Here is a 288,358-nt window from a genome sequence, read left to right as displayed (position 1 = left end):
TGGCCCAGGGTTTCACTGGTTTGGATCCTGGGGGTGGACACGGCACTGCTCATCAGGCCATGCTGAGGCGGCATCCCATGTAGCACAACCAGAAGGACCTACAACTAGAATATACAACTCTGTACTGGAGGGCTTTGGGGAGAAAAACAAAAAAGATCGGCAATGGTTGTTAGCTCAGGTGTCAATCTTTAAAAAAAAACAACCCAAACTACTTATGAAAAGAAGGAGCAATTTAACTCAAAAATTTCTCAAAAGGAGATTTCTATGCCATATTTTATAACCATACGTAAATCACACACTGTATATGGAAAAACACTCACGCATTTATATTGTTTTGCGTATCTTATCTTTGAGAAAGATTCTAGGAAAAGATTCTTATGCAGAAAGATTCTTGTATAGAAAGATTATTGTACAGAAAGATTCTAGGCAGCAAAAAGATCTAACTTTAGCTCTGTATTCTTAAAAATGCCTAGTAATAGTGAGCTATTTCATAGGTATGCCATGGATACATGCTGAATTAACTGTGGAGCTTTTATATTACATATAATATCACCTTAGACACCAGATATAATGTAAGTGAGGTAAAATATGTATGTTCTACTACTTATGAACTCAGATGTGAAAGAAGAGTATAGAGGCTTACATTTTTAACTTCAGGAAAAACATCTAACCACTTCCCAGAGCCCCCTAAAAATAGAAAAAATGAAAGATGTCTCGCAAAATAACCAGAATCCTAGATAGTTATTCACTGGCATAGAGGCACCGCATTTCTCAGAACCTGGAAGGTCACTGTTTTTTCTTTAAACAATAAAAATAGAACAGTGTTCATGTTGTCAGTGGGGTAATAATTATTGCTGTGAAAAGCATGCTCCTAAGTCTGTGGTTGCCCTAATCAGGGGTTTAGAAGTGTAGCTAGGAATCACAGAAAATGGTTCTTTGATTTTCAAGTGAGGGAAGCCTTATATACAATTGAATTAATTAATAGCAATTCAATCTTCAAGTTATTATGACATATTTTAGTAAATCAGCAGTAATTATTTCCTGTCTAATCCTTACAATCATTAGTAATCAGGAAAGGGTTGTTCTTGTTTTGAAAATTAAATTAAGCTTATAAATTATATTGCTCCAAAGAAAAATAAAGCAATTTTTATATTACTAAATCAAGAAATTAGCCAGAATTGTTTTTACTGGCATGCCTCCTTGGATGGCTGGATATAGGGGGATAGATATATGAATGTATGGAAGGTTGGATACATAGACATATATATAAATAAGCATCTGATAACCTTCTCATCTTCATGTAAGAAAACTGAAGTTATGTGCCTTTCCTTGATTTGAACATATGATTTCAGTTCACTTTAACAATCATGAAGCGCCTATTATCCCAGGCATCATGTCACATGGGGCAGAAATATGCCTAAGCCTTCCATGATATTCAGGGACTCATATTCTGGCATAATGGAGATCATACTTACAAAGACTGAGCTCACAGCCTGATTTTCAACGCTATGGATTTTCCACAAACAAACACACACTAACGATTTTCAAAGAAATATTGCTAAAGAATGTACAGAGGACTCCAAACCGCCTACACAATGTTACCAACTTACTCTTCCACTATCAGATGAGTTTCAATGCAATGAGTGAGCAACTTGGGGACATGCTTTTTCCTTATCAGATATAACCCACAGCAAATCGCAAAGAGGCTCTTTTTCATAATCTTTTTAGAGGACAGGACTAATTCTACACTTAAGCTAACAATCTTGCTTTACACTTCCTCCATGACTCTGTGTCCCTAAGAGGACAGAATTTGGCCTACAGCTTTTTGAACCTCATTAGGTAGGGTGTCACTCTTTTGAGGATTGTGGTATTCAGAAAATGCTTAGGCTGCAGTTTCCTTCCTAGGAAAGTTCCTGTCAATGGTGGTAAATGAACATACACTTCCCAAGGTAACAATGAGCATGTTTAAGTTAATACGTTGAACACACTAAAAATTAATACAAAACTGAAAAGAACTTTCTAAGATAGCCCCTCGGTTAGTCTGACATTACTTATTCTCATCTCCTCACCCTGTCTCATATATATTTTTTAAACAAGCAATAAGAGGAAGACAAAAGAATCAATGCTTCCTACCACATCGAGTCATAGAGTCCTTGGCATCTAATACACTTCAGCACATAGAAGGTAGTGAAGCCTAATGATGAAGGCATGGATTTGGGCAGCAGAAAGAATTGGTTCAAACTCCGAGCCTAACATTTCTAGTAGGGTTGCCCTATACTCTTTAGTTTTTTTAACCAGTAAAATTGAAATAGAACCTATTTCAGGATTATAACGAATGTGAAATATGTGATGGGCATAAAGAGCCTACCATAAGAGCTGGTACATGGTAGGCGCTCAAAAATGTTAAAGTACTTTTACACCATATCATTTTTAGAGAAACATTGCAGTAGATAAGACAGAAATCATTTATAATGCTTTGAAAATTTCCACTATGTCAGATTTTAAAACCAAGTTTGTATAATCATAAAGGGTAAAGGCAAGACAATCACGATAAATATTGTACACACTTCTCAAAATCAATCTGCATTTCTTTTTAATTAGTTAAAATTAGTGAGGATGCATTGCATCTCTTAACCTCTGTACCACAGGGTCCAGCCATTACCTGCTTCTATTTATGTTTGCTGTTCCCTGAAGGTACCCTCCTCAGTGCAAGTCCCATCAATAGAGGCCAAAACATCGCCTAAATAAAAGCTTTTTTTTTAACTTCCTGAAAAAACTGCCATGGGTCAGCCCTAATCAGCACTTAATTTTACTACATTATCATCAAGTCCTAAGGATTAACTGTATAAACGATTAATGATAGCACTTAACTGAACGGCACTCTCTGTTGTCTCTATCTATTACAGGTCACTGCTCTCACTGATCCCAGATCAATGGTTCTTTAGATTAAGTAGTCAGCACTGCATTTCTGCATTGCTTTAATCCAGGTCTTCACTTAGCAATTTATCTGTGGCTCAAGGAAAATAATTTGAGTTTTGGGGTTTTGGTTTTGAGGGTTTTTTTTTTTTTGGAATAATTATACAGTCCATGTTGACTACTCAGAATCCACTTATATTTCCCTCCATAGAAAAGAAACCACAATTTTGGGGATGTGGCAAACATGCCAGCTATACTACATGTTTGCCCCAGCTGTGCTTGCAAGTGGTCATGTGAACTGCTCTGGCCAATCAGAAGGAGAAGCCTGCTTAGGACTTCTGCAAAAGTTGCACTGTCCTTTCATAGGCTTTGCCCTTCCTCCATATTAGTGCTTGTGTTCCCTCCTTTCTAGAACAAGGAAGGAAGGGTACAGCGCAGCAGCTCTCTTGGGACTGAGAAGATAAAAACTAAAGAGGTTGGGACAGAATGAAGACTGGTTCAGAGGCCCACCGTCATTGTTTGCTGACCACTACTCTAGACAAATGGGTTAGGTTCAAGTTATAATCAGTCTTGGAATGGGAAGTGAAGTGATAATCAAAAACTGCAAACACAGTGGAGGGGAAAAGCTTCTTAGAACTCCAGTGTCAAGCTCACCCAGAGGTGGGACATAGAACACCAAGAATATTTAGAGAGGGAGACAGTGGTTGAAGCACATTTCTTCAGGTTAAGATTAGTTCAGGAACTGGAAAAGTCTAGACCATAGCTGAGAGAACTCGGTTTTGAGATGAGGGGCTGACTGAAACCCAAAACTAATGGAATGTGCTATATGTAGGAATCAACCTTCCTGGTCTTTTCAGCTCCTATTCTCTCTTGAAGAAGGTTTATTACGATGAAATATTCTCAAATCTCCTTCCAGGCTTGTTATACTTTTTAATGTTACTCCGGGCAGCAGTAAATCCTTAGATTCCTTTGAAGGGTAGTAAATGGAAAGAATTGGGAACAACTGTCAAGAGAAGCATTATGATCAACATTATGGTCTCTGAAGCATGATCCCAGGTGTTAGGAGATAAAAGACAAGAGTGTTATTGCTTTGTGAATCTGAGGATGTCTGGTCTTTCTAAACATTAAATGCACCATGGCATGTCCTGGAAACTTACACTTTGATCATGTTCAGTGAGCAGAGATGATGGAGCTTTTGTTCAATCTAATCAGTTGCAAATTACAATTGTCAGGAAATTCAGAAGTCTTTCCTTTAGTAGTCATGTCATTCCACTATGGGATAAGTATTAGCTGGCACATATTGGTCAGTTACTAGATATCAGGCACTGTGCAATGCACTTTGTCCTGCTGAGCTCATTTAATACTCCCAACTCCAACAGGAGGTGTCAGTGCCATCTTCATTTTTCGGACAAATAGAATCTTACGTGGCAAGAGACAAGTTGCTTGACCTCTATAAGACTCAGTTTGGATGAGGCACTGAGATATCTCAAAGAATATTCTGGAGCCAGCATTTTTCTCACTGAAATTCCTGGTAGAAAAAAAATCTGCTGGAAAATACGTAATGTACCTTGAGCTCTCAGGTCATACAGTCCTCATGAAAGGTCATATAGACATTGTACAGGTCTGAGTCCTACCAAAACCTGAAACTGAAAGTAAATAAATGTGACAAACATGATTGAATTATTCTTTTCTTTTAAAGATATTATTTTTCCTTTTTCTCCCCAAATCCCCCCAGCACATAGTTGTGTACTTTTAGTTGTGGGTCCCTCTAGTTGTTGCATGTGGGATGCTGCCTCAGCATGGCCGGATAAGCGGTGCCATGTCCACTCCCAGAATCTGAACTGGCGAAACCCTGGGCCGCCGAAGCGGAGCGCACGAACTTAACCGCTTGGCCACGGGGCCAGCCCTGGCATTATTCTTTAAAATATTTTATTTACAATTCAGTTTTGGTTAGTAACTATTTTTAAAGTTTATTCTTTAAATATTTGTCTTTTCTTTATATATTGGGATATATCAATATCTAGGGTTAGGTAACTACATGAATGAATATAGTGTAACATATCACAATAATATTTTAAGATATAAGCAACAATTTTGGTAACAATTTGGTAACAATTTGGTAAAATAATTGTTGATATTATAATAAATGAATGCATTGGGGAGGGAGTACACGGAACATGAGATCTCTAGTCTCCTTGTGAATGCCTTAATGACTACATAGGACTCATTTTGTAGGCTAGTTCTACGTCACTGAGTAAAGAGTTATCAAAAGTTTCGAGGTGAATTAAAATATAATATAATAAGTAGATTCATTGATTTGGTCATTCAGTCAAGAAATATTTATTGATAATTTTTTAAAGACTAAGCTAAATAAGACAGGTACTAAGTCTCTGCTTTCTTGGCACCCACATAGCAGCAGACAGTTGTGTTCAAGTTCAGCAAATTGAAGACAGCAGTTCAGGTCATCAGAGATAAGCAAAGGTATGAGCTATACTCACAGGGATGAACTGGGTTATGTGGATGGGTATAAGCAAAGACCTCAGAGATGGTTTCCCAGAGGCTACAAGGTAGGTGTATATTCAGGTCCAAAGTTTACAAGTTGGGACTGACATCCTTCAAAATTATGATTTGAGAGCTCACGTCAAAGCATGCTTCTCTGAGCTACAATAAGAACCATGACCACTAGCAGAGGAAAAAGCCTTGTCATATGGTTTTGACAGAGTCTGGAGCCTTCACCTGCTCTTTCAGCGTGTTGTCCCAGGATTCCAAGTGAACATCAACTCGCTTGCCTCACCTCATCCAGAATTAGTAAAGACAGGGGAAGTTGGAAAGTGGTTGGCAAAACGGCAGTTTAACTTGTTATTAATGTAAGGTCAGGAGAGGGCAAGAATCTTGCATCTGATAAAACAGTGATGGAAATGGAGTTAAAAAAATAAAAAGACAGCTATGCGTGGGGTGGGATTTTTGTCTGTCTATTTTCTAAATATTATATTTAAAATACATTAGTTGAAATATATTCTTTTATTCTACTTTAGGTGGAAGTACATAAAGTAGTTAATGGTCAGCAATAACATAATGTACAACTCATAGTACAAGAAATTCTTATTCTTTCAAACCTTGATGTGGAAAATGATTACATGAGATAAGTTAAAAAAGATGAGGGCAGGAAATTCAGAGTGCATTGCTATTTTTAGCAACCCTCATGGTATTCAGTGCATGGTAAATATTTTCTGAATATTTTCAGAAATTTATTTCTAATGTATGATATACTTTGAGTCTTGGCACATTCAACTGCACTATGAAATCACTGTTGCATAGAAATAGGAATTTGTGTCTATAAATATATAAAGATAGAGATTTACATTTAAAGAAAAAAGAAAAAATTAGGTTTTCCCCAATTTGAAAAGGTTTTTTTAAGGCTTATAATTTTATATGAGACTAATGACAAAAATATATTTCTTTGTTCTGAGCAGCAAAGTACTTGGTAGTTTTTAATGCAACTGCACTTTAAAAACAAATCCATCTATGCAATCATCGCATTTGTGGTGAAGTTCACAAACATTTATAATGATAAGATCTTTTTTCCATATTTAAAGTTCACTATTTCCATTATAATAAAATAGCATTTTAATAAAAACATCAAATTATTACAAATGCATGCGATGATTTTCATCCCTTTGTTGTACATGCTAATAGATGAAGTGGAAAACACATAGGATGGAAGAAAATATTAGAAATTTAGCTGGATACCACACATATCAGCAACACTCCATTCTCACAAGTCGGTAGACACATTCTCTACAGAAAATTCATTTCAATACTTAATATAACTTTTTTGGGGGAAAAAAATCTCTAAATCTGAAGAGGTTAAAATCAGTCTATGTGTATCAACTTGCTGATGAGCTAATTTGCCACTTTGCCTTTAAGTATTTTTTTTTTCTTTTCCAGTTGCTGATGGGTAATCAGCAGTGTTAAGCCTGCTGACTAATTGAAACATTTTCTAAATTATATGGATCTCTGGAGAAGATGCATTCTCCTTAACTTTGGCATTTGTTTTAAATTACAGGAATCTGCCACATTATATTATCCAAGATTTAAAAATCAGCTTTCATTTCTTTTCTAATTTACATCTCAAGGTTGTTAGATCTCCCATCAGAAGTTAATGAATTAAAGAAAAAAAAGTATTCTCCCTACACATACCAGCCAGAAACAGCAGCGGTGTTGTTTATAACTATATAGTACCTTCCTCCAAAGGAGTTTAAAATCCCCATTAGACAATCAAACATTAACGCTTAAAGTGTCTGTAAATCAAGGAGGTGGCAAGACATCTCAGTATCAAAATGGAGGCCATGAAGTGGGGGCACATTATGAACATGGGATCCTTCACTTAAACTGACTGCTAGAAAGTTCTTTAAGAAAATTCCTGAGTAGTTGCAGCAAACACTGGTGTCACTTCACTAAAACTGACTGCTAGAATGTTCATTAAGAAAACTCCTAAGCAGTTGTAGCAGACACTGGTGTCACTTCACTGAAACTGACTGCTAGAATGTTCTTTAAGAAATGTTCATTAAGAAAACTCCTGAGCAGTTATAGAAGACACTGGTGGTAGTTGTAGCGGACAATGCTCGGGTCCCCTTCGCAGGCTGTGCACCCATTCTCTAGTACACAGTGTTGCTCATTACAGTACACAGCTTTGCCCCTCTCCTGAGAATTGCCCTCAAATAGAAACGCCCCACTGGCATGGCCTGCAGCCAATGGCTAAATGATGTGCAATCCAAATGGCCAGCCCACTTGTCCCAAAGTGAGGCAATTCTGTGGTACCATTCACAAGCCAGAATTTTCCATAGGATCAAGTTGAGGCTACCCTTCAGCTGGACAGACACCTTTGCCTAATGCCATACTACTCTGCTTCCCTCACTCTCTCATGTGTTCCCCTGGGCACACTCACAGTAAACCACCTGCACAAGAATCACCAGCTCAGGCTCTGATTCTGTGGATCTTAACCTGAAGCAGAAGTTTCCATGACCCAAATCATTGATGTAATACTGATGATTCCTTCAAAGCCCACTTTGCAGGCATTTCACATTGTCATCTCATTAAATCCTCACAACAGTTTTGCAGGGGGACCCATCATCCCTGTTTTTCTGGGTTTCCTGGGATGTAAGACGTTCACTGGTAAAACCAGGAAAGTCCCAAGCAAACCAAGACACACTGGTCACCCTATCCTGTCCTCCAAGCCTCTCCTCGTCCCTCTCTGATGAACAGAAACTAGCGAAGGTGAGTAACTTGTGCAAAGTCTTAAAGCAGCACGAACCCTGGGCTGCTGAAGCAGAATGGGCAAACTTAACCGCTGTGCCACCGGGCTGGGTCCTGGTACCATGAACTTTAATGCATAAACAATACTCAATAGTGCTGCCATGATGTGGTGTGGCACTATTACCCATCACCACTATCCATAAGATGCTGTTAGACACCTCATTAAAAGTAACTTCAACATTACTTTTTCCAATGAAAACTTTGATGTACAAAATACAAGTTTGAAAGTGACAAGAAAAGTTTTGATTAGCTTTTACATGATCCAGAACCTTGATCTACCATAGAATTTGGGGAATCAAAGATGATCTGAAATTTCTGTGCCAATTTAATCCTCAATGAGTGGTGCACAGAGCAGAATGGGTATACAGTGTGATCACAAGAAAATGAGACTATTGCGTGGCTTTATAGAAATTCTCTCTCTTTACCATAAGGTCTCAGGGTAATTTCATAGTTTTTTTCATTGCTCTTTTCCAGAAATTCATTATTGATCGGCCCGGGGTTCGCCAATTCAGATCCTGCGTGCAGATGTGGCACCGCTTGTCAAGCCATGCTGTGGCCGGTGTCCCACATGTAAAGTGGAGGAAGATGGGCACAGATGTTAGCTGAGGGCCAGCCTTCCTCAGCAAAAAGAGGAGGATTGGTGGCAGATGTTAGCTCAGGGTTAACCTTCCTCAAAAAAAAAAAAAAAAAAAAAAAAAATTCATAGTACCAAAAAAGCAGTAGGATACTTTTAAAAATTTATATCCTAAAGTACAGAAGCATAGTGACCTGTGTGTGTTTGGTACAGCTCTTGGCCATTGTAGAAACCAAAAAAAAAAGAAGAAATCCCACCATCTTCTTAGGTTGAAAAATATCCCCTAAAAATTCATGGTCACCTGGAACCTGTGAATATGACCTTATTTGGAAACAGGGTTTTTGCAGATGGAATCCAGTTAAGATGAAGTCATACTGGATTAGAGTGTATGCTAAATGCAATATGACTGTAGTCCTTATGGGAAGAGGGAAATTTGACACAGAAACTCAGACACACGGAAAAGAAGGCCAGGAGAAGACAGAGGTAGAGATTAGAGTGATGCATTTACAGGCCAAAGAATGTGAAGGTTTGCCAGCAACCACCAGAAGCCAGAAGAGGCAAGGATTCTTCCCCAGAGCCTTCAGAGGTGGTATGGCCCTGACAACACCATGATTTCAGACCTCTAGCCTACAGAATCATGAGACAATGAGTTTCTGTAGTTTCAGGCCACCCAGTTTGTGGTACTTTGTTACAGTAGTCTTAGCAAACGAATACATCATCCACAAATATGCACCTATGATGTGCTAGATGCCATGCTCAGTGTTGAGAATATAAGGCAGCAGAAATAGAAGCTTGGCTTCTGAGGCCCATATCAGTGCCTGTAGCTGGAGAGGAGGAAGGTAAAAGAGTATTTATTTTCTTTTAGTTCCAGTCTATTACTTCTCTTCTCAAGAGCCACAGACCATTATTTATTTTCTTTTTCCTCATTATTCCTTAGCTCACAAACTGCAGCTTACACAATGGAGTTCTTAGTATTTCCTTCTATCTCCAATATTTCATGCCTTATACTTGTTTTTTCCCTGCAAGATAATAAAATGGCACAAGGTATAAACACACGCTCTACATGGAGCACATATTACATGCTGGTTTTATCAATCTTATGTCCCAGCACCTGAGCTAAGTGCAATATTCCTCAAGCTTCTATGATGCCAGCATATGCCCTGTATGAATGCAACAGGACTAAAGATGCAAAACTATTATGTACATTGTAAATCTCAAAATCCATCCTGATGAATAAATGAAAAGCAATAGGATATATTGGAGTATATGAGGGAGACAGTTTAAAACTAATTCAGCCTGATTCTGTTTTTTCCAGAAAGCCCTGATCTACCTTGCTGAGCATGCATTGTAGACTTGCTTTAAATATTTACAATATTCCAAAGACAAGAATGATGCCCTTAAACATAGGGATGTAGCTTCCCCCCATATCAGCATTTCTTTAAGGATAAGCATTTCGTCTTAGAAACTAAGGATTAATTACTGACCTGCTGTGCTGCTAAGCATCTTGTGAGAGGAATAAAAGAAATATTCCTGCCATACGTGATGTATGCCCTTTGTTCCAAGATGGTATATAACCACTCTGTACACCCCACTTCTTTAGTGTGCTTCCTTCCTTGGGGAAAGAAGCCCCTGGGCTATAGTCCTCAGACTTGGCTCATAACAAACTCACTCCAATTTTGATTTATGGATTGATTACGAATTATGTGCATTGACGATCCACTGCACGAGAACAGCATTTGGACTGCCACAAACGCAATGTTCCTCATGTTTTCCAGTTTCACCTCTTCCAACGTCTCAGCTAAAGTATCTTTTGTTAAACTCAGGGCCCACCTTTTATAAGGGTGAGCAGCTCCTAAATTACAAGAACTACCAGAAAATGCCCCATTTAGGGAAAGAAAGACAGGGAGGGAAGGAAGAAGGGAGGGAGGGAAGAAGGAAAAGAGGAAGGAAGGAAAGAAAGAAGGAAGGGAAACAAGAATAATGAGTGCATTTCAAGGATTCTGCAAATTCTTAACATTGGGTTCCTTGGTGTTGTAAATTAAGGAATTTTTTAAATTGTGCATAATGCGTCATAACTTTGTTTATAAACTTATGTAAGACCTTACAAAAAATGAAAAGACTACTGAAATGTTAATGTCAGAATTGAGCTAACATTCACTGAGCACCTATTCTGTTTCAGACGTTGTATCAGAGGCCTTTCTACATGCTTTTTAAGAATCCTGTTGACCATTTTGCCCATTTTTACACATGATGAAATTGAGGTACACAAAGTTTCAATAATTTGCATATAGCTATACACTGCTATAACAAATAGAGATGCTGGGCCTTGAACTTAATTAGGTCTTCAGATGTGAAAATCTAAATGCTTTTTCCACTAAACCATGTGGCCTCTGCGAATATAATTTTGCACAAATCCTACAGCACATGTTATCACGAAAGGAATCTTTTTTTTTGTTTTTTTAGCTTTTATAGAACAGGCACATGGCCGAATAATTAGTAAGTCTAACATTTTATAGTATAAAATCACACTGCCACATGACAACCTTTAATAGCAAAAATGGACAACCTCACACGTACACAGCACTTAGGCAGCAGTTTTCCAACAATGAGTCACAGCTAAAAATGTAAGCTTCAATACTTCGACATCAAGACACACATCAGCTGAGTATGTGCGAGAAAGAGGCTGCTCCCTCATTAGGGATAATCAGAAGTCAAAGTCTATGGAAAGAAGCCGTAGCACCTACCAGAGGCTCCTTCTAGAAATCAAGGCCCGTCTGATATAAATGTGATGTAAAGGAAGTGTTAAATATCAAAAGAGACGCTTAGAGCACAGGAACAAGGAAACTTGGAGAACTTGGAAGAAGTATGTTCCAGAACAGGATGCATGAGAGGTGCCTGGACAGTAAGAGGATGACAGCCACAGAAGTGTCTACCCCAAAGAGTGCTCCATGGAAATTTTGGGTGTCCAAGTCTTAAGGAGCTGGTTTTGGACACCTGACCACCCATCCCAAATTATTGTGGTCAAATAAATTTTAGAAACTGAATTCTCTATCACTTTCTAGAAAGTCACAATGTGCTTTAGCATATTAAAGGCTCTGAAAATCCCTGCATTAAAGGAAACTGTAAAACTCAGGATTTCCAAAAGTAAATGAGCCAAGATTCTGTTTTATTTTTTAACTTTAACACTGAGTAGCATCTCTGGTGGAAAGAGACACATTTGGGTAACACTGATCTAAAGTAAAACCATCTAATAATGCAGAACATTGGAGAGCTCTGCCTATAGGGGCCAGCTTAGTTTAGAATGATAATTCTCCTCAAAATTTTCAAGGAAAAGTTTTTACATTCTAGAATCACCAAACTTCCAAGTATAAAATTATTTAGATTTGACTTTAAAATGCACTTTGTCAAGGGAACAGGAGAGAATTTTAAGTAATGCTGCCTCTAATCTGTGTTAAATTGTCAACTTCATGAGGAGAAGGATAATGTTTCTTTCTTAACTCCTGAGTCCCAGGACCTGGACAATTCTTGACAGGTGAGTGGCTCCCCATAAATATCCATTGAGTGGTTAAATGAGTGATTAAGTGACTATGTAAATGCAATTAAGTTATACAGTTGATTCTCATTATTCACAGATTCTCTATCTGCAAATAAGCCTACTTGCTAAAATTCACATGTAATCCCAAAGTCAATACTTAAAGCCTGTTAAACGTTCAAGTCCTGTAGAAAGAAAACCTAGTTTAACCTTGTTTAATCCATTATTTACCAAAAGTTTATGACTGTGGATCTAACTTTTAAAGAATATGCATTATCACCTATAGGACACAAACATTCAGTGGACAATGTTTGGAAGGCTCTGCTGTAGGTATTAAGAGGCCTTAACAATCCTTCTATTGAGGCCATTTTGACCTACTATTTAGAGTATTCGAGAGCATCACTTATGATCATAGACAAAGAGATTAAAAGATTCCAGCCTAAGACTCAGACATTTCAAATACACGTGGCTATCAATACCAATCTGACTTGGTGCCACAGTCTCATAGAGTCCCCACCATGTCCTCAGACTAGTTGTGCTTTAGCTTTATTCTAATTTATTGGAGTTCCTTTTCTGATAACCTTTTATGTATTTCCTTCTTAATCTTTCCTTTCCCTGAGGAAAGGAACATCGTTCTCTTCTTGAACTTCAGCCTGGCACTCAGACTCTACCAGTACCCTGATTAGACAGAGATTGGTGGAGGGAGGGTGAAGGGGTTCACCATAAAAAAAAAAAAAAAAAAAAAAAGAGAGAGAGAGAGAGAAAGAAAGAAATCAAAAGGTAACACTTAACAAATGCTACACCCATCTGCAGAGTCAGATTTACAATGGAGTCAATGAAGCTGAGGCTTCAGGCTCCTCCTTGCATGGGTTCTGGCAACATGTTCACACAGTTGTACAATTTCCTAATGCTAAGAAAATAAAATACTTTAACTGCAATTAACACTATCATCATTTTCCACTCAACTTTTCTATGGAAAACTTTCTGTCATGTCTCTCAGACTTGACAGCAACCAAGGACATTTTGAGAATCCAGCTAAGGAAAAGTCTAAGTTCCTCTCTGAGGTTCATGATCACTTTTTATGTAGAGTCAAGCTATGGATGACTGTTCTGGGGTAGGAATGACGTCTACAAATATGACTATCACCTGATGCCTGAACTCACCTGCCTGACACTTCATGTCATCGTACAGAGGTGACCCACAGGTGGTATGAATATCTCTGGTCATCCCCAACCCCGGAAGTGTATAGATAGTGCATGGACTGCTGTTTACAAAGCTGCTCAAGCCTTGAAACTTGCAACTTGAGGTCAAAGACATTTTAGGCATCAAAATATATTTCCAACAACTTGCAAGAAAAACTCGAATAAAAACAAGCTTGGAAAATGTTAAAAAACTTGAGAAAGTTCAATAGGCCGTTTTAATTGCAATTTGAAAACACGTTATAGCACATTTCAATAAAACAGCAAGAAATTATCGACTTCTGATTAGGATGTATAGGAAATTACATTTATTGTCATTTATAAAATGACTTACTAAAAATGTAAAATTTAATTAAAAAGTAATACAATGTAAAAGAATGATAAAAATGAAAAGTGAAATTATCAACTTAGAAATTATGTTGATATGAAGCAGCAAATTCTAACACCAAAAATAAAAATTTAGGGTATTCCAAAAGGAGTAATCACTAGTAGAAGAGCTCTATTTTGACTAGAAGTAATGAATAGGCTCTTGGATAGGTAATCCAAGTAGAGAAGAGGAATGAGTAATGAGTCAAATGAATAGACTGCACAAAAATTTCAATTTCGTATTGAAATGGTACAAAACACTGATAAGGATGAAAATAGCAAACTTTTAATACATTACTAAAATCAGAATACAATGATAAACTAGTTAATGAATACTGCAAATTCAGTGATGATTTAAGATTAATGCACAAGAAAATTTGAAATATCACAAGATCTTACATCTTATATTATGAAAGAAAATCAGTAGACATTTTCACATATTTGACAATAATCCTAGAAATCTGCATAACATCGAAAATAATGAATTGTTAAGTGAAAGGAAACTTTCCTAATTATAATAAAAAAGTAAATTTGTATCAACTCTGCCAGAAGCCTGAATTATCTTTCTGTCTTTAAAAATCATTGCAAAATCATTGAAGAGTATACAAGCAAGATTTAGGAAAAATATTACACAGGTGCATAAAGCAGTTAATATATTTAAAAGTACGTTACTGTTTTATTTATTCCTATTTATGTAATTTGTCAGCTTTCTCAAATTTATAATTTTGAAAATTATAATTTCTCGTCCTAAACAAATACTCACTTTACACTTAGTTTTGTGTTGTAATCATGTAATCTTTTTCTTAAAGGGGATCCTAAAACTGTGCAAACTCCAGACCCCACAAAACGTAACTCTGCTTTTGTACAATAGTAAGGTTAAATTACTTAAGTAAACTCCGATGCCAGTTTAAAAATTAGACATCTAGCAAAGTTTACGTAATCTGATTTGTCAGAGCTCATGTGTCAGCTTTCACAAAGAAAGAGGGTGCCAATGACTTAGAGTCAGCCTTGTGAAAAATCCACGCACACACACACACATAAAAGTTTTAATACATTGCATTTATTTTATATTACCGCATAATAAATTACCAAAACCTTAGAAGCTGATAGCATTATCCATCTATTATTTCACAGCTCTGTAAGTCAGAAATTTGGACAGCCTTGATGTATTCTCTACTGAGGGTCTCACAGGCTGAAATTCAAGTTTCAGCTGGCTAGGCTCTTATCCAGAAGTTCTAGGGACTAATCCACGTGCAAGTTCATTCAGGTCATTGGAAGAATCCAGTTCCTTGGGGTTGTAGGTCTGAGGTCCCCATTTCTTTGCTGGCTGTCAGTCTCTTCTCCTAGAAGCTGTCCTGCATTCCTTCTCCCATGGCCCCCTCTATCTTTAAACTGTCAACCGTACATTGAAACTTTCTCATCCCCTGAATCTCTCTGGTGTATTCCGCCACCAGCTGGAGAAAGTTTTCACTTTTAAGAAATCATGTGATTAAATTAGACCCACACAGATAATCTCTCAATCTTAAGGTCAACTCTGCTTTGTAACATAATATAATCACAGGAGTGATATTTCATCATATTTAAAGATTTATCCACACTCAAAGAGGAGGAGATTACACAAGGATGAAGGTCATTAAGGGCCATTCTTTGAATCCTGCCTACCACAGACATTCTATTGTGGTTACATGATTTCATGTTGCATGTGCAGTCTACGGCATGGGGAAACAAAGTTGACCATTTCGCAGGGAGCTTGAACCCTCGTCCACATAAAGCTAAGGAAATAAGTCAGAGAGAGTGCAAGAGACAAAGAGAGATATATTTCGATGGAGTAGAAGAGCAAGCGAGATAGAGAAACAGACTTGCCAAGACCCCAAATACTGTGTATACCATTTTTCCTTTCTGATTTGCTAACATACGCTCTCGAGGAGAACACATGAAACATTCTAAAATGTTTGTTTTTCTGAAAAGTTATTTGCATCTCCTAATTGGTATGTCATTTCATAATTACACTCTGGCACCACAATTGAAGTTTTGAGCCATTCTTATGTCTTCTTTCCCTGTTAAGTTGTTTATGCTGTGGAATGTCTGAGTCTATAATTAAATTATTGTCTCAAACAAATTAACCATATTCATGCATACATTAACATATCATTATAAATGTGGAAAAACATAGATGTGTACCATAGAATGTGAAGTTGAATGGTGCTGCACAGATCTGGGCTTGCTTTTAGGGTAACTGACCTCACTTCTGGGGGTGGGGAGAGGCAGAGAAAATAACTCCAGGAAAAAAGAAAATTTATCCTTACTTAAAAAAAGAGGAAGGTGTGATAGTTGGAAATATTTTTGAGCAGATATTTACTCCAATCCTCCTTCATTTCTCATCATAGGAAAAATAAATTTTCCAGTCCATTGACATTGGGCTTGGCTATGTGTCTTGCTTTGGCCGATAGAACATTAGTGAATGTGATGCACAAAGTGGCCTTAAATGTATTTGTGAGGTTCTACCTGCATCTTGTGCTCCGGTGATCCACTGTGATAAAAGCAAGCTCCTTCAAACTGCACACGAGGACACAAAAATATGGAGCAGAACTGACAAAATCTGCAATTCACCTGAGCCTCCCAGCCCAACCCAGTCTAGTTCAGCTAAAGCAGACTCACCTGCAGACCTGTGAGTTTCAAGATAAATACTTGCTGTTTCAAGCCCATTGAGTGTGGGACTGTTTGTTATATGGCATACTTGCAGCAATAGTTGACTAATACAAATGAGAAAGGAGGAAAAAAGATCTAGAGATAAAGATTTAGATTTAAATCTGGTTCAGTGAAATGTATACATATTTATATTACACTATATATTTATACATTGTATCTATACATAAGGCACAGGCATATGTGCATGAGTAACATTTTCTTAACAGTGTATTACACTTACCAAATTGCTCTCTTTAGTAGATAGTTTCATGCTAAAATTTATATTTAAAGAGGTCCTTATATGATAACATTATTCACAATGAAATGTAACAACAGAGCAGCTGGAAGTCTTATTTTTCCTTGTCAGGCTATCAGCCACTGTAGTCTCCTGGTTATTCACAATTTTAAAGGGATCTTATAAATCTATAAACAGGCATATGCAGAAAACTGCTTTCTTTTTTTTGTGCTGAGGAAGATTCACCCTGAGCAAAATCTGTTGCCAATCTTCCCCTTTTTTTGCTTGAGGAAGATTAGCCCTGAGCTAACAACTGTGCCAATCTTCCTCTATTTTGTATGCAGGTAGCTGCCACAGCATGGCTGACAAGTGGTGTGAGTCCATGCCTGGGATCCAAACCCATAAACCCAGACCGCTGAAGCAGAGCACACTGAACTTAACCACTATGCCACAGGGCCGACCCCAGAAAACTGCTTTTTGAAAAGGTGATAAACTTCTAAATGTTCCCAGATATATATTACATCTAATTTTGTGAGATTTTGTTTCATTTTTATAAATAAGAGTAAAATACTTGCAGATGACTTCAAGGTCACAACAATCCCCTTGCATCAATATAGCCTCAAAAGAAAAAGAGAAAAACCAGGGCATACAGAACACTTCAAAATCACCAGTGAAATAAATTTAAATGGTTGGGAGAGCTTTCTTTCATTTCCACAGTTGGAAAAGCACATCATTGTCTATAAAGACTTCTGACCATAATATTTCTTTTCCTACTCACTATGAAATCAAAAACAGCGAGTAGTGACACTCTACATAATCCAAGTGAATAATCAATATATAAAGTACTGAAAACATATACCTCCTCACAAACTGTTGTGTTAAAAAACTTGGATGGTTTGAAATTGCCAAAATCATAACAACTAATCACTGGGGTAGAATGAGAAGAGTTGGTAATGAGCAAATAAATCTTACAGGCAGCCCTTAACAAGTAGGGAGAGCACACATGCAATGACATGTGGTTGAAACTGGGAAACTCTCTTCCACTTATATAATTGTTATTAAAGCATCTGCATTTTTCTTTTTAAACTCAGTTTTAATTCATATCCTAGATTCAAATTGTTATTTTTTTCACTCTAAAAAAGGCTTCTCAACCTCAGCACTACTGCCATTTCGGGCTGGATAATTCTTTGTTGCAGGGGGCTGACCTGCTCATTATAAGATGTTCAACAGCATCCCTGGCTTCTACCTATTGGATGCCAGAACCACCCTTCTTCCGGAGCTACGACAACCAAAAATGTCTCCATACATGGCCAAATGTCCCCTGGGGGCAAGATCACTAGAGAAATACAATGCAATATGCTCTTTCTTCCACTACTAGATCCTAATCAGAAGCACCAAAAAAGCCAAAATTATATGATGTTTACTGTTTGTCAATTTATCATATATAGAGTAACTCATTTTACTCCTCACAAAAGTTCAATGCCTTATGTATTATTACTACCTCTATATTACTGATTAGAACCTGATGAAGCATAGAGAAATTAGGTGACTTGCTCAGGTAGTAAGCAGAGCCAGGATTTGAAAACATGAATTTATCCTCTTATGGGGAAAAAGTTCTAAATGAAATAAGCTTTAGAACATCAGGATTCTAGTGGGACTTTGGACACATGAGCAGTGTCCCCCAGGAGCTCTCTTTGCTCATCTGCTAAATCCAGGAGCTGAGCTAGATGACCTCAAAAGACCCTTCCGCTGCTAACAATCTGTGGGTCCCTAAAATATAAGCAAATCTATTTGGCTGGATTTATTTCAATAAAGGTAACCTAACCACACATCAGATAAAGCCCAGCTACAGCAGCTCAGTTCCTAATGGCAGCCATCCATCTTCATTGCTTTAAATTCATGGTGTTTTAGTGCATATATTCGCTTAAATCTGTCTGCTATGAGAAAATTCTGCAGGGAAGAGAGGCTGCTCACAAATCAGTCTTGCTAATTGCTCCATGGATCTCATCACAAGGTCTTCAAGTTCACAGCCAATCACAGACCTGGTGGGAGAGAATACACATAAGTTCTCCCTTCCAGCATAGCCAACAAGAGTAAGGAGTTAACTGCTGGCCAGATGACCATGAAGATTAACATTTGAAGTAAGTGCCAGAAAACCTGATCAGTCTTAAGAGTGTTAATTAAATTAATAATGAACACTGGAAGGAGCTAGTGTCCTTACCTAGGATGACTACTGTAACCCCCACGCTCACAGAAAGTTAAAAGATTACAGAGCAGGAAAATATGCCAAATTCCATCCCATAACCTCACTGAAAATCTCTGTTTACTACTTTTTCTGTCTGTAGCCACTCTCTTCTCTCAATGAATCTATTCAGCTGCTGTTAAAACTACCTGTCGGTTACGGTTACTGCTCATTTCACACAATTCCCTAAAGTTCATCACTCTATCTGTCCCTGATGGGTCCAAATTCTTGACCACTTAACCTCCTTGCCCACAGACATGATCCCAGACATGTATTCCTACAAATTCCAACGGAAAAATAAAGTTGTATACTATTACCTATGTGGTAAACTACCTTTTTCATAATAGGAGATTCCAGGAGAACTATATCCTGCATTTATCAATTATGGTTTTTGACAGAGAAATTTTGCAAAAGTAAAATAAACATAAACATAAACTTGACTTTTTTTAAAAAGAAACTACAGTTCTCAGTCTTTCTGAGCCAACAACCCACACTGCTATGTCTAGTGTCAAAGACTCCCTACTCTGTCCACTTCCACATTCAGATGCATTGCCACGCTTTAAAATGCTTTAGAGGGTCACTTATGGTCACACACTGTATATTCAGATGGTTTTGTAACCCAATTACATTCATGAAGATTTATAAAACCAGAAACAAACAAAAGAATCAGGCAAACAGGAGCAATAGCTTTGACCATATATGCATACATGAATATATATGATATTTATGAATAAATTGCTGTATATAAAGTGTATCCTTAAACTAATATACAAAATTCAAAATAAATGCTGTTTTACTTCTTTACTTCAAACTCTGAAAATTTTCTTATAAGGGCATAATTATATTTGGAAAACATAAACGCACTTTTATTCAAGAGGAATATATTGAGGCAGATGATAAAGTTGACAGATGTCTAATTGAAACTCTTTGGTTCTTTCAGCTTTTAATGATAAATTTTCTCATATGGAATAATTGCAATTTCTACCTGTACCAATTCCACAGCCAGTCTCATATCTCCTTGCCATTATGCTACTAAGAACTTTCCCTACTGAATTATTAAATGATCTGTGGAGTTGGCTACAGTTCATGGAAATGTGACAGTCCAATGCGTCTTAGTGCTGTGAACAGTTACCAAAAGACTAAACATCCTTGACAGCCTAATAAAAAATTAATTATTATTCTTTCAATGGAAAGGATGCAACTCTGCCAAAAGCTGTTAAATGTGGAGCTTTTAGACTTCTCAATTTCTCTCTTGGAGAGGGCATGCTAGAATTTTTCATGAGGATTAAACAGCATATACAAAATATCTAGGGCTGCCTGGCACACACTGGGTCTTTATACCTTCATTCCTTTCACCGGCCCTAGAATTGTTTATCTTCTTTCCTCCCTAAATGCCAATGCGTCTTTAAAGAACAAAAGTAGCAGTGCAAATGGAAGAAGCTATGGAATGTGAGAAAAGACATCAGTTAAGACATACTTACTTGAGAGAGAATTCAGAGACTCAGATACTCCAGGCAAGTTCTTTCCTCAGCTGAGCCTCTGTTTCCTCATATGTGAAAGTGGCTTAATCCTGCCCAGTTCTGTCTGGTCATTGGGTTATTGTGTAGATCAAAAAAGATACAGTAGAGCTCTTTTTTTAAACTTATAAGTTACAGAATATAGGTATTCTTACTTTTATAGCTAGTAGATATGGAATTAATGTGGTAAAATTATATTAAAGAATCATGTGATTAGGAAAGGTCAATTAAATATTTGGTTCCCCAAATTCCATTCATTTGGAGAAAAACAAGATGAAAATCTCACCACGTAGTGATAACTCCTTCAAACCACAAGTCCTGGAGCAAAAGTCTTGATTAATTAATTCAGTAAGAACGTTACTGGATACAATAGAAATACAGATAAAAGACTAATTTTCAGGGTGAAAAAAAAAACAATGCAAAACATTTGACTTCTTCCTTTAAAATTAGCTTTGCGGATTGAGGTAGTTTACCAATCTTGCATTAGAGGAACTATTTTAAGCATCTGAAAATTACTCATCCAAAGACAGAATAAACAGTGTGCAGAGAGCACTTTGCTATTTTCTCCTGTTATTACAATGTATTAGAAATCCTACCTATGGAATATTTCTTGCCCATACCCCGATCAGATATAACCATGGAGTTTGAAACTCTCCAAGACTGAGAATACTTTTATTTTTTAAAGCAGGGTAGAGGTTGAGGACGATGTGGAGGGCAGAGTGTTATCTGTCCTTGCCACAGCAAAGCATATTTTTTTTAAGACCTAGCTTTTTAGGCTTCTCTTGGCAGCCTGACCTTTCCTTACAGATCTTTCCTTATCTTGCTGTGAAGGACTACTCCCAGGCCTCCTGGGGTGCACAAAGCTATGAGGAAGCACAGTGCACAGACGGAAAATAAAGGGGATGTGGGTGCGAAATATACAAGCAAAATGAAGTTTTGCTAAGTTAGAGTAGAAGAACCACCAAAATTCCAAAGGTGGTTTTACAACTTCCTAGTTCACATCCTCCTCAGTTGTCCTGAGAAAAGAAAGCAGCAAGAAGCTCAGCCCCCTGGGAACAAGCGCTAGGTGGTGACCAGTGGGAAAACACAAAATCTTTCTTATAAGGGCAGAGAGCACTGATGAAAAAGGCCAGTCAATGCAGTTCAGTTGTAGAATTGTAGGAAATAACATGTGAAAGCTCAAAATGGGACATAAAAGAATTGGAATAACTCATGAGCACAGGCTGTGTAGTCTGAAAGTTGTCTATTGTGGAAATATCAAGAATTTTTGAGTCAACCATAGCAGATTTCAAAATGCGATCCATTTCTCTCCAGCTTTGTCTTAATCTCCATTTTCATACCTATAAATCGAAGCTAACAATAGCAGCTTTGAAGAAGTGTTAAGAAGATTGAATGAGATAATGTATACAAAAATATCTGTTGTAATATTTGCATATCTTACACCCCCAGAGGAGGTTTGCGTTTTTTCCCTACTACTAATGCTAATGCTCGAGAGCATAGCTCTACAAGAAGCACAGAGACTGAGCAAGGCCTCACTGTCTAGAGGCCTTCCGAGATGTAGGTGTCCCGCCTGAGACCCCTGTTCTGCTTGATGAGGCACTTTAGTAGCTATGTGGTCTCAGAGCACATCATGGAGATTTTTCTGAGCTTCAATTTAGTCAGTTATAAAATGGGATCAAAATAATTCACCATCTCATGTGGTTGTTATGAACATTAAAGGAGAAAATGAAAGAAAATTTGCTTATGTGGTAATATTAACCTTCGTTATCATCAGCATCATCGTTAGTATAGGGTAAGAGAGTCAAAGCTCTATCTTCTCCATTTCTCTTCTCTCATAAAGACACTTGCCATTGGATTTAGGGCGCACCCTAAATCCAGAATGATTTCATCCCAAGATCCTGACCTCACTTACATCTGCAAACACACTTTGTCCAAATAAGTTCACATTCATAGGTTCTCCAGGGTTAGGAGATGGACATATATTTTGCAGGATCACAACTCAATGTAGATATTAAGAATATAAATTGACGTATTACGTAACGCCAAGTAGTGATAAGTGCTCTAAAGAATAAGGGTTAAGGATGAATGGGGGATGATCTTTGAAGAAAGTAGTGAGTAAAGGCCTTCTGAGGGTGACACCTGAGCCAAGAACTGAATGACACCATGAGAGAGTAAGACATGCAAATCAATCGGAGATGTAAACTTCAGGCAGAGGGAGCAGCAAATGCAGGAAAATCAAGAAAGTTGGGGTGGCTGGAAGCACAGCCAGGGGCAGAGAAGCGACAGGGAAAGAGATGAGGGGGCTGTTATGGACTGAATGTCAGTGTCCCCACAAAATTCATATGTTGAAATCCTAAACCCAATGTGATGATATTCGGAGGTGGGGCCTTTGGAAGGTAATTAGGTCATGATGGTGGAATTCTGAGTTACAGGATTAGTGTCCTTATAAGAAGAGACATGAGAGAGTTTCTTTCTTGTCTCTGCACTCTGCCATGGAGGACACAACAAGAAGATGGTCATCTGCAACCCAGAAGAGGACTCTCACCAGAACCTGGCCATGCTGACACCCTGATCCTGTACTTCCAACCTCCAGAACTGTGAGAAATAAATTCCTGTTATTGATAAGGCACCCAGTCTATGTTATTTTGTTATAACAGCCCGAGCTAAGGGGCGTCCAGGTCACGGAGAGGACTGTGCATTTTCTTTCAAGTTTGATGGGGAGACAAGGCAAGGCTGATAGCTGTAGAGTCATCTTCATCTTTAAGGCAGACTTTGTATTTTAAACTAAAGCCTAGACACAACTCTAAACATTTAAATATTCTGTTCTCAAATAATTAGCTCTAATAATGAGACAAAACTCCAAAAGCAATTCTTTGCCAATAGTAGAACTAAATTTAGTTTTTCCTACCATTTCTTTTCATCATCTTGTGCTTCACTGAACGTGTCATGCGTTTGCATAAGTGATTTCTTCTGCCTGCCTGCCCTTCCCCTGTGTGCCTCCTCCCTCTGCTGTGATTGGTCCCCTGTTTGTCTCACCTCCCCAGAGAAGGCCACTCACCCTTCCTCCATGCTCCAGGGCACCTATTCCCCTGAGCACTTCTTTCGATGTACTGTCACCATCTGTTTACAAGCCTGCCTCCCTCACTGGACTGTACAGTTCTTTATGATCACATCTATGTCTTATTAATCTTTGTAGTCCCAGAAACTAGCACATTGCACAATAGGTGCCGAATAAATGTTAAATGTGTGAATGAATCTTAGCCTCATTTAACTTGATTTTGTCTAGATTTATTTATTCTTTATCCCGCTATTTAATTAAACATAAAACTCTCTTCTGGTATTCAATGAATTTGTAGGTTAGTGCCAGGATGCAATCTAAACATTTTTCTAACAGTTCGCCAGAATTGCTCTCAGGTATTGCCCAGTTGTCTTTGGCTTGAAAGGGCCTCAAGAAGCAGATGAGTAGTAGGTGTTTTCCGTATGTTAAGTTTAGGATAACAGAAGCAGAGCGAGCTGTGTTAACTTATCTGAGGCCATCCAGCAAATCACTGCAACAGAGCAGCCAAATCAGCGATTCAGGGAGCTTCTTTCTTCCATCCTGTCAGGTACATTCACTGAGCTGTGCTGTATGTTATCCACATGAGTTTTGAAAAATCAAAATCTTTGAACCATACCACACACACACACACACAAAGCAGTGAGAAGAATCTGCTCCCTTCGATTACTGCAGCATGAGTGGACCCAACAGCTGCGGCCTTCAGTGATACTTCTGTGGCAATGGGGTCTTGGGAAACATTCAATTTTTCGCTATATCAAGTTTTCCTGATTAGACCTGGTCTAATAGAAACTCCAAAGTTGACTATGTGCAACTTTATTAAAGCATGATAGTCATAGGAATAATACAAAACCTAAATGGGTGCATCCCAAAAAAGGAAAAAGATATCTGAACCATTTTAGACAACATATTTTCAAATATTGGTGGGAAAAAGGAGCCTTTCAAATGGAATTCTCTGTCATGTTTGAGAAATACCTTCCTTTAAATAAATATTGAATATATCCATTTAACTCAAGCATCTAACCAGAGAAGCCTCATTATACATCTAGACAAAAATAGGATCACTGTAACCAATGTCTCCTGTTATTCCCATGGTTGTCAAAGTTCATATCTCAACTCCAGGTCCAGCTGCAGCTCCAGCTAGCCTGTCTATCGGAGGCTGGAAGCATGCTGGGCCAGGTGTGTCTGTGGACACAGCTGTGTGCCGTATAAAAACGCATGCTTAGTTAACCCTGGAATAATTTCAGATCCAAAATATTTCAAAGAAAAGATTATCTTTGGTTTATTATGTCTCAATATACTATTGAGGTAAGTGATTTTGCTTAGTAAATTTGTAAAGTCAAAAGATTTCTTTTTTTTAAGGGATGGGAAACATACATGTATAAAAATGGATTTTGAGAACACTGGGAAATATTCATAGATTATTGGCTTTCAAGTTGGAGAGGCTTTAAGGGATAATTTCAATGAGATTGATATGATGACAATTCCTTTTCTACATAGTTCTTTCATTTTATGAAGTGTTTTATCGACAAAAATGTTAGGTACATGGTTCAGCTATCACTATATCCAATTTAGCAATTAGGACAATCCAGTCTAGAGAAGTTAAATGACTCGTCCCAGTTGTCACAGGTGATATGTGTCAGAGATGGGACACAAACTCAAGTCTTTTGTCCCTTGGTTTACACAGGAATAGAGAGTCAAAGCTCCCAAGACTGGTTGGCCTCCTCAAGGATGAGATGGTGGGATTTCTTTGTCCCAGGTGATTTCAGAAAATGTTGCTATTACTGCTTTCTCAAACTGCCAGTTACCCTGAAATAACTCTATAAAGCAGTTTATCGCAAAGGGTTTTCTATGGAACACTAATTCCAAAACATGTCAGTAGACATTACTCAAAACAGTATAAAAAGTTGTCAAGAAAAATGCTGGGTAAAGCTCTGTGAAACACTTCTTTACTGCAGCACTTTTCACCATCTTAAATATAAATACAGTAATCCCCCTTAGCCATGGTTTCCCTTTATGCAGTTTCAGTTACCCATGGTCAACCAAGGTCAAAAAGTATTAAATGGAAAATTCTAGAAATAAAGAATTCATAAGATCTAAATTGCCCACCATTTTGAGTAGCATGATGAAATCTTGCACCATCCCTTTCTGTGCCCCCAGAAGTGAATCATCCCATTGTCTAGCATATCCACATTGTATATATTACCCATCCATTAGTCACTTAGTAGCCCTTTTGGTTATCAGCTTGACTGTCATGGTATAGCAGTGCTTGCGGTCAAGTCACCGTTATTTTACTTAATAATGGCCCCAAAGCACAAGAGTAGTGATGCTGGCAATTCTAATAAGCCAAAGAGAAGCCATAAACTGCTTCCTTTAAGTGAAAAGGTGAAATTTCTCGAATTAATAACGAAAGAAAAAAGAATTATTACAGTATATTATTATAATTGTTCTATTGTATTATTAGTTATTGATCTCTTACTGTGCCTAATTTATATGTTAAACTTTATCATAGGTATGTATATATAGGAAAAAACATAGCGTATATAGGATTTGGTACTATTCATGGTTTCAGGCATCCACAGGGGGTCTTGGAATGCACCCCCTGTGGATAAGGGGGGACTATTGTATGTGCACTGCTTATCTTCCAGTAGTGGGTAGAGCATTGCAGTACTTCTGAAATATGCTTGACCATGACTTTTGTTACTATTTTTTTCCCCTAAATAATGCTCACGTTCCTGGCTGAGAGACTGAATGGAAGCGCCTGTGAGGGGGAGGTGGTTCTGATGCCTTCTGAGTTTACAAGGTAGCTAGAGAGGTGTGCTGTGGCCAGAAACCTCCATAAACCAGAGTGCACTGCATCCAAGGGCTGTGCTACAAATCAGCGTTATTTTGGACCTTCGCAGGCATTGCACTTGTTTCCTTAAATGAGATGCAATCTGTTTTTCAGGTTTTAAATTTATCATAGTAATACAAACCATACATTGCTAGCCTCATTAAAGACTATTGCTTTACCAGGTGATATTAAAAAAAAAACACACACACACACACATCTAGGTACAAGGACTAAGGATATCAACACCATTTACTTAGATACCATAGTCAAAAGTGATGATTAAAGGAAAACAGCGATCTCCTGTCTGTTTAGAGCCATGCCATGATAATAAATTAATTGAAAAGGGAAGCAAAGATTATGTAGATCATGCTTTACTAGATGTTGTGATGTTAAGACTGTGGTGATCAAAAAGAAGCAAGCAGCCTGTGAGTGGTATAAGCAGTTCTTATGCGACCATTTATTCTTTGATGCAGTGACTTCCTAAACCTTTGTCATGCTGTGCAATGCATTTCATTGAGTCAATAAAATTACTTTGAACCCACATGCATGAGGATCTTTCTCTGTACATTTTTACCTAGTGGATAAGAGCATGGGCTTTGGAATCAGGAGGACCTTAATTTGCATATAAACTCTGCTGTCTGCTTTGAACAAGACAGTTAAGTTTTCTAAGCCTCTGTTCCCTCATCTGTAAAAGGTGGGATAATAAAAGTTACTTCAATAGGTCTATTTATGGCTAGATGGGATGAATATAAAGCTTTAGAACAGTATGTAGTACATAATCATCAGCAAATACACGATGAGAAATAATTGTAATAATAAATAATTATCACCTACTTTTAAGGGTGATAGAAGAGAACTCAGAGGTCACTGCATCCAGATCTTTCATAATTTGAATGAGGACATTGAATTGCTTAGTTCTAAACAGTTTCAAAACATTTTTTAAAAATTTATTTGGCAATATGTTTTAGACCCACAGACATTTGTCAAGCTCTGTAGTAGGCATTGGCAGTTCAAAATATATACATTCTCCGTGAATGTATATATTTTATGTATTCATCCCTAGATTTATTCAAGAAAGAATTGATAGCAGCTCTCCCTTCAGTTCAGAGTATACAGAAGGAGAATAACACACATGCATCCCGTGATGGAATGGAGGTCTCAACAGCGTTGAGCGAAGGACAGAAGAAACAATGACTCTGCTGTGAAAGTTATTTCACAGAAAAAGTGGTGATTTATTGAGTGTTGAAGGAAGAGAAGGAGCAGTGTGGACCATATCGTCATAGCAGGCAGCAAGAATATCAACTTCTCTTTATTAATGAGAAAACCAAGAACCTGAAAATAATATATCAGTTGTTCAAGGTCCCATAACAGATTAGGGGCAGAGTTGAGACTAAAATTCAGGTCCTACGACTCATATCTACTAACACTTCTGCTCTTTAAGTCTCACTCTTTCTCCCATTCTCCCAAATAAGTAATATCTAAGTTTGCAGAAAGAAACAATTCCAGCAGTTTATTTCCACTGGAGATAACGTTTTACTTATTTTTTTCATTTTTCGTGGGACTTTTTCTCTTACTTGACATATGCCTTTATTTGCCCTGTTTCATTTTACTTTGACTTTTCTCTTCTTAATCAGGTGATGCTCCTTTGAGAATATTTCATTCTCTCTTTCTATGTAGCAATTTGTTTTCCTCCATGGGGAAGTAATTTATGTACATTCTAAAAATAAGCAAATAATGTAAATGTAGATGAGCTTCCAATGATACTTCATGGGGTCTAATTTGAACTTTGTTTCATTTGGTTTTGCCTGATGCACAATGTTCTGACCTTAAGGTCATGTCCCATTGGGCTATTCTAATTGTAAAATGAATTCTACATCTGATTTTCAGCTTACTGGATCTTCATGTTTACCATAATTCTGGTTAAAGGCCCTTGCAGCAAATGGACCATAGCTGTTTTTGCAATTGAGCCTTATTAAAATTTAAAATGTATCCATAAATACATAAACGCCTATTATAGATCAAAGTTCTGAAAGTTAAATATTCACAAATACAGCTCATTTTACAAAACAATAGACTCAAAATTACTGAAAGCCAAATAATCCTAGGTAGTTGGTACCAAATAACCTTAGTTATTTCTGCAGTGAGTAAACTTGTTAATGTTAAGCAACTTCTTTTGTAGCTTGAGAAGACATTTTATTTTATTCAAGGAACTCAGCAAATATATCTCATTCATGGGACACTGTTGTAACGTTAATGTCTAAACAATGGTAAGATACCACTTAATAGTATTTTATTAAATGCATCAGCAAGGATTCCATGGTGGACTTATTTACTTCACTAATTGACTTGGTTCTAGCTCTTTGAAGAAGTTAATAAATTTGGACATATTTCTTTTTCTGATTATTCACCTAGGATAGCAAGGTTTAATTTCTGTAACCTTCCAGGAAAGTTCAGCCAACAAATAGAAAACCGTGTGCTGCTGTGGAACATCTAGATTGATGCCTCCACAAATAAGCAAGGAGGCCTTGTTCTTCTTGATACTAAATAGATTATACTACATAATAAAGAGGAACAAAATCAATTCTGGAAAAAGAAAACAAGAGATACAATTAGAATCACATTTTGATTTGTCTTGGAAACTTTTTTTTTTTTGGTATTAAAGTTACTGGTCTATTAAATTGCATGGGGAAAAATAACAGAACTCATTACATGGAGAGTTCTTCTTTGCCACAGCTGGAGTCTGGATTGCACACTTACTACTTAGGTGCACTGGAGCAAGCTGAGGAAATACAGATTAGTGAGGAAATAACCTTTCCCATTAGAGAAGCCTTGAGGTCCTCAGGACCTTCTGGAGGATTTACGGGCATATACAGAAGACTGCAGTTTCTGTGTGCCATCCACTGTCCAAAGTGGACAATAAGTACTAGAAAAAGATGATTTCTGTCTCAGCATCCTTCCTTGACAGGAAGGAAAGAAAGAGAGAGTTAAAGGGAGAATCCATTAAAGACTAAAACTAGAGGGGATAGAAGTACGATTTCCTTAGACATCATTGAGACAGGAAAGCCTGTTTGATCAGTTCCTAACATCAAAGACTAAATGGAACTTCAGGAATTTTTTTATGCTCCCTTAACCCCTCAAAAATGACCTCAGAAACAACTCATAAGACTTAAGACTTGTCCTGTTAATTTCAGTCATTTAAACTGTGACCAACAGCAATGGTTCCACTGGTTTTCCTCACTTTGGAAAGGGAGCAAATTTGATGCGCACTATGTATTATACCAGAAAAATCAGACCCAAACGGTTAGAGAAGCAAACGTTAAGGCAATTATATTATTTACTATCATTACTAAGGAAATTATGATAATAGGTGCCATTAATTGAGCATTTACTATTTGCCAGGAGTGGTCTGAAGGGTTTCATATACATTACATCATTTAATTCTTTATGTTGGCCTGTCTCAAGTCATTTTTTTGACAATAAAATCCATTCTTGTTTTTTGGGATATCACACTGCCTTCCACATTGCTCATTTATGAAGAAAGCCCCATCCCTTGGCTAGAGTGATGAAGGCGTGATCCAAGATTTGTTAATGAGAACCCTAGGTCAATGAGTAGTTTAGGAGTGGGCAAGTGACTACAGCCTAGCCAGCATGATGGAATCCTGGGACTTTTCCTGAAACTATCCAATTTTGTGAAAAATCTTCTGGTCACATGTGGGTCTATGACTAATAAAATCTTTTCCTTCCTTTCTATCAGCCTAGATGCCCTCTTCTGCCCTTCTTATTCATACTAGTAGCTAGCTCATTCACTATGAAAACAATTGTGGATGAGTCATTTATGTAGGCAAAGAAATAAATTGAAGTTGGAATATACTTATTTTGAAAAGTTGCTGAACCCTGGGATACTTGAGACTGTGGAAGAATTATTGAAGCATATAAGCAATCTGAAAGATTCAGAATGAATGATTAGAGTTAAAGTGGCTATCATTAACATTTAATTTACAGAGGTGGATAAGCCATTCACCACTGATATTAAAGAGCCATTACCAAGAATGAATATATGTGCACATTACGTCTAAATGGAGCCCCCTCTCTTTGGCTAGCTTGTAGAAATCACTTATAACTAAAAGAATGTAATTGCTTACCTCCAATAAGCATGCATCCTTAAATTCCTTCAATGAAATGACACGTAATATTTGGGGATTTAATGATGACGATGACTTTTAATATCAGAACCAAATAATGAGTCACATGTTTATTGTATAGCAAATGGAAATGAGAAGACTTTTCCTAACCAACATAACAAGAAGGTAAAAGACAAAAATCATGTGGTGAACTTCATGTTTTCTATAAGGCCAAGCACAAGAAGAAAAACAAACCCCTCTTTAATCAGTATTTTGTTTTAAAATTTGAGAATATGTGCACACACAGAGATAAGAGCGCATCAAAAAATTCCAGATTTTAACTCAGTATGAAAAAATGTTGTGGTCTAAAAATTATTTCAAGCTCAAGATACCCAAGTGAACAAAAATACTTGCACATTTATATTCCACCTCTCAGCACTTGCGCAAATACACAGAACCCAAAATATCTTTTGCAATTATTGTAATTACTGTTACCTTTGAGTTATCTTACAAGGGTAATGCATTTGAAATTGTAATTTCTCATTAATGTCAGCTGGATTTTGCTGGATTTTAAAAACATTACTTCTTTGTTGGTTGATCTTTTAAATGTTTGATTTAATGAATAGAGATGTTAAAATAACCAGTTTTCACCTCAAAGTATCAGTTTCTGTATGGTCATGATTTTGCAATGCTACTGATTAACAGATCTTTTTAAAGATAGATGTATTTTGCCACAAGCATATTAATATAAATTGGTAGAAAGAATAGATATATTAAATATTGATCCAAGTGCAGAATGACTCCCATCAACTAAATGCTTTGTACTTCCTGTGTGTTTGAAGTATTTCTCCAGATAGGTCAGATAGGATAACGGAATTTGCATTGGAAAGAGAATCTGAAAAATCTAATTTTTATTTAAGATCTCTAATTACCTTGCTGTGTAAATTTTGGCATAGTGCTTAACCTCTCTGTACCTTACTATGTCCAAATTGAGAATGATTTTGCTTGCACTGAAGATTCCCCACAATTAACATGAGAACTAAATGGGATAATAAATTTGAAAGACAATAAAATTACAGAATGCCAAATTAATGGGTGGCCCTGTCCATCATTTACTCATTAACTATTTAATGAGAAACTATCTAAATAAACAGATAATTCAGGAAAAACCCCTCAAATTTGACAATGGGAGAGAGACATAAAATATACCAACCGCGATAAGAACAGTTTAGTGGTGGGAGTTTGGAGATTACAGATGATTTGACTAGGAAAGAAGGATAAGACGAGAAGAACAAAACGACACTATTTGAAATGGGTCTTGGGAAATATGAGGCCTTGGCTCTCAGGTGAGAAGACATTTGGCAGGTGGGGAGGAGGTCATGGGTCTGAGGGGATAAGACTATCTATTGCCTGTTTTGACCACAAAACAAGCATTTCACCTCTTTAGTCAACTGAAGGGATCACCTAAACCTTTTGAAAGACAAAGAGGAGGGAACGGAGGAGGATAAGAAATAGAATAATCAAACATCATTTACTAAACAATTAATATAACTAAGATACTAAGTGTTTTTTATCTAGTATCTCTATTTTGTGATATGTGTTATTATATTTATTTATAGATCAGAAAATTGAAAGTACACCAACAATTGCCTGAATCTAAAACCATGCCTCTTCACTCCATCCAATCCCCATTATCCTCTTTTGCACGTAGATTGTGGTCCATCTTACTTTCAAAAGTTAAAACATTTTTATGTTGATGTTTTATGCCGCCGATTGATGAGTGCAGAGATGTGGTGTTCATTCCCAAACGAGAAGTAGCAAGATGACCACAGTGGTCCTTCTTCAGTGGATTTAATCAGAAATGAGGATTCAGAAATGATCACTCATGTGCATCTGCTCAGCCCACTAACCACCTACTCCTCCAAAGATTCAATATTTAATTTAGCTGGAAAAGAAGTTACACCCAGGAGGAGGATGAGACATGACTCCCCTTCCATGTGTCCCCGGAATCATAGGGATTTGGGGAGTCCTCCATCTGCCTTTCTCTCACTCACTTCCTCATCTGCCCATGGTTTTATAAGTGAGGCACTAGAGGATATTCATTAAGAGCATGAGCTTTAAATTCAGACAAATGTAGAGGAAAGCCATAATTCTATTTACCAGCTGTGTGACCTGACACAACTTGCACAGAAAAAGAGAAAAAGACCAGAGAATAGTTTGAAGCTTTAATTAATAAGAATCTGTAAACTGCTTAGCCTTGAACCTGGCATATAAGTACGCCAAAATGGCAACTATTTGTATTATATGGCTATTCATGTTTTACATCCACATCGGCAACATATCCTACAATGTGTGCCTAAAGCAACTGATTTGTACTTTAATGATATTCATTACAGCTTCATAACTCTTCAATAATCATTTACAGAGTATATGTCAGGCACTGTTTTGGGTACTGGACAGGCCAAAGGATATAAAGAGGTGAGTGAGATAAAGACCCTACCCTTGAGAAGCTCACAGGACAACGAGAAGCAGACAAAACTCTACAGAAATTACTGTAAAATAAAATGGGATAAGAACATGAGGAAAACAGAGGACTAATTCTGCCCAAGAAAATTAAAGAAAGTTTCAAAGAGGAGTGACATTTCAGGTGGATCTGGATATCCAAGTAGAATTTCTCTACAAACTAGCACAGAGGGGGAAGGAAGCTCTAAGTACAGAGAATAGTATCTAATAAGCAGGGATGTGTAGCAAGCAAAGAACTTTAGGGAAAATAAAAGACATTCGGAGTCGTTGGAGCAGCATATATATACATATAGGGAAGGGTAAACAAATGAGGTGATGGATATAGTTGAGCTCTGGATGGTGAGAGGCCTCTCATGCCACTATAAATAGACTGGGAAAAGCCAAAAAGTATTTTTAAGTTAGTGTTGGCAACAGTGTGAAGGATGAGTTGGTTTAGGGAGAGAGTGGGAAGGAGACCAGTAACGAGGCCAGTATCATAGTCTCTAGAAAAAACATGTGGGTGGATTGATCCAAGACCGTGGTGGTAAAAAGGAAGGGGCAACTGTGAAACATACTTCGGAGTAGAATCAAGACAGGTTGGTGACTGCATATGAGGCAAGAGAAGGACAATGTTAAGATTTCTAGTCTTAGAAACTAGGCATATGATGAAATAAAGGACAGAACCAAGAAATATGAAGAGGAGTAATTGTTTAGAGTTATGTTAGTCTTCTTCCCACCTTTTCCTGGATGCTAGCCCAAGACATATTACTAAAATGAACTGGATTTTTTGTCATGTAGTTCTTGAATGTAAATTATGTCTGTCTAACTCAAACTAGTAGAGTTCTAAGTTACATTAGAATTTACTTGATGTTCCATAATTAAGTGTGTGAAAGCTCTTATTACTCCACTCTTGACTTAAATAGCCATCCAAGGGTACTGGTTTTAATTCGTGTTTAGCAAGATTTGTATAACTTGTACAAAAAAACGTCTTGAATCCTTTTCGTGCTGATCCACCGAATAACCCAGTGAGCTGGATAAGTAGACCCAAACCTCCCAGTTTTAGGTGGTTTAAGAGATTTAGGTCTGCTGAGAAAACAGGCAGACACTAGTTGCTGGGGTAAGATGAGACTTTCTGACTGCAACATCAAGGAACCCGCAAATGTAGAGTCACAGACATATGGGCCATGAAGACAAATTACAGAAGATAATGCATGGATATATCTCCATATTGCCTAATGTCAGATGTGTACAAATCAGTAAGGAACTGCCAGACTCACCAAGTATTCCCACGATGACTTAATACCACGATGTTTATCAGCACAGGAAGCTGGCATTCTCTACTATAATTTTTAAAAGTCATATTAACAAAATTCAATTACAGATAATAAACAGTTATTTATTATCTCCTATAATCACTGTGACAGATATAGCTAATTACCTATCCACATCTGTTCTTCTTTCTACTTTAAGAATAGAACCTTGATTTTATTAAGACTAGCAAGGTGCCCAATTTTTTTCCATTCTCTAATGAAACTAGGAGTGACCAATGAGATATAAATGGAAGTCATTTTGTGAGGCATCTGAGGAAACTCTTTCAAGGGGTTTAGACTTACGTGGAAAGGGAGCCCTTTTTCCCTCCTCCTATTCCTCTTGCCTGCTTCTTGAGATGTATCCGTAAAGGCTGGAGCTCAAGAATGGAAATAAACACAAATCCTAGTAGAGCAAAAAGAGATGAGCTCAAGTCCTTCATGTCAGCCTGATTCAACCTGCTTTTGCCCCTAGTACACATGATAAAAATATACCACTAATCTAGATAAGCTAATGTTTTTGATTTTCTGACATGTGCAACAAAACCTAATTAATATGTACTGTAGCCAGTCAAATGGTTACAGTTAGGGAAAGCAAAGATAAGTAAAATGCATAAATGGTATGGGAGACCATAGGATGGAGAATATAACTCTAAAAACAGTATTTGTTTATTCCCCCAAAGTAGTCTAATGTAAACTGAAAAATGGATGAGGAAAGAAGTTACATTTGTAGTCATGACAGTGCTGACTATGATGAGGCATGAGTGCTCTATTACATAGACTTGAGTGATCAGTCATGAGGTATCATAAAGCCCTCTATCTTCTTACTGGAGGGGAAGAAACATGTTATCCCTACTCCCAAGCAGCTTATAAACTAGAAGGGGAGACAGACAAGTACGTGATAATAATATTACAGCCATTACCAGTGCTGTCATGCAGCTTTCGGGTCAAAAATACTCTGCCATGAGGAGGTGCCGTGGCGAGAAAGACATGGGTAAGAAATAATACTATCTGTTAAAACCTACTTTCCTGGAGGGAAGAGAGATATAGTTCAAGCGGTATTACACTATGATAGACTTGTGTGAATTTAGTAGCCAGGTATCAACTTTTTACAAGTCACCTTGTTATGGGTTGAATTGTATCCCCCAAAAATTCATATGTCGAGGTCCTAACCCCTAGCACCTCAGAATGTGACCTTATTTGGAAATAGGGTCATTGCAGATATAATTATTTAAGATGAGGTGATACTGGGGTAGAGTGACTCCTAATCCAGTACGGCTGGATTTTGGGGAAATTTGTACACAGATACACACAAAGGGAAATGCCATGTGAAGATGAAGGCAGAGATCTGGGTGATGCTTCTACATGCCTAGAAATGTCAGACTACAAGCAAATGAACAGAAGCTAAGAAAGACACATGGAACAGGTTCTTCCTCACAGCCCTGGGAAGGAACCAAGCCTGCCAATACCTTGATCTTAGACTTTCGGCCTCCAAAACTGTGAGACAATAAATTTCTGTTGTTTCAGCCACCTGTTTCATGGTACTTTGTCTTGCCAGGTTAGCAAACTAATACAAACTTCAGTGGAATCTATACGCTTGCCAAGAAATATTTTTGAATTGCATGCACCAAGAGACTGATGTTCTCAACAATTTGGCTAGTGTGTAAGCCTGTCTTTTGCTGGATATTTCAACATAATGACACTTGAGAGAAAATGAGGGGAAAACTCTGCTTTTTGAAGAGGCAACAGCCCTCTTCAAAAATTGCTTGCAATGAGTGCTAGTGAAGGAACTGAACAGAAAGCACAGAATTTTAAAAAACTGATAGTATAGTATGAATTTGGAGATTCATGAAATTGTTAGGATACATTTTCAAAGACTGAGAAAGAGTTTCTGTACAAAGCAAAGAAGATAAATTTCAGTAAATGATGTGAGAGCAAACACTAGGAGGCATTAAATGAGAGAAAGAATCCATTGTGGGGCCAGGGGAAGAGGCGGCATTTGAGATGAACTCTGAAAGATGCTCTATCAGGGTCCAACCAGGAAAACAGAAGCCATGGCTAGTGTTTCAGACAGCGGGTACTTAATACTGAGCATTGGTTACTTAGCTGCAGAGAGGCTAAGGAAGACCACAAGGTCGTCTACCCCATGCTGATGTGACCTTTAGAAGGCGGCTGACACAATTAAAAAAAGAGAGACGGAGTGTCTAGCAGTAGGTTCTCCCTGCGGTTGGTGGTCACATTTCAAGCCAGAAGGAGGGTCATAGCCCCACAGATCCAGGATCACTGAGGGACCCTGGCCATTTTCTCAGACCACCCAGAGGAGCATGGCTGAATGTTGGAGGGACTGGGGTGTAAATGTCTGGTACTCCTCTTGCCTCAGGTGAAGTGAGTCGGGGCTGGAAGTTTCCACAGAAGTTGGAGGCTGGAGCCACAATTGTCTGTCTCTACTGGAGAGCAAGATACAAACTGGAAGCCGGAAAAGAGTCCTTCTCCCAACCTTCATCTTCCGGTTCCCTGCCAATATCTGCCACTGGCAAAACACACACAGAAATTGGATGGCAATGGAGTCTGAGAAACGTAGTTTTTGGAATCTTAATCTCAGCTTCTCAGAAAAGAGTAGATAAGGGGGGCCTTGGAGCTAAGAGCCAAGAGGTAAAAGGCAGAGATGTGAAGGTTTTGATTAAAAGAAATAGGGTAAAAAGGAGGTATTTGTAGCCGCTGGGCATAGGCAGTGTCTGGAACATATGGGAAGATCAGTCAATGATGTTGATTCCCTGACGTGTCAGAAACGGGTCTAGGGGCTGGGGATATTAAGGTGAAAACAATAGGGAATAGTTATTTGTAGACTATATAATTTAACTTGAGCATCAGGTCTGTATTGGAGAACAGTAGGAAATAAGACTAAAAAGGGAGAACAGAAGCCTAGAACTGTTTGGACAGTCTGAGATACTACTAAGAGAGAACTACATATAACTCAATAAACCATAGTTAATCTTCAGTGGTTTCTGAAAACGGGTCTGCATATCTGTTAGCAGCATTAATTCAGAGTAAAATAGATTTCCTTTTCATAATAGCCAAATCTATGATTTTATTATCATCATCATCATCACCAATATTATACTGGTTACCCAGAGCTTACTACATGGCAGGAATTGAGCACTTTCCTAACATCACATCACACCCTCCTGACAGCACTATGGAGTAGGTATTATGATGCCTGTTTTATATGGGAAGAACCTGAAGATAGAAGTGATAAACGATTTGGTCAGGGCCATGTTGGTTATAAGTGGCTGAAGCTTGATTCAAATCCAAATCTGAATCCAAATCTCTTTCTCTTAAACATTACACTCTACTGCATCACAGAAAAGTCATCCAGACTCACACATTCTTTCAAATATTCTAGTCAGCAAGGTCATTTCAACCCAAGTACCACCTGGCAGCTTGAGCCATCTCCCTAAGTTCTTGGCTCAGCTCATTTATAATCCCCTCTGAGGATTACTTCCCCTCCTTCTCACTTTTTAAGGTTTGTCACCGTCCTCGGAGATGACAGGCTGAATGATGGTGATGAGAATGTGGTAATATAAAGTCCATAAACAGCAGAGGCTGCCAGGAGCAGGCATGAAGAGGTTCACAGAGGACGCATCTGGGAGAGAGCAGCCCCAGATGTTTTAGCATATGTGTCAATTACCGGTGTGCCCGCACACCCATGCAGACCTGATCACCGTTGTTTAGAAGAAAGGACGGTCAAACTCAGAAATGCAAACACATGGGCCGCAGTTGCTCTACTTCCTAAGCCTGAATACTTTAGCTCTTTATACACACAAACGCAGAAGACAAAACATCCACATAAATAAGCAGCAGGTGCACGGCTATTTTCTTGCCATTATGAAGTGTTAAGCCGAACTGACGAGCAGCAGCACACATCCATTGGTTTCACTGCAGAATGCGGGAGGAGGAAGGTAGAGTTGAGCGGGCGGGTTAAATTAAAACTCATCTGGCTGGCAGCAGGGCCATTTATTGCCTAGAGTTGGACGGCGCCCAGGGGCACAAGAGTTGTAATTGCACTGAAAGAAAATCTAGAGCTTGTGAACCCTGGGATGTTTAAGATTTAATAAGGAGTGTCCACACAAACGGAAAATGATTTAGAAAAAGGGAAGCAATTGTAATAATCCTAATAACAGCTATTCAGCACTATGCTGAGCATTTTGTTTATATTAACACCAGATTATCACATCAAGTTTATAGGATATATATGAGGCACTGTTTAACTGATACAGAAACTGAATCCTAGAGAAGTAACCATCCTAAAATATAGATATGTTGGATAGATATATATATACACATTACATACATACATACACACATTAGAGATATAGAAAATAAGATGTAGAAAGAGAATTTGAAGCTAAAACTGCCTAAATTAGTAATTACTATAACAAACTGCCATACCATATATCTTTATTGTCATAGATTCTTCTATTTGAAAAAGCCAGATTACTTATAAGCACATATTTGTACTTTAAAGCACCTCCATCTATTTCTAAAGGAGCCTTCTACTTGTCAAAAATTCTGGCAAATACATGTTTTGGCAGTGAGATGTGTTATGACCAGTTTGAATCTCTTATTTTAACAAAATTTGCTGCTTTTTTTTTTTTTAGATACCTCAGCAAACGTTGGTTTGTTCTTCTTGAAGAGTTCAAAGTAAATTTACCATGGCCTCTTCTATTTATCCTGTGATGCATTCAAACTCTAGGGCAAAAGAAATTTAAAGCACACACCCAGGGCATGTTGTTTTAAAATTTTGTATAGGATATCACGTAGATAAGCCAATAAAAACCACAGTAAAACAATTTGGTCGAATTGGGTCTTAATGTTTTAATATATGTATCCCGATTCATGCATTCACTTTATTACTTATCATCTGCCTTTTAATCCCACCCCCCATGCATACAACAACCGCTTTGAAAAATGTATCGGTCCACTGAGATCCTGCATCCCTCTGTGACTTCATGCATTCTGTTCCCTCAGTACCTTTCTCCATTTCCTACTCAGTAAACCTTCCCTGACTTCTCCAGCTCTGTTAGACATCCACCTCAGATGTTCCACGAGCATCCTGAGCAAGTCGTTATCATCACCACTGTTTAGTGGTGGCAATAACAGCAGGGACTGTCAGTAGCAGTACTACTATTAGCAGTAGGAGTGCCAGTAACAGCAATAGTAGTAGCGGAATAGTGATAGTAACACCTGAATTTACATTATCAGCAGCAACAGTAACTGCCATGAGCTGAATGCCTCCTATGTGCAGGGCCCAGGCCCAGGAGCTTTAAATACATTAACACTAGTCCACAAATGTCCCATGGATTAACATGGATTAATTATCCCCTTTTACAACTGAGGGCAACTGAATTTCTTTTAACTTCTCCTTTATCAGTGGCTATTTCTCCCTTATCATTTCTTATTTTCTGTCTTCATGCTGTCCTCTTTTCTCCCTTATGCAGTTGAGCTATATATTTATAGTTATTTTTCTCAAAAGGTTATCTTCTGTATTTATGGTAGTTCTGTTTTTTTTTTTTTTTGTTTTCTAAGTTATTGATTTTTGTTTTTTTTTTATATTAAATGCAATCCTTCTTCTTTCCTTTGGTTTGTTTATTTTTTAACAGTTTGAACCTAGATGCTTAATTCATTTAATTTTTCACATTTTATTAATGCAAGTATTTAAGCTGATGGATTTTCCTGCAAGCAATGCCTTAGTGGGTTCCCATACTATCTAAATCCATATTTCATTAATTCTGAGACACAAATTTTTAGGTCATTTCAACTTGTAACACTTCATAGAATCAAGAAATGCCTTCATCAGAGGGTGAACATATGCATCTAATTAGTACACTAAGCTCTGTTTTGATCAGATTCCAATGGTTATAAGCCAAGCTTCAGTCCTGACATAGCTGCCACTCCTGGAGCCCGCACAGCCTCAGGCATGCTGTTCCTACTGGCATTGCTCCCGTTGAGTCATAAGCACTATTGGTACTGCAAGAGCGGAGTTTAGTTGCTCCTTAAAATATTTTCATTTTGTCAACCCAAAATATTCTATGGACACTTTCTGAGAAGATCAAGAAAGAGCTACCATGAAAACTTTCAAAATGAGTGTCAATGGCTTGGAAGAAAATTCTGGAGATAATAATGGAGCATTCTCTTAAGTAATGCCACATCACTAATGCATTTGCTGGTACAGTGGAAGGAAAATTCTAAGGATTGAAAAAGACTTGAGTCATAGTGTATTAGCAGAAACTTTATTCTTAACAAATATAAAATAACCACGTATCTCATAACTGATGTCATCTTAGATTTGGTGAAAAGTTACATTTGCTGTCTTTAAAATTATGATTTGCTAGAAATTAACAATTGTTTTCATTTCCATTTTGGTCTATGTATCTTTAAGAAAGGATTTTTAAATCTCCATGTTAAATTGGGTTTTTGCTTTCCAGTTTGTTTTTATTTTCCAGCTTTATTGTATGGAAACCAGAGAATGTTGTCAATACTATTTATATATTTAAAGAATCTGAAGGTTTTTTGTGGCTCTCAAAATAGCCAATCTTGTCAATGTTTCACAGGGATTTGGAAAGAAGGTGATCTCCATCTTTTGAGGGAGCAGAATCCTTGTACGCTTCTAGGAGAATCTTGGTAGCCTTTAATGTAAATGGGACTATAAATAAAATAAAATTCTATAATCCCACTACAAGTTGAAACAGAAAAAGAAGGAACAAGATTTGAAGGAGACTGTTTGAATTTAATGGTTTTGGTGAACACTCAAACCAGGAGTCCAAGGCAGAATACGTATTTGAGGAACTGAATAAAATTAATGGAGAATAACAGAAGAAAACACTAGATTTGAGTATGGGCCCAGAAAGAAATGTCTCTAAAACAGCATGCAGCCTTATGTCCATCTATCCACTGTCTTCTTCCTGGATGTGCCTTACTTTAGCATTTCCAGTATTTCTGCCTTAAATTTTTGCTATTTCTGAGAACTTGAGAATTATCTTTACTGTTATTAACCCAACAAATTTCTTTTTTTGGGGGGGGGGGAGATTCACCCTGTGCTAACATCATTGCCAATCCTCCTCTTTTTTTGTTTGCTTGAGGAAGACTGTTGCTGAGCTAACACCTGTGCCAATTTTCCTTTACTCTGTATGTGAGATGCCTCCACAGCATGGCTGATGAGTGGAGTAGGTCTGCACCCAGGACCCAAACCTGTGAACCCCGGGCTGCACAGTGGAGCACACAGAACTTTAACCACTTAGCCATGGGGTCGACTCCCTACCACTTTCTTTTTTTATTAAATCGATTTTCTATCAATTCATTCTTTACATAGCCTTGCTTTAGGTAACAATAACCATGAAGTAATGGAATGATACAATGTGTTTATGCCATTAAATATGACTATTAAAAAGAGTTCGGCTACATATCTTCTAGAATAATCTAACACCCTTTGCGCACAGCACTTTGACAAACACTACACAATCATTGAACACTTTATACTTAGCCTGGCACCTGTATAGTGCCCACAAGCTGACTGTGGGGAGGTGAGTCATGGAGATGACAGTTTGGTAGCCATGGAGCTTGAATTAGGAGTCGCCTGAAATAAGTAGATATAAGTATAAGAGAGGCTAAGGATATAACACTTGTTGAATTAGGAGTCCAAGATGATTTGTAAGTCTGGACATAAGAAAGTTTAGGGCAAAAATTACTTATTATGTTTTGAATTAAAGTGAATACTTTCTAATTAGGGGTTAAATTTGCAAGATCCTAACAAGGAAAATATTTCTCCCTAGGGTTTTTTACACCTAAGGAACAACAATCTGGCTACTGAGAGAGAATAATCTCCAATGTCTTGCTTCCTTTTTTTTTTTCTATACCTTAATTGTTAGAAGTCACTCAGGTGTAAGTTTTCTATTATGTACACAATTTAATTGCGATCTCTACAAGGGACTATGTTCAAATGATCTCTAGACTCACTGTCCTATACCGGTACTTGCTGTCAACAAGAAAGAAATTTTATAACAACAATTTTATTTCATTAGTTAATTAGAGAATAGACACATGTGGCCTTGATAGTATGAAAGATATCACAAGTTATAAGATTTTTTTTCTAACTTTTTTTTTCTTTTTGGACGAAGATTAGCCCTGAGCTAACTGCTGCCAATCCTCCTCTCTTTGCTGAGGAAGACTGGCCCTGCGTTAACATCCACGCCCATCTTCCTCTACTTCATATGTGGGATGCCATCACAGCATGGCTTGCTAAGCGGTGCCATGTCCACACCCGGCATCCGAACTGGTGAACCCCGGGCCACGGAAGTGGAACGTGCGAACTTAACCACTGCACCACTGGGCCAGCACCAAATTATAAGATTTTAAAAGAAAAGGATAAATGCTAGTTGTCAATTATTGAGCACTTAGTCTATGCCAGGAAAAATTGAAAATGAATATTCTAAGTTTGTCAATGAGAATATCAAAACTTAGATAAGTTAAGTAATATACTCAGGTTCACACAACTGGTGAACAGCAGAGCTGGGGTTCCAAATCATGGCTGTTGGCTGTGGAGCCCGTGCTACTACTACAGCTTAAGATGAAGTGATCTGATGGACCTCAAACTGGATTCTTGTTTTTAAATGTTGAAATAAGTGCTGAAAACCATTTCTTTGGGTGATGCCCACTTTGTAAGTCTGTAGTGAAGACTCAATGAAGAAACGTGAGTGAACATGCCTATCAGACCCGCCTGGCACATGTAGGCTCCATGCACTTGAGTTCCTTTCCTTCTTCAGAATGAATAGCTGGCAAGGGCCGGCTCTACACCACTCTTTTCTCTTCTTCCTTCTTCTTTCCTTCTGTGCATGGGGCTAGAGAACATTTACTAGACTTCTTGGAGTAGCCACATTACTGAATTCCGGTTAAGGGAATGTGAGCAGATATGACATATGCCACTTTCAGACAGGCTCATAAAAATATCCTGCATGTGATCTTCCAAAGCAATGACCTCTAGACTGGCCTTGACAATCACTTATTGAAGATGGTAGAGCCACAGGCTAGAAGGAGCTTGGGCCCCTGAGTCACCACTCACAGGAGAGCTTTGTACTTGGGTATACTTTTGGTCTAGACAAGCAAGAAAATAAACTATTTGATTAAACTAATGAAATTTTTTAGTTTGTTTCTCATAGAAACTGGCCTATTCTGTTAGGTTATGGATTTCCTCTGGCTGAAAATAACCCCAAATCCTTAAAATTTTGGAGACCAAAGTAGAAACATTAGACTTTGGCTTCCACACTGACTAAAAACCAAAGTGCTAAAATTGCTTAATGCACTCAGAATTATTTGAAGTGCTGCCGAAAGCCATTTCTGGAAATACATCTCAGAGGTGAATTATAAGTCTCTGATTAGTCATTTATCAAAATTTTAAAATTTTTAGAAGACTTCAAAGTTATTTAATTGTGATTATTCATTTTACGGAATTATTACTTTCCTTAACACATTTTTCTCTAGCCCTTGAATTCATAACATTTGAAGTGCTATGATTATAATTATCTTACATTAATATGCTAATTTCTTTAGAGATTATACTAAATTGAAACACTTAAAGTTTTAACCACTGAGACTTAATTAGGTTAATTAAAATACTATTGTACTTTATTTTTACTTTACGATTACTCCATTATCATTTAATGATTTTGATAATGGTAATAGAATTTATTTCTTGAGCATACTTTTTTCCCTAAAACATTAGTTTTATGGTTAACTTCATTAAAAAATCAATCAGCTGCACCCTCACTGTGATTTTACCTATTTTTCTTTAGTTGCATAAATTCTACCCTATAAACTAATGCCAACTTATCCTTCTAGTCATAACCTGCATTATGCACTAACAACCCTCGTTAGCTCAAAGAAGTTTGCTTGTTCTGTCTTGAATCTGCCTTGCTGGATGCTACCCTGGGACTTCAGTCCAAGCAGTTTGCCATGTCTGGAAAACCCTTGACTCTAACAAGGAGACTAATAGTAATCTCTCTCAAATGCCAACTTTTGAAGCATGTGCAGATTTCAAGACCCTTCATGATCTGGTCTTGCTTAACTCCTCTGCTTCCTATTACTTTTAGAATTGGAGTTCCATAAATGCACTCTATTCTCTAGTGTGTCTAATACATGAGACTTCGCACAGGACTTCCTCTTCTGCCACAGCTGCCATTACTTGCCTTGACTACCTATTCAGCTCCTTTCTATCTTTGGAAACTGTTCAGAAGATACCTTTCATGGAAGATTTTATCACTCTTTTCTTCATATTACCCTTTTTGCCTGTCCTGGCTTCTATCATGCTATGCTGCAATCTGTTTATCTCCATTGACCAGTGCCCACTCAATGCCAAACACTAAACGTTTATGCATATTCTTGAGAATTTTTCCACAAAACTCACAACTTTAATATTGTTATCACATTTCAAAGGCAAGAAAAGTTAACGTATTTGTTCAGACTAGCTAATGGATCGTGTCTTAGAGTTCATGCCAGCTAAAGATGAATTCTACTGTGTTCTACCCAAGGTCTGTCTGCTTCTAAAGCCCAGAATCTTTATATACTCAGGTAAATAAACAAGCAAACCAACAAATATTTGCTTGTTTCCAAATATATACGATTGAGGGAGGGAGTCAAGGAGGGTTAAGAGAAAGAGAGAGGCAGAAGGTAAGAGATCGAGAAGAAAGGATTTAAATACAGCACATTCTTCAACCCACCGTTCTACTCAACAGGTGAATGACCAAGAATGAGTGAGCATGAGAAAGGGAGGTGACTCTGCTGCTGGCCTATGTCATCTTAACTTCTTGGACCTCACAGAATGTGAGCATCTTCCAGTCTTGAGTATAATTCTAGGTTTTCAACAGGTGCATTTCTTTTCTTTTCTTTCTTCCTTTTTTTTTTTTTTCACCTCTTGGCACCTGTGGACAAGCCAATGACTTCTTCTCATACTCAACCAAAGGAATGGTGATCATTTTCCAGCATGGAGGTGATACATCCTAAGCTGGAATGATTCAGAGGCAGTCCCTCTATCTGTAATGTTGCACCTTCTTAAAGTATGTTTACCTCGCCATTGACTTGAGAATCCTACTGTTTCGCATACTGCAGGTGCTCAATAAATATCTCTAGAATGACTGACTGAATCAATAAATAAATGCTAGTGCTCGTCAACATTTGTTTCTGCTCATAGAAGCCTACATTTTTTAGTGTTTCTTCCTTCTCCAACTTAAACAGTCCTCCATCAGAGATTCTAACGGATCAACTGATTTAAGGCTGTTTCATATAAAATATCTTTTATGAAGTGGAAACCTATGAAGCATGAAAGTCCAGTGCTCTGCATTGTTGCTTAGGATGGCTTCCCTAGGCATACCATAAGCCAAGGTCACATCAGCAATAAGGCAGAACACTGTGTCCTGTATTTTCTGATAATGCAGAAAAACAGTCTTAAAGCCACAGTGCTTTCTGAACATAGCACAAGCATACGATAAGCCTGCAAACATGTCCGAAAGAAAGAAAACTGCTTTGGAGAAAGGTTGACACCTTAAATTTCTTTCATGCAAGAAAAATAAATTAAGACTATCATTTGCATCCTTTACATGCCTTGCTCCTATTCAGATTCCTTTGTGCCATGTTAAATATTGACAAGCTTATTTATTTATATCTTATTAATAAATTGTTTGCTATGCAGCCTATTAATTTATTTTAATTGAATTATATATATTCATGTATTTGTTTATGCCCCTATGATTATTTTTATCTTAACTTCACATTCAGAATTCCAGATGTATTTACCCACTAGGATCAACTCCCTTCAACCACCCCGTTTTTCTTTGCCGAAAACCCTTGTACAATATTGAGGGCAAATTCTATTGATACTCATATTTTCAAAGTCAATGGATAATTCAGTACATGTTGAATACAATGACATTCTAGTTATTATTCTCCATAAACTGCCTTTCAGCATAGAGATAAAAACTTAATTTAACTAAATGTTTCCATCTATCCTGACTCATGTAGCAGAACAAGAATATATAACACACTGAAAATTACTTTTGAAAAATAATTTTTTTTACTTAACTTGGACACTATCCAATAGAGCTCACAGCTTTTGATACAGGAACTCTTAGATAAATTGATATCCATTATGTTTTACCACAAGAATTATCAACTGATCCCAACTACAACTAAATGTGTCACTTCCAATTATAACAACAATTTCCCAAATCTATGCTGTCATAAAATATCTTTATTTGTGTGGTAAAGTGGCAATGTCTATTTACCACGGAATTTTATCTGGGTAACTTTAAAAGTACAGGAGTTCTCAATATATGAGTTCACAATGTTTGGAAAGAAAAAGGAACAAATCTTTATGGAGCCTTGACCTTGAGCCAGGCACTATTTTAGGCTTTATTTATCTCACTTAATATCCACGGCAGTGCCTTTAAGTATTACAGCCCTATGTTGCACATAAAGACACTTCAGCTCAGAGAGTTTGAACATCTTGTTCAAGGTTACACCATTAACAGGTGACAGATACTACATTTAACTCCAGGTATGACTTGTTCTAAAACCAGCCTTCTTTGTATAATAAAGTTTTGTTCAAAATAGTTTTACAAAGCAGTTTCCTATGAAATGAAGAACTATGCCTTGATGAGATTATGCCTTATTATCTGGAACTTATTTTTTTATAGGTAAACTAATAAGTATTATTGAATAAAAATTTTATTTACCCTTGAGTGGCATGGAATAGACAGTGTCCTCTATGTGATTATGTAAAACATTTCATGCAAAGTAAACAAATGCTTAAAGGGGATCTTTCTCAGTGTTCTCCCAAACTTGCTATCTTACAATTGTCAAGTACATATTTAAAAAGTATTATTACATTAAGCATGGTGAACTCCCAACCTGCCTTTCTTTCCTCTAGAAAATCAATTCAGCCACTGTGTCAACAAGTACTTTCTACATTGTCAGGAGAAGCCATCAAAGATGTGGTATAGAGAATGTGCATTCCTTTCCTGAGCATCACAGTGATGAATGAGAGAGAAAAGGCAGCTGGTAACATTTGTGCTTTTGTAAGGACGTATCAGCCCACTTAGAGAGCAAATGACAAAGTTCTACGAGTGTGCTGAGAGTTTATCCATGAGAACTAACACTCAACCTGAGCTAAATTTATCACCTCTATTGCACGTTCAATTTATTTTATTTTCTGCATTGCACTCTGTCACCCTGCACGATGACATTAAGTATAGAACTGCAAAGAAAATAATATCTGTTTCTGAAATGTTTATGTGAAACACCATTACATTTCTAAACAAATGAAAACAAGCATCTTGGTAGAGAAATGGCATAATAATAGACCTGCAGGAGCTTTATTTTGTGATTTTCAAGGGAATTGACAATTTGAATAATTCACAATTCTAAATTCAAAATCTCCTTCTTGTTAGAAAAATTCCATGACCCCCTCTCCTGAGAAATCTGGAAGAGACTGCAGACATTTCTTCGGATGCATGTTGTTGATCCATAACAAAATGTACTGACCTTTGCACAATAAAAGACAAAATATTTTTGATGGGGAAAGGAGACAGGAATGGAATGGATGAGAGCTTGGGCGCTAGTCATATAAATGTGGGTTCAAATTTGCCAGTTACAGGCTATATGAACTTGAGAAAAGTGTTTTCAAAGCCTCAGTTCCTACATCTGTCAAACAGGGATAATAAATAATAACTATTACATATACACAGTTGTTAAAGGACTGAAATGATAGAATGCACTCAAAGCTAAGTTTCCATAAGACATTCAAAAAGAAATTGTTCAATAAATATTGACTTCCATTATTACTTGGATTGGTTGGTTCCGACCCTCATCATCTCTCTTGGGGAACTGCCTCCTTCAGTCTGTCCATCCTAAACACTCAGCCAAGCTTTTGTGATCATGTCATTCTCTTGTTTATGCACCTCTTACGATTACTCACTATTTACAGATAGTGATTTTCAAACTCTAGGTCAGGATCCACTAATGGGTCATAAAATCAATTTAATGATGAGTCAGGCTCAGACTTAAAAATAAAAGAAGAAAGAATAGAATGGAATGGAATGGAATAAACCAGACACTATCAGAGCACATCACACACAGTAAAGGTAAAGATTATTTTTGAAACCTCATTTTACAGTTAGTGTGTCTGTGTGTGTGTGTATATACGCTGCATTATAACGTAAAATATATTTTCTTACTAGGTGGTAGTCAAAAACATCTGAGAAAGACAAGATAACACCCAACTTTTAGAGTTCTACTACCCATATTCCCAGTAGCCTTGGTCACTTTATGTTCATGAACCAGTAAACCAGAAGTGAAAACCATGTATTTTGTCTCCTTTTTTGGAGATTGTATCAGTTGGTGATCTTATAACCTAAATTTACTGGTTCATTACTGGAAATGTATATAATTTAGACTTCAAATGGTAACATTAACATATCATGGCTCTCCCCACTCCACCCCTACAGAAAAATGAATATCATTTAATCATTGTTGAATATATTATGCACCAAGAACAGCACAAAATAGAAGTTTAAAAATTTCTTTTGCCTGAAATTTTTGTGTAAATATTATACAATAGTGATTTTCAATTTGTTGGATGAAAATATGTCTCTACAGAGACATATTTTCAAAGGTAAATACTTCCAACACAAATTCATGTATCTACCTTGTTTATAAACCATGAACATATGATAAAAGAATGCAAACAGAGCATCTGGTATAAAAATATAACGCCCCGAGACAAGTGAGAAGTCTCCATTTTACATTCAGATAGTCACTCAAGCACAATGAGAGTAGTCTTTGGGGAAGGATGGGAAGAAGGAGGATCAAATATGTTAAAATTGATGAGTGCATCCCTCCTTAGATCACAGTACTCCTAGTTTCAAAGATCCTCATTGTCTTTTCTTCTCTGTAATTTCAGAGAAATCAGAATAACTTTGAGGGTTACTTACAACACTAGGAATTGTCCTAAATTAGACCCTTAACTAAATATCTGTAACTAATTCTAACTAGTAAGAAAGAACTCAACGGCAAAATCAGACTCATGTACATGCTTGTGGTTTTTTCTTTTCCCCTTTGAAGATATTCCCCTTTGAAGAAAAAATGCCCTTGGAACAATCAAAAGTGAATTTAATGCATAGCCATCATCTTTAAAAACTGAGTCTACAAATCCAGCATTGTGAACAATTTATAAGCATGTTCACTCTAAGACTTTACAGCAGAGTTAAAAACCAAGGATTTTAGAATTTGATAAATTTGAGGTTAAAAAGTCTGAGTTCAGGGGCCGGCCCAGTGGTGTAGCAGTTAAATTCACGTGCTACAGTGGCCTGGGGTTTGTGTGTTCGGATCCTGGGCATGGATCTAGCACAATTTGTTGAGCCACACTGTGGTGGCATCCCACATGAAATAGAGGAAGATTGGCACAAATATTAGATCAGGGCCAATCTTCCTCAAAAAAAAGCAGTCTGAGTTCAAATGTCAACTCAACTATTTTCTAGCTTTGTGACTTTGGGAAATTACTTAGGCTTTCTGTGCCTCAGTATCACCATGGGTGAAATCAAGAGAATAATATCTACTTCATAGGATGCAATTGATGCTTACATAAGACATTATATATGTAACAGTTATACCGGGACTTGACATACAATACGTGGTCAACAACCAGTAGCTATTAAGGGTGAGAGTCATAAACAAGTCCTAGATGCTAGCAACTTGGTACAATATCAGGATTATATACTTGACCTTCTATAAAATAAATTATACTAAGAAAAACCTCTCAACATCAACATTTAAAATTATGATGTATTATTTTATTGCAATTTTAATATGAATTTATGTTTAAAGGATAGATGTTCATGGCTGAAACTGAACAAAGTCCATTATAAAAATGCTTTTATTTTACTTATTTCTTCTGAGTTCTAAGCAGAGAAGAAATGAAGAAGAAATAGAATGAATAGACGATTTGACTTAATAAGCTCAAAGAAATGGAGGTTGTGCTGTCATGACACTGAAGAGTTCCTTACACGTAGAGACAATCAAAACTAGTTTATTGAATGAGGACCCTGTAGAAATATCTCATTGTAAGACTGTCTTTGTGGGGTTAAATTTCTATTCTTTTCCTGAATTTGTCCATTTACAAACACAAAATATGTCTCACTGATCCTCTTATCACCATGGTCTCCCTGATGCCTGGCAAATAGCTGGCACTCATTAGATTATAATGAATGATATTAGTATATGATTTATACAAACAAGTAAACAATACTTTACTGCTCAGAAATCTGCCTAGCCCATGGTTAGTGGGCAGTTGGAGGGTAAGTCATTTCTCTCATTTTTATTTTCTTCTCCCCCATTCCACTTATACTTTAGTGAGAATAAACTTAAATGAGCTTAGTTTTCCTCCTAGGATGCTTAGATCTTAGGCCTAAAAGGCTTGTTCCCCTTTAAAAAATAAAATCAATTATGGAAGATATAATCAGGTTTTAAATTTTGTTTAATTCATAGAGGGCTACTCATGTCAAACTGAATTATACCATGCATTCACCCAAAATTGCTCTAGTCATGAAGAATTTACATGCCATAATAGAATCTGCCTTCAAGAAATTTAAAATCCAAATCAATATACATACACTAAGAGATTCTAGTAAAATGACAATGCAGGATATGATTAAGTGAAAATTTGGATAATTTAGACAGTACATTGCCTGAATTAATAATAAATACCATTTATTGAGTACCTACCAATATTAGTGATCTTCAAAATAACCAACTTAGAGAGAGCAAGGCTCAAACTTGGAGATTGTGCCTTGCTTCAGGTCACATAACTATTGAGAGGCAAATTCTAGATTCAATTCTAGGTCTATCAGCTTTCAAAGCGTGATTTCTTTCCACTACACTTCACTGCTGGTATAACAAGTTGGAAGGAACAAAAGAAAAAGAAAGATTGATAGTGATGAGAGAGAGAGGTAGGGATTTGAAGGAAAAATGAAGTAGTAAATTGAAGGGGTTTGAACTTTTGTGGAAGAGCAAGATGTATTACCTTCTCCAAGCAAGCCTGACCATTTCCTATGATTGACTGAGTTTCATTTTATTTCATTTTTAAGAAGAAAACAAACCAGGCTAGAGAAGGCAAATGGCCCAAAGGCAGGAATAGCTGTTGAACAAGAGCTTAACATAGAAAATCGTTACACTTAGCACAGGACTTGGCAAACATAGGTGCCTCATGAATATTCCTGGAATATACAACAGTCACAGCAAACATGCCCTGAGAGCTTACTATGTACCAGGCACTGGCTAAGTATTCTGCAAATATTAATTGACAGCTTTTTCATGATAATGCTGCAAGGTGATATTCTTATCTCCATTCTTTCTGAGAGGTGAGGAAACTGGCACTCTGAGAGCATAGGCTAATGCTGTCACCCCAAGTTAGTGAAGACCTGCCCCAGAAACTCTAGCTTCAGATCCCCAGATCCTATCCACTGGATTTCACTGAATGAATGGAATAATCAGGGCTTTCTTACCTTATTCTAATTATTTATAAAACAAATTTTTCTTTTAAAAGTTTACTATCAAGACATAAATTGCTTTTATAAAATAAATACCATTTATACAATTGAAATGAAGTTGAAACAAAGAAAAAGAATTGCAGTCTATTTCACTGTATTATAACAATAAGAACCAACGATCCTGGCAGATCCGAAGCTGCTTCTTTGCTCTTTAAACACAATGCTGAGAGGTTGTCCAGCAAAAGTGGAAAATATGCTTGAAAACTCCTCAGTACACATATATTACAGGAAACATTTCCCATAAAAACAACTGCTCTTGAATATAAAATAAAAGTATTAATGTATAAAGTCCATTATTTCAGAAATCATAAAAAGAACTTCCAATAAGCTTAATTTATTGACTATTACTTTTATGAAATGAGGGCGTTACAGGGAAAGCAAAAATTTGAGATAATGGAATAGAGAAACATAAGAAAGAAATATGAGTAATAATTGTCAGTCTGAAAGACTGCAGTGGACAATGATTATGATTAAATCAGTTACCAATTGAATGATTACTAATGAATATTCATTGATAAAATTAACATTTACCTAAAAAGAGGGCCTCCAGCCTTTTGGTGAAGAAGAAAAAATGCATTTTCTTACTGACATTGCCAGCAGCACTTTTTGCTTTGGGGTCATTCTTAAGTAACATCTGGGTTACCTGAACACAAGCACTGCGCTACCAGACAGTCGATCTGATACCGAGAGGGCTACTAAGTGACTAAAAGGTGGGTAGTGTATGTGGCATGGATCCACTGGACAAAAGGATGATTCACATTCTGGGCAGGATGGAGCGGGACAACACGAGATTTTCCTCATGCTACTCAGAATGGGGTCTAATTTAAAACATATGACTTGTTTATTTCTGAATTTTCCATTTAATATTTTTGGACCGCAGTTGACCACAGGTAACTGAAACTACAGAAAATGAAACCGTGGGTAAGAGGCGACTGCTGTAATAATAGCATTGATTAAAGACAATGCACATTTGTAATACATTTGTGGGTGTAAGCACTCACCCACATTGTGTCATTTAATTTTCTCAGCAGTGAGGTAAGTATCATTGTTTCCATTGTATAAACGATGGGACCAAAATGGGGAAATTAAGAACTTGACCTATTCTAGCAGCATCCTTAGTTTCATTGGTAGCATGTTTCCAATTGTTAATATTTATCTGTATAATTATTTATTTAAAGACTTTATTCAGTTTTAGACTTTATGTTCCATGAGAAGAGGGATGGTGGATTTTATTTATTTCTATATATCCAGTGTCTGGCTCATTATAAGTGCTCAGAAAATAAGTGTTGATTAAATAAATGAATAAAAGAGGTGAAGCAGAGTTCCAAAATCCATATGCGTAAAACATTCCATGCCAAGGCCTCTCTCAGGGTCTCACTTTGGGTGAGTATGAAGGAGACAGGTGTTAGGAAGAGCACTGAGATCCTAGAACTGATAGCGAGCTAAGAAAAAAAAGTCAAAAGAAGGTGTGACAGGAACTAATTAAAGGACCACCAAAGAGAAAAGCTTCAAGATACAAGATCTCCCCTTTGATACTAATCAACTTATTGGAGACTCTTAGAAATAGAAGGAGAAACAAAACTGATAATATGGAGCCTAAAGCACTAGTCATTGTATTAATATTTCTCTATAATCGGAGAGAAAATATATTTAGCTTCCAAGTCCACTTACAAAAATATAGTTCTCCTGACATTAAAATAATCTTTGGATTCTTTCTTACTATGGGAAAGAAAAGAGTCTAACCATCATTTATGTATGTGGTATTCAGAACTCAAGCTATTTTCTAATTGATACAAGCCATCAAGTCGCAGCCTCATTATTTTAAAGTAGTTGTTCCCACCAGGTATGGTTAGCCTCATTATTTACAACAAAAAGCAAAAGCTGCACTTATTCTCACCAGCCAGGAGTCAAACGGTATTCACTTATCAATAAAATTATCCTTGTTCTCAGGTTGAAATTATTACCCACTGTGATATTGTGATTTATAATAAATATATATTTGGTCTTTGTCACTGTTACTGGCACACACCTCCTAAAACCCTTGAAATTTCGTAAACGATGAGAGCAGCAAACATCTTTCATTATGTTAAAGAGGTTGCTTGTGGGCTGCACCTAAGAATGGGGGCTGGCTGCCACAAGAGCCAACCGCAGGGTTAGAGGGCTGCAACTTTCAGTCCCACCTCCCCGAGCTGGGGCGGTGGAAGAGGGCCTGGAAGTTGATTCAATCATCAATGACCACTGCTTTGATCAATCATCACTAAGTAAGGAAATCTCCATAAAAACCCAAAAGGCTGGGGTTCAGAGAGCTTCTGAGTTGGTGAATGTGTGGAGATTTTGGAGGAGTGGTCCGCTCAGAGAACACGGAAGGTACTCTAAAACAATTAACTGGTAATGAAAGAAATAATAAAAACACATTATGCAATAATTGCCATTGAAATCTACTGTGTCTCTAGAAAATATTGTCAGATACCTAGGCTATAATGAGGTTTTCTGCTTATATGAGAATTCCTGCTTTTTGTTTGCATATTTTAGTATTTGTAATTAGTAATAAATTTCTCTGCAGTCATAACTTGGAATACTCCTCAACGTTTAAATTCGGAAACATAGCCGACTTAGAATGAATCATTTCGTCATCCATTCAGAAGCTGTTGAGCATCTCCTTCTACAAGCCTTGTGCCATGCTGAGCACTGACAATAGAGATAAAAGATAGTCTCCAATAAAACTGATGCATAACATATGGAAATACATATGCTTTCAGGGTTGGGAGGAAAAGGCAGTTAGGCAAGGGTTCCAGAGAAGGTAATAGCTGAGCTGAGTCTGGAAGGACAAAAATCACATGAGACATAGTCTAGACCACAATCTAAGTGAGGAAACAAGAAATAAAATATTAATGAAAAAAGGTTGAACTGGATAAGCAGACTGTAAATACTGTAAGCAAGGGAGATAAGCAACAAGAAGCTACGTGTAAGAAGGAGCCTTTTATCTAGGATTTGAACTATGTATGAGGTTTGACTAGTCAGAGGACAGAAGGCAAATTATGTTCTCTTTAATTGCCTCCCATAATTCCTAATTATTTTGCTTCATGATATCCTTAACAAGTAGTAATTACTTATTCAGTATCTCTATCCCCCTCCAAGATGTAAATTACATGAGGGTAGGGGGCAAGTATGTTTTGTTCTCTTGCATTGCTGCCATGACTGGCTGACTGGCAGGGCACTTATCAAAAAGCACATGTTGGGTAAATATTTATTAAATAGCTGAAGGATTAAATTAATGAATCGATTTCCTAAAGATGCTAAAAAATATAAGACATTTTATACTCATGATTTGGTGAAGTGATATATATATAATATATATATATATTATATATATATATACTGCTATATAGATTAGAAATAAAACTTGAGGGAGCAGGAGGAAGTAAGAAAGGATTAATCAGAAGGTGAGAACAGATTACTGTTTGCAGATTAGGCAAAATTTAGAGTTGATATTGTCAAGATTTTGTCAGTGTGGAAGTGATGCCATGAAAAAGGTATATTAAGGGTTTTGTAGGGTCCCATTGCCAAATGAATTAAAGGAAAAGTGAGTGGAGTCAGGTTAGACAGCCGGCGTCTCACTCACCCTCGCTGGAAAGCGAGGAAGCCCTATTCTGAAGTGTTTTTGGTGAGAGGTGGGGAGGGAGGAAAGGAACAAGGAATGGCTATCAAGAGACCAATTGTTGGTGAATAGGACGGCAGAGACTTGAATCGGTAAGCAGGAATAGCTACACAACTTGCTAGGCCCAGTACAAAATGAAATTGCAGTCTTTGGTTTAAAACAGTATTAATAATTTCAAGACAGTGACAGCAAAGCATTAAACTAAGTGTGGTGTTCCTCTAAGTATGGGCACAGGCTGCTCACCCATGAAGCTGGCCCTGTTGGCTACTGTTCCATATCAAGGAAGGAGGGAAAGAAGAAAGAAAAGAAGGAATGAAGGGAGGGAGGAAAAGAAAGAAAAAGTTTAGAGATTTTATTTGACCATATACTTAATTTGCGTGATACAGAGACATAAATTCAAAATAACCTTGTTATATGATGACATATCTTTCGAATTCCACTAATAAATAATTCTAATAGGTTATTGCTGCATTCCAGGCATATCAAATGCTATTAGTTTATTATTATGTAGAGAAAGGTACCATACATGTTTGTACTCTCCTATCAGTAGGGTACCCTTATAGACAAAACTGGCCTCCATCCTTACCTCAGAATCGACTCATAACTTTTTAAGCTACATAAATAGAACCAGTAGTCCAATAAAGGAAAAGGAGTACCCCATTATTCCACTGAATATTGTTCACTTCACAACCACTGTGGCCACGTACTTAGAAATATTCTACTATAAAACACTTTGATTTGTCTTTATTTTCTCATTTTATTCTCGCTAGTTTTCCTTAGACAACAGGGAGATAATGATTGATTGGAGTTTTAAAGGCCCAGGTAGCTTTGTTAGTGTTGATAATCACTATTAGGCAAAAAGAAGAGCTTAGGTATTTAAATGGAGCTCTCAAGAATTTCCCTCAGGGCTGTTTGTACTCCAGGAATTCCTGAAACCAACTTCAGCCCTGAACTGATCTTCATTACAAGGCACACGCTTCTAACAAAGCTGCATCTTCAATCTTCTATCTCATCGAAAAAGGTATAATTATAATTTGTCTCACAAAGCAAACATGCAGGCCCAATTAATAATTTTCATTTCTGTTTAGGGATTCAGCAAGAAAGAAATTATTGAAAGAGCTGGCAAACACATAAGAAAAATTTGGGGATGTTTGGGATGGGGAGGGAAGAAACAGCAATCCATGATTAGGGAGCCTCTCCATTTCTCTTCAAAGTGACAATTTCATGGTGGCATGGGACATCCACTGAAATGAGATGAAGAGAAAGAGTTTATTGAAATTCCCATATTATAATCTTCCAAGAGTTCTGAGGAATGATGTCCAGCCACTTTCCAACTTCCTTTACCTCCTCTAAAATGCTGCACTGCATATATTCATCTTCTAATTTAAATAATTTGTTATTTTTAGAAAGTGAAAAAAAATGTCCTGCTACTCTGTAGGTACTAGGGCAAAGAAGAGAGTGTGTAAACACATCAGAACTGTAAAATCAAGAATGGAATTTTTAACTTATGCAGCCACTTCTTGGTTGGATGCCCATACTAGTTAACTTTACCTTAAAATTGCAGGAATTAAAAATGTGATGCACTTATTATCTATCAAAGGGAAAAGATAAAGGGGGAGCCTCCAGTGGTTTTGGGGTCTTGGCACTGAGCTCATGTGTTGACAACCTGTCAGTGTCCCATTCCTTTCATGGCCTTAATTCAAATTCTTGATTCAGAGGTTGCTGTCTGTGCCAACCTTCCCTATGGTCTCGAGCCCTGACACAAACACAGCTAACGTCATTCTCATGAAAGGATTCTTTACATCCTCCCCTGCTGTTATCTATAAGCACCAAAGCTTTTGCACCAATCTCCACGCCAGGTCATATTTCCCACTCTCCCCACTGCACCATAACACACTTGAACCAGCTGGTACAAGTTTCCAAGCCTATTTTCTTGACACATCAAGACAGACTCACTCCCTTAAGTGGAAATATGCCAAGACCTGAAACAGAGAAATTTGTCCAATTCTCCTAGTCATGGAGATTTTGAAAAATCCTGTTCCATAGCAACACTAATGCTATGTCAACAAAAAGAGAAATAACTCAAGGAATTGTCACTGAGTGAGCCATCACTGTGGCTGTCCTTTCTACCTGAAGAATCTGTTTCTACTGCTCTGAAGGTACAATAAGAGGCATTTGTATTCAAAATAACTTTTAAAAATCTACCACCCAGCAATGGGTGCTAACTTGGGGCCTATATGTGTGTGTTCAGATTGAGGATAGGAAATGAGGTTTGTAGACTAGCTGAAAAGAAAACAACACAAGTAAATTAAAAGACATGATACTAAGTTTCTTGCAATCTAAAGTAACGCAGTGGCTGACCTGGTGGCATAGTGGTTGAGTTCAGCACTCCTGGGTTCGCAGGTTTGGATCCCAGGCATGGACCTAGCACCTCTTGTCAAGCCATGCTATGGTGGCATCCCACATAAAATCGAGGAAGTTTGGCACAGATGTTAGCTCAGAGCCAATCTTCCTCACACACATACAAAATAATAAAATAAGGTAATTCAACAGGAACAATGTCAAGAATGAAAGGCAGTTATATTTGTTGTGTGAATGAAGCTGTGTTCTGCACTTTGTGTACTGCCTCATGGAATCCTTAGAGCTATACCATGTGTTGGGATGTTATGATACTATTTTAGAGATGTGGAAATAAACAATTCAATATTTTTAAAATGAGTGATCAGTCAAGATTGCAAGATAATTCAACCAACAACAACCATAAACAAGGAAAGATAACATAATAATTGTGAGCAAAGGCTTTGGGTTGGAAAATATGATTAATGACTTCATGATCTTGAGCAAGGCTTAACCGTTATGAGAACAATAAAAGTATCAACCTGCAGGGTTGGTGCGTAGACTATATAACATGCAAAATGCTGAGGGCAATACTTGGCATGGAGTGAGGTTTTAGTAAATGCAAACGAGCATAAGAAATTGTAATGGAGAGGATGTGAAAATGCAGAAGGAGGAGGCAGAGGGAGAGTAAAATGCAATCAATCAATCAATCAATCAGAGCAAAATATGGGTGAATATTTAATTTGGTCTCAAGAAGGAAAAATGCTGCCTAAGCTTAAAAGCAATGGAACAAATCATAAGAGATTAAAAAAGTCAATAGAAATGTCTGCATAAAAATATAAAATTTCTGCACATAAGAACAAACCATCAACAGAACTGAAAGGCATGTCAATTGTGATTATGGGTACCAATTATGTGGAGAAGAGGAAAGGAGAGTAATGAGAGTGAGAGAGTGTACCTTTTCTCCTCTCATGCTGCTTAGCATTTATTTAGAAATTGGGACCTCATTCACATAAAATAATTTATAATTATAGAACATCATAAATATGCAAATATTAGAGGGAAAACAGAATTCTTTGTTTGTCTCACATGACTGGGGTGCATGAGGTCAGAGCTGGTTGGAGTTCTTTCTCCTCTCTTCTATTCAGAGATTGGTAGGCTACTTTTCAAATGTTATGAAAGACATCCCTACATTTTATGAAGGTTTGGGCTTGAAAATGCCTCAGGTCACAGGCCTGTGATTACACCTGGTCTCTTTTTATCTCACTTGAGTTTCTGGTGCAGTAGAGCAAAAATGCACAATTCCAAATGTCCCTAGGGCAAGACAATATTATAACAAGTGGACTGCTCTCACTAATACACTTCAAAATTCTTCAAGGCATTTTTGCCCACACTACAACTTTGTGCTTTTTAAACGGTTTCTAAATTTACAGATTGGTCTAGTTGACAGTTCCTCATAAATGTGAAACAATTTATAGTCTTCTGGCTCCTTGCTGAATTACATTCACATCTAGGTCTTCATTACTTTCTCATTTCCAAATTTGTTTTTGCGCCCCCAGCTCTAACTTATGAAGTAAGCTCTCATTTATGGATGGGTTTACTATTTTAAGAAAAAATAAATAAATAAATAAATAAATAAATAAATATATATATATATATATATATACACACACACACACACATCAAGGCCTCAGTTTAATTAAAAGAATTTTGTTACCAATAACATTCAAACTTAAGCATTCCACAGAGCTTTAGCTATAAAGCTCCCATGGCAGCATATCTCTCAGTGTGTATACTACAGGTACAGGTTCAGAATAAGGTTGAACTTGATCATGAATCCACCATGTGGCTGATGTGTTTCCCTGAGCTCAGCCATTGAGTGATAAGCCATCATCCTGATTTTGATTAAAGTATAAATCATAGCTGTAAAAATTTCCAATAATGTAATAATTGTACTGATAACCTTGCAAATGAATCAGTAAATTAACAGTAAATATTTAAAAATCTGGACTAGTGCTAGAAGTATAGTGCCTATAGATTAGCGGTGCTCAATGTTGGATGCTACTAGAATCACCCGGGAAACTTTTAAAACAATACCCACATTCTGGCGGTAAACCACTTCTAATGGGTGGCTAGTGTTGGGAATCACTAACCTGATATATGAAAGGAAGAGGGCCAATTTGGCAAGGTAAATACTATATATCCTTAATACTCTGACTTAATCACTAATCACAAAGGGCCTTGGCATGAACTATGTTTCAAAAGCCATGAGATTTTCTTTGACTGAAAGGAAGTTGCAATGGAAATGGTGAATCTGTGCCCTTGGAAACTGTGAGAATACTGGGTCCAAAGGGACATATGGGCAGAATCTTTGTATACAGTATCACCATGATCACTATGTCAATATTTCATTTCCTGCTAAGTATCCTATATCCCATATACTTGGCACATTTTTTACTCTTAAGAAAGAAGGACTCACTCTTCTCTTTCCTTCACCTCATATGACAGGGGCATAAAGAATCTTTGGGGAACTTAGATGGGGTACAGGTTGAGTTTGGGGGAAGATGAAAAGGTACTTCTTGGCTTCCTTCTTTCTCAGAGTAACAATAAATGATCTCATCTAAAAGTTCTTTCTCTACTCCTAATTTCTCCTTGGAGTGTCTTGCCACTGGAGCCTCATTGGCTCAGAATAATTTGATATGCCCTGTTCTGTAATGAGTTGGCTGCTACCATGATAATCATTGCATAAATACCTAATGAAATGAGAACTGTCTGTCTCCTCCATCCTCAGAAAGGCTTGTTGTTTCTCAGCCAAGAGAACATCCTGGAGGAAACTGCCCAGACGAGTGCCTTCTGCAACAGTTCATGTTAATAAAGTTTTAAACTTAAGGACATTTTTTCACAGTCTCAACAATTATGGTATTAACAACGATTCTTGCTTTTGTCTAATATTGTACTGATGAAACACTCATTATCTATCTCCTTCAGGCTTACCATTTTTAAGACTACCTCACCAATTTGGCAACTGGAATAAAATGAGTTTACATGCAGACAAATATCTCTATAGTAAAGAAGAAATTGGAGTTCATTTTTTTCTGATCAAGTTCTCTACACTGAATATTTTTCTATTCAGTAAGTGTGGCAACTGTCAGGTTTCTTCTGGAATACCAGTTCTCTAAAATAGACACAAGTTGAAACGTGCAATTTTACGTGTGTTTTATCAGATGTCTTTAGTGGCACACCATAGAAATAGACTGGGCCCTTAAACAGAAAAGAAAATGATTGGTTGGACTTTGTATAGTACATTGGCTTGATGGGAAGACTGGCTTGTAAACAAAAGGTAAGAATCAAGGAAATAGTGACAGTCAAAGTATCATAAACCACTCAATAAACTTGTCAGAATGCTATAGGTAGAATAAAAGAGCTCCAACTATTTTCTCCCTTTCACCTCTCGGTCGCAAGTTGACTGTAGGTACTGTAACCTTAATTCTCCCAGTTTAACTTCAGCACAAAAGAGAACCTGTTGTTTTCTGACAACATCAATGTAAATTTCATTGTACGTCATTGGCTCTTCAAGTCAAGTGCCTAACCCTGATGCCATCATTGTGACCAGAGGATGCAATCCTCTGATTGGCTAGGCCTCATTTCTTTGCTCACTCCTGGAATAAGGGAAGGGACAAAACCAATTCTATCTGCAACTTAGAGTCTGAGAGTTTAGAAGGGATGGTTACCCCAAGAAAGTTTTCATAGTACTGTCACAAAAGGAAAGTAAATAAATGCTAGGAAGCCAAAAACAAATGTGCACTATCCCTCAAAAGATAGTCTCCACAAAGATTTGGAAGTAGAATTTAAAGATAATGAAGGGCAAATGAGTGTATGAAAAGATGTTCCACATCATATGTCAGTAGGGAATTACTAATTAAAACAAAAATGAGATATCACTACACATCAATTCACAGCCAAAATCCAAAAAACTTCAACACCAAATATTAGCAAGGATGTGGAGCAACAGGAACTCACATTCATTGCTGGTGGGAATGCCAAATGGTATAGTCACTTTGGAAGACAGGTTGGCAGTCTCTAACAAAACTACATTTACTCTTACCATATGATCCAGTAAACTGAAAACAAGTCTACACAAAAACCTGTACTTGGACGTTTATAGCAGCCTTAGTCATAGCTGCCCAAATCTGGAAGCAACCAAGATGCCCTTCAGTAGGTGAATGGATAAATAAACTGTGGTACATCCAGACAATGGGAGTTAAAAACCATGAAAAGACATAAAGAAACCTCAAATGCATATTACTAAGTGAAAGAAGCCAAGCTGAAAAGATTACTAACTGTGATTCCAACTATATAACACTCTGGAAAAGGCAAAACTATGGAGACAGTGAAAAGATCAGTGATTGTCAGGGGTTGGTGGTGGAGGGTTGGAGGTATGAATAGATGGAACACAGAGGATTTTTAGGGCAGTGAAAATACACTGTTTGATACTACAATGATGGATACATGCCATTATACATTTGTCCAAATCCATAGAATGTACCATGTCAAGAGTGAAGTATAATGTAAATTATGGACTTTGGGTGATTATAATGTGTTACTGCAGGCTCATCAATTGTAACAAATGGACCACTATGATGTGGGATGTTGATAGTGTGGGAAGTTGTGCCTGTGTGAGGCAAGAGGATATAAGAGAAATCTCAATACCTTCCCCCCAATTTTGCTGTCAACCTAAATCTGCTCTACAAAATAAAGTTTATCAAAAGATAAAATGAAGGTCCTAGAAATCAATATTCCTGACTTCCTTCCTGCCCTTCTCATTAGAATCAGGGATCCTGGTAGACCATAAAGCACCAAGGGTTTGAAATGAATCTTGGGTTTCAATTCTGCCAGCCACATTTGCCTTTCTGTATGACCTCGAGTAAAATGCCTAACCTCCAAAATCTGGGATAAAATGTGATAACCCATGTAAACAACTTAGGTAAGTGTCCAGTAATCATAACAAACACTTACTGAGCACTAACTATATGCCAGAAACTGCGAAAGCACTTTATATATCATAACTCATTTACCAGTCACTTAACCCTTGAAGGTAGGTAAGAGTGTTCCCCCTATTTCAGAGAGAAACAAACTGAGGCAGAAAGAGATTAAGCAAACTGCACAAAGTAACATGGCTAATGAGCAAGAAAGTTGGAATATGAACCCAGATAATCTAGATCTAGAAGATTTTTCCCAATACACTAAACTGCCTTTATGCACTATATTGTATAGAGTAGAGCTTATAACTCTTAATTTCCTTTTCTCCCTCCATCTACTCTCCACTGGATAATAAGAGTTCCACCAACTACATGGTAGTTTTTTAAGTTTACAAGTAGGTAAGTGGGGACAAGATAAGGTAGCATTAGGAATTCTAGAATCCAAAAAATTTTGTTTTGATTAAGTTGTAACTTGGAATAGATTTCAGTTTTTGTGTAAGAGATGTGAACGCAGCTAACGTATCTGAGATTGATATTGGACCAGTATTTCAATCCCTGCTTAACTCTTCCTATCACTACCTCTCTACTCATCTTCTTTTTCAGAAGTAAGAAGAGAAGACTAAGAATAATGTCTAATTCAGGCTTTTGGTGTGAGACAATTTTAGGCTTTGAAGGGTAGTCCATTTATGGAACAAAGAGTCAAGGTAAATTGAACAAGAACAGAAAGAGAAATAACACAACATTAATCTGAAAGTAATGAATATTCAGAGGAGGAACTTCAGCTTCAATTACAGAAAAAAATACCATTGCTCCTCTCTTCTGCTCAAAGATGCTGGTTTACGCAACAGATTTATTCCTGAGTCAAGTCTATCAAACGCGTTAACAATATCCAGTCTCCGAGTGTTCTGTTTAGGTAAAGTGAAATCATTTTTTAAAATCAATTAACTCTTTTGTAAGGCCCAGAGTTTTTGTTGTTGTTTATTTTGTTTTTCAATTTTTTGACTGTTGCGTGTACATCCCTCCAACTGCTGATTTCTCAAAGATAAAACACGCCTCTTTCCTTTCTTCCTTCTTCCTTTCTTTCACGCACATTTATCGGGCACCTATTGTGAACAGTATTTCGGGCTTGTGGGAGATATAAAGATGAATAAGATAAGGTTCTAAAAAGACCAGAAATGAAGTTAAATACAAATAACATAAGGGAGTTTCCTCAATGGAGCAATGACAGTGACCATTCTGCTCACTGAAGATTAATTAGATTATCCTTTACAACCAAGGGGGTGTGTCATGCAACTAACTCTGGCCATCAAGCTGTGAGTGGAAGTAAGGTCTGTCATTTCCAGACCAAAGTAATTAAATGCTGGTGCAAGACTTTCCAGCAAACTCTTTCTTGTCTAGATCACCGAAGAAGCCATATGTCCTAAATTGTGTTGTTTCAAAATGGGGAAGGGCTCAAAAGCCTGGTTGACAGGTGATTGTGTGGAATTCAGCTCCTCAATGACCAGTGGCGGATATGGGCCACAAAAAGGAATCGAACCTTTGGTGTTTTCAAGAATCAAAACTTCAGGGTTAATTTGGGGAGCAGTATGGCCTATCCTCTTCCGACTAATACATTCATACTGTGGGTTAGAGAACACAGGAAATACTAACAACATCTATGCAAATCTCACCATGGGCCCAGAACTATTTAAGTATTACAGCATATCATCTCTTTTCATCCTTACAACAATCCAAAGAAGTAGGTACTATAATTATTCCCACTTTACAGATGTGTAAATTGAGGCACAAGCATTTAATCAACTTGCTCACAAATATATAACTAAATATGTTAGATCTGGGAATTAAACCTAGTTTGACTGGCTCCAAGGTTCATGATTTTGACAACAACACAATAAAAAAAAATGTGTGTAATTGCACAAACACTGACTGGAAGTAGACTGTCTCAAGGTTTCCATTTGGCTCTAAGGTTCAGGGCTTCTTTTTTTTTTTAAGATTGGCACCTGAGCTAACATCTGCTGCCAATCTTTTGTTGTTGTTGTTGTTTCTTCTCGTCAAAGCCCTCCACCCCGTACATAGTTGTATATTAGTTGTGGGCACCTCTTGTTGTGCTATGTATGTGGGACGCCACCTCAGCATGGCCTGATGAGTGGTGCCATGTCCACACCCAGGATCTGAACTCGTGAAACCCTGGGCCACCACAGCGGAGCACGCGAACTTAACCACTGGGCCGTGAGTCTGCCCCAAGGTTCATGACTTTAACAACAATGCGATAAAAAAAATGTGTGCGATTGCACAAACACTGATTGGAAGTAGACTGTCTCAATCAAGGTTCCCATTTGTAGTATTTGTGTTACCTATTTCCTCGAAAAACATTTATGGAGAACCTACTGTGTGCTGACCACTGTATTCAGTGATGAATCTCAATCTTGTCCCAGGTAGTCAATAACAGAATCCTCAGGAGCCCATCTGGAATGCAAGAGAGCAGCTTCAGGGGCCACTTGACATCTGCTTTCCAGAGCATCTTGTGCTGAAGCACGAAGGAGGGACCCCAGATTGCTGGCTCAATAAATCCCCAAATATAACATTTTGTTAGAAGATAGCTAGAGTCTGTCTTTTGGTACTACTGATACGTTGTTTCATGACCCAGCTTTCCTAATTGTTAACTCAGTCTCTGCTCATTGTTTAACACTACAGTCTATCCTTCATAGAGTTTCAAATGAAGGTACATTAGTTTGTCACACTGTAAATCAGTCAACCATCATACTAATTCAATTCATATTTACATTTTACAATTTTACCCTAAAATTTTCCAAGTGTTTGGATTTATTCTAATGGGCAAATATTTAAATAAACCATAATTGCCTTTCAAAAGCAATTTTATTCACCCTTCAGATATATAACACAAGAAATCTATTCACTCAGTAAATGGTGACAACTGTTAAAATTGATTTTTATTCTATTGGTACTTTTAGAAGTTGCCCTGTTTTCTTGGGCAAAAAAAAAGATTACCTCATTTAACTCAAATGGTGCTAAAGTCAGAGCCATATCAAATTATGTGTGCAATGTTTTGAAATCCTCCCAGCCCATCCACCCCTCTGGGAAGAAAAAAAATAAAAACAACAACAAAAAAGAAAAAAACAAAACAAAGCTGCCTCCACCTGGCTTTGAGCCAGGGAAGAAGAACAAAGCTTTTGCTATTGCTGCTATTTATAACTCTGAATTACTGTGCTGGAAAGAAGGGGCCTAATCAGGGATGGTCTTTTGTTTGCTTAGCAAAAACTGCATCTTCCCCCTCAAAAAATTCTTACTTAAGATAGTACTGAAGAGGTACTGGATAGTACCTTAAAGAGGTACTAGAGGTATCAGATATGGAGCTACAGCTGAGAAAGGACTAAGATATTTTAAAGAAGAAATGGAGAACAATTGAGTTCCAGGCAGATTGGGGAGTAGGAAACAGCAGCTGAGGAATGGAGAGACTGTGGGAGAGGAAAGGTTCTAGTGACAGGGGAGCCTGTGGGACACGGGCTCAGGAGTCTGAGAAGAAAAGAAGTGTCTAATGAGGCTTTGTCAAGTGAAACATGATGTGGGGGTGAATGTAAAGCTATCTCACCTACAATAACTTTGATAAAACATTGCTCATGAATGCCTTAGTGCAACTTTCTAGGAAGAGGGACTGCTTCAAGATTAGCTAGCACAAGATGAAAGCCAGGCTTCTTTCACAAAGCTGAGGTGAGGGCCATGTGAATAAACCTCGCCATCAAAGGGCACTTCCCTTCAGTCCATAGGCTTTTACAAAGCATCAGAAAGACTTCTCTTTTGATTGGTCCTTCTTAACCACCCCTCATTTGGAGCTCTGTCTGGGTTTATTGTAAGCATCCAATTAGAGTTTCCTTTCTCAGGGTAGATTGGGGGTGACCAAAAATAAAAGGTTGAAGGAGTTTTCTAAAACAAATACTCTTGTGAGACTTCTAAAGCCCTGTACCTGAAGGTAACTGAGAATATTCAATAAGCACATGATTACCCTTTGACCTTGTTCCCAACATAGACACAGATGGAAAGAAGTTAATCTTGTCAATTTGCTGTTTTCTTGTTTAACCTGAGAGGTGAATCAGGGGTGACAAGGATTTATAAGCTTGTTTTGCAGAGGGAAAAGAAATGCCTTTAAGGAAGTTACAACCACCAGATAATGAGCTCCCAGCTGCCACTGACACCCAGGAGTCTGGTTGCCCAAGGGCTTATCTGGAGTGAAAGGATCACAGACTTCTCACGTGTTTCTCCAAATCTCCACCTCCCAAGCCCCTTAGCTTTATAAAAAAAAACCCTGATTTCTTCTTTAGTTAAGGAGGATTTGAGAGAATCTATCCTCCTGCCTTCTTGCTTTGGCCAATTTGAATAAACCTTTCTCCATCTCCAAGCACCGCTGTGATTGGCTTATTGTCCATCAAACTTGAGATTAAGAGGTTTGGTATCACTTCTACTGCTTCAACAGTAAGGCACCCAGACAGCAGAGGCTCTTATGATATTATGTCTTTCAGGAGAAATGGAATGAATTAGATTCCCTGTGGTGAATATAAAAATAAAAAAGGACTTACTTGATTTAAAGGAAAACAAACATTCAGCTAAAAAGGAGAGGGAAAAAAAGACCAGTGAAGAGAGAAGAAAAGATGATTCTTGATTCAGGACAGTCATAAGTTACTATAAACCACTGACTCATTTGGGAGAGTAAACCATTTCTGTATGTCTGAAAATTTAGACAGCTGTAAAATCAGCAGTTAGCACACCACTGCCTATTCTAGACTACAGCTGTGGCACCTGCTACCATTAAGTGAAGGGAGAAGCAGGAAGAATGAAATACTGCATTTTATCCATAAACCACATTCTAAACAATATGCTAGAATATGCAAAGATTTTGTAAGATTGGTATCATTATGCCCATTTTAGCATTGAGGAAAACTGAGTCTCAGGGAGATTAGTCAGGTACATAGCTAGTACACATTTCAAGTCCATTAAAGAGTTACTGAATTCCTACTCTCTGATAGGCTGTATACAAGATCAGGGTCAGAAAACTTTTACTGTGAAATGCCAGAGAGTAAATATTTTAAGCTTTTCAAATCATACTTTCTCTTTTGTAACTACTCAACTTTGCAGTTGTAGTGTGAAAGCAGCCAGAGGAAATATGTAAAAGAATAAGAGTGGTTGTATGCCAATAAAACTTTATTTACTAAAGCAGGCAGCAGACCAGAATTGACCTGGGGATACTGACCCCTGTGCTAGATGATGGGGACATGACAGCGGGAAAGTCACCTCACTAATATGTCACAGAGCCTCTCTAATTCTAAAGGGATTGCTTTTCTTTTATCTGCTTTGTTTAGACAATGCCTCCTCCCCCTAAAAAAGAGAGATCTGAGATTTTTTTTAGTTAAAAAGGTTTAACTGAGCAAATTAAATATTCACAAGCTCTACCCATGCGCGTCCTGCTTCTTTTGCATTCATGCACCAGTGAGACCCCGTAACTCATCCAATTTATGGATTTTCACTTTCTCTCCCCCTCTTCCCACAGTTTCAGAATCCAAGTGCAAATATCCTCCTAGCTGATTTTCTATTAAACAGAGGCACATTACGGCTCCTGGAAGGCACATTAGGTTGGGTTTATTATTAGACTTCTCTTCAGGGGACAGCGATCTCAGCACAGATCAGAATTTATGAAGTTGATGTGTTTGATTAACTGCCTCATCCCTGCAGCCCTCTGCCTGGATTATCCTTTCACTGTCAACATTCTCCCATCTTGATTTCAGCATCCTTGAATATAAGTGCCTCTCTTTTCATCCAGCTCCTATGTGGGCATAGGGACCCTTTAGGGAATGTGCTGGTACCTCCTAGGTCTTGCTTTGAATACTCATCCACTGTTCACATGTTAAAACAAATAATACATTTTGAAATTAATATACACTTTTGAAAGCTATGTTTCAGATCTGTACAGTCTTTTGTTTATACTTCTTAGAAAGAGAATAAACAGCAAAGAGGATATTTTAAATACAGTTTCTATTATAATTATGATTTATTATTTGTATAACACTTTAATTTCAGAAATTTCTTTAAGAAATTGCTTTCTAATTTTATAACTTTCCTGAGAAAAAAATGCAAATAATAAGGAGAATAAAGAAGAAATAATAGTAGCTACCATGTATTATGTACTTAATAGGTGCCACAGACGACATTTAGTACCATAAATATATTGATTTTTTTATATGCAAACAAAAGCAGAGGAAAACCCATGAGCAAGATACAGGCACGGTACCAGCCCAGTAGCAGAGCTGTGAGTAGGCACAGACAGACTTCTCTGAGCCTTCCTCGGTGGCTTTTTCTATCAAATGATATCTAAAATTTGGATTTTACCTGCGCAATTGTTTTTTAGGTGTGAATTCAGTAACTATTTTGAGCAGACTTGCTCTGACCAAGCTGACTGCTGTGTTAATCTACCTTGTTTACTCCCCAAAGGTGAGCTGCTCCAAGTGCCAGGAGACTTGACTTTAAAAAATCAGAATTTTGAACGAATCTTTAAAAATTGGGGGCAGATTCAAAGGAGGTTCTAGAGAGTACTAAATATATAACTTGATTACAAAGGAGATATATCCCCATTCCCAGAGATCTTGATTGGGTAGATCTGGGTATGATTCAGGAATATACATAATTTGGGTTTTTTAACAGAAATTCCTGGTAATTCTGCTTTGGGTGTTCCTGAGATCACATTTAAAAAAAAATATTGATCTAAATAGAACTGTCTGAAACTGCCTCTCTTTTCATTCCTTTACTCTCCCTGCTAGCCAGTTGCTCCCATTCAGTCCCCTGGGAGGGCCTGGCCTAGTCACACTGAGGTACCGCTTCCAGAAGCTTTCAGGCTGGGCCAAGGTGTTGACTCAGTATCAATCTATGACAACCTTTTGTTTTGTACCTAGATTCTTCTTACTTTTGACCAATGCTGCCCAAACTTTCTGAATTAATGCCTTTTAAGGTCCATCTTGTTTTCCAGCCTTGCCTAGCTTCTTGGAAAAATATTCATGGAGTGCATGACCTCATAATACTTTTTATTTCTACGTGGTTGTGAGCTATTCTTCAAATGTTGGTACCTGGATAGACTTCCTCTAGACTCCTTCATGCTCTGTTCCATTTCCACCATGATTACTTGTTTCCAAGCTCTTTCCCACATCTATAAAGGTCCTATATTTCCAGCCTTGCATCATTTCTCCTTGTTCATCTACTGGCTAGTGGACATCATCCCTTAGAAATCCCATAGAGATCCCAAACTCAGTATATCACCACCCCAAACCAGACCCTCTTTCTGAGGTTTTTGTTTGTTTGTTTAATCTTATTTAATTGTGTCATCACCCCCCAATAACTAATGTTAAACAAACAAAAGAAAATAGAACAAAAACTAGATGCCATTGTGGATTCTTTATTTTTCCCTTATGCCTGGTGCCCAACGAATCACCAACCTACATTGATTTTATATTATTTTAAACCCAACCTTTCCACTTTATGCTTACCATGTGTCCCTTACTTGAAACTCTCAACGTTTCTCTTAGGCACCAGTATGACAGGGTTTCTGTCAGGACTCCCTGGATCCAATGTTCCTCCTCTTAGTTCCTTCTCCATAGTGCAGCCTGAATGATGTTATAAAACCCAGATCCGATCATTCTGTACTCTCTTTTTCTCCTTAAGACACTTTAATGTTTTCATATTGCCAAAAGAATAAATTTCAATATTCATACCATTAAAAAAATTCATTAATAACCTAGGCCCTGCCAAGTTACCCAAACTAATCTCCATCTTCTTCCCTCTATATATTTAATATGCAAAAATTCAGCCATAAGAAGCACTTATAGTCTCCCAAATGTATGGTTCTGCTTCTGGCCTCTACTACTCTAGCTCACATCGCCATCACGTTTTTCTGGCTCTCTACAGGACCCTCTTTTTTCTTTCTTCTCACTTCTTAAATATATTCTCCACCCAACCCCCAAAGTGAATTTTAAAAACATAATTAGATCACGCCACTCCTCTGCTTGGTTCTCCATTGGCTTCATGCTGTACCTAGATTAAAGTCCATACTCCATCCCTTGATTTATAGGCCTTATATGATCTGACTTCTGCCTACTCTCTGCCCTCTGCTTACCATTCTCCTAGTCATTCAAACAACTCCAACCAAACTGACCTCCACTCTAATCCTCAAACGAGTCAAAGTCATTTCTGCTTCAGGTACTTTGCATTTGGAATCTTCCTGTAGTTTTTCCTCCAAGAATCTTCAAGGCTGGTTTCCTTATTCAGGTCTCAATTGTCACCTCATGAGAGAGGCATTCCTTGACTACACCTGCAAATGCTAGCTGTCCTCCCAGTAACTTTGTGTTACATGACTCTTTTCTTTTCTTTATAGAATTTCTCACTATGCAAAATCACCCTTAATAAATTAGTTTACTAATATATTTATACCCTGCCCCCGACTCAATTTTAAGCTTACCAACACACAAAGCATGAGCTCAACAAGCATTTGTTGAACGTCAATGGCTTTGTAAATGTCATTCCTTCTGCTTAGAATATGGTTCTCCAGTCTGGACACTGACTACTTGCTAGGCTCTTGGTTACACTTTGGTCCTTGGTTCAAATAGCTCTTCTGCTGGAAAGAGTCCACTCTTTCCCCCAAACGGGGCTGATCATGCAACAGCTTTGGCTCTGCTATATGTGGCCCATGCCTCTGTGACGGCATCAAACTATTTCATAATTATTTGTTTGGATGCTATTCTACCTAACTAGAACTCCCTGGAATAGAGACTGTGCCTTACTCATCTCAGGATCCTCTGCAGAGCACTATGAATTTTCTGCTATTGTCTATACCATAGTATAGATAAGAAGTGTGACAACTGTGATGGTCAGAGTGTTATAGTCCTAAGACTAATGAATAAGCTGAATCTAAAGTCTTCCTCTGTATGTGTGTGTATGTTAGTGTGTATATCTACTTTTAATATATATAGAAAGATATACAGTTAAGTAAAACATGGATAATCCTCAAGTACCACCATTTAAAGAAATTATGCATAATTGATCCTCATTATATAATCTAGAATATATTTTTAAATGTATTTGATAATTTACTGCTGATTCTGCAGTGGTTGTAGCTATAGACACTCATCTTGTTGATTTATAAATGTATATATTTTTCTAAATTGATAGGTTTAGGATAAAGAAGGAAGAGTAAGAATCAATTAATTATAATACTTAGTCCATCAGAAGTGCTTAAATCTGCTTCTTAATTGAATAAATAAATGAAAAGATTCTGTGGGGATCTCATCTTTGGATTTGAATTCTTCCATTTTAAATTTTATGAAACCCATTAATGGATAAGAAATAATACCCATGTTTGTATGCCTTCTTATAAATATTAAGAGTATGCTTGCATCTACATGTCTATTCAGTTTCAATTATCTTTTCTTTTTGGCAGTTGCTTTCAATATATTTATTTTCAGGAAAAAACAACTTTAACAATCCTTAAGAGACTCATGATCATGTCTCTCCTCTGTTGGTACTGCCATAGAGCTTTAAAACATCCTTTATCACTCCTTCATTACACGGATGAATAAGCTTATTTGGGCATTTATTTACTAACTTTTGCAGTTTCTCTAGTTTTCTAAATTCTGTGTTTTGAATCACTCCACTGTGTCAGCAAAATGACCTTGGGGAGGAGTTGCAATTGCAAGTTAGATAAAGCCAGAGAGATAACTGAAATTCATTCAGATATTTTGAATATCTGTAAGAATGTGTGATAAAAGAAAAAACGGAGGGAGGTAATAATGAAGAACAAATTAAAAATTTAAGACTTCAAATGCAAAGAAAGGAGAAAATGCAAAATCCATTCAAGTGATTTAACTGATTGGAAACTGAGAGCAGACAGGGAACTACATTATGTAAATTAAGAGGCCAACCCCTTCTTTAAAATTGTGAAGTCCATGACATCAGGTCGCTCATCAGGTCCCATCAGTTGCAGGACCACCTGCAACTCAAAGTACCCTGCTAGCTGAGCTAAAATCACTGGGTCCAACATCAGTTAATTAAGAAGGCATTGACTGAGTGGTCACTCAATGTCCAACCCTAATAGAATTAGAATTAAGTAGCAATGACTGAAAATAACTCCAGATAGCAGGAATAGTAATGGTCTCCTCCACTAGGAATGCATCTTTCAATCCCAGAGAAGATATAAAATCAAGAGTAAAAAGATTTAACAAAATCAAAATTAAAGTGATTAAAATTATAGAATTAGTTTCTCATGTCTAAAAATTTGCACATTTAGGCAATTCATGTCCCTGAACTGCTGAAAAGAAGTTGGCCTATTGGAGTGATAGTCCTGTGTTATAATTTAAAATGAGAAATTAAATAATTGATATAGATTTGTGATTCTAGGTTGAAATTTGAGTAGACGTGCAGTAATGAGAAATCCAGGTGTACTTTTTTGTTCATTGATTACAAATTGCTTAATTTTTGGTTTTATAATAAATATTTAGTGCAGCTACTTAAAAATGAAGCAAGGTATATTAGTTCTATAATTATCTATCTTCTATTACTGCACATAATTGGGGCTAATGAAATGGTAGCATCCATTGCTGCAGTAGAGAATAGAGTCCTTCTTTGCCTCAAGTTAAATAACTTGCCCAGAAACTGCAGAGTGCCAAGAAAATACCTATTCCCTGTTATTTTATAATAAGTAATAACTACATTGACGATAGCTTTTACCTATTGCCCTTACACTACGCTAGGTAGTGTGCCAACACTACATATATATATATATATATATGTCTCATATATATATATGGAGTGTGTGTATATACGTGTGTATGTATATATACGTGTATATATGCGTATATATACATGTGTATACATATATGTATATATACATATATGTGATATATATATATATATATCATCCTATGAAACAATTGCTGTTACTCTCTCCATTTATAAATGAAGAAATTGGAGAAAAGGGGTTTAGATAAGCTGCTCAAATTTATACATCTAATCATTTTGGGAACCAGAATTTTTACTCAAGAGTTCTGTGATTTCAGAGTAAAATGCTTAAACATTGCAATCCAACAATATAAGGAAATACTACCTCTATCTTGTTTAACACAAAAATATTTCTCTTGAAATATTAAGTGTAAATGGAACTTTAGCAAATCAAACTAAATTGTAGGTCTATTTGCTATTGGAATTTTTTTAACAGTGAATAATTACCCTCATCAATATTTTATTTCAATGCACATTTTCATATATTAGCTATATTTAAAGTAAACCCAACTTTCACATGGACTACTTCTGGAAAAGAGAAATTGGATGCTATTTTTGTCTCAAGAAATTAAGATGAATTTTGATATTCCCTTTAGCACACTAAATTTAGACAAATTTATGTAATTCCTTTGAAAGTCACTGTGGGATAAATATATTGAAAGACAAACTCAGAAAAGTAAAGGAATTGAGTGGAAACAGCTTTCACTTTGATCAATTATTTCAAAAGCCTCAAAGGGGTCAAATTACTTCACTCTAGATCTCCAATTGTATGAGAACGTTTCCAGTGTAAAATGTACATTGTAATCCAGTGAGCTGAGTCTAAGGGTTTTGCCTTGAGCATTGTCTAAATTTTAAAGGACATGAGAGTGTTCCTGGGGGTAAAATATTGAGCCTTGTTCGGTGGGCTTTTACAGCGGCTAATAACTGGAAAGCAAAGGTAGTCCTGACTGAAATGAGGAAAAATTGTCTGCCTAGGACTCAGAAGCTAATAGAGCAAGAGACCAGGCATATCATAAACATGAACACCAACCCCTGCAGGGGACAATGCCATCTGGTTTGCTGTAGACACATTTGTCAGAAATAACAGATTCCTGAGGTCCTCTTTTCCTCTGTTGGTTTGGGCTGTGTTTTAAGTGGCATACTGGGAAAGGTTAGCAATATGGTTCAGAGGTAAGCCTTCCTCGGAGTCTACAGGCTCCTCCCCAGAGCAAACAAGACTAGTGAATTTTATAAATTAGTCCTTATGGAGGAACTTTGGACACTTCAGACGTGTGCCATGGGCCAGGGCCAAAAGTTTCCAGGGTGTGATCTTATGCTCTATCTCAAAACATTCTATTTTTAATATGCTTCTTTAAAATGCTTATTTTATTGACCTTAAGAACCAATACAAATTAGTTTTCACGGGAAAACAAAGATAGCTACCTAGTTCCCCCCACCACCAAAGGGGAAAAAAAAAAAAAAAAGAGGTGGAGAGAGAGTATCTACGAGTGGGTAGAAGTTGAGTGATTCTTTTAAAAAGAGGAAGCCACCTGTCTACTCTCCTAGAAATGCTGCCCAATAGGTTTCCTTCCACTATCTTCTCTTTGGGCAAGAAAATATGTAGAAAAGATGAGAAATGCCTTAAACATTAAAACCAGCACCTTGGCCAAGTTAATGAGGGAGTTAAAATCATGTATGAATAGCCAAAGAGAGTATTATTTGGATGGTAGATTGGGTAGGTGGTCATTCAGATGTGGGATCTCTGAGAAAGCATATTCCTAGATACAGCAGCTTCCTAATTTCTAAATCATGATAATTTGATTGAGGTGTGTGTGGGATGACATTAACCTTGAGATTCTGGATGTCTGGCAAGCACAATGCTTTTAGATAGCTTTGAGGACCAGTGGGGACAGGCGTTTTCTTTCTGAGAAAGAGTTATATGACTTGAGAACATTAGTTAGAAGTTTCTATTACTGCTGTGCCAAATTTCCACAAACTTAGTGGCTTCAACCAACAGAAATTGATTATCTTACAGTTCAATAGGTCAGAAATCTAATGTGAGTCTCACTGAACTGAAATGAAGGTGTCAGCAAGGCTGTGTTCCTTTCTGGAGGTTCTGAGGAAGAGGCCCTTACTTTGACTTTTCTAGCTTTTAGTGGCTAGCTGCATTTCTTGGCTCGAGTCCTCCCTCCATCTTCAAAGCCAGAAATGGTCGGTTGAGTCCTTCCCACATCACATCACTCTGACTTTCTCCTCTATCTCCCTCGTCCATTTTTTAGGGCCCTTGTGATTACATTGGGCCCACACAGATAATTCAGGAAAATATCCCTATTTAAAATCAACTGATTAACAACTTTATTTCTTTTTTGCTATGTAACAACATGTTCACAGGTTTCAGGGACTAGGATGTGTACATCTTAGGGTGACTTTATTATGTTTACTATAGCAACTGTGTGAAACACGATCTCTGGAACCATGTGTCTAGATTCAGTCTTGTGTCATCACATACTAGCTATGCAACTGTGGGCTAACGATATAGTCTTTCCATGTCTCAGTTTCCTCATTTGTAAATAGCTAACAGTACCTATCTCAGAGGGTTCTTGTAAGAATAAAATGAGTTAACTTATGAAATGTGCTTAGAACATTACAAAATAAGTGCTCAATTAAAGTTAACAATTCTGAAGTCCCTCCATTTCCAAGATAAAAGGCAAAATCATTAAAGATGGTGACTGTCTAAAGATTTCAGACTTACAAATGTGAATTTGACCTCAGATGTCTAGAACAGACATCTATAATGCTTTCTCACATGTGAACACTCTAAGTGCCCATGGATATAATTAGCAAGAACCTGTTGTGTCCCTAGGCTCTCCTAAGGCATTCATTCACCCTGGGAATCCCCATGCATGGAGTGCTTCTCACAAATAAGCAGAGTGCCTGTGTGCAGCTCGGCTGGTTTTCTTAATCCTTCTTCTCTATTGCAGGTTGGCACTCAGCTGCCCACAAGGTGCCACCCAAGCCACTGTCCATGGTACTGCTGGTCTCTCAACCACACATCTGCCTTCCTTTCCTCTAGGTCAGAGGAAAACCTGTGCTTGCCCTGGATTTTTCAGAGTATTGCCACAGCAGAACTGATGTGCTCCCTGGTAACAGAATGCTTTCCATTGTCCCACAACCATCTTCACACAAGAAACAGGCTCCTAAGAACTGGAGAGTAGAGACATTTTAGGTGATGGTCCTAGGCAGCTATGCAAGGTGCCTGAAACCATTTCCAGGTTCTAATTCAGGCTTGGATGCTAGTACTTTTCTCTCAAGGGACTCATTATTTTTGTTCCCATAGTGGTCTTTATTATGGACCTTTCCCTCTGTGTTCCTGGATTAGCTTTCTATTGCTGCCGTCACAAGTTATCACAAATTTAACAGCTTAAAGAAAGACTAATTTATTGTTTCACATTTTCCACAGGTCAGAAGTCAAGTGGCTGAGCTGAGTCTCTATTAAGAATCTCCAAAGGCTGAAGGAAAGGTGTCAGCTTGGCTACAGTACTTTCTAGAGGCTTGAAAGGAAAATTCTCTTCCTTGTTCACTCAGGCTGCTGTCTGAGGGCAGTTCCTTGTAGTTGTAGGCCTGAGTTCTCATTTCCTTGCTGGCTGTCAGCTGACAGCCGTTCTCAGATTCTAGAAACTGTCTGCATTCCTTGGCTCGTGCCTCCTTTGTCCATCTTCAAAGGCAGCAATGGTGGGTTGACTCCTTCTTGCATCACATCTCTCAGACTAACTCTTCTTCCTTTCTCTTCTACTTTTAAGGATTCATGTGATTACATTAGAACACCAAGATAATCTAGGATAACCTCTCCATATCAAGGTTTGTAACCTTACTCACATCTGCAGAGTTCTTTGAACACATAATGTAATATATTCACAGGATCTAGATATTAAGGCCTAGGTGTCTTTGAGGGCCATTATTCAGTCAAGCACCCAGCGCAGCCCCCCCCCCCCACTAAGTCCAGTAGGTCTCAACTCCTTGGTTCTAATTCTTTCCCATAGACCCCATGGCTCTCAGTAAAAAACAAGGTATATGGCTGGGCCTTTCCTTTAGCATCTCTGAATAGTCTGTGACAGCTAAGATGAACTCCAAGAATGTAGCAATTGAAGTCAGTTCCTTGTAGAGCGTACATACTGGGGGTAGGTGGTGCTTTCTGAGAGTCAAACCCTGGTCTCACGGCTGACCTAGCCAAAGGCCATTGTTTTATGCATTTTAAGAGATACATAAAGTACTAGGAGAACTGATGAGAGATAAACTAGCTTTCCTGGGAGAATTAAAGAAAAGATTCCCAGGAGATTACATTTAGTTTGAAATTTGAGGTAGGCAGAAAGTTCAATAGGATGAAGGGTAGTGGGTAGGAGAAAACATTTTAAGTAGATAAAAGAGCAGACATATGGCTGTGAATGTTGAGAAAAATAAATTTTGGACAAAAATATACTTAAAGACAAATGTGTGTGTTTATGTTTACATCAGGCACACCAGTTTTATCAATTGGTTGGCCTTGATAGGGTCCAATAAATAGAGGTGCATGTCCTTCATCTTTCCCATAGAGTTACAAGTAGTCCTCCCTTTGCACTGCATCAGCTCTATATTAATTGAAACTCATGCACATTTTGCACGAGTTTCAGTTAATATGTTCTGTGCAAAACAAGGACTGTCTGTATGTTTACTTTCAATCAAAGATTAGAATAACAGCTAGAGGGCATATCATTAATTCAGAGTTGTCTGAAGATAGGAAAATTTGCTAATACTAAATAAAACAGGACTAGATTTGAAAAATGATCTTGAAAACTAGAGCAACATATAATCAAAAGGAAGATGATATTTCTCAACAAGATATCCTCAGGGTGAAACACAGAAAAGAAAAGAACATTATTTCATCAAAATATGGACACTGACTAGTTAAGGGTAGGAACAGCAGAAAAATAATCGGTGAGTTATACTGGCCTACAAACTGAAGCAAGAACAAGGAGGACATGTCGTGAGCCCCCACTATGTGCCAAAATTGCACTAATCTAAGTACTCTTGTGGTTATCACATATAATACTTAAAAATAATCTCAATAAGGTAAAATTTATTATACCAATTTCGTCACGTATATGTGACGAAATTGAAATTCAGAGGAGTTAGATAAACGTCTTGGTGCTGCAGGAGGTGGACTTTGAATCCAAAAGTTTCTGACGTGAAAGATTACTCCATTTCTACTATTCCTCATGCCATGTCAAGAATATTGTCATGCATAGGATGTGATGTGCAGAAACCATTTAACCCTGCAGATAAAATATATTGAGTAAACACCACCATTGCTATACTATGGATCTCTTTTAGATTATAAAATCATTTTGACTACAAACTGCTCTTCTGTTCAGGTTATGATGGGTCATGCTTTTAAAGCAATTTGCAAGATTTTAGAGAAGGGAGCTCCTTGTCTTAAGACTGAAGATCCAAGGGCGCTAAAAAGTGTGTGAAACAAAGTTTGGTAAAGAATGCTCACAGAAAGAGGAAAATTAATTTGAAGAATGTAGTAAACTCAATGGAGGTTTTCTCTGAGGGAGTGCAGAGATGTAAAAACACAGTCTATTAGTTTGCTAGGGCTGCCATAACAAAGTACCACAAATTGAGTGGCTTGACCAACAGAAATTTATTTTCTCACAATTCTGGAGGCTAGGAGTTCAAGATCAAGGTCAGCAGAGTTAGCATCTTCTGTGGGCCATGAGGGAAGGATCTGTTCCAGACCTCTCTCTCCTTGGCTTGTTGACAGTCACCTCCTCCCTGTGTCTTCACATTGTCTTCCCTCTGTACATGTCTGTGCCCAAATTTCCTCTTGCTATAAGGACATTGGTGATACTGGATTAAGGCCCATCCTAATGACCTAATTTTAACTTAATGCCTTCTGTAAAGATCCTATCTCCAAATACAGGCACTTTATACAGTACTGGGTGTTAGGACTTCAACATATGAATTTTGGAAGGGAACATAATTCAACTTATGACATAGAGGCGCAATAATCACATTAGGGGTTTTATCCATATGAAATCAAATATAGATATTAGAATGCATGAAAATATTGATAGGAATGGAATATGAAGTCATTTATGTAAAGGAGCAATCAAGGAATTAACAGGGTCCTGTTGTGGCCTATTAAGATTAAAGATGAAGACAAATATACAGCTACGAATATCAACTCTCTATATCTTCACCCGGTTTAAGCATTTTTTTCTCATATCAAGAGGTGCTCTAACTCTTCATTCTATAACCCCAAGAGCAGCTATAGAGACATACCAGGTATTTTTCTTGGGAAACAACATTCTCCAACTTGGCTTTTGTTGGGCCAATTCACACCTAGATGCATAGTTAGGGAGATGAGGAAATTAAGAATAGAGGAATCTAATACCTCGAAGCATTACACGTAAGATAAAAGCAAGATAACTATTTGCTTTCTCAGAAAAAGACACTTAGAGAAACTGCATGTTTGCCTTTTCTCAATGCTTTAACTTTTCCTTCATCATTAGAGAGTCTTTAGAACAGCCAATCATGCAGTGGAGTGGTGACATATTGCCTTCTTAATAACAACTCCTCAAAATGTATGACAGAGAACTGTCAATTCAGAGTTAGAAGTGAACATTCCACTTTCATTCTATTTATTTTGTGAGAGAAATAAGACTGACTTTAAAAAAAAAAACCCAGCAGGTTCTCCTGTTTTGTTATATTTTAGAGTTAAATTGGTTGTCAAGATTGAAACTGGTTGAAATATTATATGCACTGAATGAACAGAAGTAGGTTGTATTCCATATTATATCCTAAAAATAAAAAAACAAAAAGTCTTTGATCAGAAAACTAGTGTATTGATAACATTGCACTGATTTGGGCTGAACACTCAAATCACTGAATCAGAATTTCAAAGCTGGAGGATGATTTTTTGAGTTGTCTGTGTTGGACACTTAATTGAACTAAAGAGAATGTATTTGACGGAAACAATTAGGCCATATCGGCGTATTTTAGATTGCATCTAATACACTATGGCTAGTTAATGAAAAGCTGAGTATTATGTTTGACAGATCAATTATTCATCATATAGATGGCGCAGAAAGGGGTGTGCAACATTAAAGCTGATTAACTCAGCAAAGTCTTCAATAATACTGTCGCTTTATATCAAAGCCAATGGCTTCAAGCACAGAGGTTGATAGAGGGAAGAGTAATCACCATACAAATCATAACAATTGCTAAGTGCAAATCATAAAAGCACTATGAAAAGGGTATTATGAAAAACAGAGGAAGTGTATCTTGCCTTGGTAATATCAGGAAAGTCTTTCTTCTAGTAGAGGTAGTATTGTTTTTTGTTTTAGTAGACTGCAAGCAAACGCATAAGTAGACTACTCAAAGATCTTCCCAGGCCCTGTTTTTATCAATCTAATCTTAAGTGCCTGACAGCTCAGGGACCACTCCAACAGTCTACGAAATGAAGGGTAATTAATATCTTTTCCTTAATTTAGTATATCCTATATCCATATAGGTAGACTGTTATAGTCATGGCATCCAGTAAGTCAGCCTCCCTATACCCAAGCCCTTGGAGACACCCCCACCACATCGAAGAGAGCTGATGTATTCTAACCAACAGTATATTTTATAAATGAGTGTGTGGCATTAGAGGCTAGGTCATACAAGACATTGTAGCTTCTGCCTTGCGTCTTCTATTGGCTCATTCTCTGTGGGTAAAGCCAGCCACCATGCATGAGGACACTCAAGCAGCCCTGTGGAGAGCTCCACATGGAGAGAAACTGAGACCTCCTGCCAACAGCCATTATCAACTCACCAACTATATGAACGAACTACCTTGATAGAAGATGTTCCAAATCCTATCAATCCTTGAAATGACTGTATCCTCGTGAGAGATCACAGGCCAGAAAACAGCTAAGTTTCTAGATTCCTGATCCACAAAAGCTGTCAGATAATAAATGCTTACAGTTTTCAGCTACTAATTTTGAGGCAATTCAGTATGTAGCAATAGATAACTAATACATTGATATACTCTAACTCTGAAAAAATCTCTTGAAATCCTTCAGTGCTCCCCAAGTACTACCATTAAATATAACCTAGGTGTTTTCATAAATGCATGTGGTGAGGAAATGCATGTGGTGTGGACATATTTACATATGCCTCTGGAAGAATGTTCTATGGGAAAGCAATTCATTCATTTGTCAAGGGATCCAGGTAGGGCCCACTGACACTTTTATTTCTCCTGCTGTTCAGAGAAAATTAATTCAGCCTTGCTCTGAACAGCATAAATACAAATTAAAAGATTATTAGAGTGTGACTTTGTATTTATGCAGACAACACTCTCCTTGACAGGAGGGATGCAAGTGTTAAGACATATGAAATACAACCTGCCAGGGTATAAAACAATGCCAGAAAAACATATTCTGGTCAAACAAGCTCACCAGCTTAAAAGCAACTGTTCTACAGTTGACAGAAAATGGATGTACTCCTACCTTCATTAGTGACTATTTTCTCCCTCCCAGATAGAAAGATAAAGGATGAAAAATAAATACTTGAATATGTGAAATCTAAATCCATCATATACACAGATATTCATTATTAAAACCCATCAAAAAAGCTAACACGTCTGGAATCAATTTTAGGACACCTATGGGCATCTTCTAGGAAAGGAGTCTTAATCATTGAGAAGCAAACTCCATGGTGTCAATAGGCCTCAAGGGAATACAACCATTGTTCTTATTACATGTGTGGCACACTCTGAAGTGACTCTACATCTCTCTGAAGTAAAGCATACTTGTATGGTTCCTGGAATAGAGAATTAGGCTGCCTCTTTCTGCGAGGCCACCTCCAGGGGATGGGCTTCCTTGGTTAAAAACCAGTTAGTTAAAAACTAGGAAGGTAAGAGTAACACAGGTAGAAAGAAAGAATGAAAGAAGAAAGGAGGAAGGCAAAACCTTCAGGAATTAAAATTATAGAAAAGGAAAAAGAAATAAAGGAAAAGAGAAAGATTAATGATTACAGTAAAATAAAGCAAAACTAATAACATTAAAAACAGACATCTTAGAAGCAGAGGGAATACATCCTAACTCATTCTCCAAGGCCAGCATTACCCTAATACCAAAACCAGACAAAAGCATTATAAGAAAAGAAAACTATAGTCCAATCTCTTTTATGAACATAGATGCAAAAATCCTCAACAAAATATTAGAAAATAAAATATAATAATTTTAAAAGAATTATACACCAACACCAAGTGGGATTTATCTGAGGTATGCAAGGTTGGTTCAATATTTTAAAATGAATTAATACAATTCATCACAACAACACACTAAAAAAAAATCGCATAATCATATCCAAAGATGCAGAAAAAGCATGTGACAAACTCTAACACCCATTCATGTAAAGGACTCTCAGTAAACTAGGGATAGAGGAAACTTTCTCAACTTGATAAGGACTATCTACAAAAAACCTACAGCTAACATCACACTTGATGGTGAGGAACTTGAAGCTTTCCCTCTAAGATCAGGTACAAGTTAAGGATGTCCCCTCTCACCACTCTTCTTCAATATCATGCTGGAAATTGTAGCTAATGTAATAAGACAAGAAAGGAAATAAAAGGTACACAGATTGAGAAAGAAGAAATAAAGCTTTCTTTGTTCACAGTTGACATGACTGTCCATGTAGAAAATCCTAATAAATTGACAAAAAAAAAAAAACCCTCCTGGAAGTAATAAGAAATTATGGCAAGATTGCGAGACAAAATTAATATACAAAAGTCAATCACTTTCCTACTTACCACCAGTGAACAAGAAAAATTTGAAATTAAAAGCATAATACCATTTACATTTAGCACCCCCCAAAATGAAATACTTAGGTATAAACCCAACAAAATATATACAAGATCTACATGAAGAAAACTACAAAACTGATGAATGAAATAAAAAATGAACTAAATAGATGGAGAGTTATTCCATGTTTGTGGATAGGAAAACTCAATATTATCAAGGATGTCAGTTTTTCTCTAATTAATCTACAGATTTAATGCAATCCCAATCAAAATTCAAGCAAGTTATTTTCTGGATATCAACAAATTGATTCTAATGTTTATACAAAGAGGTAAAAGACCCAGAAAAGCCAAGACAATAAAAAGAACAAAGTTGAAAGATTGATGCTACCCAAATCCAAAACTTACCATACAGCTACAATAATCAAGACACTGTAGTATTGGCAAAAGAACAGACAAGTAGATCATTGGAATAGCATAGACAGTCCGGAAATAGACCCGCATAAATATAGCCAATTATCTTTGACAAAGCAGCAAAGGTAATATAATGGAGCAAACATAGTCTTTTCAACAAATGGTGCTGGAACAACTGGATATCCATGTGCAAAAAAAGAATCTAGACACAGACTTTACCCCTTCACAAAAATTAACTCAAGATGGATTAAAAAAAAACCTAAAAGTAAAATGAAAAACTATAAAACTCCTAGAAGATAACATAGTACAAAACGTAGGAGACCCTTGGTATGGTGATGACTTTTTAGATACACCAAAGGCAAGATCCAGGAAAGAAATAATTTATAAGCTGGACTTCACTAAAATTAAAAACTCCCACTGTTCAAAAGACAATGTCAAGAGAATGAAAAGACAAACCACAGACTGAGAGGAGATATTTTCAAAAGATACATCTGATATAGGACTATTATCTAAAACATACACACAACTCTTAAAACTCAACAATAAGAAAACAAACAACTTCATTAAAAAAATGGGCCAAACGCCTTAACAGACACTTCATCAAAGAAGATGCATAAATACCAAATAGACATTTGAAAATATGCTCCACATCATGTCATCAGGGAAATGCAGGTTTAAACAACAATGAGATACTACTACACACCAATTAGAATGGCCAGTATTTGGAACACACATAACACCAAATGCTGGTGAGGATGTGGAGTAACAGGAACTCTCATTCATTGCTGGTGGGAATGCAAAATAATACAGCCACTTTGGAAGACAGTTTGGTGGTTTCTTACAAAATAAAAAAAATGTTCCTTACAAAACATTCTATTGCCATAGATCCAGCAATTGGACTCCTTGGTATTTACTCAAACGAGTTGAAAACGCAAATCTACATAAAAGCCTACACACAGATGTTATAGTACCTTCATTCATAATTGTCAAAACTTGGAAGCAGATAAGATGCCCTTCAGTAGGTGAATTGATAAATAAATCTTGGTATATCAAGACAATGGACTATTATGTGGCACTGAAAAGAAATGAGCTATCAAGCCATGAAAAGATAGGGAAGAAATTTAATGCATATTACTAAGTGAATGCAGCCAATCTGAAAAGGCTACTAATTGTATGATTCCAACTATATGACATTCTGGAAAAGGCAAAACTATAAAGACGGTAAAAATATCAGTGGTTTCCAGGGTTGGGGAGCTGAGAGATGAATAGGTGGAGCACAGAGGATTTTTATGATACTAGAATGATAGACATATGTCATTATACATTTGTCCAAACCCATAAAATGCACACCACCAAAAGTAAACCCTAATGTAAAATATGGACTTTGAGTGACTATGAGCTGTCAATGTATGTTCATCAATTATACAAATATACCACTCTGATGACTGATGAGGGATGTTATAATGGGGGAGGCTACGCTTGTATGGAGGTAGGGGCATATGGGAAATCTCTGTACCTTCCTCTCAATTTTTCTGTGAGCCTAAAACTGCTCTAAATAAATAAAGTCTTAATATTTTTTTAAAAATAGACATCATATTAAAGCAACAAATCTAGGAACTAAACAATCAAACAGATTATGTCTTAATCAAAAAGAAAAGGAAAAGAGAAAGGAAGAAAAATTGAGGAATAAGAATTGGGAAAAGAAGCAGATCTCCCAAACAGAAGATGTCTCTGCCCCTTACCCCTCAATCTGCCTCTATATTTTAGATGACAACAACTCCATTCTTCTAGAGGACAAAATTCTAGGAGTTATCTTCTATCTGTCTTTTTCTTTCACATCCTATATCCAATATTCCCGGAAATTTTGTTGGATGTTTCTATAATTCAACCACTCTTTACCCTCTCTACTGTCACCTTGGTCTAAGCATTCTCTCCCGCCTGAAATGTTGAAATAGCCTATGAACTGGTCCTCTGGCTCCTATCCTTGCCTTTTACAGTCAATTGTGAACACAGAAACAAGTGTGATTCTTCTAAAAAGTAGGTTGACCATGTCATGTCCCTGCTTTAACACCCAATGGGCTCCCCATTTTCTTTAACATAAAACCATGCAAGGCCATGGAAGATTTGATAACGCAGTTACCACCCCAACCTCAGTTTCTTTAACTCTCCTTCTTGCTCACTGGGGCCATCACGATCTTTGGCTTTCCCCCAACAGACTAGGTATGCTCCAGCCCTAAGGCTTTGCACTTGGGGCTTCCTGCTCCTTGGATACTTTACCTTAAGTATTTTTACAAGGCTGATGCCTTCACCATCTTCAAATTATGCTCAAATGTTACCTTTTTCTGGCTACCCTTTTCACTACTGTAATCTTCACTTCTTCCTCTTCCATCCACCTCTACTTTGCAATACCCATATTCTTTATTACCAACTAACATATTGTCCAGTTCACTTATTATTTTTCTTCCCTCTTGAGAATATAAATGCCACCAGTGCAGAACTCTTAGTGTGTATTGTTTACTGATGTATATCAAATATCTACAACAGTTCCAGAACACATTGTTGGTGCCTGTACTAGTTTGCTATGGCTTCCATAACAAATTATCACAAACTGGGTGGCTTAAAGGAACAGAAATATTGTTGCATAGTTCTGGAGGCTAGATGTCTAAAATCAAGGTGTTAGCTGGGCCAGGCTCCCTCTGAAACCTGTAGGGGAGGATCCTTCCTTGCCTCTTCCTAGCTTCTGGTGGTTTCCTAGCAATCCTTCATGTTCCTTGGCTTGCAGCACTTCAATAACCTCTGTCTGCATTGTCACACTGTATTCTCCCTGTATCGGTCTGTGTCTTTTCTCTTAAGGTCACCAGTCGTGTTGGATTAAGGACCCACCCTACTTTGGTATGACCTCATCTTAATTTAATACTTTAATTACATCTAGTTAATCAGTTTAATTAATTAATGACTATTTTCAAATAAGATCACATTCTGACGTACTGGCAGTCAAGACTTCAATGTATCTTTTTGGGGAAGAAAATTCATCCCATAACAGTGCCCAAAAATATTTTTTAAATGAATCAATAGAAGAGTGAAAGTAACATAGGTTCTTAGAAACATTCTTTGGCTGAGGACGATGTGGGAGGCCTTTTACTGTGGTTTAAGTAAATCGGAATGAGTAGACCCATTAAAAAGGTGAATGTAGCTGGCTTGATAGTTACTTTCAAGTTTATAAGTATTTTTAATACAAACTCTTTTTAGATAAACATAATAAGGTTGTGTATTATTTCTTCTTTTAATATGGTTCTACATTACAAAATAGGAATAGTTATTTTTTAATATTGAATTCAATTATAATATTGAATATGCTTTTAAAAACATACCACCACACTGTATTCCCTCTGCTATGAAAATCACAATGAAACGGACCTTGGTTTCAGAAAATGAAACCAAAGTGATTCTAAACCATACGTCAATGAGGGAAAACACCAACATGTTATTATAAACATGACACTTATTGCTGTATTTTTCATTCGTAGAAATATACTTTCTTTTAATTTCTCTAATGGGTTGTAGCTTTATTTTTAAATCTCGTGCCACCATAATTTATTTCTGGAATTTTAAAATAATAAATTATTATTGTATCATAAATAAGCAAATTATAGAATAATTATTCTTCTCCAAAGCTCATGATGATTTTCTTGCTTTTCACTGTAATGTCTCCTATTCCTCCTTAATTCAATACTTACATGTGTGAAAAGAACCAGTTTTCAATACAAATAAAAGCTTCTGTGAAGCTAGGTTAGGGACTATCTTCTTCCACCCTCCACAGTCTGAATAAACATGTTCAGAGACTGATCTCCTCCTCTTGCTGCATCTGGGCTATTCCAAACTCCTCCAGCCAAGAGCTCCCACCTTGACTCCTGATGATTTGTTTTAATCTTTTTGACATTAGCAAAGTGTTAGGAGGAATCCAAAAAATTATCTCTTCCTTCAGGCCTCTGGGAGTTTGAATAACCTAACAGCTAATAGGAAGACACATTTAAAAGAAAATTAATAACAAAAGTTTTACAGAAGTTAAAACACTAATGAGACAACGGACTTCAGAGAGCATAACTTGTCCAGAATTTTCCAAATCGTGATGGGTTGGATACCACTGGTAGTACATCTAAACACTATGTAGGTAGTAACACACTGTTTCAAAGTTGATTTCAACAGGAATGCATTTGTTCTACCTGAATATTAATTCTGTTTGCTGAGGTAAACAAAATACTCAGAGTTAGTCTGTAGTGCTCCCAGTTTGGGTGGGGAATTTCACTAAATTCAATGCAGATGTATTAGAAAGAAGGAGCTCCTCCAGCCTGTGATTTCATGGATGCTACTGTTTAAGAGAAAGCTGCATTAAAAAGAAAAGTGAATTGACTTAATGTCCATTGAAAGGAAACAAATAGTATGCAAGCAGTACTTAGATCTATCAAACTTATGAAGTTGGTTCCAAAAATTACTGAAGTTTAGGAAACACTGATCTAGCAGGTAAGCAGACTAGACAAAGAGGTAAAGTGACTCCCCAGCTCAAGAGTTACTGCTCTCCTTGCAGAGTCAATCATTCTTCCCTCCTGGTTCTTTCATTCTCTCTCTTTTTCCCCTCTTCTTATCCCTCTCCCTTTACCTCTCTCTGTGTATACATATATTTGTATATTTTCTTTGTTGTTACCATTTGTTCACTTGTTTGTTTCCTCTGCTAAACTGTTGATGACCCTAGGACCTCACTCCATTTGTCTTCATCTAACCCTGAACTGATATAATGCCCAGCACATAGTTTGCTGAATGCTCAGTACATGTCGGTTGAATGCCTAACTACCAGCAGAGATGGGGCTCAGTCCTCAGGCCTCTGACCTCCCTCCTTAACTCCCCTGCTTCTCTCTCACCTAGTCCAGAACTACTTCCACTATACCATGCATCCAACCTTTAGTGCTTGGGTATTCCTTTCCAAAGTCAGAAATTAAAAGAATGATAATGATGCACTCTACATTTTAAAAAACAAGAGAAAAGATTGCAAATGATTATCCAACAAAAATATTTTAATGTAAAGATAGCTTTTTTTTTTTTTTTTTTAAAGATTTTATTTTTTCCTTTTTCTCCTCAAAGCCCCCCTGTACATAGTTGTGTATTCTTCGTTGTGGGTTCTTCTAGTTGTGGCATGTGGGATGCTGCCTCAGCGTGGTTTGATGAGCAGTGCCATGTCCGCACCCAGGATTCGAACTAATGAAACACTGGGCCGCCTGCAGCGGAGCGCGCGAACTTAACCACTCAGCCACGGGACCAGCCCCGTAAAGATAGCTTTTTAAAAAATTAGTGCTTGATTAAGCAAATATTAAACATGACAGTACCACTGATTTAGAGCAAAGTAAGAAAAACGATAATCAGTATTTATTCTTTACGTAAGCTTTGATCATATCCTAGTTGTTAACCTGTATTGCATACTTCACAAGACATATAATCAGACAGTCCAAATTCTGATTGCAGCTTTGCTCATTACTTCTGTCTGGATTTGTTTAGATTATTAACACCTTTTAAACCCAGGCGAAGAAAAGTAAGAACCTCAGGTGACCTGTGCCTAAAATAAACCAAATACATAAGGCCTGGGTCCCAAGGCCAGGCTCCTTCTGTTGACAGTATTAACCAAATACATAGATTAACAACAAATCTTTCATTTGTCATCTTCCCAATAATTAAGTCCCACCTTATGAACCAGGACTTTACCTGGTATGAAGGACACTAAGATGAGTAAGTCGTAGACACTGTCTTCAAGTTTTTTACAGTCTAATGGAGGATGCAGCATGCAATAAATCAGAGATATTGCAAAAGGACAAGTGCTGTAATAGACACATTCCATACTTTAGGAGATCAGAATGATTAATTTGGTCTTGAAGAGACTATGTAGATTAGAAGGCAGCACATAAGAAAGAGTATAACTTTGAGGCCAGAAGATGAAAGTTTAAATTAGGAGATGTGTTGCCTTGGACTTTTTATAATAAATTCCAAAATTTATTTATAAAATATTTATAAAATTATAGTTCTCTGAGATTCAATGTTGTCATCTGTAAAATGGGTATGATAACACCTACTTCCTGAGACTGTGGTGGGAATGAAATGAAGTGATGGTAGGAGTGTAGTACTCAATGCTTTGTTGAGGAAGTAAAGGTAGGCAGCATGCATCAGGCATTCCAGGCCGAAGGGGCAGTAGGCTGGGCACGTCAATAATCAATTCTGGAGATCCAGGAAAGGAATCCATAGTAGGAATTAGAAGGTGAGTTAAAAAAACAAAAGAACAAAAAAAACGCTAAAGAGAGTGAAGATCAAAAGGGTAGAAATCATAAGTAAATAAAGGACAGGTAAGCGAATAATAAGATAGGCTCTAGAAAAAGTTCTTAGGGCTTTTACCCTTCTTCCTAAAGCTATCCTCAAATACTGTTACCTAAATAGAAAAAACAGGAAAAAAAAAAAAAACCCAAAACAGAAAAAAGGCATTGATGACTAATAGTTACAAAATTTGCTTAGCTAGCTAATCTCAGCCAGGTGTTCCAACTAGTCCCAACATATCTTATGACGTATGCTAAATCTGAGGAGGGAATATGGAAGAAGCTCCCATTCTCCTTGCCTATACCAGTTGTCCACGTATGCAGTCAAGGTTTTGAGCTCAATCATCCAGTCCTTAGGGCCTGGACTTGACCCCTTGTCTTTCAGGGCTGGCCTCTGATCTCCACCATCAATGTTCTCCATACCTCCCTTGATGTTCTGTCAGTCCTCAACCTGGTTGCAAATTATTGTTTTCCTGAGACTCTGACTCTAGTGGTTTAACAAATAAACTTCCTACTTTTCCCTAATTATGCAGCGATTTCCAGGCCTGGGCAGAAAATCTTACCAAGACTTATGGTATAATACTGGGAACCCGCCAATTGCCTACAGGGGATGTGAAGTGGGCCAAGGAAAACGCTACTAGGGAATTTCAGAATTGTGGCAAACAGTAGCCATGCTCCTACCAAAGATATTCAAATTATTCAAATTCAACTTAAGGAGGAAAAACACAATTCCAGCCAAACAACATATGTCCACAGGCCTGAGGGCTCAGTCTGCAATCCCTAGATAAATATTTAATGCTGCCCAGATCTCTCCAGTTGAATCTGCAGCTGCCTCTGACCCTAGAGTGTGCTTTTCATATAAAAGTGTGTCATAATTTTCCCATCTTACTACCTTTTTAAAATAGACTACAAAGCTTAAACTGGTTTCCACAATAGACTAACAGGCCTAAAGCTGGTTTTCTTAAGATCCAGTACACTAGAGCACAAAGACCTGAAGCTGGCCCACTAGTGTTATATCACACAAAAGAAAATACTACTTGATACACCCAGAACCATTGTCGATATTCAGGAATATTCTGAAGTTGGTGCCAGTAATTTTCTTCTATTAGGCAAGCAGGCATAAAAATTGTTAGAACAACCTGTGAGGGCATAACTCCCCACCACCATAAGGCACAGATCTAAGAAGACCCTGAAGGGATCCTCAACCTAATTAGGGGCTGTCATTGGCAACTGGGCACCCCAAAAACTCAGAGGCCAGGAAATCTTGCCCCTCAATGGTGAGTGCTGGTGTATTCCTTGCTCTGTGCTGCTATCTTCATGCAGATGAAGTTCTTATAACCTTTACTCATATTAAAGATGTGTCCTTTGCCTGGCAGCTTTCTGTCAATCACTGTCACCCAGGTAGCGACTTCCGGGTAATTATTCACAAGATGTACAAACGGTGTATAATTAAAAAGTGCTTGCTGCTCATCTTTTAATGACTTTACCAAAAGTGCTCTCATTTTATCTCTGGGGTGAGAAAAAAGCATCTCACAAATATATTAATTGAGGCCATAATTGGCCGATATTTTTAATCAGTTCTTCCATGTGTTTCTCAACATTTTGCCCACCTATCTCACAAACTCCACTGCAATTAAAAAACAGGTTTATTAAATATATGTGTTCTTTTTTTTCCCAGTAAAATTCCTGAGTCCCAGAGGACTGGAGAAAAGAAGACACATCCCTGATTTTCCAGCTGCTAGAAAGGGAGAGCTCTGCCTTTAAGTAACTATGTAGAGCTTTTTATGAAATCAAAAAGCGCATTCATAATATCTGCTAATTTAATATATTTATTTATATCACTGGAGCCTGCCTCCTGCATATAAAGGAAGATAGGGTTTGAAGTAGAAAAAATTGGTTAGAGATTATTTATGAAACTCTGTAATTCTCCATTTTTATAATATTTAAGATACCAGTCAAAGCCTGACTAGGAGACATCCACTTTAAGAAGCAGTTTGAAAATAATTTGTGCCAGGGAAGGGCTAACCTGCATGCCCCACCTGGTGACCCGCTGAGTTATCCCTGAATTGTCAGGGCAGGTTACACTGAGACAATTCAAATCAATTCTGCTGTCCCCACTTAGAACTTAATACCTGAGAAAGCTTTCAAATACAATAGGTGAAAATATGTAATCCTTCATATTTTTGTATAAATACTTAACATTCAATATGATAGGTCACCTACAATCACACAAATGGATTCAGAAAAGTTGAGTTTTGCTGACTACAACACTAGCAGTAAATTATTCCTTATGCTCTATGCAATAGTACAGTTACCGATACGTTTTCAGCTACATTTTTCCATTGACTTAATTTGAAATCACAAAATCATAAACACTCTAAGTAAGACAGTGTGAATCTTTGTTTTAAAGAATAAGAAAACAGATTTAGAAATTTCGAGTGGCTTATAGATCAAGTATATCACATACCAAGTCAAGCCTGACTACTAAACAAGTATGAATTGGCCAGATACTGAATGTCATCATTTATCTTTCTAGAGAATGTATTAAATGTAAAACATGCATTTTGTGAAAGGAGATTATACCTTGGAGGGAAAAAAAAAAAGTACCTTATTCATCTTTCATGTTTGTATCCTACAAAGCCCAGCCCAATCTTTTGCAAATGCTAAGTACTCGGCAAATGTTAAGTAGAATGGCACTTTAAATTGCCACTCTAATATAATGCAGCTCCTTCCTCTCCTCTTCCCCCCCTCTCTCATTCTTCGTTCTTTACCATACGATGGGTTTCAAATTTTAGCTTTTAGTTTTGCTTTAGAATTACATGGAAGTTTAAACTCTGACACTCTCTACTCTCAAAATTCTTGTCAATTAGTTCTAGAGAGACTCAAGAAGCTGCAGCCTATAGAACACATTTGAGAAACAATTCCTTAGGAGTTACTAACAGCTCTTTCTTGTTGGAGCAGAGTATTTATTGAGTCAGAAGGGAATCTGAAAGAGAGCCCTTCTCTTTGCTCCACCCAGTGAGGTAGAGGGAGGGAGGATGACATATGGATGCAGGCAAGCCTGGAATCTGTGCAGACATGTCTTGTCTCCTGGATCCCTCACTCCAGGCAGCAAAGGTTTCTTTTCCCCCAGAGAGGCGAAGTACCAGGGTAGATAAGGCCAAGGCCATCAGAGCAGACAGACCGAAGAAACTTCAAAACCTGCCTCCAACACTCACCAACAGTGAATTTGGACAAGAGACTTGAACTCTCAAGTCAGTTTCCTAATATAAAAAACAAAGACAGTAATAACTAGCTCATAGGGTTTTTATGGCAGTAAAGTAAGTTATTTTTCATAATGCCTTTTCATAGCAGATGTTTCAGAATTGTAGCTATTTTTCTTCATTTACAGATGCTAAATTAAAGAAACAAATACTATATTATTAACCACATAGACTTGTACATGAAGTGAAAATGTTGCTTTGACTACAAAAACTAAGTGGGTGTCAAATAGATGTCCTTTAATATTCATTCTTAACCTGGGATTGGATGGTTCTCTTATTCACATTGATTTATTTACTGCAATAGATTGAATTGTGTCCCCTCAAAATTCATATGTTGAAATCTAATCCCCAATGTGATGGTATTTGGAGGTGGGGCTTTGGGAAGTGATTTTGAGGTCATGAGAGTGAGGCCTCCATGAACGGGATCAGTGTCCTTATAAAAGAGACCCCAGAGAACTCCCTTGTCCCTTCCACCATGTGAGGACACTGGGAGAAAATGGCCATCTATGAAACAGGAAGCAGCTCTCACCGGACACCAAATCTGCCAGCACCTTGATCTTGGACTTCTCAACCCTTAGAACTGTGAGAAATAAATGGTAGTTGTTTAAGCAACTCAGTCTATGGTATTTTTGTTATAGCAGCCCAAATAAACTAAGTCATTTACCTATCTATAATTTGCTACAGGATTTTGCTAAATATTCTCAGTTGAATGTATACCATCTAGCATGAATAAATAGTTATCATATTTCATATTTTAATAGATATAAAATTTGACTCTTAAAATGGCAGTACTGGGGCTGGCCCAGTGGCACAGGGGTTAAGTGTGCACGTTCTGCTTTGGCGGCCCGTGGTCCACGGGTTCAGATCCCGGGTGCAGACATGGCACCACTTGGCAAAGCTATGCTGTAGTAGGCATCTCACGTATAAAGTAGAGGAAGATGGCATGGATGTTAGCTCAGGGCCAGTCTTCCTCAGCAAAAAGAGGAGGATTGGCAGCAGATGTTAGCTCAGGCCTAATCTTCCTCAAAAAAAAAAAAAAAATGGCAGTACCAAAATCTTTGGAAATAATATTCATTTTTCACTGGAATCTTAGAAAATAATATCTTTCTCCCTTTTTATATATGAAAGGGAAAGTATAAAATCTAACACTGGCATTATGTTTCAATTGAGGAGGAACACTGAAGTAGAAGATTCTTTGACGTTGTAAATTGAATGTCACCTGTCTTCTTTACCTCATATTCTTCCCACTTAATATACTGTCTTACAGGGAATGACTCTAACATGCGAATGACTTCATAAAAACGTGAATATACTGAAATTCACTGAGACGAGTTTCCCTCCTGCTAACTGCAAAATGTCTAACTTTATGACAAAGTAACTGAAAGAATGTGGCAATTAAGCCATGCTCACATGACGCAGGGCTCAATATATTTTTTTAATCAAAATAATTTGAGGTTCCAAATTACTAAGCAGCAAACCAAGTGTTTTCAGGGACATTTTCAATTTTTAAGTAAATGATCATGGCTTTGTTGGTTTTCCCATGCTAAGCACAAAAATAATGATGATACTGATGATGGTAAAAATAATAATAATAATAGACATTAAACAATGTGGACCTGCAATACTACTTAACTGTTCTGTACTTCCATTTCCACATCTACAAAATTCAGATAATAATAAAATGTAAACCTCCACGGAGTGTGTTGAATAAGTAAATTAATAAATTTGCCACACTTGGCACATCATAGGTGCTATCAGGATGTCTGTTATTACTATCATCCCATTAACAAAACCTCGAGTGGTGGGTGTGTTGCTCTTCCATTTGGGAGTTATAGAAGCTGAAACTTGGCAAGGTTAATAACTCTCCCGAGTCCATGCAGGGAGACATCCTGCAACTTGAATTTAAATCTCAGTCTGCTAACCCCATGAGCTCTTGTCCTAACTCAGTGCCCTCTCTTTGGGGAAATGAAGGAAGCTGGCTGAGCCACCCACTCGCAGCAAGCACTACCAATGACCTTGACAGAGGAGGTCCTGAACAAAGGCTTGGCTTTCTGCTCTCCTTAAGTCAGTTTAGTAGACAGAGAAGTTATTTTTGACATGCCTTTCAGTTAAACGTTAAAACTGCATGCTTTAGGTGTTTTAAAACTGAGCTAACAGCCAAACTCTCAAGCATTCCAAAGACTAAATGATAGAAGATGATGACGATTGTCAATAGTCAACAACGAAGCTGAAAAATTACCATCTCTGTGATACAACAAATCATTATAATCCCCAAATGCCAATTTATAAAGCCGGAGTGATCAGAGCTGTCAGGGTCTGTTCATCTTAGCCCTCTCTTGGTCTGCAGTGAATAAGTGGTTGGTTAGGCCGGCGAAAGCCTTTGACCCATAAATGAGGGGTTAGGGTTGCCAGATTTAGCAAACAAAAATACAGGCTGCTCAGTTAAATTTTAATTTCAGATAAACAATAAATACTTTTCAGCATTTGTATGTTCCAAATGTTGCATGGGGCATATTTATACTGAAACATTATGTGCTATTTACCTGATATTCAAAATTAACCAAGTGTCCTGGATTTTACCTGGCAACCCTAGCAGGGGCCTACGTTTGAAATTCCCCTTCCAGGGCTGATTACCTAAGGAAAGAAGTTGTTATGGACTGAATATCTGTGCCCCCGTCCTCCAAATTCATATATTGAGGCTCTAACCCCCAATATGATGGTATTGGAGATGGAGCCTTTGGGAAATAATTAGGGTTGGATGAGGTCATGAGGGCAATGCTCATGAGGGGGTTAGTGCCCTTTTAAGAAGAGATACTAGCGAGCTTGCTCTTTGTCTTTGTGTGCTCACAAAGAAGTGGTCACGTGAGCAAAGTTTTCCTACAAGCCAAGAGCAGAGGCTTCAAGAGAAGAAACCTACCAGGCTGGCACCTTGATCTTGAACTTTCAAGCTTCCATAACTGTAAGAAATAAATTTCTGTTGTTTAAGCTACCCAGTCCATGGTATTTTGTTATGACAGCCTGTGCAGACTAAGACAGAAGCACCATGTGCCTTGGGGCAGCAGTGGCAATCCCGCCTCATTCAACCTTCACCAGTGGTGGTACTAAGCTGTGCGGATAATCTTTCTCTGCCTAAATGTCTTGGGTCCTCAGAAGGTCCAACCCTTATAGGAACTACTATCTGCATAAGGGGAGTCATATGTGTTCCCTTTTCCTGCCTCACTTCAGACAATGTCTCTCTACATGACTGGCTGCCGTCAGCTTTTATATTTTTTCTGTGCATTTCCAAAACTGAGTTCCATTTTACTTTTCCCAGACCACATTCTTTCAGGTTCTACTCACTGTTGTACAGTGTCTTCATTACAATAATCCCAACAATAATGGATTTAGATATATAAAGCCCTTGCCTACCCACTTTCAACTCCTTTCTCTGTTGCCCCTTGAATGTTATTTTTACCCAATAGTGCGGTTAGTGAATCCAGGCAAGACTGAAAGCAATTACCCTAGTCTTGTGACTGGATGCTGAATTCCAATTTTCTTCTCCATTTCAAAAAAAGGTTTGCCATAGAACTATTTGAAAATTCAGCCTAGATTTACCAAATTCTTTGACAAGTTTTGTGTGCAGAGTCTAAAATCTCCACCTTATTAAATAAACTTTCCCAATGACTTTAGCACACACATATTCATGTGGACCTTTTAGGATTTTTACACTTCAGTCTTCACTAGGCAGTTAGCTCTTGGTTATAAACTAAAGTTTTTGATTTTCTCCCATTCCTGACCTCTTTTTTCCCCAATCCAAACTCATTGTCTCTCTCTCTCATACACACACACACGCACACACACAAAAGTATTATTAACTCTTACTTATTTTTCATTCATCGTTAAACATAATTAAGATGGTGCCAAACATGTAGCAGTTGCTCAATACATCAGCTGTGGAGTGTTTTCTGACAGTAACCTGAATTATGATCAATTCTTTTTTTTTTAAGATTTTTAAAATTTTTTCCTTTTTCTCCCCAAAGCCCCCCAGTACATAGTTTTATATTCTTAGTTGTGGGTCCTTCCAGCTGTGGCATGTGGGATGCCACCTCAGCATGGCCCAATGAGTGGTGCCATGTCCGCACCCAGGATCTGAACCAGTGAAATCCTAGGCCACAGAAGCCAAGTGAGAGAACCAACCACTCTACCATGTGGCCTGCCCCCCATGATCAATTATTCTTGATTTGTGCAAATGTTTCCAAGTTTTACCCTCCTATTAATTTAAGAGAAAAATAAGAGAAAGATTTTGCATGGAAAAATTGCAATTAATCTCAAGGTATGTCCCATAAAATACTCACAAAAGCCTAATATAAAGAGAATTGTGGTTTCTGAACTTTACTTTAGGCCTCCTGCATGTTGATCTTTTCGCTCCAAAGCTGATTTCATTTTGGCGCTTAGCTTGTAAGCACAGAATAATTTGCTTGCTTGGATTGTTGTTGGGTCTAATAAGCGTTGGTTGTTAATAAAACCTTTTCAGAACATGATAATGGCTTAGGAAAAGTACATTTATATAGTAAAACTTGAAAGGAAATGATTCTTGAGAGGAAAAGCTTTCAGAATTATGCACAGAATGAAATTTACTCAACTTTTAAAGATCCAATGGGAGAGAATATGTATGCAGTTATGCTTGTTTAACTGACTTGGGCTGAACTTTTCCACCCAAAATAGATATATTTTACATAAGAATGCTATATATTGGCTTATTATAAGTTGCCTGAGCTTACTGTAAGTATTGCTTACTTTACTTCATTTCAAATTCATTACTGAATTCATGGCTCCTTTGTGCTTTTTTAGAAAAAGATATTTCCCCAATGGATGCATTTTACTTCCTTCCAGCCTGCTTTTTTACCTCCTCAAAATTCTAAATTCTGACTATCAAACATGATTTAACGAGCTGAGAGTAGGTGTGTTCCTTCTCTGTGATGACCCTATGCCCTGTGCATACAGCTGCCCTGCTGAGTTGCAATCACCATTCTGGCTTTGCTTGGCTGTATCCCCATTCTAAACCATGAGTTTCTCAAAAGCAAGGCCCAGCTGTTTTTCCTCAACGTGCATGAGTCTTAGCACATAGCTGATACTTGATATATGTCCAATACACAATCAAACAAACAAATAGGGACTTTACAATGATCATGATGACCCAGGCACTCAGAATACTACAGGCAGTACAAGAAAGTGATTGAGGGCAAAATGATCCCAGCAGACAGGTTTCCTGGCCTTAAATTCCCATGGGAAACATTTCATTCCATTTAAAGGAATATCACCTTGAAAAGTCCTGTTATTTTTCTGGCATTTGACGTGCTTTTAGGCTAAACATGGTTATATCCAGCCACTGTGCTCCTTTGATTAAAGTAATTTCTATGACAATGGAACAGAAACAAATATCCCCCTGTTAATATAATGTCACACAAGAGTAACATTTTTAAGTAAACAGAAAATTCCACTATACCAACTCACCATTGATCTCGATACTGTAATAATTACATTATTATCCACTTACATTTGATCAGCACTTGCAAGTTTACCGTATTTTTTCACATAAACTATCTTATTTAAAATGGCAAGTAGCAGGAATATGTGTTTTGGGGGGAAATCTGAAGTGCAGAATTATCAAAATTAGAAAGGCAAAGAGTTCCAATTGACCTGAAATAATAAAACTTCATTTCCTCAATGCCTCCCCAAGGTGTTATGCAGGTCACAGGTCAGAAAAGAAAGCAAGCCAGGAGAGCTGACGTGCTAAAGGGATTTATCAGGAGGGTTAGTCCCCAGAGCAGTGCCGAAGAGAAGCACAGGCTGGAAATAGAGAATTTATTTTCAAGGAAGACATATTATATCAGTAGCTGTCACAATGAGACTTCTGAGTTTAAGCACCCCTAAAGAATAACAAATCAATGATCGACTCCATCAGATGTAACTGATCATATTGCATCACTCAGGCTAATATACCAGAAAATTATCTGGGGGAATTAAGTAGCCTATTTTCACGGCTCCTTAAGGAAGCAATAATACTAACTACTCTCAAAGCAACAAAAAGGCTGTCAGCTGCAGGCACTTTCATTTGAAATGTCCTTATTTGATATCCTGCTAGAATCTAAATCACTCCTAGTGTTCTTAGCCTAAATATAGCATGAATACTAGAGGGTTTTGTTATCATTTCTTAATTAGCAGAAAATGTCCTTTTGTGAATGGTGACATCAGGAATAACTTAAAAAAATCTCCTTTAAATTTGGAAGCAAATGGATACCTATAGAGAATTTAGAGAGCAACATTGCTGTTCTGGGTCCTGTCTGGCACAGCACACTATATTCCTGAGCAGTTCCTACATGACAGTTACTAGTGCTTTGATGTCAGAAAAATATATGTTTCTTTTAGATACCTTTCACACTCAGTCTCCCTTCACCAGCATCACCATATCCATCTTCCTATTGCCCGAATCTTCAGCAGAACTTATATTGCTTGCTTACTCTGTGCCAAGCACTGGACTTATTTGTCCATTCCTTGATTCTCTTGGATTAGTATCAAATTATCAAATGTTTGGTTTATTGCAATCATTTCCTTATTGCAGTTCCTCAAACTTCTCTCCTCACTGCAGATAAAATGATTAACAAACAAACAAACAAACATGATTGTAAACCTTTCTTTTCTTTTCTTTTCTTCTTTTGAGGAAGATTGGCCCTGAGTCAGCACCTGTTGACAAGCTCCCTCCTTTTGCTTGAGGAAGTGTGGCCCTGAGCTAACATCTGTGCCAGTCTTCCTCTATTTTGTACGTGGGATGCCTCCACAGCATGGCTTGATGAACGCTGTGTAAGGCTACACCTGGGATCCGAACCCACGAACCCCAGGTGGCCGAAGGGGAGTGCACAAACTTTGTTATACTACTGGGCTGGGCCCTACACCCCTTATTTAAAATCCTTCAGTCATGCCCTCTTCATTCATCCAATAAATATTTGCTTCCTTACTAGGCTCCATGCACTTGCAAGAAAGAGCCCAAACTTCTTGACATGGCATGAAAGATGTTTCTGGTTTCGACCTAAGGCATCAAGTACCATCTTCTGCTATTCTCACATCTACATTTCAGAAATAACAAATCCCCTACAGTTTCCTGAACACAATGTGCTGTTTCACACCCCCATGTCTTTTCACATGCAGCCTGCTCATTCTGAAATGTCTTCAGTCTCTAGTTCACGTGGCAACCTTCAACTCAGCCTTCAGAGCCTGCTGCCATATTACCCTGTGAAGCCTTGCTTGCTATCTTCAGGAAGGTAAATACATTACTTCTGTATCTTATCAATGCCTTCCTTACTGCTCACATCACAAGTTATGCATTCATTTGCCACATGTTTATTTCACCTACCAAAACATGAGACTCAAAGCCATCAACTCTGTGGTATTTATCTTCATATCCCTGGAATCCAGTACCAAACCTGCTTCAGACTATACACTCAATAAGCATTTGTAGATTGAATAAACATACTTTAGAGAAAAAGCTAACATTTCAAATATATAAGCCATGTTTTCATTTGGATTGCTCAAATTTTTAACAAAACAAAACATCCCACCATCATGTTTGATCATGCCATCTCCATAGGTTGTTATAATGCACTTCAATTTTATACAGTAGACTCCCCCAATTCAATTTTATTATACCTCTGAGAGTATCATCTGCCTAATTTTCTGTTTATTTAAATAGCAAAATCTTACTAAAAAGAGAGTAATTATGCAAACATTAGCTAAAGGATGATCTATCCAACAGGTGCTTTGCAAAAAATTATTTTCTTCTTAGTTTTAAGAGGTAAGTCAATATCAATTTCATATTTAAGATGCAAACTTGGACTCATCCACACCAATTGGAAAACTGGATGCAGTTCATTCTATAAATACCTCATAAACTGACTTTTTATATTCCCCTAATAGGAATATCTCTTTAAACACTTTCCACAATTTCACTTTATGCAAAACCCCTTGCAACTTTCTCTCAGAATACTTCCTCAATCCAGGTCAGACGAAGTCAGTTCAACTCTTTCTCAAGTGTCCATCTTCTGGACCAATTGAATTCCATGGCATTCATGTTTTATTTAGGATAAAGCCCTCCAAATTTTCCAACTCTTAAGTAGTCATTCCTTCCATCTGCTCAGTTCAAGTGAAAATGTATTTTCCTCTGACACTTTTCGCCTGGAAGGTCAAATAGGGAAATATAATGAAAAGTAGTATTCCATCATCTATACATCTACCCACCATCTGTTCATTTAACAAACATTTGAGTTGCCACTTTCAAACCATTATTCCATTACAATTTCTCAATAACTTCCCATCCCTTAAGATTGATGCCATCTTATATCAGCCTTTCTCCATTTTTGTCCTGTCACTAGAAACTCCCTAGACCTTTAATGACTTTAGGACATGGATCATTTTCCTTTCTTTCTCATCCTTTTTTATATCCTTGTTTATGTGAATTTTCACAGTAATGACTCCTCTAACATGTGGATTCCATGCTTCCTGATGTCCTGCATTATTGCTACACTTTACTTATACCAGCCTATACTTGAAACTTGCAAAATACACTCTTTTATCACAATCTCTTAACATCCCCTTTACAATGATCTCCTCTTTTCCTTTCATGCAACTTCTCTTCTATTGAAACTAAGTGTTATCCATTCAATAAATATCTACCCAAGGGCCTACAATGGGCCAGGCATCGTGCTAGGTTCAAGACATACCAGTAGAGTAAGGTAGGAGTCCTGTTCTCACACAGCTAAAAACTAATAAAAGAGGCAGACAAGAAAATTCACTATTACCTGAAGGTCAGATAAGTGCCACAAGAAGAGTACTGAGAGGAGGTAATGAAATTCCAGAACAGAGAAACACCAATTAGATATTTTGAGAACATCCTTAAAGACATTCCAAGTAAGAACTTCCATGAAAGCACTAACTAAAAAGTGCCCCCTGTTTGCATAAACTTTATTGCAACAATGAATGCATTGTAGTTATTGTTATTACAAGATTTATATCTATTCCTAAATGTTAAATTCCTCTAGCAGATTGATTTAACATTCTTTGGATCACAGACCTTTAAAAAGCTTACACATAGTTATTTGATAAATTTATACCTATCCATTTTGTAAGCACTTTTGCACAATCTCCCTCACAAAAACCCTCTAGAGGTGGAAATTTGTTATACGTATTTTATTTAAGAGGAAGCTAAGAATTAGCAGCTACGTAATTGGCCTGTTTACTTAGCTAGTACCTAGTAGGCCTAGATTAAACTTAGGTGTGGTAGAGACTTCTAGCTGTTCCTGAAGATTACCTTTTGTTTCTTCCTGGACACACAGCTGGGTAACATTTCCCAGCCTTCAGTGCAGTTGGCGTTGGCCAGGAAACTGAGTTCTAACCAATGGAATGGAATGAGTGAACCAATGAGTGAACATGATAAGTGACACTTCCGGGTTTCTGGTAACAATTACCTACTGCTCTTCCTCTGTGCTCCTTTCCTTTCCCATGTGACTAGGATGTCAATGTCTGACAAATATGAAAGTCAAGTGTTGAAGATGGCAAAGCCACATCATCAGCTTGAATCTCTGAATTACCATATGTTAGAGAGTTACCCTGCTAACATGAACACCGACTTAGACAATTAGGTGAGAGAGGCATAAATCTCTTTGTGTAAAGTTAATAGCAAGGCAGGCTATGTTTACTACTACAGATTAATGTACCTTAGTAAAGGCACTAGGTCAGCATTTCTCAAACATTTTAATCTCAAGAGTCCTTGACACTTATAAAGTTATTGAGGACTCTGAAGAGCTTTTGTTTGTGTAGGCTTTATCTGTTATATTTAGCGTATTAGAATTTAAACCAAGAAATTTAAAATAGATACATATATTAATTTCAAAATAACAATAATAAACTTATTGTATGTTCATATAAATAGCTTTTTGAAAAATAACTATATTTTTCAGAACGAAAAAATTAGTAAGAAGAATGACATTGTTTCACATTTTTGCAACTATCTTTAATGTCTGGCTTAGCAGAAGATAATTAGATTCTCATATCTGCTTCTATATGTATCTGTTATGATATAAGACTTCTTGGAGCTTCTAGAAAATTCTACTGCACATTTATTAGTGAATGGAAATGAAAAGGGAAAAGATCATCTTAGTGTTACTACGGAAGTAGATTTCACTTCTTGAACCAGGCGAAAGTATCTCAGGGGACTCCCCACTCCTTCACCAATCACATTTTAAGAACCACTGTACGAGATTCTGACAATAGAATCTCCAATTTTATTCATTATGTACTCAAAATTCTTAGGAAAGCTGTGGATCTTCAAAAAATAAACATAAGCAAACACTTGGCACATAATTTTAGTGATTTCATGAATCCCGCATGCTGTAGACTAAATGTCTATGTCCTCCCCAAATTTATGTGGTGAAATCTATTCCCCTAGCTTGATGGTACTTAGAGATGGAGCCTTTGGGAGGTGATTAGGTCATGAGAATAGAGCCCTTTGGAATAATATTAGTGTTATTACAAAGGAGAGCTCCCAGAGGGATCCTTCACCCCTTCACCATGTGAGGACACGGTGAGAAGACAGCTATCCATGAACCAGGAAGCAGGCTCTCATGGACAGAGATTCTGCTGGCGCCTTGATCTTAGATTTCCAGGCTCCAGAACTGTGATAAATAAATTTCTGTTGATTATCAGCCACCCAGTCTATGGTATTTTGTTATAGCAGCCCAAACAGACTAAGATACCACAAGTGTCATTCAATGAAAATTAAAAACTCTCTCTAGGACAGATGTCACGTCTTTTTCACTTTGTATCTCCTACAATACTGAGAAATATATACCTGATACTTTATATGATTTCAAAAAATGTACACTAGAAACACAAAATATTAGGACTGGAAGGATCCTTAGGGAATATATTGCTCAAATTTCTCATTTTTACATTCAGATTATGCAAACCTGGGAAAGGTAAGTGACTCCTGAAGGTGACAATGAATGTGACAAATAAATGATGTAAAAATAAAATTGCAGTAGGCCAAGTTATTACATGTCATTCATTCATGTGAGAGTTATTTTAAAACTTTAAATGATATAAAGCTATACCTTCAAAGAGACAATAAAAGACAAATAGACTTTTAGAATTTTAGAATTTAAGGAGATACAGAAGTCACCTACCCAAATTATCTCACTTGTAAGAAAAAGCTACAGGGTCTCAGAGGGATAAAATTACCTCTCTAAATTCACAAAACGATAAAGGTTTACCAATTCTGAACTGGGTACTATTACCACTATATCATATTGCCTTTGAAATAACTCACATTTTTGTGGTAAATTAATAATTCCCATTTTGAAGCAAATTAGTAAGAAGAGCAATTAGTGTGCTATAGCAAAAAATAAAAGCAAAAATTTTAGAATATACTGCAATAATCTAGCTCACAAATTTTATTCACTTTTATTCAGCTTCTTCAAACCTAAAACCTAAGAGAGCTGAGGCTGGGAAAATTAGTAATTAAAATTCCATCTTCTCTTGTCAAAACAATATAACACATATATAAAGTTATTTTAAAATAAATTGTTCTGGTAAATTGGTACCTTGACCCAACTGGGAGGTCGTGGAATCCAGTGCCTCTCCATACTTCATTGAAACTTATTCAAATCGCTGAAATAGATTTTCTGCTCTTGGGAAATGAGCAAATAAATGGCAGCATCCCTTCTAATGGTAAGTCTCGACATTCTTATCAAAGTTCTGTGCTAAGTGCCCAGTTACATTAAATCAATCCATTGTTTCCCATCCACATAGACTGCCCAGAGTTCTGGAAAAGAATGGAGGCTGCAAGGAAATCAATCATCGGAATGTGCTTCTTTTACCACATTATGCTGTTGGTTAATTGTGTTTTAAAATAATCTGATATAAATTTGAACTTGAATTCAAGGTCCTTGAAAGAACTATTGCTAAGCCATGAGAAAGTAATATTTTCCTAAAACTACCACTTGAAAATCTTGAAGGAAATGGCTTATCCATAAGGATTTAATATGTTTCCTATTTGAAAAGCTGCAAGGACCCAGGCAACACTGAAAAATGAAACCTTTCTGTTGTACGTTGTACTTAGATACCTGGTATGAGATGCACATTTTTTTTCTGCTGAGCGGCAGACAATGAGATGTAATATTGACATTCTTTCTGAATCCTCCAGGGTCTACAAAAGAACTCCTCTGTAGAGGTAGAAAGTTCACCTAAGAACCCCAAGAAGGCATATAACCTCAGTCCATCTTTAGATTAGATCTTACTTTTTCTTCCAGCAGAAGCTGGAGAGCAAAGAGAAAATAATTGATTTCTTCATAATGGGCAAATAAGAAATAATGGAAAGCATTACAGATGAATCAAAAACAAAAGCTAAAATTATTCAACACAAAGCAATGGCAACTCAGAAACTTGACAGAATTGTGAATCCGTGCCACTGATACCTGACATCATTCTCCTACAAACACAATGGTGAGTGACTGTCTTTGTGTAGGATATATAGTGACTCACACTTGGGAGGCATTTAGTAATACTGGTTGCTATTATTGTTTTGTTGTCATTACTGGGAGTGACAGTGAAGAGGGGAGCAAACTAGTATATATTGATCAACTAGTAAATGGCAAACACTCGGCACTTTACACCAATTTTAATACTCAATAGTCCTCCAGGTTATGTCTCATTATCTTCAATTTACAGATGAAGAAACAGGTGTGAGAGAATAAATACCTAGGGTAAGGTCACTCAGCTAGTAATTACTAGAACTGTGATTCAAACAGCATAAAAAATTGCTCACATGTATTTATGAAACAATAAGCACTATGCTAAGTGACTTACATGGATTGTCTCATTAAATCTCCTCTGCAACTCTACAAAATAGACCCTGATATTTTATTCACTTTAATGATGACCTCAGAACTCCAAGCTTGTAACTACATTCCCTAGTGCCTGCTAATTTTAATGCCCATGTTCTCTCCTCGACACAACTCAGGGGCAAAACTTTACACTTTTCGTTTTCTTCTCTTCCTCTCATCCAATTTCCCAAACAGTAGAACAATATAACACACCAATGCCTTTGGAGGTTCAAAAGATACAATGATAATTTAGCTGAACTGAAAGATCCATTTCAATTGCCAAAGGAAATCCTTTCTAGCAGAATAAAAGAGCTTATAGAGAGTAGAATCACATCCACCTTGATGGATACATGGGTAACAAATTCCCCAATCAGGATCAAATCAAGATCAGTAATAATTCTTCCACAACCCAAGAGATAATCAGTGTAGAGTCAATGAGATCTTAAAAGCAACTCCAGATCTTCTAGATTCAGATCTGTTTTAGATGGCTTTCAATGCACTGTTCAAGTTCAAAGATTTCTTTTCCTGGCTGCAATTGGCGCCAGGTCTATTTTTAAGGCATCCTTTGGAAATATAACATAAAACTGTGCAACCATGAAAAAAAGAGTGCAGTCACATCCAGTCATTTCTAATGTTTCCATATTTTTATTACAGTAGTGAAAGCTCTACCTTTACGAGGCAAACTATAGCACGATCTTGGCAACCTTTCCTCAAGCACAAGCACGGTCTCAGACAAGTGACATTCCTTGGACACCAGAGATTTCAATTTCTGCACTCTGGTTTTTGGAAACTCTGTTCTAGCTTGTTGAAATTGAGGCTTTGACAACCAAACAAATCTGCTGCCAGGAATGCTGTACATTTCATAAAAATGCTCCATCTAAACACACACATTTTCTGTTATAGCCTGAGATGTCTGTTTGGGTGAACATGTGAGACAGACAAAGAATTTCACTACACTTAAAAGAAGGATCCTTGAGCAAGACTCCTTTGGCACAGAAAATAAGTCACTTGTGATAACAGGGCAAAGCTAGAGCTTATAATGTATTCCAGGTATTTTCTTAAACATTAAAAAATAAATAAATAACCTAGGGGCTGGCCCAGTGGCGCAGTGGTTAAGTGTGCATGTTTGGCTTCAGCAGCCTGGGGTTTGCCGGTTTGCATCCTGGGTGCAGACATGGCACCGCTTGGCAAAAAGCCATGCTGTGGTAGGTGTCCCACATATAGGGTGGAGGAGGATGGGCACGGATGTGAGCTCGGGGCCAGTCTTCCTCAGCAAAAAGAGGAGGATTGGCAGAGATGTTAGCTCAGGGCTCATATTCCTCAAAAAAAAAAAAAAAAGAAGTACAAAAGAAAATAACCTCAATTCACTGATGTATTGGTTAATTGTGAGTGAAGAATTATCTTTTTTAAGAAAAGTGAAAATTATGACATGGAATTTTTTAGGCCATTACTGTAAATTATTCTGCTGATTGATGGGGTTTTAAAAAAATGTGATATAAATTTGGACATAAATTTAAAGTCCTTGACAGAACTCTTGCCAAGAGATGAGAAAGTAAGAAGACTTAGATGTTCAAGGTTTTCCAGGACATGAAATGACCATTTGAATACTTTCACCAAGTGCATCTGCTTCTATTTCTCTACACGGCCAATCAAAGGAAGGCAGCAGGAAAAGCTATCCATTAGACTTCATCACATTAAGTTCAAATCACATTGAACTATTCAATTGAAGAAAACTACCAGAAAACTAATTACAGAGCTGCAAAATGGCAATGATAAAAGTGAAGCCCAACAATAGGACAGGAAGCTTCTAAGAAATGGAGACTCAACAAATATAGAGAATTGTCAGTGAAGAGAGACAACCTGTATCATTAAATAATTTTGAGAGAAAATAATTCCTTTTCTGTCAAATGTTTTTATATTGTATCTCAAAACTCTAGAGTTCTCCTTCATTAACTAGACAAAACTTTAAATGATGAAGCATCAATCGGCAAGAATATTGATAACTTGCAAACAAAATGTCTTCTTGCTTCAAAGATAATATAACCAAATTTTAGGAAATTTCAGAATAAATTTGAGGACTAAAACTTAAAAAATTGTATAACCCATTGTACATAGATGGGAAAATGCCTGTCTCATTTCTTAGTTTATGGGTTCTTTGAGGATTAAACAGAGTACCTTATTCAAATTTGGGAATTCTGCCAGTTGCTGAGTATGCCTATTCCAATTATGTATTCTGGATCCAGGGAAAGTACCACAAGATGGGTTCTAGGACGACTGGATCCACTGTGAGATGGACCTGAGTGAAAACTTCCCTCATCATATGACCTCCATAAGCCCCTACTCTGACTGGTAAACTACAGTGACATTTTTGGGCTCCTGGAATTAGTGCCAGTGTCCAGAAGTCCCTGAAAGACCTGATTATTTCCTTTTTCTCAATACACAGTCACCCTGGGAAAAGGCCATAGGCAAGTTTGGGAAAGGATGGGAGAAAGATTAACAATATAAATTTTTGGTAGTATAGCAGAGTCCTTTCTCACGGGGACCCGGCCTTCACTTCATTCAAGGAGTTCTGAGTCTGTAAACTGGCTCAAGTCTGGGAATTGACTGAGAGACCATAACTCTCTTTTTTTATGGTTCAAGTTGGACTTTTGCTCACTCTTTCACTTATACAGATCAAGTAAGATTTGAGTAGGCTTCCTATTTTTAACTTCTGGGAACACCATGATCAACTAGCCCGTCATAGGTCATAGGTTTCTGTGAGCCAACTATTGTGATTGCTGCTTTACCTCTGCTTTCCATTATGGTAACCACACTCAGCTAGCCCTGGGAAACCGAGTGCCACCACTTGCCCCTGCCATCTGGGAGCCAATTACCCCCATTTCACTTTGGTTTCCCAATTCAGGGGCAGCAATTTTCCTTGTATTTTCTAAGCTACAGAGAAAAGTGATCAGAGACCTCCCCAAGGCTGCTGGTGCTCCCCTCACAAATTTATTTCTCAAGGTCATGGTGAAAGGTATGTCCTCTGGACCCTCCTAGGGTGGGTGAGCAGATCTTAAATGACAAATCCACTCTAACATTTCATTCTTCCTAAACCCTTGAATCCTTTCATCTATCTATAGCAAAGCAGGTCTAGCATTTCAAGTTAACTTACTGTAGGCCATCTTTGCATCGATGTTCAGTCAACCAACCAAATGAACTGTTAGAGCCCTTTCTAATTCCCTGACCTGCAACATTAAATCTAGAATCTCTGCCTAGTGGGCCTCTTTGGATTTTGGGAGCAACACATTCCTGATTTGGGTGTGCTACTCTGGCTCATTTACCAAATGACGCAAAAGCTTCTAGTTTTGAGTGGGGCCCAGAACAAGAGAAGGTTCTGCAACAGATCCAGGCTTCCATACAAGCTGCTCTGCCATGTGGTCCATATGACCCAACAGATTCAATGGTGGTTAAAGTGGTAGTGGTGGATAGGGATTCTGTTTGGAGTTTTTGGCAGGCACCCATAGGTGAATCACAGCACAGGCCCTTAGGATTTTGGAGCAAAGCTCTGGCATTCTCTGCAGGTAACTGCTCTCCTTTTGGTAAGCAGCTTTTGGCTTGCTATGGGATCTTCGTAGAGAAGGAATGCTTAACCACAGGCCACCAAGTTACCATGTGATCTGAACTAGTTACCATGACCTGGATATTATCTCATGACACCCCCAAAGTTGGGCATGCACAGCAGAACTCCATCATCAAATACTAGTGGTGGATATGATATCAGGTTTGAGAAGGCCCTAAAGGCAAAAGTAAGTTAAGTGAAGAAGTGGCCCAAATGCTCATGGTCCCCATTTCTGCTCCAGCCTACACCTCTGACCTTACTGGGAGTTCCTTATGATAACTTGGCAAAATAAGAGGAAACTTAAGCCTGACTTACAGATGGTTCTGCACAATACAGAGGTAACACCTAACAGTGGATGGCTGCAGCACCACAGCCCTTTTCTGGGACATTAAGGACAGTGGTAAGGAGAAACCTTCTCAGTGGGCAGAATTTTGAGCAGGGCACGTGGTTGTTCACTTTGCTTGGAAGAAGCAATAGCCAAGTGTGTGATTATATATCAATTCATGGGCTATGACCAATGGTTTGGTGAGATGGTCAGGGACTTGAAAAGACCATGATTGGAAAATTGATGACAAGAAGTTGGGGGATGAAGTTATGTGGACAGATCTTTCTGAATGCATGAAAAACATGAAAACATTTGTGTCCCATATGTATGCTCACCAAAGGGTGACCTCAGCAGAAGGATTTTAATAATCAAGTGAATAAGATGACCTATTCTGTGAACACTAGTCAGCCTCTTTCCCCACTCACCATTGTCATAGACCAATGGGTTCATGAACAAAGTGGCTGTGGGGCAAGGATGGAGGTTTGCAAGGGCTAAGCAACATGAGCCTCCGTTCACCAAGGCCTACCTCACTAAAGCCAGTGCTGAGTGCCAGATCTCCCAGCACCAGAGACCCACACTGAGCCCCCAATTAGGCATCATTCCCCAGGTGATCAGTCTGCTATCTGGTGGAAGGTTGATTATACTGGACCACTTCCCTCATGGAAAGGGTAGCATTTTGTTTTTACTGGAATAGATACTTACTCTGGATAAGGATGTGCCTTCCCTTCATACAGTGCTTCTGCTAAAACTACCATCCATGGACTTACAGAATGCCTTATCCACCATCATGGTATTCTATACAGCATTGTTTCTGATCAAGGAAATTTCTTGACAGCAAATGAAGTGGCAATGGGCCCACACCCATGGAATTCACTGAGGTTACTTTGTTCTCCACCATCTAGAAGCATCTGGCTTGAAAAAACAGTGGAATGGCCTTCTGAAGATCCAGTTATACTGCCAACTAGCTGGCAATACTTTGCCAGGCTTGAGCAAGGTTCTCTGTATATGATCTGAGTTAGCATCTGATGTATTGTGCTATGTATCATATATATATATGGTGCTATATATGGTGCTGTTTCTCCTGTAGCCAAGAGTCATGAGTCCAGGGCTCAAGCGATGGAAATGAGAGTGCACCACGTACTATTGCCCTCACTGAACCACTAGAAAATTTTTGCTTGCTGTTTCAATGACTTTATGCTCATCTGGCCTAAAAGTCTTGGTGCAAAAGAGAGGAATGCTTCCTCTATGAGACATAATAATGATTCCATTGAACTGGAAGTTAAGACTGCCACCCAGAACCTTTGGGCTCCTCATGCCTCTGAATCAACAGAAGAGAGTTAACGTGCAGGTTGTGGTGATTGATCCTGACTACCAAGGAGAAATTAGACTGCTACTCCACAATGGAGGTAAGGAAGAGTATGTCTGGAATACAGGAGATCTCTTAGGGCATCTCTTAGCATTGCTACAATCTATGCAGGAGGACTACTAATGGTGCAGAATCTTCAGAAATGAAGGTTTAGGTCACCCTACCAGGTAAAGAACCATATCGGTTGAGGACTTGCAGATGGCAAAGGGAAGACGGAATGAGCAGTGGAAGAAAGTAGCTATAAATACCAGCTATAATCACTTAAACGGTTATAGAACTGAGGACTGTAATTGTCATGAATATTTTTTATTTTGTTATCAATATATGTGTGTGTGTGTGTATATTAGGCAAATATCTTTTTCTTCCCTCTCTTATCCTCTTACCTTGTAACATAAGATGTATTGACTTTATATCATAGTATTTAAGTATTTCTAACTTTACATGATAGTATTTAGGTTACAGGATATCAAGGAAAAGAATAAACATCACTCAAGGATTTTCAAGGACTCTGCATTCTCTCTTAGTTTTGGAAAGGGCTAGTGCATTTTCGATCACATCCAAGATAGTTATGTTATGCAGAAGTATGACCTTGTTATTGTCTTTATTTGGAGATTAAATATGGTTTAAGGAGATCTGTATGGGTGCTAAGTTAACGAGAGGTGAACTTGTGATGGCCAATTTTATGTGTCGACTTGGCTAAGCCATGGTTCTCAGATATTAGTCAAACATGATTTGACTAAAGATATCTTTTATGCCATGAATGACTGTTGGTTGGGCTAGAAAGTGAGACTGATATTTAGTTTATTTGCAGACTATTTTCCTAGAGTATGGTCAGTCATGATACAGCAGGGGCAGAATTTGAAGTCCCAAGGACCAGTGGCCACCATCACTTTGAACTTGGAAAACCTACACTTCAACATTTGGTGTGAAAACATGCTCACCTTGTGTTGAGTATCAGAGGCCATTCTTACCAACGATAGAGCAAAGAAATGTATTTGGTGACCTTTTTCTAGGACGGACATAACATATTCAGTGTCATTACATTCATGCATTTTCTAGCATTGCCCCTTGCCCAACAAGAGCACTTGTACTTTTTAATATTGTATAAATTGGTTGTTATATTAGGTGAGGGTCCAAGTTCTCTAAGCCGGAAACTGTTATTTCCTCCTGAAATTAACAGCTCCATGCAACAATCATAAACCAAGACTGTAATAAAGGATGGTCTTTGGTATCGGTTCTTAAAAACAGAAAAAAAACAAACAAAAACATTATTTGAGCTGTTTCTATAAAGATTTTTTTTAGAGGAGATTAACATTTAAATCAGTAGACTAAATAAAGTAGATTACCTCCCATAATGTAGGTGGGCCTCAGCCAATCAGATAAAGGCCTTAAAGAAAAAACTAACCTGCCCTGAGCAAATATGTGCATGTGTGTATCTTTTGGTTCTGTTTTCCTAGAGAACCTTGGCTAATGCATATCCGCCATGCTCAATGCTTTACTCATTAAGTCTTAAATAAACATTTTTTTTTCTAATTTTATGCATCATGAAAGACTTCTAAGTTGTCTATAAGTCTCTACAGGGACTCTGTATGGGTTTTTAAAAACCAAAAATAATCTAGGAAGAATTATTCAATGCTATAATCCTTCCATTACCCAGCAGCTCCGTGAGCTGAACATATGCAATGCAATTACTATCTACAGAGATCTAGGGTCACTTTGGATTCTAGAATAGCAAATACATAGGCAGAATGAACTTCAACCCAATAAGTCACAAATCAAATCCTAAATTACTTTTGGAGGAAAAGGGTTGGAGAAATTCTAAGAAGACAAGTTTATAGAACTTTTTTTTTTTTCCTTTTTCTCCCCAAAGCCCCCCGGTACATAGTTGTATATTCTTAGTTGTGGGTCCTTCTAGTTGTGGCATGTGGGATGCTACCTCAGCATGGCTTGTTGAGTGGTACCATATCCATGCCCAGGATTCGAACCTACAAAACACTGGGCCGCCTGCAGCGGAGCACGTGAACTTAACCACTCGGCCACAGGGCCGGCCCCAAGTTTATAGAACTTTTGTCCAACTCATGCTACAGAAGAGCATCATGGAATCAACTATGAAATAACTAGATGGGAGGCACAGCATGGTTTAGTGGAAAGGGAAGCACACTGGGAAAAGTGAGGCCTGGATTTAATCTAAACTGAATTGCAGATAAATTATATAATCTCGGCACCAAGACTTCCCACTTCTAAGTCTCGATTTTCTCATCTGAAAGCTGATGAAGTTGCAGCAGGTAAAACTAGCAGATGTAGAAAGGGTGCATCCACATTCAAAGCTACCCAGATCCCCACACTGTTTTGCTTTGTGATTGTTGCAGTCAAGGTCTTGGTTTATGTGGTCACTTCAGAGCCCTCTGGAATCCTGTGTCGATCTCATGAATCTTCCACAGTTGTCTTAGTAGAATCAGTAAACTATCTGGGTCTTAGGTTCAGTTCTGTTTCATTTCAGTCTTTAAAATAGAATAGTAACTGGGAATTTGCAGAAGAGTTTATTATTTTATTTTGATTTTTAAACTCTCTGTGATTTATTATATTTTCCTGAAACCTCTTAAGATTCCAGAAATAAGAATAGTGTGATAAGATATAAATTGACCTAGTCAATTCATTTTGCTAAGTACTTTAATTTGTAATTAATTACTGTGGACTCAGAGAACATTTGAGCTTAAAGTTACCCTACAGTACAAGAACTAACCCATATTGAATGTTACTATATGCCAGACATCGGACTAATATTATCTTCTTTATTCACAAAAACAACCTTGAAAGTACTAACAGTTAATAATTACTAAATACTTTATTTTTTGCATAATAAGCACTCACATGATGTTTACTATAAGCCAGGCAGTGTTCTTACTATATTAAAAAAAATAATTCATTTAATCCTCAAGATAGCCATATGAGGTTGTACCATTATTGCCCCTATTTTGCATGTAAATAATCTGAGAGAGAGAAGTTAAATTGCCCGAGGCACACACTTAGCAAGCAATGGAAATTAAGTTCAAACCAGAGACTAGTTCCCAAGTCTGTGTCTTTAACCATTGTATTAAGAGCTTAATACAGTTTCCTTAATAGGCACACACTATGATTATCCTCATTTAAGAGATGAAAAATCTGACCACCAAGTTCACTTAGTAGCTTGTCAAAGTCATATAGATTCTAAAAAGTAGAGACCAAATTCACACCCAGAACAGCCTGGCACCAAAATCTATGATTTTTACCAGCAGGAAACACTACCTTCCAATTCACAGGCAAAAAACAAACAAGAACAACTAAAAAAACTGAACCTGAAAGGTTGAGGAAGACAACTGGGGAAAAAAACCTTGATGATGTTAAACACTTAACGAAAAGAGAGTATCTACTATCTGAGATACTAGTGCACTTTGCTTTTGTTACGAAAACCTTGAAATGCCAATGCGACCACAGGAAAGCTAGTTAGAATCAAGACAGCACCTAATAGCTCCTGGGTTGGGATCAGCAGATCAATCAGGGCTTTGCTGTTGTGTGGGGCAGTTTGCAATCCCAGACCTCATGTCTTCCTTTTACCCCATGCTGTTCTCAATTCCTGAACAAAGCCCCAAGCCTGCCCACTACCATTTCATTTCTGCCTGGAATGTCCTCCTTAGTTGGGATCTATGCCTACATGCCTGCTGTTGAAATAAATAGTTCTAAAATGCATTTGTACTAACATTTTCAATTCAACTGCATTGAAGAACCAAGGTAAGCAACCCTGTGCCCAGCAACATAGTATATACAAGAGCACGGGTCATGGCAATGTGATATGTGACGTCCTCCCCATCACCCACTTGTAGCATGTCTTACTCTCTCTTTGTATGGTACTCCCTCTGGCACTATATATAAAGTTAATTAACACACGTCACTGATTATAACCATAATAAATCAATCATCATTTTATTACTCATTGCATTAAACATGAACAACTTTATTCTCTCACTGAAGAGAAAATTGGGGAATGATTATTTACAAGGCACAGTCTCCATATGAGAGGGTAAAGGTTAGATTTGCAATCTTATTTCCCCTAACTTCACATTCCTACTTGTTTAGAATTAAAAGAGTCAGGGAGTTTTGAGGAAAAACAAAACAAAATGAAAATAAATGTGATTTGAAAATGTTCCAGAATTGTAAAGTATATTTTAAAACAAAAAGTAAATTTTGCTTTTTTAAATATGCATTTAATATTACCTCTATCTTTCACCCTCATCTCTTTAAGTTGCTATTGATGTCATATCTTACTTTTATCTTACTTAATCATTATACCATACAGTTATACATTGCTTAATGATGAGAATATTCTGAGAAATGTGTTGTTAGGGGATTTTGTCATTGTGCAAATATCATAGAGTGTACTTACACAAACCTAGATGGTATAGTCTACTACATACCTACACTATAAGGTACTAATCTTATGGGACTACCGTTGTATATGTGGTCTCTCATTGACCGAAACGGGGTTATGTGGCACATGACTGCATTTACTAACCTTACCAGGAAACATAATACACACGTGCACATACACTTTTCTTTGAAGAATATTAATACACATAAATGTTTCCAGAATTCTCTGGGGAAACTGCTTCCCATAAGTTTTCTTTATAAGAATAAAATTCTCATAACTATATGTTTAAAATTTTCAATCTGTTTCTCCTATTCTGATCCAAATATAAGACAAATATGTAAGCCTGATTACTGGGGTGGGTAAAGGTGGGCACTTTCTATTTAGTCTATGCCTACATTAAACCATAATCCTCACTTTATTCTATTTTCCCCAAAAGATCTAGTTTTATGGATTACTATTAAAAAGCAGACAGTTGACTGAAAAACTCATAAAGAGAGGAAAACTGAATTCACAGTACACATCACAGAAAAGAATAATCAGTCAAATTCCTCTGCAATCTCGGTTCTAGTGCTCAAGCATCCGTCATCTTCCTGCTAACTCTTCATCTCTCTTCCTGTCTCCCCCTACACAGGGGGAGACTGAAAATGTGGGCTAAAAATCTCTCACTTATTTGGAACATTTCAGCTCTGGCCCTCAATTTGTATATGCTATTCAGCCATATCAAGAGTCACAGAAAAAAAGTCATCTCTTGTTCCTCAAACCCATCCCTTGAGTGGTATCCTGCCACACCAATAAATATTTTCGAACAAAGGATGGATACATTATTCTCCTCTATCCCCAATCCCTGCAAAATGCAGGAAGCCATATACAAATATAATCCAAAGGATTCATTCTTCAAGCAATTCCTACTTTACGTCCATTAGACTGTTATGCTACATTTTTGTATGCGCCACGTGTCATAATTTATTATTTAACTTGAGGACTTAAATATGCAAAGAAGTGGCAAGACCTTGTACACATAGGCTACATTTCAGGGAGTAGAGATTCTGAGACCGCGTGGGGCTCCTTAGAAAGTGTTCATTAAATCCTCTACTTTTGTAAATTATGAGAAAGGCAGCTTACAGACTTGGTTATACCTTGTCTGAAGTGGAAAGAAGTAACAGACACATCTTCATATTCCCAGGTTCTGAAACACAAATGTGTTCAGGCTGTATTTCACATAATTTCAAACATGAAGGGCAGCCATTAGAGACAAATTCCACAGAAAATAAAGACTGGCTGAATAATTGTCAACATTTTGGTACACAGAGACCCTTTCAAAAGGAAATCACAGTAATCGCGTATTGTTCTAACTCTGCAGTAGCAAATTAAGCTCGTCTAGAGAGGGGAAATTGTGTCATAGTTATTACATTTATTTTCCATGTACAGCAGCAAGAACAGGCCCTGAACATCATAGAAAGTGAAATATTTATTCATTTGATTATGATGTGATTTTAAATTCCCTTGTGTTTGCTCAATGACATATACTTCCTCCTGATTAAACACTTTATGGAATATTACTTTAGCTGTAATTAATATACTCTAGCTTTTTTTCAGTATTGACTGGATAGTGGCTTAACATTCTCAATCGATTTAAATAAAAGATAAAGGACAGGAGGTTGAAGCCCTCCCCTGGCTTTATGGCTTACATTTAAGGCTGAAGCACTTTTGCTTCTAGGTGACCAGATACCTTAACTCACATTTATTTCTGATTGGCCATCAGATTTAATGGGGAAGCAACTGTCAAACTGTATTGGAATGGCCTGGAGGAAAAGTATCAGAAAAGAATGATCATACAAAGAGTATTAGTACCTTAGCCATGTACACAGGGCTAAATTTTTACTATCATTCTTATAGTAAGGTGAATGATAAGTAGACAGTATCTAGAATTCTTGTCATTGGAGCTAGGAGTTCAATGAAATTTACATTCAACAAAAATATGCTAAGTGCCTATAAACATTCAATGTATTATACTATATACTGAGGATACAGGGAACAGATGAAAATCAGAAAAAAATATAACAAAGTATAGCAGTTGCAATATAATATAAGTATGTTCAAAGTAAGCATCCCTCTCCTGGGTGGTAAAGGGATCATGGAAAGATTGGAACGTCTTATAAGCTAGCTAGTTCCCCTACATCCAGGATGTTTTCAACCATATGCTCTAAGACTGTTTTCTTATCAATAATGTAAAAGGGAGTTCCTATATTGTGTAGCCTTAACACGTCCCTTCTAAACTAAGAATTTATGGTTATTTATTGGCTATTTATGTCTTGTTTCTTTGATCCTTTTCACAGCCCCTTTTGCAAATGCCTATGTTCCTCTGTAAGTAAGATAAAGATAGCCCTGCTTACTTGTACCCTTGTAATGTGACATTTTTCTCCAGCAGCACTTTGTGGAATTTTTATACCTCTCTAAACTATATAGCTGAATCAATTGTGGAGAATGTGCTGAATGCCCATCCATAAAGGGAAACAAGATTAATGACCTCTAAATGTGAATGGGCAAAAGCAATTTATAAGAGTGAGTGAGGGTCATATTTTATCACAGGCAGCTGCCTTATTCCAACTTTGCAGTTACCAAAAATGCACACAGCCACAAATCTTTAGGCCTCCCATCCCCATGCAATACCATTGTGTGTTCTGAACAAATGATGCCTACTATGTTTTAACCCCGAGCTCAATCTTCCTATGTTAATGAAGACTAAAATAGATTGCTAGAGTACACCTTGAAGCAGAAACCAACAGGTAAAGCATTTTCATTCTTCACCCACTCCACAAGGTCTGTACTTCACCCAGCAAGAAAAGGAGCATCAAATTGTTTCTCACTATGTGGAAAACCCTTATGCATGGTCTACTAATTTTGCATTTTTTAAATCTTCTTTCACCTTGGACTTTGTCCCTGTTCCACTGAACTGTGACTTCTAATCAGTATATCATATGGCGCTTGTCTTTATTTGGGAGTCCTGGGGGAGAGTGTTATAAGGTATGTAATATGGGAAGACACTGGTAAAATCTTTCCAGTACAATTCATAAAAACAACAAAAATAAAAACACTTATTCCTATGATATTGGATATTGGGTCCCTATTCCTCACTTTGTTAGTAATGCTTCTAGTATAGTTTGGGCAAAGCTCATTCTAGTACCAACTAAATGACCTGGGTGAGTTCCTCTACTTACGCACATTTGAGGTCAGGGCAGAAGAGTTAGACATTTGGAACCACAGTGAAGGTGTATTAGCTATCTATTGCTGCACAACAAATTATCTAAAACTTAGTAGCTTCAAACAACATGAATTTATTATCTCTCAGTTTCCATGGGTCAGGAGTCCAGGCATAGAATAACTGACTTCTCTGCTAGTAGTCTCACAGGGCCAAAATTATAGTGTTAGCCAGGCTATCTTCTCATCTGGAGTTTGGGGTCCTTATGCAAACTCATGCGGTTGTAGCAGAATTTAATTCCCGGCAGTTGTAAGACTGACATCCTATTTCTTTGCTGGCTGTCAGCATGAGGCCACTCTCAGCTCCTTGAGGCCACTCACAGTTCCTTGCCATTTGCCCTCCCTCTCTATCTTCAAAGCCAGCAATGGAGAATCTCTCTTCTATTGAATCGCTCTCACATTTTGAATTTCTCTTGCCAGGAAGAGCCTTGCCCTTTTAAAGGCTAGCTCAATTAGGTCAGGCCCACTGAACATAATCTCACTGTTTTAAAGTTAATTGTGCCAAATAACAAAACTTAATCATGGGAGTGATATTGTGACAGCACGTCATTATCACAGGTCCCTCTCACAATCAAGAGGAGGCTATTATACAAGGGTGTCAGTCTTTGGCGGGGGTCACCTTAGAATTCCGTCTACCACATAAGGTATTGAAGGGAGCATCATGAAATCAAGGCCCCGGCCAAGGCAAGCAAGCTGCTATCGCCAGGAGGGCCATCTAGAAAATGGAAGAGAGAAACAGCATCTCTAGGAATATGGATGTTCACATGAGTGATGACTGAGTCTTAGTTAAGATTAAGGGTTGAAACAGGATATTTTGACTAAGGAATGACATACTGAAAAGTATTCTGTTTCAAAATACTTAGAGAAATGTGAATATATGCAACTTACCCTTCCCTAACTGAGAAGATTCCAGCACAACGTCCTTCTATATAATTGAATGACCAAACCAAAGCTTGTCAATCCTGGGTAAATCCAATTTACGAAATATTATGAATGCTGAATGAATCAAAGGGTTCTACACAATTGGCAATATCCAAAGAAACTTCTGGATTCCTTTTTCAAAAACAAAAGAAAATAACAACAAAACAAATAGTCAAATGGAGCTCCCTCAGTATCCTCAGCATAGACTGCAGATTAAGAGTGTTCTAGGGGTTGACTGTCTTGAATTTGAATCCCAGTACTCTAAATTACTAGCTATTTGACCTTGGGAAAGTTATTCAATTTCATATTGCCTCACATAACTTGGCTGTGTAAACAGAGGGATAAAAAGACACCAGGGTGATATAAGTAATGTGTATATATATAATTTTTTAAATGTCTGACATAATTTATATACAATGAAAATCAGCCATTACTGTTGCCATTAGTTGTTCATATTCCTCACAATACCATCCAGAACCCAAGTTTGTATGTCTTGGCCCTACCACTGATATCTCAAAGCCCCAATGAGTTTGCCTCTATCATAGCATTTGCAGTCATTTGCTTGCCTGTCCATTCAATCTTCCAGGTGGTAAGTTTTCTAAAGGAAAGAAAGTCATGCTCATCACTGATCTGTACCTCTGGGCCCATAGTAGATACTTTACAAACATGAGTTGCTTAAATATCACATCTGCCCTGGCAGTAAATCATCCTTGTATTATGAGCTTTCAGTTATGGCAGACACTGCCAGCTGCCCAATGGACATTTACGCTTCTTACTAACAGAACCTGGATTTGGTTTCGGGAAGCAAGGTGCCAAGCTCATTGATCCCCTATCCCTTGTGTTACAGTCCTGTCCAAAAGGTGTTAAGGGAACTACTTGGAACTTTCCTGTCAAGAATGAGGATGTGAGGGAGGAGGGAGAACAAGCATTTTGTGAGTCTGAGGCATAAGCTAGAAGAGAAAAGACACAAACTACGGATGGCAGTGTAGAAGGACATAAGGAGCCAGGGACAGTAAGGACTTGAGAATATGCTGCACTAATACTGGACAGGATACCCCTGTACTTCCTGATATGTGAAAAAAATAAATGCCTATTTCCTTAAGCTGCAATAGTCAGATTTGTGTTAAATGCAGCCAGGCACACATTTTAACTGATACAGCAGTTTATTCAGCATTGAAGGCCAAAGATCACCAAAGAGCTTGTGGAACACAGTTAATCCATATTAATGCAATCCTTCTGCCACTCCATGATACATAATTGGATATAAAGCCACTGTACAAGTAACTTGAGTGGGGGTGAGAGGAAACAAACAAGGAGAATAATGCCTAAGGATATGCTTAAGCATAAATTCAAGCAATGTGGAGCAATGATCCATTGCTGGACAACAGAGAAAGGTTTCAATTTAGTGTCTCATTTTGCATATGATGTGCCATATAATTCAATCATCCTGCTAGGAAAAAGGGAACCACAAACAGAAAAGTCGAAGTGTGGCTATAGACCTCAAGAGAATAATAGAGGAGGAGATATTCTACAAAGTCATCGTGCATTAGCTTTTTTAGGGTAAATATACACACACACATTTGTGTACTGCAATGTTTATGTGTGTGCATATATACATTAACTTGTTTGTCATTGAAATATGTGTGTTATATATATATATATATTAACTTTTTTATCATTGAAATTCATTGAATAACAGTATAATCGTTGTTAAGAACACAGAGCTGGAGCAGATTTTCTAGGTTGAAATTCCACCTCCACAGCTTACTAGAGGCATGTTCTCATTTTAAGGCCTCAGTTTTCTCATCTGCAGAATGGTTATAACAGAATCTACCCAGAGGATTATTACAAGGATGCTGAGTTATTTAATATGAAGCACATAGGACAGGGCTTAGCATGGTTACATATGTGTTAGCCAACATTATTAATGTCATAGAAGTAAATGTGCTCTCACTTGTGCATATATATAATAGTGGGTTTATAAACGCATCTATTTCTACATAGATAATTGCAAAATCTATTGTCCTGATATGTGTAATGCTAGTTTACATGTTGCAGATCCTTATGAATTTTAAAAAGTACCAGCAGCATCAACTAAAAACTACCACTTATTGAATATTTACCAGGTGCTCGGGCTGTGCCTAACACTTCACTTGCATTATCTCCTTTAATCCTCATAACACTCAAAGAAAGCAGCATTATCATGAGCCCAATGGATGCAGGATTAGTGACTTGTCCATGATAACAAAACAAGCAGGAGGGGGAACTGGAAGTAGAATCCAAATCTAATTCTCAGTCTCCAGAGCCTGAATTTTTGTGCTCTGTGCTGTTATTTTTATCTTTTGCAGTATTTATTAACTTAGATGGCATGCCACACATGAAAAAATTAAAAATCCTCATTTCAGAGACTTAAAAATGTTTTTATTAATATAGGAAAATACTCGAGCTAATTTCTACAAATAAATATCTTATTTGCCATTAATCTTTTCCTTTTATATATTAGAATAGTAATGCTTGGAAAATTTTTAGAATAAAAGATAGCTACTTTTAATATGTAAAACCTGAAATATTTGCTCAACCAAATGTTAGATAAACCATTACTTTTTGCCCATTCACATAAGAAACAATTTGTGATTAAGGGATACAGAATAAATTTCTCCAGTATACAGATGCCCCCCCTCAAAACCAAGGAGCCCTCAGAGCATTATATAGTTAGTCGTCTTGTTTATCTGCTGAGCATTCTCTTCAGTAACTGTCAATTTAAGTGCCTTAATGCTGTGACTAGTCCAACAGGACTTAGTCAAGAGGGTGCAATCTGAAACCCATTCAACCCTCCACTGGCAATGGTGAGTGTCCATGAACAGAGCTGCATCAGCCCAGAGTAAGGGGTGATCTCTTTTAAAAAGACACCTTGCATCCATGGGTGTGCCATCATGTTCACCATCACCTAAGTACCTGGGGAAACAGAAACAGCTGGTGCATAGTAGGTGCTAAATTTATGGTTGATTAAAAAATCTGAATGACTGGTCTGCAAAAGGAGGAAGGGAAAGTTACTCCTCACCCTTCTCTCCTTTCCTGCACCTGACACAGTTCAGAGCTCATGTTCCTCCCTAGGATGTCCTCACTCAGACTATCTATGCAACGCCATAAAATGGGAGGCCCGGGGCCTAATGTACTATTCCATCCAGAATGCAAAAGCAGACGTGTGCAGCATAACAAATCACAAGATTAGACCCCGTGTGAGCTCTCTTTTGCATAATAAAATCCCACATGTTAAAATGCAGATTTATTTTAAGCCCAGGAAGTGCTGACCATATGCCTCAGTGGCTGAGGAGATGTCTACTTAATAGATAATCTGCAATGCAAGCCAAAGAACTGATCATGGCCATCTGATCATCATGCCCCATCAAAAGCCAGAAATGAGGAACCAGGGACCAGACCCAGAAACTGCCAACACATCTCACAGGCAGGGAGAGACCAGAAGCCTAAAGGGATGGGATGATAAACTGAACATCTCCCCACCCTAACATAAATAACAAAATAATAATAACAATAATAATAACAGAGCTCCTTTAAGGTGTGCTTGCTATGCAACATGCAATCCACTAAACATGTTACCGCTGTAATCTTATTTAATACCCTCTCCCTGGGGAAGTTGATAAGGACATTAACATCCCAAGAAGTCAGAATATTTCCCAAAATCTACATCCTAAAATGTGAAGTCTCTACTCTTAGTTCTGTTGACAGTCCAAGCTTTTGACTGCTACCCTACAGAACATGGAACATCATAGATGCTACATACTTGTTTATTGAATACTGTATAACACAGTGAAATCAATTGTTTGTTATTAAGTAATTTTAACAGATCATGGTGCATAACTTTTAGCCCCACAATGTATTCTTTAATATACTGATAATTATGAATGGAAGAGCTCTAAAATGTCTTGGGCGTTTCTCTGCGATCTCTAGTTGTTAGAGGACAGTTTGCCTTTTATTAACGACTGAGAGTTATGAGCCAAACTGCATGTCTTTACACTCCTTAGTCTCTGCATGAGGTTGCCAGGGCTACCATAATCAATGGAGTGGCTTGAACAACAGAAAAACAGAAATTTATAGTTTCACAGTTCTGGAGGCTAGAAGTCCAAGATCAAGGCATCAGCAGGGCTGATTCCTTCTGAGGGCTATGAGGAAGAATCCATCACATGCTTCTCCCCTACCTTCTGGTAGGTAGCTGGCAGTCTTTCGTGTTCTTTGCCTTGTAGATACATCACTCTATCTCTGCCTTCATCTTCACATGGCATTCTCCCTGTGTGTGTCTGTGTCCAATGTTCCCCTTTTTATAAGGACACCAGTAATATTAGATTAGGGGCCCACCCTACCCTAGTACGACCTCATCTTAACTAATTATACCACAACAACTGCATTTCCAAATAAGGTCACATTCTGAGGTAGTGGGGGTTAGGACCTCAACATATGAACTTTGGGAGGACACAATTTAATGCATAACAGTCTCTTACATCTGAGCCTTTGCACAAGCTGCTCTCCACACTTAGAATACTCCCCGCACCATTGTCTGCTTGTCTCCCAAGCTCTTTCGATTGGCTAATTAATTGTTCAGGTCACCCTTACTGTTTCTCTTCCTTCAGGAAGCCTTCCCTGAACCAACTCAATAAATGCGAGCTAGTATTATGAACAATAATATGAATAATAGTAGATGAATATGAATCACACAGAGCAGTCATATAGCAATGACAGAAAGTACTATTGAGTCTTTCTAATCCTGCTCTGTCATCATTTGCCTTTTAGTTCTGTTACAATATTTTTATCTTTTCTTTTAAATTAAAGAATATTAAGACTGCTCCTGAGCCTTAGGTTATTACTCTGTTGGTTTATTATTTTCTGGTGCATACTTTGTTGTGATAACAGATCTACAGGTATGGTGTCAGACTGAGTTCCTTTCCACATTCTACGCTTTGTGACTGACTTCAGGCAACGCAAAACACATTGACTCCTCATGTCCTCATCACTAGAATCAAGATGCAACTCTCAGGTGGCAGAGTTGACGTGAGGATTAGAGATACACCTGGGATAGTGCTTGACTCATGAAAGTACTCATTTTTTGATAATTATGATTGTCATTATTGTACAGAATTAGTATTATTAATGTTTCTTTTAGTCTACAATTTGTCTTCTAGTCTATAGTGCCAAAAGTAGAGAAGCATACCTTTTGGACCTATTTGTAACATGAGAATAACTAAACTCTCAAAGAGGTACTTTCTGTAAGTCAACATATGAGCTTTTGGGAACAAGCCTGTGAAATCTACTGAGATCCTTTGGAAACTTTTGCCATGGCCATAATTTGATGTCTGATGAATCTATAGCATAGTCTTACTAACCTAGCATCAGATATCTTTAAACATAATATGACTTAAGATACATGAACATACAGATAAATATCGAAAACAAGGAAAATCTTATAACAACCAAATAAACTTTCCAGAAGCAAATATTTAAAGATCTCATTAAACACAATGTCATTTTACCTCTGTGGGAGGTCAGTTGCTTATTTAACTTGAAGAACACACCACTTTCTCTTAAGTAATGTGATCTGTGCTATATTATGTACCAGAAGACATAATACAGCTCTAGCGTACAAAGAGAGCATCACATAACACATATTCTTTAATACAATATTCTCTGGTCTTGGCAGGGTTGGGGTGTGCAGCAGTATCATGAACATTAGATTTCAGGTAAGAGGCCTAAATCCTCTCACTGTATTCTCCCATGACCTCCGTCTCTCCTGAGAAATGACAGAGTTGCTCTAAACTTTCTCCTCAGCTTTAGGCCTTTAACGATTCTGTAAGTGTTCTCCAATAAGAGGTTGGTAATGCGGTAGAACTGCAACACTCAGTTTGCAAATGTATCCTACTGACAAAACTGAATTAGTAAATAGGTCAGTTCAAAGTCTCTTGAAATAATATACATAATTCATATGCACTTCACAAAGTAGTCCATTGATTATTAGATTAGCCTCGCAAATTTCACCTGAAAATCTATTTGAGAAAATTTAGGTCCAGCTGCTTTGTAATCAATTGGGTAGTTTGGTATAATGAAGAGTGGGTATAAGAAATGGAATAAAACTACCTAAACTCTTCCTTCTCAGGGAAAAAAAGTAGCTAAGATATTATAAAAAATGTTTTGGATACGATATTTTAATATGAATGGAAGTAAAAAAGGAAATTAATGAGCTAGACATTTTAGCCTGGACTACTGACATGTATGGCCATTTACTTCTTAAAATAGTTTAAAAATACTGCAGACTTAATGTTAAGTCAAATTTAAGATCCCTTGAAGCTTGAACATTTCATCTGTATGGTACACTAGAAGCTCATTATAACGTTTGTTATAGATAAAAAATATAGGTAAAAAAATCCACCATTGGGTCCTTCATGAATGCATTTAATTGCTTTGGTAACTAAGGAAATATAAAATGGAGTTGTCTAAAATATAATTCCCATGAATAGGAAGGATAATGGCATACTTATGTTCCAAGGTATGACGATACCTCATCTCCATGAGCTGACGACACCACTGAGAACAGAACATGGCTATTCAGCAAACGATAATCACTAAAGTCAGCGATTGACTGATCCCTTCACTCACTGATTTATTCAACCAACACTTTTATTGAGAGCCTACTATATGCTTGAAATAAAGAAATGGGTATCACAAGTCAAACTCCTGGGAATGCAAAGACCTTACATCCTCGGGTGCTCAGGTCTCTTATCATGCTTTATACTCAGAGGAGTAATTTGCATGCAATTGGCACTCAAAAACTGGTCATGGAGGAAATACGGCACTAAATTTTCTTTAAAAACAGTTAATCTGTGTATGCTTGGCATTTTAGTGCATGTATTTAGTTTACTAGATGATCTCATTGTCAAACCATGTGCGATAGAAGATAAGAATACAAGACTAGGTTACATTTTAATTTAGATCTCTTAAACTTAAAAATAACTTTTAAAAATAGATTTAAGACCTAAATTCTGGCTGAAATTTGGTTCCAAACACTTTCAATCATCATTTTCTTAATTCTATTCTTTAAAATTAAAACTTTATTTTTTTAGAGCAGTTTTAGGTTAACAGCAAAACTGAAGGGAAAGTAGAGATTTCGCATATACCTCCTTGCCCCAACACATGCATAGCCTTCTGCTTTATCAGCATTCCCCACCAGAGTGGTACACTTATTAGAACTGATGAACCCCCATTGACATATAATCACCTAAAGGCCATAGTTTACATTCCAGTTCACTCTTGGCATTGTACCCTCTATGGGCTTGGACAAACGCATAAAGATATGCATCCATCATTATGGTATCATACAGAGTATTTTCACTGTCCTTAAAAATCCTCTGTGCTCTGCCTATTTTATCCCTCCCCTCCCCTCAAAACCCTGGCAACCACTTATCGTTTTAATGTCTTCAGAGTTGTGCCTTTTCCAGAATGTCATATAATTGGAATCACACAGTACTTAGCCTTTTCAGATTGGCTTCTTTCACTTAGTAATATGCATTTAAGTTTCCTCCATGTCTTTTCAAGGCTTGATAGCTCATTTCTTCTCAGCATTAAATAAGATTCCACTGTTTGGATGTACCACAGTTTATTTATCCCTTCACCTACTGAAGGACATCTTGGTTGCTTCCAAGTTTTGGTATTTAAAAACAAAGCTGCTAAAAACATCAGTGTGGACATGTTTATATCACATAGATATAAATAATAAATAAGTCTGAAATAAGGCTTTTGCGTGGACATAAGTTTTAATTCCTTTGGGTAAATCCCAAGGAGCACAAGTGCTGAATTATATGGTAAGAGCATGTTTAGTTTTGCAAGAAACTGCCAAATTGTCTTGCAAAGTTGCTGCACCATTTTCCATTCTCACTGTCAGTGAATGAGAGTTTTTGTTGTTCCACATTCTCATCAGCACTTGTTGTTGTCAGTGTTCTACTTTGGATTTTCTAATGGCTGTGTACTGGTATCTCATCGTTGTTTTAATTTGCTTTTCCTTGATGACATATAACATGAGTATCTTTTCATAGGCTTATTTGCCATCTGTACATCTTCTTTGGTGAGGTGCCTGTTATGGTCATTGGCCCGTTTTTTAATCAAGTTGTTTTCTTGTTGTTGAGTTTTAAGAGTTCTTTGAGTTTTAAAGAGTTCTTTGTATTTTGAATATTAATCCCTTCTTAAAATCTTACTAGGGATCTTTCATCTCTTCATTTGGTCCTTACAGAGCTAACAGATGAATCTTCTTCAAGTTTGATTCTCATCATGCATTTTTTGGACTAATACATTTAATGGTTACCTTATTAGTTTTTATTTAAAATAAAGACTCCTGGGGCCATCCCCATGGCCAAGTGGTTAAAGTTCTGTGCGTTCCACTCAGGTAGCCAAGGTTGGTGTGTTCAGATCCTGGATGCAGACCCACTCCACTAATCAGCTTGCTGTGGAGGCATGCCACATACAAAACAGAGGAAGATTGGCACAGATGTTAGCTCAGCGACAATCTTCCTCAAGAAAAAAAAAATAAAAAAGGAAGATTGGCAACAGAAGTTAGCTCAGAGCAAATCTTCCTCACCAAAAAATTAAAAAAAAAAAAACAAAGACTCTTTTGCCTAGTAATAAAACCTATCCCATTTCGGCTTCTCAGCCTTAACTTCCATTATTTTTATACATCAATAAATTTTCTGAGCTAGTTTCTTCATCTGGATATCTGGATAATAATTGCTACATTTTAGCTACTTCTGAGGATTAAAGAAAATGAAAACTGTGGCATACAGTAGGTACCAATAAATCAAAATTATTCATTATTGCTATCGTTGGGACTCCATGATAGAAAGAGTATGATTACTACAACAGAAGAAAACCTGGTTTCAAATCCTAAATGTCACTTGCTAGCTCTTTGTTTTCAGATAGGTTAATTAATCTCCTTGGGCTCTGGTTTCTTTATTTGTAAAGTAGTGATAACACATGATTGACGGATAAAAGATGGAATTAGATTAAGTAATTGATGAGGGTAGTCTCCTTAAAGGCACCAGGGAGAGTTCATTTCCTTTCTCTTTCACCCTATATATGCTCTCCACTCTAACTCCAGTCCAATCACCATTTGTTTATTCTATCTGTCCTTTCCTGCCACCAACATTTTTCTCAGGCTAGTCCCTCAACTAGCACTCCTGTAGCTCAATCTGTCAATATCTCACTCATCTTATAAGGCTCAGCTCAAATATTTCCCTTATTAAAAGCCCTAGGATTTTTCACTAAGAAATATCCTCATCATCTCCTATATCCCCCAAATCATACCAAATATAGTGCCTGCACATATCCTTCTTATATACAAATATAGATCTCTTACTTCCCTTATCTAGACTGTAAGGTATAGAGGGAGGGATAGATATGTTATTCCTTTTAAATTACCTACTTCAGTGCCTTGCACGTAAGAAACATTCGATAAACTTTGGTTAAATTAACTATTTTATGATTTTTCTGTATATTTTGGACTCTATTATATAACTCCTTACTTCCCAACTAAAGTAATTTCTACATTTAGGAGCATTTCACAGCAAGCAGAATATAGAACATACTTAACTTTCTATTGATCTACCCAGACATCTTTTCGAATTTTCCCTGAAGATGTGGGATCATGAGTAGTCACAGAGGACAGCTGGAAAAGCTTAGAGTAGTGTAGCTCGGGGGAACTGTAATAGTGGACTGGCATGCCCTAGTTCTTGCATTAAAGAAAAAATAAATAAAAACAAAAAACTCAGCAGAAGGAAAGGGAAAGAGAGCATTGTCAACTTGGATGTGGAGATCAGAACTGGCTCACTGGGCTTGGTGTTCTTGGTCCAATGTGTTATTGCTTCTAACGTGTTAAAGCGCTCCCTAACCAGAGGTCCATAGAAAGTTTATTTTATTTTATTTTTATAAAGACGAGGGCTTCCTCTCCTTTTCTTTTTGTTTTTTTAAAGATTGGCCCTGAGCTAATATCTGTTGCCAATCTTTTTTTTTCTTGTTCTTCTTCTCCTCAAAGCCCCCCAGTACATAGTAGTACATTCTACGTTTAAGTCCTTCTGATTCTGCTATGTGGGACGCCGCCTCAGCATGGCTTGATGAGCAGTGCTAGGTCAGTGCCCGGGATACGAACCAGTGAAACCCTGGACCGCCAGAGCAGAGCATGTGAACTTAACATCTCAGCCATAGGGCCGGCCCCTGAAGGTCTATTCTTGAAACTTAGTTCCGTTTTCCAGTAGTGGTTGTAGAGATGAAAACATAACAGTGATACTTATTATCTCATTTATGTAGCATTCTCATGCTCTCATTTGCATTGTAACTCAATTCTGTGAGATCATGGTTATTAAATCTGTCTTTCCTATGAGGACCCTGTGGTTCAGAATGACTAACCAAATTGACTCAAAGTTCCTAATATAGCCACAACATAGAAGATTCCAGACAGAAACTCTTCTCCTGACTCCAACCCCCACCCTCCTTCTAGTACACCACACTGAGTAGATTCTTCTTACTGTTAATTTTCCAACTGACAGCCTGAAATGTTGAGAGGCAAGAAACAAAATAAAAAATAAAATAGCTTATCTGTAACAACCTTAAACCAGCGCCAAAAGGCAGAGGAAAAAATACCAAATACTTTTGGTGTAAGAAATCACTAAAAGCCTTTATTTCTCCAGGAGAAAAGAATGTCTTAGGTCTGAAGTGAGTGAGGACAAGTTTCTAGCTGCAAAGGAGAATTCTTAGTTCCTGGGGAGGGTGATGAAATACAACCCAAGTCGTCTGCAGGCACTTCGAAAAGAGGGCTGAGTCTAAAGCTTCTTTTCAGAAGTGTGTGAGGGCTTTCTCTCACCACTTGGACCAATGAATATTAGCTGGAGTGCAACTGTTTCTGGTATTTTAAACACCCTGTCACCTTCATCTTGAAGTTTATAGAAACAGAAGGCAGCATTGGGAATGTCCTGAGATATTTGTGACTCCGCAGGCCTGTGGAGCTTGCAGAGATGTTGACATTTGTTTTATTTTTGTTAAAACCTTTTCCAGTAATGGAAAATACAGCTTCTCTTTATTTCCACACAGTGATTTTTTATTTTTTATTTCTGTCCATAAAAATTTTCCAAAGTTATATGGTTTACTATCTGAAGACGTTTCTCTCATCACAAGCCACAACAGATATTCTTCCAGACCCACCAGCACCAAAGAATGAAATAAAAGTTGCCCACTGGCCTGAAAGATGGCATACCATAACATGTGCCTACAAATTGATTTGCTAAACAGCTTTGGGCACTTGTCTCCCATTATAAATGTAGCATTATGTAACCCACCCAGATTAATGATAAAAGCACAAAAGTAGCATTAATTAGGACCCTATTTCTTTCTACTTAGGCCTCCTACATAGCATTATCTTCATGTAATTTTGGTTTGTGGTCTAAAGTAATTGTTTCTATATAAAAATGATCGGAACAGCTTTTCAGTTATACATACCCAGTCTTAAAAACCACAGATGCCATACACAGAACGAACAGAAGAACTAAAACGTTAACCAAGGAAAAGATTCAGGCTGGTACAGCACAGATAAGTGTTTCTCACATCTGGAAGAAATCAGGATGAATAGGACAAAGGTTAGACATCCTCCAGTATTTTCTTTTTTCCGGTAGGAAACTTAAATGGTAGTTCTAAAACTTTGGTCCAACGGCTACTCAAAAAAGAAAATCAAATACAAAGTTGATATATTTTACACTGATAAGTTAAATGACATAAAAAAAGGAGATATAGGCTATTTTTAAAAATATTCCTATAATATCTATTTACCCAGAAACTGTTTCAGAACAGTCTTATTTGGGGCAGGCAAGTGGGAGAAAGTTAAGACCCCAGAGTGAGGGCTATTTTAAAAATACCAGGAAAAAAGAGAAAGAAAATACCAGGAAGAAAGAGAAAGAGTCTTCTCAAAAAGACTTATAAAATAATCTTAAATTAGTTTTTAAACTGCTGATGTAGCCCTTGTCAACCCTGGTTTCTAAGTTACTTTCACTCTCCATCCTTTTGACAAAAGAAAGTATACATGGATGACATTAAAATGCATATCAAGGTGACTGCCTCCTTGTTTTTTGAAAACTCCTTTTGCAAAGTGTGTAGATTGAGTTTTGATGATAGTCTCCTGACTATGAAAAGCTGACCCCCAATGGGGGTTTGAGGGAAAAGGGGGTGTAAGTGTTTGGGAGCATTGTGATGACAGATGCCCCCTGTCTCTTCAGAGGCCAGCTGGGATTAAATAAAGGCTATTTTACCTGCTGTCTGCATGCCTATAATGACATGGGATTGGTTTTATAACCAGCTTCTGGGTGTTGCTAATTGAGCTATATAGGTCTTGAACCTATGATCGTTACCTTGCTTGGACTAAGGCCTCATAGCTTTGAGTTGAGTATAACACTGCTTAATTTCTGAAACCTCCTTTAGAAGCCACTAACCTCCCATCAGGGACTTCTGTACACACTTTGGGACCTCCTCTGACCAAAATCATTCCAGAAAAGCTGACCTCTAATATACCAAATTCCCTGTGTTGGACACACTTAGATAGCTTCTGAAATCTCATTCACTCTACACCACTATATTGTAGGTAAGAAATCCAAGGCACAGAACATCAGACCTGGGACTCAGTCCAGGTCTTCTGTGTTCATATCAATTGCCAGTGCTTCCAAACTGCACTATAGTTCTGTGCATTAGTCCTGTTTCCACTACCATCCCAATGCTCTTCAGTAGGTCTACCTGTCAGTAAAAAAATAGAGATAAGTGAAAGGGAGACTCTCCATAACCTAGTACTTAAGCAGGGATAAAGACGGTGGGAAACCAAGAAAGTATTTATTCCCATAATATACTTAAGCCAAATAAATAACTCTACTCATCTTCTTACTATTTGAAAACTTGAAATGGCTTATGGTGAGTAAAAAACGTTTGGATGTGGGCCTACCTAGGGAAACAGCCTAGCAGAGTCATTTAAAAGCACACACTCTAGGGTCAGACATGTCAGTTCATCTTTTAGCTTGTTATTTCTTAGCTGCGTGGCTATGGGCAGGTTGCTTAACCCTCTGTGTCTCAATTGCTTCCCAGAGATACACACAAGAGACTAAAGAGTGACATTCATGATATAAATGTAAGTCCTGTTCCTTTATCTAACCATGCATCTATCACATACTATGCGTTAATTTTTAAAATACACATTAATGTGAAGATTTTGTGTATTGGACAACTTTATTACATTGCTTTTGTGTTAAAACTTGTATTTTGTTACATATATAATTTAAAAATTATCACAATGATTTTTGTGACCATATTTGGTTATTTAAGTTTTAGTATTCCAAGAGCCTGAAAAAAAATGGACATGACTTGGACTTTCAGATCTAGAAAGGTCCTGACCTACACTCACTGATGCTTAATTTCTTCATCTATAGCCTGGCCTTGCTATTAAGGGGTACCATATATAATTTTTTGTTGAAGATTCAATAAAATAGTATATAGAAAGTACCAGCACGGAGCCTTACACATAGTAGGTCCTCACTCAGTCACTGCTGCTGTTATTTTTCAAAGGAAAAAATCACTCTCTTTAAGATTTACTACTGGTCCTCTGATTAGCCAGCATACCCCCAAAGTTCAGGAAAGGGATGGTAAGTGAAAACTTTATAAGCTTCTGTAGACCTCTCCCATGTCCAGAGTCTCTGTGGGTAAAATGGAGGAAGATTTGTTCTTGTCAACTCTCCTTCCTCCTCAAGAGATAGGGAGAGGGGGCAGAGGAGCTGTCAAACACAGGAATGGAAGTTTACAGATGAAACGTGTGGGACTGAAAACATTGCAGCAAGTGGTACACAGTTACGGACCTAACTCTTAAGTGCAACTGAAAACTCGGAAAGAAGTCAAGAAAAGCTGAGAAATGGCCACTACTCCTTTTTCGTCATTGCCCCCGTGACCCCATGTTTTAAATAAACGTACACGCATTTGATGTAGAAGCTTATCGAAAGGAATGCCAAAAACATAAGTCGTGGCTCTAAGAAGAATTGCAGATATGGAAATTCAAAACGAAGTCACCAGGAGACCTCAAGTAGGCATTTAGCCAGATGGGCTTTCATACAGTGGAATTTCTTTTAGGAGCATTATGTGGCACTGTTTGCAATGGGCAAGAGGTAAATCATAAAGGCATATTAGCCAGTTAGCAAAACTTGTGCGGGGACTCCAAACCATGCTGGAGGCAGAGGATTCTCAGTTATCCAGGGGTATTTCCCAGTTGCAGGCTCAGCTGCAGCCAACTGCAATATCCCTTGAAGTCTTCATTCTTCCCCTGACCATACATGGAGACCTTTTGATTTTTTTGGTCATTTTCAATTATTGTGGATTGAGAAGGATAAACACTAATTTTAATATCAGCTGTAGTAAAACATAGATAGAAGATAAATTTATTAAAATTTATGTAGTTAAAGACAGATTTATTAACGTGAAAACAATCATCAACTGAAGCCTCTTTATTTTCTTTGGCAGCCATCTTGCTCCAAGCATTTCTCTCAGTGTACCTACACTGCTGTTGCTACTACCTATAGAAGGAAATTTCATTCTTTTCACACATTTTATCGGTGCCAAAATAACAGATTACCTTTAAAAGGGAATGCATAAAAATAAAATTGGAATGTCTCAGCTTTGTTACTTTTTTAGGATGAGAGCATAATGCACTTACTGAGGTAACACTGCCTCTCTCTGATTCAGGGGAACAGCTTGATGATAAAATATATGGTACTTTGTCCATAACAACTTTTGTGTTTTTTTTGTGTCATCAATTGAGCTGGATCTTTACCTCATTAGAGCCTTTCCAAATGCATCATTGCAACAGATCATCTCTCAACATTACTGTATCCATTATCCATAGAGCAAGTTCATCCAATTTCCCCAGCAGTTTATGAGAAAACAAAAATAAAAAAGGCCTGCTTTCCCATATATCAGTGTGATTTATGCCGATGTTAGAGCCCAAAGTATTTGTATTTTCTCTGGCTCTTCTATTTGCTTAACATATGAAGCAGCGAAGTTAATATTCTTCAGAAAAACCTTGCTCTGGTCTCTACTGATTTGAACATAAAGTTCAAAAGGAGATAGTATCTTATAAAGACTCTAAGCTTACTGCATTAAATTAACACTACTAATCTCTGTGTTTCACATGGTACTTACTTAGAGCAGTTCTATAGATGTTAAGTGAAAATGCCAAAGCTGTCTCTTAGATAAAAAGTGATAATGGAAACTCCTTTAGTATTCCTTCAGGTCTTTCTAAAGGATATACTTCAGCTAGTGGTGGTGAAAAAGGGGGGAGGAAAGAGAGCTACACAATAGGATTTTTGCCTCTCTTTACTTTTCCTCGCAAGGCCTTAATAAAATTCCTGCTCACCTCACTTTAGCTTCCCAGTTCTCCTTTTCACATTTGTCTATGGGGATAGTATATATTTCTCTGCAGCTCAAACCATCTCTATTCTTGAATTCATGTGTTCATTAATTCAAAAACTATCGAAAATCTACTATACGCTTCTTCTAGGATTGAAGACAGTACATAAATGATGTAGTCACTAACTTTACTGCGCTCATAATCTTGAGGTTGGGGTGTGTGAGAGAGGATGGTGGAGACAGAGTCAGGGATAGAATATCACAACAGTGCTACGATAGGAGTTTGCACAGAGTGCCGTGCGATTCCACTTGATAACAATGTGCCCAGACACGATTTTATGTTTTTGTATTAAAATTTCAAATCCATGATGATTGCCTATGTGCACAGCTCAGATAACTCTTGTTCCACAAAAAGATGAGACAACAATTACCACTTCTTTACTGCATAAATTGGTGGTCTCCACAGTGTGTGTGGGACAAGGTATGGGAAGAAAATATTATAAAATATTATGAATAATGCTTCTATATCTTTTTAAGAGAGACTTTAGTTGCACTAACTCTTAACATGTGCCTTGATCGTACATCACTAAAGCACAGGATACCTGATGGAAGGAGAGAAAGTTCTATACTGGCACAGGCTGTGCAGTGAGGCACCATTACACAGCAGTGCACACTCAATATACTGCAGTGTCTTCTAGTTTGTGTGTGCCTGGTTAAGCAGATTTATAGATCACACTATTTAGCATTATTTCACTCCAGCTCACTTTCACAAGAGACAACAGAAATAAATGATTCATAAAAAGAAAAGTTGGACTGCAACCAGCACTCGTAATAAACACCTAGGACAATAGGCAGAGGTGCCTCCTCTGCTTCTTGAGGAGACCTCGGTTTCAGTCAGATGGCAGATAAAGGAAGCAATGATATATTCAGATCAGGTGTGAGTGGGCCCCTTATACCGTGAAATTATCAAGATGCTATCGGATATCAGAGTTATACTGTGTATCTTAAAAGTTAACTTCACCCTAAATGTATTATGTGGGCTTTTAATAACTGCTATATTGAGGCACTAATGAAAGGGAACAATACATATTATGATTCAATAAGCGGGAGGTATGATATCCTTCTTCCATTTTGATGTACATATGTATCTGGTAACTTTTTCGACCATTAAAAGCAAATATAGGGGCCGGCCCAGTGGCACAGCAGTTAAGTGCGTATGTTTCACTTCGGTGGCCTGGGGTTCACCGGTTCAGATCCCAGGTGTGGACATGGCACCGCTTGGCACGCCACGCTGTGGTAGGCATCCCACATATAAAGTAGAGGAAGATGGGCATGGATGTTAGCTCAGGGCCAGTCTTCCTCAGCAAAAGAGGAGGATTGGCAACAGCTAGGGCTAATCTTGCTCAAAAGAAAAAAAAGCAAATATAAAATATACTGAACTTAGAACTAAGTTTAGAACTAAGTATAGAAAAAAACCTAACCAAACTAAAATTAAGACTTTCAAAAATAATTAAGACGGTATAATTATATTGTTGTCACTAAAGTTATAAATATTCTGCTATTATTATATAGAAGAAATAACATCATAAATATATAGTATTCTAACATTTTAATAAGAGCAAAAAGGTTTGAGTTTCGCTAATTAACAAAAATATTTACTATTTATTTTATATCTACCTTAATATTTTACATTTTAATTTTTGTATGTCTTATAATATGTACAATATTTTAGTAGCATAGTGATGCATATAATTTATAAATAAACAAACACATTGAGTATGTGCTATCTATCTATATCTATTTCTACATATTCTTCTAACTTATAAAGCAGATAATCAACAGTATGATGACCAGAGTAAACCACTTCAGACAGAAGTCAATGTATGTACTACTGTTTCCATACGAGCAGAGAAGAATGGGCCTGGGAAAATATAATCATAAACAACCTATTTGTGAAAGGCCATGTGGTTTACATAGTCATTTTGTCAAAACACATCTAAAATTGATCAAAAGACAACGCAACTAAAGAAGATATTTCAAGCTAAGCAGTGCTAGTTCTAAAATATTAAGCAGAGGCATGGCCTAAATAACATTAACCTTTTCTGAGGAATCTGCCTGAGTCGACTCATCTCTAACAGCTGAAGAAGAATGTGTTTCTCTGACTAATACAGTGATCTGATTGTGGAGGGGAGGTTTATAAGTTCTGCTAATCTGGTTTGACTTAGGAGGTAATGTCAAGCCTACAACTAATGAACTTTATAATTTTTTCATATATACACATACATATTTCTCTCTCTATATATACATACACACACCCACACACACTTGCATCATGTCAGACTTCCCAAACATTTTTTTATGTCATCATCTCAACATTAACCCCTTAACTCATATAGCTCTCACTATAAGGCAAGCATGGCTTGAAGCGTTTTCTATATTATTCACTTAATTCTCATAATAGAATGATGAGATAAAGGTCATTACTGTCTCCATTTTACAGATGAAGAAACTGAGCCATACAGAGATTAAATTCCAAAGTTAAATAGGTGCTGGTTTGCAAAACCAGGTTTTGAATTTAGGCATCTGGTCCAGTGTCCCTATGTCCATTATGCTATTCACTGAGGAAGAAACCAAGGCTCAGAGAGGTCAATTTTCATACGTATTTATACCACTTTATTTGATGCTATTACCATAATCTTAGCACTACTAGTTTGCCAAACATGAAACTTTTCATGAGCATAAACCACAAGGTTAAAAAGCATTTGGGGTGAAATCTCTTGCCCCCTTTTTGTTCTATGTTATAGAAAAAGGATCTATTTGGGGAAAGATGGAGATTTTCAAAGTAAAATGTATGAGCTATTAGTCATTGTAAAAATTATAACTTTACTTTAGAAGATATTGAACTTTTCATGACAGTCTGATTTTAAATAATTCTTAAACGCAAGTCTTCTAATTGTCCATAACAGTATTTGTCTATGCTGAAATATGTTAGTTTTCTGTATAAAATATGCATAACTGATAAGATTACAATTTTCTTCATTGGTAGAAAAATAAATTATGCTCACTTAGGATCTGCTACCAAGTTTAACAAGGCACACATCTAGAAGGGAATGAGAATGCAACACAGCAAACATAGTTTTTAATGCTGAACATATAACATTTCCCTTAAATTTGGAGAATAAAATCAAACATATTTAGCTTAAATTTTTCATCTCAACCCCATCTGATAAAGTGATAAGTAGACAGAATCTTATGAATTAAAACTTTTAAAAAATTTTAGTAGCTTGTTATATTTCCACTAGTTTAATCACTTTTTTTCTTGTAATAAAAATGGGTTACTCAGCGTCATTTTGTTTCTACTCTGTTTCTTACAGGTCATATTCAGACTTGACTGAGCACCATAAGTGTTCACCAGACTTTGATTTTATTTTTATCCCATGCCTCATAAAACTGATTTAGAAACCTAAAAATGTGTCACTAAAATATTGAATTATGATCACTCAGAGCTTGTTGAATTCCCAAAATCTAACGAGAATGGTTGGCCATGAAAGCAAACAAATATTCTTGAAATGGAGCTAGCCACATTTAAGAAATTCTTAGAGGGATCTAGAAGATTCTGAACTACCATGATTGATACCATGCCAATTTTTAAGAAGCCAATAGCCTGTTTGGGGAGGAATCCTTCTTCTGCGTGGGTGCTCAATATGATTTTTGTCACAAAATGATTTGGATCGACTTTAGAATTACAATGGAAGCTGAGTAAATTTGGAGAAAATTCCCACCACTGGCACATTTAGAGTTGTTTTCTACATGGACATCCTTCCTACATTATCTCTGCTTCACAGAATCTTCAGCACATTTCAACTGTCAGCAGAATCCAGCTTTTCTCTTGGCTATACTTCATCATTTTTCTCTTGCTATTAATGGATCTATATGATTTATGGATTGCTTTCTGCTAACATTACTCAGAAGCAGGGGTGTTACAATGTTTGAGCTCTACACCACAGAACCAGCCTGAAATCTATGCTACAATGTACATGTTGGAGGGTGGCAAAAAAACCTCTAATGGCTTGCAAGAATAAGCATTCATTTTAAATGTCCAATGATTCCCAAGAAGAAAGTTAGATACCCACAAAACTGAATTATACCCTAGCAATGCCCCTCTCACTCAAAGATCACACTTCACGCAAACAAATGCCCCTGGAGCCCAGTCCTGAAGCTTGAAGTAAACGAAACAAATTCTCCTGGATGTACCAAGGTCCCTGCAGTCAAGCTGTGTACTTCATAGACTTTCTCTTAGAGCCTGATTGGTGCTTGCTTACTTAGCATACAAAGGAGGGTTATGACAGATCTGCTGTAAGATGCTAGCTGTGTAACACATTGCCAGGGATCATTCGTTAATCTCTACCAATTCTTGTTTCCTCCTTTGAGAAGGGGGATAACACTCATTCCTAGATTTTTGGGGATTTTAATTGAGGTAATGACTCCTGATCATAATTTATTTAACCCTTGGGGAAAAAAGAGGTGAATGTATATTAAATATGTGTTTTGTTTTTTATCAGCCTAGCATATATTTATTGGTAGATATGTTTGTCTTTGCAATCCACTTCTGTCTAGTTCAGATATCATGAAAGCATCATAAAGTCCTGTTAGGAAATAGAAGAAGGAGTAGGTGACTTTGGGGATAACAACAATATCCTAGTTATCTATTGCTGTGTAACAAATTACCCTCAAATTTAGTGCATTAAACCAATAAACTAAACAGGAAATTGAAAAATTTATCTTAAAGTTTCTGGTGGGTCAGAACTTTGGATGTGGTTTAGCTGGGTGGTTCTGGTCCAGGGTCTTTCATGAGGTTGTAGTCAAGACATAGGCCAGGGCTGCAGGCATCTGAAGCTTTCACAGGGCTGGAAGATCTGCTTCCAAGATGCTGCACTCACATGGCTATTGACAAGAGGCCTCACTTTCTCACATGTAGGTTTTTCTATAGACTGACCTCATCACATGGCTCCTGGCTTCCCCAGAGGGATCCAACAGAGACTGAGAATGACTACAATGAAAACTACCGAATCTTCTACAACCTAACCTTGGAAGTAACATATCATCATGTCTGCCGTGTTCTAACGGTCACACAGATCAACTCTGCTCTGGTACAAAGTGGGAGGGGACTACATGAGGGTGTGAACACCAGCAGGTAAAGATCATTGGAGGCCAGTAGCATTTACATAGCATCTCTCAAGTTATAAAGTGTTTTTCACAAATATAACTACTCTATGAAATAAGAAATCAGAGAGTGTAAATTACCCACTTATGGCTACAATTATTAAGAGTGTGTACTCAAAATGACTAAAGTATGTTATTTCACACTGTTTTCTTTACATCGTCTTGGTTCTCTTAGTTGATCAAGATATGCCAACTTCATTCTGACACTAGCTTAATCTTGAATAGATTATAATAATTACAGGATTTTTAATATCAAAATATAAATAAAATACAATGCTTAATGACAAGGACAGAAAGTTAATTCAAATAGATTATAACAATAAGAAGGAAAATGTTATTTAGAAATGGAAGATCAAACAAAAGAGAACTCTCTATTAAATATAACATTATTGGATCTTATTCCAAATTCTACATACTAAAAATTTAACATATACGTCCAGCAAAATTTAAAAAATAAATATGAAAACAAGTGGGAGAGAAGTGTTATTCAACTTATGTGTAAAACTACTATTCTAATCTTGAGTTAGCAATTGGTATAATACTAATGTACCGAGCATATTGAAGAGCTAATGAAAATGGGTAATGAACTACACTCTTATGTTATTCCAATAAATAACTAACTTTAAATGGTTTTCTTTTTAAACAGCTGATTGCAGCATAAGCATTAAACACTATCTAATCATTACTTGGTTAATCATTTCTACTTGCCTCAGTTATAGTCAATGTTACTGAAGAACTATTTAAAGTTTACCTGGAAGTTAACTGAAAAATTATTGTACACATACTTTTATACATGGTTTTTAAAATCCCAACTCATTTTAAGACTCAGACATTAGCACATATTCTTGTGCCTTGCAGGGAGTGTTTGAAAACAGAAATGAAGACAAAACTGTGTCCTATCAGCAGACTCAATCTTTTAAATACTTTAGCATTAAATTCTAACAACAAATTGGATTTAGAATGCAGAATATTAATGACTTGTCAGCAGAGTTAAAGTCATACTCACAGCTTTTTGCTATATTTATTGAGTTAGATCCTTTTCTAAATCCTTTCTTAGAGTAGTAACCAGAAACTTGGCCCTAATAGACATGGGAATTCACAGATCAGGCAAGATTTATTGTATGTGTGGGTGTGTGTGTCTGTGTGCGCACACCTGTGCACTTTTCTACTTGTTCTCCTGGAACATGGGTGTGGGTTTTCTCTACGTATGATTCAAATAAGCTTTCATGAGGATTAAATTGATCTGCATACTTCTGGGTAAAAGTATTTTTTTTTTATTTTTTTTTATTTTTATTTTTTTTTTATTTTTTTTTTTTAAAGATTTTTTTTTTTTATTTTTTCCTTTTTCTCCCCAAAGCCCCCCGGTACATAGTTGTGTATTCTTCGTTGTGGGTCCTTCTAGTTGTGGCATGTGGGACGCTGCCTCAGCGTGGTCTGACGAGCAGTGCCATGTCCGCGCCCAGGTTTCGAACCAAGGAAACGCTGGGCCGCCTGCAGCGGAGCGCCTGAACTTAACCACTCGGCCACGGGGCCAGCCCCTGGGTAAAAGTATTTTTGAAGAGGTAATAGTGTATGGTGATTATTAGTGCAATTTAGCCCCTAATGGTTATGATGAGTGGGTAATGTTCCTTAATTGTTTTGGATATTACATCTTGAAGAGAGTGGTGCTACCACCTTTGCACGTTATCTGAGAACACAGAGCTAGAGTACACTTAGCTGTTCCCAACAGTAATTTCCTTTATTGTACTTTTGAGAAATGAAGCTTAGAATGGCATCCTTACCCAACAAATCAAGAACTAGAGCTTGTCTCCTTGCTCTTATTCTGGGGGTTTTCACCCTATATGGTACCACTTGCATCTCCAGACATGCCAACCTAGGTGGTGCCTAGACAAGTGTCCCCAAAGCTCAGCCACATGTGGCCCCATACATGGTTGTGCAGTATCTATGTTCCACCTCGTACTCCTTCACAAATTTTATCGTAACTGGATTGATGTTTCTAAAATAAATCAGTTTTCATAAAAAGAAAATTATTATTTTGCCATAAATGGAAGAAGTTCATAAAAAATACTTCTAAATAAAATATAGATACATCTCAAAATTTAGATTTATCCTCTTGCCTTGTTGAAGACTGAGCCTCAGATCTGCTCTCTTGTTAAAGATGGAGAGTCACAGGTCTTTGAGTGGTAATAAAAATATATTTGCAGTAACTCGAGGTTGTCCACTGATGCTGTCAAAAGACTGAAGGAAAACATAAAAGGGACTCCTTCGTTATTATGTGATTCAACTGCTCTTTAATGCCAAGTTTGAGCGTCATGTAAAATCAGCTTACTTCTACCAATGTAAGCATCATATACTTGGAAGACTTGTAGTCTAGACTCTAGCAGAGAAAGAAAAGCATTCTTAGCCCAAGAACAGGGTTCTAACTGAACAAAACTCTTGGGTAAATCTGGCCCAACAACAAAGATGTACTGAGACAATTATGCCAGGTATCATAGCACTGAATGAACTTGGCCTCCTGAGGCCTCAGGTTCCTCTGCAAAATAAACGACGAGAATGGATTGAAGAGTCACTGCCTCCCACTTCTAGACTCTGGAGCTCACTGTCTTCTTCAGTTCTTTTTATTATCAACGTTTGTGACACCGTTGTCTTTTACTTCTCAGAGTTGGGGAACTTTGGAGACATAATAAAAACCCTCCTTTTAACAAAGAAAACCCAGAAAATATGAAATTAATTTTATCATCTTTCTAATTCAATTACCTGACTAGAAACTTAAGAGTGACATTTCCAAAGTTAAATCATACTTTAGAAAAGTTCTTCCTCAAGTCGTGTCTGGAAATGACTCTTCCCTTGGAAATCCTAGTGAGGATACTTAACCACCACTCCCATCTTGGTAAAGAAAGATTATTTTTAGAAGAATAGGAGATCCTACTTTCCTCATTCCAACAGAGATATTTCATACTTCTTTTAACTAGTCCAAATTCAGACAGAAGATGGCTATATCTGAAAGAGTCCGTCAACAGAAATATATTCACTCAAGGAATGTTGTACTCCTTCATATATGAATAAACTCTGGGTTTGAGGTCTATTTTATGCTATGTAACTCTTTCATAAAGAAGATTTATAAAATTCTAGCCCACTCTTCTTCCTATATTTGGAGTATTTTGCATTTTAGCCTTACTTATCATCACTTGCATTTGGAAAGACAGGACTCAATAAAGTTGGAAAATGTATGTTATGAAGCAAACTTGTAAAACTTTGGATGTAATATGTGAAATACAGAGTACTTCTTTAAATATATCAGCTAAGATTATATAATTAATATTTAAATCATACTTTATAATAATAAAGGCTTACTTTTAAGGAAGAAGCAAAATCCCTGTAAAATATATGATTGAGATGATTTAAGGAACACATAAAATTGAATTAAATGTCTTCTCATTCATCAATCTTCCAAAATACATATTGGAAAAAACATGACTCAAATATCTTAGCAAAGATAATGGATATCTAAAGAAGTACTTTAAGACCAAGGGTGGGGGTTGTTAGATTATGAAAGTAGCTCATAGAAAAAAACAAAAATGTCAAGTTAACGATTTTTGCCTTTAAGCAATAAGTGCTCATTAAATAAATTGGAAATCCAGATTGGGAGTTCCTCAGGCCATTTAGGTATCACTGATGGTCTTCTTTTGAGTTCATATTTTCAATATTACACATTCAGAGGCCTAAATTGTAAAAGACATCTGGCCTGATTCACTTGAAGAACTCTATTTTAACTCAAAGGGTATATAATTAGAATACTAGTCTTCTAGCACTTCGAGATATTTTTAAAGTTGTTTGAAAACTGCTATATTATCACAGAAGGTTCCTCACTGGCACAGAAAATGGAAAAGCTGCTCAATGTGTTCGGGGTGCTCTTGAATCAACCTTTGTATTGTCCTTATCTCCTCATTTCCAGGCCATCAGTACCTCTTGACTTTACCATTGCAGTCAGTCCCCTGTAGCCATCTGCTGCCAATCAAGCTTCCTAAAACACTGGTACGGGGCTGGCCTAGCTCTGTTCAAAGGCCTGCGGGACATCCTGTTTCACTGCAAAGCATGCAAACCCCACAACCTCTCCCCAATCCCCATTTCCAATCATTTTATGCAAACACCGTTTCACCACCAATGTTGTCCAACTCCCACTATGGCCTCCACCACTATATTCCTGGTCAGAGACACCATTCTTCCCACCTGCTTCTATCATTGACCCTGCATAGCAGGGGTCAGAGAACTTACTCTGGAAAAGTCAAATGTTAAATATTGCATGCTTTGCAGGCCAAGCAGTCTCCCTTACAAATACTCAATTCTGTCGCTGTAATGCAAAAGCAGCCATAGGTAATATGTAAATGAATGAGCAGAGTTCCACTAAAACTTTATTTTTGGATACTAAATTTGAATTTCATATAATTTTCCTGTGTCATGAAATATTATTCTTCTTTTGATGTTTTTTAAATCACTTAACAATGTAGAAACAATTCTTAGTTAATGGACCATACAAAAACAGGCAACTGGCTGCATTTGGCCCCTGGGCTCTAGTTTGCCTACTCCTGCTCCGCAGTACATTTCAAAAGAGCAGCCAGTGATTAGCATGATTGAATTGAACTCCTGCTCAGAACCCTGCAGGGTCTCTCAGCTCCACTCAGAGCAAATGCTCAGTCTTCACCATGGCCTATAAAGTCTTATGTATTCTGGTTCCCTTTGTTTCTCTGCCTTTATCCCCAATTACTCCAATTACTCTCTTTGGTTTTGCTCTGCTCAAGCTAACTAGCCTGCTTTCTGTTTCTTGAACACGCTGAACACAAGTCTGCCATGGGGCCTTTGCACTGGCTAGTCTGTCTGCCCCGAATCTGTGTCCTTATCTATTTCCCCACTTAATTCTTGTTTCAAGATTTTGATCTAATGTCTTTCTCTCAAAGAGTCTATCCTCACCACTTTCTTTAAATTGTAACCACTCTGCTATGGGCTGATTGTGTACCCCTAAAATTTATGTGTTGAAGTCCTAACCCCCAGTACCTCTGAATGTGACTACATTTGTAGATAAATCTTAAAAAAGATGATCCAGTTAAATGAGGCCATTAGAGTGGGCCCTAATCTAATCTGACTGGGGTCCTTATAAGAACAAGTTTTTGGACACATAGGAAGATATCAGAGGCATGTCCTCACAGAGCAAAGACGATGTGAGGACACAGTGAGAAGGTGGCCATCTGAAAGCCAAGGAGCTAGGGCTCGGGAGAAACCAAACCAGCCCACACCTTGATTTTGAACTTCCAGCCTCCAGAAGTGTGAGAAAATAAATTTTTGTTGCCAAGTCACCAAATCTGTGGTATTTTATTATGGCAGCTTTAGCAAACTAACACACATCCCAACCTGCACAGCCCTCCCAAACCCACTTACCCTGTTTTGTTTCTACCCAAAGTGCTTATCACCCACTAACATACTATTTAATTAACCAACTTAGTATGATTATTATCCATCTCCCCGCTACATGAGGGCAATGATCTTTTATACTGATGTATTCCAGGTTCCCAGAATAGTGCCTACCAGGGAGCAGGCACTTAACAAATATCTGCTAGATAAATGAAACCTAGTAATACATTTATCTCTATATATCCTCTTCCTCTGTTTCTTTGCTCTTCCTGGGAGGTCCAGTTGCCAATTCAGCATCTCCAAACCCATAGCTACTAAAACCCAGCTGAAATGACACCACTACTAGGAATGCCTCTCTTGCCACCAACACAAAGCAGATTCCCTCTTCGGATTCTATGAATAGAGCATCTATATCTCTCTTCTAGCTCTGAACATATTCAAGGCTGTATTCGGGGTTTTAATTTATGTTTAACTCCTCTACTAAATGTTAAGCTTTTGGGGGCAGCTGGGTGTTTCATGCATCTTCAAATCTTTCACCAAACCCTCTGAGTGTGCCACACAACTAGAGGCACAATAAACATCTGATGAACTTATGAATATTATTATTGTAAAAGTATCTGTTATTGAGCCATTCTATTATGTCAGGCTCTATCTTAAGTTTTCATATTATTTGAATGATTAGCAAAATCTTTGCGAAGGTGGCACTGTCATTATCCCTTTTCATAGATGAGGTCACTGAGCCTATGAGAGGCAAAGTAACTTGCCCAAGGTCATACTGCTAATGACTGGTGAAGCCAGGTTTCAAAGACAGATCTATCATTCTACAGAGGTCAGGATCTGGAGTATATAATCTCACAAGTAAAAATAAATATTTCAGGATCATGTTAAATAGAACAAAAACAAAGGAAGAAATATCATTCACCTAAATTCTTAGAGGTTTGAATGGGCTGATTTCACACTTCCAATGACTGTTTTCCTTGTTCTGAACTCTGAGAGTATAGTTATTGTGTATTCTTCAAATTTATATACTGATTCTGAAATTTTAAAAATTCATATTTCATAATAAAATACTTCTCCAGGTTGATCTTATTTTATGGGTAATAACTGAAGTCTTAAAACATAAATTAATGAATTATATTAAATAAATTTGGCTTTCCTAAAGATTGGATTTTAATATCTATGCATACCTCCCATCTCCTTATAATATTTCATAGAGAATTTAAGATATCAGTAGGTCCTTAACGTTGACTTCTGAAGTAGACAATTTCTACTTTTCATCGTTGTTGTTTTTTAACGCTATTATATCTTATTTCCCAGGAAACAGGCAAGATGGATATAGTTATTATTTTTTTCTTTTGGTGAAGGAATAAAAACCTTTACTTAATTACTAATTAAAATGTATGGACTTTAGACTCACAAATTTTTAGCAAAAATATCTATGCTGCACATATTGGAGCAATATACAAGTTATCCAGCATTTTTAGGTAGGAGAAGACTTTTGATAAGACAGTTTTAAAGCACAATTAAGTATAAACCTTTACGTACACAGATTTTAAATTTTATCATTTTTGAAGGAGATCTTTGAGTCAGATATTCTATCTGACTTTTTCAATTTTGACAAAAATTCTTTTGAAATTTTAAATTGATAGAAACGTTGACCTTTTCTGAGGACTCTAAAACAACCGAATGATGTTAGCTGCTATACTTTGCACTGATTTATCAGTATCAAAAATAGGGCTTAGGACCACTTGAATGAGTCCTGATCCCAACTACTGTCCTTAGAAATGCTGTCTTGAAAAAGTACCTGGTGGCAGCTTGAATTAGGATCACAATTTTTCTGATGAGGAAACAGGTATCATGGGAAGAATATAAACTTGCCCAAGGTCATCTGCTAAGATGCGGTGGTGCTAAGATTTATGTTCAGTCTTCTTGGCTGCCAAGACTAGGTATTTCTGTCAGACCAAGCCACCGCCAGAGGCACTTATCACAGTGTAAGGTTGTGAGAATAATGTGCTTCTGGAATGGTAGTGTAATGGACTAACAACAGGACTAACTAGCTCTCATGACCTTGGTCAAATCATTTCAGTAACTCAAGCCTCAATATTCTCTTCTGAAAATGAAGAAGTCAAATCAAATGATTTTTATGGTCCATTGAGATTTCACATGTCTATGATCTAATAATATGTTCCAACACAGCTATTTATATGAGTATGAGTAACATGATATACATAATGTTGTCTTTATTATTCTCAATGTGTTGTTCACTTTCACTAATTTGAGTTTGAAGAAGCTTCTTAACCTTCAGAGATCACAGACCATGCTTTTACTTGGAGACAGTCGAGGAGGGCATCATTGGAAGGTGCATTTGCCTGTATTTGCATGTATTTGGGCACATGCCCAGCAGTTGGCTGTAGAGTTTCCCTTGGGGAACTTTAGTAGACACAGCATAAAACTGATCTTTAAAGTTCTAAAAGCCTTTTAGAGAAGTGGCTTCATAGCTCTTTGAAGCCTTTTTGACTTTTGTTTGGCTCAGAGAATTATTAGATAGCTAGGAAACTCTTTTATGTATACCCCATGATAAAACAAGTTCTATGTATCATAACGACATATTATAGAAGAAGAATATGACTGATTTGGCAGGCTTTAAGTCTCTACCCAAACGTGGTGACCTCGCAAAATGGAAATCTTCCAATTATAGAGGTGATAATACTGAGTTAGGAGAATTTACAACTTTCTCAAAGTTGTAAGAAAGCTGGAGAAGAAAACTGCAGATAGAAAACAGATCAACTGAAATCCTGACAGCATATATTTATTTGTAATATCTCTAAAATTGCAGTACACCCAAGGTGGTATCTTTTTGTTTCCAGCAGGTTTACTATAGTTGAAGATTGGAAGAATCTATACATTTCTATTTTATTACTTTAAAAACATTAAAATGCAATCAGTATATACACAATATGTTCATTGTAGAGATATGAGAAAATACAAATACACAGACATTTATACATAAATCACCCATAGGATATAAGCCTTTTGAAACAAATGAGCATCTACCCCTATTTAAAAATGTGTAAGTACACCTCCTCTGTGAATAATGAGAGAGAATTCAGACTTCCAGGGCTGTGGATTATATACAACAGTTTCTCTAGTGAGAATACGTACTGGGCAGAGATAAGAAAGCAGCAGAACTACAGCAGAGATTAGAACGAGTAGCTGACGTGGCCGAGATCAGGAGAAGTGATACAAGCAAATGATCACAACCTTACCAACTTTGGGGAAGATGTATAGAGAGACAGAGGCAGGAGATGTTGTAGCTTTGTCCCCTAAAATGCACTGGTGTATGATTTAGTCGATTTAGTCATACATCCAATGACTGTTTATTGAACATGTGCAATGCACTAGGCATAGTCCAGGCACTGGATTACAATAATGAACAAAACAAATATGGTCCTTAAAAAGGAGTTTACATTCTAGTTTTATAGACACCTGTAAATAATCTAAATAATTTTAGATAGTGGTAATTTCTGTAGAGAAGTTGACCATATATCCCACTTTGTCTGGAACAATCTTCGCTTATGCCTGTATTCTTGCTGTGATTTTTTTTTTTTTTTTGAGGAAGATTAGCCCTGAGCTAACATCAGCTGCCAATCCTCCTCTTTTTGCTGAGGAAGACTGGCCCTGAGCTAACATCCATGCCCATCCACCTCTACCTTATATGTAGGACGCCTACCACAGCATGGCATGCCAAGCTGTCCACGTCCACACCCAGGATCCAAACCGGTAAACCCCGGGCCACCAAAGCAGGAACGTGTGAACATAACCACTGCACCACCAGGCAGTGGCATTTTTAGGTAGGAGAAACACAGCCCCTGCTGTGATTATTTAGATTGTCTCCTTTTACTCTCAAAAGTGCCCCAATTTTGGTCACCCTATCTGTAAAAAATTTCAAAAACTTGATATAAAAGAAAGTCATTATGGGAGGGGCTATTTTGGACTGGATGGGCAGGAAATGGTTCTCTAAGACGATATTAGAACTGAGAGTTAAAGTCATCACACAGCTCTTCACAGTGAGTGTAGTGAAACAAAGACACAGTTTAGATTCTGACAAATCTAGTTTTATATCTTAGTCCCACCACATCCTAGATTTGGCACCTTGGGATAAGTTCCCCAGGGGATGCTCAAGTGATATAGCTTAAGTCCGAAAATGTGATTCAGAAAGGAACACATTAAATTATATGGAGAAAGAAATGGATACTTATTTATGATATCCTCCCACAAATCTATATTTTTGAGCAGATACTGTATAGTAAACACTCTGTTAGGGTAGAACTGGAGAATTAAATATTTTTTATGTCTTTTAGAAGATTCAGATCTACTTGAGATACGACTTTAACACCTGAATCTGTCAAATAATACAAGGTTGATGAGTAATTAAATTCTGAACAATATAGGATAGACAACTTGTACCATGAGAACTCAAATAGGAATGAAATCAATGCACATCAGAGAGTGAAGACAGATCCAAGGGGGAAGAAATGGGATCTGAACAGGTGCTTCACTGATAAACTATAACATTAAATACCCGATTGCTCAGTAAGCCACACAAGCATTTCTCTGGACAAGGAATAGAACCTTCTGGCGGGCTTTGCTGGTAGTTTCTACAGCAGTCTGGTAGGGTGGGCAATTCAGTTTCTTAGCAATTTAGCTTTTTAGCAAACCCTGCTCCTACACATAATTCCATGGGTCCTCTCCCACCTGCCTTCTCACCTTCCTTGTTTCGCTCCCCTCTCATCAGCCTCTCTCCCTTTAATTTCTTCAGAGGAACATAGTTTAAAGGTTTATCACCTCACCTAGGTTGCCCATTGTCCTCACCTCTCCTTGGCTAAAAGCACAAGAGAGAGCTCCCCTCTGCTTTTGGAAATCTTAGCATATGTTGGTTTGTTGAGTCAATGGTCCTGCATTTATTTGCTCTGCTGGCTGAGTAACGTGGGGCAGTTGGGAATCATGAAGACACAGCTTATGAAACCACAAGGCTCAGCCCTTAACAAACACTTAATAAATGATAATTGAATAAATGTCAGTTATAGTTATTGAAAACTAATAAAAGGAAAAAGAGTTTAAAAATTGCAGTCATTTATATAGGTTACTTCCTATTTATTTCTAATTACTAGGCAACATAATAATGATTAGGTATTCAGTTACCTTTGGGGAAAATTTAATTTAAAAAAAACCCACCAAAACAGATCACCCTATAGATTCCAGATGAGCAATAATGACAAAAGTCTCCATTTGTTGAATGCTCGCCAGTAACATCAATATATGTAGGAATATCCCCCATTTTGCAGATGAGTTGACCTAGCTCAGAGCAGCTGGATGACTTTCACAATTGTAGGTTTAGGGATGGAGCTAGAATTCCAACACAAGGCTCCTAATTCTTCCTCTATGCATGCTGTTGCCCTCAGAAGCATAGCTGGGGGGTTGAGCAGAGAAAATAACTCTCCTGGAACACATTCTCAGAATTCCTTTTTTGCTTTTAATGTAATATATTTATGTTATGGTCATTATGACTGTGATGAAAAGACATTACAGGAAGCAAAACAGAGCCAGATAGGGAGCCAGACATGAGACAGAAAAAGGAAGTGTCAAATGATGGAACACTCTTTATGAGTTTACTCCTCCAACCCAAACTTGGCACGGTTCTTCTCCTCCCACCCTGGCCACCCATTCAGTTCTTCTCTCTGACTCACTCTCCCTGAAAAGAATGATTAGCTGGCCCTCCTCAGTCATTGTTATCTGTTGATCTGCTGCAGAGTGCTATGCATTCACCTTTAGAAAAGTAAAGTGAGCACTGGTCCCAAATAAAGAACATCTTGAGACATTCTGATGCTATTGCAGTATCTCCATCGGGCAGGAGAAATGGATAATGTTAGGCACAGAGTCATACTTTGCAGAGGCTTGATAAACACTAGTTTTTTTTGTCAAATTGTTTGGCATATACTGCAAAAAGATATGTCAATGCTGATTTCTATCAGGGCCAGTTGAACTTTGCTTTCTTCTAAAAGTAAGGGCAGCTCCTCAGATCTTAGCCCTTCCCCTACAAAGTATCCCAATGCGGAAAAAAGGAGCTTGGAATAAAAATATACTTTATCAAAGAAAATTCATCATCATACCTAGTAAACACAAACCATACCATCTCATACTGGGTTGTAATGCCATCTTCCAATATAACAAACACTATATTGTTTTCATATGTCATTTAATTTCTCCTCAGAAAACAGAGTCAATTTGTTTGAAGGTACAGGTTTATTTTACTTATAGAGTTTAAGAAACACACAGAGAAATTTTGGACAGAAGCTATGTGGTCAAAGTAAAAGATAAACAGTGATAGTGAAAGATGTGGTAGAATGACAGACACCTTACGAGTCCCCCAGGGATATGATTAGCTTGCTCTTGCCACTTTCAATATTTTTGAGGGCAGACAACATGACCAATGTTAGTAATTTTAAACAAAGTAAGCATTGTCACTGGTAATACCCATAGTGGATGAATATAAAACAATAAATACGGCCATGAGCATGTTTCTCCTACTTAGAGTAATTTTCCCACTGGCTTCTAGGATGGGGTCAGCCAATGGAAGCACTAGTCAAAAATGAGAAGGTGGAAGGAAAGAGAGGTCAGCAATTTTTTTTTTTTTTTTCCTGAGCTCCGTTCCTATCAGGTCTCCATGGGTTGGTTGTATCCCTGGAGTAAAGGCCATGTTACCTGTCAAGCGGCCCTCTTCATACAGATCCCCTCTCCAGGCTTCATAAATGGCTCCCATCCCTTGCTCCTTCAGTGGTCTGCTGTTACCAGCTTCAGAGCACTTATCACTCCTTCTTCATTTCCTTACACCCTGCCCACATAGATAGTCCCTTTTTAAAATTCTTTTCCTGAGTGCGAGGTCTCTTTCCTGCCAGGAACATAACTGATACATATCATAATCAATGTACAATATCCTCGACAGTCTTGTCCTGTATTATGAAACTTCAGTATTTCTTCAAGTGCTTAAATAAAGCACTGATGTGTAACTGTTGAAGTTTCCGGTAAGGAAGCTCTGACTGCCTTAACAGGGGCAAATGCAGCTCCTTTTACGAATATTAGATCTCTCTTTAGATGGCATGGAACATATTGATTAATTTTGTCAATCAATCAACAAATGAGTTTCAAGAGTTTAACATGTCTGAAGCTGTGAGATTAGATCACCTACTACTTTGAAGTTCTCACAATGACAAAATAACAGTCTTCTCTTTGGAAGAGTCTTTCAGTCCTATGATTGTACCTAATATACTAACTATGTGGTAATAAAATACAAGGTGATTAAACATTAACATGCAGATTTCCTTCTGAAATGTAGGGGCAATCAATAACCTGCCTATGTCCTTCAACTCAGGGATCCTCTAACCAGATTTGGCAGCAATGGCAGAATTTGAAGAGATTAGGCAAGATCCTGAATCCCTCAAAATATCCCTTCACTCCTGATCAAAAAGTTAAACTCATATTCGAGAACAAAATAATTCTCCTGATAAAGTTTAAAATATAAATTCTGTGGGGAAAAGCAACACAATGACATATATTCCTTGGCAGTCAAGTATAAACACCATCATCCTTCTTTGCTTTCTTCTTACCCAAGGGCAGGCTGCAATAGAAGGAAGCGCACAAGAAAACTGAGTATAGCATGGTGCTGTTTTATGTACATTTTAATAAAGCACATTTTACCCAATGTTATAAGAAATATAGTCTCACTTTATCAGCAAAATTTGAATGAATGACAAAATAAAAATTTAATCAAGAATAGCATAATTTCAGAGCTGGAAGGCCAATGGATAAAAACTGTTTATTCAATTGTCACATGTCAGGGCCACATGAACTGGGAAATAGAAACAACTGTCATCTTTTACCAGGACTAAACTTGAGTTTTGTGAATTTTTAATTATGTGAGGTCTTCAGAAACACATTCTTTGCATTAGATTTGTCTGCCCTGTGTTCAAATGTGGCAGGGATGGGGGACAGAAGAGGAGGTCAGATGGGATTGAAAATGTGGTCTTGTGATTCGTAACCAGGAAGGAAAAAAGAAGTGGACAGAAAAGGAAGTGCAAGTAGCTAGAAACAAGCTTTGTTAATTCCCTGATTTTGCTAAGGGTCATCTTTTATTTTCTCTTCACACTTTAAAAATACAACATAAAAATATCTAAATCTTTATATCACTAGCCTTGTGAGTGGCTTGATCCAGAATAACTTCAACATGATAAGGCTAAAAGCAAACTGAAAGCAAACTTGTGAAACAAATTCATGCTCTCTTTCTCTCTGTCTCCTTTAATCTAAAGTTCTCTATTCGATGGAATGATAAATGCTTACTTCATGCTTTTAATAATATAATTTCATTAAATTTGAAATACTTTAAGGCATTTGTTAAACAGCAGTTCACTGCTTAACCTCATGTTTTGGTTTAAATTGCTTTTGTTTCCCTTAGGCAGAGAGTTGAACTTCGCCACACCTGTAGCTTGCAGCCTTGAAGCCGGAAACAGAGCTCCAGGCAACATCCACCGCAGACATATGTTGGAGGAATACTTGCTAATAGGAAAATGTGTTCAGGTCTTGATTTTTCAAGAAAACGATGTACTGAGAATTGATAATTGTCCAAACAACCTCCAAATATGTACCATAAATCATTCCGATACTACATTTCACACATGAAATAGTTCAAAATTTAATATCTGTAATATCATTCACCCTTTCTTAATGGGTCAGCACTTATATGACAGGGTGCCCTACAGGTTCCTCTGGTACACAAACTGCTCATCAATAGAATAAGTTTCATATTACTACCGTCATATTTCAATCTTCATCACTCATCTCCAATTATTTAGATGTACAAGAATATATTGGTTACCATGAGCCCCTTCTAGAACTGAATATGATAAGGTACATGAAGATGCAAGTCTCAATTGAGAAGGGATTAGAATAACTGATCCTGTACTGCACCTCACTACACTGAACATGGTAGCCATTAACTTTAATATTTGAATATGGATTTCTGGAATTTATTATGTAGGACAAAGGATCTTTAAAAATGCTTACATTTTCATGATAAATAAAGCAAATAAATGTGTTTGTAAAATCCGCTCTTTGAAAAGCGGTTTGCCACGATAAAAATATGCAAAAAGTTTCTGATACAATGAAAGCATCTTATTTTATCTGGACAAATCTTTACCATTGAATTTGCACTCTCTAACATAAAGGTTATTTTAGAAAAGTCATTAATTAAATTATTTATTTATAAGTAACCCTAGACACTGACAAAACTTACATGAAAAGCTCTCAGAAAAAGAAACTGCTTTCCTCTATCTTGTAATAACACTAGTAAGACATACCAAAGGAGAGTTTGTACCCATGGAAATTTCCTTGCACTTCAAATGTTTTATGTTTGTGTAAAGGCATGGGCATTTTGGGATCAAATGAAAGGCAACTGCCAACAATACAGATTATGAATTTCAGAATTAGCCTGTTTTGAAATGCAAAAGAAAATCATCATTTCCTCAGATCACATCTTTAATTGAAAAAGTGATGCTAAGTGTTTGTTGGTATACGAAAAGACCAAAAACCATCCAAGGCATATTCATGTTTTAAATTTTTGATAACTACAAACATATATGCTGATTGTTCAGGATACAATTAGCAACTGCTTGCATATCCAACGTTCAAGCAAATTTTTTAAACTAATTCAACTCTGCTTCCTACTTCTTCATTAATTACTAGCTAAGGGATTTGAAAGTGCCCTAATGAATTTTACATTAGATTCTGCAATATGCACAGTGTATATTATCACAGCATCTAGTAAATGCATAAATTGGCTTTTCCAAGTTGCATTTTGAGCAGTTGTAAAGATTCCGGCTGGATTTTACAACATTTAATATTAGAAACCGAGCTGGAAAGAATTTTTACAGGAAACAAGTTGCTGTAATCACATTTCTCAGGTCATAAATCTATCTTACTACTTTATAACAATCTGTCCTATTTCTCAAACTTCTTATTTTTTTCCCTCCTGTGGTTTAAAAAGAAGAGAAGGAATTCCACCTATATTGATTTCTAAATATACCTTAAATAACACTTAAAATATTGCTGCTATCCTAGCTATCCATGAATTTTACATTATAAATTACCATCCAGTCATTAGATACCCACTGCATTTTGGATGTAATACTTACGGTTTATGACTTCACAACTATTTACCATCTTCATAAAATTCTTTGAAATCAGAAGTTTAAGAAAACTATACACAAAGAGATTGAGCAAAAAAGGCAGAGCACTGTAAGAAACAAGGAGAACCTTAAAATTCCTTATCAAGGAGAAAAATACAGACTACCATGGGAACCTCATGGAAAGCGTTCCTTCATTAAATATTTCTCTAATTTCATAGCAAGATAAAAGATCACACATCGAGCACTGTCCAATGAGACATGATATCACAAATGGCACACAGTCCTTAACTGAATGTTTAAGGCAAATATCATATTGATATTATTGATCACATTGATATGATAAAGCAAAGTTGTATTGATGGGACTAAGTATTTGTAATAGGAATGTACAGACAGGGTGGAAAACACAACAGAGCTCCAAGTTAACAAAAGTCAGGTACAGACTCTCAATGATTATTCTTAGAAGCATCAGAAGTCACCACAATTTGTACTACTTACAGATTAGCATCTGATAATAATGTTATCAATATTTATTAGTACTTAATAATGTTCTCAGAAATCATGTGATTTTCACATTCTCTGCAAATTGTTTATCTTAATCAGCTTGTCAACATAGTCATATTTGCAATTCTGTTATTAACCATAAAGAGTTTACTTCCTAGAGAAAATGTTGCTCCAGTTCACCTCTCAACCTTGCATCACAGTCTATAGGTTTCTTAACTAACTCTTCTTTCTCATTATTTAGATTAAAGAAGACAAATATAAGTTGAAAAAATACAGCTAACAACAGTTCTTCACGGCCAGAATCAAAGTGTAGTATTATATCAACCAAGCTTTGCCTCTCAGAAGTTTGATGGTCCATTAAAAATATCTATTATCAGAGTCAAAGTAGTTTTGGTCCCACCTGTCACTATCTTAATGATGGCATTGCCTAGGAATTTCATGGGCAGCAAAACTACTAGTTTCGGCTCATAATTTTACAACATCTTAAAAATATTTTGTTGCTATCAACACCTAAATTTAAATAGAGCTTCTATTTCAATCGTGCAAATTTTTAAACATTGAAATCCACTGCAATGAAACAAATATTAAACCTCTCTTGAACATTTTACTGTTCTGTTGTTTTCACATTTTGCAAGGAATTCAGAAATCCACAAGAAATCTCCTTAACTCTTTCACTGCCAAGCTTTATGATCAAATGCTAGAAATAATCTGTGGATTATAATGATCAAAGAGTTCTAGAGAATGTCTAAATACCTTCAGGAAGAACAGCTATGGGATTTTCCAGTAAACTGCAGCAAGCAGGAGAGAGGGAAAAACCCCTTGCACAATCATGCATTTTTTAAAAAATCTTTCTACTCTGCAGACACTGCTTCCTTAGACTGAGGCACATTTAACAACAATACTGCCAAAAAGACATAAAAGACACATCCAGAGAATCCAGTTCTACCCCAAAATTAGAGCTGCTCTGAACACATTTTTAGAAACGTGAACCTCAGCAAGCACTCACAATTGTATTTTATTGACAACATTAAAAATAAACACAACACAGAAATAGTGAGCCTTTCCTACTCGTTTCAACTTCGTTACCATGCTCTACCAGCCTCTATTAAAAAAAAAAAGTCATTACCTGTATGAAGAGAACCTGTTAATAGTCTGAGAAGATACTGGGCAAATTTCAATATTTCACGTTTACACCGTTTTCTACAGCCACTCATCTTAAGCAACAAGGTATTCCTCTGAGGAGAGCCAGAAGTCTTTGCCAATAAAAAAAAAAGACAGTCTCTGAGGGGAAACTTCTGTCTCAGTTTATGTCACAGGCTGCCTTACAACTCCTGTGGAATTAGCTGTTAGTGCCTGAATCAGAAATTCCCCTAAAAAGCTAGAGAAGCCGGATACAGACAGAACAGTAACTGGGCGGTGAGAAAGGGCTGCTTCTCAGTATGGTCACCAAGTTCTTCTGTGGCAACAGATAGGCTGCCGGTTCACACTTGTAGTAACCCACTGTGGTTCAGCTCAGCATCCCTCTCCAGGAGCAATCGCAACCTCACAGACCATTCAGACGGAGGCGGGGCCTGCAATGCCAGCTCATCAATGAATCAGCATGTAAGCAGGTGAGGGGACAGATGACAGGTCACTGGGGCTGAAACCCTTTGGATACCAATAATTTGGAGACTGCTAATGCAATCAAGCCTGCTGAAGAGGCATCTCAGGGTCCAAGGCTGTACAAAACGATTCTCCAAAATATGGGAAGGAGGAAAGCATGCTGCTCAAGGTCAGACACCAGACAATTCCCTGATACAGTGTTAATCAGATTCAGAACGCCTAAATGGGGAAAATTGACCCTGATTCTAAACAAACAGAGTTGAATATTTACCACCAAATGGAGGCAATGCTGTTTTGTCACAGATAAATATATTCCACTTCATGGGCACAGATGTGGAAAATAAGCTGTTCCCTACATTTGGCTGTGCTTTCTACTGTTTAGGCTCAGGCATTTGGAAATTAGGAAAAAACCATTGTCTCTTTTAAAATACAGTAGCCTGGAAACCACAGCTCTTAAGCCCCTATAATTTGCCTCCAGGCAACCGAGGTACAAAACTAATTCACTGCATTATCCTAAGAGAAATAACTGCCTCAGTTTCTTCACATTTCTAAAAGGCAAAACGCAACTTGCTAGCTCCCTACAATTGACTTATTTTAAGTTAATAGTGAGAACAATTGAGAGAGTTTGCAATTTTCACAAAGGACTCTGCTGTGAAAGACAGTGTTATAGAGGTAGGCAGTTGCTATGAAAGCCAGAAAACTATAGGCTTGCCTTTTCTGAAGCTGCAGATTTTTTGTTTTTTTTTCATTCTTGAGTGCCTTGGGCAGTTTCTAGGGTTTGTCTACACTCTAATTTATACTCCCAGGGTGTTAATTTGTTTTCGCTCATTTTGTATAAATACAAATATTATTTCCACAAGATTTAGTATATATTGGATGTGTATCCTCCATATTTTAAATACCTAGATAGGTCTTTTTTTTTTTTTTCCTGACAGTTGTAATAATTCTAGTTGGAACTAATATTTCCTAACAATACTACAAATGAAGTGATGTTCTTTTACAATAAAGAAAGAAGCACCCCTGGAATCAGACTTACACAGATTGAGCGGTAACTCAGTCTCGTCTATAACTCTCCCACATTCCCACCAGACTCAGTGGTATAATCATTTGACTGGGATAATGAAGTATGCTTTCCAAGAATTTTCAGAACTTTAGGTTAAAGTGTCTGAGATAAAAACAGATTCACACACAAAGGTTAGCAACATACTTTTTGAAGTTCTTGCTCCCACACATTTGCCATGAGTGATGGCGTCCTAAGTTTGAAATAGGCAAAAGAAATACACTATTGTAGATCTATAGTTGGATCAATCATTTTAATGCCTTTCTCATCTACAAAATGGGGATGAGAATATTCTGTTCACTCTTTCGAGAAAGAAATAAGCTACAGTATGGATGACATTAAGCACAGCACTTTCATTCATTCATGTAAATTATGTGTCCAGCCGTTGTAACGTTCCATTCATGGTTCTAGGTGCTGGTGAGACAGCAGTAATGAAGAAAAGCAAAGCCTCTGTGTTCAAGGAGCTTACACTTCGGTGTAGAAAACAACAAATTAACAAAGAAAAATTAGGAAATATCACATACGAATAAGTGCTATGGAGACTATTAAAACCAGGTTGATAGAATAGAAAGTGAGTAGGCTGAGTGGTCAGGGAAGACATCTCTTTGAAAAGACAGTTAAGCTGGGATGTAAATTACAGGAAGGAGACAACCATCAACCATGAGCTATTTAGGGGAAAGTGCATGTCAAGTTGATTGAAAAGCTCATGCAAAGATCCCAGCTGGGAATGAGCGTGGCATCCTCAAGGAACGGAAAGAAGGGTGTGGCTGCTGAAGCATACACAGCCAGGAGAGACTTACAGATGATTCCATGGAGGAAGATGGAGGCTCCCAGCCAGGGCCTTCTAGTATGCAGAGCCTTATAGCCAGGGTATGGAATTTGGATTTAGTCTACGTGTGCTGGAAAGTCACTCTAGGGAACAGGAAAATTATATGACCTGTCTACTACGTACAGGATAAAATGTAGGAGAGCAAAAGTGGAAGAAGGAACACCTATGAGGGGCAACACAGTAGTCTAGATAAAAAATGATGGTGGCATGCCCTGGAATGGAAACAAGAGCTGGCTGGTTTCTGGATATATTTTGAAATGGAATTATTAGGGTTGGGAATGTGCAGAAGGGAAGAATTAAGGATAATTTTATTTGCAGCTTGAAAAATTAAATGGATAAATTTAATGAGCTGATGAAATAGAAACACTACGGGTAGGTTACAAGAGTTAAAAAAATCAAAAGTTCTACTTTGGACACATTAGAATTGAGATATCTTTAATGTACTCAAAATTTAAAACGTATTTTTAAATTAATCTAGTCATTTAAAAATATCTTTTTAAAAGGAGGACATCACTATAGAATCTGAAGATATCAAAGGATAATAGGAGAATACTACATACAACTCTATAATATCTATAGAGTTTATAAATTTGACAACTTAGAAGAAACGGACCAATTCTGAAAAAGAAAAGAAAAACAAAAACTAAAATAATCTACTAAACATGAAATAAGTGATTTTAACAGCCCTATAATTGTTAAGTGAACTAAATTTACAATTTAAAGACTCCCCCAAAAATAAATCGTCAGGCCACATGGTTTCATTGGGGAATTCTACTAAGTGTGTAAAGATGAGTTAACACCAATTTTTCACAATCTCTTCAAAAAAAAAAAGGAGGTAGTATTTCCTAACTCATTTAATGATTCTAGTATTACACTGATAAAGACAATACCAAAAAACCCAATAAACAAACTGCAGACAAATATCTCTTATTAATATAGACTCAAAAATCCTTAACAAAACATTATTAAAGAAAATTCAGCTATATATAAAAAGAATTATGTTCCACAGCCAAGTGAGGTTCAGTCTAAGGATGTAAGGCTGGCTCAATATTGAAAACTCTACCAAAGTAATCCACCATATTCACAGACTAAAGAGAAAGAATCACATAATCATATCAATTGATTCAGAAAAAGTATACTGCAGTTTCAACACCACCCATGCTAAAAAAAAATCTCAAAGGAATAGGAGTGGAAGGCAACTTCCTCAAGTACAGTACAGTATAGTATAGCCAGTATGATAAGATAAGAAAAGGAAATTAAACACACAAAAATTGTAAAGCAAGAAAATCATTCTATTTTTGGAAGACATGATTGTCTATGTAGAAAATCCCAAGAAACCTACAAAAGCTCCTAGAATTAATCAGTGAGTTCAGCAAGGTCACAGGATACTAGCTAAACATTCAATTGTACTACTAAGAAATCAATTACACTAGCAATAAACATATGGACACTGAAATTTAAAATATAATAGCATTTACAATTGCCCCCAAAAATGAATATTTAGGTGTAAATCTAACAAAACATGTACCAAATTTATATGCCGAAAATTACAAGAACACTGATGAAAGAGACAAAAGAAGATTTAGATAAATGGAGAGACATGGTGTGTTCCTGTATCGAAAGATGTAACACAGTAAAGCTGTCAATTCTCCACAAATTGATACACAGGTTTAACACAATTCCAATCAAAATCTAACTATAAAAGTTTAAGAAAAAAAATAGGAGAAAATCTTAAAGATCTTGGGCTAAGATTTCTTAGACTTGACCACAAAAGTATTACTTATAAAGTAGAAATTGATAAGTTAGATGTCATCAAATTTAAAAACATTCACTCATCAAAGGCCCTGTTAAGAGGATGAAAAGACAATCTACAGAGTGTGAGAAAATGTTTGCAAACTACATATCTGAAGAAGGACTAATATCTAGAATATAAAGAACTTCCATATCTCAACAGTAAAAAGCACACAATCCAATTAGAACATGAACAAAAGACATGAAGAGACATTTCACTGAAAAAAAGTCATACAGATGGCAAATAAGCACACACGGAGATGTTCAATATCGTTAGTCATTATTGAAATGCAAAATAAAACTACAATGAGGCATCATTAAACATCTATCCGAATGGCTAACATGAGAAAATAGTAGTAAGACCAAAGGCTGGTGAGGATGCAGAGAAACCAGAACTTTCTTAAATGGCTGGTGTACATGTACAATGATATAGCTGCTCTGAAAAAGTCTGGCAGTTTTTAAAACTCCTGAGCATACAACAACTATATAACCCAGCAATTGCACTCCTAAGCACTTATCCCAGAGAAATGAAAATATATGTCCAGGCAAAACCTTTACATAAATGCTTATAGCATTTTTGCTTGTAATAGCCCCAAAGTGGAAACAATCCAGATGCCCTTCAAAGGGTGAATGGTTAAACAAACTGTGGTATCTCCATAACGTGAAATACTACGCAGCAATAAAAAGCGATAAACTACTAATATACACAATTTGGATGACTCTCAAGGGAACTATGCTGAGCGGAAAAAGCCAGTCTCAAATGTTACACATTACATGATTCCATTTGTCTAAGAATCTTTTTTTTTAAAGATTTCATTTTTCTTTTTTCTTCCCAAAACCCCCCAGTACATAGTTGTGTATTATTAGTTGTGGGTCCTTCTACTTGTGGCATGTGGGATGCTGCCTCAGCATGGCTTGACGAGCGGTGCCACGTCTGCACCCAGGATGCAACCAGCGAAACCCTGGGCTGCGGAAGCGGAGCGCAGGAACGTAACCACTCGGGCCACGGGGCCGCCCCCTGTCTAAGATTCTTGAAATGACAAAATTATAAAAAGTGTACAGATTAGTGAATGCCAAAAATTAAGAAAAGGGTAGGGGCAGAGGGAAGTGGATGTAGCTGTAAAAGTGCAAAATGATGGATTCTTGTGGTCACGGAATGTTCTGCATGCTGATTGTATCAATGTCAATACCCTAGATATATCCTACTAAAGTTTTACAAACTGTTACCATTGGGGAAACTGAGTACTTTACCAGGGAATCTCTTTGTATCATTTCTTAAAACTGCATGTGAATCTACGATTATCTCAAAATAAAAGTTTACTTAAAAATTAAATAAGTAAAATTTTAAAAACACCTTTTTAGCACCTACTGTATGTTACTGTTTTAGGTTCTGAATATATACAAGTGAACCAAACAGAGAAAACCAATGATTCGTGGAGCTTATATTATAATGGAAAGAGACTATAGAATGGGGCGAGGAGAACTGAATATGCTGGATAGAGGGAGGGCAGGGTTGTAGAAGTAAAATGGGGTGATCAGAAAAGTCCTCACTGAGGAGACATTTGAGCAAAGATTTGAAGGAGGTGCAAGAGTGAGCCATGTGGACATTTAAAGCACACATCTGGGTACCTTCTTGGTACATGCATCTTTCTGTAGCCTCTGAACAGTCAGTCAATACTCTACAAATCATTCTGTTGGGGAACTTTCTTGAAATCACCCCTTTGTAAAGGCTCATTTTTTTTTTTTTTAAGGAAGACTAGCCCTGTGCTAACATCCACTGCCAATCCTCCTCTTTCTGCTGAGGAAGACTGGCCCTGAGCTAACATCCGTGTCCACCTTCCTCTACTCTTTATATGTGGGACGCCTGCTACAGCATGGCTTGCCAAGCAGTGCCATGTCCACACCTGGGATCTGAACTGATGAACCACAGGCCGCTGAAGCGGAACATGAGAACTTCACCCCTGCGCCACAGGGCTGGCCCCTAAAGGCTCATTTTTGATGTCGAAACCCAGAGCACCAATCTGACCAATCTTTTCTCTAGGGAAAGCAATGACAAATCACCAATTTCATTGGGGAACCCATTGCCTGTATAGTCTTATTGCTGGAGATGTGTAGGGAAAATATTGTTACTCAATGCTATCCTCAGGAAAACACAAAACGTAATTAGGAAGATAAATACAAAACGTCTAAAATGTCACAGAGCATTAGAAAATAAAAAACAAAAATGCTCTTAATTGTCAGCTAATTTGGATTAATATAACCATTATCCTCAATAGTATCAATAACCAACTTTGCATGTTCAAAAATAACAGAAGTCCTTATGTTTCAGAAATGCTTGAGCAAAGCCACTGCCATTCACAGAGAAATGTGAGTAAATTGTAAAACAGCTCACGAAGGCTTAAGTGTTTCCGAGATGAACAAACTATTTAGTCCCTTTAGCACGTGGTACAGAGGCTACTAACATTTTTTGCAGTAATGTTACAGCTAAATTTAACTTAAAGGCAAAGTGGCACACCATGTGGTAAGAACCAAAGGTGCCATAATGAGAGACGATTCCACAGGCAACCACTGGTCTTGTTAAGCAAGTTACAGAGGAACGTGGATGTGCAGGCTCATTTCAAGATGTATTTCTCCTACTTGAATGTCGGAAGGAAAGAATGTTTTTTCTGACAAGCTCTTTTGAGAAGTCCAAGTCCAACTAAAGCAAGTCTTAAATACACTTGGATCCCCCTCATTGCTCCTTAAAATGGAAAAATAAACACCATCAACTGATTAAGGGAAGAAGGTTGGCTTCCCTTCAAGGAAGAAAGGACCCAGTGATTCTCGAGAAGACTCTTGCCACAAAAGAGTTTTCCCCCAAATACTGCTCCTCTCAATGCATCTTGGTGTATTATGTGTGTCTCAGTGGGAAGAGACATTGTGATGCTTTTCAAATTGTCACAAGTTGCAAAATTAAACATGTGCAGCTTAAAAATAGCTCACCATGGGGCTGCAGAGAGAAGCAGAGCAGAGCCTCGCGGCAAAGTCACAGGCTTTGAAAGTGGGTCTTGATAAAATATGAGACTAGCTTGTGTCCATTAGAGAGGAATGTCCCAATGCCAGGTCCATTATTATTCCAGAAACATCACTCTTCACCTACTTCAATGAATAAAGAGCATGCCAACACGCTAATAACTTTTGCATCAACTCTGGAAACAGCTTTGGAATACAAAGCAAGTCCAAATCAAACCTACTGGCAGGAGAAGTGTCCCTTTCGGGTGCCTAGGTATAAATCAACCAAAATACGTCTGATTGGTATTCTAGGTAATACATAGATAATGCAATTATTCAGGGTTTCGATCATAATTTAATGTCATACAATGAGACAAACTATTGATAGATATGAGAATATTGGCATTAAGGAGGTCAGGTTTTTGTTGTTTTTTTTAAAGATTGGCACCTGAGCTAACAACTGTTGCCAATCTTCTTTTTTTTTTTTTTTTCCTTCCTCTTCTTCTCCCCAAAGCCCCCCAGTACATAGTTGTATATTCCAGTTGTAAGTGCCTCTGGTTGCGCCATGTGGGACACCCCCTCTGCATGGCCCGATGAGCGGTGCCACGTCCACCCCCAGGATCCGAGCCGGTGAAACCCTGGGCCGCCAAAGCAGAGGCTGCAGACTTAACCACTCGGCCACAGGGCCGGACCCCAAGGAGGTGAATTAATACAGACATATACTTATATGTAAATAGATCTAGAGGTATCTATTTAACACGAATTATGAGATTCTTTTTTAAAAAACTAGAGGGCTAAAGAAGTGAAATTTTTTCCAGAAGATGAAGTTCTAGCTATTTTTTATTTTGTTTTTAAGGAGAGCCACAGTTTTTCATACATGAGTCTTCAGAGGTAAATACAAAGTGTTTATGACATAAGCATATACTTTAGAGAAACAGTCCGTTGGACTGTTAGCACTGAGGGCTCCTTCAGTGGGGCTCCACTCGCCTGGAGCCCTATCTAAAAGCCCTATTATTACTGTTATGGGAGCTGGAAACAGATGCATTTCACCAATGAAGAGCCCTGAGAGTCAGTCAGATGCAGGCGTTGTGCTTAAAAGGAAATAAAAACGCATGGGAGAGTCCTGACAAGCAGAGGTATGTCTGAGATTGCAGGCATGGAAACAGGTTTTTGCATCAGCATGCAGAACTTCGAAGGAGGGTAAACTAAGGGGCCAGCAGGAGGAAAGTTCCCAGTTTCCCAGTCACAGATTTACTCCCAGATTATAAGAAAAAGAGTATCTGATGTGTCCCACGGCCCATTCTTCCACAGAATTAGGCTGAAAACTATGTCCTGAAAAAGTTTATATTAACTTATTCTCTTTGTGATAGATTTTTTACCCACTTTCTGGTGGGCCATATAGAGTAAGGAACCAGAGTTCTAATTTAGCACTGGAATTAAATATCAGGTTATTCAGCTTTACTTAGACCCGTTCTACTCAGCTTTTAAGCAGGTTTGTAATCTCCTGCCTGAAAAAACACGTGATTATTGAGAATATGAAGACAATATCCTACAATTATATAACAATTTTAAAGTGTTCATATGGGGCAGGCCCAGTGGCACAGCGGTTAAGTTCTCATGTTCTGCTTCGGCAGCCCAGGGTTCGCCAATTCGGATCCTGGGTGCAAACATGGCACTGCTTGGCAAAAGCCATGCTGTGGTAGGCGTCCCAGGTGTAAAGAAGAGGAAGATGGGCATGGATGTTAGCTCAGGGCCAGTCTTCCTCAGCAAAAAGAGGAGGATTGGCAGTAGTTAGCTCAGGGCTAATCTTCCTCAAAAAAAAAAAAAAAAGTGTTCATATATAAATATTCTTTCTTCATTGAGATCCCTGGAACTTATCCACTTCACTTTTATCCACACTCCTATCTAGTTTTTCTCAAAGGATGGTTTTTGGCCTATTTGCATCAGAATTGCCTAGATCGCCTGTTTAAAATGCAGAATTCTTGGGCCTCACCTTCAATATACAGACAGAATCCTTGAGTATGGGGAAGGGATTTTACAAATTTAGTATCCCCTGAGTTTCCCAACATGCAGAATGTTTGTAATCTAAGCAACCTAAGCCAACTATCATCATGGAATGAAAGGTCAAAGAAAAACTAAATTGTAATTCGAAGATCATGAAATTATGGTTTTATAAAAGTTCCAATAATCTATCAGATATTTCAGTTGAAAGCCACCTGCAGTCGCTGAGAGGCTGGGATGTGGTTTTGGTAATGCATCCCCAACCTTCCATTTCAAAACAAACCACAAGTGAGTCAAGGCAGCTTCGTTTTCAGTTATATCAAAAGCAATCAATAGGCAGGTTTAAAATAATCAGGTTGCTCATTCGGCTTCAGCAAAAGTCATCAACCACAAGCCATCCTGTGGTGTCTATTCAGATCTAATGGCATTGCCTTTTTACAACATTTTATCAGAATGGCCAAGGTATTTAAAAACAATTAGGCCACATAGATGATTTAAGCTTTAGGATCCAGCATACTAATTTTCTTTCCTCCTGTATTATATTTTTTGAAGATTAATCTTTCTTTCTCAATCATCAATTTGTTTAACACACTTATGAGTACAGTAGTCTCTCCATATTCGTGGTTTCACTTTCCCCAGTTTCAGGTACCCACAGACAACTGTGGTCCAAAAATATTAAATGGAAAATTCCAGAAATAAATTTATAAGTATTAAATTGCACACCGTTCTGAGCAGCGTGATGAAATCTCGAGCCATCCCACTCCATCCTGACCAGGTCGTGAATCATCCCTTTGTCCAGCATATCCTCACTGTAAACACTGCTTGACCATCAGTCACTTAGTAGCCAGCTGGGTTATCAGATCAACTGTCGGGGTATCACAGTGCTTGTGTTCAACTAACCCTTATTTTACTTAATAATGGCTCCTCAACACAAGACCAGTGATGCTGGCAATTCAGATATGCCAAAGAGAAGCTATAAAGTGCTTCCTTTAAGTGAAAAGCTGGAAGTTTTCGACTCAATAAGAAAAAAAAAAATCATATGATGAGGTTACTAAGATCTCTGGTAACTTTATTAGAGTATATTGCTATAATTGTTCTATTTTATTATTAGCTATTGTTGTTAATCTCTTACCATGCCTAATTTATAAATTAAACTTTATCATAGGTATGTATGTATAGGAAAAAACAGTATCTATAGGGTTCAGTTTGGCATATCTATAGTCAGTTTCAGGCATGCACTGGGGGTCTTGGAAGGTAGTGCCTGTGGATAGGAGGGAGCAACTGTAAGCTGAACTCCAGCCAATATTGTTTGGTTGTTTTTGGCTGTTTTGTAACGGAGAGGCACAGGACTTTCTTCCTCATTCTCTTATGTGGTGAGATCTCAGAAAAGACAACTTTGAGTCCTTGGCAACTAACTGAAGGGCAGTATATAATAGAAAAGAATTGAAAGGAGAAATAAATTTTCTGGCCTCACCCTCACTCCCACCTAACCTATACAGATGATGAGTTGATTCAGGAAATTTTTATTGAGTTTCTACTACTTCCCAGGCAGAAGTCAGGAATTAAGTTTCAGATGATGTTAAGGTACACAGTGAGCATTTAGAAATGTTGATCTAGCATTCAGAAGAAAGGTCAAGGTTGAAGGTCACATGTAGAAATCATTCGTATAGAAGTGACAGTAAAAGCTGAATATAGATAAACCTCTGAAGGAGACAGAGGTGACCTACAAGGCTGCTGTCACATTGTCCCAGTTATAAATGGCTTTGCAGTATTTTTCATTCAAGATTGAACAGCTTTACACTATTTATTTATCATAAAAAAGATTTTTTTAAAAAAGAGAACATGCAAATTTAAAAAAATCAAAGAGCTTAAAATAGAAAACAAAGAACTAGTCTAAAGTTTTTGAGAACTAAGAGCGATATTAAACCTGAAATATTCTTGATTTGTTCAACCAAAAAGGATTTTCTCACTTATGTAAACGTGTAGAAATATGAGCTGCAATGGCGTTAGATAATCATAGAAACGTATTTACTCAGTAATGTCACAACCAGGTTATGATTATCTTTAGTGTGAGTAATCCCTTTTGCAAATTTCCTGTTAAAGTTTCCACTGATGCTTTTATAACTACACTAATGCCATAGGCCAAATGCCAAAAAAAAAACCCAAACAACCCAGCACATATCTTAGTCCTGCAGCTAATAATTACCTGCCTATATTATGGTAACTACCAGAGCAGCCAATACATGCAACGTTCAGATGAAATTGACTAGGAAAGCACAGATTGGCATGCCATTATGGAAAGCGAAGCAATATAATGACTACAAAACACAACTGCGGCCATTCTCCCAAACTATATACTCTTGTTTTGACTTCCATAAAGCAAAATATCAGATTATGCTGAAACTAAAGACTTCTCTTAGACTTTGCCTTACAATTCTAAATCCAGTTTTGACTAGTTGAAGGAAAAAATGCCTCAGAATCCTCTGTGCCTTTTGGATGTCCTTGAGTGTGCCCTAAGGATTCATTTCCAAACAGCAGTCTGAGGATGAGCACACTGCACACACTCCCCTGGAACTGGCTGCCATAGCCCCTTCTCATCAGAGCGGCGTGATTAAATATTCAGAACCCTGCCATGGTGGTGCAGAGCAAAGTAACACAGGGCTCTGACCTTCTCCAGGAAAATCAGTCAGGGAACAAATGCGTGACAAAGGGTGACACTAACTATATGCTGTAACCGAAAACCATCTAATGCAGTTTTCATGTTACACACTCTCCAGTACGGTAAATGCACGATTAAACTCTCACTACAGAAGTTGTACTAAAAGCCTTTTTAATGCATGCTGCAGATTCATATTCAGATCCATCCACAGCTGACCCTCTGCTCCACGGAAACTTTGCAGCCAATGTGCCAGGAGAGGGGGGCTGAGCAATGTGGGCTAGACTGAGAGTCAGGCTTGAATTCTGGCTCTCGCAAAGACCACAGTTAGGCAAGTTGTTACTGGCCTCAATTTCCTGATCCGTAGAATGAGAACATTGAATTAAATAACTCCTGTCTTCTTTTCCAACTCAAAAAAATAACTGTCTACGCAAGAAGCTCTAACTAGATATATATTTTTTTTAATTTCTTTTCCTCTTTCTCCCCAAAGCACCCCAGTACATAGTTGTATAGTCTTCACTACTTGTGGCATGTGGGACGCTGCCTCAGCATGGTTTGATGAGCAATGCCATGTCCGCGCCCAGGATTCGAACCAAGGAAACACTGGGCCGCCTGCAGCAGAACACGCGAACTTAACCACTCAGCCACGGGGCCAGCCCCGTCTAACTGCATATTTTTAAACAGCCTCATAATGTTCCATAATATAGACATACTTCACACTATTTGCCCATACCCCTATTGATGGATGTTTTCAGTTGTCTTGCAATCATGAACAGTACTGCAATAAATAACCCTATATAGACATCCCTATGATATGGAGCTTTTATTTCAATAGGTTTGTGTCATTTACTTAGAGGCATGTCTACTACATATTATTAAGTGAGAAGACAAGTTACAAAGACATGTATATACTATGATCCTATTTTTATAAAATAAAACATTCTGTACATGTGTGTCTTTCATCTGCAAAGAATGGCAACCTCCTTCATTGCAGGGAGAGAACAGATGATATAAGAAAAAGGAGACTGCAACAAAACGGAAGCTCTCATGATATAGTGCTCACATTTAGAATAGACAACTGTAAAGTTTGTGAAAATATGAACATTTTTAACATATATCTATGAGAAAGATATATAGATTAAGGGAAAACAATTTTCCTTTAAAACATTAGGTGATGAGAAATTCAGGGAATTTTTTACTTGAATTCTTTCTGTTATTTTTATATTGTTTTTGCAAAAAAGTAACACATAGACGAAGGGAAAATAATGAGTCTGTGATATGAACTTCCCTTAGAGGTTCTCTGCTTGCAAAATACCAAAGATATCTATTTACTGAGTACTGTCTATGGGCAGGGCACCCTGGTGAGAAATTTGGCTCAGTTATCTAACCTTTGCAAGAGACTTTTGAGGTAGGTCTTCTTCTCCCCTCAAAAGGATGGAGAAACTGAGGCTGAGAGAGATTAACCAAGCTGGTAAATTCATTGTGGGATTAGTATCACATCACAAATGTGTTCCACTCGGCCTGACCACAAAACCCATGCTTGAAAGCATTGTGGAAGGTCACAGCCCACCTCTCTGCTTCCTTGAAGTCTGAATAACCCACATGAGTCATTCATTTGGGTTAGAGCATTGAATTCCCCCTTTTCTACTACAGGCGCCATTAAAACTACAGATAAACCTGATGTTTTAAAAGTACTCAAAGCAAAAGTTAGTATGATTGCTTATTAAAATAATCATGTTATTGAATAATACCATCTTTACCATTCTGAATCATTTTTAATGGATACAATAATGTTATATAGGAACCTAGATACCATAGTTCATTTAAGGAATTTTACAAGATAGAGCTTAGCAAATTGAGCAGGATTCCTTTTCAATTGGGTTAGGTCTAGTACTATTGGTCCTATAGAGTAACTCTGTGTGTGTCAGTCAAACAGGATCAGGGTGAAACAAAACTCCCCAACCCCGAATCTTACATCAGTCTGAGAAATATGTTTTCAATGTTTTTATAATTTTGCCTTTAGCAAAGAACTTTTATCTCACGGGCATTTGGGCATGTTTTGAAGATTCACCCACAGTCTATGAGCACAGATGGATTTTTCTTAGCATATGGTGGCTGAGACCTGCCTCATGTAGCCTTTTCCCTATATAAACTCTCTCCATACCTTTCTCCGGAGATGAGCCTAGAATCTCCATTTTATTTTGCTGCTGAAACAAAGATTCTTTTCCACAAATGTTTGTTCCAGCACTCACAGCATAGACCAATGCCATGGACAGCTGCTATTGTGTGGGATTTAAGGGCAATTTCTCTACTTAGAGATGAAAAAAATCTGGCCATAGCAGCAATTAATCAAATTAGTCTTCATTCTCCTCTTCTTTTATTTCTCAGCACTCTTTATTCATGAGATAAGGTTGTCCAGGCATTCACTCTATCATTAAACACCTTAGAAAGAGCAAGGACCAAGGATTTGGGCCTTCTGAGCTTCATGTGCCAGCTTTTTCATTTATTGTCCATGACTTTGGCCAGATAATTTTAAAATGTCTACATCTCAATTCAACCATGTCTGAAGGGAACTAATAATGCCCACCTAATAGACCTACCCAATAAAATTTTATGGGAATTAAATGAGATAATGTATATAAAACACATTGGAAAATAGCTAGTATGCAGGAGATATTTCATCAATGGAAATTGCTGCTGCTACTGTTATTACTAGATCCAAAATTGAGAAGGAAATCATTCTAAAGCAAATATCAAATAGAATCAGGGGCAGCCTTGAAAGTCCCTCAAAGTACCTGGAGGAATTTTCTTGAATACTGCTGTGATCATTATTTCCATAATAGGAGTTAGCACTATTTTAATTAATTAATCATTTTACAGGCAATATAGGAATATATCTGCATTCTTTCTTTTATCATGTAAACGTTGACTGCATAGCCAATGGGAAAATAACTACCAAAATAATTGTATTTCACAGTACAAGAGCAAGCACAGACTCATGGATGGGTTTCAAAAGATTATAAAATTGAATGAGAATGTTATGAGTATGCATACATTTTCTGACAAAAGAGTTCAGAGCTTTCAGTCGACTCTGAAAAGTTTGTAATAGTTTAGAAATAATATGTGATTCTACACTAGACATATTGTGGTAAATAATTTATGTTATCAGCTTTTTGTCCTCTAGAAAGCTGAGGAATACCTCAAACATATGTCCTAAAAAGAAGTCTAGTGCCCTGTTTTATCATGTTTTTGAGGTGATTGTCCCCTTTGATAACTGTATGAAAATTATAAACTTCCTCTTAAGATTAATGGAGCAATAATGACTTCATCTTCAGTGGTTCCTGGTGGCAATCTCTCACCCAGAGGCTTCGAATGGTCCATTGCTCCCTTTCTGGGCATATCGACTACTTCACAAATTCCCCTAGGATTTATCTCCCCCCAAACTCCCTTGATCTTTGTGAGAATGTCACAACAATGAGACCTTCTTTCCTACTGAAAATCTAGGACGTGGACAAGAGGCAAGGAGAGAGAGAAGGAACGGAGATGGGACAAAGAAATAAGAGAGTCAGACACAAGGATGGAGAAGAGAGAGAGAGGAGAGAAGGAAGAAAGAAGAAGGAGGGAAGAGGAAAGGGTGGAGTGGGGAAAAGAGGGAGAGAGAGAGAGGGAAGAGAGATTATGACTTGGTAGTTTCTGGCATGTTAGTAAGCAGATTTCTGAGAGACCTCTCTCCCAAACCCCTCAACCTGCTTACCCACTCAGCACACTGGCTTGAGATGAAGGAGAAGCAACTGAGGACACTCTGGCCCACAGCTTTTAAAATTACATATGAATGGATATTATATAGTGCCTTTTAATAATCTGCCTTTCAAAGGGCTATATTTTATAGTACCAAGTTACAACACACCGATGTGTGCTTCCTCCTTATCTATTGCCAAACTATTTTTTGGAGAACGGATGAGAGGACATCACTCTCCTTAGTGCGCTGCAACAAAACCCCTTCTATTTCATTTTTCCTCTTTTGTCTTGATAAAACTTTACATAGTGTATCTTGGCCATTTTTGCCACAAGATAAACTATTTTCAATTCAGTTTAACAAATGTGGATTGCGTATCTATGGCTTTCCTTACATCAAGCTCAAGAAGTAGAAGAATTATATCTGTTCTGGAAACTGCATAGGACTACAAATGTCAGGGGTAAGCTGCATCACTCAAAAAGTACTAACTGGAAAAAGTTACCTTAATTGATGTGCTTTCCTTTTGAAAAGATCTACAGTTTTCATAATATGGTTTTCAATTTTTTCTTCGTGCTTCTGGTAACATAATTGCAAAATATTTCACTTGACTCTTACATTATTCATTCACTCATTCATTCAAACATTTATTAAGGGAGGAACTGTAAAATCAGGTTACTTTGATACAACTTCTCTGATTTCTTTAAGATAAGCATTAAAGTGGAGACACCTGGGATCAATCTAACTGGAGGAACTAGTGTGCAAAATTTATTAATACAGCCATGTGAAAAGCCTCTTCTATAATGATCTCAATTCTATGGAGAGCAGCTAGCGTTAAGAATAGGCCAGATCATTCTTGGTCATCTTTGATGGTCAGATAGTTGTCTAGGGAACCCCAACTCTATTAGCACAAGTGGCTCAGCCCACATATGGGGGCAATATAGAACAGTCTTGAGTTTCGGAAAAGAGGCAGAAACTTCTGGTTCCTTGAAATCCTATAATAAGGAGTCACTGTTAGATAAAGTTAGAGAGTTTAATTATAAGATGGTCTGATGGACATGTGTACCCCAATAAGTGAGTCAGTTGGGATCACATCCTCTGTCTCCAAGTCTGATTAACCATTCAAATTCCCTCACTCCAATGCTGGTCCTGACTCATCCCTATCTACTTAAAATAGCTTTGTTGATGGAAGCAAAGGGCTATGACCAGATATCGCTGTCACTCAGTTAATACAGCCATTCCTCCTTCGGGGGGGATTGACTTAAGAGCTCACTGCAAGTAAATTTAAAACTATCTTCTAAGAAACCACTTCTCTCCAAACCCAGGTAAATGTGGTAAGGCAAGTTCTTATGCTGGTTCAGTTTACTTACTGTCCTTGCAAAGGTGAAACTACGACACTGGAGTTACTCAGTTTATATCACCCTGTACTTCTAAAACCATTAAGTGTTACAGGCTTCAAAGGATACTTGCAGATCACACTTTCCTCTCTTATACTCATAGTTCTTCTAAGCCAGTGTTTCTCAACCTTGACACTATTTTGGACCAGAAAATTCTTTGTTGTTGGGGGCTGCTCTGTGTATTGTAGGATGTTTAGAAGCATCCCTGGCCTCTACTTGCTAAATGTCAGAAGTACTCCACCAATTGTGACAACCAAAAATGTCTCCAGATATTTCCTAATGTCTCCTAGGAGAAATATCAATCCCATTGAGAACCACTGTTTTATAGACCATGAACTTGACTAATGAGATCTCTGTGGATTCTTGCTTAAAGCGCTAGTGACTCGGATTCTGCACGTGATTTTGACAATATTCTTTATATAATTCACTCTGTATTAATTATATATAGCTACCTAGGATCCAATTAGTAAATCAAATGCACTGAGCATTGTATGATCCTCAAGAAAAGCTGAGCCTTCGTCTTTACAAAAGATTAGGTTATATCACAACCAATGGGACACTCTTTCCCCAGTGGAAAAATCCATCTTGCAAGCTTTTGGCTGCATAGATTGAATCGGAAGCCTAACATTGGGACAAAGAGGCAATAGTCAGCAGTCCTAAATTTTACTCTTGCTAGCTTCCTTATTTTTCTTAACTGGGTTGAACTGATTAGACTCTGCGCGTATTAATTCACTAACCTGATTCTTTCCTTCCTTCGTTTTCTGACTTCAAGACCCTTGACCACTGTTCATTTACATTGACCCCCTATTCCTGTGTATAGTTTCTTAATAGTTCCCACTATGAGTTCTGCTTTATATTCGGAATCTACGATTATTAATTTGCTTCTTTGTATTGTAACATATCACTAGCATTATCTGGGCTCAAGTCAGTAGTCTCCTAGTCCTGGCATCTTCTTGTCTCTTTCGTTGAGAACCAGCTCATATTGTGACACGATTGAGATACTCAGAACACAAAGAAGTAGAAGACAGCAGTTTACCAGTGGGGCAAAAAGAGAAAAACTGTAAAACCAAGCATTTATGAGAATTCATAAATACCCTTACAGACTTCGTAACTTCTAAGAATATCACATTATCCCACTAGAATATGACTGGAGGATTTGTAGTAATGACTTCGATAAAGGAGTATGAACACTCTACTTGAGAAGAGAGGAAAGTAGATACTATGGTTAGAAACATTTCCATCTCATCTGCTTAATATAGAAGTTATAAGACTTGAAAGGACAAGCTTTGGTTATCTGAAAAATATGCTTACTTAAAACACCACTTTACCTATATAGAGTATTTATTAACCTATTTGTATTTATATGTATAAGGCTGAATTATATAGAATTGCTATTTTTTACAGGCAAATATTGACAATTATATATTCAACTCAAGCAATGCTAAGGAGCTCCTAAACACAGGAAACCACTTGATACAAACTAGCAGGGCCTCCTTCAAAAGGAAGCAGATCTAAAATTTCATAAAAAGAATTCATTTATATTTTGCTAATATTTGATGAATTCTTTTTTCTTATATGGATATCCTTATGACCACAGGAACTCAAAAACATTACACGATAAACGAAAACAGTGTTTTAGTTTAGTTTCAAAGGAATCACTTTACAAGACAAGACTTTATAGCCAAGGGATAAATAAGAGAACTAAGTGATTATTTTAATGAGCAAAACTATTTGCAAAGGACTCCTCCTGGATCCTCAAATTTTTATTTTTCCAAAGTTAGTGCATTTTAATTTCAGATGTTAAAATATGCACTTTTTGGATTCTAATCTCTTGCAGCATAATCAGTGATGTGCACTGCTTTTGTCATTGTTAAGATGACAGCACTCAGCAGCAAAAACCTAACAAACAAAACAAGCCAAAGACATGTGTCGTGTCACAACACAACTGCTACCCTAATAAGTGATCAATAAAGAAGTATGTAATCTTTTCTGCAATGAAACTCCCATAGTTGCTAACCATTGATGGTACCTAATGTTGGAAATCAATAAGAGATGCACATATCCAATACATGATATAGAATAACAGAGAAAGTCTGAGCGGAGAAGGAAAGGGAGACAGAGGGAGACCTAATTATATTAGATACCCAGGAACTCTGAAATGAACTCCATTCATCTCAGAGGAACATAAAGAAATATAAGGGAGTCAATTTAAATTTATTATGTGCCTGCTGCTGCTTCAGCTGCTGCTAACAGACGCTCCACAGACAACCTACGGAGAGAGAAGTATTCTTATATGTTCTCCTTGTATGAACCTGGGGTGATGGTGTTGAGAATGAATGCAAATGTGAAAAAATGGTACTTCATCAGAGCCAAGTTTTGTGTTACCAGCTCAATGCAGCCAGACAGAGCAAAAGTTCAACACACACTATTCCTAAACCGTCTAGAAATCCATGGTGCAAGAGACGCTAGTGCTGGGCCATGACCTCTCATGAGCAGTGAAGGAAAGAACCTTTTGTGTCAGGTGAAAGAAGAAACAATAGTGGGAGGGTCAGTTACTTGATACCTTTTCTACATCTGTTAACACCAGTTTATCTACGACCTGGTGATGAGAGTTCCTTTCTAGCCTTCAGGGCTCCATTTAAACACGACTCCATTTCTTTTTTATGCTCAAGAAATGTGCATTAGGCAGCTGCATTTAATATCAGATGAAGTGTTTCCCATAGTAAATAGAGTACATATTTCTCCAATTTCTCTATGTAGAATATGAACAGGAAAAAAAGATGAAGAGAACGAAAGATAATAGTCAAACTTCCAAAGACAAATGGAACCTCACAGCTGATTGATGTCAAGAAAATTTAAACTAGACTCTACCATCTTGATTTTCATATCAAAACGCTGGAGGAAGTTTCTTTCTTAATGTTGTTTTCATTCCTATTTCTTTTTGTTTGGAGAATCTATCCATGATTACCAAGCTGTTCTCACAGATTTAAATGACCATGCTTCACAGTGAAAGGGAATGATTCAAAGCTGTTATGTAACTTTAGAGTCTTAATTCAAAGTTTTCTTAAACTGTTCAGTGAGCTAACTGCAATGTTTATGTGCAAAATAATTTTTCAGTGAAGGCAGCATCGTATAATGATTTAAAGTATGATGCCTAAGTTTGTGTCCTCTCTCTGCCTTCACTAGCTGTGTAACATTGGCCAAGTTACTTAACTTCACCAAAAGATTATGTATGATTATTTCTGCATTTTGGGATCTATGCTAATTAATATTATCTTTTTTGTGTTTTATTTCTCAGTTTTCTAAGATTCCAACAATGAGTAATTTTTTTTTGTTTTGAGGAAGATTAGCCCCAAGCTAACATCCATGCCCATCGTCCTCTACTTTATATGTGGGATGCCTACCACAGTATGGCTTGACAAGCCATGCCATGTGTACGCCCGGGATCTGAACCGGCGAACCCCGGGCCACCAAAGCAGAATGTGCGCACTTAACCACTGTGCCACCAGGCCAGCCCCTATGAGCAAATTTTTAAAAAGAAACAAACTGTAAGTGTTGACAAGGCATCAACTAAAAAGGAAGGACTAGATAGTTACCACCTTTAGTGATATACTTCATAAAGTTCAATGTCAGTTATATCACTATAGTTTCCTTCTTTTAATCAGTCAACGGAAAGTATAAACCAGCCACTCAACTCTTGCAAATAAGTAATTTCTGGGGGCAAGTACATATCAGAGTTGAAATTCTTGGTCAATTGACTAAAATTATCACATAAAAATTCACCCACCCTCTCATTATCAAATACTTTTTGATTTTCATCATTATGATGCTGAGCTCTAGCCCATGGATAATACTCTAATACATCCAATAACATTTTTGCTGCTACACCAATAACGCATTGTTATAAACTCCGCACTTATTATTCACATGGTCTACACAATTCTTTCCTTCTTCCATAATAATAAACCAACATAAAGTCACCCTCATGACCATATTAAGATTAATTTCCTCCAAATTACATGTCATATCCATAAGATATGACTTTGCATTTAGATAGTGCTTATCTTTTAAGGCGCTCTAAGCACTGCCTATGTGTTTTATTTATGCAAATACCTCACTGGTGTAAAGAAAGACAGATTATTTCATTTCAAAGGTATCCATTTTCTGATTTGTACTAAAAATTTAGAGTCCTTAAAATCATAAATGTCATATTCAGTCAAATTACTACTCCACTGAGCTCATTATTCAGTCTTTCATCAGTAAAATCAAGAGATATTTTATGAAAAACCATTCATTTATTCAATCTACTGTTAGATGTGGAAGAAAACTGTAAAAATGAATCTAAGCCAGCTCTGAATTTTTGGCTCTTATAGCCCACTTGGAAAGAGGGATATGAAAACAATCCCAGTGTATCAGGGGGCTGCTATATCCAAGCTTTGGGCATGTGACAGGGACATGTTACGGGGAAGAGGGAAAATGTATTGAGGTCTGCATTTCTAAAAAGAATTTGCAATGAATTTTAGGAAATGAGTAGATTTTCTGCAAGTGGCTAGGAGAGAAAAGAAGGAATTCTCACCTTTTAAGGAGAGACAGCAGCACCTGAATAACACTGAGGCTTGAATGAACCTGGAGGGCATGTGAAACTATGACAAGTGCTCCCTCCAGACCAAAAGTTTTCCTATTTTTCATTAGTATATGCAGATTTAATTCCACACACTGTTTGGACAACCACCAGAATTTTCAACTGAAAATAGAGAAATCCCAAGCCAATTCAAATTAGAAAAGCAAATTTGGCGAGATGGCATAGTTGCACCTCGCTGTCTCCCTGACTCCAGAGAGAACGGATGGATGGACCTCTGGCTGTCTTGCCACTTGCTCCCCATGCAGCTGGTTACTGATCTGTGAAGTAAAAATGTGTTATGGTTGCCATTTTACTGCACATATTACATTTTGATATATCTGCATCCTATGGTAATACTTTTGTGCCACTCTATGGTTAAACATAATTTTAATTATTGTGACTATATATCTATAGGCAGATAGTGTGTCTAAGAGAGAGTAGGCTGTGAAAGGATTCCAGTGTTAGCAATATGGAAAGGAAAGTGGCATCTTCAGACAAAAAGAGAGAAGTTCCATAAGGACTGTTACTACCATCTACATACCTATCTATCTCCCTCCCCCCTAACTACCTACATATTTATTTTGTAGATATTTCATATAACAAAGGTAAGCAATATAGAAAAACCTAATGGGTCACTTGCTGCCTTAGTCCTCTGTCCTATTAATTTTCCACAGAACACGATTTCACATAGACGGTGTAAGTTATTCAAGCATGTTGACTCAAGCCCCACTTACTAAAAAACAAACACCACAAATTTTAAAGCCTCTCTCTGTGATGCTCAAATTTATCTGTTTCCCAAATCTGAAGACTCTCCTCTGAGTCGACAGGATTCCCAGAATCTAAATTAGGGAAGAAGAGCTGCTGGAGAAGGTTGTGCTAACGACCATTGCTGCCTCTCCTTCTCTGTGTAGTAACCTCACTTCTGAGGAGTTTTTAAACCCCTGGCTGGTTAAATCAGATGTTCGGCTTTCACCTGGTGTATTTATGCCTCATTTCTTTCCAGCAATGCATAACCCACCTGACATGCTGTAGAGAAGAAATACTGAGGTTAGCATGGCTAATGGAGAAGTGATATGTTGGGAAATGGAAGAGATAAGGTTAAAAATGCACAAAGAACTCACAAAAAAATGGCTCAGGAAAGAAAGTCCTGTGTCCTATAGGAGCTCAGTCATACATAGTTAGGGAATTTACCCATGTAAACTGTTGGCCATACACATAATCTACCATCTCAGGTAAGTGCAAGCCTTCCCTCCTAACCCTTAAATCAACTTTGATACAATAGATTTCCCAGGGAAATTACTGGGTTGTTGTCCTTTTGATATAAATGCATCTGGACTATGAAAAACACACTGTTTTCCTTGAGTTTATTTGTTTAGGGTCTTTTCTCTATGAGAGTGTTGAGACCTCAACGGGCCATGATCATATTATGATCTTTAGGAAAAAAGCCAAGGGCAGTGCTCAACCAATTTCATGTGCAGGTCTTATATTGGAAGGGCCGGAATCATGGTGTAACTTGCATAGACGATCATCAGGATAGGTGAATGCCTTATGAGTTGGACAGAGGCTCTGAGTAGGTCCTGAATTGGAATAGAACCCACATGAATGATGGTAAATGGTCAAGGATTTAACAAGTGGGGATGTGTGCTTCTGTATCTCTTTGATCTAACATAACTGAACAGACTGTCACAGAGTCCAGATACTAAGAGACATCCAATAAGTGGTTGCTGTGAGCCAAGGAAATATAGAAATAAACAGAATGAGTCTGGAGTCATGTAAGCCAGAGTTTGAATTCCAGCTTTCCAATTTACTAATTATTCACTCTCCGAAGATTTTATTGGCCTTGCTCAGTCTCAGGATCATCTACATAACCCTGAAGTGTTGTGAAAAGAGTAATAAATAATGCATGTGAGATATTCAGTGCATGCTTGACATTCAACATGTATGAATTATCATTACACAAATAACATCTAAGAATTTATGTGAATCGTAACTATAAAATGAAGTGCTATATTTCTGTGTACAGCTTGTGGAGCAACTCACTTGTGGTACCTCCACTGTGTAAACTTTGAAGACCTTTTTACGTCTTCAGTTAATTTCAAACTTACAGCGTTCTAGGAAAAAATACTGCATTTACTTCTGTTGGCCTAAGTACTACTATAAAATTCTTGGATTTAGCATGCAAGTTTATGTTCATTTAGTAAATACATGTACCTTACACAACTTTTCACAATATTTTCACTCTAGAGTAAAGAGATATGGAGACTTTAAGGTATTCATTAGATACCCGCCACTCAGTAAGAACAAGATAGCATGTAAGCCTTGTTTAAGAGCTCCAAGGAGCGTGTGACACAGATTGCTATATAGGAGACCTATAGGTTGAATGTCAACCACATCAGAACCAGAAGCCATAATAAGGTCTTCAGGTTTCTGGCCTGATGTTCTTTTCTCTACGTTATCTTTTGAGCTTCCTCTATTCAGTTCTCACTCCTTCCTTTACAGAGTTGTTTTGTAAACACTGTAGCTTTGTAAAAGTTCCTGTGAGATGTCAAAAGAGTCCAATTCTGTATTTACTCAGCCTGATTAGGCGTCTAAACACGGTAAATCTTGGACATCATTTGTTTGACATCTTGGCTTTCACTATCCTATTCTTCCTAATAATATTGTTAAGAAATTGCAAGTTTATTTTAAGCCAATAATTCTTCAACAAAACTCAAATCCAGAAATTCAGGCTTCTTAGTAAATATTTCAAAACTATATCTAGAATAAAAGCCCCAGATCTCTTTCTTTCTTAGACTCCCTGTCACAACATTCACACTATTTATAAATAACAAGCTGGAGTCGGTGTTTTGGAATATGGCTGAAAAACTGGATACCTCAGATTCACACTTAGAAGTCATCCATAAAATATTCAAGGTAAAAAGGCTAGAAAAAAACACCAGCTACAACGCTGGCAAAATGAAATCAGGCAACTACCAGTAGACAACTTAAAGAGACAGGAGGCATTCGTTGGTATCTCTGATAGGTCTCACTCTGCAGAGGGATAGACATAAGCCTTCAACCCACTGGGAGATGTGGAGGATTACCACTCTGGAACAAGGCCCAGTAATCTTTGCTCTATCAGAAGTAAATTGATTGTATGTATATCCGAAACAAACAACTCTACCATTTTGATATTTTATCTCATTGTCTTCGTAAATGAAAGCAGAGGACATCAAAACAACTTTCTTTTGCTATGTTTTTCTTCTTCATAAGGATCTATTTCCCCCTTAAAATTGTTCAATATTCTGGGGCCGGCCCCATGGCAGTATGATTGCGTTCACGCACTCCACTTCTACAGCCCAGGGTTTTGCTGGTTGGGATCTTGGGCCTGGACCTAGCGCTGCTCATCAAGCCAGGCTGAGATGGCATCCCATATGCCACAACTAGAAGGACCTACAGCTATCTACTGGGGGCCTTTGGGAAGAAAGAAGAAAAAGAAAAGGATGGGCAACAGATGTTAGCTAAGGGCCAATCTTTAAAACAAAACTGTTTAATATTCATCATTAAATTCTGACAGAGATTGTGTTTTTACTAACTTGTTGATTTCCAGTTACTAGCAAAGCAACTGGCATGTAGCAGGTACATAATAAGTGATATGAAATTAATTTACTAATTAAATAATTGATCAAGGATCTTCTGTACTAAAAGGGAGATTGTACTTTAAAGGGAAAATAATAAATTCTAATCTGAACGTTTCTGGAAAGAACAGAATGGAAGAAAATCTATCACTGATTTTACTACTTTGGCAATATGTGTTTTCTTAATCTAGAGCAAACTAATGTTATAGAGGATAAAAGTATACATATAAGAATAGCTTGATTCCTCTCAAGTCAATTTGCGTAAAATCTGCTAACTGTACAGTAGGAAGTCTATGGATAACAATGTTATGTTTCATAACTGCATTAATTTTGATGCTGAGTTTCAATGCAGCTAGAACATCAGCTTACCATTAGCCTGGAGATGTTTACTTCTCCTTTCAGACTCCTCATGGATAAATAACTGAACGGTACCACTGAAATGACTTGCTTGTGGGACAAGCAGTTGTTCCCTCAATAGCCAGACTCGACAGTCTTTATTCTCTTAAAAAAAAGCATATCTTGTGCTTATTAATAAACTGTATTTTAAGGAGCTAAAAAAAAAAGCAGCATATGAAACACTGAAGGTAGATGTGTCCAGGCATAAAGTTGACTCTCATGCAGCCGAAGAGGTTGAATAACATTTTTGTCAGACTATGGAAAGGCCTAACGAACAAGTTAGGAAAATCATCACAAGACAGGAATTCAAAAATCAAGAATGTGTGTGTCCAAATGGTCCTGGGGAATACTAACATTTAATGTGAGTGTTTGAGTGCTACTTCTGGAAGTTTTTGCTTAGATCTTAAGATTAGATTCCATGTCCCTGATATGAACACCCTTAGTTCCCTTTGCTTTCACAAATAAACCATTTGTCACACTACACTGCAATTGCTTGTTCCATTGTCTTTTTCCATCCTCAATTGCCTGCTCACTGAGAAATTATCCTGTTCACCACCATTCATAGGGTAGCTAGCCCAATGCCTGACACAACACTGATAATCAACATATATTTATTCAATGAGAGAATCAATCCTGATCAGTGTCAATCATACCTTAAAACACTGCTATTAAATTCTAGGTTCTCCTCTGTAAGGTTGGGGAAAGTTCATTCTTTCATTACTTGGAAGTAAATCTAATTCCCTCCAGCCACAGCCTCGATCTATCTAGGGAAGAGGGATCTAAATATTGTTTGCTGCTACACGGTGCAAAGAATCTGACAACTGCTATTTCTCAGATTTGTTGTTGGTCAATTTTCTCTACGACTGGAGCACAAAAAATGAGTCACATGCTATATTAAAAATTGTCATTTGTCTTTGGTCAGAATGCTTTGCAGAATGGCAGCCTTCATACAACCACATCCTGGGACATAACCAATAAAGGGGCCGGGCATTTCCCTCACTCTTTTCCACTTGCTGTCTTTGATACTACACTCACCTGGTTTTGCTCCTACTCAACGGTCACCCCTTCTTAGTCTCCCAGATTCTTACCTTTCAAGGCTTAGTCTCAGGCCTCCTCTCCTCTGTCTATACCCACTTTCCAGATAATCTCATTCCAGGCAATGTTGACAACTTCCAAATACAAATCTCCAGGCTGAATCACTTCCCTGAACTCCAGACTCATTTATCAACATAGCTAATCAGATGTGTAACAGACACCTCAAAAGTAACCCAAACCAAACTCCAAATCTCCTCTTGCCTCAAAGTTGCTCCCCACAGAGTCTTTCTCATCTCTGTAAATGGCAACATCATTCTTCCATGTGTTTAGGTTAAAACATAATAAACCCTTTCCCTCCACTCCACATTTCATCTGTCAGCAAATGACATTGGCTCAACATTCAAAATTGAAGAACTTCCCACCCCTGCCACCCCTACAACCTTGGTCTAAGCTCCCATGATTTACTGCCTTTTTATTGTAATAACCTCTTAACTGACATCTCTGTATCTGCCCTTGACGTCTACAGTCTACTCTTAACCCAGCAGCCAGAGTGACCCTTTTAAAACAAAATCCAGAACATCCACATTTTTGCTGAAGACTCTCCAATAACTACCCATCCCAAGAAGAGTAAAGGCGAGATCCTTAAACTACCCATAACATTTGACTCCTATTCTCTGACTTCATCTCGCCTACTGACCACCTGCTCACTCTGGTTCACACAAATCTGATGCTCCTTTAAAAGAACTAACATGCCTTGCCTCCAGGATTTTGCTGTTCCCTCTTCCTGGAGTCCCTTCTTAAGGACATATCCATGCCTCATGCTCTCACCTCCCTCAGATCCTTGCTAAAGAGTCAACTTTTCAACAAAGATTTCCTAGACCATCTTATTAAAAATGAAATTCCTAACACTGCACACTCCCTATGCCCTCCGTTGCTTTATTTTACTCCATAGCTTATTGCAATATGACATCATACACATACACAGATGCTTATTTTTCACATTTATCTGTTTGCTATCTGTCTCTCCCTCTAGAACCTAAGATCCGTGTGTGCACACACTTTTATCTTTGTGCTTAGAGCTATACACTGAGTGCTTCGTATAGTGCCTGACCCATATGAAGACCTCAATAAGTACTTTTGCAATAAAAAAAATATGTATATATCTATCTGGACAGGAACTATTCAGGGTCTTGGCTGTCTTTTGCTTAGTCACATATTTTCAACCAACAGCATCCTAATAGACACATAATCTTTCTGTTTCATTATTAGAGACAATTTTGTATTTAATTTGGCAGGCTTAACCTAAATTAAAAAGGAACAAGGAATATGCCAGTGACTACTTAGAAGAGATACTGCTATAAATCTTTTGATCCCAGTACTTATCTAGGAAATGTAATTTTTTGGGAGCATATTATTATTATTCCAAAAGCAATTCTTCCAGGAAAAATGTAAGACTTTTGGGACAGGAATTTCACCATGTCCCCTTGCATTACTGAAAAGATTTTTGTTATATTCTATGAAGCCACAAGTGCAGTTTTGTATTAATAAATTAATTGAATTATTTTAATGAATGAGTTAATTAAATAAACATTAATACTACTCTGAATGAAGATAGTTAATGGAAGGATTTTTATTGCAAAAGTATGGCTATTTCTCATTCCACTAAAAATCGCCTGAAAGTATACAGAGAAATTAGGAGGCTTTGCAAACTTTGATCTTAGCCCAGAAATTATTTTAAATGATGTCGTTTTATTTGTAAATATATATAGTCATGCCTAATAACATTTTGGTCAATGACAGGCCACATATACAGTGGTGATCCCAAAGATTAGTACCATACAGCCTAGGTGTGTAGTACCCTACACCATCTAGGTTCGTGTAGGTACAATCTATGATGTTTGCACAATGATGAAATTGCCTGACACATTTTTCAGAACTTTTCCCCATTGTTAAGTGATGCATAACTGTATTTCACACACTAATAAATTTCTACTTTCATTTGAATATTTTACAAAACCGTTGAATACATAAACATAAATGCATAATCTGTAGCACATTATAAAAGTATTGTTTGAAAGTATTTAATGTATAAATTTTAATAAATCATAAATCCAATACAAGTCTCATTAACAAAATTGTTTTAGAAAACTATGCCTGAGGCAGACATTGCTAGCTTACTTCCCATCTTGGAGGATCACTGCTCTTCATTGCCTGATGCCCAATGTTTTGAAAAGAGGTATTTTGTGGTTTTGCTTGGTTTTTACTTGTTTCAGGTGGGAGGTAAATCTGGTCCCTGTTACTCCATCTTTACTGGAAGCAGATGTCAAAAATATCCAGTTTTATAATATGGACATAAGATTGTTATGAGATGGATACAATAAGTACCTTACTGAGGATCACCTAGCGATTAAATTGAGGAAAGGAATCAAATCTAAGTCCTAGATCTTAAACACTGTGATACTCTGCTTCTTTCTAACTCTTAACATTTGCCACTTAGAATTACAATTGGTTAAATTAAAATCTTTTTCTCTAGATTGTGAACTTCTTGAAGGAAAGAATTCTGTACTGTGTTTAACTTTGTGGCCACATAGAACCGTGCTGGCACCTAGTTGACACTCCCTGCATGTTTGGGAATGAATGAATACAGGTGAATATGCAGCTTTTTAAGCAGGTTCTTGTAGAGCACTAAACCACACCAGCGACAGCAAGACAGGTTATTTATCAGTGCCTGAAGTGTCTGCAAGGAAGGCCACGAGACTTGGAGATATTAAGATATCTCAAGGAAAATCAGTTTCACGAGGAAAGAAATTAAAAAATTAAACAAAACATCATGATGATCCTGTGGGTAAAGGAGGCATAAGAGAATCGGAGCACTGCTGGAGAACTTTGTCTAGTTACCCACTCAGCTGAATTTTATTTTGATTCTGATTTGCTCTGAAATGAGCATCTGTTCAGAATCACAAACTATGTCATAAGGTGGAAGGTCTGACATAAGTCACCTGAGTCTTGCTCCTACTCAGTTTAGAAATCTGTCTTGAGGACAGACATCAAACTAGTTTTGAATCCTCCAAATGACAGGAGCCCATTATTGCTGAGAGAGTCTGTCCTACTGTTAGACAAATTGATTGCTATAAATCTTCTTTCTAGTATAACGCAGCTTCTTCACATGTAAAGCAGATGATACACACACACATGCAGATGTATACACGCACAGAGCTGCACACAAGAGATATAGCAGATCTCTGTCAGTATGTTCAAACATAGAATAGGCTTTCCACATAGTGTAGGATGAGAAAAGAGGCTGAAGAAAGGGAGTAAAAAGAATTGAGAGTAAAATGTTTATATGAAGAAAAGTTTATTAGTAACCACAATGTATTTTGGATGGGCTAGGAAGTTCAAAGAATGTGTGGTAAAAATAACGTGCTATAAGTGCCATGGTCATTCTCATCTCCATGTTATTCTTGAAATAAGACAGTTTTGATTGTCACCTGAATACCTCATCTCTGACATCTTAAAGGCTAAAAAACTTAAAGTTTTACTGATATTCAAAATCCAAAGATGTGAACTACTAGGCCTTTATGGGGACAAGTCTCTAACTAGCAATGTTCTGCATAGTCTTCTGATATCCAGAACATATTATGATTAACTTAGTTATGTGATACAATACTATCATAATATTATCAACTTATTCTGTCAAAACATGAAGCTACTCCTTTTCTACTCTAAAAGTGTTCAAAGGACCAGAAAATCTTGCTAGGTAGACATGAATCTCCATAAAAATCAGAAGAGGTATGACAAACCTGAACCCCTACACTTTAGTAGTAGAGTAGACCCTGCAACTCAATAAGAACCTCCAGAATCAGGAGCTGACCCGTATTCCTTATTTCTTATATATATTCCAATAATGCCAATTATACATATATATATGTTTAACTGAATAACCTTAATTATATAATCTTGGTTTAGTTCTTAGTTACAGCATAAGTTGGTTACTTATTTCTTTGGCTTACCATTTTGTAAAATAGGTAAAATGGGTGTGATATACCAGGAAATGAGATTGCTTGAAAAATATACTAGTAAAAATAATTATGCTACCACAACTCAGTTCCATTTATAAATTACATTATGCTTGAAGACCTTTCCAATGCCACATTCCAGGATGAAGCAGTGTATAACCAGGAAAATAATACGAAACTTAGCAAAAACAATACGCCAAGATCCTAAAATATAAGCATACTAAGTGCCTGTTTTGTCTCTTCTTAATTACTAATTTCAGTTCCAAAGAAGTGAGAAGGAAGAGATGTCATATTGATTGTTACCTACTGTGTTCTTTCTGGCTACTCTAAAGGTCTGCATTTTTATTTATCCATCACAATAATATTAAAATATTTAATCTGCCCAAAGTCAACCTAGCTATTTAATAGCAGGCAGGAGTTAACCCAGAGCTGGACCCAAAGCCAGAGCTCAGGGGCCTCCTACCACTGAATGGAGCCTCCCAGAGCTCTTCCCCAAGGAACAGCGCCTCCCTCCACTCCTCTTGTTTCACTCTAGCATTGATTCAAGGCCTTGAGTTCTTGCCTCAGCAATTATTGCCTCAATATTCACCCCTTAAGGTGGAGTCAAGGGAAGGAGGACACCAGTGTTGAAAAGTGATAGCCTGTCTATTAGTATCTGCTCAGACTCTAAGTATTATCAGGGTCCAAATCTGAGGATGCTAAGTGGGAGAAATGAAATGGAAACAAAAAGGTTTAAAATCCTATCCCAAAATACTCCTATCCCAAAACACTGCTTTTCTTTTTCTATTCTATTTCTATTCAATTTCACTTAACCAAAAATACGAAAACGTACATTGATATTAAGGATAACACGTTTAAATAGAAAATGGTTAACTGTCAACAGCTGAGCCCTCTCCAGTGTGATCTGGATCTCAGCCCTGGATAAGGCTGTCCTTGGGCACTCTCATCCCTAGGGGCAATGGCAGTTTCTTATGTCTGCGATGTCTATATTCTTTGTAGTTCTCTTTATTTTTTTATGAGCCAATCCTGATTTCTACTTCAAGCCCATTATAATCAATAATTCTTTATATTAAAATACTCTAGTTCAAATGACTGTGGTTTCAGTCTCCTGAGTGGACCCTGACATACAGTGAGCAGAATTTGGGAAACAGTGGACTGAATAAATACACACACATACATACACACACATACACACACACACACACACACACACACACATATTCTTTACTGGGAGATTTCTGGGAGACTCTAAAGTATAACATGTGTCACAAATTTAAAAGAAGGATAAATTATATACAGAATTCCACAAACTTGTATTAATATAAATACTCCTCCCCACCCCACACACATCCCATGGCACAAGATGAGTGTTCTGTGGGGCACGTTCGGGGACACAGATGTTTTAGCCCTTAGTACATCTGAATTTTACCTGGTAGGAATCTGAAACCAATGTGCGTTCTTGGGGAATGGCAAGTACAATCTCTATATGTCAGTGATTTTTCTCTTTATTCTTTTGATAAAAAGAGCTATGAAACAATGTTTTCAACATTTTCCTGTCCTTAAGTCCCTGAGATGACACCTGCTCACGAATAACCATGGAATTCAGCAGCAGGGAGAGTGGGAATTCTCAGCTGGGAGAGGGGAGGCAGGACAACTCTCTCAGGGAGTGTAGCAGTCTCTTGAGAGGAGAAAGAAGGTAGAAAACTTCTCCCCATTCTAGACATTCTATTTCATTTTCTTCTTTTGATGATTCCCGGTGCAGAATGTTTGGGCTTTCCCATAAATGTGTATGGCATCCATGGAAAGTAGCAGACACAATCAGATTTTTGACTCTTTGCAGCTTGAGACATCATTTGGGAAAAGACCTTGCAGAGGCCTCTGCATTTAGAAATATATGACTTAAGTAATAAGTGTCAGACACCATCAGAATCTGGGGCTGTGACATGCTGCAGAGCCCTGGTGGAAGCTATTATTACCTTTTATCTACATTCACCAAAATATTGTTAAGGAAATGTAATTACCAATGGGGAGGTACATTTATCCAAATTATTCTGGGCTACCAAAGAAACCTGACATGTAAACAATTTAGATAAGGATTCTAATAATCTAGCTATACCAAGTATCTGCAATTTGTCATGTGGTGAACTCATTCCTAGCTGGAGCAGTCTTTTGTCCTTGAAGTGCTATTTCAGCTGAATGTACATTGGGAAGACAACTTTAAGTCAGTGTCATGATACTGAGTTTTAGTCAAGCTAAAAAAAGCCACACAATACAACGAGATTTTCACCTCCTAATTTCAAAGTAGAATGCAATGGCATTCCTATAATAAAGATCCAGGTAACTCATTAAAATGGAAAACATAGAATTATAAGAAGCTTTGGAAAATAATCTTGGATTTATTATACCTGGTACTTGGAGTAGCAGGAAAACAGTCAAATCTGAAATGCTTTGAGTCGCTATGATAGGAGCAATAATGTGTTAGGTAGAAGGGATGTGAATAAAGCATAAGACACAATTGCTGTCTTTAATAGCATCTCATTTGGGAGACAAAATATTTTTAAAGTGGTCATATTTAGATTATTTACGTAAGAAAATGTAATAATAAAACTCCAAAAAAACAACAGAATTTTCTAAAGCTACAATCTAGGTCTTGAATGCACATTTACCATAAGATGATTTGAGAAAAAGTGTCCTTCACTCCAAGAGCAAAGCCAGACTCTAGGATATCTTTTAAACAGCCGAGAATTTGCAGGTAGTATTTGCAGGTATAACATAAGAATTTGCAGGTAGCATTTGCAGGTATAACAATTGTGTGGAGTGGCTCTTTCTTAGTCAAAAGGAATGACTTGGTCCCTGCAAATAAGGATCAGTGTGAAGGGAAACCATTAACTTGCTTATTTCATGAAAAATATGTTTTCATTAATTCATTATCTCAATGGGCCTTTGCAGAGTTTCTTCTGTGATCCACGCACCATGTCAAGCACTGAAGAATTCAACAGTAAGACAATGCCCTTTTCCTTGAGCAGCTCATTGTCCAGCAGAGAAGACAGATGGGTAAATGAATAATTAAAATAAAGTTGAAAAGAGAAATAATAGGAACAATTACAGAGTGTTGCGGGAGTGCAGAGAAAAAGAAGACACCAGTAGTGTGCTGGAGCCACCCGTGAGAGTTTCTGAGAGCCAACTGCTAAACTTGGAAGAATTCTGTAAGCCAGTCACTGAATACAGCCAGTATTAAAAATTAAATTAGACAAAATTTCAATAGATTAAATAGATTAAATTTAAAACAAAGTTTATAAACACTTGAAATTCCATCACTTCCTAATAATTTTATTACAATTTACTATTACCTTTGCACTTGAGTTTATTTAGTTCTATTGTACATATATGTTGGAAATGTCATGGAATGGTGTGCTGCTGTGAATGTATCAACTTTGTTCAGTGGCATCACATTGGTATCTTGAAATTGCCACAGTGGAAGTATTTCCGCCAGGGAATTCAACAAATGCTACCAAACAGAGTTGTTTTTTCTACGGACAGCCAGTTGTTGAACATGTATCAGCACATACCACTGAGAAGATCTAACCTAGCTCCCTATCTAGTCATGATCAGGGAGAGCTTCCTGGAAGAAGAGCAAGTAAAAACAAGTAAAATTTGCCAGAGAAAGAATGAGAACTAGCCTGCATAAATAGTCTAACCTAGAAATATCTTTGAAATTATCCTAGCTCTTCTCATCCCATCTCCTCCAAATCTAGCCGTTTGCTATCATAGTTAACAGCTGTTCACCTATATTATAGTTTTCACTTTCAGAGTCCCTATAAGATTGCATTTTTCAGCTCGCTTGGCCAAATGACTTGACTTGGCCAATGTAATGTGTACAGAAGTGAAATGGGATCTTTCCAGACTGAAGGTTTTAGAGACAGTGTGTGATTTGCTGTGTTCATTTAACCCTGATGCGGTGACTGTGGACACAGTGACCCTAAGTCCCTGGATCACTATGATGAGCAAAGAATGTCTGAACGTCTCCCCCTACATGCCTACTTGGATTGGTTATGTATATTGAGTGACAAATAAACTTTATTGTTTTAAGCCACTGATATTTGGGGGTTATGCATTATTCCAGGATGACCCCAATCATCCTGACTCATATAAGTGCCAAGTATTATAGATTCTTTGAAATAGTTTGTCCATAGTTTTTGTCTCAGTTCACACCCCTATTAATCTCTCACCTGAACGACTACAATAGCTACCTATCCCTTCTTGCTCCCAGTCTCAGCATCCTTCAATCTGTCCTCTACACTGCAGAGAGAGTTAGGTCCCTCAAAAACTCTTCTATTTACCCATCTTTAAAATAGCCTCATTACATCCAAGGGAAATCTAAATAATTTGAAATTGTATATTCAAAAAATCTTCATGATCTGGCCCTTAATATTCATGTTCCAATCACACAGAACTAGTTAGTTTCCCACAGAAGTTTCCTGGCATCAGAACACTCAAACCTCAGGCCTTTATGCTCTCATCCTAATTCCTCCTTTAGACAAACTCAAGTTCATACATCAAGTACAAGTGATTATGTCATTTCATATATGAATCCTCAAGCACCATTGGACTCTTTTTCCCTTTTTGGTGTTTTCCAATGGCACCTTGCTCTCATTGCTATGGTAGTAATGATCCTATGACACCCTAAACAATTCTGTATATTTCTCTATCTAGACTTAGCTTTCTGGGATCCATTTTATAATCCTCAGGCTTGACACAGAGTTAGTGCTCATTAAAAGCTTGCGCTATGTATATGAAGAACTAACCTTTGATTTACTGTACATGGTCAGCTAGTGAAGAACTTTTCCTTTGGTTTTCTTGACTCTAATTTTAATTAAGACTGTATCAGACCCCTACCAGAGGTGGAAAAAAACATGTTTTAATCATTTACTCTAACTTCTTTATTTGAGAGTTAGAAACCAAGGCCCACATACCTTTGAGGACCCGCTGCCTATTCAGTGATGGAGTCAGAAATAAGACCCCAGCTCTTCTTCACCCTCAGGCATTGAAATTTATCTGTCTAGATGTCATGTTGTACTAATAATGCTATCTTTATGTGCACTAATCAAAAGTTCACAGTCTCATCACTTATGCCAAGCTGTGCCCAAGAAATAGAGTCAGTCTTTTTGTAGTATTTTTCAATTTATTTTCATAAGCCATGTTTACGAACATTGCTCTTCCCTCTCATATACTCTTTCCATTTTTTCAACTCTTTAAAAATTTCTGGAAGTGGTCATCTAGTGAAAAGGTAAAACAAATCAAGGTAAATTTTAGAATTTCCAAACCAAAAGAGACCACAAAGATCATCCAGTGAAAACTTTCTGTTTGACAGATTTTTAAAAAACGAGATCTTAAAATGTAACATGATTTAAGTAAGGCCACAAGCCACAGCAAGAATACACTCAGATTTTTCAACTCCCAGGCAAGGGTTCTTTTTCCTGTAAAATGCAGGATTTTATTTTGCTATTAATCTTGGCCATTGTTCCAATCTTCCACCTCAGGGCCCCATTTCTGTTGCTTAAATTAAATAAGTGACATACATCAAGCTCCTCTACAGCACTAGATTAGCCACTACACGTTATTCAGAAAGGAAAGGAAAGGTAAAAATACGTACATAGAGTTATCACAAAATTTAAGTTAAATTTGCTCATCATAAAAAGCCTAATGCCTAAGTCTGTTTTCTAAATTAAGAAAAGAGCTTTTCTATAAGATTCAGAAGTTTGTTTTAATAGTTATCTTCTAAGAACTGTTGGTGTATAACCCTAAGACCATATATCTTCGCTATAGGAAAATATACTAAAACTAATGTTTGTTGTAAAGAATTGTGCCAATTCATTTTATATTACAAATTGTGTTTATCATAAGAGGATCAATTTTCTCACCAACTTGTGATAATTGCTCTTTGATAAAAATCTTTTTCATCACAATCTGATTAACATCTAGCACACGTAAAATATGCATTCTTTTAGTATTTTAAGGACTTAATGGAATTAAGGAATGAGAGAGATTAAGTAACTTGTCAAAGAAAACAACACTGTAAGGGGCAGAGCAAGGATTTGAACCCATGTTAGTCTGGATCAAAAATGATTTTCTTAATCAATATAATACTTCTTTCCTGGGTTTGTAATATATTTTTCACTTGCCCTTGATTCCACAACATTTTAATTTGCTGTAAAATTCATTTCAAATACATATAATAAGAAAATGTATATAATTGACTTTAAAGTAAAATCTACACTCTTAAAGCTACATTCAAAGTTTGAAAATTAAATGTTTCAAAAACAACAATTTTTCAAGCTTGTAGCTCTTAGACTGTTTCACCCTTATTTTTCTCAAAATAATTTAGGCTGAATTATTTACAAAATAGTTGTAAAATGACCGTCTTTCAAAGAAGTATCAGGAAAATTTATATAGAAAAATTTGCTTTCCGAAGACACATATGACAGCTTATAATGGTTTCAGATGAACTTCAATTTCATAAAAGAACTATTGTTTTCCTGAAATAAATGAATTACATCTGCATAGAAAACTCCCAAAGCTAGTCACATCATGATAGCATGGGGAAAAAATTATACTTGTTAAAATACAGTTGTGTCCAAAAGTATTTTCCTGGTTGTCTTGAATAGCTCCTTTGAAGTTGATTCTTTACATCACAGCCAATTTTCTATCTCTCTCATTAAAATCTAACTAGCATTATGACAAAGGAGAAAAAACATAAACAAAATGTTCAAACAAAAGTATCCAAGGGTTGATTCACAGCAAAACCAACAATGGTATCCACAAGGAAGCAGGAATTGCTGATTTAATTTGCTTTCATATTCATTCAATCATTAAAGCAAGTGGGTTTAATCTCTGCATGTGGACTTAGCCCAAAAGTATTTCAAAAATATGAATGACATTGCATACAGTGGAGTTACCATAGTCGAGCAAATTTTCAAATACTCAAAGCTATTTAAACACACGTATATATATATATATATATATATATATATATATATATATATATACACACACATACATTTATACACATACTCAATACACACACAAATATACACATATACAGTGATACTTTTCAATAATTAAATATTTACATATATTTATTAAGCAAGTATACAGATTCTTTACATTCTACAGAAGAGATACTTGAGCTACCCGAACCACGGCAGTATTTTCATATTATTTCCTTCCTTCCCTACTATCTTCCTGCACTCTATTTTCTATCCATTTCCTCCTCCTTTCCTTCTACAAACAATTACTAATCATATCGCATATGCTGGGGACTGGTATGTATGGAAGGTCCAATGGTGAACAATTAGAGAAGGATCCTACCTTAATGGAGCTTTCATTGTACCGGATGGAAATTTGTCGAAAGATGAAAATCAAAGGATTTTAAATCAGAGAGATCGTCATTCAAATTATGATGACATCATTTATGTGCCTTTGGGATATTATTTAGCTTTTCTGAACTTCCACTTCCTCAAAAGGAAGATAGCCATAATTTTAATTTCATCATATATCTTGTGGATTAAATAAAATAATGAATGGAAAAAGTCAAGTGGAGAATCTGACATATAGCAGATACTCAATAGACACTCAAGAAAAGAAAATATGCCCAGGGTTTTACATTGCTCTAAAAGAAATATTTTACTCAGAAGAGGTGCTTAATAAACACTGGTGGGAAAATATGTTGGTTATTACTAAAGTGGGAGAAAGAGAAAATATGAGAGACAATGACACAGAGACAGGGTAGAAAAATAAATAACCCCATGGTAGGTATCAACATGGCAATTTACAAAGTGACTGGTACATTCTTTCTCATTCACATAAGTAGCATCATTTTGTAATGTGGACTTGTAACAGTTTCGATCTCAATTTTTTTTCTCCACTCTCACATAGGAGGGGCTTTAATATACTGGGAAGGCAGCTAGGGCAACTGGCCACCTGCCATGGCAGACGATACTCTATGCTTCCATGAAATAAGTGGCTACATGAAAAGATATTTAAGCTGGAAGAGAACGTAGGTCTGCTGGACACTCAAATAGAGTGATGGAAACAACTAATAGAATGGATGTCCCCACAAGGAAATTACCTAACATGCAGGGACACGTAGAATATTCCAGAAATCCAAGGCACGTTTTGCTCTTATCATCTCATCTATTGTGGAATCTTTCATCATTGAGATGGGTTGGATGACTTTAAATGAAATTTGAAAACAGTGGGCTCCAGTGGAATCCAGCATTCTCTGGACCTTAAGTCTCACCATTGCTTGCTATAAATTCCAGAAACTCTGAAGGAACCTAGATTGTCATCCAATAGTCTTAGTTTTAAATAGATAATTTTATGAAAATAATAAAATAAAGACTGGGGCAGACTTATGGTTAGAAGAAAAGTATTTTCCAAACTCTGGGAGTTAAAATGCAAAATCAACTCCAATTTAAAGGCACCTTAGAGAAAACTAATGTTTCTTCTCCATAAATAAGAAACTTAAGTGCAATATTGAAATGGCATTATTGTACCTAATGAAAAAAATATTATGTTAAAGGCAGATTTCTTTGCAGGATTATGGAAAAAGTGACAGTTCCAATGTGTTTTTGTTGTCCAAGCAAGAACTGTAAAGGAAGGATGCCAAGATTAAGGAACCCGTTGGCTGGGAGAGTCCTCTGCTGCAGATGGATGTGTCAAACAGTGAGGTCAGGCCCCTGAGCATTAAAAGCAAGCAATTAATTTCATTCAGAATGATTCTATGTTTGCCAAGCAACCTTCTTGATTATGATTTGGTTCCCTATGTGATTTTCTACTGTGAGTTAAGGAGGCAGGTTGATGGAAACCTGTGGTCCATCTGACAATCAAACTTCTCACTGTTAAGTAAGAAAGTGGTATTCTACTTTATCTTCCTCAGTCTCTTGTGAGTTTTTAAAATATGAATCAGCATCTCCAAGTCCAATTATGTACCACACTAAAAAGATGGAATTACCAAGACATATAAGAGTTAGGCCAGACTCACATAGTGGCAAATTTATCAAGTTAATGGCGTGTATATACAAATCAGTCCTCAAAGAATTGAGGGAGACACAAAGACGGACAATCAGACTGAGTCCCTCACCTCAAGGAGGCAATCATTTTCAAACCAGATGAGGAGGCAAGTTATATAGATATGGGTAGATAGGAAAAAAACCTGAAGGCAGTTTGAGATCCAGCAGAATAGTGAGATTTACAAGTTACATAAATATAATAAGAGCATAAACACATACCTACAGTAAAAAGATTAGAAGAATATCTCTGGGTAGTGGGATATATATGTCTTCAGCCTATTTATATTTTCTGTAATAAATATGTATTTGCTTTTATAATAAAACATTTAAAGGGGTTCTGTAGAGCACAATGGATTACTATGGGCTGAGGTAGGAAGGAGAAACTTATGTTAGGATTTACTTTGGGTCTATAGAGACATACTCAGTAGTTAACAATTACATCAGAAAGTATTTATATTCATTGCTACTGTAATAAGTTATCCCAAACTTGGTGGCCAGAAACAACCCAAATTTATGATCTTGTCACAGTTCCAGAGGTAAGAAGCCCAAAATGAGTCTCACTGGGATAAAATCAAGGTGTCAGCAGGGCTGTGTTCCTTCTGGAGGCTCCAGGAAAGAATTGGTTTCCTTGCCTTTTTCAGCTTCTAGAGGCCTCCTGCATTCCTTGGTTCATGATCCCTTTTCATTAGCAAAACCAACAATGGTTGGTAGAATCTTTCTCATACTACATGACACTGACGCTCCTATGTCTCTCTTTCATGTAACAGAATCCTATGATTACATTGGGCCCTCCCAGGTAATCTAGGAAAATAGTCCTATCTCAGAATCCTTAAGCACATCTTCAAAGTTCATTTTGCCATGTAAGGTAATGTATTCATAGGTTCTGGGTATTAGGATGGGAACACCTTTGGTGGGAGAGATTATTTTGCCTACCACAGTAATATTGAGAAATAACCACATTCCTTGGCACAACTCCTTTTTGGGGGGATGCACACTTTCTCTTTTTCTCCCTCATCTCTCTTTTTAAAAAAATATAATTCAGCTTGCGCATTCTAAGAAAATCAGCCATGTCAAATTTGTACTTCACCATCAAGATGACAAGAGAGCAGATACAGAGGTTATTCTGTGTAAAGTGCAATTTTCTCCTTGGCTATGGCAACATTCAGGATGAGAAATTATGCCCTTCCTCCATAATTAAGGGAATGCTGAAAATGTGAGGGGGCACAGCCATGAGCGTAGATGCTCCAAGGTTATGTTTTGTCTGATTTCCTCAGGGGTTAGACGTGACTGAAGTTCTACAGGAAATGAACCCAGGGGAATGGAAAATCTAGATGATAATCACATATTGGAGAAGAATTCTATTAGCTAACCATCCACCTCAGCCGCTGTTAACTAGACACTACTGTAAACCTCAGTGTGAGGTTAGGGCTAACTTTTATAATAAACCTCTTGTATACCTATTCACCATAAAGTTGAAGATAAATCTAGTGGTGACTACCATCTACAAAGTTGACTTAGTCTCTGCTGATGATTCACCCTCTGCCTTCAACCCTTTGATGAACACTTGCTCAGCTTCCACATCTTAGCAAAGCCACTTCCCCTGTGAAGTCTTTCCTCACTGTGCTCCTCACCCTTATTCCCATACAACACTGGCCCTTGCCTGCTCTGGGATTCCGCTGGACATACTTCTATTATAGCATTTGTGACTTCCTTCTATGCATGTCCACTTTCCCACACTTATCCATTAATACCCAGAGGTGAAGACCTGTTTCATTCATTTTCATTAATCTTAAAGATAACAATGTGCCAGGGGTAGGTTTACAGTCTGATATGGCTATCCCTCTTGCTAAAATATTGAAACACTTCAATGAGTTGATGCTTCCCTGAGTTTTCCCCTGTGACTTTCAGTCCAGCAACTAAAGGGGCAGGGAGGAGCCTCTGGGACCCTGCTCCAGAACAATGGCCAGGGCCCATTCTGATAGGTCAGTGTCCATGCTTACAAACTCTGACTGCATTCCCAAACTTCAGGAGAGCACCTGGCTTGTAATGGGTGCTTAGTAAATATTTGTTGAATAAATATATCTGATCAATATACCTTGTATGTCAGTCAACTTTGCTAATAAAATATTTTAAAAGGAAAAGAAAGAAAAGTGTTGGCAAGGATGTAAATAAAAGGGAAACCTTGGACACTGTTGGTGGGGCTGTAAACTGGTACAAACGCTATGGAAAGCAGTACAGAGGGTTCTCAAAAAATTAAAAATATAACTACCATATAATCCAGCAACCCCACTTGTGGGTATATATCTAAAGGAAATAGAAACAGGTTGTCAAAGAGATATACACACTCCCATGTTTATTGCAGCATTATTCATAAAAGCCAAGATAGGAAAACAGTGTCTGTCTACGAACACATGGACAAAGAAGATGTGGTGTATATGTATATATATATACATATACACAATGGAATACCATTCCGCCATGAGAAAAAGGAAATTCTGCCATTTGCAACAGAACATTATGCTAAGTGAGGTAAGTCAGACAGAGCAAGACAAATACTGTATGATCTCTCCTATATGTGGAATCTAAAAAAGCCAAACTCATAGAAACAGAGAGCAGAATGGTGGTTACTAGGGGTTGCAAGGAGGAAGGAATGGGAGAGATGTTTAAGGGCATACTTGCAATTAGTGGATAAGTAAGTCCTGGAGACCTAATACAGTACAGTGATTATAGGTAACAAAACCGAATTGTAAACATTCAGCTTGCTAAGAGACTAGATCTTAATTGTTCCCAACACTAGAAAAAAACGATAACTATATGATGCAATAGAGGGTTAGCTAATGTTACAGTAGCAATCATATCGCAATGTAAATGTATCAAATCAATATGTTGTACACCTTAAACTTAACACAAATGTTATATGTCAAATATATCTCAATTTAAAAAAAGGAAGGGAAATATCTTCTTCACCTCTTCAGAGAGGGCCATTCAAATCTTTATTTAAAGTAATTTTGCAGATAATACTTTTTACTATTTAGCACTGACATAAGATGGCTCAGCTCAAGAGGAACTCCAGATTGATCAGATAATTTCATCTCACAAGTGAAGACAGTTTTATATCTTGAAAGGAACACACCAACAAAGAAATGACAAAGAGTGTTGTTTAGAGATGGCCTCTTTGATGGACCTGAGAGCAAAACCAAATGAGATAAACATAGAGCTGTAGAAAAGAGAAACATTTCTACATAAGTCTAGAAAGATCTTCAAAGAAAAAAAATAGTAGAAATTTTGGATAAAATAATCCATAAAGGAAGACTGTAAACTTTTTCTTAGCACCAGAATCACAAGTGAAAGCAAGGAAAAACAGAGGAAATGTTTCATCTTGCAAGATAACGTGTCCTTCACTTGAAATAAGATTCCAGTAGAATTTCAAAGATGTTTAACAGATTTCATAGAGCTGTAGCTATCTCTACCTTTATGCCCTTTGTTTTTATAATTGTGCATATTAATAAAATGGAAGATTTAAAAAATGAAGCTATTGTTCCATTTTGACAATGGGAATGTTCAAAACGAAGTAACAGCCGCTGAAAATAACTGCTACCTTAAATGGGTCACTGCAAATAAAGATGATTGAGTATTGGTCAGGACATAAAAGTCTTAAATTAAAGAAAGCTTTGCTCTATAAATCTGAAATTCACCTACTTTTGTGGGTGTGCATTCTCACACGTGGAGAACAGTTATATTATACAGGTCAACATCAAACCACAGAAGAACTAACAAAAAACGGAACTGACAATGTGCCAAATCTCTTAAGGGAGAAGGACTTTCTAAGCTTTGAAGTACTAGGAAAGAAAGCACAAAGGAAAAAAGTATATATTTGTGGAAAAATAGTAAGCATACACATGTTCTAAGCTAGAAAAATAAGAAAAACATGAAAAAGGCAAATAACTACTTTGCATCAAATGCAAAAAGGAAATAATGTGTGTTTAACATAAAAAGAGCTTGTACAAATTACTAAGAAAAGCTCTAAGACCCTAGCAAATAAATTGGCAAGGAACATTGTATGATTTTGCTAGAGCTGCCAAAACAAAATACCACAAACTGGGTAGCTTAAGCAACAGAAATTTATTTTCTCACAGTTCTGGAGGCTGGAAGTCTCAGACCAAGGTGCTGGCAGGGTTGGTTTCTCCTGAGACATCTCTCCTTGGCTTGCAGACAGCTGCCTTCTTGCTGTGTGCTCACAGGGCTGTCTCTTGGCCTTTGGGCGTCTGTGTCCTAATCACCTCTTCTTATAAGGATCCCAGTCATATTGGATTAGGGCCACCCATAGGGCCTCATTTTAACTTATTATCTCTTTAAAGGCACTGTCTCCAAATACAGTCACATTCTGCGGTACTAGGGGTTAGGACTTCAACGCAGGAATTTTGGGGAGCCACAACTCAGGCCATAACAGACATAAACAATTCAAAAAGGAATTACTGTCTTAAAAAATACATAAAAACATTACTTTCCCTAATAACTAAAGGGATGTTAATTAAAGGTAAAATACGATTCTATTTTTTATTTGTCAAACTAGTAATGATTAGAAAAACATTTTAATACTGTTAGCATTTTGATGCCAGCAAGGATTCGGTTCAAGGGGGATTTTGAACGCTACAGACAGGAGGGTACACACTGGCAAACCATTTTGGAAAACAAATTTGCAAAATCGATCAGGAATATAAAAATATGAAACTCTCAATATATATCAATATAATGAGGAAAAAGATACTAAAATTATATCTAGAGATCAGCATACTTACTTTGGGAGATATCTTTACTGAAATATTATCCACCTGGGTATTAATTATAATACCAAAATATTTGAAACAATTTAAATACTCACAATGGAGATACTCTTATGCAAACCCTACTCTTGATGAGACGTTATACAACCACGAAAAGGAGATTTATACAGACCATGAAAAGCATAAAATAGCTAAAATTTAATTTTAAAAAGATAAAGCAGAATGCAAAAGCTACATGTTAAAAAGTGAGTAGAATAAGAGGAGGCAGGAAATAAATCTACAGTGATTATTTCAGACTACTAGAACTAAAAGGTTTTTTTTTTTCCTTCTGGTATTACATATTTTCAATTTCTAAAAAGCAACATGTATTGATTTTCACAGTTTAAAATAATCATTTCAACTTAAGTAAAATTGGATTGAATTTGTAAAAGTTTAGTTTCAGTTCTATAAACCTTAGGTTGCCATGCCAGCTGCTTACTTAATGCTTTACTTTCATTCTGTCGCATGTCTTTTAATCAACCACTATGTTGATATGAGTGATACTCAAGATTCACTGCCAACACCACCTTCATTCTGCCCCAGTCACCACAGACATAACAATGAAAATAGATCATTCTACGGAGAAGGTGAGGATTACTATCATGTGGATCTGAGAATCATTAGCTGATCAAGCCCACCTTCCAGGAAACCCTGATGAGATCACTCAGTATTCAGTCTGTCCATCTGAGATTATCCATTGTATAGGCCTAAAGGTCAGAGCCATGTTTCACAAGTTCCGTCGACGTCTCAACAACAGGAGACACTCGATGTCTGCTGTCTTTCTCTATGACTGTGAGGGAAATATATAGCAAGTTATGGATGGAGAGTTCCAACATATGGGTATCAACTCTAGTAAGTGCAGGGTATAGAATATTGCACCATCAGAACTGGTGAAATGATATTATTTTACTCTTTAGTAAAACATAGAGATTCAGAGTACACATAATCCTGGAGTTCATAAAGAACCTCAAATGGTAAACTTTGGGCAATCAACTGCCCATCAAAAATATCAGGACTCAAACTATGTTCATTAATTTGATATTAATGCTAACCAGCACTCTCATTTCCCTACTAGAATAGAAATAAGAATCACAGTTGTAATTGGTTGAATGGTGTCCCCCGAAACTCATATCCATCTGGAACATTTGAACATGATCTTATTTGGACGAGGGTCTTTGCAGATATAATTAAGGTAAGGATCAAGGTGAGATCATACTGGGTTAGAGTGGTCCCTAAATCCAATGAGAGCATCCTTATGAGAGACAGACACACAGGGAAGAAGCCATGTGAAGATGGAGACAGAGATTGGAGTAGCGCTGCCATGAGCCAAGGAACACCAAGACCCACTAGAAGCTAAAAGAGGCAAGGAAGGATTCTCCACTAGACCCTTCAGAGAAGCCCTGCAGACACCTTGAGTTTGGACTTCTAGCCTACAGAACGGAAAGAGAAGAAATTTCTGCTGTTTTATGTCACCTAGTTTGTAGTAATTTGTTATGGAAGTCCTAGGCAACTAATACAGTGGTTTACAGAAAGAATAATGCCACATTTCACAAAAACTATCTCTTCAAACATTGGAGGCACAATGGTGTGATGGAAAGAACACAGAAAGAGCTGGAGTCAAAGGGTACTAGTTCCACTCTGGAACTTTCCATTGGGCAATTCAGTTAGCCTCTCCACATATCCATTTCACCATCTCTAGAAGATAAACATGATTACAATATCAATCAAACAGAATTGTTAACAAGATTAAATGAGATGTGTGTAATAAGCATTTGATAAGCTGTAAAGTGACAAAAATTCTGATATTTTATTGTTGTCAAGGGTTCAGAGTAAATGTCAATTTTGCATTAGATATCTATTTATGAATTATGAAAATTGAAATATGAAATAAATTTACACAAGTACATGTTCGGTTTGCCTTTCAGTTCTTTCTCTATTATAGAATCTTTGTTGCCTAAAGGGTGGGTTTATATCCTAAAGATCGACTTTGGACCCTGATATGAATCATTTATCACATAGACAGGTAAATTATCAGGGTTGTTTCAGAAGGGGAGTAACCCAGGTCTCAGTTATTTTTAGAGTTGTTGTGCTGTCATTAATAATCATTTGTTGCATTTTTAGTAATCTGAACAGGGATAAGAAAACACATAGACGATTCTGACTATGGTAAGACAGTTTCAGTGTTGCTGATTGAAAAAATTAAAGGTTAGCAACAAAGAATCCTCCTGTTAATGTCCAGATCCTGAGTTTTTATAGCATTCTCCATATTTGAGAAGAGCAGCAGATACATGGTATCAAAGACAAGAAAACCGACTGTAGTTATTTCAGTAAACCACAGTTAAATATTGCTTTTAAAAATTTCAAGATTGTAATGACTACTAGAATAAACTACTCAATTCTTAAACTAATAGCTTAGGTGTACCATTCAGAAGATTAAATTTATAATTCTTGATTGTGAATCACTTTATGCAATAAAAATATTATCAAGGCAAATTATTTCAAACACAGTCTCTCAGAACTGATGTCATCCAAACACATTTTCAGAATTAAATAGAAGATATGGTCAAGGTTCCTGGTGTTCCTGTTTCCCTAATAGAGCAGAAAGCAAGACTTATTCCTCTGTGCTCATTCTCAAGGGGATTTCGATGGTGAACCTAATCAATGATATTTCTAGCAAAACCATCAGACAACAAACAATTTCTCCAAAGTCCACCTGCTCCAGAAGCACTTTGTCAAGTTCGGATCATTAGCTCTAGTAATCATCGCTGTCTTTCAGTGGAAGTCCACCTTGATGGCCGTCATTGTTAACTCCAGTTCTCTTCCATGTTCAAATGGAGAACCAATGTGGCAAGCGCTAATTCCTCACTGCTCCAACCTTATTGCCCTCTCCTCACTCAGTACCACCCCGAGTCATGCAAGTAGTAATTACGATGGAAAAGAACTTGATAACTCAGGAATTTCTCTCAATCCTCACACATTAGTTCAGACCCTCACCCACTATTGGATAGGATATTGCGATATTTGTCTACTGAGGGTCTTTGTAGTTTGACTTCTGTTTACCTCAGCATCTATATCTCCTGCCATTGACCTCCATACATGCTCCATCACACTGAGGGCCTGGGCCTCTCGATCTTCTGTATCTTTGATTAGAGAGAACAGCAGGGCATGCCTGCTTGGAGAACACATAGCCGAGATATTTGCCTGAAGACCCTCCCCACCAAATTTTCTGCTCTTCTCTTTTGGCCCCTTTGATTATACCTCTCATTACTTCATATTTCTTACTTAGCGTCTAAGTTTCCTGAGGCTGGGACTACATCTTCCACCCTGAAACCCCTATCTAAGCACAAAACCAGCAAAAGAAAGTGTCTGACACAGTTTTTAATAAGCCAATGGAATTAAAACCTGAGCTAATTTCCTATTCCATAGTATTCAACAAGTTGTTTAAATTCTCCATGGTTTGTTTATTGGGTATGAAATTGTTGTTTAAGACAATTGATTAAGGATTAACTGATAGAAAGTATATGAATATGTTTCATAAACTCTAAAATATCTTATAAACGAAAGGATTAAGATCATCGTTTTCACTTAAATAAATTATATTGACTCACCAAAGTACATCCAATTTATTGACAGTATATGGAAGTAGATATAGAAATCACCTCACAGGGTGTGTTCCATAGAGTTTCAAGGCCACATACACATTCCAGGGCTTCACAATCCAATCTGACCAAGGAAATGAGGAGAGAACGCAGCAGAAATAAAGAGGTATGACACTAATGTGAAGGACAATTTTCAAAATGGTTTCAGAGCCCAAAGATTTTCATCACCATGCTCAGAGCTGATACTTGCCTTTCTGCTTCCCTCAGATGTCCCTCCTTACTTCTAGGTCTGAGGCAGTGCTGGGAATCAGCATGTAGTGTTTGTGTTTGATAAGTATCAGATAAGTGAAGCATTGACATACTTTGAGAAAAATGGATAATTATAAACACACATTCAAAATCAATCCAGCATTTACTAGAATTAAGTATTAAGTAAGCCATATGTTTTGTATACATTACTCTCATCTAATCTTGCGTGCCTGTGAGGTGCAAGATGGAGTCAGAAACATGTGGTTGCCCTGAGAAAGCTAATAATCTACTACCTTTTCAAATTATATTTTCCAAATGCCTAACACTGATTTGTAGTTGAAAAAGTGAGCTGTACAGCAGAACGATAGAGAAGGCAGGCTGCTGATGGTAGCACTCCAGTTCTCCTTTATGGCCTCAAACAATTCAGTGCTGGCCTCAAATTTACAATCGCATTAGGCAAACAGACTCAGTTAAATGGAGTCACCCCACCTCCTTTTTAGACAAAACTGCAGTCCCCTACTGTTACGGAAGACCAAGACTGCTAATTTTTAGGGAGTGAGGGGTCCTATCCTCTACCCTAAAGGTAACCACAGAGAGCACCTTACTGGATGGCAGTTCTGGGAGCACACCACATTTCATTTCTCTTACATCTCTACAGCTGCCTGGTTGACTACCCAGACCATGCAGAATGAACAGAACCGGCTCTAATCCAGCCTCTCCGCGTGGCAGGCTGAACAGAGAAGATGGGAGTGGAGACAACATGAGGAAGCCCTTAGCCAAATCCAGGGTGTGAGACATCATACAGTACAAATGTCCTGTTTCTCAAACAAATCGAAGGCCTAAATAAAAGGGAAGGGGAGGAAGTGTTATACATTAAAGGAAACTTGGAAAATACAACAGCCAAATGCAATAAAAGGACTTTGTTCATATAAGGACCAAGCATATTATAAAAAAAACTCTTGAGACAATTGAGGAAATGTGAATATGGAAATATGGACTGAGTATTAAGATTTTTTAAAGAAGTATGTTGTTAAGTGTGATAACAGCATGGGGTTAATGTATAAACATGTTCTTATAAGTTGAAGATTCATATGTAAGAATTTGAGGAAGATAGGTATCATCCAGCATTTATTTTAAAATATGTGCCCCCTAAATAAATTAAAAGATTAAATAAGATTGGCAAATTGTTGAAACTAGGTAATGGGTACATGAGGTTTATTACACTATTCACTTTATGTTTGAAATGTTCATAATAAAAAGCTTTAAGAAAATTAAATGAATTGATTCTTTTTATCTCTAAACAGGACATTTGCACCTGCCAAGTAATGTGTACAAGTTTTATAAATGTAACTGGAATGTCCAGATCCATTTAAATCCATATGAAATTGTAATTGAGTTGAACATGGGGATAGGAAAAACAAGTAGAGCCAAGAAGATAAGGAGCCTCCTGGAGGACAAGCATTAACACTAGATGGCACAATCAATAATTATGTGCATCGTCACAACACGAAAGATGTTAATGAACTCCACATAAGAGAAGTTCAAGGAAAAGGTGACGAAGCTACTAATAGAAAACAATACTCTGGTGGCGCAATCTTCCTCTTACTTCAAGACCCATCTCAAAAGTCAAAGATCTGTGTGGCTTTTGCTAGTTCCCCAAGGCTGATAACTGCTCCCTTGTCTGAGATTGAGATTCCACAAAGCTTTATTCACACTTTTCTGGGTTTTTTTCTACTTTAAAAAGGAAGGGATAGTGACTAGCACAAGCCCCAGAATATGGTACATGTATATACTTAGGCAGTATTAGTGGAAGGAACGGATGGATGGGTGGATGGATGGACGGAAGTGGAAAAAGAAAGAGAGGGAGGGAAGAAAGAAAGAAGTGTTATTCCTTCCTAGGGAAAAAAAAAAAAATCACTGGAGTCTGAGTGTGGGGACTCACCTTTAAGACTTCATTTAAATAATCCCAAACCAATCAGAATCACATGTATAACTTTCCTTAGTAGCCGACTACTGGGAATTTGTTTGTTTTGCTTTGTTTTAGCTAGACTAAATCCACACATTCTCTTCCTGCAAGCAATTCATCAAATACCTCAGGCTGGAAACTGCTGAAGTTTTTTATCTCTTGCTGGGAAAAGAAAGTTTTTACTGAGCTATCACATGCACAGTTATTTTGTTTTTGACTCTCAGTTGAAATACCCCTACTGCATAGCATATTGAATAGTTTATTGACCATAAAATGTGCTGCGGCAATTAAAAGTTTTTATTTTTTCTAAGCATTTTGCCTTTCTAGAGGCATTTGGAGGCTCATTCTTGTTTATCAGTGTTTCAAAGATGTTTGCAATTTAGCAAAACTGAACCGGAAATTTAGTTAAATATCTGGCATCTTTGAGTGAGTGTTTCTAGAATCTGCAATTAAGCAGTGCACGGTAAAGTGTGGTGAGAGTCCTAATACTTACATAATCTACAAAGGTCTTTCACACCAGTTAAGATCCCAGAAAAAAAAATGTACACTATGTAGATTGGAAGCAAATCCACTTGCCGGACTGCCTTACAAATCATTCAGCTTTGTCGAACGGTCTCTGGGTGCACAAAATGCTAGCTGTCCTCAAGTTATTTTAGAGGCAGTCACTTCTATTTGGTATCACCAAACAAAACAGTACAGACCTCAGGGCAGACCCCATGTTTAAACGGCACGAACTTTCAGATCTCATGCCTCAGGCACAGAGTTTGGAACTAGGAACTGAGGACACAAAAAAAACATATTCTGCAAGTCAAAGGGCTGGACACATGCATTCACCAGTAAATATTAATTGAATGAATAAGATGAAGGAGGATCCTTTCTGATCTCTAAGGAATATGCCTAGGCTATTTCCAGCAAGCTTACAGCGAATCAGAATGGAGTGCTTGAATTCAAACAAGACTGAAGCTTCTGCATTTTAAATCTCCCATTGTACATTTCCCTCCTAATGTCCCCAGCCAGGTTAGTGGGGGAGCCTGGACTTGTTTTCAGGACCTAACCTGTGTTCTTTTCTGTCACAGCTGCTTTTAAGGAAATTTCGTGGGTTTTTTTTTTTTTTTTAGTATTTTATTTTATTTTTTTAATTTTTATTTTTTTCGGATGTACATCATATTTCAATTTCTGGATACATTACATCATGTTCACCACCCGAACACTAATTACAGTGCACCCCCTCACATGTGACCCTAATCACCCCTTTTGCCCTCCCCCTCCCCCCTTCCCCAATGGTAACCAGTCCAATCTCCAATGCTATGTGTTTTTTTTTTTTGTCGTTTTTATCTTCTACTTATGAGTGAGATCATATTGTATTTGACTTTCTCCTTCTGACTTATTTCACTCAGCATAATACCCTCAAGGTCCATCCACGTTGTTGCAAATGGCTGGATTTCGTCATTTCTTATGGTTGAGTAGTAGCCCATCGTGTATAAATACCACATCTTCTTTATCCATTCGTCCCTTGATGGGCACCTAGGTTGCTTCCAAGTCTTGGCTATTGTGTATAATGCTGCAATGAACATAGGGGTGCAAGTATCTTTATGCCTTTGCGTTTTCAAGTTCTTGGGATAAATACCCAGCAGTGGAACAGCTGGATCATATGGTAGATCTATCCTTAATTATCTGAGATTACTCCAAACTGCTTTCCATAGTGGCTGCACCAGTTTGCACTGCCACCAGCAGTGAACAAGGGTTCCCTTCTCTCCACACCCTCTCCTACATTTGCAAATCAAAACTACAATGAAGTAGCACCTCACTCTGGTCAGAATGGCTATAATTAACAAGACAGGAAACAACAAATGTTGGAGAAGGAAATTTCTTATTGAAGCATCATGTCTGTTCCGAAACGAAGTCAAGCTCATGCCCAAAAGCATTTAGGGTCTACACCGCTGATGACATTGTAATGAGGCAGGAAAGGTGACTGCTAACTCAGAGCTATCTAATCCACTCTCAGCATCTTCTGACCCCCTCATTCTGCTACAGCGACCAGGAAACAGCCAGAGACTAGAAGAGCTACAGCTTAGTTGCACTGAAAAGCTACCTATGCACTGTTTGTGCTGGTGGTGCAGCAATGACCAAAACAGAAATATCCTCTCTTCTCAAGGAGCTTACATCCTAGTGACTTAGATGGAGCATCAATGAGTATGGAGTTTCAGTGACGCAGGGAGAATAAGTTCTAGACATCCGTCATACAACACAGTGCCTATAGTTAACAATAATGTATTGTAGACTCAAAAAGTTGTTGAAGGCAGATCTGATGTTACGTGTTCTTATCACAATAAATACATATGTAAAGTAAAATAAATAAAATAAAATGAGCATGCAGTAAGGGTTTGCATCTTCTCAGAGCAGGCAGGCATCTTGCAAAGCACTCTATATGCAGGGTTTTTTCCTTAATTCTCTCAATACTCTTTCTTGCTGGTCTCTACTCATCTGCCACTTTAAAAAGGAAGCTTCCTCTAGTCACCTTATAAAAAACATCCCTGCCTTCTCATCCTTCCACTCCTCCACCACTCTCTTTCACTCTTACCCTGCTTTATCTTCCTATAGAACCCTTACCACTACCTGACATAAGATTATTTATTAGTTTATTATCTGTCTTCCCTTGCTAGAACATAAACTGTTTCAGGGCAGGGAACTTAGTTAATTCACTACTGAGTGCCTGGCACATTATAAGGGCATAAGAAATATTTGTTGAATGGATGAACGCGTGAACAACCATGAGTATCAGGTGTGACCTTTATTCCAGTTATACAGATGGTGAAACCAACACTTACCTGGATACAAAACTTGCCTAACATCCCCCAAGCGATAAATAGTGAAGCCAGGGTCCACACCAGGTCTTGCAAAATAGAAACCTGTCTTCTCAATCATTGCTCTAAATTGTCCCACCTCATATAACCATTTGCTTAATTAACATGCCTAATAATTGAAGCTTTCCTAAGCCCTCAGCTTCCTAGAATGGGATGAAGATGCTAAAGAGAAGAAAGACCACTCAACAATACGTAGGGCAAAGCAACAATAAGACTGCAAATGGAATCCTAAAAATCTTCTAAATTAAACAAGACAGATCATCTTGTACAGACTTAATGAAAAAATAAGTGCTCTTGAGGGAAAGAGGAAAGAACAAAAGCTCTCAGAGTCAAGCACGGATGTTAATCCTGTCTCTGTCACTAATTACCTGGTCATATTCTCAATCTCAGTTTTTATGTCTAAAAAGTGAGGATGATGCCTACCCTGCCTCCCGCATACAGGTTGTTGGGAGAAGGAAATGAGATCATGAGTGCAAAGTTTCTGGCTCAAATTTATAGAATGAGTGACTCCGGCAATGTTAACGCTAACCCTAACCCTAATAAATCCTAAGCACATAGATTGAAATAAAATTCAGTGTCAGTTATTCATCTATGAATGCATCACATAAAAACAGCAGAAGGGAGAAATAGTGAGCATCTCAAAGGAACAGACAGCCTTTCTCCAGAGCACCTGAAACTGAAGTAAAAGGACTGGGACAATCACAAGCAATGGTCTCTAATCTCAGGAAGATGCTCCAAATTTCAGCTCATTTGCTGCCATCAGGCTGATCAATTAATCAGGCTGGGGGAAGAGGTGTAGCAGCACCCAAATATTTATTTAGACATAACTAATGAACTCCCAAGCATTCTTAGGGAAATCACCTCATCACCTACTGGTCAAATATCAGATTGAAAGAAGTGGGGATCAACGAAAGATCTTTCATGAAAGTATTGGTAACAACCAGCACATATTCACCAAAAACTTTGCATTTGTATTTGTATTAATATAGTACTCAGGAAAAAAATTTACTCATGTTCTAGCCCTGATGCAATCTTAGAAATTTAGGTTCTCACCATTTTTATAGTTGCTGATAGCATAGTAGTAATGATCTTTTGTTATGTTATGGTTGAATTGATACAATAAATTGCATTTTTTCCCTAGATTCTATTAGAAGCTATAAATGGCTCTATCACCTCTAAAACAGCCTAGGCAACGCAAACATTTTTAACTTTATGGGCCTGTCTCCCTTTTTAGAAGCAGAATATTTGCTTGACAACCTAAAAATTCTAATCTACCTTAAAGGAATATCCACTGACATATTGTAGCTAAAAACATGAATATTTATTTCTTCAGTTCTTTCCCAAATCCTAGAGAAACGCAGAAAGATTTCTCCTTCTTCTACTTGGTCAGTTTGGAATCTCTGGATGGTTGGCTTTAGTTCTGTTTGTTTGTTTGTTGCTGTTTAATGCTTCTAAATAGGTAACATTTAAAGTAGCTAAGCTAAGTATTAAAAGGAATATCTTTCAATTGCAGCCATTCTTTCTTGTATGGAAGAACTCCAAATGCATGTTTATTAGCTTAGTAACTATCTGACCTATTTAAGAGGGGCACAAATCTGCCTTGGTATTTCTGAATTACTTCTAAAATTATTCTTTATCCAAAATGCAATCAATGAGAGCTCAAGGAATTTGTCAACTGCCATTTAGGGATATTGAAATGCAAATGTAAAACTCACGTTGAAAGAAAGAAAATCATCTAGGACACTGCTTTGTGTAGGTTAGGTCTCTGCCAAAAATGAAAATCAACTTGTGTATGGATTTGAACTAAATAACTCTCAAAAATCTATATTCAAATGTTATCTGCCTCAAGAGAGTACTTGATGTTGGAATCACAATATTTACAGCAACATAACTCTTCCTCTCCAAGTACAGTTCGAAAACGATGGTGAGAGACATGTGGCTGCTGGTGCTAATTCTCTTTAGTAGAGGAGACTCAGCTACTTTCTAACAGAATGAGCAGGAGACTGGCATCGACACCTGGGTTTGTATTCTGGCTTCACCAATGGCCAGCAATACCAATATCACTTATCTGAACTTCCCTTTTTGCTGTACAAGTGAGACTAATCATGTTTGCCCCACAATCTATGGCCATGTTCAATAAATGTTAGTTGAATTTAAATCTTGTCTACAAAGTTGGTAATGAAGACACACAAATGGCTTCTTGGGGAAATCAGCCAAGGAGTAGATCCACCTGTTCAGGAATTTTGTAGTCACAGGTAAGTCAGTATCTGGTGTGGCCTCTATGGGTTGGCTTGTGGCTCTTAACTACCAGGTGTGTGTCCTTATGCAAGCAATTTGACCTCAGTATGCCTTATTTTCCTCATCTTCAAAATGAGGCTAATAGGACCCACTCCCTAATTTTACTGTTAGAAATAAATTCAGAAAATGTGTACTTCACACAATGCAAAGTACATACAAAATCGGTCAACAACAATTTGCTGCTATTGATATTTTCAATAAGAAGAATAAGCAAAATTCAGTCATTCAATAAAAATTTTAGGCTGCACTTTGTGTCCTGGATACCATCCTCGGTACTGGGGATACAGTGGTAAATAAAACCAGCAAGCTCTCTGCTCTCATGAAACTATTTCCTGGTAAGGAATAGATAGGATAATCTCAATAGTGATAATCTCAAAAGTGCTCTGAAGACCGTGAAACAAAGTAATGCGAACAGTGTAACTGCAGATGTGTGTGTGGCTACGTGGAAGAGTGTATGTTTGGGTGCTTTAGAAATAGGGTGACCACAGAAGGTCTCTCTAATGAAGTAAGGTTGGAGCTTTGACCAAAATGATGACAACTAGCCAGCTGTACACCATGCAGATGTATGCAGGACTCTGGCATATGCTTAGGCAAGATGTACTTTCAGAATTTCTGCAACCTATAATTTCTGTAAACCCATATTAAATGGTATCCAGATTCAATACGGGTACTCTGTTTTAACAAAAGGAATACCCACAGTTGTACAACAATCTACAGGAGAGAGACCTTGAAAGGAGCAAACCTATTTTATAGAGGTTCCCAGCTACGAGGAGACTTAGTTGGGTGACAGTGAACTCGTTACTTAAGCAACCTGAGCCTCGGTAATCTCACCTATGAAACAGACATGAAACAAGATCATTCATAGAATACTTCTGGCAAAGTGCCTAGTGCAGAGGAGACTCTCAAAATGGTAATTATTGTCACTATCAGCAGTAGGGGAGCATCCAGGTTAAGAGCTCTGCCACCTATGAGCAATGTGACCTTGGGTAAGTTGTGTAACTTCTCTGTGCCTCAGTTTCCTAATTTGTAAGATAAGGATGATAATAATGTCACTTATTAGGCTTGTGTGGACTACTGTGAAAGAAAGGACCGCTGACTTAGAAAATATGATGGACCAAGTTGTCCTATGCAAAATTTCCCTAAAATTAAGAGCAATCACTTGCACCATTTTCCCACTAGACTTCTAGAGATTTAAAAATATTAATTAAATTTCTCTACACAATGATGTGGTAAGAACCCTTGCTTCAGATAATTTTGCCCTTTTTGATGGATTTATACATTTCCCTAAGATTGAGTCCTATAATCACCCCACAGCTCTTCAATAACACTTGCTATATTTTATGTGTAATTTACAAATCACAGAAGCAATTTTAATACATCACCAATTTTTTAAAAATGAAAGCATTCAACTGAATCTTCTCAGTTTTACATTAGCAGGACATACAAATCTTCTGCAGTCAAAGAATTATAGAATATTTAATAGAAGATCGTCTGAGATGGTTTCGTTCTAGAAGCACAACCATACCACTTTTCACAGACGTTAGTAATTGATCAGAACATTTTTATCTCTGAGCCAACTCTGCTTATGGCTTTCACACGCAGTTCTAGGAGGTCATTCCTAAGCAAACCAGTTGGAGAAGAGACCTATTGACCAGCCTGATCTGGTGCAGTCTCTCAGGAAAGAGTTGACTTCGGAGGACTCTGAGCTTCTCAGAGGTGAACTTACTTTCCTGAGGTCACACAGTAGTAAACCTGGAATGACAACCTAAGTTTCCAGAATCTTCATGTCCACGTTCTTGCCACCACTCCTTGTGCCCTCCTACAAAATGCGTAAACAGGACTGTGGAACCAGGAGGAATGGAATTACAACGTAGGTGAAAGTCCCCATCCTTCCTCTCTGCTGGAGTTTAATAGACTGCTCCTCAGGTTTTCCACTCTTGACTGCTTTGCTCTCCTTTCTAACTATTTTCACTGATATAAATATCCTGTTACAGCTAATCTGAAAAAGAAAGGACAACAGGCCTTAAACTGACCTATTCAGCTGCACTCACAGCATCCTACTAGTACCAATGTTGGATGTAAATATGAATGATGACGTCCTCACTCACAACCTTGCTCCGCATCTCTATTACTCCTTGCTGAAAATTTAATTCACTTGCTCCCCCACCCCGAGGTTCTTTCTTAATATTTCATTTCCACAGCCCAAACTTCACCAAGGTCAGTGAGTAGAATCTAGTAGTTCAGTGAATGATTGTTTAGTGCTCATACAAAAGCAGGACAGCACTGGAAAAATTCTGGTAGCAACTGTGCTATTAAAATGGGTGAAAACACTCATACCACACCCACACACTATGCTAAAAATTGTTAACAAGGAAAAAATTGGCTTAAATTCAAGCGTCAATTAAATATTTGCCTTCATTAAAGTAATACTCTAAATTTGTTAAATAAATAGGAAAATGATGGGCTTTTGGAGATTGACCTTAGTAATATATATGCGTTCTGCTGGTAGCACGGCAAAATGAAAAAGAGGATGAAGGGGAACGAGGTGTTGATTATTTTAATTGTGAAGAGCACCCTATAACTTTCAACAACGTAACTTCTAAATTGAAGCATGGCAGTTACAAGGCTGTGATACACAGTTTTACTTTGTGCCCTCTTCTTAAATGCCCATCTGAGCTTATTCAGTGAACAAACGGAAAAAAAAATTAAAATTTGGAGAAAAAAGATGCACTTACTGTAATTCTTCAAAATAGGATTCAATCTATAAAGCCAATAGCAAAGGAAAATGATATATTCATACAGTAGAACATTGTCCAGCCATCACAATTGTACCCTTTGGAAAGCAATGCATCAGAGCAAAGCAGAGATTAGAAATTGTTATTTTTTCTTAAGTTTTCTCTATGGACATGTGCTTTGTGTTTCCTAACTCTCCATTTATTCAGTAAGCAGCACTTTATCTATCTAAATAAATAAAATATTTATATTTTAGTATTATATATAGCTACATTTTATATTACCATACAGCCTTTATAATTAGTTGCCTATTATATTTGCACCATTTTCCTTGTCTTATGTCTCCTCCAGTGCCTAGCAGAGTACAAGACTCAGTAAATCTGGGCTGGCCTCAACTTATAGAATAGTAAGGAAAATTAATTTTGAACAGAACTGGTTGACCTTGGTTAGATGAGTCTCAGGGCAAAGCCAAGTATACTTACTGTTTTTCAGCCACAAACATAAAACACACAGGCAAGGACACTGCTATTTTATTTTATTCTGAAGTGTTAAAGCCTACCATAATAAAGAGTTGATCTACAGAAAGATGGCTTCCAGCGGCAAACACTTAAACATTGTATCAGAGTTATCAGTGGGCTGGGGCAATGAGATTCTTCCATCACTAATCAAAACTTTCTCCCAGTCGTGACGCTTCTTTCCTTCAACGAACGCTCACAAAGTCTTTACTAGAGTGCGATAGGGAGAGGGACTTCAGAAGGTTGGGAGGGCGTCTAGAGAGAGATGGAATTGGAAGGAGAGGATTCATGTGATGATTTGAGAAGTGCCCCAATCTTCAAAGTCTGTCACCCCCAAATGAGAGAGTTGCTATAAGTCCTCCTGTCCAGGACAGTGCTTGGTACACAGTGAATGCTTAATAATTGCTTCTAGATTGAATGGATGGATGTACCATTGATCTAATTCCCTTACTTGCCAGGACACTAAGCAATGTACCCCTAAAAACAAGCACAGGTTCACTGAATAACAATTCCTGAATCGTGGTTGAATTCACACAAGTGAAATGAAAGAACATTGCCCAAATTATCTGTCTATTTCCATTATCATTTTAACTATTGTTGTTGACTGTGTGTCATAAGAAACAAAGCCCATGGCTGTGTTGTTCTCTAACACAATAGCACCTGCCAGCCGGTGCCTATTACACACAAGGCGCTGGTGATTATGGCCCCAGATAGAGACAAAATGGACTGCTAGGTCAGCAGAGTAGTAACTAAAAAATACAATTGGCTGTGCTGTCTTCCCACAATGAAGGTTTCTAATTCTTCTCTTTTTCTTTCACTGAATTAAAAAATCTGGTTTAAATTTTGAACTCCAGCCATTGAACATATTACACTGGCTACAAAAAGCAACAGTTCATTCAGGAGTATAGAGCAAAAGCCTTAGCTAGTCTTAAAGAGTAAATTCAGCATTTTTTGAGAGTCTTCTGGAAGCCAGCACATTAGCTGGCAGTGGTAGGTATAGAAAGGCTTGAGTCTGTCCCCTGAACTGATTAATCTCAGGCAAGTTATTTCTCTTCTCTGAATCTCAATTTTCTCTGCAAAAGAGAACAATGAAAACTAAACTTGCACAGTTAGTTTTCCTGATGATTAAATAGCGTAAGTAGAGTGCTTTTTCTACAGTAGATGCTAAATTTTTCATTTCAGCTTTGGTGCAAACATTATTTTTTTCATTGAAAAACGAACGTGGCAAAAGGAAGAAAAACAACCTATGATTTATCTCAAATTGTAAAAATTCTCAAGTTTGCTTTTTATGGTTTGAAAAAAGAGCCGTGAGCCAACACACAGAATTTGGAAGCAGCCCGTGAGTTATAATAGGTTTGCTAGGAAATGGCTCGAGTGCCAGGAACTCTGGATCAGAAGAAAATTTATGCAATTAGATCATTTGGTCTAAATGTGATTATACATTTTAGTAATGAACAGTATGGTTCTGTAGGTAAAGCCAGGAGAGTGGGGGAAAACAGTAAGAAGAGATTAGATTTATTATAAAAATTTCACAGACCTGCAGAAATGGAAATCGTATAAGTATGATAAGCAGGCATTTTCCATAATGGCTGGAGATAACAAGTAAATTATTTCAGACAATTGTGTGGAGAAGAGAGACGGTGCAGCCTGGCAATTCTAGGAGCATGGCTATAAAACCAGCCTGGAGACAAACTTTGAAGCTCGAGAGAAGAGAAAAGGCAAAGATACTAAAGGTGGCAACACCAAGTGAGTGCTAATTAATGTGCTAAGTTTGTAACTCAGAAGAGGAATAGGGAAGTTCAACAAGAAAGTTCATAAATGAGCTAGTCTGATTTGGAGAGTAAGTGGAAAAAGTAAGAGCCTTGGGCTATATCATGACACTAGGGCATTTGTTTTCAGTGATTTATTGATATAAAAATGAAATAAAGTATGTCATATTTGTACCCAGAGTTGGTGATGATTAATCATACCTGGCCAGGATGAGAACCGCGAATATATAAACCACCACCAATTAATGCCCTGGCTCCCAGAAGTCACCAGAAGATGGTGAATTTGCTCCTTAAAACTAACTAAGGCTTTTACTCCACACCCCTGAATGCGCTGGGCCATACAGGAGCCTTAGAAAGCTCTGCTGCCCTTTCCACTGAAGGTTTAGAGGAGAGGGAGATGACACAGAGACCTGCTGCCTTGTCCCCTTCTGCCCTTTCTGCTGCAGCCTCTGTTCTTAGAACTGGTACCACCCAGGACTCCTCTAACCCCTAGCCTGGCTGGAGGGGAAAATGTGGAGAGCACAGGCACTGAAGAGAGGCGTTTATGAGAGTCTGGCGAAAACGTTCGCCCAGGTAGTCCAATTCACTACCCTTTTGCTGCTCTTATTAAAAGCTTTGTACTGAAGCAGTGACTCTATGAGACCCATACAGCAGCTGTTCTTACTTGTGTTTCTTTCCAAAATTAAGATGTGCTACTATCAGTGAATATATGTTGTCACTATGACAATTGAAATAATGACAATATTAATAGGAATTTAAGATGGAACATGTTTCGCTATCAAGATAATCTAGTCTTTTTTGTCTTACAAGGTCACTTGAGTGGCCTTATTAATTATGCAAATAAATGCCCACTGCTCTGGGAGAAGGCAGTAATAAGTGACTGTGAATGTGTGTGACTGTGTGTGTGTGCACATGCTTGTGTTGCTTAGAAAAACTATTTCATCTCTTGTTATGCAGAGTTGGTCCCTGTGGAGAAGGTGGAAAATTCCTGAGTGAGAGTCCACTCAACAGAGAGGAAGTACTCCCCAAGGACGTGGAGTCAGGATGGTGAGCCAAGCTCAGACGTGGCCTCAGAGGTCATGGAGGAGGGTTCATTCATCATGTGGTCGACACTGGAAGTCCCCCAGGACCCAGAGACCTTAATACTATGCATGTGAGGACAGCGAGCTGGCACCCCAGAGCCCAAGCACTGTGGTGATATGAGCAGGGAGCTATTTAGGAAGAGGCACAAAGTAAACAAGTGGCTGTTGGACTATAAAGGAGCCATCTGCAACAGTGCCACCATGTGGCGATAACATGTAATAACAGCAGTGGACTAGGATAGCAGTTCTCTCTCCATTCGGCTTGCACACCATACTAACTAACCCTTCGTGGGTGAGCGTTCTTGGACTATATAGGAATGAGAGCAGCAGGTGGAAGCACAAGAGATCTCAGGCAGCTTCCTGCTAATGGGGCAGATGGGGGTCTAAACAGTATACATATATATATATATATATATATATATATATTTTTTTTTTTTTTTTAATGAGAGAACATGATCATTGGGTTCTGCAAGGTTTATTCCAGACCACTCCACCGGTAAAAATAATAAAGCACTCTGCTTGATGTGCACCCCATTTAATGTCTCCATAATAATCCTCAAGGCAGTTTCAGTTGCATCACTTTACACAAAGAAAAATGAGGCCCAGAGAGTTTGAATAATTTGCCTAAAAGTCACCTAGGTTGCAAGAGGCTGAACAGGAACTCACATGCAAGTTCAATTCGCTTCAAAATCCTGGGCTTCCAATTCTTCTTGGCGTCCTCACAGTCTGAAAATTAACATCCCCAGCATTTCCTTTACTGCCATGGCTGCTAGTCTAAAGCAAATGGGCCCAAAGGTTGAACCTAAAATTCTTAATTAACAATCACTGCTTTGCTGTCTTTCTCACAATTCAGCAAGATTTTACAAAAGTACTTTCCTTTTTGATCTTCCTACAACTTAACGAGGTAGGTGAGGTAAAGATCATTCTGAGCTCATCCTGTAAGCAGGAACAGAGAGAGGGTAATGCTCACTGACTTGCCCTGCGGCAAAGAGCTGGTGAGGAGCACCACTCCCTGTGCTTGGTCCAGAGCCTGGTGTTCCTCAACAGACAGCCTGCTTCACCCCTTGCTAAACGGACCTGGCAGTGGACTGGGAGCCAGAAAACGCAGGTTTGATTTATTCGTTCACTCACTTATATAAATAAAAATTTGCAGAGCATCTACCACCTGCTGGGCAGTATTCTAGGTACTGAGATACAGTAGTGATCAAAACAAAGACCGAGCCCTCTCGGGGACTGCATTCTCATGAAGCAGACGGAAATACACAATGAAACAAGGTAGTCTGGATCAAGTGTCAGGAGGCGATCATTGCAAAGAAAAAGCAAAGCCGAGTAAATGGACAGAGAGCACAGGGAAGCAAGCAGGAGGTCTCTCTCTGCCCAAGTGACACCTGAGAAGAGGTGAGGGAGAGGACCAGCGAAAAGACTTCAAGTGTCAACTCTCTAGAAGGGAGTGTGCTTTCTGAAAGAGTGAAGAGGCCAGTGAGACTGGAGCAAGCTGCGGGAGCCAAGGGCGGAGTGCTAAGAGATGATGCTGGAGTAGGAAGCTCGCCAGATCAGGCAGGGCTTGGCACGTCCTGGTGAGAACGCTGCATTTTAATTCCAAGAACCATAGGAAGCCGTGGGAGGTTTGGAGTGGGGTGTGGCAGAACTGACTTACATTTTAAAGGATAGCCTCTTGGCTCTGGGGGGATTAGAGAAGAGCTGTGGGTCGGGAGGTGCTGCTGGAGAGAAATCAAGGAGATGGGGTTAGGAAGCAGAAGGAGAGGTTCAGGCAAGAGAGGCTGACAGCTCAGAACAGAGTGGTAGGTGCAGCTGGCTTTACTTCCAACTTTGCAATACTTCTAAGTTCTGTGACCCTGAGTTTACTGAGCCCCTCAGTCTCAATTTATTTTTATTTCAAAATACAGGTATTAAAAACTTTGCAAGTCTAGAATGAGAGTAAACTTACACGATAAAATGATATAGCCTGAAATGTAAGAAATATCCATCATTGTTTTTCCCCTGCCGCAGAGAAAATGTATACAGTGGGAGCTGAATAAACAGAAAATTTGATTCAGAAATTGATTTGAAATACATTCATGATTTAATGAAAGCAAACACCAACTTGTCGTAAGTACAAAGCAAGCAAATTTATCACGGACTTATCTATTTTAGAATGTACGGAGCTCTCGATTCAGGTCAGAGAAATCAAAAGTAATCATTGGAAAAGACATAAGCAAATTCTTCCAGGAATTTGCTCTTATTATACACATTGTTCCTTGAAGGGAAATGGAAAGACGTGACATCATAAAGGAAACCAATCTCTTACACCAGCAATCACTGCCTGCAAACCGCCGAGCAAGAAACCTTCAGGTGCCCCCATCATACGCACATAATCATTGACTGAATTAGAAATGGAGTATAATAAAATAAGCATGTAAGCATGTAAAATATAGGTTCTCCTCTCCCTCTGAACAGTACTAGAAATTCCTCCAAGAGTGTTCTGTTTGACTCTTTTGATCTCTGAGTACATTTACATTTAAAGGTAAATTATAATCTAAGTACACGAATGATCATAAACCAGAGAATCGCCCTGGTATTAGGTCACAACGCTGCCTATCTAGGAAAAAGGAGAAACACTTATCCTGTGTCTTGCCCTCATTTCTAAAACACTGCTTGTTTGCTACTGCCACCTGCTGGTAAGCACCGAAATTTACTTTTACAAGTGAGAAATCTATACACGTCCACTCTTCCTTGGTTTATTTTATACTCCTGGATTTCCACAGTTTTCAGAAAGTTTATTACATATTTGAAATTATTAATTCACACTTTCTCATTATAAAAGGTACAAATAGTCATTAAAATATTAAAAAAAAACACAAATAGGGAAATAATAAATCCTGCATTCCCACTTCCCAGAGATAATTTCTGGTTATACAGCCTTCAAAAACGTACAACCTTATAATCTGTTTTTGCTCTAAATCATATTGAAAAATGTATGTAGTTTAATAGTCGTATATTGACCACATTACATTTAATCGTATGATGTATCATTTTATTTTTGAACATTTGGGTTTCTTTAATTTACTTTGTTTCTGTTGTTTTTGGGGGGGTATAGCAAAATCCTGGTTTAAAAAGGTTGGACTCAGTTCTGATTTTTATATAAAAGATTACTAGAAATATAGCTCCTAGAAAGGATACCAAAATGTGAAGGCTTTTAATAGATATAGCCAAGTTCATCTCCAGAAGTCTATACCAATTCACACTCCTATAAAAGTGCTACTCTTGCCACATTGTCATTGACACTCCCTTTTTTATTTTTAATTAATTAATTATTTATTTTTTGAGGAAGATCAGCCCTGAGCTAACATCTGCTGCCAATCCTCCTCTTTTTGCTGAGGAAGACTGGCCCTGAGCTAACATCCGTGCCCATCTTCCTCTACTTTATATGTGGGATGCCTGCGACAGCATGGCTTGACAAGCAGTGCCATGTCCGCACCCGGGATCCAAACCGGCTGAGCCCAGGCCTCCGAAGCAGAACATGCACATTTGCTGCACCACTAGGCTGGCTCCCTTTTTTTATTTTATTTTTTTTTTAAAGATTGGCACCTGAGCTAACAACTGTTGCCAATCTTTTTCTTTTTCTTTTCTGCTTTATCTCCCCAAATCCCCCATGGTACATAGTTGTATATCTTAGTTGCCGGTCCTTCTAGTTGTGGCATGTGGGACACTGCCTCAAAGTGGCCCGATGAGCGGTGCCATGTCTACGCCCAGGATTGGAACCAGCAAAACTCTGGGCCACTGAAGCACAGTGCGCAAATTAACCACTCAGCCACGGGACCGGCCCCGGCACTCCCTTTTATATACTTTAAAAAGCCACATGAAGAAAAATGAGATTCTGTTATTACTTATATTTATTTAATTAGCAGTGAACACTCTTTTCATATGTCTACTGGCCATTTCTATTTCTGCTTTTCTAAAATGCCTTAGGCTTCTAAGCCAGGTTTTCTATTTTAGTGTCTGTATCATAATGAAAAGGAAATTAACATCTTTTCATGTATGTTCTAAATGTTTGTCCCTCTCATATATTATTCCATTTTATCATGGTATGTTTTAAGTATGCAGACATTTTAAATTCTGTTTTAGTCAAATATATCAGTTTTCTCTTCATGTTTTTATCCCTCTGGTTTTATATTTAGAAATTATTTCCCTGCTCTTGAACTTAGTTACTATTTTACTTTGAAGAATATCGTTCACATTTTTTCTATACAAGGAGATTGTATCTAGACATTTTTCCTATGGAAGTTCATGGAGTTACCTGGCAGGAGAACGAAGGTTAATCTCTAAATCATTATCACATCTTTTGTCTTTTCTGCATCTGCATGAATTATGACACTGATATGCAAAATATGATGAGGACATTATAAGGAATTTCCTATTATTAATGGAATAGCTCAGTTCCACAGCATGTCCATATTCATGCTCATAAACTCTGTTCATTATCAACATAAAATAAAAATCATATTTTGTATTAAATAAAAACTTACCATAAAATTCTAGCACAAACAAATGCAGGATTCTACTGTTGTAAGCTTAATGAAATGAGAAGTAGCCAGTTGCCACTCACTTCATACCAGAATTTGTTTTAACATGCATCTTGTCTTGTGGGGTGTGCCTGCATCTATAACATGGTGAAGTAATAAGTGTAGTAAACAAAAAATCACAAAGTGAGGCTCTAGCAACACTGTGACCTACAGAAAATCATAATTTACCCCTTCCTGAGTCTCCTTTTCTTCTGATATAAAATGAAGAAATTCAAGTTAATGATCTCAAAGATGTCTTCAATCTCTAACTCACCATGAATTTGTATTTTCAGAAATGCTTGGATAATATCTTGTCCAGCTCAATAACAGTAATCAATAACCAATTAATTACGATCATAATAGACAACAATCACTAAAGTACCCTCATACTTCACAAAGCATACCACTTTGAGGAAACAGAATTAAAAATGGGAAACTTTTATAGTAGCTGTAACATGCTTTATGAATATACTGTACAATTTCCACAGTAGGACACAACAGTGGATAAGCTACATCAACAAACACACCAATGATGGGCCTGAAATATCTGTCACCTCTGACCACATTACATATTCAAGATACTCACACCCTTACATGTGTTAAGGCTCATATTCCGAACTCTGCCACTAGCAAATGACTGACAATTTATAGGCAAGGAAATAGATATTCTGTTACTCAGTTCTCTTAATGAGCCAATTACAAACATAGGACTGTCTTTGCTTATATATTTTTTTTAACATTTCAGTTCTTTACTTAAATGTTATAACAAATTTATACTTTTTATAATTTCCTTCTTTCATACAGTGCTACAGACTGAATGTTTTAGTCCCTTCAAAATTCACACATTGGAATCCTAAGCCCCAATGTGATAGTATCAGGAGGAGGGGCCCTTGGGAGGTGATAAGGTCATGAGGGTGGAGCCCACATGAATGGAATTAGTACCCTTATAAAAGAACCTCCAGAGAGATCCCTTGCCCCCTCCACCATGTGAGGCAGAGTGAGAAGATGGTCATCCATGAAGCAGGAAGTGGATTCTCACCAGACACTGAATCTGGCAGCACCTTGATCTTGGACTTTCAGCCTCCAGAACTGTGAGAAATAAATTTTTGTTGTTTATAAGCTCCCCCATCTATGATATTTTGTTATAGCCCTTGAATGGACTAAGACATGTATCCATTAATAAAAGTTGAACTTTTACTTCAAGTGCCAAAACCAGGGGAAGATTTGCCTATAAAATTTGTAATTTTAGACTATAATCATAGCTAGACTATATACTTTCATTCAGGAGACATAAATGGTAATTTGATTATCATGAACCACTAAGTGAGGGCATAGTCCTTCAAAGATAAGTACAAGACAGCTGCCCTGGCTTTACCAGGTCAAGTTGTTTGTTCTTCTGAGACTGAGTTTCAGGGCAGAAAAGAAATACACCATTTTCATAACTCTTATGATCAAAATGGAGGCCACACAGCAACTCCTCAAAGGGAAATATGTTCACATGTTTTCTTTTTTGTTTTTTTTGTCTTCTTTGAACCTAAAGTCTAAAAAAGTTATTCTCTTGTATTGCTTTACTAAGGCGATTCTGCATACTGTAACAGGAAATAGAACAAACAGCATATTTTAAAGCAAATGTAGAAGCACATTTCACATAACTCTAGAAGTATCCTTTGATAAAAATCAGGGCATAAGGTAAAAACAATAAGAATTTTGGAGGAGCTTAGCTAATATGATCCAAATGTATTCTAATGTAATTTTTAAAAATATTTTACATTTAAAATATTTTACATTTTTTATAATGTAAAATAAAAATAATGATAATGTCAACTAAATTTATTCAGCTCTCACTCTGTGCCAGCTTCTCTGTAGCCAGGCTGCCTGTGTGCAATTCCAGCTCAGTCACTTACTTGCTGTGTGATTTGAGCCGATTTCTTAGCTCTCTTTGACTTGGTTTTCTCATCTGTAAAATGGAGAAGGTACTAATAGCACTCACCTCATAGGATGGCTGTGAGGATTAAAAGTAAGGGTGTTTTCGTATGTTGTGTGTGTGTTTTTCTATTTTCCTATCCCATTAATTTTTCTACAATAAGGGTTTCTACCATGATGAAAAACAAACTATGTTGTTTCCCCCAAAAGATATTCAGATGGATGTAAGCATTCTGCTTTCATCTTTACATTTACGGTCATTTTAAGGGTATTGTAAACTCGGAGCAGTGCTGTTGAAGTATCATATGCACCTAGGGGCACAAAACACAGAAAACAAAGATAGTAACTATCAGCATTTGAAAAGTATAAAAATACTTCTGAGTACAGATTTTCCTGTTGCAGTAACTGTAACGCCTGAAGTGACAAATATAAAAAAATGGAAGAGTATTTTTGAAAACTGAAGCCTGTAGGAAAGGGCATGCCACAATTGCTTGGAGACATTGTGATTTCAGAAGAAACTCAGAGGCTTAGTAAATATTATGAAAACAAATAGGTTCCCATTAAAGATAGTGGACCAAATACACACATCCCCTCTAAAAAGAAACCACTGAAGTGAAAGCATAGAAGTTTTACACTGGTACGAGCAGAGAATGACACAGAATAGGAGTAGAGGACAAAATTTTGGAAGCTGGAAAATGTGAGGATGTGTGGAATCTTATTTTTGTCACAGAGAAAAGGAAATCTGAAGCAGGCAGTGCAAAACTGAGAAGGAACGTGATTTGCCTGCCCAACTCCCGAATGTTCAAGAATTCTACCCCTTACCAGGAAGTGATGGTGAAAAGGGACTAAAAAGACTCAGGGAGACCGCCTCTCAAATTCTACTCCACCTTGGACAGGTAAGCAACCCACCATTTCTACCACCCTCATCTGCCAAAGACTGGCAACTTACTATTTTTTTTTGGAAAAGGTGAAACTGAGGGCAATGGGACTGGTTGAAGCCACGTGCATTTGAGGTGAGGGTACCCTGGTAAACACAGGGAAGATTCAGGGGAAGTGTTTACACTGAATACTGAGACTCCCCAGGCCTCTCCACCGCCCACCCACATGAGTCTCAGTTCACAGAAGGCTGGCAGCCAAACTGATAACTAGCAGGCATAAGACTAGAAGACTCTTTACTCAAACACATACCACCCTGTATTATTTTCCTAGGGCTGCTGTGACAAATTACCACACAGCGGGTGGGTTAAAACAATAGAGGTTTATTCTCTCACAGCCTTGGAGACCAGAAGTCCAAAATCAAGAAGTCAGCAGGAGGGTCTGAGGGAGAATCCATCCCATGCCTCACTCCTAGCTTCTGGTGGCTGCTCACATCTTTGGCATCAGTTTAAAGATAAATTAATAATAAACATATATAAAACTAAAGCAAACCAAAGGAGGAGATATCATCTCCAGGGAAAGAAAAGAGTACAAAAGAAAGGAAATGTAAGCATATTGTAAGCAAGGATCTTCAAGGATTAATGCTTATAGCCATAACAGAAACACTGAAGATTTATTTACCCAAATGATTATATAATTATAGTAGAAAGATGAGAGTATTGTAAATGTACATTTTCAAGGAATGCACAAAGAGAGCGAAATTCCCATCGTCCACTGTGGTAAGTCAAGAGATAATGTCCAAAACCGAAAGATCAGGAAGTAGCAGCATTATTTGACCAAGAAAACAGTAAACAGAGTTGAAAGAATTGGGGGAAGGGGCTTCTGTTTTTCCTGAGCTTTGTAGAAATATTCATTTAATCAAAGCTATCTACACATATATAAACATAAACATACTATAACTCCAACAAACTACGTGCCCCACCATTGTACGTGTAACAGCAACTTAAAAACATTTCAAACCAAACAAAACTTCTATGAGCAAAGTATTCTTAAACCTAGACGACACATTTTCTGATTTTGAAAAATAAATATTTATATTTTAAATAAAACCTAGGAGTTGTAAAAAAAATGCTATGGAAGTCGGTGGTTTTATCTCTGACTTATTCATATTCTAAGATGTCAACCTGCCAAACACAGAAACATGAGCACAAGGATGTCTTCCTGAACCCAGACATGGTGACATATTTTGAATGTGGAAAAAAAAAAAAATTGTAAGCAGATGTCAAAAATCTCAAGAGTGTAACCATAAAGCCAAACACTTTATCCCCAAAGATATATTTTCATTTGGAACAATCCGAAGAAAATCCAGCTATATCAAATAGAAATGCAGAATTGATCATCAATGAGTACAACTCCTGGCTCCTTCGCACAGCATTTTCATTTATCTTATCATGATCATGTCCTAAATTTAGTTTGTTTCTACTCTTTACCAGAGTAAATTTGATCAACTGTCTTTGAGTCCATGTTGAGTTGACATTAATTTAATATTCCACAACCTTCATGACCGAGTGTCTTTTCTTGCATCCGAATGGTCTTTCAAGCTAAATTAGCTGATGTTAAGCAGGAATGAAATTGTTCTTGAGCTATGAAGATATATTATTGACGGCCCCAACTCCCACCCCAACCCTCCCAGCCAACAGGTCATTTAAACCATGTGTCACAATGGAAACGGGTTAGTTTTGTCCATCTAAACTAGTAGTTTTCAACTCTTACTGTGTATCAGAATCACTCATGGAGCTTTAAAAAAAGCCACAGATGCTCAGATCCCATTCCCAGAGATTTTTTTTTTTGGTAACAGCTTTATTGGAATATAATTCATATGCCATGCAAGTCACCCACTTAAAGTGTCCAATTCAGTGAATTTTAGTATATTCGCAGGACTCTGAAACTATCACCACAATCAATCTTAGAACATTTCATCACTTAAAAAAAAAAACGCAAAAAACCCATAACCATTAGCTACCATCCCCATCTCTCCCTTCCCCCAAGCCCTAAGTCATCACTAATCTACTTTCTGTCTTTATGGATTTGCCTACTCTGGACATTTCATATAAATAGAATCATACAATACGTGGCCCTTTGTATCTGGCTTCTTTTACTTAAGTTTCATCCATGTTGTAGCAAGAATCACTACTTCATTTATTTTTATTGCCAAAGAATATTCAGTAGTATGGACATACCCCATTGTATGCATCCATTCATCAGCTGATGGACATCTGAGTTGTTTCCACCTGTTGGCTATGATGACTAACGCTGCCATTACCATTCATGCACAAGTTTTTGTGTGAACATATGTTTTCATTTCTCTTGAATATATACCTAGGGTTGGAATCTCTGGGTCATATGGTAACTCTATGTTTAACCTTTTGAGGAACTATGAGACTGTTTTCCAAAGTGACAGCACCACTTTATAATCCCACTAGCAGTGTAGGAGTTTCCAATTTCTCCTCTTTGTCAACACTTGTTATTATCTGATCTGTCATTTTATTACAGCCACATGAGCAGGTTCACTCAGAGAGTTCAATTTAACTTGATAGCTGTTGTGTTCAGTTATTATGCTCAGGTTTTTTTATAGCTCCAGATTGAGATATTTAAAACCAGGATTGAGAGTCACTATTCTAGCCTCTGTCAAAGAGTGCCCCGTGTGACCAACAAGGCTATATAAGAATAAGGGTTATGTCTCCAGCCTTGGAACTTGAAAAGTCACATCTGCCAAGTGGAGGTAAATCAAACAAATCAGTTCCAAGATGATGATTGAAAGGAATGAAGATGACTGTTTCATTCCTTTACTTGCTACAGAAGACTTCAGCCTCATCTTTCACCTCTCCCAACTCGTCCCCAATCTCAAAGCTTACCAAATGACTAATCCTCCCCAATCAGGAAATGCTTATTGACGCAACCATACATATAAAAATCAGCTCTTCTTCCTGCACTATACTCTCCTCTACCGTTTCCACTGCATTTTGTCGAACAAACTCCAAAAGAAATACCTTCTCTTCTATGAAGCCTGGTCTCTCCAATTAGAGTTAGATGCTTTTCTCCCACGGGAGGACTAAATATGGTCCATGTACTATACTAAGTGCTCAACATTTTCTTTGTCATTTATTTCTCAGAACAATCATAGGAAGAAGGTGTTATTAATCCGATTTTACAGATGAGAAGTTGAGGATCTAAATGGTTAACTTACGCACATTCTTTGAACACAGCAGAGCCAAGATCTGTTCCCAAGATTATTTGACTCCCAAGTTGCTGATCTCCTCATTAATTCTCTTGCCTTCCCATCATAACACCTCACACAGAGCTGAAACCAGGTTGGGGAGATATTGTACCTTAAAATCTGAGAAAAAAACTGCATTTATTTCCTCCATGGGTAATTGTTCATTTTTTCCTTTATATATTTATTCATTCAATATTAGACACTGATTCTGCACTAGGCACTGTGCTAAGCACTGGGCACACAGCTGCATACTTGTCCTCCTGGAGCTGATATTCTGGTGATGAGATTAATCTAATAATCCAAAATATAAATGTATAATTACAAAGTCTGATTAAAAAAAAAAGTGTCAATTAGAGTACTCAGGGTTTCTAATTTTGTAGACATTTACTGTATACCATCATTTCCATTGGGAACTGTCCCTCCCCACTCAGTGATGTTCTGAGAAGGGCACACCATCACAGTATCCCAAATCTACCCAAAGGGTTGGTATCTTGACTCAACCTGGTTACCCACAGTATACCACCCACTTGGGCGCAGTCAATATACAAAGGACAGGCACAGTACCTGAGCCAGATAAGCCAGTATCCTTCCCTGGTCCACTAATCAGGGAAGGCGAGGTTATCATTTGGTAACAACCAACCAAAAATATCAGCAGCTTAAAATAACAAAATATAACTACACTTCCACCATGAGTAAACATAGATACTCTGCTCATTCCAGTCACTCAGGGACCCTGATGGCAGAGGCTCCCTCTGGTAAATGCTTCACAGGGAAAAAAGATCACGGTGAACCATACACTGGTTCGTAAATCTACCTCCAGAGGAGAAACGCTTTACTTCTTTGCTCAAAGCAAGTCATATGCCAGAGCTGAGTTCAAAAGGGAGGCTATATAAATTCCCCTTGCAGAGAGAGGCACCAAATTTGGGGCGGGGGGCTCCCGTTTCCTTTCAACTTGCTAAGTTGAGCTGATGAAAGCCTAGATCTGTACTGATGCTCTATTTCCACTTACCATGTGGAGGAACTCACTGCAGAATGAGGCCAAAGCAAAACAGCAAAGCTGAGAGACTGAGTCTGGGCAGCCACGGGAGCTGCCGAGACCAGCTATACTCCTGGGCTTTCTGGGTGTATGAGACAATAATGCCAATAATCTCTCCTTTCTTTTCTTAAACCCGTTAGAAATGGGTTTCTATTGCTTGTAACCAAGAGTGCTCAGACTAAACTGGTCTGAAAGGTCAGGCCATGACACACTGTGAGCCGAGATGTCAAAGGTAATAGCGAATAACCCAGTGACTCCACGAGTGTCAAAGTTAATCATTTTAATTCCCACATCTGAACAAAAGGATACAACATCTACCTCATAAGTTCTTATGAGGATAAAACGAGTTCATGCTCTCAGCAATCCAAGTCACCAACTGCCAGCCAGCAGGCGTCCACTAAAACGTAAAGTCTCTGCAACTTCTTCCTTCCTCTTACTCCTTCCTCCTGCCTTCCTCAAGGCTAAAAGACATGCAGCGTTTCATCTGCATGTTGCTCTCACCCAACAATATTTCCTAGGTTTAATAAACACCTATGGAATGAATGAACGAGGAGTCATTAGGACAGAGGGTGGGATAAGAGCAGAAATGTTCTAAGCACAAGGAAAATGCAAATAAACTGAAACCTTGGCTTTGACCCCTGAGTTCAGAGCAACAAGTAGTTCGGGTACATCACACACAAGGTCCTTCCAGCATTCACTGTCCTGGGAATAAGACACATCTACCCCATGCTTCAGCTGCACGCCACCTCGCTTGACCATAACAACCGACACTGGATAATTTCCTAAATCTCCACAAATACTTCATTTGTCCACAAGATTGACATCACTCAGGCCAAAGGTGAAGCAGAGAATGGGTTTAGGGAATCTAGTCTCAACGTCAATGCATCATCGTCTGTTTTCCTTTTTTTATGTTTTAACTTTACAAATTAACTGCCTCATAGGCCACCCAATTCAGAGCAGAAGCCAGAGTGACCAGCTGTTACAGATCCATCCTTAAGAGTCCTGAGAAGATTCGATTCCAGGAAAAAGTGACAAGGAACAACAAAACACTTGGTCAGCTTGAAGAACAAATATAAAAAGCACTAAAAATGTGACGACTCCTTCTACAAAAACAGATTGTATCGGATTGTTTTAAGAGCTTGTATATATAAACCTTTATATTTATTTTGAAGCTTCGCACCTATTAGTAAAATTATTCTCCATTAATTTCAAGAAGGCCATATTCTCTGTGTACTCCTTGCCCATCTCAAAGCTTAAAGAAGGGGACCTGATATTATGCATTTATTTATTTTTTTTCTGTTTATTTAGTGAAGGGTAACAGAAAAAACAAGCAACAATTTTATTCTATAATATATGTCTTTTTCTGTATATTACTTTGGTTTGCACACTGCACAGGACTGAATAATAATAGTAATAAGTCATCATATTTTATAAGGCTTTACAAATTTAGAAAGCATTTTCTTTCTTTCTTTCTTTCTTTCTTTCTCTTTATTTTTTGTGAGGAAGATTGGCCCTGAGCTAACATCCATGCCCATCTTCCTCTATTTTATATGTGGGACACCTGCCACAGCATGACTTGATAAGCGATGTGTAGGTCCGCACTCAGGATCCAATCTGGTGAACCCCAGGCTGCTGAAGCAGAGGCGCAAACTTAACCACTTTGCCACCAGGCCAGCCCCCAAGCTTCCTCTTTTTGCCTGAGGAATATTGTCCCTGGGCTAACACTTGTGCCAATCTTTCTCTATTTTATATGTGGGATGCTGCCACAGCATGGCTTGATAAGAGGTGGTAGGTTCACACCCAGGATCCAAATCAGGGAACCCCAGGCCGCCAAAGCAGAGCACATGAACCTAACCACAATGCCACCGGACCAGCCCCCAAAAGCATTTTATTTCTTATTGAAAGCTTCTAAAAAGGATAGAGCAAGTGGGATCAACTAATTTACAAATGAGGAAACCAAGACCTGGATTTGTCAAGTTAAGACGCCCAGTAACTGTCTGGAAAGTGCCCCTGCTGAGACTGGAGCCTAGGTCTGAGGTCCTCGCCATTGTGCAGACTGCAGAGTCGGACGGGGCTCATCTCCGCTCCACTTCTCAGGAGTCACACGGCCCAGGGCAGGTTCCTCATCTGTGAAATGAGGATAATAATAATGTCTCCCTGTGAGCATTAAATGAGCATCTGAACACAGTGAGCTCTGAGTAAGTATTGTCTAGTCATACCTGCCCAGAACTCTTCACTACATCTTATCACCTCAGGAGAAAGCTGACTTATTTTTCAAGTATTTTGTAGATTGAAGAAATAGATAAATCTGGATTTGAATTTTATCCCTGATACTTATCATCACATGACTTTGGCCAATCTACATCAGTTTGCTGAACCCATTGCCTCCTCAATAAAACAGAAATAATAACTGACACTTCATACAAATGTTACTTCTATTAAATAAAGTAATGCCATAAATCATTTTGTGTGTGCTCAGCATGATGCAAGCACATTAGAGATGAGAGTTATCATTGTCTAACACATATAAGCAATATTTCTGTAGCTGAAGCTCTCACTTGCAGTTGTGGGGCCCCTAACCTCATGGAAAGTCAGCCTCCAGGATCTCTTGGAAATCCTAATGGGTGTTCAATAGGGCAGGTTCTCTTATCAACCCCATGGCCTCTGCCTCAGTTTTTCGTCCTCTCCAGTGGCAGCCATCTTGGATAAGGAAGGAGGTCAGTGATAGACTCTTTATGGAGGCATGGGGGACAAGAATCACTTCACTGGACACTCAGTGTGGGTCAAACCAATCATGATCATAAAACCCTAAAGAAGGAACGAAACCTCTGATGATCACTAATAATATGACTACGAATACAAATATTAATGCTAAGACTAATAATTAACGTGACACTAAGAACATTTATTGAATGCCTACTAATGCCAAGTTCTGCTCCCAGGGAATAAGAACTTTAGAAAGCAGATACTTCCATCATTTGCAGGAAATGAGTGTGGGGAGGTTAAGCAGCTTGCCCAAGCTGGAGAGTGGAACCCGGAAAACCTGCTCCCAGGAACAGCAAACTTAATAATGAACATCACTTTCTGCACCACAGCCAACTCAGATTCTCAAACTCCTTAACAGAACTCTATTCTCTGTGCAACAACCTTGAAGCCTCAGCAAATGAGACTCCAAGATGCTGTGCTTCGGAGAGGCAATTTATTCATAGGTGTCAGAAACTTAAGCCACTCGTATCTTTGCAGTGTCTTATATTCCAAAGCATTTACAAAGGAAATACAAGTCAAAAAATATCAAAGGCAGGACTTCCAGAGTTTATAGCATTCATCTCCCACAGAATCTGTAAATAACCAGAGGTAAACCTGAGAAGTCCTAGAAAACTCGCAAAGATATTTCTTTGAAAGTGACAGAGAAGGAATGAGTAATGACGAGGCGTCCCCGTGGAACAGCATCACAGCTGTTGAGCACAACACACAGACTGTCAGGACAAAGGGTTTCTCTCCTGACAATCCCCTGAGCTGGGCGACAAAATTCTACCCAACTCTCCAACCTCTTCATTTTTATATTTAACTTCAGAATAAATGAGCCACTGCCAAAGATAGGGAGGACCTCGCCCATCAACTGTGCCATGGAACCTTCCTTCAGAGCATGTGTCTCTTGCTCCAGGAGGGACAGCAAATGAACAAGGGAGAAGAAAATCTAGAAATCTGAAGGCAGCCCACTTGACAGATGTCCCCAGAGATATTTAAGGTCAAGTCCCAGAAGTCAACGGCAGGCCAATCTCATTTCAAACTTCTCGTCAATCTTATTTCAACCAGGAGACAGTCACGCTTTGGTAAGTAAACCACATTGGACAGTTTAAAATTGGGGAGCGAAAGAAGAAAACAGATAGCTCTATTACTTTTCACTGATGAATTTCGTACCAATTAGGAGTAACGCTGTTAGTGATGATTAAGCAACTGACAATATAAACAAGGAGTTGAAATGTTATGGGGAATGGAGAACAGAAAAAAAAAACGTAGGAGTGCTGTTCAATATATGCTTGAAGTGAGACTTCATTAATTAGCGGAATGACATTAATACTTAGCTGAACGACAAAGTGGACAGTGAGCAATTTTCAGCACATCAATCAAAGACTTATTATTCACATGCTAATTTACTACTCTAAGTTCATGCTCTGATTTATGAGGAATACAAAGAAGTCTAACCCCCAGCCCCCAACCTCACAAAACTACAGCCTAGATGGCAAGATGGAATGAGATGCACGCATTCTACAAACATCCACCCGGTGCCAGGCATGTCACTGGACATCTAGGATACAGAGATGCCTGAGGCAGCTTCTTCCCTCAAGGAATTCATGGCTGATTTGGATAAAAGTCCCTACAAACAAATACTGATGGTTTCAGTTCTTTAGCAAGAGATAATCCTAAAGTAACTACAAAAATCGTTACCATTCATGGCCCTCACAGGCCCCACATGAGCACTCGTGAGAGTCACAACAACCTGTTCAGGTGGAGATGATTATGGCTTTGTCACTGTAAAATCAGAGCAGCTGAAGTTCAGAGAGGTCATATGCCTTCCCTCCAGTCACACAGCTAGAGCAGGCAGTTAGACCCAGGCCCATGCGGTTCCCAAGTTCAGGGCTTTCTCTGCAGCATGCCACTCCCACAGAGGAATAACATGCCATGGTATCCAAGAGTAAGAAGTGGCTAACTGTGCTGGAGGAATCAGGGAAGGCTTCATAGAGGAAGTGACACAAGGAGATAAAAATAAAATGTAGTATGCACTATTAGAGAGAAATTTTAATAAATCTATCTTGGCCTGTATAAATTTTTATTTACTTTGTGAATGATTGAACCTTTTAGACGTTAACTTAAAAAAGAAATAAATTACTGTCTCATTATTTCATCTCAACTGATTATTTGTCTTAGGAAATAATGGAAGAGAGCTGCTCTTCCTGAGACAGCGGGAGCCTTCTGTTTGGGGCGTGTCTCCTGAATTTGACCACTAGATGGCGATGGCCGCACATTCATTCGGAGGCCAGTCTGTGAAATGGTCAACATTTCAGCAATTTGCTTCACGAAAAGTGCTGCTTTTAAAAGTCTAAACTTCCATTAGGTACAACAAGTAGGTCACAGAGGAATGGATGTTTAGGACTAAGTAACGTCTTTACTACATCTGTGTTAAGAATCAGAGGTGATTTCCACAGATAACCTACATCTGCACAACTTAAAAAGTTGTTTAAAGTTTTCTAAAAATGGTATAAATACAAAGATTTAATTCTCTACGTAGATCACTGTTTTTATGCACAAAATAAGATATTATATTTATGCCCTTTTTTAAAAATCAGGCCTGAAGCAGGCCCACTTTAGGGGAAACTTATGTTATTTCTTTTATTTAAATAATTACAACTTCGGTCCGGCCTGGTGGCGCAGCGGTTAAGTGCCTGCTTCAGCAGCCCAGGGTTGGCTGGTTTGGATGCCAGGTGTGGACATGGCACCGCTTGGCAAGCCATGCTGTGGTAGGCATCACACATATAAAGAAGAGAAAGATGGGCAAGGATGTTAGCTCAGGGCCAGTCTTCCTCAGCAAAAAGAGGAGGATTGGCAGCAGTTAGCTCAGAGCTAATCTTCCTCAAAAAAATAAAAAATAATAATTACAATTTCTACGGCAATCCACCCAAATTTGGCTTTTCAACAGTTACTTGTGAAAATGAACATCAGATTCTGTTTGTGTTTGGTTTAAAGTGAATTGATTTGAATGTGAGCCCAGAACTGAAATTTGGTTTCTTTACGTCTTCAGTCTCAATATCCATTTGCCACCAGGAGAAGCATGGAAATGTTATTTTGGTTATGAAACTGCCATGACAGGCCAGCTCGGCATGTCATTTCATGGAAGAGGCTCCAAGCAAAGCCAGTATGTGGAGGGGCAAATGAAAGGAGCCTGGGAAGAAACTGCATGTGGCCTGTGTGTGGATTAGGGTTAAGTCATGGGAAAGAGAAGGTGAGAGGCCAGAATGAAAAATGAAACTGATCCAAAGTAAGCACCAGGGCCATTTTCATAGGAAATAACAGCAGATCATGGAATAGCCATTTCCTGATAAATGTGTGCAATCCTTAAAACATTTTCAAAATTGCTTAGGGATTAAAAACATATTTCATCAGTGCTGGAAATATTTATAAGCAACTGCTTTGATATTAAAAAACCCTACACACACTTACTTTATCCTCTTTCCAGAGCATTTTACAGCGTATGCTCAAATTATATAACAGAACTGGGGAAGAATTTACCTTACCAAAACCTCACTTCAGGATCATTTATGTTCCATTGCTCAAGTTGAAATTTTGAAAAATCTGATTTCCAGGACAAGTTTTGCATTATATTTCCCCTTGAATATAAAATAGAAAACATAGTAAGAAAAAGAAAATTGCCAGAAGAGGGCTCTATCCTCAAATCTAAAAGTCCCACGCTTCACTGATAACACACCTTTAATGCCCTGAGTGATGCTTCAGCGTAATCCAGTTTAATCACATTGCATTGTAACCTTAAACAGAACCTCACCCTAACAAAGGGTGGAATTACCACTTTGCAGGATGTCATCATTTACATTATTTACCTAAGTTAATGACAATGGAAGCCAAAAGGATGCCATTCTGCAGCATCACAATTTTCCTAATTTATAACTTTAATGCTTAGCTCTTGCATTCACCCAACTGAAACGTGTGATTCCTTTATTTGCTTGCATATTCAACAAAATCTCTATTCTGGAATGCATCAATTTATGAGCACTGCTATTTTTATGGGAGGAAACACTTCTGAAGGTCACAGTCCTGAAAAAAAGGCCCGTAAAAGGCCTGAAACTTAATCAGAAGATTATAGAACACTGTGTCTCCCCCTTGCTTTACCACTACTCAAACAGGGCTCCTGTATAAGAACAGCAGGTTATGGCTGGAAAAGCTGCCCGTACAGACTCTCCCTGAAGAGCAATACATAGGAAAGACCAAAATAAGGACACTGGAGGAATGTGAAGCCTCTAGCATTCGAGGCTACAGCAAACAGGAAACACAGTCCAACTCCTGGCCAAACTGACTTAAATCTACACACCAAAGGCCAGTTCCTCAATTTCTATTAGTCAATACAACATGTCTGACTTTCAAGAAAAAAATTACAAGCCATGCCAAAAGGAAAAACAAACAATCAAACAACAAAATCAGTCTGAAGAGACAAAGTAAGCATGAGAGCCAGAGTCAGATCTAGCAGAGGTTTTGGAATCATCAGACAGGGTATCTAAAAGGATTATAATTAACCTGTTAAGGATGCTAATGAAAAAAGTAGAAAAGGAAGTTCTTATGTATGCTTCATTTGGAAGTTATGATTCCAAATGAAGGAATCAGTGAAGTTACATGAAGATACTAACCCAGAGCTTGGCACACGGTAAGCCCTAAGAATTTCCGTAACACTTCATTTCCATGATGTTAATTTGTATATTTTCTTTCCACTCATAGCAAATACTGTAAATTTTTAAATGTGCTAGTGACATAAAGTCGCCTTCATAAATAAATGTATCAAGTCAAAACTTAATGACTTAAAGAAAACTATTAAGTAAATAATAGTATAGGTGGTGTGTATAAATGGCAATAATTGTGAATGTGGTCATGAATAACAGAACTTTGGGAAACCCAATAAATGAAGAATAAACATGACGGAGGTCAGGATCAAGAGTGAGAATGAAGTCCTGGGGTATCTGGGAAGGTCTTGATGTTATAGCTGGGCTGAGGCCAGCAGAGGGAAGCAAGGACTTTCTACCTGCGGGAGCCCAGCTGCGACTCAAGAGGGCTGCAGACACAGAGTTGTAGGTTTGATGACCACTCTACATTCATGGAGGAGAATCCCTCATTGTGGAGGGCCATACTTACAAAGTCATTCATTGGATTTCATCTTGTAACAAGGAGAAGCACCTGCAGTTTATTTCTTTGTAAACATCAAACCTAGAAAACTGGACATGACGGTGAAGGGCGTTATTCTCAACGCTAAGAGTATGTGAAAGAAATCTGGAAAGAATGCTTTGGCGCAGGTGAGCAGGTGAGAGAGGGAAAGCTACTACCTTCTGTGTTTGGGAGCAGATATTTTCCATTCCTGAAAAGGAAACTGAAGTCAGGACAGCCAGTAGTAATGTGCAATCCCCCCTTTTTGCTGTAACTTTAAAGGAAACCGAGCATTAAATGGGCTTCTGAGATTAAAAATTTACAGTAAATATAAATGAAAATTTGTAAATCCAGCATATATAAAATAACATCAGTTCTTCTGCAGGAAGTATTTTGGGATTCATCCAGCAACGTTCTGGTTTTCTAAAAACCAAAAAACCAAAAAACCAAGTAGCTATTCAGCATATATAAAATAATATCAGTTCTTCTGCAGGAAGTATTTTGGGATTCATCCAGCAACGTTCTGGTTTTCTAAAAACCAAAAAACCAAAAAACCAAGTAGCTATTCAATAACACAAAGAAAACAAAAGTAAAATTCAAAACTTATAATTCAAGAGGTTTGAGAAGAATAAAATAAGTACTACCCGAATCCTTCCTTTATGTGGAAATATGTATTCCCATTTAAGCATACAAAATCACTCTATATAAATTGTCTTCCAGGCCTAAGCCCAATCTCTCCTCTAAGAAAAACACGAAACTACACCAGACAGGAAGATAGAATTTATTGGAACACCTCAGATTTCACTTAATTCTATGCTATGTCAAGAGCAATATATTCATAAATGTTTGACTGAATGGTTTAATTCTCCATCAATTGTTTTGTGTCATGAAAACATACACCTAGTAAACAGAAGGAGCATCGGCAACTTCTTGATAGCATCTGAGCAGAGTAATAATTACAGCAGGAGGGATGCTGAAAATAGAGTGTGCCCTAGGGGGAGGCTTTTAAACTTAAGTTCTGGTTGGGTTTCATAGAGTATGAGATTCTGGCTTTAAAAAATTGCTGAGGGGCCAGTCCCATGGCAGAGTGGTTAAGTTCGCGTGCTGCGCTTCAGCAGCCTAGGGTTTTGCCGGTTCAGATCCTGGGCACAGACCCAGCATCACTCATCAGGGCATGCTGAGGCAATGTCCCACACAGCACAAACAGAAGGACCTACAACTAGAATACACAACTATGTACTGATGGGCTTTGAGGAGAAGAAGAAGGAAAAAGAAAAAAAGACTGGCAACAGATGTGAGCTCAGGTGTCAATCTTTAAAAATACCAACAAAATTGCTGAGACTTGCAGTTCCTTTTGTCTCTACAGTCAGACTCATGATTGCTCTCAAGTACTCGAAGCAAATGTGGCTTCGGCTCCTGTTATGGGCTGAACTGGGTCCTCTCAAATTTCATATGTTGAAGCCCCAACCCCTAGTACCTCAGAATGTAACTGTATTTGAAGACAGAGCATTTAAAGATGTGATTAAGATAAAATGAGGCCCTTCAGGTGGGCCCTAATCCAATCTGACTTGTGTCCTTGTATATAATTAGGACACACAGACAGACACAAGGCATGTGCGCATACTGAGGAAAAAACATGTGAGGACACAGCAAGAAGGTGGCCATTGGCAAACCAAGGAGAGAGGCCGCAGAAGAAATTAAACCTGCTGGCACCTCAGGACTTCCAGCCTCCAGAACTGTGAGACAAATTTCTGTGATTGCAGCCACCCGGTCTGTGGTATTCTGTGATGGCAGCCCTCACAAATTAATACATTCTCAAGGAAAAATGCCCTTTGCACCTACTCTGCGCAATGCCCACAAAGTAAAATGATTCTAATACAGAGTCTCAGTTGTCAGGAGGGTACAATTTTAAAACAAATAGGTTACTTAGGATTTGACTGAAGTAAATGAAAATTACAGATGAGAATTTAAATACTCTTCCCATGTGAATTGTTTAAGGTTGTTTTGGATGCCATTTATTTGCATACATTCTATAGAATATATTTTTCTGTTGCTTTCTGCCTGTTTCCCTTAAAAATAGATTAATAAAAGGTGATGCAGGCATATTCTATACAATCTCTGGTAAATTCTGCAACTGCAACATACTTCTTGAAAAATATTTAAACCCCAATAAACAGGGAAATCTCTGTGGTTTAGTTCTTGTATGGTATTACATTAAAATATGTTAAAGCAAGTTTTATTCTTTACTCTCGTTTCTCATAGGATGTTAAGGGACATGGTTCGTATCGAGTGTAACATGTTCTGTACCCATTTTCCTCTCTTTCCCAATGATCTGAAGGAGAGAGTCTCTGCAGTCTTTCATTCTCCACGAAATAGGTAAATTACGTACCTGAGAAATGCTCTTTTACAGATAACGAGCCATTTTTTAAAAGCTTTTTCCCTCAATCTTTGAAAGGAATAAGCATCTCTAAGCAATTGACTATTTGTGTGAGCTACTCTTATTTATTAAATAATACATCTATATATTATTTAATGATGATGGGTTTTAAAATAATACAGCTGTATAGTATTTAATAATAATGTGTGTCAGGAATTTTAATTTTTATGCCTGAATGATAAACATTCAGAGTGTGAACATAGGACTGATGTATTTAGCAATTATTTAATTCTATGGTTCTCAAGTGGCAAGATTACATATTCTGGAAAAGCTCAAAATTCAGGGACAGGACATCCTTTAAGTGTTTGGGTGTTCTATTGTAAAATGATAGGCACACTGAGAAAAGTTTTTTTTATCAATAGTCAATGCCTATCATGCTCCCTTTAGATTTAATTCTTTGGACATTAGCAAAACTTACACATACTCTGAGCAAGGGCTCCACTTTCATTTTGCATGAATGTGTCATAGTGTTTCCTACAATCACTGGTCACAGGGACCACTCGATCTTCCAATCTTCTCAACAGCTTCCTTCGATCACCACAACGCAGAATTATATTACTATCCTGTCTTCGCTTTCCTGCCTTACTCATTTTCTCAAAAGGATTTGTTCATTCTACAGAGTGTGTTTGTGTTTCCTATACAGTCTTTATATCCTGTGGTTTTATATTTCTTACAATGTCGTTTTAGTTCTTGCTAGAGATTTCCACATTTGAATGTTTACAATTTCTATTTTCTTTACAACCCTCTATATCTGGGTTTCATTATTGTATTTGGTTTTCATTTTAGTTAGTTTTTAATGGGTTATATTCTTATTATGATTATTTTTCCTAGGTACAATGACTTTTACCTGTCCTTCAAATGTTACACCATGAGAAATACGTACTATTAAGACAAGATATATATTGATTTCTGATCCTTAGAGAGTGAGACTGAAAAAACTAGTTAACACCAAATGGTTCGCGAGGGTGGCTGTTAGTTTTATGTGACGTATTGGTAATGTTCCTATACGCATTCCTAACATCATCACTACGTGTATGAGATTAAGGACACGAAGAAACAGGCAGTGTAAGGGAAAAAGCAGTGCCAAGATACAAAGCAAATTTTACAGTGTGAGGATATGCAGCTTATTTTAGGAGAGATACTTATAGATTCTCCTCACTCCCAGCCCTCCCAGAAGCAGCTCATAATTACAACTCTCCTTCCCTTCTTTCTCTCCCTTTAAGATGTTGTGCTTGGATATATAAAATATGAAAATACATGTACATACATTATACAGACACATTAATTTCGAATTCTAGGAAATTAGTATAGGTTTATATGAAAACATGTCAGACTTATACGAATATATGACTTGAGAGTGTGTGTAGCATACACTGAAGATTAGAAATGAAAATCCAAAGAGCCATTGTTTCAGGATATTATCTAGTAAGGGAAAAAAATTTTAAGGCTCTTTTGAGGCAATACACTTTGAAAGTAAAGAAAAATCTGCTTTGAATGGTCGCTGAAAGTTTATAGCTTCCACTAAATTTCACTTTTACATTTATGCGTTCCTCAAAAACTATTTGAATTTTCTATAGTACTCAATGCTTAGAATGCACATGAAACAAAAAGACAAAATCAGAATGGACGAAAGCTACTCTTCTTCAAACTAATTAGTTCTTTAAGTAAGTTAAAGACTACTGGTATATTTGACAGTTATTTGGCCTATCAATACTGCTCGCTCATACATAGTTTTTGTTCCAATCTTCAACAACATTATCAAAAATGTTTAATTAGTTGACTATAAGCTGACATTTTCCTACAAGAGAGATTGATTTTATATAACAATCTATCCAGACAAAAACCCTGTAATTTCAACAGTTATAGTCTTGAGAGCATGAACATACCAAGAATAGCCCATTTAGTACTTTAATGATTTACCATTGGTAATAATAATAGGTGACATTTACTGAGCTCTTCCAATAGACCAGGCACTGTGCTGTGTGCTTTCCAAGATGATTTTCTTTAGTATTCACAACGATCTAATGATAACACACCACACTGTCCCCCTTTTACAAATGGAGTACCTGAGACTTAAAGAGGGGAAATAATTTGGTCAAAGATTTATTTCTAGTAAATGGTAGAGCCAGGAATTGAATCCCGGTATGGGTAACTCCAAATTCTACACTCTTAAGTTTTTTTCTGTATTACAAAATTGCAAAAGACTTCTCCAATAGCTAATCAGGGCTTACTTGATTTATTTTGATGGTCTTTGACATTAATATTGGTTAAGAGTGTTATTCCCAGAGTTAAAAGACATATGATACCTGATTGTAGGAGGAAGGGAGAGGCAGTGGCTAACAAACTAGCACGGTAGCACCTGTTTCAATATTAACTCTCAAATTGCTTAGCTATCTCCTAGTAAAGAGGGGAACCTTGACTTTAACACATTAAAAATAGGTTAGCAAATGTTTGTTGAATGAGCCTGGTGCAAGAGAGGTCGAGAATTGGAGAGGGTATAAGGCACAATTCAATGCCCAGGCCCTTAGCACACCACTGAAAAAAGACTTCTGAATCCTGGAATTTTGCCTATGACTTGTATGACATATATCAACTGTGTGGCAGAAGTGAGTGGGTTCCCTCCGTTCTGTCTCTCTGGAATAGAAATTAGCAACTACAACCTATTGGCTAAATTCAACATGCTGACTCTTTCTGTTAACAAATTTTATTGGAACATAGCCACATCCATTCATTTACGTATCATCTATGATTGCTTTCATCCTACCACGAGAGTTGGGCAGTTGCAACAGAGACTATATGACCACAAAGTCTAGAATATTTACCACCTAGCCTGCTACAAAAAATTTATTGACCCCTTCATGATATTATGTTGCACAAATAAATATCTACCAAAATGACTGCACATGTATCTAAAGCCATATGCATAGGTAAACAAGGCTTCTACCAACACACAATCCCATTCTTTCCCATTAACGTATCATCTGTGATTGCTTTCTTCCAATCCTTCCCTTTTCTGAGTATTGTAAGAATAATACCTATTGGCTTCTTCATTAAAACACACACACACCATACACACAAATTACAAACATTGAATCTGAGGATACAAAGATGAATAAGACAGAGTATATGTCATCCAGAAACTCTCTGTGAGGGAAGACAAACATTTTGGCAAAAATTTAAAATGCAATGCTAAGCACTGTAAAAGAAATCAGAACAAATTTCTAAGGGAACTTGTGCCAAGGTTGGAAAACCCTGTCGCAAAGTCTGAGGAGTCATTTACCTTTTCAGAAGCCTCCCTTTATCAGTGAAGAAAATTGGACTTGATACACTGTTAATTTGAGAATCTGGTACCAAAAGGCTTAGGCCTTGTCATTGCCAAGATATTGACAATGTAAGCTTACGAAAGAAGAAACTTCAGAATGGGATGTTATTCAAGGTCATTAGAGCCTTTTTAAGTCATGGGAAATTTTGCATGTTTGCCACTTTGTAATATTTATATAAGTGAAAAGTCTTCTTCTCAATATTCCAAATGAGAAGAAGTTGTAATTGGATGTCAATTTGTCAATCATCTAGATGTAGAATAGATGAAAGAAGTAGGTCTTCTTACCTCAGGAAAGCAGTGACCTAGTCATGTCCATGGACATTGACCATAGATCAACTTCTCTCTGATTTCATCTCTTAAGACAGGGGTCAGCAAAGCATCATGCATGCCCAATCCAGCCCATGAACTGTTTTTGTATGGATCATAAGGTAAGAATGGCTTTGACATTTTTTTAACTTTACTGAGGAATAACTGACATATATAATTATATAAAGTGTACAATCTGATGATTTGATATACATATGCATTGTAGGAGGGGTTTTAAGAGAAAACAAAAAAGAGCATGTGATAGAAACTATTATGTCTATGCATAAAATATTTACAGAAATAGTTGCAAACCTCTGCCAAAGATACAGAGGTCTAGACCATTTAGAGTTTTGAAATAATTACAGAAAAGAAACTGAATCAAAAGATGACTAAGAAACTAATTTAGGTAATAACTAATATCATTGTTAAGTAGAAAACAAATGGAAGTTTGTTAAAAATTCCTTTCGACATGTCTATCTCTTATAATCCAGAATCTTCTATTCACTGCTTCATAAAAATAACCAATAATTTAATTTAGAACTTAGCAAGGAAAGGAAGCCCCCCTCTTCTTTTCAAATATTGGCACTCTCTATTTAAACAGACATATTTAGACTTTCTTACTCTATTCTTATATCTTTTAACCTATCTTTCATTTTCCATTCTGTTGTTTCTGTGCAGGTCTGAAAAATTTTCTCACCTTTTACCATCCAGTTTGTTACTCCTCTCTTTACTTGTGTCTAATCTGCAGTTTTTAATTTTAATTTCAATTACTATATGTTTTATTTCCAGAAATTCCTATTTACTCATTTAAAAAAATATTGAAAATTATTGAAAGCCTCCTACGTACCTGGTACTGTTCTAGGCACCAGAGATAAAGTAGTGAAGAAAAGACAATGCATTGCCATCAAGAAACTTAGATTTTAGTGAGGGTAACACAAATAAATAAGCAAAAATATATACCAGATGACAATCATTTTTGAGAAAATAAAACAGAGAAGGGAGGAGAGAGTGCTGTAGGGGGAGAAACTCACTGTGCATGAAGCCTAATTCGTATGAGGGATGACCTGGGACATCTGAGTTACTATGGGCCTGGCTTAAACACAACAAAGGCCACAATAGGACCTCATCACTCTTGCTAATGATGATAAAGATCCTAGGAAGAAGCAATCTTACCTGGAACACATGAGACCAGCTCCTGGGCTGCCTTTGTTCTTTTGATGATGGTTCTGCTTCTGTAAGTACCTTGGTAACATCTTTAAAATACACTTTAGGCTTGAGGGCTTTTTTGGAATCTACAATTAGTACAAATTCGACCTGCTAACCCATGGGAGGAGGGCTGGACTATGGTTACAAATTCCAAAGGGAAATTTTACTTTTTCCATCTATCCACTGCCAAGTTTCAAGACAAAACTTGCTGCCCATTCGCTGCATACCTTGATAGTCTCAGCTTTATGCAGTAGGGGGAAGTTTATTTTCATACTCCTCACTTAGCATAGGTTCTAAGCTTTGTTCCCTTTCCTCCATGCCCCTACTGTCATCAAAACAGAAGTTCACAGAAATCCATGATCAGAAGGTGTCATGGGACAGATAGCAGTTCTAGTATTGCATTCTTCATCTCTGCAGTCCAGCTTCCTGTTCACTTTCGGCCTCTGAGGATCTCCCTTGCATTCTTGAAGCTCAGCAATGCATTTGAAAAGAAGCTTTACATATGTTACTCAGTATTTTTAATTGTTTTATGGTAGAAGGTTCTTTATGGAATACAGTCTTTCACGTTCTTTTCTCCACAATATTTGGATAAGAATTATCCTTAAAGATAATCTCTACATAGAACCCAATTTTTTTGACAGCTGAGCTTAGGGAAAGCTCCTGACCTTTCTCTAACTTTCTGAATAGAAATGAGTTCCTTCCCCAAAACGTGTCCATTCTACCAGGTTGTTAATAAAATTATGTCAATAATGATGAGATTATTTGAATCAGGAATGGTTAAGAGACTAATTCAAGATCATTAAGAATTTTAGCTATGGAATGAGGCTCTGTAACTAGCAGTTTTCATTGTTGGTTTTACTGTTTTCAACTAAAATCGTGAGAGATGCTGAAGATTTGCTGCAATGCATTTCTTGTGTATAATCTTCACTTTATGTTAGTTGGATTTGTTTTAACAGTGTTTAGCAAAAGGGCCTTCACCACCATTTTCTTCCCTTCTCTGGCTAAAGTAAGGACTACAAAATGAGCCACATAAGATCAATGAACATTGTGAAGTTACGATCATTTCTAAAGAAAAAAAACACACAAATACAAAAAACTAACTCCTAAGAAAAATACTTTCAAATAAAATATCAGTTTACAATCAGAAGAAGTAAATGAATTATTTTCCCTGAGACAACCCTCTTCCCAAACATCTGCATTATTTATCTGCAGTCTCTGTTTTCGATGAATGGTTTTTACTTCCATCATTGTTCACATGATGATCTGAAAAAAAAAATCAGTAAGCCAATGATAAAACAGGGTCTAGAGAAATTGAAGGAAAAATTCACTATGGCTTACTTTAATATAGAACTCCTCATACCAACTCTTTCCCAAAATAAATTGCAGGTGTAGCAGAATAAAATATACGACCAAATACAACATGCAATATTGTGATGTCCTCCCTGATGTCCACGGTAATCAAGCATTATACAGCTTCTAAAATGAATTCTAGTAATAACATTCGCCAAAATTTCCCAAGAGAAATCGCGCCTGCTTTCTTCCGTCAACCTGGGGCAAACACTTTCATTGCATTCATCCTCTAAATCAGGAACTTTGCAAGGTATTGTGCAAGATTCTTTTGAGGACATCCTCTCACTGATTTCTCAGAAAAATCCAGTGAAGCGTTTGTCCATTTTACCAGAAGCTCAGCTTCAGAGAATTTAATGTCTTTTCCTCAGATGATTTAATTAGTAAGTGGAAGAGACTATATTCTAACAGATTTTCACAGCTTCATATCCAAGGTGCATTTACCATTATATCAGTAACAGAAGGTATTTTGACATGTAAACTTTTTTTTTTTTTAATTTAAGAGAAAGTAAATATATGTAGTCAAGGAAAAAAAAGGAAACCTTTAAAATAGGTAGATAAATGTGCAATAGTAGGTAATTAACAAACAGGGAGTAGGGAAGGCCAGTGGTTTTTAAGTGCACTTAAAAATGAGACCAGTGACTATCTACTATTCCCCAGAAGAATTTGCTTTCTATTTTGTACCTTGGGTAAGAGAGGGAAGGGACAGGACATTAGATGGGTAGTTATGGAAACTGTGCCATGGAATGGTTTAGGACACTAGGAAGAGATTTGTGGCCAAAGCAATATTAATTTGGGACAGAAGTGATCTGCCTGGAACACTGCTTGGAAAGTGGTGACAACTGGCACATGAAAGATTTTGTTGGTTTGTTTCTTGCAGCTGTGTGACACCAGGACATAGATGCTGGGCCAGGAAGCAGCACTTTTTAGAGACAGCTGCAATAAGATACCACTCTTAAGAGCTATACAGAGAAAAATCATCAAAAAAATCATCAGAAAGAAAATCATCAAAAAAAAAGTGAGAGGAAAAGGATAGGGAAATAAGATAATTAGAGAAAAATTAGTTTAGATGGGGCAGGTAAGGCACAGAAGAGGCTGTGGTCCTGAAGTTTTTCATGGGATAGAGAACGTTGAGTGAAAGTGGGAGTTTATATTACTCTAATTCCTCTTAATCCCATGTTACAAAGACCTAAGGACATCTATTTGGCTTGCAAATCAAAATTATAGTATTTGTTCACTGTATCAAAAATGCTAAAATCTGTAACTTTCTTCAATAATAAATGAATATTTTAGTTTGTTAGTGTTTTAATATGTAGTATGATTAGTATTTGTTATTTAGTATGTTTAGTATTTTATACAGTTTTACACGTCTTATCTCATCTGTTTATCCTGAAAACCTTAGGCAAGTAGGAATATTACCCCCATTTTATAAGAAACTAAAACTCAAAGTATATCATTTCCTCCCTAATGCTGCCCATCAGTTTGGGGGACAGTTTTTTTTGGTTTTGCTTTCCTGAATAAAGGTTGGTGCCTATGAGATAATCAAGATATGTATTTTTTACTCCCATATTGCTGATAAGAAAGGTAAAAAAAGAATAAATTATTTAAAGAAATATACATAAAAATAGAAACAGAGCTGAGACTAAAACCATGTTTCCTGACTCCTCCACATTATATAACAATTACTCATTGTTATTTATCTTCAACGTCTAGCAGAAGACATGGGAATTAATCACTCTGAAAATGTTTTTGAATGAAGATAATAGTGAATGGATGGAAGGACAGCCAACAAAAAAAATAGAGACCCAGTTCTAATGAAATCTAAGAGAAAGATGGTTTTTGCTTATACAAACATATTTCCTCAACCTCATTCTCCTCTCCCCAACCCCTCACCCGCACTCCCACACCCCCTCCCAGAAAACACCCTTTCCTGTTTAGGAGAATATGAGAGAGTTGGCTTTAAAATGATTGATCTCAGAATTTAAAAAGAGCTTTAAAAATGACCAACTATTACAGCAACATGATGCTATGTTTCAAGATAGGGTCTCCTCTTGCTGCATGCCAGTCCCTGAACCTATTCTTCTGAAACACTCCTAGCTGCGTGTCTTCCCTTGTACTTCATTTTATAATGCAAACAAGGGTTGAACATAAAAGGAAGAAAGGCTTGCTCCAGAAGATAGAAGATGTGTTTTAGCTCCACTATTTAGTAGTTTTATGACATTAGTGAAGTCGGTAAATGTAGCATCTCTTTAGTTGCCCAAGCCAAAATGCCTCCCTGTCCCTCACGTTATCATACTCCCAATCAGTTACCCAATCCTATTAGTTTAACAATAAAAGATATCCACAACAGGTCTAAGTCTATCCACTTCTGCCTCCTCTGTTGTAATCCATGCCTTCATTAATTTTTACCTGAATAAGCTTCCTAACCAGCTTCCCTGCATCCACTGCGAATCCTCACAGACACCTTCACACAACAGCTAAAATCTGTGCACAATGCACTGTGATATGATAACACCATTATCCTCCTTAAGACCCTTCAATGGTTTTCTTGTGCTCTGTGGAAAGAAGGCCAAAATATTCCATATCCAGAACCTCTAAAACCTACCTCAGCTCCCCTCACCCTTCCCTGCCCTCTATTCTACTGGTCTTCTCTCAGGTTCCCCAGAGCGCCACACTTTCTCCAGTCTCAGGTCCTTCCCCTGGGCCCTTCACATCCTCCCTTATTATCCTTTCCACCGCTCAGCTCAAGAGACATTTCCTCAGTGAAGCTTCCAGATTCCCGCTGCATATATTCACAGCCCAATTCCTTTCTGCAAAGCCACTAACTTCATTGCAATTATCCGCTAACTAGTAAATTGTGTTATTAATGTCTGTTTTTCTGTTTGAGAAGAACAAAAGCTCAGTCTGAGCTGAGACAACATCCGTTTTACCTTCAACACTAACGGAGACTCCCTCTAGCCCAAGGCCATCAGGGACAGATCCATGGTGAAGCAAAGTCAAGCTCATCGGTTCATTGCTACAAGGGAGACAGCAACCATGTGGAACTGTGGGTGTGGGCGTTACAGTAGGTGGTATTAAGAGGGTATTGTTATAGATTTGGGTGTGTGTTAGCTGCTTTTCTGGAAGGGTCAAGAAAATGTGATTTTGCTCTGTATTGGGTGCTGTTAGAAAGTAATGGCCATTCTATGATTGGATACGTTAATAGTTTTTATTTAGGAGGCAAGAATGGCAACAGGAAGCTAAAGCTATCATTGATAAAGCAGCAGTGGTCACTCAGGTTAGCTGGGAGAGAGGCACAACCTGGTCATTTTTGTGGTTTTGGCTATGCCTTTGTTTTATCTGTGATCTCACAGAATTATGGAGTGGTCATATTTTGATCTCGCTCCCTCATGATTACACAGTGACCTGCGTGCTGCACGTGTTACGTGAAATTGCATATATTCAATGAGTGAACACCATGAGTTTCCTGTTAGAGCCAGGCCAGTTCAGCTAACAGGAGTGGGGGTTTGTTTTTTGAAAGTTCTCACTAACCCCTAACCCTGTGACTTGGATGTAGAAGTCACTTAACAAATAATTGATGAAAAAGTAAATGAATAAATTTAGATCCTCTAAACTTCAACAGTTTCCTACTTTGAGGAATAATATTTCACCCACCCAAAAAATAGATAAGAGATCATTTTAGACACCTGCTACTTTACAAACCTATGATTCTAAATATTTTTAAAATTTATTTTCATGTCCTCATAACAACATATGTAAAACCACCCAGGTTTTATAAGAAAGGAAGCTAAATTATAGAATTTTGTGACTTGATAAAGACTTCATCACTCACCACATTCGCACCTACTTTCTTAAACGTATCATTTCATGATTGCCCATTCTAACCCCATTCCTGCACAAAAAAGGATATTTTGAAACCTAAAATATAGAAAGTTAAGAACAGATTTAGAATTTTTACCTGAAAACAGAGGAATAAATATAATTTAATGGAGAAGAAAAAAAGCACAAAGTAAAAATATTCTTTCACTGGCTTAAGTGGTAGAGATTAAAATCTCACTTGGAGGAACCCCCCCCCCCCCCGCGCCCCCATTATGGTGGGCTCAGGAAGGAGAGGAAGGAGCCTTTTGAGCCTCCACTTGTGGTAATGGCTGCCTTGCTCTAGAAACCTATTAAGAAACATTTGAATTATATACTTAAAGAAGGTGAATTTTATGGTAGATAAGTTATACCTCAATAAAGTTGTAAAAAAACAAAAGTTGGTGGCACTATATCTAGATCTGTGGTTTACCCAACTGGGGTCCAAGGTTTTTTACCCTATATCCTGTAGTCTCACTCTTTAAGAAATCTTCATCTGGAACATCTCTCTATTATCTTCCACACAAAGCTTCTTCTTCTGTGGAGGATTTTTTGAGGAATGTGGGAAACAGAAAAATTCCTCCTTCCAGCCACTCTCATCCTGAGCCCTGGCCAGTTAGCACATGCATCCCAACCCAACCACCAAGATATGGACTTGGTGTCTGAGAGACGTGGGTTTGAATTCCAACTCTACTGTTTACTAGCTAATGATTCACCTTCTTGAACATTCACCTATAAAATAATGGTGATATCACCACTCCTAGGACACTTTGAGCTTATGCTCAATACATATAAAGGGCATACGGTAGAGCGTGGCACATGTTAAGGCCATAACTGGTGGAAATAGCATTAATAATTAAGCATGAATTAATGAACATGTTGGGAATGTAGGTTATTAATGGAGTTGCTTTCCTTCTAGGAGATTTTCCTTTTTTAATAGATACATCAAGCTGTACATTGTTCATTGGTTTTCTTCTTATATACAGAACAGGAGACAAATGCCAGAATTGGCCACAAAAAGAACATGGCAGAAGAGTTTTGTTCCTGCTTTTCTTATGCTTAAATGTTACCAAAACATTACACTCTGGACCTCTTCCAGAGGAAGCTGCAACAGAGGCTGCAGGTGAACATTTTCTTAGGCAGGGCCCCACAAAAGTCAGAGTGGCAAAACAAAATATGTGTATTGTATCGCGAAACATCACAGAGTGTAAAGTGTGACTTTTTCAGCTTTATTCAGCACAAAACAGCACCTCCCACAGTACTTTATATACTACTCACCTGAAGAAAACTTCTGTGTTCTTATGGTTTGTCAGCTGTAATTTTGTATTTATCAGAATCTTTCAATAGCGATAAGTTATCAGATCAATGTTACTTATGTACTCAGAAGTTCAGGAAAGTCAGAAAACTGTACTTAAAATTTGCCCCCAGGGCCAGCACCAAGTACTTTTATGTAGAAGAATCTTCTGTAACACATGTAACTGATGATCAGTTACTATTTATTTTAGTTATATTCACTCAATAAATATGTACTGACTACCTGTCATATCTCAGGTATTCTACTTAGCACTGGAGACACAACCATGAATAAATGCCCAATGGTACCTTCCTTCTTAAAGCTCATGACCTAATGGGTTAGATAGACATTAAACAATAATTGTTTTTTTTAAATCAGAATTGGAAGCTGAAAGGAAAAACACATGAGAAGTATCAAATACATAGAGCTAAAGCATTTTTCTACAGAGAGGAATAGGAACCTATAGACATTAAAAGACTAATGTTTGTCCTGAAACTGATAACTTACACATCTCCATAAAAGTTAGACTTACTTTATAGCTTATAGGTTGGTATGTGGCCATCTGATATGTGAGTCCATGAGAAGGATAGGGGTCACTAATTCTAAGGCGGCTTGCCTTGCATATCAATGAATTATATTAAGATCACCTATATAATTTACACAAGCTGATGGTTACTAATTCATCAACAACTTATTCTTTCAAGTTTTAAAAATATATAAAAGGTTCTCAGAAAGTATGTTAATAAACCATGGCTCCAGGTTGAGGAGAACATTAAATAATGTATCATGTCATTACTATATTTGTGACAATTTTCCTGCATTGGCCAATTGGGGTTAAAATTTTCCACTATTCAGTCATCCGCTTAATGGGACAAAATTTCTGACCTTTCTAATCCTCATTACACTTACAACTAATTGCATCCATGAGCTGCTCATTGAAATGAAAATTGGCTCCTGGTGCACCTTTAATCAAGGGCAAATACAGCAAATTGGAGACTTGCCTAAACATGGCTTTTATAACTAAGTTATCTGCATGCAGAACTTTACATAAAGTTTAAGAATAAAACTGGAGGAACAAAATATTATATTGCTCTGAAAGCCAGGTTTAGATTGAACATGATTGTGTAAAATGTTTTTGTAAGATAAAAATAAATAAATCAAAATCGTAGTAAAGTCAACATATATTTAATCACAATGAAAATTATCTCACCTAGAATGTATATTTTTGGCATATACACATCATGTGGTAGAAGGAATGATAATCAGGGTCTGAGGTATAGTTTTGATGTTGTCACCCTCCAACATGGAACAAAATTTGCCTTCATCATTCACCTTCCCTAGGTCACAGATAGTTAATATGTGAAATGGATGACTAGCCTTGAACGATCTGTAAGGTCCATTTTAATGAAAATAGCCAAGTTTTGGAATTCCCTCTAGATTCTGTTCTCTTTCATGAACATGATTCCATTAGCTCCAAATCTGTCATTTTGGGGGTGACTCCCTGGCCTGAGCTGCACTCTATCCTAGAAGAACAGAGGATCCCAAAAGCCCTGCTAGAACTTCTCAAAGGAAGTGCTGCTTCGAGAAGAAACTCTCTCTAAGCAGAAAATTCCTGACACACCAAGCTGGGTTTCACAGCTCAAAGATTTTGAGAAATATGTTTCCTCAGTGGAGCAGTTGGGTCCAGAATAAGTCCCTCCGGATAAGAAAGCATGGGTTCACCTAACACATTTTAAATTTAGGGCTCTGACCTTCCCAGGCTTCTTCATGCACCCCTGGACATTCATCTTGTGTACCACAGATACAAGAAACTCATGGTGTTACGTGCTATCTCCCTAATAGATTTATAGTGTCTTCAGTTTAGTTACTTACTTAAGCCACGGAAGTTTTCATTCCTGCTTAGTTATTTCACTTTATATACTATTTCTCTGAATGCTTCTTTAACGATCTGTACCTTCAGTCATGAGTTTAATTTGTAGAGCACCTCGATGGGTCAGACACTGTCTTAGGCTTTTAGAATTTGACAGGGAATTAATGAGACCCAGGGCTTGCCTGTTTAGAGATGGTTTCCAGGAGAGAAGTGAGGCATAATGAAAGCATCATGCAGATCATGTAACTGCCTACTATGCTTAGAACTTGCGCCCTTTTTTCAAGGTAAAGTAGATGGTAGCACATTTTACAATTCAACAGACCACTCCAGAGCCTCCATTTAGACAGCTCACTGGGGAGGACCAGGCTTTGAGGACCAAATGGGCAGAGACACCATGAAGAGTAACCCTGAGGGGTGTAGCACCAAAGAAGACTGTGGAACATAGACAGGCAAAGCCTTTTGGGAAAGGAGGATGAAGATAAGAGAAAAAATAAAATAAAACTACCGTTTATTTAAGGTGAAATGTACATCACGTGTCTTATGTCATCCTATAAAGTGCATAAAACACAGAATCCTCAATTTCATAAATGAGGACAGTGGTGCACAGAGATTAAACTGTACAAAATTGCAAAGCTATAAGTTACAAGCAGGAGTCTAGGAGTCTGCTATCTCCTCTAAACCCTTATCTACTTTTTTCCCCAACTCTCCCACCTTCTCTTCTCCCAAACCTCATACAAATCAGAATTCTCCCTGGTACCTACAAACTGTGGACAAGAAGGAAGAACTGTTATTGAAGATGATTGGCTAATAGCTAGACCAGTGTATTCCCAGAAAAGAGTGAATGGATTCCATTATATTTCAAACACCAAAGAAACAAGAAATTCTCGAGTGAGTTAGAGTCTGAGTGAGGTGAACAAATTCAGAAAGCTGTGATCGTGAGAAAATGAGAAAGGGAAACAAAGGTTTTGCCATTTTCTAACACAAACCATAGAATTAACATAAAATACTTTATGCTAGTCCCAAAATATTCCATTCCCCCTTTGCTCTTAAGGTATGGGGCAGGGCAGGGGAATCGGGAGGAGGAAGGATTAGCCCCACTGATATTAAGCAGAGACAGATATTTTTTACATACTTGAGCCCCCTGACTTGAAAATACGGGGACAAAAGTAACAGAATGTGAGAACTTGAAATTCCTTAATGAACAGCAACAATTTCAGATTTATAATACAGCCATGCGTCACTTAACAACAGGGACACATTCTGAGAAATGCATCCTTGGGTCATTTTGTCGTTGTGCGAACATCATAGCATGTATTTCCACAAACCTACATGGTATAGCCTAGTACACACCTAGGCTCTATGGTACTAATCTTACGGGACCACTGTCATATATGCGGTCCATCAGTGACCGAAACATCATTATGTGGTGCACGACTGTATTTTAAAAATCTAAGCTCCAACATGCTATTTAATCCTATGTAGCTAAGCTGCCTCAGTTTCCAAAGTTACTGAAAGAAGGACAAAAGTAAAGCCCAGCATCTGATTGTTCCATGAATCCTACCACCTACTACTCACCATAGGGTACATGGTACTTTATAAGGATTTGGGTGGAATAGCGGAGGAATTTTTTAGACTTTAATTAAAGTACAGTTCACATTTTAAAGAAAGCTTCTAAACTAATGAATGAAATGGGTAAGAATAGAAAGCCACCCAGGTGTTTTCAATAGAACCTGTCTTCCCCTGATCCTGCTTTAGAACCTGTGTAAGAAAACCTGCAGCAAAACTCAGAAGTGGGCAGGATTCACAGGGCCTTTCACTCATGGGGACAGGAGCTTCTGGTACTTGCCCACTGGGTTCCAAAAAGGAACACTGCAGAAAGAAGAGATGAAAACAGCTTTGGGGACAGGTATGACCAGTATGGTTTTTCTTTTCCTTCCTGTAAGACTGAATAAAAGTAGAATGCAGGATTTGACCCAGAAAAGGAGTGTGTGACATGGCCAGATAAGGACACAACCAGCATGATGCTTGGGGACTTTGAAACAGGCACACTTAAGGGTGTTCCAAGACAGCTGTGAAAGTGTTTCCACCAACAAAAGCAGGCTTCAGGGAGAACCCTTGTCATGCTTGCAAATGCAATCAAATGGCAATTAATAGTTGAAATTGTCCAGAAATTCTCAATATCCACAAATACTCTTCGTGTTTATTATATCAGTTTTTCAGTTAAGTAATCATCATAGAACAAAGTTAGGCTGAAATGCTTGCAAGCAGTGGTGTGCTGGGTAAATGTACACTGTTTGGCTCAATAAAAGAAATACCCCGAGGTATCCCATGGACCAGACAAATTGGTACATTCACAAGAACAAAATCCAGGCCTTCTTGCTAGCTATGCTTGGCATAGATGCTATGCAGCTGTACCTATTTAAAATCATTCTTAGCCCTTCTTTTTCTCAGGAAAAAAAAAAAGAACAAAAGAATGCATGTAGTTCTAGAGAAAGAGCCTACTTTACTTTAGATTATGCCCATCCTTTGTTTCTTAATTTTTCCTCTCAAGATGAGTACTGTTAACTGATCAAGTCTTCTGAGAGTTCAGGAAATAAGCACTGTATTAATGATAAATTCTGCTTTTTTATAACACTCTCCAGGACAAACATAAGGGTGAGAATCAAGCTCAGATATCTAAAGTGATATCCCAGATATTTTAGAAGATGCAAAAAAGAAAATAAATTCAAGGTCTCTGTACTCAAGGGACTCACATCCCAGCTCAGAAAAGATGACAAACAATGAAAAATTAAACAACATTGAAAGACAACACCATGAGCTGTCAGCTGTCAAAAGGCTGGGCTTGTTATTAAATATTAGAATCCATAAGTGCTGTTTATGTAAACATGGTACTTGATCACATAAGAAACTGTAGTGAAATTAATCTCGGCCCACAAATCCAAATTGCTAAAAATGTCAATTTCTTTATTTGCTTAAATCAAGGCAAATCCAAGTCTGTGCTACTATCACATCTTGTGATGGAAAATCAACCACCAGATCATAAAAGATCATACAAAGATCTCAGGATCTTACATAATGCTAAAGAATTGAGTATCCACCATCCCCTTCAGTAAGGCCATTGGTCCGAATCATTGGTTCACTCATTGACTCCACCAGCGTAAGCCCCTTCTCAACCAGAAGCTCTGGTGCTTCTGTGTCATGCTTGGGATATAGGATTTCTATGTCTAGGCCCAGGAATTTGCACCAATCTTGGGATAGGATCCTGTGCCTGGATCCAGCATCACCAGGTGCCCCAAGAGGCTACACCCTCTGATGTCTTATCTCACCACCTCTCCTGATGCTGCAATAATCTTCAAATATTCCTGATACTCATAGAACCTTTTAAAAAGTCTGAGTTCTTCCAATCCAGAAGAAAAAGAAAATTCTTTCCCTTCTCTCTATTCCCCCTTTTAGAGCAACTCACATTATCTCTACAACAAATGTAAGTCTTTACAGAAGAAAGCAAGGGTACCCAGCTTCAAGCAGATCTATTTTCTGCCCTGAAAAATCCCCATGGTGAAAACCTAAGTTATCTGGTTGAAATGGGGAAAGAACACACTGTAAAAAGAACAAATAGTGTTAAAAACACAAATTACACATTGCCATAGATTTTCCTGCTACAAAATAAATATTAACAGAAAAAATGTTATTTAATAATTTTTACAAGACCTAGACAAATAGCAGGGTAAAATAGAATCACTCTTCTCCCTATCAGAAATCGTTGTCGTCTATCTTAGTCAGACTGGGCTGCTATACAAAATACCATAGACTGGGTGGCTTAAACAACAAATATTTATTTCTCACAGTTCTAGAGGCTAGGAAGTCCAAGATGAAGGTGCCAGCAGATCCAGTGTCTGGTGAGAGCCCTCCTCTTGTTTGTAGGTGATCATCTTCTCCCTGTATCCTCACATGGTGGAGAGCAGAAAGAGGAAGCAAACTTACAAAAGTCTCTTCTTATAAGGATACTAAGCCCACTATGAAGGCTCCACCCTCATGACCTAATTACTTCCCATCTCCAAATACCATCACATCAGGGTTAGGGGTTCAACAGATGCACTTTGGAGGAACACAAACATTCAGTCCATAACATCATCTTATAGAAAAACTTTCAAGAAACCTGCCCAGTGGTCACAAACTTTGAAACTTTACACAAGTATAGCAATTTGAGGACACACATCCAGTTATCACTTGTACAAAACCATAAATAAACATGAGTAAATGGAGAGAAGAGAGGAAAGAATCAGGCAGACTAATGAGAATGTATTATTTTTGTTGCATATGAAAACCCTTCAAATAAATAAGAGCTACATTTTGAAAATGTCAAAAATATCATTACAGCTTAACTTTTCCCATCAAATTCAGTAAACGATAAATGAAGGAGGGAAGTGCTCCCTTCAGACCCTTGTCATTTACCCTTTGCTTGATGAGAAATTATTGCAGAGACAGAAACACTCCCTGAAACAGTTTCATGAATCACTTTCACTGGTTTCTGTGTAAAGATAGAATCATTCATATCCTAGATCTGAGCCATCATTGAATTAAATATGATTCTCAAAATGTATTGAGTGCCTCTCATGTGCCAGACATAGTGCTATGCGCTTTAAATACATCATTTCATGTAATAGCCAGAGAAATTCTTCTATGTCAGTATTTTTATTCTCTCTTCATAGGTAAAGAAAGCAAGGCTCAGAGAAGATAAGACAGCTTTTCAAGGCCGCACTAGGAATCATAGGTTTATAATTCACATCTTTCTAATCTAATCTTTTCCAGTCAAAGACCCTATGAAATGCCATAGATCCCTAGTCAAAGAGATACTGAGCAGAAATATTAACTTAAAAGTTTGGTAAAATCTGATATATTCTCTAGGCATCAAAGGAGCTGACTGAGCTCCAAGAAATACAAAAGAGTAGAGAGAGATCTTTTCAGGCTCCCACACCTCTAAGGAGAAGAGAGGGAACTGAAGCTCCATTTACCCAAACTTCACAAATTCCAGCACTACCTCCAAACTAAGAGCACAGTAATGTCTCCTCCAGGCACGTGGTGTCCTTAATGACTGTCTCAGTGTTCCGTCCCACAGGATACAATGTCCTCTTCCAGCAGAGACAATTATAATTCACATGGAACTTGTTGCCATAAGACTGAGGAGGGAGTCCCAGCTCTAACAAGAGTTACTTGTGCAACTTTGGCCAAAACACGTGCTCTTTCTCAAATCCATTTTTCACCAACTTTATAGAGTTTTGGGGACTCAGATAATATAAGCAAAAGTTCTGTGTAAACTATAAAACATTATATATATTACATCTGTAATTAACTCATTTAATCACTCATAAGAATGCTATGATCACAGTGTACATTGGCTTAAGAATGTAGAGTCTAGAACCATTTGCTTGTTGAATCTTGTGTCAAGCACAATCTATCTATATACCAACTACATGGTTGGTGTATATATATAGTATGTACCAACTATATACTACCAATATATAGCTATATGATCTTTGGCAGTTTATTTTACATATCTGTGCCTCAATCTCCTTGTTTGTAAAATGGAGATAATAATAAATTTGTGAGAATTAAACATGCTAACGTAAAATGAGAGTCATAATGTAAAATGGAGAAAACAACAAGGATTGTTGTGAGAAATGAATGTGGTAACACATTTAAAAACTTTCATAATGATATAATAAGTTGGGTATCTTTGTTAGTGAAATCATTACCACCACCACCATCATTGTTACCAGTACCATTATCACTAAATATCACTGAAGATCTCATAGTTCTTTAAGTGATGGAGCCCTCAGAGGTTTTAAATAAGATGAAAGGGGGAAAAAAACCCTGGCCTCTGGCTTTAATGTGTATAGGATAATTATTTTCTGCAGACAGACATCTACAAGTATACATTGAGACTAAAAAAAATTGCTATGTTATATCATTTGATAAAAGCTAGATGCAAATGATCATGTTTATAAAGCTGGTCTCCATTCTCACGAAAGTACTGCTTGTGGAAATATTACTATAGAATACCTTTTCAATGAAAAACAGAGTTCATAAGGTCTTTTATTCAGATGTTTCCAAGCCAACACATTATCTCCCCCTCCCCCATTAAAAAGCTCTGGACTATCTGTCCCATCTAGGCTACCAGCTGGTATGATCTTCAGAAATATCGCCTCAATTCTGGGTACTAATTAGGTTTTTTCATATGAACAAATTGTATATTAACTGTATTTACAAGGAAAATTTTAAGTCCAGTTTCATATTTGTGGCAGGTGACCTGATTTCAATAATGTAGATGAACCTCACAGGCAGGTCCTTTGGAGGTTGACCTGTTTCTACTGTAAAAGCTATTGCTGGTGGGAACAATGGGATATTTTTGCCCTCATCCAAAACTAAACCTAGAATTATGATCTCATTTAAAAGGCAACTGTAACAGAAACCAACAGTGGGTTCAAAAGAATTTACAATGAAATGGCCAGATGAACAGGCACTACAAAAATGAACCCGAACATAATGTGTATGATGGTATACAAAACATCCATCATGCAATTAACTATTTCTAGCTAACATTGAATATAATTGTGAATATCCATGGACATTTGAACAAACTTTAGGAATTCAACAACTAAGCCATAACACAACTCATCTTTGTAAGGGAAACAGTCAAAAAGAAGAGAACTAAATTAAGAAGCTGAAAAGATAAAAGAACCACCCCCTCCTCCATCAAGTAAAATGTCTAGAGAAAGAAAGGCTTAGAATAAAGACAAGAACTTTCAAAAGCTGAGTTAAAGAGTTTTAGACTTTTAGAGGTCTTAAAGTCTGCTGATGACATCTCCTCCATAACATGCTCTCCTATTTTCAACTACAACTAATCCATGCAAATTTCATCCCCAGATGTCTAAATTTCTTCACAAAGTTTCAAATAGAGATTTTCCAGGAAATAAAAGGGAGCTATCTAGTTTTCTGTGCATTAATATTAGGTGAAGCTAAAACGTGGCAATAGCTTCCTGTTGCACGTAGAATAAAATCCCAGCCACTTTGAGTGTTCTGGAAGTATCTATCCACTTAAGCTTCATCTATCAGTGCTCTCTCCATTGATTGCTGGCCTTCAGCCACACGGACCCTCTTTCAGTTCACGGAAACAGGCAGGTCTCCACCCTCCCCACCAACAGTTCACAACACACCACACAGCACACACCACAGGTAGATTCCTTGGGTCCTCACTTTGATTTCACTTCTTCAGAGCTGTCTTACAATACAAAATCGTTCCTTCTTTTATTCTTCCCTACAGTTCCCTCCATTTATATTTCGATATTTGTTTGTTAACCTGCCTATTGCCTAGCTCCTGCAACAGACATTAAGTTTGGTGAATGCCAGGTCTATATCGTTCTATTCCTGCTATTTATCCAGGATCTTATGTTGTGGCAGTGAGATATGTAAGAAATATTTATTAAATAAAGGAAACCAACAGTATCTCAGACACCTATATAGTTGGAGGAAATAATGTAGTGATTTTTATTTTAAAAAGGAATTTTACAGTAACCTATCTCTGTGATCGTCTTTACGTGTGTGTGAGGTGTGTGTGTGTGTGCACGTGTATGAGGGAGGGAGAGAGAGAGAGAGAGACAAGAAGAGGAAAGAAAGGGAGAGAGGTTTAATTTTCAAAATATCACATAAAATTATAAAATCTGACCTTTGTTCAAACTTCTAAGGTCTGAGAGATATTTACATATTTTAGAGAGAAAATTAGGAAGCAGTCATTTTTGATGTGCAATATGAGATTTGGTCACTTTTAAGGACGCTGTGAACTAGGATTTAATCTTCAATGCTCATTATATTTAGTAGCTTAAAATACTGGAGCCATGCCCAGATGGAAAGTGGCAAGATATTTAAGACTGATGTAGCTAACTAAATGCCCTTTGGATAATAAAAAAGAGGCTTTCCATTAAAAGTAATGAATTGTTTCACTCTATTAGTTTGGATGGATTAGAAAGTTTAAAAGAATAAAATGGAGGCAGATATGCTAAGAAAATATCAGATGATCATAAAAAATTAGATATCCCCTTGGACTTATTTTTTCTATTCTCTTGTATAGTTCATGTTGAATGTCTATAGAATGAACAATAAAAGTAGAATAAATCATTTTAAATGACCCTAAACTGTAAAATATGCATACACACACACACACACACACACACACACACACACACACACACACACACACAAAGCATTGTAACCTTGATTTCCTATATGTGTTGACCCCATGCAGAACTTACTTATCTACAGCCAGTCAACATGTTTTGGAAATGAGCAAACAGGATCCTTATAAATTCAGAAAAGCATTTAGGCCATAGGAAACCATCAGAATTACGGGCACTGAATTCAGCTGATCAAGAGAAACAGATCACTATCAGAGTGGAAACTAATTCTGCTATCTGTCTCTTCCATTTTAATTCATAAAGTCAAGTAATGATCTTAGTCTAATGCAATTTTAGAATTGGAATGGGCCTTAGAAAGGTTCAGATGCTTTATTTTCCTGTGCCAATAATTTCATATTTGCATCATAATTGGATTTCTCTAACTTCTCTGACATTTCACTTGGTTTCAAGATCATTAAAGCTTTTCTGTTTCTTTAATCTAAATTTGGGTCCTACCCACATGACTCTTCATATGCAAACAAACCCATCAGAAAATAGCTGATTTCCACATTATAGAGCCATTCTACTTTGAGAGTCCAGGTTGGCAAAATCATCGTCACTGTTAACTGAATGTCACTCAACTGATAACCATTTTTATCACTGATAACTGAACATCAGGCTTATTCATTATGAGAAAAGACTGAAATATATTTTCAGCTGCGTTATGTAATTCATTCCAAAGACCATGTTGCTATTTGAGGAAAAGACAGTCTTAATTTACAACTCCTGATCATAAAATGCAGGCGTCAATATTAGCCATTGTTAGTTTGGGAAAACTTGCTATTCTTTCATTTCTGTGTAGCATTATTAGAAGCCATCGTTGTTTCAGTGGTCAGATACCCAGTGGATAACCTGGCCTTTTAGCAGTTGTCTTGTGTGTCTTGACCAACCTGTGAAGCACAAGTTCAAAGTCAATATGGTTGAGGGTCCCTTTCAGCTCTATTCTCTGACTATAAGTAAAACATAAGCATCCTCCAGAAGGTGTCATTGAGGCCTGATTAATTTCCATGAATTACACTTTTAAGGTCATTGAATTTTTCACCAGGTAACATTAAAGGTAATACATTTCCTTGGGAAAAAGGAAGACAAAGCCATTTCATTAAAAAAGAAATAAAACCTTTTTAAAATTTTACCTACAGTTGAAATTGTGCAGGAGAATTTTTAAACTTTAAATAGTGGATGGAAATTAATTTCCCATTGGATTTTGAGATCTTTCAGAGAAATTAGAAAACATGAGAATAAACATTATGGAAATGTTTTAATGGTCTGCATAAACTATTAAATGTAGAGTGGAATATGTGGTTACGGAAATCTCTTCATTTCAGCATTTCTTGTGAATCATCATAGCCCCACTATAACCCAGCACACAATAGGTGTTCAGTAATGATGAGGTAGATGAATGAATGAATGAGTAAATAGGTACTTAAAGTTTCAGCAGTTACTCACATTGCTTTATATTCTATATAAGTAAACTCCTTACTTAGAACATTTCAATTTAAAATTTTAAACTTTATTTATTAAACCTCTTACTTTAAAATGCCACAATGAGAGAATTTTACTTAAATAGGGAAGACTGATATTTCTGGCTTGGACTCTCAAATACTTCTTAGCTAGCAAATAATAAAAGCACTTAATAACATCTTTCATAATTCATATCTTTACAATGATTTTCCTGAATGGAAGCACGTTTGACATATGCATCTAGAAATAAAAAGTAGCTCAAGATGCAGTTCTGAAGCTCATGTTTACAAAATAAAACACAAGGGAGAGAAGAAGCCCTCAACTTATTCTAGAATCAAAATCTACAATCAGTGAAATAGTCATTGACTTTGCATCAGGATTATAAATGAATTGATCAGGATTTCTACCTGGCATCCACACATATCATTTACCAAGAGACATATGACATACTGATATTATCTTCACAGGACGTAACACACACAAAATAATATTTTCAATTTTCCTTATGCTTTCAGAAAATGAAATGGCAAACAGCATACTGGGAGTCTTTTATTAGATGATAATAAAACTGTTTAATTAGTCAGTCTCCAGAGGCAGAACCATTCTCTAGAAGTCTTCCTCCGATTTCCTGTAATTACAAGTAAGAGAGTTCCTTCCTCTGAGATTTTATTAAGAACAAATCAAGAGTCCCAACCTGATAATCAAACCACAGATAGAGCCACAGGGTACTCAGCTCAACGTGTTACCCCAGACTCTTGATAATGTTACTCAAAAACACATGTTTTTACACACAAATCTTTCTCTTATTTTCTAACCATGCATTCATCTAGCGTTTTGCTCCATGGTAAAGTGCTAGTTTTCATGGTGTTGTCTCAACAAGTAGATTATAAAGTGGTAGAAACTATGTGCCTAGCAGATGGTTTAGCTATATTCAGCAGATATAAATCAAATTTACAAGGTAAAATACAAGATTATCACCAGTACTAAGTATTTTATTAAAATATCTATCCAACGATTTTCAGATAAATAATATACTTGACCAAGAAGTTGGAACTTAAATATAATTTTCCTTATTTATTATTTTGAAATAGTACCTACATCCCTTGGAAAAAAATATCTAATTTTCTATTTTCCTATTTCATGTCTCCCTTTTCTTAAATCCACAGTGTTCAAAATCAATGAGAAAGATACTTTTTAGACAAATATTTCATACACGAGCTGACTTCATGGAGGGTATATTATCAATTATAACAACACTTTGCACTTCCATAATATACACTTTTACAAGTTTTTTCATATTATTTAAGTTTATTTACATGAAAAGAAAATTTATCACATGGGTAAACAGAAATCTAACTTACGAGAGTTTAACTTGAGTTTTGCTAGAGGTTAAAGAAAAGTATGAATTATATGATTCGATTTTTTTCAGATCAAACCTGAATTTCAACGAAATGCAAGCTTTCAACAGATTGCTTTATACTTCTCGTCCAAACATAAGTATGCATACCATTTCTATTCTGTCTTCAGAAAAATACAGTCCTTCCAGACCTCCTACACCATGATTCATTGGTAAATAAAAAAAAAAATTCTTGGACCCCACCCCAACTATACTGAATCAAAATGGGGTAAAGGAAGGATGCTAGAATCTGCATATTAACAGGTATAAAAGATGTTTCTTAAATATATCAAAATTGAGAACTACTAACTTAGCTAGGAATTCAGCTTAAAAAGTTAGGAAAGCACACAGTCAGTGATTAAACTTTGAAATTTCTTGCCTTTGTGATATTATGATTATAAAAGATGATTTTAGGAACCTCTTCTAGGAAATCACAAAAAGCTGACCACCAATTCCTCCCACTCCTGTACGGACATCCCTCTATAATGTGACTTTGCAGCTCCTTACAGTAAGAAATGGAATGTATATCTTCACCTCTTGGCTTCAGGTCTTGGCCATGTGATATACTTCAGTCAATAGCACATTAGCAAACACATTAGCAAGGCAGAGACTTGGTGAGTGCTTCTGCATTGGGGCTTGCCCTGTCTTGCTGCTGTCATGTGAAGAAGCTTGGGCTAGCCTGCTAGATATTAGGGACACATGACACAGTTGCAGCCATCATTGCAGTCAACAGCCAGATATGTGAGTATCTGTTGACATGTGATCCAGTGGCAACCTGCCCCCAACCAATCTTCTAGCTGACCACAGCTGTGAAAGTGAGCCCAGGAGACGCCTGGAGAAGAACTGCCCAGCTGGGCCCCACCCAAATTGCCAAGCCACAGTATTTCAAGCTAACAAACGATTGATGTTTTAAGCCACTGATATTGTGAGTGGTTTATTATATAGCAAAAGCTAACTGATATACCCCTTCCTACAAAAAGAAAAACAAATAGAAAATGGAATTTTTGAAGGCAATTTTGATAGTGCCCGAACTTTACCACACCCTTGGATTATTTCATATATTTCATTTCAGAACTTTACTTAAGTGGTAAACATATTTGTATAGGGCCAAGTGGCTTCCAGAAGCTCCGTCCTACCTAATGAAGTGCTACTGAGGGATGTTACCCATTCAGGAGGAAAAAAATAAAAAATGAGCAAAATAGTTTCTAGAAATAAACATAAGAAATACGCAATTGGAAAAAACAGCTATAACATTTAGTTTCAACTTTTACAAAGGAATTTCACTTGCATTATTGAAAATCTAATTGTACCATGGTAACTACTTCCTCACAGATCACTTTTACTCCCAACCAAGGTATTTGTACAGAATGAAGCAAACTATACTGGAACATGGAATTTCTCATCATTATGTTTATGTAAAATATCTTGGAAGTCCGATCAATCATCAGGCTGCTTTCATGTAAAATTTATTTATTATACTTATGATAATCAGAATTGTTCCCACATGATTGAAGATAATGACATAAATTGTGTGACTATGTTTTAAAAACTAAGACTATAAAATATTACATATTATTATTATAACAACAATAATATTATACTGAGGAGAATTCCATTATCTAGACTCATTCATTGACTTAGTGAACATAAGAGTACCTACTCTGTGCCAGGCACATAGTGCAGTATCAGGAATATTGAAGTTAATAAGACAGACAATGCTCTGCTTTCACGGAAACTACATTTTAACCAGAACAAGAAGATAATTTCTGGTATTTATAGGTTCTGTGAAGAAAACAAAACAGGTAAATGTGAAAGATCATGACAGATAATTTAGAATGGGGAATCAGGGACCTCTTAGGGAGGTGACATTTAAGATGAGACCTGAATGAAAAGAAAGAGCCAATCCTGTAAATTTTAAGGAGGGAAGATAGCAAATTCAAAGCACCTAAAGTGGGAATGAAATTGGCCTTTTCGGATTCCAAAAGAAGGCCAGCATGGCTGATACCTAGTAAGTTAAAAGGAAATTGTTAAGAGATAAGACTAGAAAGCTATAGAGGGATAGAGCATATAGAATCTCATAAGTCATTAGATTTCATTCAGATCTTATTCTAAATGTCTGTGTACAGCTGAAATCTATGTTGTCATTTTTGACTGAGGTATATGGGGATTTTGCGTGCCAACAGAAATATTCAACTTGGAAAATCCACCATAAGCATACAAGAAGTACGGATTTGTGGGCCGGCTGGGTGGCGTAGTGGTTAAATTCATGCAGTCCGCTTCGGGAGCCCAGAGTGGGTGGGTTTGGATCCCAAGTGAGGACCTACACGCTGCTCATCAAGCCATGCTGAGGCAGTGTCCCAAATACAAAAAACAGAGGAAGATTGGCACAGATGTTAGCTCAGCAACAATCTTCCTTACCAAAAAAAAATAAATAAATAAGTATGGATTTGTTAACTAAAGCAATGCAGTGATTTCATACTGACTACACCAAATGAGTAAAAATCCAGAAACATTTGGACAAGCAGAATATTTCCATAAAAGGTCTACCATCCTAGTTAAAATCCTTTAAATACTTTCTGGACTCTTCCTACCCAGATATTTTGGTCTTAGTATATTCGTCTATATTCATGTATTAATAGAACAACAACAACAAAAAGTATAGAACTAGTCAATGAAGAGGTTATTTTCTTTAAAAGAACTTATTCAAACCAGTATAAGAGAAAAGCTGTAGGACTTCATTGAAATTAAGAGAATGGTTCCGGAAATAAGACTGCTTTAGTAAAGTAGCGTTCACGTATATTAAAAATAACATTACATGCAGAAGAAAAATAAGGATGAATAAAAATTTGCAAGTAATCTAAAGTTCAATGACTCTACTAAAAATGAAGTAATTGTAAATTGGAGAAAATGCTTTGCTATAAATAATGAAAGAAAATTTAATTCTTCTAAATTAACTATATAAATGATATCATTTACATATAATGAGAACTGAGTGAACAAGTAGGACTGCTTATGTTTTAGCTGAAAAGAGCTGAAGAATTTGCGATTTAAAGTAAATACTGAAAATCTATAAATGATGGCAGAAGCAATCTAAAAATAATTTTTTGAGTTCATTGGCACAATAGAAAAAAATGTTTAACATATACAGAACTGAATAATATAGGAAATAAATTACCATGGAAATGAATTTGAATAAACTGGTGTGTAGTGTTATTGCTTCTTTACATGCAATATTTTGGAAGTGTTATGGATCCACTCATAAAAATTGAACAAGACTATATCTTACAGTAATAATCCAATTGGTCAATAACATGAATATATATAAGCAATAAAATTTAAAAACACAAAATAAAGTCCACAGTGCTTAAATATTTCACACTAAATAGGTGCTTCATAAAATCTAAAGTATACTGTGAAAAAAAATGGTTACAATTTGTGCATCTCAAATTCCTTCTTAGTAAAAATTCATAAAACTGTGTTTAACTCCCATAGTCAACTAGTGAGAAAAAAAAAATAAGAAGGAAGCAACATAGGAGACTTAGGAACAAAGCAAAAGAAATGGAATTAAAAAATACTTCTTGGGGGACTTCAGTGTCTAAGAGTATAGAAGAAATAATCATAATGCTTAATATAATATCGAAAAAAATTTCTAACATACCTATGAGTTGAAACAAAGGAAGAATTTCAGACAGGCCAAAAACAAAGTTAAAGGAGAAACTAGTAGAAAATCAAGCACCAAAGTTTGCTTTCATCCTGAGGGTTTCTGACAAATTCCAGAAAACTTAAGATTTTTTGAAAGACGTCCAGAGGACAGGAAACCTCTGAATAAATACAGAACCACATAGTTGAAGAAGAAATAGTCTTGCCACACAAAACAGGATAACAAGGAACTTGCTTGTTTTGAATTTCTCACTGGGTTGAGGGAAAATAAATAAATAAACCCTCCTGAGAATGTATGAGCACAAGCAGGACCTCATATGGATTCAGTCTAAATTTACACGACTGTGTCATAAAAAGAGCAGTAAGCCAAAGATTTAATTTAAACTGTTCTAGGTGTGGTGGTGCTCCCTGATGTCTGAAATTACAACTGAAACCTTTCTCTAGGGAAAACTCCTTCAACACAGGCCTCAAAGAATTTCCATATATAAAGTTTTAAGTGAAATGAGCAGCTTTAAGTTAGAAACCAGAAAAAAAGCACTACTAATGAGAGTTGGCGGGGGGAAGACGGTAGAATCAGACTCACAAATGCTTCACTTATTGGAACTGTCTCCACAGGATGGGAAATATATATGTTAATAGCGCTAAAAATAAAATAGATTTTAAAATATGATTCAGGAGTAAGAGACTCATTTTTTAAAATTGTGAGTATATTTAAAAAATATAACAGAATTTCTATAAATAATATATAATGAAATTAATACTCAATGAAATGACTAAACAGATTAGAATATCATAATTGGTAAAATGGGAAACAGTTGCAAAGAATTCACCCTAATTGAAGCACAGAAAAACAAAGATATGGGGGAAAAAGATATACCACGGTAGAATAAGAAGATTTAACAAACACACAAGTGAATTCCCAGAAAAAGATAATTGAGAGAATTGAGAAGCAATAATATTCAGAGATAACAGAAATTTCCAAAACTTGAAAGACATGAATCATGAATTCTAGAAAGACATGTAAATTGAAAGCAATATAAGTAAAAAGGAATCCATTCCTAGATACATATAGTGAATTTATGGAATACTAAAGATAATGACAAGATCTTAGAGCAGGAAAAAAAGGAAAAGAGAGACCACTTAGGGCTTGACAGCAATTAGAATGATAACTAACTTCTAAACAATCATACAATCAGCATGAAATAATATCTTCCAAATACTGAGAAGTGAAAAAAAAAATCAAAATAAAATTATATACTCAATTCTATTGTCCAAAACCAAAAGTGAATCAGTGACATTTCAGACAAAAGCCAAAACAGAGTGTTTACCATAAACATATACTAAAACAATCACAGATGTACTTAAGACTGAAGAAAAATGATACCAGAAGGGAGATTTGAAAAGCAATAAGAAAAGATGAGGAATATGTTAGTTAATATTTTGGTAACTACTTTGCTGAGATATTAGGATTTGTTTCTATATTATTTGTGATTTCTCTTAGTCCTTTTTCCTTATTTTCTTTTCTTTATTTTTTTTACTCTTTATTGCTTTCTTTTAGATATTTTTTATTTTTCTCATTTCATTTTTTTTCTTTGGCTGTTTGGAAGTTTTACACTCAATTTTCATTCTGGATAGAAATCAATAACAAAAAACAACTAGAAAAACTACATATATTTGGAAAATTTAGAATACTACAAATCACTTGTTGGTCCAAATAGAACTCATTAGGGAAACAGATGACATTTAAAATTTAATACTAGGATAACAAAACTTGGTGGATGCAGTTAACATGGCATACACAGAAAGGTCGGGAAGAGTTCAAAATTAATGAGCCCAGTGTCAACTTAAGAATTTGAATGAGAACAGACTAAAGCTTAAACAAAAGTATGAAAAAGTAGGAAAGCATGCAGAGTAGAAATTGACAAAATTGAAAACAAGCATATGACTGAGAAGATCATAAAAGCAACAACAAAATAATCCTAGCATAGAAGTGACTTTTTTTCTACGTGTCTTTTATTCCCCAGCTTCAATAAGGAATAATTAACAAATAAAAGTGTATATATTTAAAGTGTACAATATGATGATTTGATATACATCTACATTATGAAGTGAATACCAAGATCGAGTTAATTAACACGTTCATCACCTCACATAGTTAACTCTTTTTGTGGGTGTGATGAGAACTCCTAAGATCTACTCTCAGGAAATTTCATACATATTATTAACTATAGTCACCATGATGTACATTAGATCCTCAGAACTTACTCATTTTATAGCTGAAAGTTTGCACCCTTTGATGAACATCTCCCAGTTCCCTGCCCTCCAGCCCCTAGCAACCACCTTTCTACTGTCTGTTTCTGTAAGATATGCTTTTTTTTTTTTTAAGAGTCCACATATAAATGATACCATACAATGCTTGTCTTTCTCTCTTTCATATTTCACTTAGCATAATGCCCACCAGGTTCATCCATGCTGTTGCAAATGGCAGGATTTCCTTCATTCTCACGGCTGAATAATATTCCATTGTATATATACCACAATTTCTTTATCCATTCACCTGTCAACAGACACTTAGATTTGTTTCCATATCTTAGCTATTGAGAATAATGCTGCAATGAGCATGGGAGTGAAGATATCTCTTCTAGACATTGATTGTGCTTCCTTTGGATATACACCCAGGAATAGGATTTCTGGATTATATAGTAATTCCATTTTTAACTTTTTGAGGAACCTCCATTCTCTTTTCCATAATGACTGTAGCAAATTACATTCCCACAGTGTGCAATGGTTCCCTTTGCTCCACATCCTCATCAACATTTGCTACCTCTTATCTTTTTTGATAACAGCCATCTTAACAGGTGTGAGGTGATATCTTATTGTAGTTTTGAATTGCATTTCCCTGATGATTAATGATATTGAGCACTTTTCACATATCTGTTGGCCATTTGTATGTTTTCTTTGCAAAATTGTCTATTCAGGTCCTTTGCCCATCTTTAATCAGATTATTTGTGGTTTTTTGCTACTAAGTTGCATGAGTTCTTTACATATTTTGGATATTTACCCCTTATCAAATCTATATTTGCCAATATGTTTTCTTTCCATAGGTTGCCTTTTCATTTTATTGTTTTTTTCCTTTGCTGTGCAGAAGCTTTTTAGTTTGATGTAGTTGCACTTGATTATTTAGCTTGTGCTGCCTATGTTCTTGGCATCATATCCAAAAAAACACTGCCAAGACCAAAATCAAGAAGCTTTTTCTCTGTGTTTTCTTCTGGGAGTTTTAAGGTTCCAAGTCTTACATTTACATCTTTAATCTATTTCAAGATAATTTTTGTGAGTAGTGTAAGGTAGGGATCCAGTTTCATTCTTTTGCATGTGGATTTCCAGTTTTCATAAGACCATTTATTGAAGAGACTGTTTCTCTATTGTGTGTTCTTGACATCCTTGACAAATATTAGTTGGCCATATATGTGTGGGTTTATTTGCGGGCTTTCTATTCTGTTCCATTGGTCTATGGGCCTATTTTTATGCAGGTGTCATACTGTTTTGACTACCAAAAATCAATTAATATGATATACCACATTAACAGAATTAAGTATAAAAACTATATGATCATCTCAATAGATGAAGAAAAAGCATTTGACAAAACTCAACATCCTTTTATGATAAAAACTTCCCAAAAATTAGGTATAGAAGGAATGGACCTCAACATAGTAAAGGCAAACCCACAGCTAACATCATCCTCCATGGGGAAAAGCTAAAAGTCTTTCCTTTAAGATCAGCAATAAGGCAAAGATACACATTCTCGTCACTTCTATTCAACATAGTACTGCAAGGCCCAGCTGGAACAATTAAGCAAGAAAAAGAAATAAAAGGCATCCAAATTGGAAATGAAGAAGTAAAATTGTCTCTGCTTGCAAATGACATAATCTTATATGTAGAAAATCCTAAAGACTTTATTTAAAAAACTGTTAGAATAGATGAATTCAGTAAAGTTGCAGGATACAAAATCAACATACAAAAATCAGTTGTGTTTCTATACACTATTCATCACAAGAAAAAAAAATTCTGTAACCGCTATGTATGATAATAGATGTTAACAACACTTATTGTGGTGATCATTTTGCATTGTATACAAATATCAAATCATTATGTTGTATACCTGAAACTAATATAATGTTATATGTCAATTATACTTCAATTTAAAAAAGCCAATAAACTATCTGAAAGAGACATTACTAAAACAATCTTACTTACAATAGCTCAAAAACAACAAAATATTTAGATGTAAATTTAACCAAGGAGGTAAAAGACCTGTACAATGAAAACTACAAGACATTGACAAAAGAAAAAAATATTTCATTAACGTCTTTTCATTGATAAGTAAAAGAAGACACAAATAAATGGAAAGATATCCTGTGTTCATGGATGGGAAGAATTAATATTAAAACATCCATACCACCCAAAATGGCCTACAGATTCAATGGAATCCCAATTAAAATTCCAATGGCAATTTTCACATAAATAGAAAAGCAATCCTAAAATTTGTATGGAACCAAAAAAGACCCCAAATAGCCAAAATAATCTTGAGAAAGAACAACAAAGCTGAAAGTGTCACACTTCCTGATTTCAAACTATATTACAAAGGTTTAATAATCAAAATAGAAGAGACATTCTGAAGATAAGTGATGTCTACAAAAGCCTAAAAGCCTACAGTGAACATTCCCCATTATGGTAAAATGTGCCATCTTAAAATCATTCCTTTTAAGACTAGGGAAAAGATAACACCAGGTATCACCACTTCTATTCTGTCTTGTAATGGAGGTCCTAGCCAGGGCAATGAGACAATAAACTAAACTAAACTAAACTAAACTAAACAGTGCTAAAATAACTAATAAAATAAAATATTTGGAGAAATCTTATTTGCAGATGATTTGTCTGCATAGACTGCATGCATGAATATACAGATAAATAAATTTCTTATTAATTCTTAAGTAATGATAAAAAAATCAATAAAAAATTTAACTACATTTCATTTCTATACAGCAGCCAAAGCCAGAAAACTTCTATATTGAGGAAAGATACCTTTTAGGTTAGCAAGAAAAGCAACAAAATTTCTACAAGTAAATCTAACAAGAGATATATAAACCTAAATGAAGAAAATAAAACTTTGTTGAAAGATAATGAGGATCTAAATAAGTGAATGAAAATTCCATGTTCATGTACAGGGAGATTCAATAAATCTCAATAGCATTTTCCAAGGAACTTAACAAATTTCTCTAAAACTTATATGGAAAAGAAAACAGAAAAGACTAGTCAAGACACACTTGAGAAAGAAAAAAGGAGAAAACTTACTTTGCCATAACTAAAGGTTTTTTTTCATAAAGTATGTTCATTAAAATATTGTGGCACCGGCAGAAGGATGGACAGAATGGCATAGCAAATCCAGAGACATACCCCGTACTACAAAAAGACAGGGCAGGATTTGTGGACTGGAGGAGAGGAGATGGTCCTGAGGCAATTAATAAGCCATACAGGGAAAAGATAAATTTGAAACCCCTCTCAACCCAAAATAATTCTGGAAGAATCAAATTTGTAAATATGAAAGCAAAATTTTTAAAACTTTTAGAAAAAAACTATAGGAAAATATTACTATGACCTTAGAATAGAGTGAGATTTCGTAAACAAGACACAAAAGTGTAAACCATAAATACAGTAATTATACTATATAAAAGTTAAAAAAGAGTGAAAAGATAGTGGAGATGGTAAAAGTCTAGTTACACTAACATCTGACTAAGCTGATAAATTTGAGAATTAACATGAAAAAAAGATAACCCATAAGAAGAAACAAATGATCTGAAAAGGCCTATATCTGTCAAAGAAATTGAATCAATAATTAATAACCTTCCCAAACAGAAAGCACCAGGCCCAAATGGGTTTACTGGTAAATTCTACCAAACATTTAATGAAGAAATTATACCAATTTTCTATAATCTTTCAGAGGTTAGAAGCATAGGGAATATTTCGTAATCCATTCTATGAGACCAGCATTACCCTAATACCAAAATCAGACAAAGACATTGCAAGAAAAGAAAACTACAGATCAATATCTCTCATGAATATAGATAAAAATATCTTCAACAAAATATTAGCAAATCAAATCCAAAAATGTACAAAAATAATTATGCATCATGACTAAGTGGAATTTATCCCAGGTACGCAAGGCTAGTTCACCAATCATTGCTGGTTCAACAATTATTGTTCAATAATCAATTGATTAGAAAATCAATTAATGTAATGCATCACATCAGAACACTAATAAAAAAATCACATGATCATATCAATAGATGCAGAAAAAGAATTTAACAAAATCTAACACCTATTCATGACAAAAACTCTCAGGAAACTAGGAATAGAGAGGAACTTTCTCAACTAGATAAAGATTATCTACAAAAAACTTATAGCTAACATAATTAATGGTGAGAAACTCAAAGCTTTCCCACTAAAATCAGGTACAAGGCAAGGACACCCTCTCTCACTATTCCTTTTTAACATCTTACTGGAAGTCTTTGATAACAAAATAAGGCAAGAAAATGAAATTAAACATATGCAGATTGGGAAGAATGACATAAAACTCTCTTTGCACATGACATGATCACCTATGTAGATAATCCTAAAGAACTGACAAAAAACCTCCTAGAACTAATAAGTGATCACAGCAAGGTTGCAGTATACAAGATTAATATACACAAATCATCTACTTTCCTATATATCAACAATGAACAAGTGGAGTTTCAAATTAAAAACATAATACAATTTGCAGTAGCACACAAGAAAGTAAAATACTTAAATTTAAATCTAATAAAATATGTATAAGATCTATAACAAAAAAACTACAAAACTGATGAATGAAATCAAAGAACTAAACAAATGGAGGGATATTCTATGTTCATGGATGGGAGAATCAATATGCTCAAGATGTCAGTCCCTCTCAACTTGACCCTCTATAGAGTCAATGTAATTCCAATCAAAATTCCAGCAAGTTTTTGCATGGATATTGAAAAACAGATTCTAAAATTTACATAGAGGGACAAAAGACCCAGAATAGCCAACACAATATTCAAGGAAAAGAACAAAGTTAAATTATGACACTATCTAACTTCAAGACTTAATTAGCAGACTTTAGGACAGTGCCATATGGGAGAAAGAATAGACAAATAGATCAATGGAACAGAACAGAGAGTCCTGTAATAGACCCCCATACATATAGTTCACCAATCTTTGGCAGAAAATTAAAGGCAAAACAATGAAGCAAAGATAGTGTCTTCAACAAATGGTGCTGGAACAAGTAGGCACCCACATGCAAAAAAAAAAAAAAAAAGAGTGAATCTAAACAGACCTAATACACTTGTCAAAATGGATTATTGAACTCAAAATGGATCGTAGACTAAAGGTAAAACTATAAAACTCCTAGAAGATAACATAGGAAAAAACCTAGAGGACCTTGGGTACAGTGATGCCTTTTAAAAATATACTAAAGACGTGATCTATGAAAGAAAGAACTGATAAACTGGACTTCATTAAAATTTAAAGCATCTGCTCTAAAAAAGACTATGTCAAGAGAATTAGAAGCCAAATGACAGGTTAGGAGAAAGTACCTGCAAAAGACACATCTGATAGAGGACTGTTATCCAAAATATACAAAGAACACTTAAAACTCATCAGTGAAAAAACAAATAAACTGATGAAAAAATGGGCCAAAGACCTTAATAAACACTTCACCAAAGAAGACATACACATGGCAAACAAGCATATTAAAATAAGCTCTATATATCAGGAAAATGCAAATTGAAACAACAATGAGATAGCACTACAAACCTATTAGAATGGCCAAAATCTGGAACACTGCTAACACCAAATGCTGAAAAGGATGTGGAACAACAGGAACTTTCATACATGGCTGGTGGGAATGCAAAATGACAAAAGACAAAATGTCAAAAGACAGTTTGGCGGTCTCTTACGTAATTAAACATACTCTTACCACAAGATCCGGCAATCACCCTTGTTGGTGTTTACCCAAAGGAGTTGAAAACTTATATCCATACAAAAACCTACATAGAGATGTTTATAACAGCTCTGTACATAAATGCCAAATTTTGGAAGCTACCAAGATGTCTTTCAGTAGGTAAAATGATAAACTGTGGCATACCCAGACAATGGAATACTATTCAGTGCTAAAAAGAACTGAGCTTTCAAGCTATGAAAAGGCATGGAGGAAACTTAAATGCATATTACTAAGTGAAACAAGCCAATCTGAAAGGGCTATATCCCGTATGATTCCAACTATATGACATTTTGGAAAAGGCAAAACTATGGAGACAGTAAAGAGACCAGTGGCTGCCAAGGGTGAGGTGGGTGAGAGATGGGTAAGCAGAGCACAGAGGATTTTTAGGGCAGCGAAAATATTCTGTATGATACATCGTGAGGGATATATGTCATTACGCATTTGTCCAAGTCCATAGAATGTACAATAGCAAGAGTGAACCACAATGTAAACCATGGAAGTTGGGTGACTATGGATCAATGTAGGTTCGTCCTTAGTTAAAAAAAAAGGGCACCAGGGCTGGCCCCAAGGCCTAGCAGCTAAGTTTGGCACAGTCTGCTTCGGTGGCCCAGGTTCGCAGGGTCAGATCCAGGGCGCAGACCTACACCACTCACCAGCCATGCTGTGGCAGCAGCCCACAAACAAAATAGAGGAATACTGGTACAGATGTTAGCTCAGGGACAATCTTCCTGAAGCAAAAAGAAGCAGAGAATTGGCAATGGGTTTTAGCTCAGGGTGAATCTTCCTCAGCCAAACAAAAAAGCACCATTCTGTTGAGTGATGTTGATAATGGGTGAGGCTCTGCATGTGCGGGGACATGGGGTATATGGGAAATAAAGTCTTACAAAAAGGCGATAGAAAATTTTAAATGGCCTTTCAAAAATAAAAAGATGGTCATTGTCATTATATCACTATTAACCACATCAAAAATTTAACACTGTCCAGTATTAAACACACATGACCATGTGAATCAATCCAAGCTTTCAACAACTGGGGTGGAGAAAGGGAGCAAAATGGTGCAGAAACTTTGGAAAACACTTTAGCACTACAAATTAAGTTTAACATTTTCACACCCTATAACCTAGTAACTCTTCTCTAAAGAAACTTGCACATATGCATCAGGGTACATGCATGAGAATGATCTTTGTTGTTTGTAATAAAAAGACCAGAAGCAAACCAAATTTCAATCAAAAATACAATGATAAATGGAATGAGATATGCTTATTTTATTCAAGACTGAAAACGAATGAACCATAGGTAACAGCTTCAGCATAGACTGACCTCAAAAACATACTATTTGGCATATAAAAGAGTCACAAACTAATACATACAGTATAACAACTTTACACAGTTCAACTCCATGTAAGCAGAACTAAAAGTACTTTGCTTTCAGGTACAAGCATAGGTGGTGAAACTATAAAGAAAAGGAAGGCAAAATTCAGGGCAGTAGTTACTTTGGGGGTTTAGTGGTAGTAAAATCAACAAGGGGCACAGAGAAGGCCCCTAAATTACCTGCTATGTTTTACTTTTGAACTCAGCATGTGGATACATGGATTTTCATTTTGGTAATCTTTATACATCACTTATGTACTACATATTTCATAACAATTTTTTTTAAATTACAGAGAGATGAATACGAAGAATTCAGCTGTACTTCTTGATGACACGCCCTTTCTTCTTTAGACACCCTGGGAAGACTCAATTATTGTACATCAACAGTTTAGCCTGAAAGTAGAAGCAGTGGAAAGGAGATAATTGCCTCACCTTTCCCTCTGTTCGGGATGCTACAGCCTGCTGGGAAAAGCCAGGTGTTCAGCGATGCCAAGAAATGTCCTGTTTTTCAAAGCTTTAACACAAGATAATGGTGTTTACACTTCCCTCATTTTATTCTACTTCAGCATACATTTCCAGAAAAAAAACACATATTTTGAAAAAAATCACAAAACATGGCTGCTGGTAAATTTGCAGCTAACTAGATCTGTCATATCACAATGCTTTAACTTAACACCTTATTGCATACTGTAAAAGTTGCTGTTCCCCAAAAGAAAGAGAAATATTATGGGAAGGAGGAATGGAAAGTTCCTTGTCACTCTCTTATGAAAGCAAAGGAGCTTCTTCCCAGAAGACCCCAGCACATGTTTTATGGGCTCACTATTTCCAGGGCCCTGAAAACAGCTCTGTGGTCAGAGCCTGGGATGTACTGATGGCCTTAATCTAGGAGGAAGGTGGATTTATCTTCTCCCAAAGTGCAGACATTTTGTGGGCAAGATTTGGAAGCTCAAGCACAAGCTGAGATAAATACCAAGAGCAAGGGGTGAAAATACCGAATAGACCAAAAAATCAACAACCATCCACTTTGAGGGTTTCCATAGGTTTTTCTCTTTCTCCCCCACAGCCCAAAGGCATAATTAAATAATTAAATTATGATACTTCCATAGAAGTTGTTCAAAATGAGTTCTCACCCCACGTTTAAATTCATTTAATTGAGATGGAGCAAAAACAGAAAGAAAATTTTGTAAATTGGATTTTTGGACCCTGAATAATCCAAAGTTGATTATCTGCCATTGGTAGTGAATAGGCTTTTCTTAGAAATTCCATCAATATTTCTACCAAAAGAATGTCTTAAATTATTTCAGGCAGCCCTGGGCCAATTATCTCTAGGCACATTTTTCTCCCTATGCCTGTCATTTTGTGGAATTACATTAAATTTTGTTAAAAGCACTCCATATATAATGAATTAGGATAAAAATAATTCATTATCAGTTAAGTGCCATAAAATATTAAATACAAAATTTAAGGATGAAAAGGCATTTTCTAATTCCCATACTTTACTCCAGGTAATAAGGCCTGCATCTTCTGCTGTACTGTGGAAAAGGAAATATCCCACTTGATTATTTGCTCTCATATTGCAGAGAGTGGAAGGTGGAGGGCAAACTCTTTTTATCCTCAAACCCCCTGGACCAGCAGCAACTAAGAGGAACCCATGAAAGTGACATGAAGAAAAGGCAGGAGACCAGGGTGCCAGGCCTTCTGTCAATCTAATTATTTCCGTGGTCTTGAAAAATCACTCAAACTCTCGTATTGTAAAACTGGGGCTATTGCCATAGTAGTGATCCCTAAGGCCCCTTCCTGAACTGATAGTACCTGGGGCTACATGACTCTCCCACCTGGACAAGGGTGAGAGGGTGTGGTCTCTTGGAGAACCTTCTCATCTCAGCCAGTTAAGAGTGAAATTCCTTCCTTAATGAATTTCTTCTGTGTATTCTGGTCACCTGCTGGTCTATCATCATTTTATATCTACTAATATGTAACACTATAATCACACAACCCTTTTATGAATTCACATTGGACTATATTTTAAATGTTGATATCACTTTAAAGATCGTTCAGCCATCAGTATCAAGTTCTGTGCTGAACCTCCACCATTTCCCTCTGGCCAGGGTAAAAAGGTGTACATTTGGGGCTGGCCCTGTGGCGCAGTGTTAAGTGCATGTTCTGCTTCGGTGGCCCAGGGTTCCCCAGTTCGGATCCCGGTTGCGGACATGGCAAGGCACCTCAAGCCATGCTGTGGTAGGCGTCCCACATATAAAGTAGAGGAAGATGGGCACAGATCTTAGCTCAGGGCCAGTCTTCCTCAGCAAAAAGAGGAGGATTGGCAGCAGATGTTAGCTCAGGGTTGATCTTCCACAAAAAAAAAAAAAAAAAAAAAAAGGTGTACAGGGAAGTAAATACAGTTTTAGTCTCTGGGTCCTTAGGGTTAAAAAAAAAAAACCTCTGTACCTTCCCAACGGACTACAAAATTTTCTGCCCGTATTATACTTGATCAAAGTAACAAAATTACTCTTGAATATCCCATATTTCTATTATTCATGTTACTTACACGATGTTCAATGCTGTACATGATTTTTCTAGAGTTCCTCTCACGCAAATAGTTCAGTTACTTAAGATACAGTAAGCAAAAGAAAAAGTCTTTTTTTTTTTTTGAGGAAGATTAGCCCTGAGCTAACTACGGCCAATCTTCCTCTTTTTGCTGAGGAAGACTGGCCCTGAGCTAACATCCATGCCCATCTTCCTCTACTTTATATGTGGGATGCCTACCACAGCATGGCTTTTGCCAAGCGGTGCCATGTCCACACCCAGGATCCGACCTGGTGAGAACCTCTGCCACTGAGAAGCTGAACGTGCAAACTTAACCGCTGTGCCACTGGGCCGGCCTGGAAAAAGTCATTTTTAAGGACACAATTGAGTTCCTTGAATTACGTTAAAATTATCCTTTAGAAGGCAATATGCCTCTAACAGTTTTGATGAAGAGAAAATGCTCTGTTTCTTTGAAATGTATATTCTGTCAACATTGAGTTTTATTAAATTTAAAAGTTATTCAGTCTATATAAATGGATAAATATCCTAGCATTTACATTCATATGGAAGATGTATTTGAATGAGTAAATCAAAACTGAAGTCTTAATAAATAATATTATTTTGTCAGAACTTGCAAGCTATTATTTAAATTAGACAATAATTTATTTGTATTGAAGTCCATTTGATGCAACCCAACCATTACGAAAATCTGAAGTCAGATATCTCTAAATCTTCTAGAGGAATTTTTCTGAAATAAACTGTAATATATGTGAGGTTATTCACTTCCTCTGACTTTTGTGCAAAAGAGAGAATATTCATACTCTTGTACAGGTACATTCGCTTTTGAAAAATGTGAGCCAACACTGAGCACAGAATCAAGTCTGGTATGGGACAAGAACAGCTGTAGGATAAAGAGCTGTCATACGGCTTATTGCGCAAGCAAGATGCCCTAAATTTCCACTTCAAATTACGTGGTAACTATCCCTCCCGACCCTGCATCCTGCCACTCTCACGAATTTCAGGACAGTTTAGTTTCCAGGTCAAGAGATGGCTCCCCAACAACTCTTCAGGCTTTTGTGGAGGCCTCTTCTGTTATTACCATACCACACTCCACACTGATTCTTCACCATTCCCAAGAGCCATGAACAAAAGATCATTATGCATAGCAGACATGTAGGGCGGGTTTAGGGCAATGGAGAAGGACCAGGCATGGTAAATACAGGCAAGTTAAAACACAATATCAGACGTGACTGTGCTAAAACTCCACCAACCATGGGCTCCATGAGGAATTTCAAGTTGGCTACAGCCCTCTGCAGAGCCCAGACATTCCACACTGGTCTGGCTGCCCTATTTCTTCTTTTCACTGCTTGCACAAACTGTTCTCTGAATTTCCAAATGCCTTTCATTTTAAATGCAGAACAATTCACCTCTATATTGTGCCCTGCTCTTCCAGAACATGCATTTTAAGGAGGATGGCACAGTTGAAGAAGGCTGAGAGGAGTTGATATTTCATGTCTCAAATCAAAGTGGCTCATTATAGTAGACATTTGTGTTTCCCTCTGTCCGGCTTACATTTCTCTTTCTAAGAATGGCACCTCAATTGTCCTTTTGGAAGCTTGTTCCCCAAACCCCACCACTGAATAATATGTTGGTGGAATTGTTAACTAAGGAGTTTTTCTTTCCCAGGCCAAGAGCAGGCATATGACCCAAGCCAGGCTTTAAAATTATATTTTCTGAACACCTTTTCACCAGAATTTGAATCTTGAGTAGAATGACACAAAGATCTCAAATGGCCAGCATCCATCCCCCTGCTGGCATCCTGGAGACACTATACGTTAGCTCCTGATACTCAGATCTTCATAGAGGCTTTGGTTTACGTCCTTTCCAAAGTCAATGTCTTAGAACTTTCTTTGATTCTGTGAGCTATCCTGTCTGATCAAGAAATTCCTTTATTTCTTATGTCATGCACCAGCAGTTTCTATCGCTTACAAACAAATCACACTAACTGATACCATTGAGATATTTTCTTAATAGAGATCCATCTGCTCTGAAATTGTTACTACCCAGTATGTGAAAGAAATCATAAATTTCCCTTCGTCTTCCAAATACTTGTTTCATAAAATTTTTTAAATAACTACAAAAATTCTTTTTTCGCTGAAACTGTCCTTGGGAGCTTTTAGGAAGCGCTCTGAGGTTTGTTCTTTCTTTAATTCTTATATTGCTCATGAACTAAGGCAGTGAGCCTCAACAATTTTAAAGTTGGAACATTCTATCATTTTACTTTCTTAGATCATTGTAATTAAAAAGGTCCATACAGATCATTTAATCCAAACTCAGCAACCCAAAAGAAATTCTTTCCATACCATTCCTAACACATGGTCAATTGATCTCTTTGAAAACACTCATCAATTTCTTCGATCAACTCATTCCATTTCAACTGGACCTTACCATGAGAACATTCTTCCTTATGTTGAGATGAAATTTGATTTGTCATCTTATTCCACCTCCCTATGTCTCTTTTCTCCTTCACAAGTACTCAGAAATTCCTGCCTATAGATCCTACCTCTGCATGAGTGATGGCTTCCATCTAGCTATTCTTCAAAGAATCCAAGATGGCTAATCAATTTTATGAAACATCTCCCTGTGCTCCTAAAAGCTTTTCATGCATATTATTGAACCATATGATATCTATAGGTCAAACAATTGTTTTGAAATTTTCTGAAGAGTCCTTAAAATAAATGGCTATCCAAACTGTAAGAAGTCCAGAATTGAGATTTTTAAAAATAAGCTCTGAGATAAATAAGCATCAGTTGTACATAAAATGTTATGGTGGCTCCTTTTTTAAAAGAGTCCATTTCTATCAGCTTAAGATTATCTGAAAACAAAGTATGGTTATAACTTTTGGCTGTCAAAAACGTTGTTTATTTTGCCCAGCAGTAAATTAAAGATGGCTCCTTTTCAGCAGCAATATCTGTGTTGTCGGAGACCACTGGAACTTCCCTCCTTTTTAGGAATCCCTCTCTTAGAAGTTGACAGCAATCACAAGCAAGCACAACCCTTCGCAGAATCTATGTATATTGAAAAAGTAAAAAGCTTTGAAAACTTGTTGGGATAAATTATTCATCAATAAAATGAGTTATCTGATAATCAGATCCCAAAATAATTCTTCATATCTTCATAACTTTCTAAAAGTAACTCTAATATGTAGAAATCTGCTTGAGAGTCAACTAAGAATTTCTAAAATGTCCACCATGTATGTGCTCTAACTAGAGGTTACTCACACATTATCTCATTACAAATTTGACCTACATTTTAAAAGTACAAATATTTTTATAGCAGATTTTTGGAGCTCCACAGAGATGCATTTACTTTTTCCAAACATTCTATGCTGCAATTTCCATCTGGCAAGTATCTTCACCTGATACAAATTTCTAACAAGTAATACTTGCTTATAAATGGGACTCATTACTCCAAGTGTAACTCTCCCTAATATTAAGGTAGCATTATATGATGGTTACAAGTACAGGGCTGAGAGAGAAAGAGCAGAGGCTTCCTCCAGGCTCTGCCATTTCTAGTCCTCTCTGTACCTCAATTTTCTCATCGTAAGTAAAGATAGTCTTTGTACAAAATTTGTAGGGTTCTTGGGAAGAGTTAGAATTAGTTGACCGTAAAGTACTTAGAACAGTCCCTGGCACATAATTAGTGCTCAATAAAAATTAGTGTTTCACACCCACTTCTCAATAGTAGGAAACATTTTTTTAATCCAAAAAGGTGGATTTTTGTTTTCATATTATTTCAAAATAGATGTTACTCAAATCCTCATAAAAGGAAGTTAAAAGCCCCTAAATCCTGCAAAATATCTTCTTATATATTACCTCATACTTCATAAAATCAGACCAATTACTTTTATAAAATATGATTCACCTTGTCAATTAGCACCTTTTGAAAACTAAATTAACACTTAATAACAGCTATTACTATTTATTGTGAGACAGGAAGGGTAAAACCCTACTACTACTAATAACTATCATTTCTTGAACAGCTTCTATATTCCAGATACTTCATCAAGGGCTTTCTATTATATTTCATTCAATCTTCCCATCAACATTATGAGACTGATATTTCATTTTCCATTTTACAGATGAGGAAACCAAGGGTTAAACAAAACAGCTAATAAGTGACAGCCAGGATTTGAACCTGATCTATCTGATGTCAAAGCTCATACCTTTTAGTATAAACCCAAAACCTTAGAATAGTCTGAACTTCATTATAGAGGCACCAAAATGTTCTGATGGTATTAATCTACCAAAAGACTATCTTCAAGATTATCCTCCAAATAATACTTTCTCCATATCAAATAATTATGTTTACAACATGAAAGTGCATATTGATTATTTAACTTAACTACTTATATATTACTTGCAGTTGGAGTTGACTAGCTAACTAATGAATTTTATGCACATAATAGATATGTCTAGTAATACCTGATATCCTAATACCCAGATCCTTGGATATCACATTCTCTAGATTTTTCACAAAATATAAATTCTACATAGTTCTGAATTCAAAATTATTTATGTTCAACTGAGAATTTCAAGAAGTTGCTTCATATAGCAGGTAAAAGTGGTTTATGATGAAAGCATTTGATCAAATTGTTTATTGTACCAGGATGAGGTCTGTTATAATTGAATCAAGTCTCAAGTTTTCTGTCCTCACTCATTTATCTGGCCTTGAAAAATAACATGCTCTTGAGTAACAATCTAACAGTAAAGATAACATAACAGGGTAATATTCCAGGCCCTTTTCCTATTTAGAAAGCTAGAAATTAGAACTTCAAAACATAGCCTCTCACAGCAAGCACTGGCAAAGTAGCCAAGATAAGTAGAGGTGAGGAAGTCAAATGTTTCATGGTTTGTTTGAAGTTAACTGCCATCTTGGGAAAAAGAATGTTCTTAATGGCTGGTAAAGCCAAATCGAAAAGTGTAGAAGTGTCATACGGAGGACAAGGAAAGGGTTTAAAAAGGTGAGGGGAGGGGAGTGGAAAAGAGACAAGACCAGCCCAGAGCTAAAGCACCCAATGACATGAGCAGTAGGGACATTTTCAAACATGTAATGAGAGCAGCAAAATGCAGACCAACTTGACATGACTAACAGAAAGAGCCAGGAAGAGAGAGAAAGAATACGACAATTACAGAATATGCAAGTGGAGTTCTTCAGGAAATGGATAAGATAGCCTTGAACACTTCAATAACTTCACAGGGTACTGCTATATTATATTTAGTACTTTGGTGAGAATGTCCAAACAACTCATAAGACAGCACAGCGCCTGTACATAGACATTCAGGAGTGTACCTGAATGGAATAACAGGGCTTTTCATTCAATTCCAACATTTTCTAATTGCCTACTCTATGCCCCTAAGCTTAGTATCTGTAAAAAAGAGTCAGGTAACAAAAGATTTCTTTCCACAGAGAGCTTTCAGTACATTCACTCATTCATTCTGCAAGCTTTTTTGAGTAATTACTTTGTTGAAGGCAATGTCCTAGGTACAATGAACATTCATAGGTACTAGAAAATGAAGAATGAGTCAAGGATCATGCCTTGAAGAAACTCAAGTATTTCAGAGGCATATAGGATGCATATATACAAGCGATTATAATAGAAAAAAGAAAAAATATTTTTAAGAACATAGAGGAGAAAGTAACTGAGAGATAAGAGGTGGGTACACAATTATATTACCGTGCTTCAACAAGCACAATTAGATATACATTTTGTATATATTACATGCTTCAAGAATTGTTAAAGAAATAAAATACATGGATAGAATTCATGAATGTAGAGATAAAGAAAACAAGCTGGTTAGTAATTATAGACAGACAAACAGCATAAGCACAACATTCTGCAGTAAACCACAAGTTGTGGAGTTACTCTGCCCTTTTTTGAGTATTCTTTTCTTGGCCTATCATATGTCCATAGCATTCTAACTGCAATTTCTATATTGCAGTACAATGGAGCACAGGAATTGTAATCTTCCTGCTAGCTGACATGCATTTTTTATCCCACTTGTCTTGCCAAATCCATTGATGGGGTGAAGGAAATTCATGAATTTGTTCATTTTTCAAGAATTAACTGAAACATTTTAAGAAAACCTCATTCCAAAACCAAAATGTTTTCCTTTTTTATCTTTATGAGACTATATATTTCAACAGGACACAGTTTTCATAAAGTCTTCCTATTATTAAACAAAATACGGGTGTTTTGTGTTATAATGAAATTGATAGCCAACCACATCACTTGTCAGAGAATTGTACAAATTTGTCACAAAAAGTATTTCTAAAATAACACAATATTTTAATTCAACCATGGTTTATGATTTTAATACAGAAACCAATATCAATATAATAGGCA

Source organism: Equus quagga, chromosome 3 (assembly GCF_021613505.1).
Source record: "Equus quagga isolate Etosha38 chromosome 3, UCLA_HA_Equagga_1.0, whole genome shotgun sequence".
NCBI classification, from domain to species: domain Eukaryota; kingdom Metazoa; phylum Chordata; class Mammalia; order Perissodactyla; family Equidae; genus Equus; species Equus quagga.
This window is presented reverse-complemented; position numbering follows the sequence as displayed.